At 42.2% G+C, this 243,793-nt stretch overlaps 6 protein-coding genes and 2 long non-coding RNA genes across 21 annotated transcripts in view; 3 read left to right on the top strand and 5 right to left on the bottom strand.

Annotated features, from left to right (window-relative positions):
- Positions 1-1,025: 1,025 nt before the first annotated feature.
- LOC130457875 (zinc finger protein 420-like) lies at positions 1,026-43,330 on the bottom strand. Of its 4 annotated transcripts, none has more exons than XM_056820316.1 (5): positions 25,272-25,391; positions 23,878-23,984; positions 20,279-20,405; positions 10,029-10,124; positions 1,026-9,148 (listed from the first exon to the last, which is right to left on the bottom strand). In XM_056820316.1, exons 2-5 carry the CDS (start codon positions 23,908-23,910, stop codon positions 6,723-6,725), a joined length of 2,682 nt encoding a protein of 893 aa, XP_056676294.1. In that variant the 5' UTR covers positions 23,911-23,984; positions 25,272-25,391; the 3' UTR covers positions 1,026-6,722. The 4 variants fall into 4 exon arrangements, with proteins under 4 accessions (XP_056676294.1, XP_056676292.1, XP_056676293.1 ...); XM_056820314.1 differs by lacking the exon at positions 25,272-25,391 and adding an exon at positions 24,265-25,255; XM_056820315.1 differs by lacking the exons at positions 10,029-10,124; positions 25,272-25,391 and adding an exon at positions 24,265-25,256.
- A 71-nt stretch (positions 43,331-43,401) lies between these two features.
- On the bottom strand, positions 43,402-118,630 carry LOC103092175 (zinc finger protein OZF-like). 10 transcript variants are annotated; one of them, XM_056820335.1, is made up of 6 exons: positions 118,615-118,630; positions 117,361-117,467; positions 109,933-110,119; positions 109,429-109,555; positions 106,194-106,289; positions 102,110-105,351 (listed from the first exon to the last, which is right to left on the bottom strand). In XM_056820335.1, exons 3-6 carry the CDS (start codon positions 109,966-109,968, stop codon positions 104,018-104,020), a joined length of 1,593 nt encoding a protein of 530 aa, XP_056676313.1. In that variant the 5' UTR covers positions 109,969-110,119; positions 117,361-117,467; positions 118,615-118,630; the 3' UTR covers positions 102,110-104,017. The 10 variants fall into 10 exon arrangements, with proteins under 10 accessions (XP_056676310.1, XP_056676317.1, XP_056676315.1 ...); XM_056820334.1 differs by lacking the exon at positions 118,615-118,630 and adding an exon at positions 117,746-118,279; XM_056820332.1 differs by lacking the exons at positions 102,110-105,351; positions 106,194-106,289; positions 109,933-110,119; positions 118,615-118,630 and adding exons at positions 43,402-45,148; positions 59,507-59,602; positions 117,746-118,566.
- Positions 88,396-91,026, top strand: LOC103092056 (uncharacterized). The gene is made up of 2 exons (XR_466075.3): positions 88,396-88,534; positions 90,438-91,026. It is a non-coding gene; the product is annotated as an uncharacterized LOC103092056 (long non-coding RNA).
- A 7,305-nt stretch (positions 118,631-125,935) lies between the features above and the next one.
- LOC100020297 (zinc finger protein 454-like) lies at positions 125,936-133,426 on the bottom strand. 2 transcript variants are annotated; one of them, XM_007490276.3, is made up of 5 exons: positions 133,163-133,426; positions 132,548-132,637; positions 129,606-129,732; positions 129,003-129,101; positions 125,936-128,207 (listed from the first exon to the last, which is right to left on the bottom strand). In XM_007490276.3, exons 2-5 carry the CDS (start codon positions 132,596-132,598, stop codon positions 126,577-126,579), a joined length of 1,908 nt encoding a protein of 635 aa, XP_007490338.1. In that variant the 5' UTR covers positions 132,599-132,637; positions 133,163-133,426; the 3' UTR covers positions 125,936-126,576. The 2 variants fall into 2 exon arrangements, with proteins under 2 accessions (XP_007490338.1, XP_056676307.1); XM_056820329.1 differs by lacking the exon at positions 125,936-128,207 and having other exon boundaries at positions 128,841-129,101.
- Positions 133,427-133,640: 214 nt separating this feature from the next.
- On the top strand, positions 133,641-139,565 carry LOC107652145 (uncharacterized). The gene is made up of 3 exons (XR_001629613.2): positions 133,641-133,777; positions 136,533-136,610; positions 137,128-139,565. It is a non-coding gene; the product is annotated as an uncharacterized LOC107652145 (long non-coding RNA).
- Positions 139,566-141,887: 2,322 nt separating this feature from the next.
- LOC103092678 (zinc finger protein 420-like) lies at positions 141,888-161,603 on the bottom strand. Its single transcript, XM_016432925.2, has 5 exons — positions 161,508-161,603; positions 160,759-160,878; positions 152,730-152,856; positions 147,229-147,324; positions 141,888-144,938 (listed from the first exon to the last, which is right to left on the bottom strand). Exons 2-5 carry the CDS (start codon positions 160,789-160,791, stop codon positions 142,777-142,779), a joined length of 2,418 nt encoding a protein of 805 aa, XP_016288411.2. The 5' UTR covers positions 160,792-160,878; positions 161,508-161,603; the 3' UTR covers positions 141,888-142,776.
- A 44,682-nt stretch (positions 161,604-206,285) lies between these two features.
- Positions 206,286-217,622, bottom strand: LOC130457876 (zinc finger protein 420-like). The gene is made up of 5 exons (XM_056820318.1): positions 217,502-217,622; positions 216,633-216,752; positions 213,107-213,233; positions 210,176-210,271; positions 206,286-209,330 (listed from the first exon to the last, which is right to left on the bottom strand). Exons 2-5 carry the CDS (start codon positions 216,663-216,665, stop codon positions 206,740-206,742), a joined length of 2,847 nt encoding a protein of 948 aa, XP_056676296.1. The 5' UTR covers positions 216,666-216,752; positions 217,502-217,622; the 3' UTR covers positions 206,286-206,739.
- Positions 217,623-238,836: 21,214 nt separating this feature from the next.
- Positions 238,837-243,793, top strand: part of LOC103093011 (zinc finger protein 420-like) — a 12,733-nt gene continuing 7,776 nt past the window's right edge. Inside the window, exons 1-3 of the mRNA XM_056820319.1 lie at positions 238,837-238,958; positions 239,708-239,827; positions 243,229-243,355. Of these exons, the coding sequence (XP_056676297.1) occupies positions 239,795-239,827; positions 243,229-243,355 (160 nt within the window). The 5' untranslated portion in view covers positions 238,837-238,958; positions 239,708-239,794. The remainder of the gene's footprint in view (positions 238,959-239,707; positions 239,828-243,228; positions 243,356-243,793) is intronic.

Here is a 243,793-nt window from a genome sequence, read left to right as displayed (position 1 = left end):
GTTCAAATCTAGCCTCAGACACTTCCCAGCTGTGTGGCCCCGGGCAAGTCACTTGACCCCCATTGCCTAGCCCATTCTTCTGCCTTGGAGCCAATACACAGTATTGACTGCAAGAGGGAAGGTAAGGGTTTTTTAAAAAATGCACAATTGGGGAAAACAAATTCCCAATATTTGTGATTCTCCTCCTATCACCTTTACCAGTCTGAAACGTTTATGAATTATTAGTGATTTGGATCCATGATTACACAGGCAGAGTATTTCCCCCATATACCAGTTGGTAATTTGCATTTCTCTCCATAAAAGCTGCCTATTCATCAAGTCTGAACTCAGACCCTACCAGGCTGCATCATCCTGTTCAAGTCACTGATTCACATTGTGTAGCCTTCTCAGCTCTTCAGTCTAGAAACACCACAAAGAGCAAAGGTAAGGAGGGATAACCTAAAAAAAGAAAACAGACAGCTGTCCATTTGCAGCCTTGATCACGTGTCTGTTGTCTCCATTCTTCACATGCCTCTATGTAATGAGCGTCTGTTCTTTATAACCCTGGACAGGAGGCCTGACAAGTGAAACCTACCTCAAGTCCTTTTCCCAGCTCACTTTATCCTCTGCAATTTCCCCCTCCACTGGGTGTTAGAATTCTTCCCCTCTCATGACTCCACTTTCTTTATGGCTCCTGATTGAAGTGACCTCTCATCTCTCAGTTCTGCATTCCTGAGTCCATTGAAAATCCCCGTACTTAGCTTACCACTATACTTGTACATCATTGCAAAGGAAGAGAAGAGCGTGGGAGGCATTACTGCCAGTTAAATACCAATTGTGATCTCCCCAACATGGAGACTCAGGAGAGATTATAGGGAATTCTGGGAAATACCAAGGATTTCTGGAGAATTAAGTCTAGGGTCCAAAATCTCCATTTTTACAGTCCTCCAAGAGCTGAGGAAGACTAGTCTCTCCTATGGGTCTTGTAAACATACCAGCTATGAAATTACAATAATATGGGAATAAGAGGAAAAGAGAACAAAACCAATGATTGCTAAGTGCATTGACAAAAAGCCAGTTAGGGGGCAGTCCCCTTTGGCATAAGAGTATACATACAAAACAAATGCATTCAAACCCCATACAGTTCAAATCACCACATCCCAAAGTTCACTTTGGATCTTCTGGTAGCTTATGGTCTGTGGAGGCATCTTCATGGTATCTTCTCCAAACAGTTCACTTTCTGGATTCAGAGAGGGAGCATGTTTCTTAACCTAAATTTACTCTCAAAAGCAATTTAAACTTTGCAATTTAAACTAATAATAATTCATACATTCCCCCCTGAAGAGGGTGATTGAAAAACACAGGGATTATTTAGGGATGCATGGCTGAGTTATGAGGTATATGAATCAATTGATAAGAGAAATAAAAAATATTTTTAAAAATCCAAATAAAAAAGATAATTTCTGGATGAAATATAGACTATCAAAGTCTTATGTGTAAAAATTCTAAATGAAGGAAAAATAAATCTATAACAGGTCCTTGAATCAGGGCCCAATTAAAATGATATGAACATTTACCCAATCAGTAGGCAGGACTACAGAAAGTTGCCATATTATGAAAGACAGAAAAAGGACTAGATTATAGGAGCCAGGTAGGAGCCAAACTTGAGATACTTGGTAGAATTTGGAACAAGGAAGACCTGCCTTTAACACATCTTAAACAAGTGCAACTTCAAACCCAAAACATGATCAAGTCCTCTTGTCATGGCTCAAAATTTTCATCAACCCCATTGGGATCGGCTGGTCTCTTTGATCGTGTGCTCAATTGGCACTATGGAGTTTAGCTTTGTGCTTCTTTGGCACTGTGCAATGACTCTTTTTGTATTATCTTGTCCTGGAATCAGACAGAATCATTAAGCAAAGTCCCACAATTTTTAAAAACAATTAATGGCATCATTTTTATAGTCTCAAGCTTTTTGGGTATGCAAATGACATTGTATTGTTATTGGGTATGCAAATGACATGTATTGCAATACAATGCAAATGACATGTATTGCAATACATGCAAATGTATTTTAAGCTTATATTACTGCAAAATCAAAAAAAGTTAAAATCTTAATACTATTGACATGCTTCAAATACAAAAAAGGAGAGAAAAAATAAAACTGAAATAGTATATTGCACATGCAAGAAGAATATAATAATAAAAGTTTTAAAAATAAAAGACATAGCTTATAATCATTGGCACACTGTGTCAGCTAAGGAAATGTAGAATACAAAGGTTTCTCACCAAAAAATGAGATCCAATTCTTCTTCATACCTGGTCATGATCCACTGTGAGTGCAAGCAAATGATTTTCACAAAGTAACATTTTTATAATGAACAGTAGTACAACAGGTAATACACACTCAAAAAGTATCAAAATCCCCCAAATTCACACTAGCCCCAGTTAATTACAATAGCAAACAAAATTACAAAAGCAAACAAAAATATCATATTTCATATAAGTTGCTGTATGACAAGAAAACCTATGAATTAATGGTATTTGTCACAATTTTTTCAGACGTAGTAAATCTTTCAACCTTAGCAAATACATTTTAAACCAAGTAAAACTTATTTGGGTCTAGAACATCATCAAAAAATCTGGATTGTTCTGGTGGAAGTAAAGTGAGCTGAAGAGTTATAAATGAGAGATGTTCCCTTTTGGGAACCATCCAGGGGTACCATGCCCTGGGATTAACTTCCCAGCTCCTTTGGTATGAGACTGTGATGTCCCATCCATTCACATTTCAATAAATGTGGGAGGTGGGGATTAAAATTGTATTTAACTTCAGGTACTAAAATGGACCTTACCTCCTGATAGAGGCAGGCAAAATGATCAGGTGTCGAAAAAAATCTAAAAATCATGTCTAAAGACCCCTTAAAATCAATTTGAGACATTTAGCTCATTACAGTTCCCAAATATTGTTATACAATTGTAACCAGTTTTGATGAAGTCCATTCATCCTCTATATGACAATTTACAAAGTCAAAATAGAAAAAAGGCTGTTTTTATATATGGGCTTCTTCAATATTTGTTCAGTATAATTATAGGGGAAAAGCAACAGAATATAACAGTAGTTAAAACCCATTACATTAAAATGATTCAGTGTAACAGAATAGTATTGAATACATCAATATATGAACTTGAAACCAACAAAATTAAATCTTAAAAAAAAACAATCAGCAAAATGCAATTAAATATAGATTTTTATAAAACATTGGAGTCTGAAAAGCCTTAAAAATGTAACCTCCAGTCTCTTTAAAGTTTATTTTTGTGGGGTTTTTTAATCCATTGATTCCTTTTGTCAGTACTGTGGGATTCCCCATAGCAAGGAAGAACATGGGTTTTGGGAATTTCAAATTGGTCAGGCGCAAATGGCATAGAGTTGCAGGGAGATGAATTTCTCCCCTGAATCTCAGGTAAGACAAGTAAAAGGATCAGTGCACTCAAAAAACATCCTTTGAAATAGGCAATGCACTGCTTTCTCATAGACTATGCCATGCTTGTAATCAACTTCCTGTTTGGAAAAGTCTCTTCCTTCTCCTTGTTCCCCCCACCCCAGGTCCCCTGCCATGTGGAGGCTAATTGTAGACTAAGGAAAAAACACCCCAATTTTTACCAGTTGGTTTGAGATTCTGAAGACACAGTGGCAGCTACCAGCAGCCTGGGTCTTGGGGCTTGGACTGGGGTTGGATGAGTGATGTGGGTCAGAGGCCGGAGATAAGGAGTAGAGTTATTGGGGCTTGAGGCTAGGGCTGGGGCAGGGCTGGGGCCAGGACAGGGTGAGCACTCTGGGTCAATGTCAGGAGTGGATGGCTGGAGAGAGGAGTAAGCAGCAGGAGAGAGCTAATCAGAAGCAGATTTGTGAGGGTGGGCGAAAAGCCTTGGTAGGAGAAATGTGGCTTTAAAAAAACTATCTAGGCTATCTTAAAAAAAAAAAAATTGAGTTCTCGTCTGACCTGTGGTTGCCATAACTGTAAAAATTAAATTATATTTCTAATAATAAAAATGTTATATTTTATGAGGTTTATTAAGGATCATTAGAAGTCAAGGAATAAAGATACAAAATAAAAACCATATGCCCATGGCTGATTAGCCCATTTAAAATCCCCACACTTAACTTACCACTATACTTACTACATTGAAAAGAGAAGAGGGTGGGAGGCGTTACTGCCAGTTACATATCAATTGTGATCTCGTCAAGATGGAGACTCAGGAAAGATTATAGGGAATTCTGGGAAATACCAAGGACTTCTGGGGAATGAAGTATAGGGTTCAAAATCTCCATTTTTACAGAGGTGAGATGTGAATGTTAGGAATTTGTGCCAGTCAGGATGGCCTGGATCAAGAGTAGTAGCCTCATGGCAGGTGAGCTGGGAAGAAGCCAGGGGGGTCAGTTTTTTTTTCAGATTTAACCAAGGGGTTAGTGCTAGTACTTGGCTTGGTTTAACCTTCAAGGTGATATGCCCGGAACCATGAGCTGGAATAGTCTCTTGAATCCTTGTTGCCAATGACTGGTTTCAATTCTTTTAGAATTTTAAAGTCAAAAGAGCCAAAGTGGAACCTCTATCTCCTTGCTTGACATCCAGTGCTCCATAGGAAATCCTGGTTCATGCAAATAACTTATGTGAATTTAAAAATGATTCCACCCTACTTAGACCATACTTTAGATTTTATTTAGCTATTTCCTGATTTGTAGCAATGGAGATATTTGGTCTAACAGAATCAGGTCTTGGGAACTCGACATTGCTCCACCCTACTAGTTTAACGAGGTCAGGAATGTCTGCACCCATACTCCTAAGAAGATGGCCTTCAACAGACATGTGCAGAAACAGCTGACAGACCCCTGGGCTGTCCTAAGTCAAGCTAAGCTAACATTGGTACAGATGAGGTTCAGAAAACTGACGTAAAACTGTGTATATAGGGCACGTCACTTCCTCTTTTCAAGTTCTGACCCAGAGAGGCAGTTCTGGCTGGCAGCATGCTAAGCATTCCAATATCTTGAGGTGGTGGCAGCTATTTGTCTGGGTTTGGCAGTGAGTTTACCCTTGAGCTAATTTAGGGACAGGCATCTTGGCTGAGCCCTCTTGTAGTTCAGGCTGATTTCTTCCTCTTTTACTCTCCAAAACCTTACCTTCCTAAAGCCTCTAATCTTCCCCCTGGCACAAGCCAGGCAGAAGAAATCCTACACCCTTTCCTTCTCCCTTCTTTTTAATTTCTTTTCACTATATTAATTAAATCACCATAAATTTCCAGATGACTTGGGTATTTTTTTTTCATTTGGGATATCCATCGTGATCAATAATTAATAGAGTTTAGGTCACAACACTAAAATTATCCTTTACACTTAGTAATTTATAAAATGGTGAAGCCTGGGGAATTCAACTTGACTTCTTCAGTCATAATGGGATTATTAGTTATTTGGTCAGAAGCGAATATTTTTATTCTTCAAATTTAGGAAAATTCCTATTCATCCTTATCTGTTTGGGGCTCCTGTTATGGCTGCTCCTAATGTGGAAGAGAAACCCCAATTTGATGGGGGGTGGGTTATAGTTATGGTCCCTGCAAAAGGTATGAGGTACTGAGCCTAGGGCCCAACAGTGAGTTGTACAAAATCAAAGAACTCCAGATTATTTCCAATATTCTAATAAAAAATGTAGACACAACTTCCTTTAAGTTTACTTAAAAAGGCAACTAAGCTGGACTTTGGTGTTAATAAAAAAAAAACAATGAAAGGCAATAAGTTTTGAAATAAGACTACTGAATTGGTATACCAAATTATTTTTGTGTTTTTATCATTTTTCTTTATTAATTTTGTTTAGGTTAATTTATTTAACTACCTTTAGCTTTATAAATTTTAATTTTCATTCATTAGGCTTTATTTATTTTACCTGATTTAATTGCCTGCATTTCTGTTGGCAAGTAGGTGGCAGAGCAGGGATTTGTGGGATCATAAGCAAGGGAACAAGGTCTCCCAGGATTAGAAGCAGTGCTGGGGAGAAAAGCCCTTACTGGAGATGCCAGCTTGGAGGCCAAGCAGTGGTCTTGTGGCTGCCCCTTGGGTCTTGGGGCCTCAGAAGAGGTGAAAAGAGGAGACAGAGATAGAAATGATTGTCCAGATTGCTACATTTTGCTTCCTATTCTGTCGCTGCCATTAGGGCCCCTAGCCATGCTCGCAGATAAGTACAGCAAGCAAAAAAACCAGGAAGAGGGAAATCATCCTTCCTCTCAGTTTATTAAACTTTTTCCCCTCCCACTAACACATACATCAAGTCTCAGGAGGCAACACTGGGTCTCCCTGAGGGGCACCCCATGGGTCAGTACACAACACATCCACCCTGACCCATGTCTCCTGATATCTTGACTTTATGGCTGTCTTTTTCTTCCTGCCATTCTAACCTCATGATCTGATCCACTCCATTTCCTTCAGACAATTGGAATTTATAATGGGAACCACTTAATCCAAAACAATTTTTTAAAAGGGGAGGTTTTGACCATTTTAGAAAAGAATGAAGGTTTATATGTATGTATATGTATATATGTGTAAAGGATGTTGGGGAGTGGGGTTTCTGTACTCTTTATAAATAGAGATTAGTATCCCCCTTCTAAAGGGCACTGACCTTTCACTAAATTTTTATAGGAAGTTGCCAATCAAAGATTACTAATACTAAGTAATGGATGCTTCAGAATTAAGAATAATTTTATCCCATAGAATAAGGTTCATCTCCAGTGTGGACTGTCTGATGTACAACAAGATAGTCCCTCTTTGTGAAAGATTTTCCACATTGTTTACATTTATAAGGTTTCTCTCCAGTGTGTATACTCTGATGGGCAGCAAGATGGCCCCTCTGTGAAAAAGCCTTTCCACACTGTTTACATTCATAGGGTTTCTCTCCAGTGTGGATTCTCTGATGTTGAGAAAGAAAGCCCCAACGCAGAAAAGACTTTCCACATTGTTTACATTCATAAGGTTTCTCTCCAGTGTGGATTCTCTCATGTTCAGCAAGATTGGCCCTAAATGTAAAAGCCTTTCCACAGTGTTGACATTGATAAGGTTTCTCTCCAGTATGAATTCTCTGATGTGCAGTAAGATTGTTCCTCTTTGTGAAACTCTTTCCACATTGTTTACATTCATAAGGTTTCTCTCCAGTGTGGATTCTCTGATGTACACCAAGATCGCCACTCGCAGTAAAAACTTTTCCACAGTGTTCAAATTCATAAGGTTTCTCTACAGTGTGGATACTCTGATGTGTAGCAAGATGGCCCCTCTGTGAAAAAGCTTTTCCACATTGTTTACATTCACAGGATTTCTCTCCAGTGTGGATTCTCTGATGTGCAGAAAGAAATCCCCACCACATGAAAGCCTTTCCACAGTGTTTACATTCATAAGGTTTCTCTCCAGTGTGAATTCTCTGATGTACAGCAAGATGACCCCTCTCTTTGAAAGCCTTTCCACATTGTTTACATTCATGAGGTTTCTCTCTAGTATGGATTCTGTGATGTACAGCAAGACTGGCCCTCTTTGTGAAAGCCTTTCCACAGTGTTTACATGCATAACATTTCTCTCCAGTATGGATTCTCTGATGTACAGTAAGATTGTGTCTCTTTCTGAAAGTCTTTCCACATTGTTTACACTCATAAGGTTTCTCACCTGTGTGGATTCTCTGATGTACAGCAAGATTGGCCCTCACTGTAAAAGCCTTTCCACAGTGTTTACATTTATAAGGTTTCTCTCCAGTGTGGATTCTCTGATGTACAGTAAGATTGTTCCTCTTTGTGAAAGCCTTTCCACACTGTTTACATTCATAAGGTTTCTCTCCAGTGTGAATGCTCTGATGTGCAGCAAGAGAGCCCCTCTGAGAAAAAGCCTTTCCACAGTGTTTACATTTATAAGGTTTCTCTCCAGTGTGGATTCTCTGATGGACAGTAAGATGGCTCCTCTGTGTGAAAGCCTTTCCACATTGTTTACATTCATAAGGTTTCTCTCCAGTGTGAATCCTCTGATGTACAGCAAGATGACCCCGCTCTTTGAAAGCCTTTCCACATTGTTTACATTCATAAGGTTTCTCTCCAGTATGGATTCTCTGATGTTCAGCAAGACTGGCGCTCTTTCTGAAAGCCTTTCCACAGTGTTTACATGCATAAGGTTTCTCTCCAGTGTGAATTCTCTGGTGTACAGCAAGATTGCCCCTCTCTGTGAAAGCCTTTCCACATTGTTTACATTCATAAGGTTTCTCTCCAGTATGGATTCTCTGATGTACATCAAGACTGGCCCTCTTTGTGAAAGCCTTTCCACAGTGTTTACATGCATAAGGTTTCTCTCCAGTGTGGATTCTCTGATGTGCAGCAAGATTGGCCCTCACTGTAAAAGCCTTTCCACAGTGTTCACATTCATAAGGTTTCTCTCCAGTATGGATTCTCTGATGTACAGTAAGATTGTTCCTCTTTGTGAAAGTCTTTCCACATTGTTTACATTCATAAAATTTCTCTCCAGTGTGGAAGCTCTGATGTACAGCAAGATCACCACTCACTGTAAAAGCCTTTCCAGAGTCATTAAATATATAAGGTTTCTCTACAATGTGGATGTTCTGATGCTTAGCAAGAGATTCTATCTCTGTAAAAGCATTTCCATATTGTTTACAGTCATAAGGTATCTCTCTAGTATAGATTCTCTGATGTGTAGCAAGCTCAGAGTTCTGATTGAAAGGTCTCCCACCACTATCACTTACAGAATCCATGTTTACAGGTTCACTTTTTGGATGTCTAATGAGGTCTGAACTCCAGCCAAAGGACATTTGGCCCACTTTACCTTCATACATGGGTTTCTCAGATGATTGAACAAGTCCTACTTCTTCAAAAAAGTATTGCTGATATTTGCTATCCTGATCACAGTTATTTCCTGAAGTCAATTTCATATACTGAGTTAGGGCTGAATATTGGCAGAATTTCTCTGCACTTTCACCAAATTCACAGTCACTCCTTAGATTTTTATTTGCTTTGACAGGAGACTCACAGATTTCTTTCAAAATGAAGTCACAGGGACCCTCATTCATACATCTTTGGGAGCTAGATCCTTCCATAAAAAGGCTCAACTTTGTAGACATCTCCTTCACTTCAAAATCTTCCACTAAAGAAAAGAAATAATGATATAAACATAAAAGGAAGGAGGACAGACGAATGGACACACACACACACACAGAAATAGAAGTGCTTTCCTCTTAAGGCAGAAACTAAACTGATTTTTATTCTAATTTCCCTAGGTAAAAAAGGAATTTTCAAACAGAAACAAGCAACACCAGTTTGTGGATAAATCATTTGATCATATCTAAAAGATGGATGTGTTTAGAAAGATTTTCACCTACAATTACAGTGAAACCTCAAAATGGACATGTGACACAGACCAGCCTAATATTCTCATCATACTTTGCAATTCATATCATCAGTAAAGAATGGAGGAATGACCTAACTAACTTCCTTGCAACTAGACTAACAAACCCTGTGCCAGAGCATACTTTGTCTGAAGTATTAGACAGTTTTTCTCCATTGCCCTTTCTATATTTTCTAAAAAGTCATTTGTCCATTAGTCTTGCACTATTACATAGTCATTCTTGGGAAATTTTGTACACTCAACAGAAAAACAACTTTACTCTTTTTATCTCCCATGCAGTAATTCTCAAAGTATTATATATATATATATAATTATGATTATATATATATAAAACTATATATTATATATATATAATATGTAATATTATATATGTTTTTTCTCTACAGAGGTAAAGATTGTATCCCATTAAATGCAGACATACTAAATAGTTATCTTATTTTACAATCTATCATAAATTATGTCTCATGCCTTATACTGAGTTTAACATCCATTTCTCAGGGAATGAACAGCATGATTTAGCATTGCTCTGCTATACCCCAAGACTAGCATTCCCTTCACCACAACAGATAAAAGCTTTTTGAGATAATAGCCCTGATACGGCTACTTTCAACTCATTCACCTGGAAAGAAGTTCCTTGGGACTTTTTGCTCTACCAGACATGGTGCTTTTCGTTGCTGAAAACAGGAGATAAAAGTTTCTGTAGGAACTGGAAGTCCTGGACATGGGAAAAAAGGAAGTGATCAGGAGAGAAAAATAACAAATATGGTCCTCTGAAAGAAAAGGGGACAAGCAAATAAGGCCTACAGAATAGTTTCTGTTTTGTTCAAGATTGGGACATTTGCAGGATGGCAGAGATCACGGAAACCATTTGCAATTAGGAAATTCCATCTTTATTTACCTCTTGTAAAAGGAGAGGCACAATCCCCAACCTCCATTATCTAGAAATTAAAGGCATCTGGTAGTGAAGGCGAAAGAGATCAGAACCTGGAGTCAGAAAAGCAAATTTAATCCAGTCTCAAAGAGATGGTAAGTGGGTGACCCTGAGCAAGTCATTTCACCTGAGTTTGCCTCAACTATAAATTAAGGACAATAAGACTATCAAACTTGCAGGTATGTTGTAAAATAAATGATAATTATGAACTCATATACCCAGTAGAAGACAAAGAGCAGGTATTTTGAAATGTTTATTCCCTTCCTTTCCATTCCTATCATCTTGCCTGGGATTTGAGGAAAGAATGAAGGTGGAATAAGAATAAACTTGAGACACTAGACAGAATGAGGGGCTATGAGATATAATTTTATACTTTTTTAAATTTTATTCCCATATTGTTATGGAAACAAGAATACCCTTACCTTACTTTCTCTATGTCTATTTGTGCATGTCAAATGTTTATTATAAAAAAACATCTCATTGAATTACTATTTTTAATCCACTCTGCTATCTACTTCCATTTTATGGGGGAGTTGATTTCATTTACAATTGCAGTTATTATTACCATCTCTGTATTTCCTTTCATCTTGTTTTCTTCTTTTGATCCTACACTTTCTCCTTTCACTGTTTGTCCACATGGTTCCCCTTAATCACTTCCCCCATTCCCCCTCCCTTATTTTATTACCCTCCCTCTCATCACTCTTTTTATTCTCCTCCTACTTCTGTAATAATTAAAATAGTGGAAGCCTTAAATTGTAGTAGATAATAGAGTGGATGAGTAAATTGTGACCTCAGAAAATATGGTTTCAAGACAGTGTCTTGTTTTAAATCAAATATAAGGTGGTCGCCAGGGAAAAATTCCCAATTATTAAATATACCCAAGTAAGCTGGGTTTTTATAGAGGTTTTAATTCATACAATTGAGGAATTAAAGAAAGTGAGAGAGAGTAAGAGAGGAATAAGTATGAAAGGCCTTGCTTCCCTATATAAATAGAATTCTAATCTTTTTTTCTTCTTATATTTTGGGCAACTTCCTGTAGTCTTGGCTGCAAATGGCTAAGTGAAATATTACTGCATTCTGTCGTACAGACCTGTGGGATAGAAACTACTTTAAACTGGACCTATACAAGGGCCTATTTTGAATTTTTTTCCTTATGTTTTTGATTATTTTTCTCTTCTTTTGACAAATGACTCAAACACCCACATAACTCAACATTGAGCTGAACTGGATGTTTTTTAACACTTACTTCAGGGGGCATTGTATTTTAATTTAAAATCCAAGAATTTTGATTTTTTGTTTGAGATTGTATTTTACATAAAATCCAAGATTTTGAATTTTGTTCGAAAAAAGATCTTTAAGAAAGAAGTTTGCTAACTCCTAAATCCAGAGAATGAACTGTTGCAGAAAGCTGCCAAAAAACCACTTCATCAAGAAGATCAAGAATGAATGTTGGATATAGTTGATTGAATTGAATTTTGATTGAACATTTATTGTAAATGTATACATTTATGCCAAAAGGGACTGCCCCTAATTTGGCTTTCTGTCAATGCGCCTAGCAAAACATTGGTTTTGCTTTCTTTCTTTCTATTTCCTCCCTCACTACTCTAATTTCCTCTTAGAAAATTGAATATTGTATATATCTGTAGTTAGAAGTGTATTTAGAACTACAAGATGATTATGTTAAATGATCAATAGGAAGACTAGTCTCCCAATGATCATCAGGGGCGATTGTGAACCTTAAAAATTTTCAGACCCTACTTCCTAAGATTGGATTGTAAACCTTAAAATTCTCAGACCCTACTTCCTAAGATTGGATTGTAAACCTTAAAATTCTCAGACCCTACTTCATAAGGTTGGGTTAAGACTATTCCCCATTTTAAACAATGAAGGAACTTAGAGCAGTAATGTGAGACTTCTACTTAGATCAGGAATGTGAAGACCTCTACTCCACCCCTACTTAAGCATACTTTAGGGGAAGATAAAGTTGTAAACTCTTTGCTGAACAATGAAAAATACTTAAACCCATACTTATAATAAGACAAAAAGTTCTTAAGCTGTGCCTATTTTTAGAACTAATACAAAAGGGTGCTAAGTACCTATAAAGGTCAGACAACTTGTGAACGTGCAAAAGGCAAAGAGGTGAGAACTTACTCAGGCGTGAATTACTCAAAAGTTTAGTCTAGGGGACTTCCGGTCAAGATGGCAGCTTAGAGAAAGCTAAAGTTCGGAGTTCCAGAAACCCTTCCTTACAGATCTCAAACGGAATGCTTCTAGGACATCGAAATTCAAAACAAACAGCAGAATAGACCCCGGAAACACTCCTCCTTGACCTGGATCAAAAGGTACGGTCCCCCAAGAGTCAGAGCCTGAGATCACTTGGATCTAAGGGGAAGGCAAAGGGAAGGTCCCAGGACCTACCCCCCACCCCAACCCAGAGTGCTGAGTCCGAGGCAGCAGCAGGAACCTCAGGGCAGGCAGGGGGGCCTCAGGAGCCGACTGTTCTGAGGGCCCCCTGAAAACGACCTGAGCCTGTCCCCGGGGCACCCTGACAACAGGGAGGCACAGAGAGACGGGGGGAGCCTGTAGCCCCCGACCAGAACCTTCCATCTGGGTCTCACTGAAGGTCGCTGCCTGAGGGCATACTCAGTCTGAGGTTAATCCTATCACCAGCCCTCAGAGCTCCAGGAAGCCATGGCACCTCCCCCCTCAGAGTGCAGGGTCATCTGAAAAAACAGTAACCCTAAGGGCTGGCAAAAGGGCCTCGGAGCTGAAGGCCGAACCCTGAAAACAACCTGACCCAGTCGAGGGGGCACCCAGACAGCAGGGAAACAGAGAGAGACAGGAGGAGTCTGTAGCCCCCTGACCAGATCCTTCCATCTGAGTCTCACTGAAGGTCCTTGCCTGAGGACATACTCAGTCTGAGGTTAATCCCATCACCAGCCCTCAGAGTTCCAGGAAGTCGAGGCCCCTCCCCCCTCAGAGTGCTGGCACAGAAACAAGGGCCAAGTCATAGAACGGACAATCTGCCTAGGGCTAAAACCTCTGAACGCCATTCAGAGATAAGAAAAGCTAATCCTCCCCACTCAGATAGAGATGGCAAACTCCACAGAAGCACAAAAAACCCAAAATTCCAAAAAAAAAAAAACCAAGAAGAAGGGGGCGACTTTGGACACATTTTATGGAGCAAAAATACAAAACACAGAGGAGATAGAAGAGGAAACACAAGCAAATGCTCCAAAACCTTCCAAAGGAAATGGAAACTCTCCACAAACCCATGAAGAATTTGAATCTGAAATGATAAAAAAGATGGAAGCCTTCTGGGAGGAAAAATGGGAAATAATGAAAAGAAATTCACACATCTACAAAACCAGTTTGACCAAACTGAAAAGGAAAACCAGGCTTTAAAGCAAGAACTAATAAAGCAAAGCCAAAAGACCAAGAAATTAGAAGAGAACATAAAATATCTCACTGACAAGGTGACAGATTTGGAAAATAGAGGGAGAAGAGATAATTTAAGAATAATTGGACTTCCAGAAAAGCCAGAAATAAACAGCAAACTTGACATCGTAATACAAGATATAATCAAAGAAAATTACCCAGATATTCTAGAACAAGGGGGAATACAGCCACTGACAGAGCTCACAGAACACCCTCTACACTAAACCCCCAAAAGACAACTCCCAGGAATGTAACTGCCAAGTTCCAAAGCTCTCAAACAAAAGAAAAAATCCTACAAGAAGCCAGAAAAAGACAATTTAGATATAAAGAAATGCCAATCAGGGTCACACAAGACTTTGCAATTTCTAGTCTGAATGATCGTAAGGCATGGAACATGATCTTCAGAAAGGCAAGAGAGCTGGGTCTTCAACCAAGAATCCGCTATCCAGCAAAACTGACTATATACTTCCAAGGGAAAGTATGGGCATTCAACAAAATAGAAGATTTCCAACTTTTTGCAAAGAAAAGACCAGAGCTCTGTGGAAAGTTCGACACCGAAAAACAAAGAGCATGGAATACCTGAAAAGGTAAATATGAAGGAAAGGGAAAAGGAGAAAAATGTTATCTTCTTCTTTTACTCAAACTCTCTTCTATAAGGACTACATTTATATCAATCTATGTATACTAACATGTGGGGGAAATGTAATGTGTAAATAGGGGGAAAAGAAAGACCAAAGAGAATAATCTTTCTCACACAAAGATTCACATGGGAAGGGGAGGAGAAGTAAACTCCTTTAAGAAGGAGAGGAAGAGAATTTTTACTTAAACCTTAATCTCAGGGACATCAACTCTGAGAGGGAAAAACACCCAGATCCATTGGGATCTGGAATTCTATCTTACCCAACAAGGGTAGGGAGAAGGGAAAACCAAGGGGGGGGGGGGATGGAGGGAGGGAAAACAAAAGGGGAGGGAAAGAGAGGGGGAGGGGGACGGAACAAAAAGGGAGGGACTAAAAAAGGAAACATATCAAGGGAGGGGACAAGGGGGACAGATTTAAAGTAAATCACTGGACTAAAAGGTAGAGCTGAAGAAGAAAAGGTTAGAATTAGGGAAGGATATCATAATGCCAGGGAATCCACAAATGACAGTCATAACTTTGAAAGTGAATGGGATGAACTCACCCATAAAACAGACGAATAGCAGAATGGATTAGAATCCAAAATCCTACCATATGTTGTCTTCAAGAAACACACATGAGGCGGGTTGATACCCACAAGGTCAGAATTAAAGGATGGAGTAAGACCTTCTGGGCCTCAACTGACAGAAAGAAGGCAGGAGTGGTAATCATGATATCTGATAAAGCCAAAGCAAAAATAGACCTGATCAAAAGGGATAGGGAAGGTAATTACATTTTGTTAAAAGGGACTTTAGATAATGAGGAAATATCACTAATCAACATGTATGCACCAAATAATATAGCACCCAAATTTCTAATGGAGAAACTAGGAGAATTGAAGGAAGAAATAGACAGTAAAACCATATTAGTGGGAGACTTAAACCAACCATTATCAAATTTAGATAAATCAAATCAAAAAATAAATAAGAAAGAGGTAAAAGAAGTGAATGAAATCTTAGAAAAATTAGAATTAATAGACATATGGAGAAAAATAAATAGGGATAAAAAGGAATACACCTTCTTCTCAGCACCACATGGCACATTCACAAAGATTGACCACACATTAGCTCACAGAAATATGGCACACAAATGCAGAAAAGCAGAAATAATAAATGCAGCCTTTTCAGATCACAAGGCAATAAAAATAATGTTCAGTAATGGTACATGGAAAACCAAATCAAAAACTAATTTGAAATTAAACAATATGATACTCCAAAATCTTTTAGTTAGAGAAGAAATCATAGAAACAATTAACAATTTCATCGAGGAAAATTACAATGGCGAGACATCCTTTCAAACCTTTTGGGATGCAGCCAAAGCAGTAATCAGAGGTAAATTCATATCCCTGAGTGCATATATCAACAAACTAGGGAGAGCAGAGATCAATCAATTGGAAATGCAAATAAAAAAACTTGAAAATGATCAAATTAAAAACCCCCAGCAGAAAACCAAAGTAGAAATCCTAAAAATTAAGGGAGAAATTAATAAAATTGAAAGTGATAGAACTATTGATTTAATAAATAAGACAAGAAGCTGGTACTTTGAAAAAACAAACAAAATAGACAAAGTACTGGTCAGTCTAATTAAAAAAAGGAAGGAAGAAAAGCAAATTAACAGCATCAAAGATGAAAAGGGGGACATCACCTCCGATGAAGAGGAAATTCAAGCAATCATTAAAAATTACTTTCCCCAATTATATGGCAATAAATACACCAATTTAGGTGATATGGATGAATATATACAAAAATACAAACTAACTAGACTAAAAGAAGAAGAAATAGAATTCTTAAATAATCCCATATCAGAAAATGAAATCCAACAGGCCATCAAAGAACTTCCTAAGAAAAAATCCCCAGGGCCTGATGGATTCACAAGTGAATTCTATCAAACATTCAGAGAACAGTTAATCCCAATACTATACAAACTATTTGACATAATAAGCAAAGAGGGAGTTCTACCAAACTCTTTTTATGACACAAACATGGTCCTGATTCCAAAACCAGGCAGGTCAAAAACAGAGAAAGAAAATTATAGACCAATCTCCCTAATGAATATAGATGCAAAAATCTTAAATACGATACTAGCAAAAAGACTCCAGCAAGTGATCAGAAGGGTCATCCACCATGATCAAGTAGGATTTATACCAGGGATGCAGGGCTGCTTCAATATTAGGAAAACCATCCACATAATTGACCACATCAACAAGCAAACCAACAAGAACCACATGATTATCTCAATAGACGCAGAAAAAGCCTTTGATAAAATACAACACCCATTCCTATTAAAAACACTAGAAAGCATAGGAATAGAAGGGTCTTTCCTAAAAATAATAAACAGTATATATCTAAAACCATCAGCTAATATCATCTGCAATGGGGATAAACTAGATGCATTCCCAATAAGATCAGGAGTGAAACAAGGATGCCCATTATCACCTCTACTATTTGACATTGTACTAGAAACACTAGCAGTAGCAATTAGAGAAGAAAAAGAAATTGAAGGCATCAAAATAGGCAAGGAGGAGACCAAGTTATCACTCTTTGCAGATGACATGATGGTCTACTTAAAGAATCCAAGAGATTCAACCAAAAAGCTAATTGAAATGATCAACAACTTTAGCAAAGTTGCAGGATACAAAATAAACCCACATAAGTCATCAGCTTTTCCATATATCTCCTACACAGCTCAGCAGCAAAAACTAGAAAGAGAAATCCCATTCAAAATCACCTTAGACAAAATAAAATACCTAGGAATCTATCTCCCGAGACAAACACAGGAACTATATGAACACAAATACAAAACACTCTCCACACAACTAAAACTATACTTGAGCAATTGGAAAAACATTAACTGCTCATGGATAGGACAAGCCAATATAATCAAAATGACCATCCTACTCAAAAGTTTAGTCTACTCAGGTGTGAATTAAGAATGGTCTGTCCTTTGGAAAACGTCTTCTGTGATTGGTAGATGTAAGAATTTAGGGGAGGTGACATAGGAGAAAATTCCCTTTAAAAGGAAATCAGAAAGGGAGCTGAGGACATTCAGATTCATTGAGCTGGTGGAGTCAGCTGAGATGGAGCTGGCCTGGTGTCTCTAAACACTAGAATCCTTGCTTGGACAGATCTTGTGGTGAGTGATTAAAGACTTGACTGATCTCTCTCTTAAGATTCAGGGCTAAGGCCCTTCATACTTATTCCTCTCTCTCTCACTTTCTTTAATTCCTCAATTGTATGAATTAAAACCTCTATAAAAACCCAGCTAACTTGGGTATATTTAATAATTGGGAATTTTTCCCTGAGGACCACCTTATATTTGATTTAAAACAAGACACTCTTGAAACCATATTTTCTGTGGTCACAATTTACTCAGACACTCTTATATCTACTACAATTTAAGTCTTCCAGTATTTAAATTATTACACTTATCTATAGGGATTCTTAATCACTTCTATTCCACTTCCCTTATATTATTCCCCTCCCTCCACCACCTTTCTTATTCTACTTCTGTAGCTCTAGAGAGTAAGATAAGATTCTATACCCCAATGAGTCTGTCTGTTACTCACAATGAAAATGTTTTACTGATTGCCTGTCACCACCCACCATCCTCCCCTCAAGTGTAAGTTTTTCTTCCCATGACTCTTTGATATAATTTACCCCATGATATTTCTCTCTTCTTGTTTCTCTCAGTACTATCCTTTTTTTAGCCCTCAATTTTTTATTTGCATGTCTTCTTTAACATTTTAGTACCACATTCTCTGTCTATGTATACTTCTTCTAACTACTAGGGTAAGGAAAGCAATTTTAAGAGTTACAAATAAACATTCTCTTAAAGTTCAGTTTTTCCTTCCTGCTCCTCTCACCTGTTATTCTGGTTTTCTGACACTTTCATTTCTTCTAAGATGGTACAATGGCCTGTGGACTAGGCACTCTGAAAGCTGCTCATTTAGTCACCTCTAGAACCTGCTGAGGGAGGGCCTGAAGGGCTCAGAGAACTGGGACCTATTGTGCACTATAGCCTTTACCAAAGGCTTGAACTGGCCAAGTGACTTTGCATCCTCACTACAGCCTGGTGACAGGACTTTCTATTGCAAGGGCTGGAGGTAGGAGGCACTAACAATATAGGCTTAAGAAAGTTCAAAGAGTCTAGATGTTGGCTTGTGCCCAGGTTCAGAACTTAGAGCAGTAGTTAGGGGATGGATTATCTGCACTCCTCTGAGAAGGTCCCTGAGTTGTTGGACCCTTAGGTAAAGGAATACAGTACACTGAATAAGCTTTAGTGACCTAGGTATAAATCTAGGATAGCTTGTCCTAGAAACTCTAGCTTTGTGTATGTGATCCCTGAGACCCTAATAGAAGAGATGCTATCTTCAGTTTGTGTTCATGTATCTAATGGATATCCTTAATTATCTTTTGCCGCATAAAAATTGCTTGTAGTAACCAAGTGGATGAGTATGTTTATGGTTACCACTCAGTATGACTGGATGCTAAATATAGTAAAAACTCAGTTTCCTATAAGCATCATGCCCTCCCTCAATAAAGCTGCCATTCATGTCATAAGATACTATCTGTGTCAATGGTACTTTTGATTCAGCTGCCCTTTTTATGATCGTCGCCACCTTCTTATCCCAAGGAGGACTTCTCAGAACACTTGTAGGATTCCAGATATCACGGAGGTGTTGCTGGCCAACCCCCTATTTATGTCAGTCCTCTGTGTGCAGTTTTACTTCCAGTTCCCTCCTCATCCTTCAAAATATACCCTTTCAGCCTAATTTTCAAGTTGTTTTCCTCAGGAAAGCCTCCTCACTCTTACCCATGTTCATTCTGTGACTGGCCATTTAAAAAGCACATTTAATGGTTGCTTTGACATTCTGAGGGCAGGTCTAGCTTTTGCATCTCCTATGCCAAATTCTTGGCATCATCTCTCCCATTAATACTTAATATTATTTTTAAGAAGATTCTTTCGAAAGACCAGACCCAGCCCAAAGGGGAAGGGGTTGCTTTGGCAGGTAGAGGGTTCCCTTCAATGCTCATCTTCAAAGAAGAGCTGCTTTGGGGGGCAGCTGGGTAGCTCAGTGGATTCAGAGCCAGATCTAGAGTTGGGAGGTACTAGGTTCAAATCTGCCCTTAGACACTTGACATCTGTGACCCTGGGCAAGTCACTTGACCCCCATTGCCTAGCTCTTACCACTCTTCAGCCTTGTGAAAGGTAAAGGTTAAAAAAAAAAGAAAGCTGCTTGGGTATAAATAGAACATTTGCCCACAAATTTCAGATCTAATTAGAGGCTGGACTAGATGACTTCTGAGATTAGCTTCAGGAATATAAATCTGTAACACTGGTTTATGTTTTCACCTGAAGCTATCAAAAATAGAGGAAAAAGAATTTTAAGGAAAAGAAGGGAAAATCTCATCTTCCCATCACATAATTGAAAGATTTTATTATTTTTTTTATGAAAAACTACCACAAGGAGACCCCTGGGCCGAGATCAGCACTTATGTTTTTTAAATCACTGACAAAGGCTCAAAATCCGGTACATCTGGCTCAGAATAAAGACATTCTCTCTCTCTCTCTCTTTTAACTGCTTACCTTCCATCTTGGAGTCAATACTGTGTATTGGTTCCAAGTCAGAAGAGTGGTAAGGGCTAGGCAATGGGGATCAAGTGACTTGCCCAGGGTCACACACCTGGGAAGTGTCTGAGGCCAGATTTGAACCCAGTACCTCCTGTCTCTAGGCCTGGCTCTCAATCCACTGAGCTACCCAAGCTGTCTGCCAAGACATTCCCTTAATGGCAGATTCAGAGTTAACAGAGGAAATGGTCCTTACCCACAGAGAGTAGATTCTGCACATTCTCCAGCATGACCTCCAGGTACAGCTCTTTCTGAGAATGGTCCAGTAGACACCACTCTTCCTGGGTGAAGTCCACAGCCACATCCTTGAATGCTATTGATTCCTGTGGGGTTTGAGAAAAAGATTGTATGCTAGAACTATATTCTCCAGCATGCTGTGCACCTCCCACGGTTTCCTCCACCCTACTTCCTGGCATGGGATGGGTCTAGAAATGGACCAATCCCCTGCTAGAGAGGGACCTTTCAATCAGACCTGGAGCCTGTTCAGGGGAGCTGAGCAGAGTGGAGGAGAGAGTAGGAGCTAATTTTTTTTCTCTAAATAAAGATCTTTTCTATTTATCTTTTTTGCTTTTTTTCCTTTATTTTGAACTTCCTACACCCTGAAGCAGCAAGTCACAGGATTTAGAGCTCAGAATTCATCTAGTACAACCCTAATCTACTGCCTGGAGGAAACTGAAGCATACAAGGGATTTGCCCAAAGTCCTAACCTTGAAGATTGTCAGAGCCAGCAGCACTGCAGTCATTCAGAGCCCAGAGGAATACTGACAAAAGCATTCTGTGTCTGAAGTGAGAATCATGTTGTGAAGAGTAAAACCTGGAGAAGTGTGTTACCCCAAAATGCTTTTCCCTGTGGAATCAGGGAGATGGGAAATGCTCTCTGAGTAAAGTATGAGATTCTGTGGTGGAGAAATAGAGGTGATCTGAAATTCCTTCTCATCACAACTGTCAGAGTTGATCTGGGAAGAATATTTTTTTGAAGATTTTCCAAGAAGTGTCTAATTGAAAATGTGTTACCCTAAAAATCAAGCACATATCCTGAGAGCCCACTGACTTCCTCTCATTACGTACTTCCTCTAGACAGAGGATAAAAGGAATGTGCATTGGGGCTCTTCCTGCTCTTTTGGCATGATGCAGAATCAATAGTGATGGTGGCAAGGTAGGAATTTTGAAAAGTGGCTAACCAGCCATGGGCACATGGTTTTTATTTTGTATCCTCTTTATTCCTTGATTTCAAATAATCATTTTAATAAATCCCTTAAAAATATAATACTTTTATTATTTGAGATTTAATTTTAATTTTCATGGCTGGCAACCAGAAGGGATGAGAAAAATTCTCAATTTTTAAGATAGCCTAGATAATTTTTTAAGCCATTTCTCCTGCCAAGGCTTTTAGCCCACTCCACCCACCCACTTTCACCCTCCCAAAGCCACTTCTGCTGATTCTGCTCGCTACTGCTGCTAAATTCCAGAGGCTTGCTTCTACTCTTACTCTTGCTCCTGCTCCTGCTATTCGCCCCTGACCCTTCTCTTTCCCAGCCAAGTGAAGAAGCCCACTCATTTGTTATATTGAGAGTTTGTTGAACCACTCCGTACAATGTGCCACAGCCAAAACATTCTGTCATTATTTTATGATAAATGCCATTTATTACTGAAATATATTCAGAATATATTTCTATTTAGTTACACAGAAAGAATAAATATGATAGGAAAAGGAAGGGATGTTCCATTTTTAAAAAATATATTAGTTTGGCGATTGAGGTACTTCAAAGGAAAGATACTGACTGTAATTGGAAGTCCCAAGAAGCACAATTTATTCATTTTAAATAATTTATTAATTGACTTGTCATTTAATGTGGTAAGCTGACACTCTACAAAATCTAAAAGAAAGAAAAACAGGTAAGATGGGCTAATATAATAAAAATGACAATCCTACCCAAATTAATTATTGCCATACCTATCAAGCTACCAAAAAACTTTAAAAAGAGATCAGAGAAAATTATAACAAACTTTATCTGGAAGAACAAAAGATCAAGAATATCAAGGGAAGTAATAAACAAAATGTAAACGATGGTGGCTTAGCACTACCAGATCTTAAACTGTATTATAAAGCAGTAATCATCAAAACAATATGGTCCTGGCTAAGAGGTAGAAAGGCGGATCAATGGAATATACTAGGGGTGAATGACTTAAAAGGGAAAAAAATGGTAGTTCTGTCCTCTAGCACTGGTCATTTGTTGACATCCAGGGGAGGAACAGTCTGAGGAAAGGCTGAGTTTCCAAACATAGGAAGACACAATTCCCCAGATTTTCAATACAATCCAGAAACCTGAAACGTTAAAAGGGACATTCTACTATCCTCTACACCCATCCAGGGGCTACTCAACGTCCTGTAATGGCTTGGAGACAATATATGGAATATGCTTCAATGGACACCATCCTGTCTTGGGAGGACCATGTCTGATACAGTTCTTTGGGCCAGAACCAGAATTCCCTCTCACACAGCAAAATTCACTCTCCCACAACAGTAGCAGGGGCAGAGAGCAGTCCTTGGAGCCAGGTCTGGGAAGGAGAATTGCTCCTGATCTATCTGAAAGACATTCAGTGAGTTCAGACAGAAAAGCTGAGGCCCAGTGGGAAGGACAGCCACCACCATTAATTAGCAGGAGCAGAAAAGTCCTCATTCAGATATACTTAGAACCAGAAGGCAGAAAGAATTCCGGCCCAAAGGAAAGCAGAGAAATCTGGGAACAAAGGAGAGCAGACAGCTTCTTGTTTGGAACTCATCTACTCTAGGTGTTCCGGGTAGGCCTCACTGCTTTAAATGCCCTGCCTCTGAAGTCCTGAGATGCTGGATGTCCTCCAGTAGCACCCAAGGCCAAGACCTCAGGACCCTGCCTGCCTCTCCACCCGAGCCCTGCCCTCTATGATCTGGAATGCCACTGCCAGGAGAATGAGCTCTCTTCAGCCTAGACTCTTCCCAGGCACCAGGGCTTGATATTCTACTTGGGCAGCCATCTACAAGGCTGGTCACCCTGAGAACTTCCCCCTCACTCTCCTTCCCTCTCCCCTTAGTCCCTCCCATACTCTTTTAGTATCGGAGCAACACTGGGCTCTTTCTAGTTCCTCACAGGAGACTCTCCATCTCCTGACCTAGTTCCGGGACTCCTCTCCCACCTCCCCAGCTTTCACTACTGTCCACACTAGTCTCTGCCTCCTCAGTGCACTGGATTCCTTCAGGTCTGGATGAAAATCTCATCTGCTGCAAGAAACCTTTTCTGACCCACCTTTGTGTGACTTCCTACAATTTATCTTATACATATTGAAGGGAAAATTGTTTTATGGCCTTTATACGCTCGATCGGGAAACAAAGGATCTCCCAGAATCCTTCAGAGAAGTAACTGCAGGGACAAACTAAGTCAGACCTGGTGATTGCACTCAGCGAGTACAGGATATCAAGCATAATAGTAGAATATCGGCTCTACCTTTGAAAGGGATGCAGTTTGGTGCATCAGAGTATTACTGCAATGAATGATACTGAAGACTTCAGTGGGAAGAATGAAAGCTTTAGGGCTGGGCAGTTATCTGGGGAAGCTGAGCGCCAGCAGAGCAGCTGGGCCTGTCTGGTGGCACCCGGGCGGCTCATCCAGGCAGGGGCTGTCATGGACAGAAAACCCCGGGGAACACTGGATGGGGGGCAGCCAGGGCAGACCCTGGAGCTCCCCTGGAGGCCTGGGAAAGGACCCAGCTCTGAGTTCTGCTGGATTCCAGCCTGGCCTGGGGAGGGGCTGCACTCACCTGGGAGGGGAGCCTCAGGGTCCCGGGGGCCATTCCTCTGGCTGTGGGCTCTCTGCTGGGGCCACCCTGGGGTCCTTGAGGGGGTGGCAGAATTCCTCTGTGTGCGCCTGGGGGGAAAGAGAGAGGGGGAGGGCTCAGAGGGGCTCCCAGGCCTTTCCTGGCCTAAGGGGGGAACAGGGAGCCTCAGGCTGGGAGAGGGTCTCAGACTGGCCAGGGAGAAGCCTCCCCTCCCCCTCTGCCACCATCTTTGGCTTCATTCCATTCAGAAACCGCACTGGGTGGATGGAGGGAGCCTGCTGGGGGGAGGGGTCACTGGGGAAGGGGGGCCTGAAGCGGAGCCGGGCATCAGGTGGGGGCTGGGAGCGCGAGCTGGCATTTCTTCAGTACCCGAGAGCAGGGCTCCTCCCATGGCATGTGGGCTCGGGCACCCCCACCGGCCCCGCCAGGCTCCGGTTGGCAGCTTCTCCCCTTGGCCTGTTCTGACCAGAACATCCCCCTCGGGGAAGGGCCTGCACTGGCCTGAGCCCCGCACTTCCGTGTTGGTCCCTTTTCTGGGGTCCATTAAAGCGAGGAACGCACACGGAGACAGCCCCGCCCCTCCACAAACAGTTACACCGGGCCCAGTGCTCCTTGGAGGTGCTCTACAGAGGTCTCTTCCGCCAGGACTTTGGGAGCAGAAAGTCTCAGCAGGCAGAGGGAAAAAAAAAAAAAGAGTTCGGCCCGCGCTAGCCCAGAGAATCCCTCTCTTTCCACCCCAGGAAAAGGTCCAGAAAGTACAACTGTGAGCCTTCTTGGAACTCAAGCTGCACAAAAGAGATTCCCAGAATGCCTCGGGGTGCCGGGGAGAGGCACTGTTTATGTGACGTCATACTAAAGGCATTCTGGGAAATGGAGTCCTCCTGCCCGGGCCCGTCAGTTTACAAGCCTGCAGCCTTCTGCCCTGCTACCCCAATCCCCCCCCCCCAGCCCTGCCTCGCTTCTTCTTTACACTCGAAAATGCCTCAGACGAGAGCCCGGCACTCGGCAGCGCCCAATAAGTGTCTACTGATTCTGGGATGGCTATATCAGTGGATCGAAGCTCTACACGGCCTGGCCAAGTGGCGCATCGATCCCCGCCTTCGGACACGGACACACACACACACACTCTCCCCCCACAACGCACTTGTACAACCCAGCACACCACCTCTGCGGGGCGGCTCGAGTTTGCACATGCGCACATGCTTCCGCCAGACTCCCAGGCTCACCAGGAGGAAACCTGTCTACCCAGGGCATCCCCTTCCCCAAGCGTTTGGAAGGAGAAAGTCTCAACGGCCAGAGCAGGGAGCCCCGGACACTCCGTACCGCCCCCCTTCCCCGACCCTACGTCCATTTACTCCCTCCCCTCCCCCTCTCACCCAGTAAAGGACCCAGAAACAGTCGCAGGCCTTGCAGTAGCTGAGGCTGTCAAGGCTCTTATGACGTCAGAACCTAGGCATTCTGGGAAAGTCTTCCAGGGGGAGGACCCTAGTTTACATGAAGTCACCACGCAGGCATTCTGGGAAATGGAGCCTTTACCTGGGCTGCTGGGTTTAGGGTTACTGTGGGGGAGGGGCTATACTGCAATTGTGAGGGAGGGGGTGCAGCCTTCTCCCCCCACAGCTCTTTTCCCTTCCAGCCCTGGCCTGACTCCTCCATAGCCTGGAAAGTTCCTCCAGGGAGGGCCTGGCACAGAGCAGCTGCCTAATAAGTGTCCAATGATTGATTAATCAATCCATGGATCTCCGCATTCCGGGGCCTGTGGAAGTGGCACTAGGATCCCCCCTTCTGACAGTGAGGGAAACTGAGGCAGAGAGCAGCAGCTGACAGTCCAAGCCCAGACCCAGGCCCCCCCTCCCAGGTTCCCCTCCTCCAGGGCTCTCTCTGAACATCCTGCTGCTTCTTCTGCTTTGGGGGTCACCAGGGGCTCCCCAAAGGGGCCAACTCTCTCTCCAGGTGGGGGAATCCAATGACTGGAGAGCTGCCCTCCTGCCTGGAACCCCCAAGATCTGTGCTCAAACATGGTCTCAGGCACTGCCCAGCAGGGGGGAGGCTAGCCAAGGCCCTTCCCAAGTCTTTACCTCAGTTTCCCCCACTGTGGAATCAAGAGAATCAGAGCCTGAGCCCAGGGGCTGTGGGGAAGGTGGTCCAGAGCAGATCTGGGGGGGAAACAGAGCTGCTTCCTCGGGGTCTCCTGGGGCTCTGGGCCAGCTGAGGAGGGTCTCCCTCAGCACCTCCCCCAGCCCACAAGGCCCAAAGACTCTTCAGAGGCCTGGGGGAGGCCCAGGAACCTCCTCCTGCCCTTTGGGAGGCCACAGAATGCAGCAACAGCTGCTGAGCCCAGATGGACAGAGGACAGCCTGAAGGTGTCTGTGTGTGTCTGCAGAGCTGCTGAACTCAAGCTGTTCAGGCCTGGCTGCCTCTTCCCCTTCTTTGGGGCTTTCTGGGCAGAGGCTGGGAGGCTTTGCCCTCTCTTTCTGCAGCCCATTGGACAGTGGAGGAAACTGAGGCAAGCAGGCTAAAGTGATTAGTCCAGGGTCCTGCAGGGGGAGATCTCAGGCCTCCCTGACTGCAGAAGGCACTGAGAGCTAAAGGTCCTGAAGGCCCTGGAAGGGCTTCTCTCCCTGGACAATTCTTCCTTTGCTGGCCTAAGGGCCCCCAACTGCTGCTCTGAATTCTTCTCTGCTGTCTCTGGGGCTCAGGAGGGGAGAATACATAGGTCTGGGCTGGACATGGTCTGCCCTCTCCTTGGATGGGGGTGTTGGGGCCTCCCAGGCCCTTCCCTAGTCTCTAGACACTCCTTCCAGGCTTTGGGCCTGTCCAGGCTGAGCTGAGAGGGAGCCTGAAAGTAAGCTAAGAGGGAGCCTGAAAGGGAGGCCCAGAGGGAGTTCCTTCTGGGCCTGCCAGCCCCAGGAGCCCTGGAGGAGCTCTTTCCTGCAGACACCCCTGAAGACTGGATGTTCTCGACTTTTATAGTCCTTTTTCACATCACTTCCTGTCCTGTCCCCTCTTCTCAGGGCTAATCACAGCTTCCAAATTACCTAGCACTGACCTGGGTGGGCAACGTCTGTAGGATCCACCTCTTGTGTACATTAGAGTATAAACTGTAATGGAGGGATTCACAAGTTTCTGACTAAGTTAAAGGGAAGGAGCTTTCTAAGTGACTTGTGAGTTCTCTGACTTCGGGTTCAGTAGGGTGTTTAAGTTTGATTTGTTTAGCTAAAGATAGACAAGAGGAGAGTTAATCCTATCTTCACACCATGCATGTTCCCCATCTTGTTTAAGCCTTCCCTTCTGTGTCACAGTTAGGGCTGAGTCTGGGCTCCAGAAGACCCAGAAGGGCTCCCAAGTGTCCCAGGACACATTTTTACCCAGAACCTCTGCTCTCCAGGCCAGGATCTCTATGCATGGAGCCATCTGGCTGCCCCTGGACTCGGCCTCTTCCCGGAACTTTTCCATTACAACCCTCCTGGTGCTTTCAGGCATTCCCCCCCATGCTCCCCCCCCCCCAGGCGGGGGTCCTATATCCCCTGCAGACCAGGCCCCCAAATTAGCTCTCCTCCAGCCAGAAACCTCTCCCCCGTCGGCCTGCCTCCAGGTTTTTCGCATCAAAGAGAGGAGGTTGGGGGATGAGGGACTCTTGGGTTCTCAGTTCATGTAAGTCATAGGAACTTCTGGATCACAGACAGCTCAGAACCCTTTTGACCCTGGCTTCTTACTCTGTCCCCCTGAGCCCTCAGAGGACCCACCAGCCCCCCATTATCTTGGGGGCACCTTCTGGCCGCTGCAGCCTCCTCCAGGGACAGAAAGAACAGTATAAATGGGTTCACAGCCTTAGAAGAGTTTCTCAGGGAACGGGCTGAGACCAGGCTCTTCCCCTGGTTCATGCACAACCCCATGTTGGGGAATAGATTCCTCCTGTGAGGGGTAGCTTCATTAAATTTCTTTATGACCTTGATTTCTGTTCATATACACACGCACACACAGATGGACAGGGCTTGGGCGCAGATATCCTCTGTCTCTATTCCTGGGGTCAGCCCACTGTGCCTCCTTAGAGGCTTGTCCTCTCCAAGCACCCCAGGATGCTCTGTCCCCTCTCCTGGCTCCTGCCCTCCCCCACCTCTGCCCCGTGTCTCAGAGGCTGACTCCAGGCTGGAGCCCAGCCATCCCAGCTGGATTTTTCTCCCATCGCCAGCCCATACCTCCTGGAGGAGCCACGACTCCCCCGCCACAGCAGATGGGAAGAAAAAGGGCTCTTTCTGTGTGTGCCATGAAGGCCCTTTTGGGCAGTCATGAATGGATTCTACCTTTGTGGACAATAATCTGGAGGGATGATGCTCAAAGGGCTCTGAGAGCCTCCATAGCCTTCCAGGCATATCCTATTATACATACTATTTACATATGTATTTACAATTTTGTTGGCTATGTGGCATAATGTCATTGTGTTATGTAATGTAGTTATGTATGTTGTAATGTAAGTCAGTATCACTTTATTTACTTTAATCCTAAGTAAATCCTCAGCTTCAAAATATTCCTGTCTACCTATATTCCTATACGGAACTAAGTATTTAACTATTTTTGTTAGTAACTAATTAATAACTAATTGTAACATCGTCAATACCAAAGCTATACATTGGTTCACTCATTCACATAGTAAATCAATGTAGCCTAACCATGTTTTGTGTTTGTTTTTATTATATTATGTTGTTTTGACAGTGTTATGACTACTATTGTTAGTGTTATGTTACTGTAGCACATAATATACTTACCACTCCTTCAGATCTTTCCTTCTCTTCTCATCTTATCTTGCTTGAATAATTCTTCTCCAATTTCATGGTAGTAAATGTATTTATGAATGTTTGTTTGTGAATATGTTATGTTATTTTGTGTTATAATACATTCCCCAAAATTTCTTAATTCATTAGTCCATTAATCCTGTGATCTTCTTCATTATAAATTCCATTCAAAGTCATTATTTCAATATTTATAAGTCCTTCCAGTCTATTAACAATATCCATTAATTTCTTTTATTCTTCTCTTTATCTGCACAATGTCCTCTTCCATCCTATGTTCTCTTCCACTGGAATAGACCTCTACTTACTAATCTTTCTGACTGCAGATTCAATTTGCCTGATGATTCTCACTTTCTACAATTTATTCTTCAATAACTTGTACATTTTCATTATTAATACCATGTGCTAATTTTATATGTGAATAATGATACCATGAATTTCTACCCAAAACTTTTACCAAAGATGGAGGAACTAATACAATTGTGTAAGTACCTACCCAACTCTCTTGTGTTGCTGATGTTTTAGCAAAATTTTGACTTACACAAAATCTACTGGTTTGAAATTATGGAGAGAATAATCCAATAGACCAGCTTTGATCAATACTCCCATATCATGTAATCCTTTGAGTCGTTGTAAAGCATTTAAGTATGAAGTAAGTTGACAATCTCCTTCTAAGAGAGATGTATAGACTGTCTTGTCTTTGCCTGTAATCTGTTCTTGATCTTGTATGTAGGTAAAACAAAGCTATGGGAAGAATATCTGGCCATTTTAACTAAGTTTCAGCACAGATCTTTCTGCACCATAATCTTGAATTACCTATTTACATGCTCCACTTGACCTGAACTTTGTGGGTGATAAGGAACATGATATTTGGATGTTATTCCTAGATTCTCATAGACTCTTTTCAGGATACACTGGGTAAAATGAGATCCCTTATCAGAGTCTATGCTAAGTGGAACTCCAAATCTAAGAATACTTTCCTTAATCAACACTTTTACTACAAAGCTAGCTGTATTTATATTTGATGGAAATGCTTCAGGCCACTTAATCTGTCCACAATTACCAGACAAACATGTACCTTCCAGCTTTTGGCTTGCTGATGTAATCAATCTGCAGAGTCTCAGCTTTTGGCATGCTGATACAATGTGACATGGAAATCACTTTAAAAGACTGATATATATTAATTTAAGGTCTCCAAGGAATTCAGCTATGTAATTCCTAAATGAAAACTCAAATCAGCAGTCAACCTTTTATGGAGTTTTTAATTACAAACAGGAGGAAGAAAGGTATTAAAGAGAGAGAGAGAGAGAGAGAGAGAGAGAGAGAGAGAGAGAGAGAGAGAGAGAGAGACAGAGAGAGAGAGAGAGAGAGACAGAGAGAGAGAAAGAGAGAGAGAGAGACAGAGAGAGAGAGAGAGAGAGAGAGAGAGAGAGAGAGAGAGAGAGAGAGAGAGAGAGAGAGAGAGAGGGAGAGAGAGAGAGAAAGGGGAGAGAAGGGAATAGGGCTTAAATACCCCCTCTGCTTAGGCTGGGCCAAAGGCCCAAGCCCTTAGATAGCTGAGGCAAAGAAAAGAGATCAGTCCCTATCACTCATGTGACCAAAATGGAGAAACAATCTCAGGGGCCTCCACCTCCAGCCTCCTTCAGAGCAAGCCCTCCTCTCAGACCTCTCCAGGAGCTCTCCCTCCAGGACCTCTCTCCTCTCAGCCTCCTTCAGAGCAAAACCTCTCAGAGCAAAACCTCCTCCTTGTCCTCAGACCCCGCTATCTTTAAGGAAACCATCTAAGTTCCCTCCCCTCAGTTCTCACATCTACCAATCACTGTCGATATCTCCCCTGTGCCAATGGTGGCTCTAGCTTAACCCAGGACCACCCAGAGGTCTGTTTCCTTTGCACATGTCTGTTGAAGGTCATATTCTCAAATAATTAAATCTTGATCTTTGCTGCAGCCCTTCCTAAATCCTGTTACTCTGAGTAGGGTGGAGATTGTAAGTTCCAAGACTTGGTTCTGTCATTCCAAGTATCTCTATTGTATCAATTCTAAAATCAATCATGACTCAAAGAACTTCCTGTTCTATGCTTAAGTATAGGTCAAAGCCCTTTTCATTGTTCAGCAAAAGGTTTCTGTCCTAAAGTAGTCTTAAGTAGGGAGGAGAAGGATCCTCCCATGCCAAGGAGTTTCACATTCCAATAGAGTTCTTACTATCAGTGGGAAATTTTTTCAAGTATGAAATTTCCCAATGGGGAAATTTCCAACATTCATAAGTCTAAGAAATTTTAAGGTTTACACTGATATAATCAATCTGCAGACTCTCAAATGGACAATATGGTAAAGGTCTACTACCTAAACCTTTCTGATTGAATGCCCCTTGAAGATTGGATTTTTGGCAAACAGAACAGCTTGTACAGATCTTATTTGCTACAGTACTTTTGCCAGTGAGCTACCCACTGTCTTTTCACAGAGTCAATTACAGCTTGAGTAACAAAATGACCTTTTGTGTGAATGGCTTGACACAAATAGGTATACATGTCTTTTGGTAACAGGGGTTTTCCAGTATCTGCAATCCATATTCCATGTTCTTTCCTTTCTCCAAACGTCTCCTTCCATTTCTTAATTTCTGAGTCTACATAAGCTTTTTCTAGATCATCAGATTCAATAGTTGACAAGTTTATGACATATACTGGAGCATTCCTGGCAGCAAATTTCATAGTTATATCAGCTCTATGATTTCCTTTAGAGACTGAATCTGCCACAACACAAAGTATTCATTCTAAGACAGAAGGTAAGGGTTAAAAAAAAAAACGAATCCCAACACGTGTACCCCAAGTGAGTGAGTTCTTCATTGGCAAGGGGATTTAACTCATTTTTTCTCTTTTATTATCCTGCCCATGGTAAAAGCTGCTGCTCTAATAATATGCTGGACATTTTCAGAAAAGATCTTTGCTCTCCACACATGCCCTCCCAGATGGATAAGTCATTCCATCTAAGGTCATAAACAGGAGGGTGCTGAGCCCTAAAAATCTGCAGCCTACTCTGGGATATCAAAAACAACAGCATCCCTGCTCAACTGAGCCTGGCTGCTGGTATCTCAGAGCAGCTGCTGCAGTCCATTGATAGGGAGCCAAACATCCTCCACTCTGTCTGTGCCCTGGAATAGGGCTGGCCAGGGTTCAATTCATTCACGTAAAGCTGATCATTAGGTGTATTTATCTAATATTTGTGACCCTACATTGTAAACTGATACCTCCAAACTGTGAGCCATGGCAGCTTCCTCATTCTTGGGGAACTCGTGTTCTGAATGTTGTCACTGTCGTGGCAGGTTTCTGTCCACCCTAACCAGCTCCTGTAATGGCAGTCTGAAGTCAGTGAAAGTACCGAAAACCTTCTGTTATATGGATTCCTGTCACTAGATATGACGCTGAGGGAGTTGTCTGGCATGAGTAGGAAGGCCCGGTTGTGACACACTGGATTCTAATCCATGTAAGATCTTGATCCAGAGTGTTGTTTCCAATAGGCAACTTTGTTGCAACCCAGTCTGGGTGTTCTCTTAGACTATGTCACACTAAGACCTCGGCCTAGAATGCATTTCCTGATTGGCAAAAGGAATTCATCCAGTTCAAGCTGCCAGATATGACTAAACATGGCCCCCAAACACAGGCATGAACCATATCCCATGAGGACCTCACCTCCTCACCACTGAATCATCAGTTTGCTAGCACTGATGTGGTGCCTAATAATCCAGCAATCTTAGGGCCTTGTCAGCATTGTGGGGAGCATCCTGCTGAGGGGCATTTGTTTGTATAGCATCGAGAGTGTTCTTTTAGAAAGGAATTCCACAAAACAATATTAATGTACAACAAATGTGAGGAGTGCCCTAATACTCCCAATAACAGGAAATGTACAGCTTGTTGTCTTAAGAAATGTATTCAATTAGGAACGTCTTGGGTTCCAGAGCCTTTGAGATGTGTTATTGATAAATGGGGCCCTGAAGCCATTTTTAATACTTTAAAAAGTTTCAAGAAAGGAAAAGGACACCTAAGACTCTTGACAAAACACTCGATGTACCAGCCAAAAGCAGCTGAATCATTACATCCAGCCATGAATCAAAACATGCCATTGACAGAAGAGAAGGTGGATTTGACTCCAGAGTAATATAATCAGACATCATTATTGGTCGTGTATTTGTGTTCTGTATCCTGAAAAGAGAACGCCTGTCCTGGATTGCCCCTATTTCATACAGACAGCCCTCTGGGTGAGGAAATTCTCATCGAGGCTCCTCTGAAGGTCTACCCTACTAGTAGGCTGGCCAAGGGAGTATTGTTCATTGCCTCTATATCATTGATCATCAATCACGTGATCATGTAGGATCCTTTAAAGAAGTCACCGTGAGGACCATTTTAGGGAGGATGAGGCCCAGGTAGGTCACTAACTGTGCCGCAGACATCCATTATAATAGCAGAACACGGGCCTCAGTGCTAGAAGGGATGGAGTATGGTGTATCAGAATATTAAAACAATTCATGACATCAAAGACTTCTGTGGGAGGAATCACAGCTCAGGTCTGTGTCCTCATCTGAGGAAGCTGAAAGTCTGCAGAAGGAGCTGGGCTCCCTGGGAATGGCGGGTGACTCCTGGCCTGAGGAGATCCAGGAAACAAGCTCAGCCCATCCAGGGGCCCTTTCTTTGAGCCTGGGAATATTCATGCAAACTCCTGCCTCCCTGAGGACAGTGGACCAGAGGCTCCTGTGACCTCAGGAGTCTGAGAGCTCTGGAGGATTCAGTCCATTTTCTTCTCTTAATCACGAGCTGTAAACCTCAAAATTTCTCAGACTTATGAATGTTAGGGGTTTCCCCCATTGGGGAATCTTCTACTTAAAAGAATTCCCTAGCAGATGGTGAGAACTCTACTTGAGTGTGGGGGCTCCTTGCCTTGGGAATATCCCTACTCCACCCTTCTTAGGACTGTTTTAGGACAGAGAGCTCCTTGAGAACAATGAAAAGTACTTTGATCCATGCTTATGGAAGGGACAGGAAGTTCTTTGAGTCATGACTGTTTTAGAATTGATACAATGGGATACTAAGTACCTATAAAGGTGGGGCAACTTATAAACTACTTAAACCTAACAGGGTGATAATTTATTCAGAGGTTTATTCTAATGAAATTTGTCAACACAGCAGCATTTTTTTCCTGACTTACTAAAGAGATTAAAACTACTCAGCTGTGAATTCAAAATGGGAGATCCTTTAGAAACATCTACAGTGATTGGTAGATGTAAGGACTTAGGGGAGGTGACAGAGAAGATTTTGCCCTTAAAAATAAGAGCTCAGGGAAGAGCTGGGAAGTCATTCTGAAACATTCAGATTGGAGAGACTCATTCTGAGGAGACTGATTCTGAAACATTCAGATGGAGGAGGGAGCTGGTGAAAGCAGCTGAGATGCTGCTGGCCTGGTGTCATTAGAAATCCTTACTTAGACAGATCTTATGGTGAGTTATAAAAAAAAACTGACTGATTTCTCTCTTAAGACTCAGGTCTAGGCCATATTGGCTTTGAGGTCCTTCATACTTATTCCTTTCTCTCTCTCTCTTTCTTTGATTACTCATTGTATTGTTAATTAAAATCTCTATAAAACCCAATTGACTTGGGTATTTGAATAATTGGGAATATTTCCCTGGTGACCACCTTATATATGATTTAAAAACCAAGACACTGTAGTGAAACATATTTCTGCGGTCAAAATTACTCACTCTCTCTTATGTCCATCACAATTTATATCTTCCACCATTTTAACTCACTACAGTTTAAGACCTCAATCATTTTAAATCTCACAGAGCTGAACTCAGGACTTGGGATCAAAGGTTCCAACCCTCTGACCAAACCCCCCATTTCCTACTGTCCTCTGTACCCTCCAGCCAGGTAATGCCTTTGCTAAGGGTCTGTGTGAAATTTAGATTTACTCTACCCTCCTTAGTTTTTAGAATTCTAGCAACCAGGAATGTATATACCACCACTTAAGGATTAACTGTAGGGGAGGATGGCTCATGACCAGCATGTACTAGCAAGTGAAAAATCAGAAACAACTGACTGACCCCCTGGGCTGTCCTAAGCCAAGCTTAAGCTACCATTGGTACATGTGAGAAGCAGGAAGTGATGTAATAAACTGCCTAGATATTTTGTGTCACTTCCTGTGATTGCTTTCTCGGCTGTGATGGGAGCTCTTGGCTGAGTTTGGTGTTTTGAGGCTTGGTGGTGACGTTTTTGGGAGAAGCTGATTTAGGTGAGGTGTCCTCCCTGAGTGACCTTGGTGAGTAAACCAAGGCTGATTCCTCCTTTCCTTGACCTCCTGAAAGGCACTATCCTCCAATGAGGCCCCTAATCTTGGAGGAGGCTTCGTGGCTGGAAGCCAAGCTAGATTTAATCTTCTGAGAAGGTCCCTTGACTGAGGCCTCTGAACTCCCTTTGCCAGAGAAATCTCCTACCCTTACCCTCCTCTCCTTCTTAATTTCTTTCTTCTATTGTAATTAAACCATCATAAAAATCCCAAACTGACTTGAGTATTTCATTGGGATTGAATTTTAATCCCTGGAAACCACTAATATAATATATTCAATCAGCATTCCTAGTTTTAACCTTAACAACTGTAAGACACCCATGAAACACCTGCCCAATGTTTCTGGGGGTTCTTGGTTCCAGGTGGGCTGGGTGCCACCTGCAGCTTCCACTCACCACAATTAATGTTTGGATCTTGTAATATTTAAAATAGTTGATGTCATAAATTGTTATATTTAAAATAGTTAGAGACATAAACTGTAGTGAGTTAAAATGGTGGAAGATATAAATTGTGATATAAGAGAGGGTGAGTAAATTTGAGCGCAGAAAATATGTTTCCACTACAGTGTCTTGGTTTTTAAATCAAATATAAGGTGGTCACCAGGGAAATATTCCCAGTTATTCAAATACCCAAGTCAACTGGGTTTTATAGAGATTTTAATTAATACAAATGTGGAATTAAAGAAAAGAGAGAAAGAGAGAAAAAGGAAATAAGTATGAAGGGCCTTAAGCCAACATGGCCTAGACCTGAGTCTTAAGAGAGAGATCAGTAAGTCAGTCTTTTAACACTCACCACAAGGTCTGTCTAAGCAAGGATTCTAGTGACACCAGGCCAGCTCCATCTCAGCTGACTTCACCAGAGAGAGTTCCAGCCAGAGTCCTCCTTAAAGAGCCTTCCAGCCAGAGATTGTTCCAAAGGGCCTCTCTCCAGAGCCTCCAGAGGGACAGAGTCCCCTCAAAGGAGCTCCAGCAAGACCTCCTTAGAGATTATCCTCCAAGAGCTTCCCTTCTCCAGAGCCTCTCTCAAGAGATTCTTCCCAAGTGATCCTTATCTGAGCTTCAAAAGGATTGTCTTCTCAAGAGATTCTGCTTTTTCTTATATAGTGGTTTTTCTCCTATGTCACCTCCCCTAAGTTCTTACATCTACCAATCACTGTAGACATTTTCCAAAGGACTGCCCATCTGAACTCCTGCTAAGTCGACTAATCTCCTTAGTAAGTCTGAACCAGTGAAAACACAGCTGAGTCAACTAATCTCATTAAGAGAAAACTTGCCTGAGCCTTTTAGGTACCTAGCATCTCATTGTATCAATTCTAAAAAACAAGCATGGCTTAAAGAACTCCTTGCCTTATTATAAGCATGGGTCCAAGTACTTTCATTGTTTGGCAAGGAATTTTCTCCCCTAAAGCAGTCTTAAGTATGGGTGGAGTAGAGGTCCTCCCATAGCAAGGATTTTTCTCCCCTAAAGCAGTCTTAAGTATGGGTGGAGTAGAGGTCCTCCCATTTCTCATCGTGGCGAGTTCTCACATCAAAATGGGGAATGTTTCCCAATAGGGAATTTGTTCCAATGGAGGATTCCTCAATGTGGAAATTTTTAACATTCACAAATCTGAGAAATTTCAAGATTTACAATCTTCAGCTTAGGACAAAGGTCCAGAGATGTCTCTGATCCCCACAATATTTTCCATGGAAGTAACAACATGAAGTGCAGGAACCCACCAGGCAGGGCAGAGCCAGGGGTCACCAGGTCAGATGGCCGCCCTGGCCCTGACTGGCCTTCAGGAACCAGAAGTGCTGTTTAATGCCATCTTCCTGCCAGGCTCCTGCCTCAGTCACTCCCCAGCTCCCACCAGGGCCTGCTCTCCTCCCTGGGGCAGCTCTCCTCAGCCAGCCCAACCAAGCCCTCTCCCCTGACGCCCCTCTACCCATCCTGATGCCAGTCCCTGCTAGGCTCTTTCCTCCTGGGGCTGAGGAAGCCCAATGCTGTCTGACACAATCCCATTCCCCAGCTCTTACCACTGAGGCCCTCCTGTGGCCAGGGGGGAAAGGCTGTCAGCAGGGAATGTGGGGGAGAAGCTCAGGGCCTGCCCTAGAGGCTTCCTTTGCTGTGAGGACAGAACAAGGTGCTGGGTGTGCTCAGCAGCACCCAACCTGCCCCAGCCTTCCCCCACTTCTTATTGTCTAATAAGGCCCAAAGGCCTGGTGAAGGCTGACCCACTGCCTGACCAAGGAAGCAGCTTCATGGCATGTCCTCTGGCCTGGAGGAAGAAGCTTGACTAGAGCCCTTCTCAGCAGCCCTTCCAGCCCTGTCCGCAGTGCCCAGCCCTTTCCGTGGTCTAAGAACTCTCCTTTTTCTGGCTGTACCTCACCTAATCTCCCCCAAACTCCTTCCGAAGCCCCACTGGCAGGCCTGACTGACCCGCCCAAGCCCGGGGCCTGGAGGACAGGAGCAGAGTCTGTCCCTGGGGCATCCCTGGAGCTGGGGACCTTAGTCATCCCCGCTGAGGGAGTGAGTAACACTGGGGGGATGTAAAAATGGATATTTGAACCCCAGACTTCAATTCCCAGAAGTCCTTGGTACTTCCCAGAATTCCCAATAATCTCACCTGAGTCACCACCTGGGCAAGATCACAATTGGTATTTAAATGGGCTCTCTGCCTCCCAAGAGCCTCTTCTTCTACTCGCAGATTGCAATATGTAGTAAGTAGGCTGTGAATGGGCTAATCAGCCCTAGGCATGTGGTTTATTATTTTGTATCCTTGATTTCTAATAATCTTTAATAAACCTCCTAAAAATATAATATTTTTATCAGGGAAACTCTACTTCTTTAGTCATAACGGGATTATTAGTTGATTATATGGTCAGAAGCTAATATTTTAATTCTTCAAATTTAGAAAAGTCCCTATTCTTCCTGATATATTTAGGCTCATGCTATGGCTGCTCCTAATGCAGAAGAGAAACCCCAATTTCATGGGGGAGGGGGGAATTTAGAGTTCTGGCTCCTGCAGCAGGTATGTGGTACTGTAAAATTTAATCTCTAATATCTATTATAGTTAAGAAGGTTTATTAGTGATCATTAGAAATCAAGGAGTAAAAAAGATACAAAATAAAAACCACATGCCCATGCCTGATTAGCCAGTTCAAACATTTGCCTTACCACCACCAAGCTCGGTCCCAGAAGTAAAGAGGTAGGACTTTCCATATCCCCACCTAATATCCTCTATCTATAGGAAGTACATAATGATAGGAAATCAGTGGGATCCTGGGAAATGTAGTTCATTTTTTTAAAGTAACAGATTTTCAATAATATATATCCCCCTAAGATCTATGGAAGTCTGGTCTCTCCAATGGATCTCGTAAACATAACCAACTTTGAAATTACAATAATTTGGGGATAAAAGGAAAAGAGAACAAAACGAATGATTGCTAGGTGCACTGACAAAAAGCCAGTTAGGGGGCAGTCCCCTTTGGCATAAGAGAATACATACAAAACAAATGCATTCAATCACACACAATTCAAATCACCACATCCCAAAGTTTACTCTGGATCTTCTGGTGCAGCTTGTGGTCTGTGGAGTTATTTTCATAATGCCTTCTCCAAACAGTTCACTTTCTGGATAAGGAGAGGTGCATGTTTCTTAACCTAAAATTATTCTCATAAAGAATTTAAATTTTGCAATTTAGAATAATAATACTAATACATTCCCCACTGAAGAGGATGTTGAAAAACACAGGGATCATTTAGGAATGCATGGCTGAGTTATGAGGTATATGAATCAATTAGTAAAAGGAAAAAAAACCCCAAAAACATAAAAGAAAAATACATGAAAGACAAAGTACACTTTTTTGGGAGAAAGAAAACTCCAAAATCAGAATCAAAATATCAAAAATTTATGTACATAAAATTTTGAGTAAACAATAATAAATTCATAACAGGCCCTTATATTAGATTCCAATTAAAGTAATTTCTATCCCACAAATTGGTAGGACAAAATGCAGTACTATTTTACTCACCCATTTTCAGTTAAGACTACAGGAAATTGCCACATAATAAAAGACAGAAATGAGACTAGATTATAGGAGCCAGGTAGGAGCCAAATTTGAGATACTTGGTAGAATGTGGGACAAGGAAGACCTGCCTCCGACATATGTCAAAACAGCTACAACCTCAAACCCCAAACAAGATCAAGTCCTCTTATCTTGGCTCAGATTTTCATCAATCCCATCAGGATCCCATCAAACCCATCTTTGACCTTGTGCTTGATAGGCACTATGAAGTTTAGCTTTGTGTTTCTTTGGCACTGTGTAATAGCTCTTTTTGTATTCTCTTGTCCTGGAATCTGACAAAATAATTAAGCAAAGTCCCATAATTATTTTTAAACAATCAATGGCATCATTTTGATAGTCTAAACTTTTTCGGTATGCATTGATATTAGGGCAAATGTATTTTAAACTTATATTACTGCAAAAATCAAAAAAGTTAAATAAGATCTTCTCAATACTGGTGATGTGTTTCAAAAACAAAAAGGAGTGAAAAAATAAAATTGAAATAGTATATTGCACATGCAAGCAAAAACAATACTAAAAAAAGTTTTAAAAATCAAAAATATATAGCTTACAATCATTGACACTGTGTCAGTTAAGGAAATGTAGAATACAAATGTTTCTCAACAACAACAAAAAAAAGAGATCCATTTCCTCTTCAAACCTGGCCATGATCCACTACGAGTGCAAGCAAATGATTTTCACAATAAATCAGTAATACAGTAGATGATGCACATTCAAAGAAGTACCAAAATTCACAATAGCCCAGTTAATTACAATAGCAAACAAACCCATTATCATATTTCATATAACTTGCTGTATGAGAAAAAAAAAACCTTTGAACTGATGGATATTTGTCACAATTTTTACAGACATAGCAAATCTTTAAATCTCGGCAAATATATTTCTAAACAAAGTAAAACTTATTTAGGTCTAGAACATGACCAAGAAATCTAGATTGTATAATAGAATAAACTAAACTGAAGAATTTTGCAGGAGCTCTTTTTGGCTTCCTGCTTCATAGAAATACCTTGGTAGGAACATTTCTTTTTTTTCTCTACTTTTTAATACAACATTCTTTATAATATAAATATTTTTTAAAATCATTCATTTAGAAACCACTAGTTAATTAAAATTATTTCTGAAGACCCCTTAGAATTACCATTTAAATTCTTAACTCATTAAATTCTGCAAAGGCTGTTAGCCAGGTTGAGTCCATCCATCATCTATGTGACAATTAACAAAAGCAAAATGTAAAAAAAAAGCTGTTTTAGAGATTTACAATATTTTGTTCAGTATAGTTATAATGGAAAGGTAACAGAATATATCTAATAGTTAAAGCACAGTAGATTAAACTGATTCAGTGTAACAGAATAATATTGGATACATTAATGTATGAAATTAAAACAGCAAAATTAAATCTTAAACAAAACAATCAGCAAAATACAATAAGATACAGACTTTCATTAAAAAAAAATTGAGTCCATGTACCCTTGCCGATCAATATTTTAATTGCCTTGTGATCTGAAAAGGCTGCAGTTAATATTTCTGCTTTTCTGCATTTGAGTGCCATGTTTCTATGACCTAGTGTATCATCTATTTTTGTGAATGTGCCATGTGGTGCTGAAAAGAAGGTGTATTCTTTTTTGTCCCTATTTATTTTTCTCCATATGTCTATTAACTCTAATTTTTCTAAGATTTCATTGACCTCTTTTACCTCTTTCTTGTTTATTTTTTGGTTTGATTTATCTAAATTTGATAGTGGTTGGTTCAAGTCTCCCACTAATATGGTTTTACTGTCTATTTCCTCCTTCAATTCTCCTAGTTTCTCCATTAAAAATTTGGATGCTATACCATTTGGTGCATACATGCTGATTAGTGATATTTCCTCATTGTCTATACTCCCTTTTAGCAGAATATATTTACCTTCCCTATCCCTTTTGATCAGGTCTATTTGTGCTTTGGCTTTGTCAGATATCATGATTGCAACTCCTGCCTTCTTTCTATCAGTTGAGGCCCAGAAGGTCTTACTCCAACCTTTAATTCTGATCTTGTGAGTATCTACCCGCATCAGGTGTGTTTCTTGTAGACAACATATGGTAGGATTCTGGATTCTAATCCACTCTCCTATTCATCAACCTTTTATGGCAACTTCATCCTATTCACGTTCAAAATTATGATCGTCACTTCTGAATTCCCGAGCATTTTGATATCCTCTCCTATTTCTGACCTTTCTTCTTTTGCTATATCCTATTAAAACAGTGATTTAATTTTAATAAGTCCCTCTAATCCTCTCCCTTGATATGCTTCCCTTTCTGGCCCCTCCCTTTTTGTTCCCTTCTTGTATTTTTTTTAGGGTCTGTTAATTTCCCTCCCCCCTCTCCTTCCCTCCCTTTTTGAACTCTATCCTCCTATCCCCCTTAGTTTTACCTTCTCCATAACCCTGTTGGATAAGATAACCAATGTAACAAAAATCAGAAGGGAAATAACAAACTGAGAAACAATTGTCATAACAAAAACCTCTGACAAAGGTCTAATTACTCAAATTTACAAAGAGCTAAATCCATTATACAAAAAAAAGCAAGCCATTCTCCAATGGGCAAGGGACATAAACAGGCAGTTTTCAGTCAAAGAAATGAAAACTATTAATAAGTACATGAAAAAGTGCTCTAAATCTCTTATAATCAGAGAGATACAAATCAAAACAACTCTGAGGTACCACCTCACACCTAACAGATTGGCTAACATGACAGCAGAGGAAAAGTAATGAATGCTGGAGAGGATGTGGCAAAGTGGGAACATTAATTCATTGCTGTTGGAGTTGTGAATTGATCCAACCATTCTGGAGGGCAATTTGGAACTATGCCCAAAGGGTGATAAGAGACTGTCTGCCCTTCAATCCAGCCACAGCACTGCTGGGTTTGTACCCCAAATAAATAATAAGGAAAAAGACATGTACAAGAATATTCATGTCTGCGTTCTTTGTGGTGGCAAAAAAATTGGAAAATGAGGCGATGCTCTTCAATTGGGGAATGGATGAACAAATTGTGGTATATGTTGGTGACAGAATACTATTGTGCCCAAAGGAATAATAAAGTGGAGGAATTCCATGGGAACTGGAACAACCTCCAGGAAGTGATGCAGAGCGAAAGGAGCAGAACCAGTAGAACAATGTACACAGAGACTGATACACTGTGGTACAATTGAATGTAATGGACTCCCCCATTGGTGGTAATGCATTGATACTGAGCAACTTCAGAGGGTCACTGGAGAAAAAACACTATCCACATCCAGAGGGAAAACTGTGGGAGTAAAAACACTAAATAAAAACAATTGCTTAATGACATGGGTCAAAGGGGATATGATGGGGATATAGACTATAAATGAGCATCCTAGTCCAAATACCAACAACATGGAAAGGGGTTCTGATCAAGAACACAAGCCATACCCAGTGAAACTGTGCGTCGGCTATGGGAGAGGCAGTGAGAGGGAAAGGAGGAATAGAAAATGATTTTTGTAACAAAGGAACAATGATTGAAATTGAAAAAATAAAAATTAAATTCAATTAAAAAATAAAATAAAATAATTTTCATTTTCTCTCATGTTTAATTTAATTTTTTTACCTGAATTAATTGCCTGCATTTTTACTGTTGGCCAGTAGGTGGCAGTGCAGTGGTTTGTGGGATCATAAGCAACGGAGCAGGGTCCCCAAGGACTACGGGAAGTGCTGAGGAGAAAAGCCCATACTGAGGATGCCAGCTTGGCAGCCAAGCAGTGGTCTCGTGGCTGCCCCTTGTGTCCTGGGGCCTCAGAAAAGAGGAGACAGAAATAGAAATTACTGTCTAGGTTGCTACATTTTCCTTGCTATTCTGTCACTGCCATTAGGGCCCCCTAGCCATGCTGACAGATAAGTCCAGCAAGTAACAAAACCAGGAAGAGAAGAGAGGGAAATCTGCCCTTCCCTCAGTTTCTCAAACTTTTTCCCCTACCACTAACTCACACATCAAGTCTCAGGAGGCAACTGTGGCTTCCTGTTTTGCCTGGGTCTCCCAGAAGGGCACTCCAGGGGTCAGTGTAAGAAACATCCACCCTGACCCATGTCTCCTGATTTCATGACTTTATGGCTGCCTTTTTCTTCCTGCCATTCTATCCTTGTGATCTCATCCACTCCATGATTTCCTTCACAAAATTGGAATTTATACTTGGAACCACTTAATCCAAAACAATTTTTTAAAAAGGGGAGGTTTTGGCCACTCTAGAAAAGAATGAATTGAAGGTTTATATGTACATATATATAAAAGTATACTGGTATAAAAATTAAATTAGTATCTAGTAATAAAAGTAGTATATTTTATGTGGTTTATTAAGGATTATTAGAAAATCAAGGAATAAGGAAAATACAAAATTAGAAACCACGTGGCCAGGGTTGATTAGCCCATCCGAAGCTTACTTACTACATCATTGCAATGGTCACGAAGGCAGAAGACGGAGAGGTAGGAGTTACTGCCAGTTAAATACTAATTGAGATCTTGTGCAGGTGGACACTCAGGTGAAATTATAGGGAATTCTGGGAAATACCAAGGACTTCTGGGGATTGAAGTTCAGGGTTCAAAATCTCCATTTTTATACTGGAGAGCGGGATTTCTCTACTCTTCATGAAGAGAGATTAGTATCTCCCATCTAAAGGGCACTGACCTTTAAATTTCTATAGGAAGTTGCCAATCAAAGATTACTAATACTAAGTAATGAAGGCTGGAGAAGTAAGCATAATTTTAACCCATAGAATAAGGGTCATCTCCAGTGTGTATTCTCTGATGTGCAGCAAGATTGCCCCTCTGTGTGAAAGTCTTTCCACATTGTTTACATTCATAAGATTTCTCTCCAGTGTGGATTCTCTGATGGGCAACAAGAGAGCTGCTCTGTGAAAAAGCCTTTCCACACTGTTTACATTCATACGGTTTCTCTCCAGTATGGATTCTCTGATGTTCAGAAAGAAAGCTGCACCACCTGAAAGCCTTTCCACAGTGTTTACATTCATAAGGTTTCTCTCCAGTGTGAATTCTCTGATGTTTAGCAAGATTGCTCCTCTGTGTGAAGGCCTTTCCACAATGTTTACATTCATAAGGTGTCTCCCCAGTGTGAATTCTCTGATGTACAGCAAGATGGCCCCTCTCTGTGAAAGCCTTTCCACATTGTTTACATTGATAAGGTTTCTCTCCAGTGTGGATTCTCTGATGTGCAGCAAGACTGGTCCTCTTTGTGAAAGCCTTTCCACATTGTTTGCATTGATAAGGTTTCTCTCCAGTGTGAATTCTCTGATGTGCAGCAAGATTGGCCCTTATTGTAAAAGCTTTTCCACAGTGTTTGCATTCATAAGGTTTCTCTCCAGTATGGATTCTCTGATGTACAGCAAGAATGCCACTCCCTGTAAAAGCCTTTCCACAGTGTTTACATTTATAAGGTTTCTCTCCAGTGTGGATTCTCTGATGTACAGTAAGATTGCTCCTCTGTGTGAAAGCCTTTCCACACTGTTTACATTCATGAGGTTTCTCTCCAGTGTGGATGCTCTGATGCTTAGCAAGAGATCCTCTCTCTGTAAAAAAATTTCTATATTGTTTACAGTCATAAGGTATCTCTCCAGTGTAGATTCTCTGATGCTCAGAGTTCTGATCGAAAGGTCTCCCACCATTATCACTCACAGAATCCATCTTTACACGTTTACTTTTTGGATGTCTAATGAGGTCTGAACTCCAGTCAAAGGACACTTGTCCCACTTTACCTTGATACATGGGTTTCTCAGATGATTGAACAAATCCTACTTCTTCAAAAATGCATTGCTGATATTCACTATTCAGATCACAGTTATTCCCTGAAGTCAATTTCATATACTGAGTTAGGACTGAATACTGGCTGAATTTCTCTGTACTTTCACCAAATTCACAGTCACTCTTTGGATTTTTATTTGCCTTGACAGTAGAGTCACAGATTTCTCTCAAAATGAAGTCACAGGGACCCTCATTCATGCATCTTTGGGAGCCAGATACTTCCATAAAAAGGTTCAACTTTGTAGACATCTCCTTCACTTCAAAATCTTCCAATGAAGAAAAGAAAAAATGACATGAACGCAGAAGGAAGGAGGACGGACTCTCTCTCTCTCTCTTTCTCTCTCTCTCTCTCTCTCTCTCTCTCTCTCTCTCTCTCTCTCTCTCTCTCTCTCTCTCTCTCTCTCTCCCTCCCTCACACACACACACACACACACACACACACACACACACACACACACACACACACACAGAAATAGAAGTGCTTTCCTCTTAAGGCAGAAACTAAACTGATTATTATTCTATTTTCCCCAGGTAAAAAGGAGTTTTCAAACAGAAACAAGCAGCACCAGTTTGTGGATAAATCATATCCTTGAGAGCATATATTAACAAATTAGGGAGGGCAGAGATCAATGAATTGGAAATGCAAATTTAAAAAGTTGAAAGTGAAGAAATAAAAAACTCCCAGAAGAAAACCGAACTAGAGATCCTAAAAATTAATGGAGAAATTAATAAAATCGAAAGTGATAGAACTATTAAACTAATAAAGACTAGATGCTGGTACTTTGAAAAAAACAGACAAAATAAAGTACTGGTCAATCTAATTTAAAAAAGGAAAGAAGAAAGACAAATTAAAAGCATCAAAGATGAAAAGAGGGAACTCACCTCCAATGAAGAGGAAATTAAGGCAATCATTAAAAACTACTTTGCCCAACTATATGGCAATAAATATACCAACCTAGGTGATATGGATAAATACTTACAAAAATATAAATTGCCTAGACTAAAAAAAGAAGAAATAGAATTCTTAAATAATCCCATATCAGAAAAAGAAATCCAAAAGGCCATCAAAGAACTCCCTAAGAAAAAATCCCCAGGGCCTGATGGATTCACAAGTGAATTCTATCAAACATTCAGAGAACAGCTAATCCCAATACTATACAAACTATTTGACATAATAAGCAAAGAGGGAGTTCTACCAAATTCCTTTCATGATACAAACATAGTACTGATTCCAAAGCCAGGCAGGTCAAAACCAGAGAAAGAAAATGATAGATCAATCTCCATAATGAATATAGATGCAAAAATCTTAAATAGGATACTAGCAAAAAGACTCAGCAAGTGATCAGGAAGGTCATTCACTATAATCAAGTAGGATTTATACCAGGAATGCAGGGCTGGTTCTATATTAGTAAAGCCATCCACATAAATGACCATATCAACAAACAGACAAAAATCACATGATTATCTCAATAGATGCAGAAAAAGCCTTTGATAAAAACAACACCCATTCCTATTAAAAACACTAGAAAGCATAGAAATAGAAGGGTCTTTCCTAAAAATAATAAATAGTATATATCTAAAACCATCAACTAACATCATCCACAATGGGGATAAACTAGATGCATTCCCAATAAGATCAGGAGTGAAACAAGGATGCTTATTATCACCTCTATTATTTAACATTGTACTAAAAACACTAGCAGTAGCAATTAGAGGAGAAAAAGAAATTGAAGGCATCAAAATAGGCAAAGAGGAGACCAACTTATTGCTCTTTGTGGATGATATGATGGTCTACTTAAAGAATCCTAGAGAATCAACCAAAAAGCTAGTCAAAATAATCAACAACTTTAGCAAAGTTGCAGGATACAAAATAAACCCACATAAGTCATCAGCATTTCTATATATTTCCAACACAGCTCAGCAGCAAGAATTAGAAAGAGAAATCCCATTCAAAATCACCTGAGACAAAATAAAATACTTAGGAATCTATCTCCTGAGACAAACACAGGAACTATATGAAAACAACTACAAAACACTCTCCACACAACTAAAACTAGAATTGAGCAATTGGAAAAATATTAACTGCTCATGGGTTGGACGAGCCAATATAATAAAAATGACCATCTTACCCAAACTTATTTATCTATTTAGTGCCTTACCCATTGAACTTCTAAAAAAAAATTTTTACTGACTTAGAAAAAATCATAACAAAGTTCATTTGGAAGAACAAAGGGTCAAGGATATCCAGGGAAATAATGAAAAAAAATACAAAGGAAGGTGGCTTTGCAGACCCAGATCTCAAACTCTATTATAAAGAGGTGGTCATGAAAACAATTTGGTACTGGCTAAAAGACAGAAAGGAGGATCAGTGGAATAGACTTGGGGTAAGTGACCCCAGTAAGACAGTATATGACAAACCCAAAGAGCCCAGCTTCTGGGACAAAAACCCACTATTTGACAAAAACTGCTGGGAAAACTGGAAGACAGTGTGGGAGAGATTAGGTTTGGATCAACACCTCATACCCTACACCAAGATAAACTCAGAATGGGTGAATGACTTGAACATAAAGAAGGAAACTATAAGTAAATTAGGGGCACACAGAAAAGCATACATGTCAGACCTATGGGAAGAAAAAGACTTTAAAACCATGCAAGACATAGAAAGAGTCACAAAATGTAAAATAAACAATTTTGATTACATCAAATTTAAAAGGTTTTGTACAAACAAAACCAATGTAACCAAATTGAGAAGGGAAGCAACAAATTGGGGAAAAATTTTCATAACAAAATCCTCTGACAGAGGTCTAATTACTCAAATTTATAAAGAGCTAAATCAATTGTACAAAAAAAAAATCAAGCCATTCTCCAATTGATAAATGGGCAAGGGACATGAGCAGGCAGTTTCAGCCAAAGAAATGAAAACTATTAATAAGCACATGAAAAAGTGCTATAAATCTCTTATAATCAGAGAGATGCAAATCAAAACAACTCTGAGGTATCACCTCACTCCTAGCAGATTGGCTAATATGACAGCAAAGGAAAGTAATGAATGTTGGAGGGGATGTGTGTAAAAAAATAGACTCGAATACAGGACTACAATCCCCATGAGCTTTTGCTCCACTTCCCAGAATGCCTTGTAATTTCACCTGGGCCGAGATCGAGAAGGTATTTAAGCTGATTCAAAGGCTTTTGAGGGGCTCTTGGCTCTTTTGGACTTCCATTTTGGAGCAGGCGCGTCTCTTGTGTGATGTGAGGTTATTTTGTCTAGGCCTCTGGCCTAGGCACATGTTTCTTACTTGTATATTCTTTAATCTTTAACCTTTTATAAACCTCTAAAAAATATAATACTTCTTGCAGAGAGAAACTAATTTCTACCTGCCTCAGTCTTCCCATCTCCCCTAAATTTTAACTGTTACAGATGGCGACCACTAGATTGGATGAGAACTTCTCAAAATTTTTTTAGCCTAGAGAATTTTTTTTTAAAGCCAAGGTTCTCCGAGATGCTCTTTAGAAAACTATCTTGATCAGCTCCTGCCTGCGGCCCTCTACGGCTCCTGCTTCTGCTCCTGGCCTCTCACCTGGTGCCTGAGCTGTGCTCCAGCTCCAGGCCCGACCCACCCCGGCGGTCTGTCTCTCACCCATCTGGCCTCCGACCCAGCCGGCTCATCACCCAGATCCTTGGAGCAGATTGCTGAGGACTCATTGAGACCAGCTGGTAACAGTATTGGCCACGTGGGCGGAAGGGAGAGATGAGAGGGAAAGGAGAACGGGTAATTTTCCTTTAGGCTAAGCCTCCACGTGGCTGGGGGTATTGGCCACAGGGGGATCATATCAGGGGAGAGAGAAAAGGGAGAGGAAAAGGAACAGATTTTTCAAACAGAAACTTAATAGCAATGGGCTGTTTAAAAGGATACATTTTGACTGTTATGATAATTTCATTGATTTCACCTGCATGCCAGAAGAAAGATTCAGCCCAAAGATTCAACTGAATTTGCAAATGGGTGGCTCAGGGCACTGAAACATGGTTCTGGGTTAAAATCTGGCCTCAGATACTTCCCAGCTATGAGGCCCTGGACGGGTCCCTTGAAACCCATTGCCTAGCTCTTACTACTCTGCTTTCGGACAATAGACATTTAAATGGATAAGAACCCAAGGAACTTTGAAGAGACTAAAGGCTATATTCTAAGGTATTTCAGACTCCAATGGTTTATAAAAATCTCTGTATTCTATTGCATTTTTTATTTAAGGTTTAACTTTGTGATTTTAAGTTCATATATTACTGGATTCAATATTATTCTGCTTGAACTGAAGGTTAACTGAATTTATTTTGAATGTACTGAGTTTTGAAATTCTGTTGTTTTTCCCCTATAACTGTGTTGAACAAATATTATTGTGAATAAGCCCATATATGAAAAAAACAGCTTTTTTCTATTTTGCTGAGGATAGATGGACTTCAGAACTGGTTATAATTGTATTAACAACCTTTGGAATTTTAATGTGCTAAATAAATGATTTGATTTTAAGGGTTTTTTAAATATGATTTTTGGAATTTTTTTTTAACAATCGCTGGTTATTTTTCCCTGCCACTACCACGAGGCAAAGCCCATTCTAGTAGCTGAAGTGAAATACATTTTATAAACCCCAACCTTCCCAGATGTGAATGGAAGTTGGGCAGTTAATTTCAGGGCATTTGTACCCTTAAAAAGCCTCCAAAAGGAGCACCCCTTTATTTATACTCTTCAGCTCACTACTTTACTTGCACCAGAATGATATATAGATTTCTTGATTATGTTCTTAACCCTAGATGAGTTTTACTTTGTTTAAAAAATATATATATGTTTATTACCAAGGTTGAAAGATTGCTATGTTTGTAAATGTGACAAATGTCCATCAATTCATAGGTTTTAAAAATGTCATACAGCAACTTGTGTGAAATATGAAAGTGTGTTTGTTTGCTATTGTAATTAATTGGGCTATTGAGAATTTTGGGGATTTTGATATCTACATAGTTGTACTACTGTATTTTTAAAGATGAAAAAATTGTTAACCTTGTTCAATTCATTTGCCTTCTACTCACAGTGATCATGGCCAGATATTAAGAGGAAATGGATCTCATTTTTGGTGAGAAAGTCTTGTAATCTTTATTTTCTTAGCTGACACAGAGTGTCAATGATTATAAGCTATATTTTTGAAATTTTTAAAGCTCTTTTATTATTATATTTTCTTGCACGTGCAATATACTTTTTCAGTTTTTTTATTTTTTTTCTCTCCTTTTTATATTTGAAGCACATGTCACCAGCATTAAGATTTTCTTTAACTTTTTTATTTTTCAGTGCTACAAGTTTGAAATACATTTGCTAATGCATGCCCTAAAAGGCTTGTGACTATAAAAACGATGCCACTAATTATTTAAATAAATTATGGGACTTTGCTTAATGATTCTGTCTGATTCAAGGACAAGATATACACACAAGAGCCACTGCATAGTACCAATAGAGCTTAAGGTCAAAGAGACCAACCAACCTTGGTGAAATTGATGTCACTTTGAGCCTAGACAAAGAAGACTTGAACCTGTTTGGGGTTTGAGGTTGCGGCTGTTTAACATGTGTTAAAAGCAGGTCTTCCTTGTTCCACATTCTACCAAGTACCTCGAACTTGGCTCCCGGGACCTTGGCTTATATACTCTGGTCCCCTTTTCTGCCTTTCATAGTGTGGCAAACTTTCTGTAGTCCTGGCTACTGACTGGATAAATGCATCATTGCTTAGATCATTTTGATTGGGCCCTGATTCAAGGACCTGTTATAGATTTATTTTTCTTTTACTTGGAATTTTTACACATAAGACTTTGATAGTCTATATTTTCATCCAGAAATTTTTCTTTTCTTTTTGATTTTTCTGATGTCTTTTTAATATCTCTTGCCAATTGATTCATATACCTCAGCCATGCATTCCCTAAGTGATCCCGGTTTTTTAATCACCCTCTTAACGGGGGGAATGTAAAAAAATATTATTATTTAAATTGCAAAGTTTAAATTCCTTTTGAGAAGAATTTTAGGTAAAGAAGATGCTACGTCTCTGAATCCAGAACTGAACTGTTGGAGAAGCCATCATGAAGAAGTCTCCAGACCACAAGCTGCACAAGATCAAATTGAACTCTGGGTGTGGTTGATTGAACATTTATTTGTATGTATACTTTTATGCCAAAGGGGACTGCCCCCTAACTGGCTTTCTGTCAATGCGTCCAGCAATTATTGGTTTTATTCTTTTTTCTCTTATCCTCACGCTATTGTAATCTTTTAAGTTTATTATGTTTTTATGATCCTTTTGGGGAAAAATTAATTTTTCCAAAAATGAACAAACGAGGTAATTTAAAAAAATAGACTCGAATACAGGACTACAATCCCCATGAGCCTTTGCTCCACTTCCCCAGAATGCCTTGTAATCTCACCTGGGCCGAGATCGAGAAGGTATTTAAGCTGATTCAAAGGCTTTTGAGGGGCTCTTGGCTCTTTTGGACTTCCATTTTGGAGCAGGCGCGTCTCTTGTGTGATGTGAGGTTATTTTGTCTAGGCCTCTGGCCTAGGCACATGTTTCTTACTTGTATATTCTTTAATCTTTAACCTTTTATAAACCTCTAAAAAATATAATACTTCTTGCAGAGAGAAACTAATTTCTACCTGCCTCAGTCTTCCCATCTCCCCTAAATTTTAACTGTTACAGATGGCGACCACTAGATTGGATGAGAACTTCTCAAAATTTTTTTAGCCTAGAGAATTTTTTTTTAAAGCCAAGGTTCTCCGAGATGCTCTTTAGAAAACTATCTTGATCAGCTCCTGCCTGCGGCCCTCTACGGCTCCTGCTTCTGCTCCTGGCCTCTCACCTGGTGCCTGAGCTGTGCTCCAGCTCCAGGCCCGACCCACCCCGGCGGTCTGTCTCTCACCCATCTGGCCTCCGACCCAGCCGGCTCATCACCCAGATCCTTGGAGCAGATTGCTGAGGACTCATTGAGACCAGCTGGTAACAGTATTGGCCACGTGGGCGGAAGGGAGAGATGAGAGGGAAAGGAGAACGGGTAATTTTCCTTTAGGCTAAGCCTCCACGTGGCTGGGGGTATTGGCCACAGGGGGATCATATCAGGGGAGAGAGAAAAGGGAGAGGAAAAGGAACAGATTTTTCAAACAGAAACTTAATAGCAATGGGCTGTTTAAAAGGATACATTTTGACTGTTATGATAATTTCATTGATTTCACCTGCATGCCAGAAGAAAGATTCAGCCCAAAGATTCAACTGAATTTGCAAATGGGTGGCTCAGGGCACTGAAACATGGTTCTGGGTTAAAATCTGGCCTCAGATACTTCCCAGCTATGAGGCCCTGGACGGGTCCCTTGAAACCCATTGCCTAGCTCTTACTACTCTGCTTTCGGACAATAGACATTTAAATGGATAAGAACCCAAGGAACTTTGAAGAGACTAAAGGCTATATTCTAAGGTATTTCAGACTCCAATGGTTTATAAAAATCTCTGTATTCTATTGCATTTTTTATTTAAGGTTTAACTTTGTGATTTTAAGTTCATATATTACTGGATTCAATATTATTCTGCTTGAACTGAAGGTTAACTGAATTTATTTTGAATGTACTGAGTTTTGAAATTCTGTTGTTTTTCCCCTATAACTGTGTTGAACAAATATTATTGTGAATAAGCCCATATATGAAAAAAACAGCTTTTTTCTATTTTGCTGAGGATAGATGGACTTCAGAACTGGTTATAATTGTATTAACAACCTTTGGAATTTTAATGTGCTAAATAAATGATTTGATTTTAAGGGTTTTTTAAATATGATTTTTGGAATTTTTTTTTAACAATCGCTGGTTATTTTTCCCTGCCACTACCACGAGGCAAAGCCCATTCTAGTAGCTGAAGTGAAATACATTTTATAAACCCCAACCTTCCCAGATGTGAATGGAAGTTGGGCAGTTAATTTCAGGGCATTTGTACCCTTAAAAAGCCTCCAAAAGGAGCACCCCTTTATTTATACTCTTCAGCTCACTACTTTACTTGCACCAGAATGATATATAGATTTCTTGATTATGTTCTTAACCCTAGATGAGTTTTACTTTGTTTAAAAAATATATATATGTTTATTACCAAGGTTGAAAGATTGCTATGTTTGTAAATGTGACAAATGTCCATCAATTCATAGGTTTTAAAAATGTCATACAGCAACTTGTGTGAAATATGAAAGTGTGTTTGTTTGCTATTGTAATTAATTGGGCTATTGAGAATTTTGGGGATTTTGATATCTACATAGTTGTACTACTGTATTTTTAAAGATGAAAAAATTGTTAACCTTGTTCAATTCATTTGCCTTCTACTCACAGTGATCATGGCCAGATATTAAGAGGAAATGGATCTCATTTTTGGTGAGAAAGTCTTGTAATCTTTATTTTCTTAGCTGACACAGAGTGTCAATGATTATAAGCTATATTTTTGAAATTTTTAAAGCTCTTTTATTATTATATTTTCTTGCACGTGCAATATACTTTTTCAGTTTTTTTATTTTTTTTCTCTCCTTTTTATATTTGAAGCACATGTCACCAGCATTAAGATTTTCTTTAACTTTTTTATTTTTCAGTGCTACAAGTTTGAAATACATTTGCTAATGCATGCCCTAAAAGGCTTGTGACTATAAAAACGATGCCACTAATTATTTAAATAAATTATGGGACTTTGCTTAATGATTCTGTCTGATTCAAGGACAAGATATACACACAAGAGCCACTGCATAGTACCAATAGAGCTTAAGGTCAAAGAGACCAACCAACCTTGGTGAAATTGATGTCACTTTGAGCCTAGACAAAGAAGACTTGAACCTGTTTGGGGTTTGAGGTTGCGGCTGTTTAACATGTGTTAAAAGCAGGTCTTCCTTGTTCCACATTCTACCAAGTACCTCGAACTTGGCTCCCGGGACCTTGGCTTATATACTCTGGTCCCCTTTTCTGCCTTTCATAGTGTGGCAAACTTTCTGTAGTCCTGGCTACTGACTGGATAAATGCATCATTGCTTAGATCATTTTGATTGGGCCCTGATTCAAGGACCTGTTATAGATTTATTTTTCTTTTACTTGGAATTTTTACACATAAGACTTTGATAGTCTATATTTTCATCCAGAAATTTTTCTTTTCTTTTTGATTTTTCTGATGTCTTTTTAATATCTCTTGCCAATTGATTCATATACCTCAGCCATGCATTCCCTAAGTGATCCCGGTTTTTTAATCACCCTCTTAACGGGGGGAATGTAAAAAAATATTATTATTTAAATTGCAAAGTTTAAATTCCTTTTGAGAAGAATTTTAGGTAAAGAAGATGCTACGTCTCTGAATCCAGAACTGAACTGTTGGAGAAGCCATCATGAAGAAGTCTCCAGACCACAAGCTGCACAAGATCAAATTGAACTCTGGGTGTGGTTGATTGAACATTTATTTGTATGTATACTTTTATGCCAAAGGGGACTGCCCCCTAACTGGCTTTCTGTCAATGCGTCCAGCAATTATTGGTTTTATTCTTTTTTCTCTTATCCTCACGCTATTGTAATCTTTTAAGTTTATTATGTTTTTATGATCCTTTTGGGGAAAAATTAATTTTTCCAAAAATGAACAAACGAGGTAATTTAAAAAAATAGACTCGAATACAGGACTACAATCCCCATGAGCCTTTGCTCCACTTCCCCAGAATGCCTTGTAATCTCACCTGGGCCGAGATCGAGAAGGTATTTAAGCTGATTCAAAGGCTTTTGAGGGGCTCTTGGCTCTTTTGGACTTCCATTTTGGAGCAGGCGCGTCTCTTGTGTGATGTGAGGTTATTTTGTCTAGGCCTCTGGCCTAGGCACATGTTTCTTACTTGTATATTCTTTAATCTTTAACCTTTTATAAACCTCTAAAAAATATAATACTTCTTGCAGAGAGAAACTAATTTCTACCTGCCTCAGTCTTCCCATCTCCCCTAAATTTTAACTGTTACAGATGGCGACCACTAGATTGGATGAGAACTTCTCAAAATTTTTTTAGCCTAGAGAATTTTTTTTTAAAGCCAAGGTTCTCCGAGATGCTCTTTAGAAAACTATCTTGATCAGCTCCTGCCTGCGGCCCTCTACGGCTCCTGCTTCTGCTCCTGGCCTCTCACCTGGTGCCTGAGCTGTGCTCCAGCTCCAGGCCCGACCCACCCCGGCGGTCTGTCTCTCACCCATCTGGCCTCCGACCCAGCCGGCTCATCACCCAGATCCTTGGAGCAGATTGCTGAGGACTCATTGAGACCAGCTGGTAACAGTATTGGCCACGTGGGCGGAAGGGAGAGATGAGAGGGAAAGGAGAACGGGTAATTTTCCTTTAGGCTAAGCCTCCACGTGGCTGGGGGTATTGGCCACAGGGGGATCATATCAGGGGAGAGAGAAAAGGGAGAGGAAAAGGAACAGATTTTTCAAACAGAAACTTAATAGCAATGGGCTGTTTAAAAGGATACATTTTGACTGTTATGATAATTTCATTGATTTCACCTGCATGCCAGAAGAAAGATTCAGCCCAAAGATTCAACTGAATTTGCAAATGGGTGGCTCAGGGCACTGAAACATGGTTCTGGGTTAAAATCTGGCCTCAGATACTTCCCAGCTATGAGGCCCTGGACGGGTCCCTTGAAACCCATTGCCTAGCTCTTACTACTCTGCTTTCGGACAATAGACATTTAAATGGATAAGAACCCAAGGAACTTTGAAGAGACTAAAGGCTATATTCTAAGGTATTTCAGACTCCAATGGTTTATAAAAATCTCTGTATTCTATTGCATTTTTTATTTAAGGTTTAACTTTGTGATTTTAAGTTCATATATTACTGGATTCAATATTATTCTGCTTGAACTGAAGGTTAACTGAATTTATTTTGAATGTACTGAGTTTTGAAATTCTGTTGTTTTTCCCCTATAACTGTGTTGAACAAATATTATTGTGAATAAGCCCATATATGAAAAAAACAGCTTTTTTCTATTTTGCTGAGGATAGATGGACTTCAGAACTGGTTATAATTGTATTAACAACCTTTGGAATTTTAATGTGCTAAATAAATGATTTGATTTTAAGGGTTTTTTAAATATGATTTTTGGAATTTTTTTTTAACAATCGCTGGTTATTTTTCCCTGCCACTACCACGAGGCAAAGCCCATTCTAGTAGCTGAAGTGAAATACATTTTATAAACCCCAACCTTCCCAGATGTGAATGGAAGTTGGGCAGTTAATTTCAGGGCATTTGTACCCTTAAAAAGCCTCCAAAAGGAGCACCCCTTTATTTATACTCTTCAGCTCACTACTTTACTTGCACCAGAATGATATATAGATTTCTTGATTATGTTCTTAACCCTAGATGAGTTTTACTTTGTTTAAAAAATATATATATGTTTATTACCAAGGTTGAAAGATTGCTATGTTTGTAAATGTGACAAATGTCCATCAATTCATAGGTTTTAAAAATGTCATACAGCAACTTGTGTGAAATATGAAAGTGTGTTTGTTTGCTATTGTAATTAATTGGGCTATTGAGAATTTTGGGGATTTTGATATCTACATAGTTGTACTACTGTATTTTTAAAGATGAAAAAATTGTTAACCTTGTTCAATTCATTTGCCTTCTACTCACAGTGATCATGGCCAGATATTAAGAGGAAATGGATCTCATTTTTGGTGAGAAAGTCTTGTAATCTTTATTTTCTTAGCTGACACAGAGTGTCAATGATTATAAGCTATATTTTTGAAATTTTTAAAGCTCTTTTATTATTATATTTTCTTGCACGTGCAATATACTTTTTCAGTTTTTTTATTTTTTTTCTCTCCTTTTTATATTTGAAGCACATGTCACCAGCATTAAGATTTTCTTTAACTTTTTTATTTTTCAGTGCTACAAGTTTGAAATACATTTGCTAATGCATGCCCTAAAAGGCTTGTGACTATAAAAACGATGCCACTAATTATTTAAATAAATTATGGGACTTTGCTTAATGATTCTGTCTGATTCAAGGACAAGATATACACACAAGAGCCACTGCATAGTACCAATAGAGCTTAAGGTCAAAGAGACCAACCAACCTTGGTGAAATTGATGTCACTTTGAGCCTAGACAAAGAAGACTTGAACCTGTTTGGGGTTTGAGGTTGCGGCTGTTTAACATGTGTTAAAAGCAGGTCTTCCTTGTTCCACATTCTACCAAGTACCTCGAACTTGGCTCCCGGGACCTTGGCTTATATACTCTGGTCCCCTTTTCTGCCTTTCATAGTGTGGCAAACTTTCTGTAGTCCTGGCTACTGACTGGATAAATGCATCATTGCTTAGATCATTTTGATTGGGCCCTGATTCAAGGACCTGTTATAGATTTATTTTTCTTTTACTTGGAATTTTTACACATAAGACTTTGATAGTCTATATTTTCATCCAGAAATTTTTCTTTTCTTTTTGATTTTTCTGATGTCTTTTTAATATCTCTTGCCAATTGATTCATATACCTCAGCCATGCATTCCCTAAGTGATCCCGGTTTTTTAATCACCCTCTTAACGGGGGGAATGTAAAAAAATATTATTATTTAAATTGCAAAGTTTAAATTCCTTTTGAGAAGAATTTTAGGTAAAGAAGATGCTACGTCTCTGAATCCAGAACTGAACTGTTGGAGAAGCCATCATGAAGAAGTCTCCAGACCACAAGCTGCACAAGATCAAATTGAACTCTGGGTGTGGTTGATTGAACATTTATTTGTATGTATACTTTTATGCCAAAGGGGACTGCCCCCTAACTGGCTTTCTGTCAATGCGTCCAGCAATTATTGGTTTTATTCTTTTTTCTCTTATCCTCACGCTATTGTAATCTTTTAAGTTTATTATGTTTTTATGATCCTTTTGGGGAAAAATTAATTTTTCCAAAAATGAACAAACGAGGTAATTTAAAAAAATAGACTCGAATACAGGACTACAATCCCCATGAGCCTTTGCTCCACTTCCCCAGAATGCCTTGTAATCTCACCTGGGCCGAGATCGAGAAGGTATTTAAGCTGATTCAAAGGCTTTTGAGGGGCTCTTGGCTCTTTTGGACTTCCGTTTTGGAGCAGGTGCGTCTCTTGCGTGATGTGAGGTTATTTTGTCTAGGCCTTTGGCCTAGGCACATGTTTCTTACTTGTATATTCTTTAATCTTTAACCTTTAATAAACCTCTAAAAAATATAATACTTCTGCAGAGAGAAACTAATTTTTACCTGCCTCAGTCTCCCCATCTCCCCTAAATTTTAACTGTTACATGTGGCAAAGTCAGGACATTAATTCATTGCTGGTGGAGTTGTGAATTGATCCAACCATTCTGGAGGGCAATTTGGAACTATGCCCAAAGGGCAATAAAAGATTGTCTGCCCTTTGATCCAGCCATAGCACTGCTGGGTTTGTACCCCAAAGAGATAATAAGGAAAAAGACTTGTACAAGAATATTCATAGCTGCACTCTTTGTGGTGGCCAAAAATTGGAAAATGAGGGGCTGCCCTTCGATTGGGGAATGGCTGAACAAATTGTGGTACATGTTGGTGATGGAATACTATTGTGGTCAAAGGAATAATAAAGTGGAGGAATTCCATGGAGACTGGAACATCCTCCAGGAAGTGATGCAGAGTGAAAGGAGTAGAACCAGGAGAACATTGTACACAGAGACGGATACACTGTGGAACATAATGGACTTCTCCATTGGTGGCAATGCAGTGACCCTGAACAACTTGGAGGAATCTATGAGAAAAACCGCTATCCAAATTCAGAGGAAACACTGTGGGAGTAGAAACACCGAAGAAAAGCAACTGTTTGACTACAGGGATTGAGGGGACATAAATGAGGAGAGACTGTAAATCAACACCCTAATAAAAATACTAACAACATGGAAATGGGTTTGAATCAAGGACACATGTGATACCCAGTGGAATTGTGTGTTGGCTATGGGAGAGGTGGTGGTGGGAGGGGGAGAGGAAAAGAAAAAGATCTTTGTTTCCAAGGAATATTGTTTGAAAATGACCAAATAAAATAATGTTTAAATTGAAAAAAAAAAAGAATGGAGGAATGACCTAACTAACTTTCTTGCAACTAGACTAACTCAAACCCTGTACCAGAGCATACTTTGTCTGAAGTATTAGGCAGTCTTACTCCGTTGCCCTTTCTATCCTTTCTAAAAAGTCATTTGTCCATTAGTCTTGCACTATCACATAGTCATTCTTGGGAAATTTTGTACACTCAACAGAAAAACAACTTTACTCTTTTTGTCTCCCATGCAGTAATTCTCAAAGTATTATATATATATATAGATATATATAGATATATGTTTTTTCTCTACAGAGGTAAAGATTGTATCCCATTAAATGCGGACATACTAAATAGTTATCTTATTTTACAATCTATCATAAATTATGTCTCATGCCTCATACTGAGTTTAACATCCATTTCTCAGGGAATGAACAGCATGATTTAGCATTGCTCTGCTATACCCCAAGACTAGCATTCCCTTCACCACAACAGATAAAAGCTTTTTGAGATAATAGCCCTGATACGGCTACTTTCAACTCATTCACCTGGAAAGAAGTTCCTTGGGACTTTTTGCTCTACCAGACATGGTGCTTTTCGTTGCTGAAAACAGGAGATAAAAGTTTCTGTAGGAACTGGAAGTCCTGGACATGGGAAAAAAGGAAGTGATCAGGAGAGAAAAATAACAAATATGGTCCTCTGAAAGAAAAGGGGACAAGCAAATAAGGCCTACAGAATGGTTTCTGTTCTGTTCAAGATTGGGACATTTGCAGGATGGCAGAGATCACGGAAACCATTTGCAATTAGTAAATTCCATCTTTATTTACCTCTTGTAAAAGGAGAGGCACAATCCACAACCTCCATTATCTAGAAATTAAAGGCAGCTGGTAGTAAAGGCGAAAGAGATCAGAACCTGGAGTCAGAAAAGCAAATTTAATCCAGCCTCAAAGAGATGGTAAGTGGGTGACCCTGAGCAAGTCATTTCACCTGAGTTTGCCTCAACTATAAATTAAAGATAATAAGACTATCAAACTTACAGGTATGTTGTAAAATAAATGATAATTATGAAATCATATACCCAGAAGAGGACAAAGAGCAGGTATTCTGGAATGCTTATTTCCTCCCTTTCCATTCCTATCATCTTGCCTGGGATTTGAGGAAAGAATGAAGGAGGAATAAGAATAAACTTGAGACACTAGACAGAATGAGGGGCTATGAGATACAGTTTTATTCTTGTTTTTATTTTATTCCCATATTGTTATGGAAACAAGAAGACCCTTACCTTACTTTCTCTATGTCTATTTGTGCATGTCAAATGTTTCTTATAAAAAACATCTCATTGGATTACTATTTTTAATCCACTCTGCTATCTACTTCCATTTTATGGGGGAGTTGATCTCATTTACAATTGCAGTTATCATTACCATCTCTGTATTTCCTTTCATCTTGTTTTCTTCTTTTGATCCTACACTTTCTCCTTTCACTGTCTGTCCACATGGTTCCCCTTAATCACTTATTTCATTTCCCTTCCCTTATTTTATTGCCCTCCCTCTCATCACTGTTTTTACTCTCCTACTTTTCTATAGGGCTTCTTAATCACTTCTATTCCACCTCCCTCATACTTTTCCCCCCAACACCTTTCTTATTCTACTTCTGTAGCTCTAGAGAGTAAGATAAGATTCTATACCCCAATGAGTCTGTCTGTTACTCACAATGAAAATGTTTTACTGATTGCCTGTCACCACCTCCATTGTCCCCTCAAATGTAATAGGTTTTCTTCCCACAACTCTTTATTTGATATAATTTTCCCCATATTATTTCTCTCTTCTTGTTTCTCTCAGTGCTATCCTTTTTTTTACCCCTTGATTTTTTATTTGCATTTCTTCCTGAACACTTTAGTACCACATCCTCTGTCTATGTATACTTCTTCTAACTACTAGGATAAGGAAAGCAATTTTAAGAGTTACAAATAAACATTCTCTTAAAGTTCAGTTTTTCCTTCCTGCTCCCCTCACCTGTCATTCTGGTTTTCTGACACTTTCATTTCTTCTAAGATGGTACAATGGCCTGTGGACTAGGCACTCTGAAAGCTGCTGATTTAGTCACCTCTAGAAACTGCTGACGGAGGGCCTGAAGGGCTCAGAGAACTGGGATCTATTTTGCACTGGGGCTATAGCCTTTACCACAGGCTTGAACTGGCCAAGTGACTTTGCAGCCTGACTACAGCCTGGTGACAGGCCTTTGTATTGCAAGGGCTGGAGGTAGGAGGCACTAACAATATAGACTTAAGAAAGTTCATAGAGTCTAGAATTTGGCTTGTGCCCAGGTTCAGAACTTAGAGCAGTAGTTGGGGGATGGATTATCTGCACTCCTCTGATAGGTCCCCGAGTACTGAATAAGCTTTAGTGACCTAGGTATAAATCTACGATAGCTTGTCCTAGAAACTCTAGCTTTGTGTATGAGATCCCTGAGACCCTAATAGAAGAGATGCTCTCTTCAGTTTGTGTTCATGTATCTAATGGATATCCTTAATTATCTTTTGCCACATAAACATTGCTTGTAGTAACCATGTGGATGAGTATGTTTATGGTTACCACTCAGTATGACTGGATGCTAAATATAGTAAAAACTCAGTTTCTTATAAGCATTATGCACTCCCTCAATAAAGCTGCCATTCATGTGTGAACTTTAAAATTAATCCATCCTACTTAGACATACTTTAGGGGAAGATAAAGTTGTAATCTCCTAAATGAACAATGAAGGTACTTAGTTCTCACCTTATAGTGAAGCTAGAACTTGAAGCTTTCTATCTCTAGACCTTAATACAAAAAGGTGTTAAGTAACTATGAAGGTTAAATTAATCACAAAAAGGTCAAGTAACTAACAAAAGATGAACTTAACAAAGAAGTATTAAGAAACTCAAAAATCTAATCAAAGTAGATGAGAACTAAAGAATGGGCAATCCTGTAGAAAAGCGTCTGCTGTGATTGGTAGATGTGAAAATTTAGGGGAGGTGACACAAGAAAAAAGATCTTTTAAAAGAGGATGTAAAGGCCAGAAGGGAAGATTCAGACATGTGGGCATTCAGATATTCGGGCACTAACTTGGAGGAGCAACTAGAAGACAGACACCCAGACTTCTTTTTAGACTGTCACCCTGGTAAGTGATAATACTGACTTCCCTTTCCTTTGAATCTCCAGGGTGGCACCTTTGGCCAAGGCCTTTAACTCCTGCCTGGCTCAGCCTGAGCTGGAGCAGTTTAAATTAACTCTTTCCTCTCCCTCTCTCTTTTCCTTAATTCCTTCTCTCTATGTTAATTAAAATCTCCATAATTTCCAGCTGATGTGGGTATTATATTATTTGGGATTTTCCCTGGTGACTACTTAATTTAGATTTTAAGTGAAAACACTGAAATTATCCTTTACACATGTCATGAGATACTATCTGTGTCATTGTTCCTTTTGATTCAGTTGCCCTTCTTATGATCGTCTACACCTTCTTATCCCAAGGAGGACTTCTCAGAACACTTGTAGGACTCCAGATATCAGGGAGGTGTTGCTGGCCAACCCCTATTCATATCAGTCTTCTGTGTGCAGTTTTACTTCCAGTCCCCACCTTATCCTTCAAAATATACCCTTTCAGTCTAATTTTCAAGTTGTTTTCCTCAGGAAGGCCTCCTCACTCTTACCCATGTTCATTCTGTGACTCTAGCCATTTAAAAAGCACATTTAAATTTGCTTTGACATTGTGAGGGCAGGTTTAGCTTTTGCAACTGCTATGGAAAATTCTTGGCTTCACCTCTCCCATTTATACTTAATATTATTATTAAGAAGATCCTTTCTAAAGACCAGACCCAGTCCAAAGGGGAACGGGCTCCTTTGGAAGGTAGAGGGTTACCTTCAATGCCCATCTTCAAAGAAAAGCTGCTTGGGTATAAGTAGAACATTTACCCACAAATTGCAGGTCTAATTAGGGGCTGGCCTAGATGATTTCTAAGATTAGCTTCAGGAATATAAATCTGTAACACTAGTTTAAGTTTTCACCTGAAGCTATCAAAATCAGAGGAAAAACAATTTTAAGGACAAGAAGGGAATGTCTCATCTTCCCATCACATAATTCAAAGATTTTTTTTTTTTTAATGAAAAGCTACCACAAGGAGACCCCTGGGCCGAGATCAGCGCTTATGCTTTTTAAATCACTGACAAAGGCTCAAAATCCTGTACATCTGGCTCAAAATAAACACATTCTCTCTCTCTCTCTTATTTTTTAACCCCTTACCTTCCATCTTGGAAAAAATACTGTATATTGTTTCCAAGGCAGAAGAGTGATAAGGGCTAGGCAATGGGGGTTAAGTGACTTGCCCAGGATCATATAGCTGGGAAGTGTCTGAGGCCAGATTTGAACCTAACCTTCCATCTCTAGGCCTGGCTCTCAATCCACTGAGCTATCCAGGTACCCCCCAAGACATTCTCTTAATGGTAGATTTAGAGTTAACACAGGAAATGGTTCTTACCCACAGAGAGTAGATTCTTCACATTCTCCAGCATGACCTCCAGGTACAGCTCTTTCTGAGAATGGTCCAGTAGACACCACTCTTCCTGGGTGAAGTCCACAGCCACATCCATGAATGTTATTGATCCCTGTGGGGTTTGAGAAAACAATTGTAAGCTGGAACTATATTCTCTAGCATGCTGTGCACCTCCCAGGGTTTCCTCCACCCTACTTCCTGGCATGGGATTGGTCTAGAAATGGACAAATCCCCTGCTAGAGAGGGACCTTTCAATCAGACCTGGAGCCTGTTCAGGGGAGCTGAGCAGAGTGGAAGAGAGAATAGGAGCTAATTTTTTTTCTCTAAATAATAACCTTTTCTCTTTATTTTTTGGGGCTTTCTTTTCTTTATTTTTCATTTCCTATACCTCTAAACCAGAAAGTCACAGGATTTAGAGCTCAGAATTCATCTAGTACAACCCTAATCTACTGCCTGGAGGAAACTGAAGCATACAAGGGATTTACCCAAACTCCTAACCTTGAAGATTGTCAGAGCCAGCAGCACTGCAGTCATTCAGAGCCCAGAGGAATACTGACAAAAGCATTCTGTGTCTGAAGTGAGAATCATGTTGTGAAGAGTAAAACCAGGAGAAGTGTGTTACCCCAAAATGCTTTTCCCTGTGGAATCAGGGAGATGGGAAATGCTCTCTGAGTAAAGTATGAGATTCTGTGGAGGAGATAGAGAGAAGGTGATCTGAAATTCCTTCTCATCACAACTGTCAGAGTTGATCTGGTAAGAATATTTTTGAAGAGTTTCTGAGAAATGTATAATTGAAAATCTGTTACCCTAAAAATCAAGCACATATCCTGAGAGCCCACTGACTTTCTGTCATTACATACTTCCTATAGACAGAGGATAAAGGGAATGTGCATTGGGGTTCTTCCTGCTCTTTTGGCATAATGAAGAATCAGCAGTGATGGCGGTAAGGTGTGTATTTTGAAAAGTGGCTAACCAGACATGGGCACATGGTTTTTATTTTGTATCCTCTTTATTTCTTGATTTCAAATAATCATTTTAATAAATCACTTAAAAATATAACATTTTTATTATTTGACATATACTTTTAATTTTTATTGTTGGCAACCAGAAGGGATGAGAAAAACTCTCAATTTTTAAAATAGCCTAGATAATTTTTTAAGCCATTTCTCCTGCGAAGGCTTTTAGCCCACTCCACCCACCCACTTTCACCCTCACAAAGACACTTCTCCTGATTCTGCTTGCTACTGCTGCTAAATTCCAACAGCTTGCTTCTACTCTTGCTCCTGCTGTCTGCCCCTGCTTTCTCGGTTGTCCCAGCCATCTACTCCTGACCTTCTTGACCCAGATTGCTCATGGGGCCCTGGACTCAGCCCCAGATCCCCCATAATCCTCCTCCAGATCTTAAGCTCTGCTCCTAAATCAGCCTCCCCTGTTGCTGATCATGTTTATTGCTGCTGCCATGAAGCTAGGAGTCCTTGGAGCCCCTCCTCAGGGAAGATGGTAAAAAAATAAACTAGGGTGTTCTTTCCTTAGGCAACAATTAGCCTCCATGTGGCAGGGGACCTGGAGGGGGAGAGACAAGGAGAAGGAAAAGACTCTTCCAAACAGGAAGCTGATCATAATCATGGCATATTCTATGAAATAGCACATTACGTATTTTAAACAGCTTCCAGCTATAGGATTTTTTTTCATGAGGGCACTGATCCTTTCATTTATCTTGCCTGAGATTCAGGAGGGAAATTCATCTTCCTGCAACTCTTTGCCATTTGGGCCTGCCCAGTATGGGATTCCTCAAACCCATGTTCTCCCTCACTATGGAGAATCCCAGAGCACTAATAAAAGGAATCTCAACAATAGAAAAAGGAAATTTAAAGACAATCCATGTATTTTATTGTATTTTGCTGATTGTTTTGTTTAAGATTTAATTTTGTTGTTTTAAGTTCACATATTAATGTACTCAATACTATTCTGTTACACTGAATCATTTTAATCTACTGTATTTTAACTACTATTATATTCTATTACCTTTCCCCTATAACTATCCTGAACAAATATTGAAAAAGTCCATATAAAAACAGCTTTTTTCTATTTTGACTTTGTAAATTGTCATATAGCAGATGGATGGACTTCATTAAAACTGCTTACAATTTGTAAAGGGTGAATATTATGGTTGAGACTGAAAAAAATCTAAATTTTAATGGTTGCCAAGGGAAATCCCAAATAATAAAATATCCAAGCCAGCTGCCAAATTTTTATGGTTTTTTAATTACAACAGGAGGATGAAAATATTAGAGGGAGAGAGAAAGAGAGGGAGAGGAAGGGAGAGAGAGAGAGAGAGAGAGAGAGAAGGAAAAAGGTAGAGAAGGAAAGAAGAAGAGAAGGAAAGAAATGTAACTCAGAACCACTCTGGCTCAGGCTAAGCCAAAGAGGACATTAAGACCTTGGAGAGCCAAGACAGGGAAAGGGATCAGTCCTTATCACTCATGTGACCAATCTGAAGGAAAGCACTCTTCAGGGATCCTCCAACCTCAAGCTTCAGCCTCGAACTGAACTCTAGCCCTCCTCACAGGAAGTCCCAAGAACTCCAGAGGCTGTTCTCTACCTCACTTCCTGCATCTCACATGTGCAAATGGTGGCTCATGCTTGACTTAGGACTGCCTAGAGGTCTGTCATTTTTTTTGCACATGTCTGTTGAAGGCCATATTCTCAAATAATGAAATTTTAAGTTTGTTGCAGCCCTTCCTAAACTTGTTACACTGAGTAGGGAGGAGAATGTAGTTTCCAAGATCTGATTCTATTATTCCAAGTACCTCTATTGTTATTGATCAGGAAATAGCTAAATCCGATCTTCTAAAGAATGGTCTGAATAGGGTGGAGAAGTTTTTAAATCCACAAATTGTATAACAAGCTTTGGAAAATTTAATGAGCTAAATGTCTCAAATTGATTTTAAGGGGTCTTTAGACATCAATTTTAGATTTTCCCCCCACAACTGTGATCATTTTGTCTCTTAGTTATTTGTAATAAGAGGTAAGGCTCATTTTAGTAGCTGAAGTGAAGTACAATTATAATCCCCACCTCCCGATGGGACATTTCAGTCTCATACCAAAGGAGCTGGGAAGTTGATCCCAGGGCATGGTACCCCTGGATGGCTCCCAAGAGGGGCAACTCTCATTTGTAACTCCTCAGCTCACTTTACCCTTTCACCAGAATTATCTCTAGATTCATGGTGACATTCTTAGACCCAACATAAACAGGATAGAGGTTTTGATTTTTCTAGACCCCTCTGCCACATTTTTGTGATGTAATAGATTTTAAAAATATCTTAGCCAAGCTTGAAACATTGGTAAACTTGAAAAACTTGTGACAAGTATTGTGAACTTTAGATTATTCCACCCTACTTAGTCTAACAAAAACAGGAATGTCTACACCCATACTTAAGGATTCCGTATTTAGGAGGATGGCCTATGACAGACATGTGCTGGCAAATGACAAATTAGAAACAATTGACAGACCCCTGGGCTGTCCTAAGTCAAGCTTAAGCTCTAATTGGTACATGTAAAATGCAGTTAATTATGCAAAAATATGAAGCTAAAATACAAAAACACATTAAAAAATCTGAAGCTAAAATACAGGAAAACATGCAACTAAATTGGATAATTTAAAATACTTCTTACAGGCAAACACTAACCCCACCAAAAACAGGTATGAACCTGACAAATCTGTTTCTGAACATCTAAATGAGGAAACTCCGTCCCCCGAAATGGAGATGGAAAACACTTTCCCTGTAGCTCAGCTAACAGAGTTGTTCTCTCATGGTCTGCAAATCTTGGCTGAACTTAATCCCCAAGACCCTTCTCCTGAAACCCAAACTTCTGAAATCCCAATTTCTTCTGTTCCTTCTCCTACCCAAAAACCAATCCCAGCCCCAAGGAAATCTTGCCCTCCTAAAGAAACTCATTCTAGTCAAACTGACCCACAGGTACCAAATTCAATTACAGGCTGTTTTCCTCTAAGAGAAGTACCTGAAAAAGGACACAATGGGAATGTGGTGACTTTAAGGCACAATATACCGTTTACTCCCCAAGAAATAAATGAATTCACACGAAATGTTCCCACATATGAACAAGATCTCTTTCTGGTAACGGAAAAGATGACAAACATATTTTTTTCAGTATAATCCATCGTACAAAGACATTCAAAACTTGCTTCAGGCTTTTTTAACTGAACGTGAGAAAAATATAATAATTTCTCATGTCAATAAATCCTGGGGGCTCAATGCAGCATATTAACCATCTCAGGATCCCAAATGGGACTATAACAACTCTGAGGATTATTTACAACTATACCATTGTAGGGAGGTCATCTTAACAACCATGAGAAAATATGGACAGTACAGATGAGTGGACAGAATTTGAAAGAATTAAGCAAAATGAGGATGAGATACCCTCCAGATTCATGGACAGAATAATTGAGTTTGGGAGTCGATACCTGGATTTTGATCTTTCTAAAGAAAATTGCATGAGACAAATTAGAAAGCACTTTGTCAATAACTCTTGCAATGTTATTAGGGATTATTTTAGAACACATTGCCAAGATAGCCACAGATGGACCTTGAAAAATTGCGGAAAACAGCTCTATATATTTCAAAGGGAAACAAAGAAAAGGAGGAAGAGAATAATGATCTCATGGAGAAAATGGAGAAACAATTGAAATATTTAACAGATAAGATGGATAAACAGGAAAGAGGGCATGATACTCAACCAATGGCACTTGCCCCTCTCTAGCAATCTAATTATCAATCCATTACTTTCCAATTCTGTGAGAAGAAGGGGCACAAAATGATAGAGTGTAGAACTTTATTCAAGGCAATCAGAAGAAATATACAGTTTAATAATAACTACAGAAGTAATAATTATAGAAATAACTATAATCATAATGGAAAACACAACTTTAGGAATGATAACTATAGGAATAGATATTGGGGAAATGATCGTTCAAACCAAATTACTCCACAACAATATAACTTTAGTGATGCTCATCCAAAAAATACTCGGGGTACTAATGCCCCTCAGAGGGGTGCCCAAGGAACTTACAAAATACTATGAACGTGTAAGGAGGGGGACTAGGGCACAGGAATTAAAGGATATAGCCTTTGAATTTCCAGACCCTGATGTCCTACTACCTATGGTCCCTATCCACTGCCCTCCCTCATACCCCTCATACTGATGAGTCCCATGATACCTTAAAGGTGGGTAATACCTATTATGTTTGTCTTTTACCCACTGGAGCTTAAAGGTTTGAATTAAAGAGTACACCTGATTTACATTGCTATTCCATTGGCTCAGAGAATGTAACAGGAGTGTCAGGGATACCCCAAGGAGTTAAAAAGCTTTCCCCTAGACTGGTTTCTATAGGCCCCCTAGAAGTACTGTGAATTTTAAAACTGTTCCACCATAATCAGACTGTACTTTAGAAAATCTGATTTAGCTGATCTGATCAATAACAATAGAGATACTTGGACTGAGGGAATCAGGTCTTGGGAACTCTACATTTCTCCACCCTCCTTAGTTTAACAAGATTAGGAAGGGGTCTCCACCAAACTCAAGGATTAACTATCTGAGAAAAAATGGTCTTCAACAGGCATTTGCAGAAACAGCAGATAGACCCCTGGGCTGTCCCAAGTCAAGCTAAGCTATCATTGGTACAGATGAGACAAAGGAAAGTGACATAAAACTGTCTATATAAGGCATGACACTTCCTCTCTTCACTCTTTTTCCCTGGAGAGGCGACTCTGGCTGGCAGCTTGCTAGGCGTTCTGACATCTTGGAGTGGTGGCAGTTAATTGTCTGGGTTTGGCAGTGAATTTGCCCTTGAGCTGATTCAGGTTCGGGCATCTTGGCTTAGCCTTTTTTTTTTTTTTAGTTCAGGCTGACTCCTTCCCCATTCACACTCCAAAACCTTATTTTCTAGATCTTCTAATATTTCCAACTGGTACTAGCCAGGCAGGAGAAAATCCTACTACTTTTCCTATTTCCTTCTCCTTAATCTCCTCTAGTATAAATTAAATCACCATAAAATTTCCAGCTGACTTGGGTGTTTATTTAGGATTTTATAAATAAAATCCTTGTTGACCAAAATAATTATTACATTCAGTCTCAGCCATAATTTCACCCTTTAAAGTTTGGCTGACCACATTGGTTGTGACAAAATACCCTCAATCTTCTTAACTTTCCTAAAACTTTTTTTTTGTGACTATCTTTTTTTAAATAGCTTATTTTGATCAGCTATAGAGGTAAGTAAATTTGGATTTAATTTTTTACAAGATATATACATATATAAAAATGAATACTACATTCTTCAACATTTATATGGTGGTTGAAGAATTAAGGACATTGAGGAATTCAGCATACCTCCAATTTTTTATATTATTGGGTAATGTTATTTTTGTACTCCTCAGTACTGTGTTAAGAGATGTTAACATACAAAATAATTATGCAAAAATCAGATAAAACGCAAGAAAACATAGAAAAAATTGAGTCCAAAATAAAGGAGAACATACCAGCCCAATTGGAGAATTTAAAATGTTTCTTACAGGATCAATTGGTAAACATCCACCCCACCAGAAACTGACCTGTTTTTGAACCTTTGAATGAGAAAATTTCCTTCCCCAAAAATAGAGATGGAAAACACCTTTCCTATAGCTCAGTTAACAAACTTCTTCTCTCATGGTCTGCAACTCTTGGCTGAACTTAATCCCCAAGACCCTTCCCCTGAAATCCCAGTTTCTCATGTTCCTTCTCCTACACAAAAACAAATTCCAGCCCAAAGGAGATCTCCTCCTTCTAGAGAAACTTGTCTTATTAAAACTGGCCCATGGGTACCAAATTCAACTAGAGGCCTGTTTCCTCTAAGAGAAGTACCTGAAATAGGACAGAACAGGGATGTGGTGACTTTAAGGCACAATATACCATTTACTCCCCATTAAATAAATGAATTTACACAAAATATCCCCACATGTGAACAAGATCCCTTTCTAGTAAGATGACAGATATATATTTTTTCTGTATAATCCATCTTAGAAGGACGTTGAGAACTTGCGACAGGCTTTTTTAACTGAACGTGAGGAAAATAAAATAATTGCTCATATAAAAAAAAAACCCGGGAGTGCAATACAGCACATTGGCCATATCGGGATCCCAAATACATCTATAATGACTCAGGATCTTTTACAACTATAGCATCGTAGAGAGGCCATCCTAACAGCAATGAGAAAATGTACAGACAGTAGAGACAAGTGGACAGAATTTGAAAAAATTAAGCAAAATGAGGATGAGATACCCTCCAGATTCATGGACACAATAATCAAGTTTGGGGGCACATACCTGGATTTTGACCTATCTAAAGAAAATAGCTTAAGAGAAATTAGAAAGCACTTTGTGAATAACTCTTGCAAAGTGATTAGGGATTATTTTAGAACACATTGCCCAAGATGGCCAGAGATGGACCTCGAAGAATTGAGGAAAACAGCTTTATATGTTTAAAAGGGAAACAAAGAAAAGGAGGAAGAGCATGATGACCTCATGGAGAAAATGGAGAAACAATTGAAATATTTAAGAGATAAGATGGATAAACAGGAAAGAGGGCTGCAAAAAAAGAGACAACAGAGAGACTCATCCTAGAAGCTCTCTTTGCAGATGACTGTGCTCTCATGGCCCACCAAGAAAATCATCTCCAAACCATTGTGGACAGGTTCTCCACCACAACAAAACTGTTTGGCCTGACTATCAGCCTCAGCAAAACAGAGGTGCTGTTCCAACCTGCACCAGGGAGGCCAACTAACCAGCCATGCATTACAATCGAGAGCACGCAGCTTTCTAATGTCAATACTTTCAAGTACCTGGGCAGCACCATCGCCAACGACGGGTCCCTAGACCACGAGATTAATGCCAGGATCCAAAAGGCCAGCCAGGCACTTGGGCGGCTGCGCTGCAAAGTCCTCCAACACAGAGGTGTAAGCACTGTGACAATGCTCAAAGTGTATAACGCAGTGGTCCTCAGCTTGCTCCTGTACGGTTGAGAAACATGGACACTGTACCGGAAGCACATGAAACAGCTAGAGCAATTCCACCAACGCTCCCTCCGATCAATTATGAGGATCCGATGGCAGGACCGAATCACCAATCAGCAAGTCCTCAACAGAGCCAACTCCACCAGCAGCGAAGTAATGGTCCTCAAAACCCAGCTACGATGGTCTGGACACGTCATCCGCATGGACCCACAGCGAATACCAAGACAGGTATTCTATGGTGAACTGTCAGCTGGACTCAGGAAACAAGGCCGATCAAAGAAAAGATTCCCAAAGAAGTGGGTTGGCATTACACCAAAGCAACTAGAACTCGCTGCCTCTGACAGAAGCAGCTGGCGAATCCACATTCACCATGCTACCACCACCTTTGAAGATGAATGACGTCGACGTCTTGCCACTGCGCGTGAACGCCGACACCAGGCCACAACCGCACCTCCCGTAACAACTGGAGTCCCATGCCCCATGTGCCACAAAATTTGCGCCTTAGCCTTTGGACTCCAAAGCCACATGAGGGTACACCGTAGATGAAACTGCACAAAGACAATAGTCATTCTCGATCACCGAGAGACTACCACTACCACTATAATATTAATGCATACCCAAAAAGCTTTAAACTGTGGGAACCTGCCATTTATTAATAAAATGTTACGGGACTGTGTTTAATGCTTGCGTCTGATTCTAAGAAATGGGATAAAAACAAGGAGCACAGACTTAACCTGAATAGTGCCAAAAAGATCACACAAGTAAAAAACTAGTGTAAGACTCAAGGTTGCGATGCTTGACATGTTAAGTCGTAGGACTTCCTTGTATCTACACTCTTTGTGAAGTACTCAGACAAGTACCAAAGTCTGACTATCATCCTGGCTCCCCATATCCCTGAGAATGACAAAAAATCAGACCAGGGAATAACACTTCCTTATCAAAATAAAATTCTAGTTCTTTTTCTTCTTATAGCATGGCAACTTCCTGTAGTCTTGCCTGCAAATGGGTAAGTGAAATATTGCTGCATTCTGTCGTATAGACTTGTGGGATAGAAATTACTTTAAATTGGACCTATACAAGGGCATATTATGAATTTATTCTTGTTTACTCGACATTTTATATAGATTTTGATATTTTGATTTTGATTTTGAATTTTTTTTCTTTCTCCCATAAGTTTAACTTTCTTTCATTTTTTCTTTATATTTTTGGTTTTCTTTATTTATTTTTACTCTCTTCTTTTGATAATTGATTCATATAACCCCATAACTCAACCATGCATCCTGAGCTGAACTGGATGTTTTTTAATACCCAATCCAGGGGTGGGATTGCATTTTAATAAAAATCCATGATTTTGAAATTTTGTTCAAGAAAAGATCTTCAAGGAAGAAGCTCACTAATTCCTAAACCCAGAGAATGAACTGTTGCAGAAAGATGCCAGAAAACCTACACTACATCAAGAAGATGCAGGACAAATATTGGGTGTGGTTGATTGAACTGAAGTTTGACTGAACATTTATTTGAATGTATACTCCTATGCCAAAAGGGGATTGCCCCCTAAATGATTTTTGTCAATGCGCCCAGCAAACATTGGTTTTACTATCTGTCTTTCTTCTATTTCCCTCTTCTATCTAACTGTTGTGGTTTCCTCTTAGAAAGTGAAATTATGTATGCACCTGCAGTTAGAAAATTAGGAGGGGTAGGATTATGTTTAGTGATCAGTGGGGGAGACTAGTCTCCCAATCATCATCAGGGGGGATTGTGAATTTTAGATTACTCCACCGTACTTAAGTCTAACAAAAACAGGAATGTCTACACCCATACTTAAGGATTAAGTATTTAGGAGGATGGCCAATGACAGACATGTGCTAGCAAATGACAAATCAGAAACAACTGACAGACCCCTGGGCTGTCCTAAGTCAAGCATAAGCTACCATTGGTACATGTGAGACGCAGGAAAGTGATGTAAAAACCGTCTATATATTTCGTGTCACTTCCTCTCTCTGGCCTCTTTTGCAGCAGAGAGGTGGCTGTTGGCAGCGTACTGAGCATTTCAGCATCTTGGCATGGCAGCAGCTATTGTCCGGGTTAGTGGTGCTTTTTCCTTGATACCATACTGGAAGAAGCCTAGTAACCTAGTTCAGGTAAGACATCTTCTCTGAGCTCTCTCAGAGTTTGGGTTGATTCTTTTCTCCTTTACCTTCCAAACCCTATCCTCTTAGAAAAAGCCTCTAATCTTCAAAGACCTGGTGGCGGAGGACTTTGAACTACCCCTGGCACAAGCCAGAGGTAGAAATCCTATACCTTTCCCTCTCCTCTTTAATTCCTCCCCTCTGTATTAATTAAACCACCAAAAATTTCCAAGCTGACAGGTATTTTATTTGGGATATTCCCTGGCAACCAAAATTAATTTAGATTAGGTCACAACCCTAAAATTATCCTTACAGTATCCATTTTCTTTATATGTCATACAGCAGACTCATGTAAAATATGATACTGGGTTTGTTTGCTATTGTCATTAAAAGGGCTATTATACCTTTGGGGACTTTGATAATTCTTGAATGTCCATTACATTCTGTACTACTGTTCTTTATAAAAAATAGTTTTCTCTACTTCTGCCTTTATAGGGTTGAGGTTTACAATAAAAGAAGAGTAAATAGGAGCATGATGTAACAATGGTCAAGTGTATAGAAAATGCACAATATTGAAAGTGACTTTATAACACTTCCAAAGATTTTTTTTTATGATAAACCCTTACCTTCCATCTTGGTTCCAAGGCAGAAGAGTGGTAAGGGCTAGGCAATGGGGGTTAAGGGATTTGCCCAGGGTCACACAGCTGGGAATGGTCTCAGGCCAGATTTGAACCTAGGACATCCTGTCTCTAGGCCTGGCTTTGAATCCACTGAGATACCCAGCTACCCCCCCCCCAAGATAATTAACAGGAAAACTTAGTCCTGAACTGCATCAAAAGAGAAATTTAAATATAGTATTGACCCAAGAAAGATGCAAGTCTGAAAAGCAATATTTTTCTTTCTGCTTTGTTCGCTGAAGGGCACAATTAAAAAAATAAACCCAGGGGGCAGCTGGGTTGCTCAGTGGATAGAGAGCCAGGCCTACATACAGGAGCTCCTGGATTCAAATCAGGCTTCAAAAACCTCCCAGCTGTGTGACTCTGGGCAAGTCACTTCACCCCCATTGCCAAGCCCTTACCACTCTTCTGCCTTGGAACCAATATACAGTATTGATTTTAAGAGAGAAAGTAAAGATTTAAAAAAAAAGAAAAAGAAACCACAAACTGTGCACCCCAAGAGAGTAATTTCTTCACTGGAAAAAGGATTTAACTCATGTTTTCTCTTTTATTGTCCTGCCCATGGTAAAAGGTGCTGCTCTAAAAGCTTTGGACATTTTCAAAAGAGATCTTTGCCCTCCACACCTGCCCTCCCAGACAATGTAAGTTATTCCATCTAAGGTCATAAGCAGGAGGGTGCTGAGGTCTGAACTTCTGCAGCCTACTACGGGCCACCAACAACTACAGCATCCCTGCTCAACTGAGCCTAAGTGGCTGCTGGTGTCTCAGAGGAGTTGCTGTCTATTGACGGGAGTCCAACATCCTCCACACTGTCTGTTCCCTGGAAGAGGGCTGGCCAGGGTTTAATTCATTCCCGTAAAGCTGATCCTAGTCTGTATTTATCTGACCCGACACTGTAAATTGATACCTCCAAACTGTGAGCCTCATTCTCTAGGAATTTCATGTTCTGAATGTTGTCAGAGTTGTGGTTGGTTTCTGTCCTCCCTAACCAGCTCCTGTAATGGCTGCCTGAAGTCAGTGAAAGCACCCAAAAGTTCCTGTTATATGGATTCCAGTCACAGGACATGACCCTGAGGGAGTTGTCTGGGACAAATAGGAAGGCCCACTGAATTCTAATCCACATAAGATCTTGGTCCAGAGTGTTGTTTCCAATAGGCAACTCTTGGTGCTACCCAGTCTCTGTTCTCTTAGTTGTAAACCTTAAAATTTCTTAGACTTATGAATGTTGGAAATTTCCCCATTGGGAAATTTCATACTTAAAAAAATCTCCTACTGATAGTAAGAACTCTATTGGAATATGAAACTCCTTGGCATGGGAGGATCCTTCTCCTCCCTACTTAAGTCTACTTTAGGACAGAAACCTTTTGCTAAACAATGGAAAGGGCTTTGACCTATGCTTAAGCATAGAACAGGAAGTTCTTTGAGTCATGATTGATTTTAGAATTGATACAATAGAGATACTTGGAATGACAGAACCAGGTCTTGGAAACTACAATCTCCACCCTACTCAGAATAACAGGATTTAGGAAGGGCTGCAGCAAAGATCAAGATTTAATTATTTGAGAATATGACCTTCAACAGACATGTGCAAAGGGGAGAGACCTCTGGGCGGTACTGGGTTAAGCTAGAGCCACCATTGGCACAGGGGAGACACTGACAGTGATTGGTAGATGTGAGAACTGAGGGGAGGGAACTTAGATTGTTGGCTTAAAGATAGCGGGGTCTGAGGATGGAAGGTGGTGGATGCTCTGAAGGAGGTCTGAGAGGAGAGAGGTCCTGGAGGGAGAGCTCCTGGAGAGGTCTTGAAGGAGGCTGTGGAAGGAGAACTCAGGAGGAGTCAGGAGGAGGATTCTCTGGAAACATTTCTTGAAAGGAGGCTCTCTTGAAGGTGGAGCCTGAGGTTGGCATAAGAAGCCTTACCTAGAGAGATCTTGGGTGAGTGATAAAACCAACTGACTGATTTATCTCTTAGGACTGAGGTCTAGGTCTTATTGGCTTGAGGCCCGTCATTCTTATTCCTTTCTTACTTTCTCTCTTTTTCTATTGATTAATCAGTGTATTATAAATTAAATTTCTCTATAAAACCCAGTTGGCTTGGGCATATTCATAAATTGGGAATATATTCCCTGGCGACCATCTTATATTTATATAAAACCAAGACACAGTAGAAAACATATTTCAGCAGTCATAATTGTTATATATTTCCCTTGCTCCCAAACATTTTAATTATCACAGTTTATGGCTCCCACTGTCTTATCTACAACTATTTAATGCTCAAAACTATTTTAAATCTAACATAGTCTACAGCACAGTGAGACCTTGGCCTGGAATGCATTTCCTTGTAGTGAACCTTTCATGACCTCATGGAATAGAGTTCCTCTTCCCAGGTGTTTGTGACATACCATTTCTGCTGAGTATGCCAAAACATAGAAATCTCAGTTCAAGGCTGCATAAACAGTTCCAAGAAATCCTGAAAACGGGTTAACTCCCCTGTTCACATTCTGGGTAGGATTGGGGAGGATAGATTGTTTCTCTCGAGAAAAGCTTTAAATCTGGTGTGCTGCTTGCAATAAACGTTCAATATCCTTGCTTTGATAATGTTCCAGTCTTTCTTTCTTGTGACTCTGTAGCAGTCCCCAGCAAGTGGCACCCAGAACAGGGACCACCCTCCGGTTCTTTTTGGTGAACCCCCAACTTGTCCGATTCTTCCAAGAACCCCCGACACTGTGTGCTGGTCATGCAGAGTCCCGACACTACGGAGATCCCCTCGGTGGTGAATATATGAGATACTCTAAGGGTGAGAGGGAATATCAGTTCTTTCAATTTGTATTATAGTTGCAGTAGATATTGGTCTTTTGCTAGTATTATTTTTTGTTGTTGTTGCTGTTTCCCCCTGACAATTGGATTTGTTTGGTATAAATAAGATGAGTAATATCCCGGTATTCATCACAGATGAAGATCACATTGCAAGAATGCTACTCAGAACAGTCCTAGGGCTACATGGAGTTAAAGTAAAAAGGAAGAAGTTGAAAGATTTTGTCCAATATATCCGGAGATTAGCCCTGTGGTTCCTGGATCAAAATAGGGTCACTATAGAAGATTAGGAATGGATTGGATCCAAATTTACTGGCAATGAACAACCACAGCCTAAATTTGCATTAATTTACAATGTTGTTAAGTTATGTGTGGAAGATAAAGTGGCAGAAAAGAAAATTCTGTTCAGTAAGGGGGGGAGGGGTAAAAGTTCCTTCCTTGAGAAATCCAGTCAGCCTCATGAACAGCTCACCTCTAACCCCAATTGGGAGCAGATAGTAGTTTTGTCCAGCTACTACAAGAGCATTTTGTTAGAAATCATAAGTCAAAAGAGAGAAAGTTTAGATAGATCAGCATGTAGAGTTCAGGGAAAGTTAGGGAACCAGAAAGTCAACTCAGCCACTCAGATGGCTAATCTCAGTAACTTAGTTCAGCACAGCTTCTTCAGTTAAAGGCAGTACACTGAAACTGTTTTAAGGCTTTTTCTCCCTGTAAATATTTCTTCTTAAAAATGGATCCTAAAACACTGATTTTTTTCCTTTCAAAGCATGCTTGTCACAATGTTGGATGTTTCTGTTTATCATTGTCTTTGTCACAGTCTCGTCTCTATATATTCTTAAATTGGACACTTACATAAAGAAAATAAAATGGGATAGTTGCAAGATTGAACTTGTCTGTCAAAAATCCTCAACAGAGGACAAAAGCAAATACCTGTTCAATGATTTTTTCCTCTTTTTTCCTTTGGATGGGCACCCTAAGGAGTGAAAAAGAGAAAAATTCAGAACAGAAAAAGGGAGATTTTTACTCCATAATTAGAGGCTATTTAAGATTAATGGTTTGGGGTATGCAATTTGGGAAGATTGCTAATGATTTTGATATGATACAAATATAATTTCATGTATGATGGTAACTATTTGTCAGTTAAATGTGAAATGTTAACCAGATTTTATTGAGCACAACAAAACTCATGGTTAGAAATTTGTTTTGTTAGATCTTGCTATGCATAATGGTTTCAGTGAATTTGAGAATTGTCTAAATGTGACTGATAGCCAGCCTGACACAGAGAGGGAATGTTTTATTCTATGAGAACAGAAATTGCACTGGCTACTTTATAGATGTAAAAGTCATCCAGAAAAAGTTATGTTGTTGAGAAGAACTTATTCTAGAATTTAAATTTAGGATTTTTTCAAATCAGATTTATTTTAATGCATATGCTGTCAGAACTAGTAACAAGAAATCATATGACACACAAGAAGTTTTTAAAGTGATTAATCTGTGCATGGGATTTAATAATACTAGTACTAAGAATTTGGTATTTTGCAAGAGAGAATTTCTAAACGATGTCTTTGACTAAGGTTATATGAATTGCTTTTAAAACTGTGTACAATGTATAGGAAGGAATATAAGGGTATATAATATGCAAACTTCAGCCTTGAAATCAAGAAGGGCTTGTCATAAGGATTACATACAATTCAGTACAGTACCTTTCCTCTACTTACAATAATGGTAAAGAAGAGAAGCTAGAAGAAATAAGAGTAATGGATAGAGATACTAGTTGATACTATGAATTATAGTGTGAAATAGATACAACAAATTATAAATAGGAATGATGTTGATGGAATTTAATCAGGTTATGTAGCAATATTTTGAGCTAAAAGAAAATTAAACTGGAGGATCTATTCTACTTTAGACAGAGGTTTGAGAGGAGTACAGGGAAATGCTTTGAACTTCAGTTTGGTTACACACTGAAAGATTGCTAAAGGACTTAATCAAAGTTATTTGGAAGTTGTGGAGTTCAAACTAAAATCCGCTCAGAGTAAATTATTATGAAGGGGGTTTGATGCATTCAAAATTTTAAATTGTAGTGAGCTCACTTGTTAAAGAAGGATGGGACAAGGCTGTGAAGTAATAAATCTAAATTGAGCCTAAGGATAAATTGCTCAGAAACTATTAACCCCTTCCTTGCACACAGGAAGGAGAAAGAAGTGCTTATAATTGTTCCACACTGATACTTATGGACTGAAATAGGAACCTCAAAGAGGTGACAACCACTGTGTGAGAGAACTTAAAGATGAGTATATTTTAATTGTAGAAACGGAGGTTTAAGATGCTCAAACAAACAAACAAACTTTGTCAGCCTTGTCTGACTAAGTAGCTTGTTTGAAGCTGTGGAATCTTAATGCAAACATTCCAGGACCAGAATGATAAGATTATACAGACAAAAATATGTAGCTTCAGTCCTTCATTCTGTAAGACTACATTTTCCTGCTCTGTACATCATCCATTATGTGGATGATATTCTTATTGCGGCTGAAGATGAATCCCAAATTTAAAAAGTGCTATAGACAATTGGAAATTACCTTGCAAAAATACCATTTAGTTATTGCTTCAGAAAAGATTCAAAAAACAAGTCCTGCACTCTATTCAGGGGCTCAGTTATGTGCAACATCTGTTATGCCTCGAAAATACAATTAAGAAAGGACTGCTTTAATACCTTAAATGATTATCAGAAATTGTTAGGTGATATCAATTGGGTTAAGCAATATTCATTTCTTACTACAACTGAATTACAACCGTTATTCAAAATACTGGAAGGGAGTTCTGACTTGAATTCCCCTGGAACTTTGACACCTGAGGCCTCTCTTGCTTTAGAGATAGTAGAAGACAAATTGAATCAGGCTCCACTTCACCGTTATCAGCCTCAATTAGCCGTCGAAGTGACTATTTTTGCAACTCCAATGTTACCAACAGGTGCCTTAACTGAGAAACAGAGTCATTGAATGGCTACATCTAAAAAGCAAAGCAGGAAAGGCTTTACAGAGTTATGACTGTCTTATGGCTCAATAATATGGAAAGGCATAGAGCATGTGGTCTGAGGTTTAGGACAGCATCCTCATGAAGTCCAGGTACCCATTGCTAAAGATATACAACAGAAATATTTACAAAGTCGTGACGAATGGTCTTTACTATGAATGTACCCCACTGCTATTTCCACCTGCACTCCACAAGGCTTATTTCCTTTTTTGTCACCACATCCTGTTGTTTTCCCCATATTCTAAGAGATCGTCCGGTATCAGGACCTAATGTTTACATTGATGCGAATGCTCGTTACGAGGCAGGCGTATACGGGACGGCAGCTCCCCTGTCATTTTTACACTCCTTTTTCTTCTACCCAACACAATGAATTAACAGCTGTTTGACCAGCTTTTTGCTTATTTCAGGAGCCTTTCACCCTCCTAATGGACTCTCAATAGGTTTTTCAGTCTGTTCAGGGTACAGAACAAGCTGTCATCAGAGCCACTCAAAGCAATGTACAAACGTCATTCTGTGAATTACAAACTCTCCTACGACACAGGACACGTCCAGTGTGTGTCCTGCATGTACGCAGTCATACCACTCTGCCTGGACCTGTTTTTAAAGGAAATGACATCATAGATCAAGCTTTGATTGCTCCATGTTACAATTAGCTGAGGAATCCCATCATAGATTTCACCAAAATAGTCCTGCTTTACGCAAAATGTTCCAACTCACAAAGGATCAGGTCAGGAGTATTGTTCAAAAGTGTCCTAATTGTGTTCCTAACCACCCCCAATGCATATTGCTGTGACTCCCAGAGGCTTAAATAGTACAGAGATATGGCAAATGGATGTGACCCATGAACGGTCCTTTGGACGACTTAAATATATCCATGTCACTGTGGATGCTCATTCAGGGGTTTTATGGGCTTCCTGCTTGACGGGAGAAAGAATTTCTCATGTTATTAATCACTGCTTATTGACTTTCCAGATGGCTGGTCCTCCCCCGAACATTTAAAACAGAGAACGGACCTGCTTATGCTTCCAATCATTTTTTTCTTTTTTTGTCAAACTTGGGGTATTCGGCACCTCACAGGTACCCCGTACAATCCACAAGGACAAGCTATTGTGGAATGCAGTAATCAGATCTTAAAAACATTTCTTCTAAAACAAAAAGGGGGAGACGGCACCCCGCATCGGCGATTGGCAATAGCTGTACATACTATCAATAATTTGATCTTTACTTCCAAGAACATATCCAGAGCTGAACATTTTTCTCTGCATTTTCTTATGAACGAAATTCAGGAGTACCACCACTCCCAGGCTCCCTGCCTGCCCCAGAACAAAAATTTGTTATGTGGAAAAGATGATTATCAATCTTGGCCCCACTCAGTGATCCTGCAGGCCGAGGTTTTGTTTGTGTCTCCACAGGTAAAGACAGAGTTCGGCTCCCATTCCGTCGAGGGAATTGTTCAGGCCAACAACTTGTTTGTGCCTTTCAATTGGACTGGACTAGTTGGGGCACCCCCAGTGTGCCTCGCGCGAGGCCATCCTGCCTGCCTGCCCCTCAGATCTCTGCAGGTGCCTTATTATGGTCATCCTGACCTGTCAGACTCTCTGGACAGGACCTTATCGTGTACACAAAGGGGTAAAATAGGAAGGTTACGGCCAACGGCAATATCTAGGTTGGTTGGGGGAATCTTGTGATAGTACTTGGGGACAAGAGAGACCCATTTGTCCTTATGTGATGGAATATGAACAAAGAGACACTATTAATATGTTTCCGCCCTTGCTATCGTGTAACTCTAAAAGGGTGTCACTTATTCATTGGAAAAACATGACTGGGGTGTCTTGGCACAACGACACAAGGCGGATTGGAAAGAAACTGGATTGTTATAAATTTCATGATTGTTTTATAGGAGGAGAAGCTCGCCTGTGTGGGTGACACCCCAGAGCTAATTGGTGACATTCTGCTAATTTCACACAGATGTTGACTGATTGCGGACAGACAGCCCTGGCATTGGATAAAGTGACTATGTCTCACTATGTTAATGTCACTAATACTGGGAGAGTCCAAAAACCAGTAAATAGAAGTATTACATTAGACATTCGAGCTTGCCTAACAGGGAATATGCTTTTATAACTACAGTAAAAAACCATCCTAAACAATCTTCATAAAAACCTCTGACAAAGGTCTAATTACTCAAATTTATAAAGAGCTAAATCAATTGTACAAAAAGTCAAGCCATTCTCCAATTGATAAATGGGTAAGGGACATGAATAGGCAATTTTCAGTTAAAGAAATCAAAGCTATTAATAAGCACATAAAAAAGTGTTCTACATCTCTTGTAGTCAGAGAGATGCAAATCAGGACAACTCTGAGGTATCACCTCACACCTAGCTGATTGTCTAACATGACAGCAAAGGAAAGTAATGAATGCTAGAAGGGACATTATTTCATTGCTGGTGGAGTTGTGAATGGATCCAACCATTCTGGAGGGCAATTTGGAACTATGTCCAAAGGGCACTAAAAGACTGTCTGCCCTTTGATCCAGCCATAGCACTGCTGGGTTTGTTCCCCAAAGAGATAATAAGGAAAAAGACTTGTACAAGAATATTCATAGCTGCACTCTTTGTGGTGGCCAAAAACTGGAAAATGAGGGGATGCCCTTCAATTGGGGAATGGCTGAACAAATTGTGGTATATGTTGGTGATGGAATACTATTGTGCAAAAAGGAATAATAAAGTGGAGGCATTCCATGGAGACTGGAACGACCTCCAGGAAGTGATGCAGAGCGAGGAACAGAACCAGGAAAACATTGTACACAGAGACTGATACACTGTGGTACAATAGAACGTAATGGACTTCTCCATTAGTAGTGGTGTAATGTCCCTGAACAATTTGCAGGGATCTAGGAGAAAAAACACTATCCACAAGCAGAGGACAAACTGTGGGAGTAGAAACACCAATGAAAAGCAACTGCTTGACTATAGGGGTTGAGGGGACATGTCTGAGGAGAGACTCTAAATGAATACTCTAATGCAAATACCAACAACATGGAAATGGGTTCAAATCAAGAACACATGTGAAACCCAGTGGAATCGTGTGTCGGCTATGGGGGGGGAGGAGAAAATGACCTTTGTCTCCAATGAATAATGTTTGGAAATGACCAAATAAAATGTTTAAAAAAAATCATCCTGAAGCCTTGAACATTACTGAAATAACACACAAAGGAGTTAGATATTGGAATGTAACCTGTAGCAATTGTAGAGTCAGTTACTATGTAGGATCACAAGTGTATGGGCTGGTCTTAACCATCAAGCAACCACACATGGCCCTTTTTGCCACTGAACATAAAGATTCATGGTATGGTCGTCCAGGGGATCAAATTCTTCATGTATTACAACAAAAAATAAGCCCACGTCATAAACAATGTATTATTTGTATTGCATTAGGCATAGTAGCATTAGTTTCTGCATTGACTTTTACTATAATAGGTTCTGTATTGTGAATCTTAAAAATTCTCAGACCCTACTTCATAAGGTTTGGTTAAGACCATTCCCCATTTTAAACAATGAAGGAACTTAGATCAGGAATGTGAGACCTCTACTCCACCCCTACTTAAGCCTGCTTTAGGGGAAGAAATTCCTTGCTGAACAATGAAAGATACTTGAACCCATACTTATAGTAAGACAAAAAGTTCTTAAGCTGTGCCTATTTTTAGATCTAATACAAAAGGGTGCTAAGTACCTATAAAGGTCAGGCAACTTGTGAATTTATAAGGAGCAAAGAGGTGAGAACTTACTCAGGCGTGAATTACTCAAAAGTTTAGCCTTCTTAGGTGTGAATTAAGAATGGTCAGTCCTTTGGAAAACGTCTACTGTGATTGGTAGATGTGAGAACTTAGGGGAGGTGACAGGAGAAAATTGCCTTTAAAAGGAGGTGAGAAACTGAGAGCAGGACTCTCTCAGAGGAACTCTCTCTGGAGATGGCAGCTGGCCAAAACTGAACTGATGTCTCTCTGAACACCAGAATCCTTGCTTGGACAAATCTTGTGGTGAGTGGATAAAAGACTGACTGATCTCTCTCTTAGGGCTTGGGCCTGGGCTGACCTGAACCGGCCTATCTTTTTCTCATTATTTTCCTCTTTCTCTCTCTCTCCTTTTTTTAATTCTTCATTTGTATTAATTAAAATCTCTATAAAACCCAGCTGACTTGGGTATATTTAATAATTGGGAATTTTTCCCTGGCGACCACTTCATATTATTTGATTTAAAACAACACATTGTCTTGAAACCATATTTTCTGTGGTCACAATTTTAACCAACCACTCTATTATCTGCCACAGTTTATGTCTTCCACTATTTTTAATCACTACAGTATCTTTGGCACAATCAGTTTCTAACTTAGATATTCTTGAACATGATGTCAATTATTTGAAAGCATTGGCTGCTACTGTAACCTCAGCATTAGAAAAACAAAAAGAAATTGATATAAGTTTTTATAAAAGTATTATGATGTTACAGAAAAATATGATTGACCTAATGAATGAAGTAGAATATTTGTCATTGAAAATACGCATGAAATGTGATTATAGATATACTGCATTTTGCTTACTACCCATAACAGTAAATAATGACACAAAAACATCGGAAAAAATTAAATTACAATTACAGGGATTATGGGACCATGAAAACATCACCAAAGACATTAACGATCTCAGTATATTAATTCAGAATATTGTTTCATCCTTACAGGAGGACCTTGAACCACAGCATATTGCGGATTCTTTGTATAATTGGATTGAAACAAAAAAGGAATTGTTGTCCTCCTTAGTTCATGATATTACTCTTCTTGTAGTTGGTGCGCTTGTGATTTTGTTTATCTGCTTATGCTTGCCTTGTTTACTAAAAGCTTTAATGACTAGTTTTGCTGTATTGCAAAAAACTATTAATCGGACCCTGTACCAAAGGGAATTGGATGGCATAAACAAAAAGGGGGAATTGCAGTGAACCTTTCATGACCTCATGGAATAGAGTTCCTCTTCCCAGGTGTTTGTGACATACCGTTCCTGCTGAGTACGCCAAAACATAGAAATCTCAGTTCAAGCCTGCATGAACAGTTCCAAGATCTCCTGGGAACAGGTTAACTCCCCTGTTCACATTCTGGATAGGATTGAGGATAGATTGTTTCTCTCAAGAAGAGCTTTAAATCTGGTGTTCTGCTTACAATAAACGTTCATTATCCCTCTTTCATAATGTTCCAGTCTTGCTTTCTTGCGACTCCGTAGTGTGAATTTCAAAACTACTCAACCCTGTTCAAACCATTCTTTAGAGGATGGGATTTGGCTATTTCCTGATCAATAACAATAGAGATACTTGGAATAACAGATTCAGGTCTTGGAAACTACACTCTCCACCCTACTCAGGGTAACAGGATTTAGGAAGGGCTGCAGCAAAGCTCAAGATTTAATTATTTGAGAATATGGCCTTCAACAGACATGTGCAAAGGGGAGAGAACTATGGGCGGTCCTGGGTGAAGCTAGAGCCACCATTGGCACAGGTGAGACACAGGAAGTGAGGTAGAGGACAGCCGAAGAGTTCTGGGGACTTTCTGTGGGAAGGAGAGGAGGTTGTTGGAGCCTGGTGCTTGGAGTGGAGACCCTTAGACTGTTTCTCCATTTTGGTCACGTGAGTGATAGGGACTGATCTCTTTTCTTTGCCTCGGCTATCCAAGGCCTTGGGCCTTTGGCCCAGCCTAAGCAGAATGGGTATTTAAGCCCTATTCCCTTCTCTCCCCTTTCTCTTTCTCTCTTTCTCTCTTCTCTCTCTCTCTCATACTTTTCTTCCTACTGTTTGTAATTAAAAACTCCATAAAAGGTTGACTGCTGACTTGAATTTTCATTTAGGAATTACATAGCTGAATTCCTTGGCGACCTTAAATTAATATATATCAGTCTTTTAAAGTGATTTCCATATAACAGTAGCAGTCCCCAGTATTTCCTGATTGGCAAAAGGAATTCTGTTCCCGAATCCATCCAGTTCAAGCTGCCAGAAGTGACTAAAATGGCCCCCAAACACAGGCATGAACAGACCTCATCAGCTCATCATTGAATACCACATCAGAGTTTCCTAGCACTGACATGGCGCCTAATAATCCAGCAATCTCAGGCCTTTGTCAGCTCTGTCGGGAGTATCCTGCTATTTGGATTGGGGGGAGGGGGGCATTTGTCTGTATACAATGGAGAAGGTTCTTTTAGAAAGGAATTCCACAAAACAATATTAATGTATAATAAACGTGAGGAGAGCCGTGATACTGCCAATAACAGAAAATGGACAGCTTAAGAAATGTATTCAGGGGAGCAGCTGGGTAGCTCAGTGGATTGAGAGTCAGGCCTAGAGATGGGAGGTCCTAGGTTCAAATCTGGCCTCAGACACTTCCCAGCTGTGTGACCCTGGGCAAGTCACTTGACCCCCATTGCCTAGCCCTTACCACTCTTCTGCCTTGGAGCCAATACACAGTATTGACTCCAAGACGGAAAGTGAGGGTTTAACAAAAAAAGAAAGAAAGAAATGTATTCAATTAGGAATGTCCTGGGTTCCAGAGCCTGTGGGGTGTGTTATTGATAAATGGGGCCCTGAAGCCATTTCCAATTCTTGAAAGTTTCAAAAAAATTAAAAAGTATGAATAAGACTCTACAAAACCCTGGAGCATTAGCCAAAGGAAACTCAATCAGTATATCCAGCCATGAATCAAAACACGCCATTAACAGGAGAAGGTGGATTTGAACTTGATAGGCCTGCCCCTCCCCCACTTCTTACTGTCTAATAAGGCCCAAAGGCCTGGCAAAGCCTAACCCCTGCCTGACCCAGGAAGCAGCCCCATGGCGTGTCCTCTGGCCTGGAGGCAGGAGCCTGGCTGGAGCCCTTCTCAGCAGCCCTTCCAGCCCTGCCCGCCACGCCCAGCCCTTTCCTTGGGCTCAAAACGCTCCTTTTCCCAGCTGTGTCTCATCTGATCTCCCTCAAACTCCTTTGGAAGCCCCCCTGGCAGGCCTGACTGACCCGCCCAAGCCCGGGGCCTGGAGGGCAGGAGCAGAGCCTGTCCCTGGGCCATCCCTGGAGCTGGGGGACCCCCCGGCCACCCCGCTGAGGGAGGGAGTCACACGGGGGGGGGGGGGTGTGGGGGGGAGAGAATGGCAGCGCCTGGGCCTGACTGGTGGCACTTGGGCGGCTCATCCGGGCAGGGACTACCAAGGCTGGGAAACCCCAGAACACAGCGGATGGGGGGCAGCCAGGGCTGACTCAGGAACTTCTGAGCACAAGCAGTGACGGCGCCCCTGGAGGCCTGGCAGGGACCCAGCTCTGAGTTCTGCTGGATCCCAGCCTGGCCCGAGGAGGGGCTGCACTCACCTGGGAGGGGGGCCTCACGGTCCTGGGGGCCATTCCTCTGGCTGCGGGCTCTCTGCGGGGCCACCCTGGGGTTCTTCAGGGGGTGGCAGCCCCGAGGTGGGGGAGACTTCCTCTGAGGGCGCCTGGGGGGAAGGAGAGAGAGGGAGGGTCAGAGGGGCTCCCAGGCCCTTCCCTGGGCTCAGGGCACTCTCCCCGACAGGGGGGCACAGGGAGCCTCAGGCTGGGAAGGGTCCTGAACTGGCCAGGCAGAAGCCTCCCCTCCCCCTCTGCTGCCATCTTTGGCTTCATTCCATTCAGAAACTGCACTGGGTGGATGGAGGGAGGGGGGAGGGGAGACGGGCACCAGGTGGGGGAGGGGGAGAGCGAGCTGGCATTTCTTCAGAGCCCGACATCAAGGCTCCTCCCAGAGGGCACAAGAACCGCCCCCTGACTGAGCTCACGTGCGCTGCGCTCCCCTGGACGGTTCTGACCAGGTTGTCCTTTTTACCGAAGGGCCCGGACTAGCCCGGACCAGCTGCCTCCGGAGTCCGGGGCTGGCGGCCCCTTCTCTCTCCTCTGGGGGAGGGCAAAGCCCCGCCACGGATCCAGGTCCAGGCTGAGCGGCCCCGGTCGGCCCCCGCACTTCCGTGTTTGTCCCTTTTCTGGGGGCCTCTAAAGTGAGAGACAGACAGGGAGACAGCCCCTCCCCCAACCACTTACAGGGGCTGCCCCGGGCTCCGGCCCCGCCTCTCTTGTCCCACAGGCACAAGTTCAGAGACCCGGAACCGGTGAACTGGGGTCTTCCCGCCTCCCAGGAGTTCCGGAGCAGAAAGTCTCAGCAGCCAAAGAAGGGAGTCGGGGCTGCGCCTGCGCACTGCGGCCGCATTCCACCTCCCCTTACCAGGAAAGATCCCCAAACCACAACTGTGAGCGGTCCAGGAGCAGAGAGTGCCCAGGTGAGATTCCCAGAATGCCTCGGGGTGACACAAGGGGATGTGCCAAGAGTTGTAGGACGTCATAACCCAGGCATTTTGGGAAATGAAGCGTTCTACGTGGGGAGTATAGTGAAGTCTTGACAGAGGCATTCTAGGAAATGGAATCTTGCTTGGGCCTCTGGGTTTAGAGTCTTGGTGGGGGAGGGTTTTTAAAGGAATTGTTCCCCACCTTGGGGAGCTGCAGCCTTCTCTCCCCTCCCCCACTCCCCTTCCCCTCCATGCCCAGCTGCTGTTTCATAGGCCAGAAGCCTGGCACACAGCAGGCGCCTAATAATGTGTCTATAGATTGACTGATCAATCCATGGAACTCTCTCCCCAGGGCCTGGGGATCTGGCTCTTGGATACCCCCTTCTTTTTTTTCTTTTACTTAGTTAAAATTTTATTTATTACATATTTTGGTAGTGATGATCTTTAAAACCATATTATTTATGACATATGCATCTATTTCTCCCTATAAATTTATTAATATTGAAAAAACTCACATTAAGTTTTACTGTTATTTCTTGTATACTTTAAAATTATAGTATTTTAAAATAGTTGGGATTTTAAAGTTAAGCCAATATAATACACAAGAATTTTTTAATGGTAATAGTATGGATAGTATGGTTGTTCGTGGTTATATCAGAGGCTTATGTTTTGATTTTAACAAATTTTTAAAGGTATTTCAACATTTATAGCACTATGAGTAACAGTAGCATAAATGTCAATAAAGATTAATATAGATTACGTTAAGTCACTTACCATGCAGAATCATTTAGAAATAATAATAAACATTTAGAAATGTTTGCTTTTTCCAATTCCCTAGTGATTAAGCAATATATAAATGGTAGGAAGTCACATAGCTATAATTTTAAATGTTCTCAAAATACTCTGATATGTTTTACAACTCAAAAAGTAAAAAAAAAAATATAATTCAAAACATATACAATGATTCTAACTAAAACCCAATACTTCAGAATCTTGGAAGGGTTACACCATTTGATAGACACATATAGATGTTTTTTCTCCTAATTGACTCTGGAAATTTACTTCTTAAATTGTATTCTCATAATTTCAAACACAAGATTACTTAAATAGACAGTATTAGTCCTTTAAAACAAAGAACATTCTGGAAATAAATTAGTGGCAGTTCATAATACTAAATCCATTACTGTATAAGAATTCCACTCCAGTGTACCATATCTTCTGAGTGTGTGTGTTCATGAGTCTGACCCCTCCCCCCATTCTCAAAATTTAGAAACTTTCAGCTTTTCTTTTTTTTTAAAGAAGCAGTGCAAAATTTTTCTGGGTATGTTAATATAATACAGAGAACATAAAGGATAAAGTCTAAGTGGCATGTTAACATCTGTGTACTGGTTTCATTCTAGGTATAAGTAAGCCTGTTATTCACTTCAGTTAGGTATATTATTTACCTTTCTTTAGTATAGAAATCAAAGCCATTAACCTAAATTTGAGGTATTCCCACAATACATATCCAAGCTGATGCAAACATCTTTCTCATACTAACAATTAATTTAAAAATGGTGTTAGCAAAACTCAGCAGCCCAGCTTTTCTCAGATCTTCATGTGCTAACATTGTGGAGTTCTTCTGTAGTTACAGAAATCCTCTCTCGGTCGGCTGTCCACAACAGCTATGATAAACTCGGTATTAGTATAGTAAGTGTTCCATGAAGAACGAAGATTCTTGGCCACCGATATCCCACATTAGGAAACGGGTATTATTAACTACAATTTCTTCAACGTTACTTCCTATAGTAGGGGATGTATGTACAACTTCATTCATAGAAAATTGGTCAAGAATGGTGGTTTTCCCTGATTTATCCAGACCAACAATGATAACTTTGTGCTCCTGGTGATTTAACAGTCTCCATATCCTGGTGAAGAAGATTCCCATCCTCAAAGCAGAAGCCCCCGCCCTGGCCACCCAGGCTGCCTCCCCTCTCCCGGATCAGTACCCAACGGCTAAGGGGAAGGAGGGAGAAAAGGAAGAAGACAAACCAGAGTCCCCATGGCCTCGGCGGCTACTGCTCTTGCCACCGACCCACTCTACTGGAGCCAGAGGGAGGCAGAAGCTCAGGCTGCAGCACTGCACATGACAACAGGTGGATCCCCCCTTTTGACAGAGAAGGAAACTGAGGCAGAGGGCAGCAGCTGACAGCCCAGGCCCCCCTCTCAAGTTCCCCTCCTCCAGGGATCTCTTAACATCCTGCCACTCCTTCTGCTTTGAGGGGATCCCAGGTGCTCCCCAAACGAGGGGTCAACCCCATCCCCACTAATGGCACATTGGGCAAGTGTAAGGTAAGGCCTGCTGGCCCTGGTCAGAGGACATGTTTCACTGTCCACACTGAGCTCACTTTCCCTACAAACACTGTCTGTAACTTCACTTTGGGACCACTGAGGTACATTTATTGGTCCATTGATTAATAAATAAATCTTGGCTCCATTTCACTGAACTTCTGGTGTCTGGATTCCCTTTGTGAAGTGCTCCACATCACAAAGAAGCTGGGCAGCTTGGTCCTTACCTCCTGCAGCCCATTGGACAGGGGAGGAAACTGAGGCAAGCAGGCTAAAGTGACTTGTCCAGGGTCCTGAAGAGGGAGATCTCAGGCCTCCCTGACTCCAGGCCCTGAACTCTAGCAGGCACTGAGGGGCTAAAGGCCTTGGAAGGGCTTCTCTCCCTTGATGATTCTTCCTTTGCTGGCCACAGGCCCCAGGGCTGCTGCTCTACTTCCTCTCGCTGCCTCTGGGGCTCAGGAGGAGAGAATACACAGGCCTGGGTTGGGCATGGCCTGCCCTCCCCAGGTGGGGGTGTTGGGGGCCCCCCAGGCCCTTCCCTGGACTCCAGACTCTCCTTCTTCCAGGCTTTAAGCTTGTCCAGGCTCAGCTGGGAGGCAGCCCTAAAGGGAGGCCCAGAGGGGGAGGCCACCTGGGAGGTGGCTGGGCCTGCCCTCAGGAGAGGCAGCATGGGGGGTCCAGCACCTTTTCGGGGGCCCTCCTAGGCCTGCCAGCCCCCAGAAGGAGCTCTTTCCTACAGGTACCCCCAGGCCCGGCCCCCAGAAGCCTGGCTTCTGCCCTCCCCCAGCAGGAAGGCCTTTTCCCCTGGGGTCTCCTCTCAGGCCTTCAGACTCCCCATTCCAGGCCAGGACTCCCAGGGCAGGGGGCCGCCCCCAGCAGGGGCTTCCTGGCCTCCCCTCTTCCTCCCTGTCCCTCCCCAGCACAAGCCCTGCCTTCTCCCAACTCTCCCCTGCCATGAGGCCAAAACCTGAAGCTAGGTCTATTTTTAGATCTAATATAAAAGGGTGCTAAGTACATATGAAGGTCAAATTAATCATTAAAAGTCAAGCAATTTACAAAGGGCAAGCTTAGCAAAGAGGTGTGAAGTACTCAGAAGATATAATCTACCCAGAGAAGGTGAGAACTAAAAACTAAGAATGGGCTGTCCTAGGAAAAGCATCTACTGTGATTGGTAGATGTGAAAATTTAGGGGAGGTGACACAAGAGAAAATTTTCTTTAAAAGGAAGGAGCTTGAGGCCTCTGAACTTAGTTCAGCTCTGAGAGCTTAACTGAAGAGTCTCTCTGAACACTGGAGTTTTGCTTGGAATGACCTTATGGTGAGTGATTAAAGACTGACGTAGTTTCTCTCTTAAAGAAAAAGGCCTAGGACTTCCGGTCAAGATGGCGGCTTAGAGAAAGCTAAAGTTCAGATCTCCGGAAAACCCTTCCTGACCGACCTCAAACTATAAGCTCCTAAGGCGCCAAAATTCAAAACGATCAACAGCACAGACCCTGGGAATCCTCCTCCTGGACCTGGACCTGGATCAAAAGGTACGGCCCCCCTCAAAAGCCAGAACCCGAGATCACTCGGACCTAAGGGGTAGGAGTGCAGAGTCCAAAGCTCCGGGAAGCCGCGGCCCCACCCCGCTCAGAGAGCAGGGTCGTCTGAAAGACCAGCAACCCTCAGGGCGGGCAAGACAGCCTCATGGGCTGGATCCTTCTATCTGAGTCCCAGTGAAAGTCACTGCCCTCGGAACTCCCGGAAGCCGTGGCCCATCCCCCCACAGAGAGCAGGGTCCTCTGAAACAACAGCAACCCTCAGGGCCAACAAAACAGCCTCACGGCCAGCCATTCTGAAGGCAACTTCCGGAAAGCAACCCGACCCCTGCAGGGAAGCTGATAGAGCCGGGGGAGAGTGTGGCCCCCTGGTCCGACCCTTCCATTCCAGTTCCAGTGAAAGTCATTGCCAGAAGGCATACTCAATTTAACCCAGGGAAAGCTCATAGAACCGACAATCTGCCCAGGACTAAAGCCTCTGAACACCAGACAGAGATAAGAAAAGCTAATCCTCCCCATTCAGAGATGGCAAACTCCACAGAAGCCCCAAAATCCCAAGAAAAATAAGAAGAAAGGGGCGACTTTGGACACATTCTATGGAGCCAAAATACAAAATACAGAGGAGATAGATGACGATATACAAGAAAATGCTCCGAAACCTTCCAAAGGAAATGGAAACTCTCCACAAACCCATGAAGAATTTGAATCAGAAATGACCAAGAAGATGGAAGCCTTCTGGGAGGAAAAGTGGGAAATAATGCAAAAGAAATTCACGCATCTACAAAACCGGTGTGATGAAACTGAAAAGGAAAACCAGGCTTTAAAGGCCAGAATCAGGCAGCTAGAAGACAACGATCGTGTAAAAGGGCAAGAATTAATAAAGCAAAGCCAAAATACCAAGAAATTAGAAGAGAACATAAAATATCTCACCGACAAGGTGACAGATCTGGAAAATAGAGGGAGAAGAGATAATTTAAGAATAATTGGACTTCCAGAAAAGCCAGAAATAAACACCAAACTCAACATGGTGATACAAGATATAATCAAAGAAAATTGCCCAGAGATTCTAGAACAAGGGGGCAATACAGCCACTAACAGAGCTCACAGAACACCTTCTACACTAAACCCCCAAAAGACAACTCCCAGGAATGTAATTGCCAAATTCCAAAGCTATCAAACAAAAGAAAAAAATCCTACAGGAAGCCAGAAAAAGACAATTTAGATATAAAGGAATGCCAATCAGGGTCACACAAGACCTTGCAAGTTCTACTCTGAACAATCGTAAGGCATGGAACATGATCTTCAGAAAGGCAAGAGAGCTGGGTCTTCAACCAAGAATCAGCTACCCAGCAAAACTGACTATATACTTCCAAGGGAAAGTATGGGCATTCAACAAAATAGAAGACTTCCAACTTTTTGCAAAGAAAAGAACAGAGCTCTGTGGAAAGTTTGATACCGAAAAACAAAGAGCAAGGAATACCTGAAAAGGTAAATATTAAGGAAAGGGGAAAAATGTTATCTTCTTCTTTTACTCAAACTCTCTTCTATAAGGACAACATTTATATCAATCTATGTATACTAACATGTGGAGAAAATGTAATGTATAAATAGGGGGTAAAGAAAGACCAAATAGAATAATCTTTCTCACACAAAGATTCACATGGGAAGGGGAGGGGAAGAAAACTCCTATAAGAAGGAGAGGAAGAGAGGGTTTTTTACTTAAACCTTAATCTCAGGGAAATCAACTCTGAGAGGGAAAAACATCCAGATCCATTAGGATCTTGAATTCTATCTTACGCAACAAGGGTAGGGAGAAGGGAAAACCAAGGGGGGGAGGGGGAGAGGGAAAACAAAAAGGGAGGGAAAGAGAGGGGGAGGGGGAGGGAAGAAAAAGGGAGGGACTAAAAAGGGAAACATCAAGGGAGGGGACAAGGGGGACTGATTCAAAGTAAATCACTGGACTAAAAGGTAGAGCCGAAGAAGAAATGGTTAGAATTAGAGAAGGCTATCAAAATGCCAGGGAGCCCACAAATGACAATCATAACTTTGAACGTGAATGGGATGAACTCACCCATAAAACATAGACGAATAGCAGAATGGATTAGAATCCAAAACCCTACCATATGTTGTCTTCAAGAAACACACATGAGGTGGGTTGACACCCACAAGGTCAGAATTAAAGGATGGAGTAAGACCTTCTGGGCCTCAACTGACAGAAAGAAGGCAGGAGTGGTAATCATGATATATGATAAAGCCAATGCAAAAATAGACCTGATCAAAAGGGATAGGGAAGGTAATTATATTTTGTTAAAAGGGACTTTAGACAATGAGGAAATATCACTAATCAACATGTATGCACCAAATAATATAGCACCCAAATTTCTAATGGAGGAACTAGGAGAATTGAAGGAAGAAATAGACAGTAAAACCATATTAGTGGGAGACTTAAACCAACCATTATCAAATTTAGATAAATCAAATCAAAAAATAAATAAGAAAGAGGTAAAAGAAGGGAATGAAATCTTAGAAAAATTAGAATTAATAGACATATGGAGAAAAATAAATAGGGATAATAAGAAATACACCTTCTCAGCACCACATGGCACATTCACAAAATTGACCATACATTAGGTCACAGAAACATAGCACATAAATGCAGAAAAGCAGAAATAATGAATGCAGCCTTCTCAGATCACAAGGCAATAAAAATAATGATTAGTAATGGTACATGGAAAACCAAATCTAAAACCAATTGGAAATTAAACAATATGATACTCCAAAACCGTTTAGTTAAAGAAGAAATCATAGAAACAATAATTTCATCGAGGAAAATGACAATGGCGAGACATCCTTCCAAACCTTTTGGGATGCAGCCAAAGCAGTAATCAGAGGTAAATTCATATCCCTGAATGCCTATATTAACAAACTAGGGAGAGCAGAGATCAATCAATTGGAAATGCAAATGAAAAAACTCGAAAGCGATCAAATTAAAACCCCCCAGCAGAAAACCAAACTAGAAATCCTAAAAATTAAGGGAGAAATTAATAAAATCGAAAGTGATAGAACTATTGATTTAATAAATAAGACAAGAAGCTGGTACTTTGAAAAAAACAAACAAAATAGACAAAGTATTGGTCAACCTAATTAAAAAAAGGAAGGAAGAAAAGCAAATTAACAGCATTAAAGATGAAAAGGGGGACAGCACCTCCGATGAAGAGGAAATTAAGGCAATCATTAGAAATTACTTTGCCCAATTATATGGCAATAAATACACCAATTTAGGTGATATGGATGAATATATACAAAAATACAAACTGCCTAGACTAACAGAAGAGGAAATCGAATTCTTAAATAATCCCATATCAGAAAATGAAATCCACCAAGCCATCAAAGAACTTCCTAAGAAAAAATCCCCAGGGCCTGATGGATTCACCAGTGAATTCTATCAAACATTCAGAGAACAGTTAATCCCAGTACTATACAAACTATTTGACATAATAAGCAAAGAGGGAGTTCTACCAAACTCCTTTTACGACACAAACATGGTACTGATTCCAAAACCAGGCAGGTCAAAAACAAAGAACGAAAACTATAGACCAATCTCCCTAATGAATATAGATGCAAAAATCTTAAATAGGATACTAGCAAAAAGACTCCAGCAAGTGATCAGAAGGGTCATCCACCATGATCAAGTAGGATTTATACCAGGGATGCAGGGCTGGTTCAACATCAGGAAAACCATCCACATAATTGACCACATCAACAAGCAAACCAGCAAGAACCACATGATTATCTCAATAGACGCAGAAAAAGCATTTGATAAAATACAACACCCATTCCTATTAAAAACACTAGAAAGCATAGGAATAGAAGGGTCATTCCTAAAAATAATAAACAGTATATATCTAAAACCATCAGCTAATATCATCTGCAATGGTGATAAACTAGATGCATTCCCAATAAGATCAGGAGTGAAACAAGGATGCCCATTATCACCTCTACTATTTGACATTGTACTAGAAACACTAGCAGTAGCAATTAGAGAAGAAAAAGAAATTGAAGGCATCAAAATAGGCAAGGAGGAGACCAAGTTATCACTCTTTGCAGATGACATAATGGTCTACTTAAAGAATCCTAGAGATTCAACCAAAAAGCTAATTGAAATAATCAACAACTTTAGCAAAGTTGCAGGATACAAAATAAACCCACATAAGTCATCAGCATTTCTATATATTTCCAACACAGCTCAGCAGCAAGAATTAGAAAGAGAAATCCCATTCAAAATCACCTGAGACAAAATAAAATACTTAGGAATCTATCTCCTGAGACAAACACAGGAACTATATGAAAACAACTACAAAACACTCTCCACACAACTAAAACTAGAATTGAGCAATTGGGAAAACATTAACTGCTCATGGATAGGATGAGCCAATATAATAAAAATGACCATCCTACCCAAACTTATTTATCTATTTAGTGCCATACCCATTGAACTCCCAAAATACTTCTTCACTGATTTAGAAAAAAAACATAACAAAGTTCATTTGGAAGAACAAAAGATCAAGGATATCCAGGGAAATAATGAAAAAAAAACACATATGATGGGGGCCTTGCAGTCCCTGACATTAAACTATATTACAAAGCAGCAGTCATCAAAACAATTTGGTACTGGCTAAGAAACAGAAAGGAAGATCAGTGGAATAGACTGGGGGAAAGAGACCTCAGCAAGACAGTATATGATAAACCCAAAGATCCCAGCTTTTGGGACAAAAATACACTATTCGATAAAAACTGCTGGGAAAATTGGAAGACAGTGTGGGAGAGACTAGGAATAGATCAACACCTCACACCCTACACCAAGATAAATTCAAAATGGGTGAGTGACTTAAACATAAAGAAGGAAACCATAAGTAAATTGGGTAAACACAGAATAGTATACATGTCAGACCTTTGGGAGGGGAAAGGCTTTAAAACCAAGCAAGACATAGAAAGAATCACAAAATGTAAAATAAATAATTTTGACTACATCAAACTAAAAAGCTTTTGTACAAACAAAACCAATGTAACTAAAATCAGAAGGGAAACAACAAATTGGGAAAAAATCTTCATAGAAACCTCTGACAAAGGTTTAATTACTCATATTTATAAAGAGCTAAATCAATTGTACAAAAAATCAAGCCATTCTCCAATTGATAAATGGGCAAGGGACATGGATAGGCAGTTCTCAGATAAAGAAATCAAAACTATTAATAAGCACATGAAAAAGTGTTCTAAATCTCTTATAATCAGAGAGATGCAAATTAAAACAACTCTGAGGTATCACCTCACACCTAGCAGATTGGCTAATATAACAGCAAAGGAAAGTAATGAATGCTGGAGGGGATGTGGCAAAGTAGGGACATTAATTCATTGCTGGTGTTGTGAACTGATCCAACCATTCTGGAGGGCAATTTGGAACTATGCCCAAAGGGCGACAAAAGAATATCTACCCTTTGATCCAGCCATAGCACTGCTGGGTCTGTACCCCAAAGAGATAATGGACAAAAAGACTTGTACAAAAATATTCATAGCTGCGCTCTTTGTGGTGGCCAAAAACTGGAAAACGAGGGGATGCCCATCAATTGGGGAATGGCTGAGCAAATTGTGGTATATGTTGGTGATGGAATACTATTGTGCTAAAAGGAATAATAAAGTGGAGGAGTTCCATGGAGACTGGAACAACCTCCAGGAAGTGAGGCAGAGCGAGAGGAGCAGAACCAGGAGAACATTGTACACAGAGACTAATAAACTGTGGTATAATCGAACGTAATGGACTTCTCCATTAGTGGCGGTGTAATGTCCCTGAACAATCTGCAGGGATCTAGGAGAAAAAAACACTATTCATAAGCAAAGGATAAACTATGGGAGTGGAAACACCGAGGAAAAGCAACTGCCTGAATACAGCGGTTGAGGGGACATGACAGAGGAGAGACTCTAAATGAACACTCTAATGCAAATATTATCAACATGGCAATGGGTTCAAATCAAGAAAACATGCAATGCCCAGTGGATTTGCACATCGGCTATGGGGGGTGGGGGGATAGGGGGGAGGAAAAGAAAATGATCTATGTCTTTAGTGAATAATGCTTGGAAATGATCAAATAAAATATAACTTTAAAAAGTAAAAAAGAAAGAAATTTTAAAAAAAAGAAAAGAAAAAGGCCTAGGCCAAATTGGCCTAAGCCCTAGCCCTTTCCTACTATTTCCTCTTACTTTGTCTCTCTCCCTTTCCTTAATTCCTTCATTTGTATTAATTAAAATCTCTATAAAACCCAGCTGACTTGGATAGTTCATATTTGGGAATTTTTCCCATGGCGACCACTTATTTTGATTTAACTCAAGACACTAAAAATTATCTTTACAGTTTTGGCAATTCAAAGTCTTGAACCCCACATTTTCGCAGTCACACTGTCTAACCATTAAACTGGCACAATCAATAAACGGAGACTTCAGACCCAAAAGCCATGTCAAGATATTTCAGTATAACAACAGGAAGCCCCTGAGGCCATGTGTACACCCACATTGGCCCCACTTCTCAATCCAGCAGATCCATCCCAGCTCCTGCCATCCCCTACTCTTTCCTGAATATCAGTTTGAATGAAAAAGGAGGCCACTACAGTGTCTGTGTTTCCACTACTGTCTTTCCTAGGACATGTGTGCTCCAAGGAGGAATCCTCACACCAAAGCCAGCATTTCCACAGGACTGAAGGCTCACACAGCATCTTACATTCTCTCACGGAATCCTCCCCCAATCCTGAGAGGCAGCTGCTCTTAACACTCCATTGTAGACAGGGAAGACCAGAGAGAAGCAGTTAAATGACTGGCCCAGGGCCACTGAGATGGTCATGGTGAAGCCCTTAGCATGGTACCTGGAAACCAGGAAGCCTTCTCTAAATGTTTGCTCAGCTTGGAGATGGAGTCCACAACCCCCTCCTTGGTCTGGAAGAGGAGTGATCCTTTCTGAAGGTGGGGGAGTGGAAGGAGGACCTGCCTGGGGAGGAGGGACAGTGCAGAGGGAGGGGGAGCAGCTCCCTGAGGATTAGGGGGCAAAGTGGGCCTGGGGATCCATTCAGAGGAGCTCCAGGGTAGGGGAGAGAGTGGGACACATGGCAGGGGGTGAGGGGAGAAAGGGCAAGGACAGGGAGTCTGGTGAGGGGACCATGAGGAGGTGGGAAAAGCAAAGGTATCAGGGAGAGGGCCAGCAGGTCACCCCAAACCCTCCCCAACTCTGGCTCAGCCCCTGACCTCAGGCTGCTGGTCACTGCCTTGGAGTCTGGTCCTTCCTGGTCCTGAGCAGCCCTCCCTGGCTTGGTGCTCTGTCCACACCCTCCTTTTAGAACCCAACTTCATTTTGCCTCTCTTCTCCCCCCATGTCAAGCAGCATTTTTGTATCCCTTATTCCACAGGAAAGGAAATCATCATAGTCAGCATTCCTAGGGCCCTCAGGGATTGTCACTAGCACCTTGCTGGGTAGATGCTCCATTTTACAGATGAGGAAAGTGAGGCAGAGATAAAGTGACTTCTCCAGGGTCGCACAGCCACCAAGTGTCTCAGGGGCTATTCCACCTCAGATGTTATTGATTGTATCTGTTTCCCTTCAAGGAGTTTGAAAGGTTATTAAATTAGATGAGTTTGACCCATGTGTGGGCCCTAGAAGGACCATCCTGCCCACCCCAAATGGGGCAATAAGGGGCAGAGATAGGATTTGAACCAGGGAGTGAGGAGGCCCAGCCCAGTGGGCTTGCTTCCTGTTGTACCATGCTGGTTTCCAAACATATAACACACATGTACCACTGGATGTGTGTGGGTTAGGACTCTGGCAATCGCCTGTGGTCTCAGAGTTTCACCTGGAAGGGATGCTGAATGTCACTTGGCCTGACTCCAGTGTTTCACAGAAGAACATGTTGAGGACCTAGTAGAGACAGACACATATCATAGGCAGAATCTGAACCCAGGTTCTCTGAAAGAATTCCTCATGGAAAACAGCAGAGAGGGGAATGCATGGCCTTCTTCTCCCTTGCAATCACTACACAGAATTGATTCTACAATGGAAGGTAAGGGTGTTGGAAACAAAACAAACACAAATAAACCAAGATGTTAGGTCAAATTACCTCAGTTTGCCAAGTTTTTAGTTTAACAAAAATGGGATAATTCATGATATTGGGAAATATTTTGGGACCAGTTCACCATAGAAAGGACCATGTTCCTCTCCCCTTCTATTAACAAAGCATGAGGCAATTCTGTAATGTCTGCCCAACTTGTTATATGTGCTAAATATGCTTTCAAACTTCTTTATCACCACCATAGTTGCCTCAGTAAAAGCAAGAGTTTTCTCAATGAATCTCTCAATATTTATGGAGAAAAAGATATAGAACATCAAATATTGACTAATTGCCTTGTCTATCACAAGTGGGAATGGGGGTGGGGGGGAAGGACTGTATTGGACTTCTTTGTGGTTCCTGGTGCTTGACTTGTTGTTTGGGTGGAGACACAATGTGAGGGTGTGGTGGGGGAAGCAGGAGAGGTAGTGAGAAAGCTCCAGGGGTAGGACAAGGTGGACCAAGGCGGGAGAGGGAGAAGGCTGAGGAGGGAGAGGACGGGGTGTGTGTGACATGAACAGGGGGAGAAGAGGAAGAGGCTGGATGAAAAGAGAGGGAGGTAGAAGGGGAGGCTAGGCAGTGGGTAGGGAAAAGCTGGGCAAGGTAAGAGAGAAGGTCGGCAGGGCAAAGCAAAGGCCAGGCACAGCAAGAGCAAGCATGGGTAGGACAAGTTAGCTGGTGAAGGGAGATAGAGATGGTATCAAAGGTGGGCAGGGAGGTTAGACTTGAATGTTAGGAGTTGGTTCCGGAGTCAGGATGGCCTAGATCAAGACAAGGAGTAGCCTCATGGCAGGTGAGCTGGGAAAAAGAAGGGGCGGTGGGAAGGGGGGGGGGTCAGTTTTTCTCAGGTTTAACCAAGAGGTTAGTGCTAGTGCTCGGCTTATTTGAACCATCAAGGTGATATGTCCAGAGCCATGAGCTGGAATATTCTATGGAATCCTTGCTGCCACTGGCTGGTTTCAATTCTTTTAGAATTTTAAAGTCAAAAGAGCCAAAGTGAGACAAGGTAAAAAACTTCAATGTACAGGCTTCGCACAACCTCTTTATCTCCTTCCTTGACATCCAGTACTTCGTAAGAAATGTTGGTTCATCCAAATAACTTAGTTATTTATACAATGGTGAATCTTGGGGAACTCAACTTCTTCAGAGTCATAACAGGATTACTTGATTATCTGGTAAACTAATATTTTTATTCTTCAAACTTAGAAAAATCCCCATTCTTCCTGATATACTTGGGGCTCCTGCTATGGATACTCCTAATGCAAAAAAGAAAACCCCAATTTGATGGGGGAGAAGGGGGAGTTTCAAGTTATGGCCCCTGCAGCAGGTATGTGGTACTGTAAGATTTAAAAGAGTGGGAGCCATAAACTGTAATAATTAAAATAGTTGAGGCCTTAAACTGTAGTGAGTTAAAATAGTGGAAGACTTAAATTGTAAATATAAGAGTGGATGTAAATTGTGACCGCAGAAAATATGGTTCACTACAGTGTCTTGTTTTTAAATCAATATATAAGGTGGTCGCCAGGGAAATATTCTCAATTATTCAAATATACCCAAGTCAGCTGGGTTTTATAGAGATTTTAATTAATTAATACAATGAGGAATTTAAGAAAGAGAGAAAAAGAGGGAATAATGAGAAAGGGATAAGCCAGCCCTGGCCAGTCCTGGCTAACCCAGGCCTAAGCTCTTTGAGAAAAGATCAGTCAGTCCTTAATCACTCACCACAAGATCTGTCCAAGCAAGGATTCTAATGACACCAGGCAGACATCATCTCAGCTGCCTTCACCAGCTCCATCCTCTATCTGAAATGTCCCCGGGAGAGTCTTGAGAGAGACCCTTCAAGGCAGCCTTTCCCAGCTGACTGTGTCCAGAGAGAGCTTTTCATCTCCTTTTAAAGGGCATTTTCTCCTTTGTCACCTCCCCTAAATTCTTACATCTACCAATCACAGTAGACATTTTTCAAAGGACAGACCATTCTTAGTTCACAACTAAGAAGGTGTGAACTTTTGAGTAATTCACACCAGGAAAGCTCTGAGTAAGTTTCTCAGCTCTTTGTTTCTTGTAAGTTCACAAGTTACCTGACCTTTATAGGTACTTAGCACCCCTCTGTATTAGTTCTAAAAATAGGCATGGCTTAAGTATGGGTTTAAGTACTTTTCATTGTTCAGAAAAGAGTTTAAAACTTTATCTTCCCCTAGGGCAGACTTAAGTAGGTGAGTTCTCACATTCCTGATCTAAGTAGAGTTCACTGCCCAAATGGGGAATGGTCTTAATCGAATCTTATGAAGTAGGATCTGGGAATTTCTAAGGTTCACAGTACTGAGCCTAGGACCCAACAGTGAGCTGTACAAAATCAAATAAAGAAAGCAAGATTATTTCCAATATTTTAATAAAAATTGTAAATACAACTTCCTTTAAGTTTATTTAAAAAGGCAACAGAGCTGGACTTTGGTGTTAAAAAAAACAATTCCAGGCAATAAGTTTTAAAATTATGGACTACTGAATTGGTACACCAAATTATTTTTGTGTATTTATCATTTTACTTTATTTTATTGATTTTGTTTACCTTAATTTTTCTTTAGTTTTATAAATTTTCATTTTCTTTCATTATGTTTAATTTTTTTTACTTGATTTAATTGACTGCGTTTTAACTGTTGGCCAGTAGGTGGCAGTGCAGTGGTTTGTGGGATCATAAGCAAGGGAGCAGGGTCTCCCTGGAATCAGGGCAATGCTGGGAAGAAAAGCCCATGCTGGGGATGCCAGGTTGGCAGCCAAGCAGTGGCCTCATGGCTGCCCTTTGTGTCTTGGGGCCTCAGAAAAGAGGTAAAAAGAGGAGAAAGAAATACAAATTACTGTCTAGGTTGCTATATTTTCCCTGCTATTCTGTCGCTGTCATTAGAGCCCCATAACCATGCTCACATATAAGTCCAGCAAGCAACAAAACCAAAAAGAGAAGAAAGGGAAATCTGCCCTTCCCTCAGTTTCTCAAACTTTTTCCCCTACCACTAACACATCAAGTCTCAGGAAGCAACTATGGCTTCCTGTTTTGCCTGGGCCTCCCAGGGAGGCACTCCAGGGGTCAGTGCAAGGGACATCCACCCTGACCCATGCCTCCTGATTTCTTGACATTATGGCTTTATGGCTGCCTTTTTCTTCCTGCCATTTTATCCTCGTGACCTGATCCACTCTATGATTTCCTTTACGCAATTGGAATTTATAATTGGAACCACTTAATCCGAAACAATTTTTTAAAAGGAGAGGTTTTGGCCACATTAGAAAAGAATGAATTAAAGATTTATATGTATGTGTATATAAAAGGATACTGGGGAACGGGGATTTCTCTACTCTTCATAAAGAGATATTGGTATCTCCCTTATAAAGGGCACTGACATTTCACTAAATTTCTATAGGAAGTTGCCAATCAAAGGTTACTAATACTAAGTAATGGATGCTGGAGAATTAAGCTTAATTTTATCCCATGTAATAAGGTTCATCTCCAGTGTGGATTGTCTGATGTGCAGCAAGATAGTCCCTCTTTGTGAAAGCCTTTCCACATTGCTTACATTTATAAGGTTTCTCTCCAGTGTGGATTCTCTGATGTGCAGCAAGATGACCCCTCTGTGTGAAAGTCTTTCCACATTGTTTACATTCATAAGGTTTCTCTCCAGTGTGGATTCTCTGATGTGTAGCAAGAGAGCCCCTCTGAGAAAAAGCCTTTCCACACTGTTTACATTCATAGGGTTTCTCTCCAGTGTGGATTCTCTGATGTTCAGAAAGAAAGCCCCACCTTGTGAAAGCCTTTCCACAGTGTTTACATTCATACGGTTTCTCTCCAGTGTGTATTCTCTGATGTTTACCAAGAGAACCCCTCTGTGTGAAAGCCTTTCCACAATGTTTACATTCATAAGGTGTCTCTCCAGTGTGAATTCTTTGATGTACAGCAAGATGGCCCCTCTCTGTGAAAGCCTTTCCACACCGTTTACATTCATAAGGTTTCTCTCCAGTGTGGATTCTCTGATGTGCAGCAAGATCTCCACTCGTTGTAAAAGCCTTTCCACAGTGTTTACATTTATAAGGTTTCTCTCCTGTGTGGATTCTCTGATGTGCAGCAAGATTGGCCCTTATTGTGAAAGCTTTTCCACAGTGTTTACATTCATAAGGTTTCTCTCCAGTGTGGATTCTCTGATGTACAGTAAGATTGCTTCTCTGTGTGAAAGCCTTTCCACACTGTTTACATTCATAAGGTTTCTCTCTAGTGTAGATGCTATGATGCTTAGCAAGAGATGCTCTCTCTGTAAAAACATTTCCATATTGTTTACAGTCATAAGGTATCTCTCTAGTGTAGATTCTTTGATGTGTAGCAAGCTCAGAGTTCTGATTGAAAGGTCTCCCACCATTATCACTCACAGAATCCATATTTACAGGTTTACTTTTTGGATGTCTAATGAGGTCTGAACTCCAGCCAAAGGACATTTGTCCCACTTTACCTTCATACATGGGTTTCTCAGATGATTGAACAAGTCCTACTTCTTCAGAAAAACATTGCTGATATTCGCTATCCAGATCACAGTTATTCCCTGAGGTCAATTTCATATCCTGAGATAGGACTGAATTTTGGCTGAATTTCTCTGCACTTTCACCAAATTCACAGTCACTTTTTGGATTTTTCTTTGCCTTGACAGTAGAGTCACAGATTTCTCTCAAAATGAAGTCACGGGGACCCTCATTCATGCATCTTTGGGAGCCAGATCCTTCCATAAAACGGTTCAACTTTGTAGACATTTCCTTCACTTCAAAATCTTCCACTGAATTAAAGAAATAATGTTATAAACACAGAAGGAAGGAGGACGGACACATAGACATGCACACATGCACACACACACACACACACAGAAGTACTTTCCTCTTAAGGCAGAAACTAAACTGGTTTTTATTCTACTTCCCCAGGCAAAAAGAAGTTTTCAAACTGAAATAAGTAGCACCAGTATTTTGTGTAGATCATTTGATCATACGTGAACGATGGATGTGTTTAGAAAGATTTTCACCTACAATGACAATGAAACCTGACAATAGACATGTGACACAGACCAGCCCAATATTCTCATCATATTTGCAATTCATATCATCAATAAAGAATGGAGGAATGACCTAACCAACTTTCTTGCAACTAGACTAACTCAAACCCTGTGCCAGAGCATACTTTGTCTGAAGTATTAGGCAGCCTTTCTCCATTGCCCTTTCTATCTTTTCTAAAAAGTCATTTGTCCATTAGTCTTGTACTATCACATAGTCATTCTTGGGAAATTTTGTACACTAAACAGAAAAACAACTTTACTCTTTTTAACACCCATGTAGTAATTCTCAAAGTGTAATCTATATGGGTGTGTGTGTTTCTGTGTTTTCTTTTCTCTACAGATATAAAGATTGTATGCCATTAAGTGCAGACATACTAAATATTTATCTTACTTTACAATCTAACATAAATTATGTCTATGCCTCATACTGAGTTTAACATCCATTTCTCAGGGAATGAAGAGCATGATTTAGCATTGGTCTGCTAGACCCCAAGACTAGCATTCCCTTCACCACAACAGATAAAAGCCTTTTGCGATAATAGCCCTGATACGGCTGCTTTCAACTCATTCACCTTGAAAGAAGCTCCTTGGGTCTTTTTGCTCTACAAGACATAGTGCTTTTCCTTGCTGAAAACAGGAGATAAAATTTTCTCCAGGAACTGGAAGCCCTGGACATGAGAAAGAAGGAAGTGATCAGGAGAGAAAAATAAAAAAATATGGTCCTCTTAAAGGAAAGGCTAAGGCCTATAGAATGGTTTCTGTTGTGTTCAAGGTTGAGACATTTGCAGGATGGCAGAGATCATGGAAACCATTTGCAATTAGGAAATTTCATCTTTTTTTAACCTCTTGTAAAAGGAGAGGCATAATCCAAAACCTCCATTATCTAGAAATTAAAGGCAGCTGGTAGTGAAGGCAAGAGAGATCAGAACCTGGAGTCATAAAAGCAAATTTAATCCAGCCTCAAAGAGATGGTAAGTGCATGACGCTGATGAAATCATTTCACCTGAGTTTGCCTCAACTATAAATTAAAGACAATAAGACTATCAAACTTACAAGTATGTTGTAAAATAAATGATAATTATGAAATCATATACCCAGTAGAAGACAAAGAGGAGGTATTTTGAAATGTTTATTCCTTTCCTTTCCATTCCTATCATCTTGCCTGGGATTTGAGGAAAGAATGAAGGAGGAATAAGAATAAACTTGAGAAACTAGGCAGAATGAGGGGCTATGAGCTATAGTTTTATACTTTTTTTAAAATTTTATTCCCATATGTTATGGAAATAAGAATACTCTTATCTTACTCTCTCTATGTCTATTTGTGTATGTCAAATAGTTTTCTTACAAAAAACATCTCATTGGATTACTATTTTTAATCTACTCTGCTATCTACTTCCATTTTATGGGGGAGTTGATTTCATTAACAATTGCAGTTATCATTACCATCTCTGTATTTCCTTTCATCTTGTTTTCTTCTTTTGATCCTACACTTTCTCCTTTCACTGTCTGTCCACATGGTTCCCCTTCAATCACTTCCCCCATTTCCCCTCCCTTATTTTATTACCCTCCCTATCATCACACTTATTACTCTCCTCCAACTTATCTATAGGGCTTCTTAATCACTTCTATTCCACTTCCTTTATATTATTCCCCTCCCTCCACCACCTTTCTTATTTTCCTTCTGTAGCTCTAGAGAGTAAGATAAGATTATATACCCCAATGAGTCTGTCTGTTATTCCCATTGAGAATGTTTTACTGATTGCCTGTCCGCACCTCCATCATCCCCTTAACTGTAGTTTTTCTTCCCATGACTCTTTGATATACTTTACCTGAAATTATTTCTCTCTTCTTGTTTCTCTCAGTGCTATCCTTTTTTTTTTAGCCCTCAATTTTTTATTTGCAAATCTTCCTGAACACTTTAGTACCACATCCTCTATGTATACATTTGCTAACTACTAGGATAAGGAGAGCAATTTTAAGAGTTACAAATAAACATTCTCTTAAAGGTCAGTTTTTCCTTCCTGCTCCCCTCACCTGTCATTCTGGTTTTCTGACACTTTCATTTCTTCTAAGATGATACCATGGTCTGTGGACTAGGCACCCCGAAAGCTGCTGATTTAGTCACATCTAGAACCTGCTGAGGGAGGGCCTGAAGGGCTCAGAGAACTGGAACTTATTTTGCACTGGGGCTATAGCCTTTACACAGGCTTGAACTGGCCAAGTGATTTTGCGGCCTCACTACAGCCTGGTGACAGGAGTTTCTATTCCAAGGGCTGGAGGTAGGAGGCACTAACAATATAGACTTAAGAAAGTTCATAGAGTCTAGATGTTGGCTTGTGCCCAGGTTCAGAACTTAGAGCAGTAGTTGGGGGATGGATTATCTGCACTCCTCTGAGAAGGTCCCTGAGTTGTTGGACCCTTAGGTAAAGGAATACAGTACATTGAATAAGCTTTAGTGACCTAGGTATAAATCTAGGATAGCTTGCCCTAGAAACTCTAGCTTTGTGTATGTGATCCCTGAGACCCTAATAGAAGAGATGCTATCTTCAGTTTGTGTTCATGTATCTTATGGATATCCTTAATTATCTTTTGCCACATAAACATTGCTTGTAGTAACCATGTGGATGAGTATGTTTTGGGTAACCACTCCTTATGACCGGCTGCTAAATATAGTAACAACTCAGTTTCCTATAAGCATTATTCCCTCCCTCAATAAAGCTGCTGTTCATGTCATGAGATACTATCTGTGTCAATGGTCCTTTTGATTCAGCTGCCCTTCTTATGATCCCCGCCACCTCCCTACCCCAACTAGGACTTGTCAGAACACTTGTAGGGCCCTAGCTATCAGGAAGGTGTTGCTGGCCAACCCCCTATTCATATCAGTCCTCTATGTGCAGTTTTACTTCCAGTTCCCTCCTCGTCCTTCAAAATATACCCTTTCAGTCTAATTATCAAGTTGTTTTCCTCAGGAAAGCCTCCTCACTCTTACCCATGTTCATTCTGTGACTGGCCATTTAAAAAGCACATTTAAAGGTTGCTTTGATATTCTGAGGACAGGTTCAGCTTTGGCTTCTGCTATGCAAAATTCTTGGCATCACCTCTCCCATTAATACTTAATATTATTATTAAGAAGATCCTTTCTAAAGACCAGACCCAGTCCAAAGGAGAAGGGGTTGCTTTGGCAGGTAGAGGGTTACCTTCAATGCCCATCTTAAAAGAAAAGATGCTTGGGTATAAGTAGAACATTTGTCCACAAATTTCAGGTCTAATTAGGGGCTGGACTAGATGACTTCTGAGATTAGCTTCAGGAATATAAATCTGTAACACTGATTTATGTTTTCACCTGAAGCTATCAAAATCAGAGGAAAAACAATTTTAAGCATAAGAAGGGAATGTCTCATCTTCCCATCACATAATTCAAAGATTTTTTTTTTTTAATGAAAAGCTACCACAAGGAGACCCCTGGGCAGAAATCAGCACTTATGCTTTTTAAATCACTGACAAAGGCTCAAAATCCTGTACATGTGGCTCAGAATAAAGACATTCTCTCTCTTATTTTTTAACCCCTTACCTTCCATCTTGGAAAAAATACTGTGTATCGTTTCCAAGGCAGAAGAGTGATAAGGGCTAGGCAATGAGGTTAAGTGACTTGCCCAGGTTCATACAAATGGGAAGTGTCTGAGGCCAGATTTGAACCTAGGACCTCCCATCTCTAGGCCTGGCTCTCAATCCACTGAGCTACCCAAGTGCCCCCCAAGACATTCTCTTAATGGTAGATTCAGAGTTAACACAGGAAATGGTTCTTACCCACAGAGAGTAGATTCTGCACATTCTCCAGCATGACCTCCAGGTACAGCTCTTTCTGAGAATGGTCCAATAGGTACCACTCTTCCTGGGTGAAGTCCACAGCCACATCCTTGAATGTTATTGATCCCTGTGGGTTTTGAAAAAAAGATTGTATGCTGGAACTACATTCTCCAGCATGCTGTTCACCTCCCAGGGTTTCCTCCACCCTACTTCCTGGCATGGGATTGGTCTAGAAATGGACCAATCACCTGCTAGAAAGGGACCTTTCAATCAGACCTGGAGCCAGATCAGGGGAACTGAGCAAAGTGGAGGAGAGTAGGAGCTAATTTTTTTTTCTCTAAATAAAGACATTTTGTCTTTATCTTTTCTGCTTTCTTTTCTTTATTTTGCACTTCCTATACCCCTAAACCAGCAAGTCACAGGATTTAGAGCTCATCTAGTACAACCCTCATTTACTGACTAGAGGAAACTGAAATATACAAGGAATTTACCCAAACTCCTAACCTTGAAGATTGTCAGAGCCAGCAGCACTGCAGTCATTCAGAGCCCAGAGGAATACTGACAGAAGCATTCTGTGTCTGAAGTGAGAATCATGTTGTGAAGAGTAAAACCTGGAGAAGTGTGTTACTCTAAAATGCTTTTCCCTGTGGAATCAGGGAGATGGGAAATGCTCTGCTCTCTGAGTGAGATTCTGTGGAGGAGATAGAGAGAAGGTGATCTGAAATTCCTTCTCATCACAAGTGTCAGAGTTGATCTGGTAAGAATATTTTTTGAAGAGTTTCTGAGAAATGTATAATTGAAAATCTGTTACCCTAAAAATCAAGCACATATCCTGAGAGCCCACTGACTTCCTGTCATTACATACTTCCTATAGACAGAGGATAAAGGGAATGTGCATTGGGGTTCTTCCTGCTCTTTTGGCATAATGAAGAATCAGTAGTGATGGTGGTAAGTTGTGAATTTTGAAAAGTGGTTAACCAGCCATGGGCACATGGCTTTTATTTTGTATCCCCTTTATTCCTTAATCTCTAATGATCATTTTAATAAATCCCTTAAAAATATAATATTTTTATTATTTGAGATTTTATTTTAATTTTTATAGTTGGCGACCAGAAGGGATGAGAAAAACTCTCAATTTTTAAGATACCCTATATAATTTTTTTAAGCCATATTTCTCCTGCCAAGCTTTTTAGCCCACTCCACCCACCCACTCATCCTCACAAAGCCACTTCTCCTGATTCTGCTTGCTACTGCTGCTAAATTCCAGAGGCTTGCTTCTACTCTTGCTCCTGCTCCTGCTGTCTACCCTTGCCTCCTAGATTGTCCCAGCCATCCACTCCTGACCTTCTTGACCCAGATTGCTCACCAGGCCCTGGACTCAGTCCCTCCCACCCCCCAATCCTCCTCCAGATCTCCAGCTCTGCTCCTAATTCAGCCTCCCCTTTTGCTGATCCTGCTGATTGCTGCTGCCAAGAAACTAGGAGTCCTTGGAACCCCTCCTCAGCTTCCAGCTTTAGGAGTGCACTGATCCTTTCACTTACCTTGCCTGAGATTCAGGAGAGAAATTAATCTTCCTGCAACTCTTTGCCATTTGGGTCTGCCCAGTTTGGGATTCCTCAAACCCATGTTCTCCCTCACTTTGGAGAATCTCAGAGCACTAACAAAAGGAATCTCAAGGATAGAAAAAGGAACATTAAAGAGACGGGAGTTTAAAATTTTAAGCCTTTTCAGACTCCATTTTTAAAAAAATTAGTCTCTGTATTTTATTGTATTTCACTAATTTTTTGTCTTGGATTTTGTTGTTTTAAGTTCATGTATTAATGTATTCAATAGTATTCTGTTACACTGAATCATTTTAATCTACTGTTTAAACTACTGTTATATTCTGTTACCTTTCCCCTATAAATATCCTGAACAAATATTGAATAAGCCGTATAAAAACAGCTTTTTTCTATTTTCGCTTTGTAAATTGTCACATAGAGGATGGATGGACTTCATCAAAACTGCTTACAATTGTATAACAACCTTTGGAAAATTTAATGAGCTAAATATCTCAAATTGATTTTAAGGGATCTTCAAACATGAATTTTAAGATTTTTTTTTTTTTGCAACTGTGATCATTTTGCCTCTTAAGTTATTTGTAACAAGAGGTAAGGCCAATTTTAGTAGCTGAAGTGAAGTACAACTATAATCCCCACCTTCAGAGGGGACATAACAGTCTCATACCAAAGGAGCTGGGAAGTTGATCCCAGGGCATGGTCTCCCTGGATGGCTCTCAAAATAGGGGCAACTCTCATTTGTAACTCCTCAGCTCACTTTACCCTTTAACCAGAATGATTTCTAGATTCATGGTGACATTCTTAGACCCAACATAAACAGAATAAAGGTTTTGGTTTTTCTAGACCCCTCTGCCACATTGATTGGGCCCTGATTCAAGGTCCTGTTATGGTTTTCTTTTTCTTTTACTTAGAATTTTTACACATAAGAATTTGACAGTCTATATTTCATCCAGAAGCTATCTTTTCTCTTTTATTTGGATTTTTTAATATATTTCTTATTTCTCTTGCCAATTGATTCATACATCTCATAACTCAACCAGGAATCCCTAAGTGATGCCTGTTTTTCAATCATCCTCTTCAGAGGGGTATGTATAATTATTGCTATTTTAAATTGGAAAATTTAAATTATTTTAGAAAATAATTTTAGGTTAAGAAACATGCTATCTTTCTGAATCCAGAAATTGAACTGTTTGGAGAAGGCATCATGAAGATACCTCCACATACAGCACGCTAGAGCAGAAGATCCAGAGTGAACATTGGGATGTGGTGAATTGAACTGTGTGGGGTTGAATGCATCTGTTTTGTATGTATACTCTTATACCAAAGCGGTCTGCCTCCTAACTGGCTTTTTGTCAATGCACCTAGCAATTATTGATTTTGTTCTCTTTTCCTCTTATCCTCAAATTATTGTAATTTCAAAGTTGGCACACTGAAGAGACTAGTCTTCCACAGGTCTCAGGGGGAACTGTATAATTGAAAATCTGTTACTTTAAAAAAGAACTATATATCCCAATCCCACTAACTTTCCGTCATTACATACTTCCTGTAGACAGAGGATAAAGGGAGTGGGCATCGAGGCTCTTCCTGTTCTTTTTGCATGATGCAGAATCAGTGATGATGGTGGTAAGGTAGGAATTTTGAAATGTGGCTAACCAGCCATTAGTAGGTGGTTTTTATTTTGTGTCCTCTTTATTCCTTGACTTCTAATGATCATTTTAATAAATCCCTTAAAAATATAATACTTTTATTATTTGAGACTTAATTTTAACTTTTAAAGAATGTATTGTGTATGTACTGTGTATTCTAGGGGTAAAATATTAACAGTGATCAATAAGGAGAAAACAAAGAAAAAGGAATTCCCTACTTAATTTCCTAAAAGGCTGAAATACTCTTATCTAGATGAAAACATAAAGAAGATTCCATAGTTTATATGGGATCAGAGTGATTCTAGCTAAGTGAAGAAGACGACTCACTTGCTATATTGAGAGTTTGTTGAACCACTGGGTACAATGTGCCACAGCCAAAATATTGTCTTTATTTAATGATAAATGCCATTTATTACTGGAATATATTCAGAGTATATTTATATTTAGTTACACAGAAAGAAGAATAAGTATGATGAGGAAAAGAAGGGATGTTCCATATTTAAAAAATGTAATAGTTTGGCGATTGAGCTAATTCAAAGGAAAGATACTGACTGTAATTGGAATTAAAATTCTCCAGAAGCACAATTTCTTCATTTTAAATAATTTATTAATTAACTGGTCATTTAATGTGGTAAGCTAACACTCTACAAAATTTAAAAGGAAGAAAAACAGGTAGAGAGAGGTAATATAATAAAAATGACAATCCTAAGAAAATTAATTATTGCCATACCTAACAAACTACCAAAAAACTTTCTTTAAAAAAATAAGAGAAAATTATAACAAACTTTATCTGGAAGAACAAAAGATAAAAGTATCAAGGGAAGTAATAAAAAAATGTAAACGATGGTGGCTTAGCAGTACCAGATCTTTAACTGTATTATAAAGCAGTAATCATCAAAACAATATGGTACTGGCTAAGAGGTAGAAAGGTGGATCAATGAAATATACTAGGGGTGAATGACTTGCAAGGAAAAAATTGGTAATTCTGTCCTCTAGCACAGGTCGATTGTCTTTCTCTCTTTCTCTTCTCTTTATATATTTTATACTCTTCTATTTCACCCATTCCTGACCCATTCCCTATTTTTCAGCCTGGAATTCCCCTGGGACATGCAGGGGAGAAACAGTCAGAGGAAAGGCTGAGTTTTCAAACATAGGATGACACAATTCCCCAGATTCTCAATACAATCTAGAAAATTGAAATTTTACAAGGGCCATTCTACTGTTCTCTACACCCATCCAGGGGCTAGTCAATATCCTGTAATGGCTTGGAGACAATATATGGAATATGCTTCAATTGACACCATCCTCTCTTGGGAGGAACATGTCTGATACAGTTCTTTGGGCCAGAACCAGCATTCCCTCTCACACAGCAAAATTCACTCTCCCACAACAGTAGCAGGGGCAGAGAGCAGTCCTTGGAGCCAGGTCTGGGAAGGAGAATTGCTCCTGATCTATCTGAAAGACATTCAGTGAGTTCAGACAGGAAAGATGAGGCCCAGTGGGAAGGACAGCCACCACCATTAGCAGGAGCAGAAAAGTCCTCATTCAGATATACTTAGAACCAGAAGGTGTGAATCTTAAAAACTATTCAGACTGTACTTTAGAAGATTTTATTTAGCTATTCCCTTCTTGTAACAATGAAGATACTTGGTCTAACAAGAATCAGGAATGTATTGGGAACTTTTAAAATTAGTCCACCCTAATTAGACATACTTTAGTTGAAGATAAAGTTGTAAACTCCTGATTGAGCAATGAAGGTACTGTAAACCTTGAAATTTCTCAGACTTGTGAATGTTAAAAAATTTCCCCATTGGACTGGGAACATTCCCCATTTTGATGAGAAAAATCCTTGCTATGGGAGGACCTCTACTCCACCCATACTTAAGACTGCTTTAGGGGAGAAAACTCCTTGCTAAACAAAGAAAGTACTTGGACCCATGCTTATAATAAGGCAAGGAGTTCTTTGAGCCATGCCTGTTTTTTAGAATTAATACGACATGCTAGGTACCTAAAAGGGTCGGGCAATTTTTCTCTTAATGAGATTATTTGACTCAGCTGTGTTTTCACTGGTTCAGACTTACTGAGGAGATTAGTAGACACAGCAGCATTTTTTCTGGTTCAGACTTACTGAGATTTGTTGACTTAGCAAGAATTCAGATGGGCAGTCCTTTGGAAAACATCTACAGTGATTGGTAGATGTAAGGACTTAGGGGAGGTGACATAGAAGAAAAACCTCCTATATAAGAAGCAGAATCTCTTGAGGAAAGGAAGATCCTTTTGGAGGATCTCTGATGAGGATCGCTTGGGAAGAATCTCTTGAGAGAGGCTCTGGAGAAGGGAAGCTCTTTGAGGACAATCTCTAAGGAGGTCTCGCTGGAACTCCTCTGAGGGGACTCAGTCCCTCTGGAGGCTCTGGAGAGAGGCCCTTTGGAACAGTCTCTGGCTGGAGTCCTCTTTAAGGAGGACTCTGGCTGGAACTCTCTCTGGTGAAGTCAGCTGAGATGGAGCTGGCCTGGTATCGCTAGAATCCTTGCTTAGACAGACCTTGTGGTGAGGTTTAAAAGACTGACTGACTGATCTCTCTCTCTTAAGACTCAGGTCTAGGCCATGTTGGCTTAAGGCCCTTCATACTTATTTCCTTTTTCTCTCTTTCTCTCTTTTCTTTAATTCCACATTTGTATTAATTAAAATCTCTATAAAACCCATTTGACTTGGGTATTTGAATAATTGGGAATATTTCCCTGGTGACCACCTTATATTTGATTTAAAAGCCAAGACATTGTAGTGAAACATATTTTCTGCGGTCAAATTTACTCACCCTCTCTTATATCTATCACAATTTATATCTTCCACCATTTTTAACTCACTACAGTTTACAACATCACTATTTTAATCACTACAGTTTAAGACCTCAACCATTTTAAATCTAACAGTTCTCAACTCATACCTTATAGTGAAGCTAGAACCTTAAGATAGGTCTATTTTTAGATCTAACACAAAAAGGTGTTAAGTACCTGTAAAGGTTAAATTAATCACAAAAAGGTCAAGTAACTCACAAAAGGTAAGCTTAACAAAGAAGTGTGAAGTACTCAGAGGATATAATCTAACCAGAGAAGATGTGAACCAAAGAAGATAAGAACGAAGAATGGGCAGTCCTGGAAAAAAGTGTCTATTGTGATTGGTAGACATGAAAATTTAGGAGAGGTGACAAGAGAAAATTTCTTTAAAAGGAAGGGATAAAAATAAAAAGTCAGTTGAAGCAGTTGAGTTCGGAGTGGAGTAAGATTCTGAACTCAGTTCAGGAAATAGTTTTCAGTGGAAGACTGGAACCCAGCTTGGAGATGATCTCATGAAGAGTTGTAAGACTGACTCCTCTTTCCCTTAGGCTCAGGGAGGCCACTTTGGTCAAGGCGTTTAACTACTGTGTGGTTCAGTCTGTGCCAGTCATTGTCATTATCATTCTCTCTCTCTTTCAAATCCTTCTCTCTTTATTAATTAAAATCTCCATAAATCCCCAGTTGACTTGGGTATTTTATTATTTTGGGAATCATCCCTGGCAACCATTAAAATTTAGATTTAAGTCAAAATACTAAACATTATCCTTACAAAGGCAGAAAGAATTCCGGCCCAAAGGAAAGCAGAGAAATCTGGGAACAAAGGGAAGAATACAGAGACCTCAGTTCCAAGGAGAGCAGACAGCTTCTTGTTTGGAACTCATCTACTCTGAGTGTTCTGGGTAGGCCTCACTGCTTTAAATGCCCTGCTTCTGAAGTCCTGAGATGCTGGATGTCCTCCAGTAGCACCCAAGGCCAAGACCTCAGGACCCTGCCTGCCTCTCCACCCGAGCCCTGCCCTCTATGATCTGGAATGCCACTGCCAGGAGAATGAGCTCTCTTCAGCCTAGACTCTTCCCAGGCACCAGGGCTTGATACTCTACTTGGGCAGCCATCTACAAGGCTGGTCACCCTGAGAACTTCCCCCTCACTCTCCTTCCCTCTCCCCTTAGTCCCTCCCATACTCTTTTAGTATCGGAGCAACACTGGGCTCTTTCTAGTTCCTCACAGGAGACTCTCCATCTCCTGACCTTGTTCCAGGACTCCTCTCCCTCCTCCCCAACTTTCACTACTGTCCACACTAGTCTCTGCCTCCTCAGTGCTGGATTCCTTCAGGTCTGGATGAAAATCTCATCTGCTGCAAGAAACCTTTTTTGACCCACCTTTGTGTGACTTCCTACAATTTATCTTATACATATTGAAGGGAAAATTGTTTCATGGCCTTTATACTATCGATCCAGAAACAATGGATCACCCGGAATCCTTCAGAGAAGTAACTGCAGGGACAAACTAAGTCAGACCTGGTGATTGCACTAAGCGAGTACAGGATATCAAGCATAATAGTAGAATGTCGGCTCTACCTTTGAAAGGGATGCAGTTTGGTGCATCAGAGTATTCCTGCAATGAATGATACTGAAGACTTCAGTGGGAAGAATGAAAGCTTTAGGGCTGGGCAGTTATCTGGGGAAGCTGAGCGCCAGCAGAGCAGCTGGGCCTGTCTGGTGGCACCTGGGCGGCTCATCCAGGCAGGGGCTGTCATGGACAGAAAACCCCGGGGAACACTGGATGGGGGGCAGCCAGGGCAGACCCTGGAGCTCCCCTGGAGGCCCGGGAAAGGACCCAGCTCTGAGTTCTGCTGGATTCCAGCCTGGCCTGGGGAGGGGCTGCACTCACCTGGGAGGGGAGCCTCAGGGTCCCGGGGGCCATTCCTCTGGCAGTGGGCTCTCTGCTGGGGCCACCCTGGGGTCCTTCAGGGGGTGGCAGAATTCCTCTGTGTGCGCCTGGGGGGAAAGAGAGGGGGGGGGCTCAGAGGGGCTCCCAGGCCTTCCCTGGCCTAAGGGGGGAACAGGGAGCCTCAGGCTGGGAGAGGACCTCAGACTGGCCAGGGAGAAGCCTCCCCTCCCCCTCTGCCACCATCTTTGGCTTCATTCCATTCAGAAACCGCACTGGGTGGATGGAGGGAGCCTGCTGGGGGGAGGGGTCACTGGAGAAGGGGGGCCTGAAGCGGAGCTGGGCATCAGGTGGGGGCTGGGAGCGCGAGCTGGCATTTCTTCAGTACCCGAGAGCAGGGCTCCTCCCATGGCATGTGGGCTCGGGCACCCCCACCGGCCCCGCCAGGCTCCGGTTGGAGGCTTCTCCCCTTGGCCTGTTCTGACCTGAACATCCCCCTCGGGGAAGGGCCTGCACTGGCCTGAGCCCCGCACTTCCGTGGTGGTCCCTTTTCTGGGGTCCATTAAAGCGAGGAACGCACACGGAGACAGCCCCGCCCCTCCACAAACAGTTACACCGGGCCCAGCGCTCCTTGGAGGTGCTCTACAGAGGTCTCTTCCGCCAGGACTTTGGGAGCAGAAAGTCTCAGCGGCCAGGGGGGGAAAAAAAAAAAAGAGTTCGGCCCGCGCTAGCCCAGAGAATCACTCTCTTTCCACCCCAGGAAAAGGTCCAGAAAGTACAACTGTGAGCCTTCTTGGAACTCAAGCTGCACAAAAGAGATTCCCAGAATGCCTCGGGGTGCCATGACTGTGTGACGTCATACTATAGGCATCCTGGGAAATGGAGTCCTCCTGCCCAGGCCCCTGAGTTTACAAGCCTGAAGCCTTCTCCCCAGCCAATTCCCCCCCAGCTCTGCCTCGCTTCTTCTTTACACTCGAAAATGCCTCAGGCCATAGCTCGGTACTCCGCAGGCACCCCATAACCGCTTGTACAACCCAGCACACCACCTCTGCGGGGCGGCTCGAGTTTGCACATGCGCACATGCTTCCGCCAAACTCCCAGGCTCACCAAGAGGAAACCTGTCTACTCAGGGCTTCCCCTTCCCCAAGCGTTTGGAAGGAGAAAGTCTCAACGGTCAGAGCAGGGAGCCCCGGACACTCCGTACCGCCCCCCTCTCCCGACCCTACGTCCATTTACTCCCTCCCCTCCCCCTCTCACCCAGCAAAGGTCCCAGAAACACAGTCGCAGGCCTTGCAGTAGCTGAGGCGGTCAAGGATCTTATGACGTCAGAACCTAGGCATTCTGGGAAAGTCTTCCAGGGGGAGGACCCTAGTTTACATGAAGTCACGACGCAGGCATTCTGGGAAATGGAGCCTTTACCTGGGCTGCTGGGTTTAGGGTTACTGTGGGGGAGGGGCTATACTGCAATTGTGAGGGAGGGGGTGCAGCCTTCTTCCCCCACAGCTCTTTTCCCTTCCAGCCCTGCCCTGACTCCTCCATAGCCTGGAAAGTTCCTCCAGGGAGGGCCTGGCACAGAGCAGCTGCCTAATAAGTGTCCAATGATTGATTAATCAATCCATGGATCTCCGCATTCCCGGGCCTGGGGAAGTGGCACTAGGATACCCCCTTCTAACAGTGAGGGAAACTGAGGCAGAGAGCAGCAGCTCCAGGCCCAGACCCAGGCCCCCCCTCCCAGGTTCCCCTCCTCCAGGGCTCTCTCTGAACATCCTGCTGCTCCTTCTGCTTTGGGGGTCCCCAGGGGCTCCCCAAAGGGGCCAACCCTCTCCCCAGATGGGGGAATCCGATGACTGGAGAGCTGCCCTCCTGCCTGGAACCCCCAAGATCTGTGCTCAAACATGGCCTCAGACACTGCCCAGAGGGAGGAGCCTAGCCAAGGCCCTTCTCAAGTCTTTACCTCAGTTTCCCCCACTGTGGAATCAAGAGAATCAGAGCCTGAGCCCAGGTGCTGTGGGGAAGGTGGTCCAGAGCAGATCTGGGGGGAAACAGAGCTGCTTCCTTGGGGTTTCCTGGGGCTCTGGACCAGCTGAGGAGGGTCTCCCTCAGCACCTCCCCCAGCCCACAAGGCCCAAAGACTCTTCAGAGGCCTGGGGGAGGCCCAGGAACCTCCTCCTGTCCTTTGGGAGGCCACAGACGGCAGCAGCAGCCGCTGAGCCCAGATGGACAGAGGACAGCCTGAAGGTGTCTGTGTGTGTCTGCAGAGCTGCTGGGCTCAGGCTGTAGTCTGGCTGCCTCTTCCCCCTCTTTGGGGCTTTCTGGGCAGAGGCTGGGAGGCTTTGCCCTCTCCTTCTGCAGCCCATTGGACAGTGGAGGAAACTGAGGCAAGCAGGCTAAAGTGACTAGTCCAGGGTCCTGCAGGGGGAGATCTCAGGCCTCCCTGGAGGCCCTGAGCTCTAGCAGGCACTGAGGGGCTAAAGGCCCTGGAAAGGCTTCTCTCCCTGGAAGATTCTACCCTTGCTGGCCTTAGGGTCCAGGGCTGCTGCTCTGAATTCCTCTCTGCTGTCTCTGGGGCTCAGGAGGGGAGAATACACAGGCCTGGGCTGGACATGGCCTGCCCTCCCCTGAGATGGGGGTGTTGGGGGGCCCCCAGGCCCTTCCCTGGACTCTAGCCTCTCCTTCCAGGCTTTGGGCCTGTCCAGGCTGAGCTAAGAGGGAGCTTGAAAGGGAGGCCCAGAGGGAGTTCCTCCTGGGCCTGCCAGCCCCAGGAGCCCAGGAGGAGCTCTTTCCTGCAGACACCCCTGAAGACTGGATGTTCTCGACTTTTATTGTCCTTTTTCACATCACTTCCTGTCCCTTCCCCTCTTCTCAGGGCTAATCACAGCTTCCAAATTACCTAGCACTGACCTGGGTGGGCATCTGTAGGATCCACCTCTTGTGTCTCAGAGTGTAAACTCTAATGGAGGGATTCACAAGTTTCTGACTAAGTTAAAGGGAAGGAGCTTTCTAAGTGACTTGTGAGTTCTCTGACTTCGGGTTCAGTAGGGTGTTTAAGTTTGATTTGTTTAGCTAAAGATAGACAAGAGGAGAGTTAATCCTATCTTCACACCATGCATGTTCCCCATCTTGTTTAAGCCCCCCCCTTCTGTGTCACAGTCAGGGCTGAGTCTGGGCTCCAGAAGACCCAGAAGGGCTCAGAAGTGTCCCAGGACACATTTGTACCCAGAACCTCTGCTCTCCAGGCCGGGATCTCTATGCACGGAGCCATCTGGCTGCCCCTGGACTCAGCTTCTTTCCGGAACTTTTCCGTTACAACCCTCCTGGTGCTTTCAGGCATTCCCCACCCCTGCTGCCCCCCCAGGCGGGGGTCCTGTATCCCCAACTTACCTCTCTTCCAGCCAGAAACATCTCCCCCGTGGGCCTGCCTCCAGGTTTTTAGCATCAAATAGAGGATATTGGGGGATGACTCTTGGGCTCTCAGTTCATTTAAGTCATAGGAACTTCTAGATCACAGACAGCTCAGAACCCTTTTGATCCCGGCTTCTTTACAGGTCAGTCTTGACCTCCTCTGTCCCCCTGAGCCCTCAGAAGACCCACCATCCCCCCCATTATCTTGGGGGGACCTTCTGACCTCTGCAGCCTCCTCTAGGAATGAGGGTGACAGAAAGATCAGTATAAATGGGTTCACAGTCTTAGAAGAGTTTCTCAGGGAAAGGGCTGAGACCAGGCTCTTCCCCTGCTTCCTGCACAACCTCATGTTGGGGATTAGATTCCTCCTGTGAGCCCCCCAGGATGCAACTAAAGGAGTTCTGGAGGGATGACTGTGAGGGGCAGCTTCATTAAATCTCCTTCTGACCTTGATTTCGGTTCATATAAACAGGCACACAGATGGACAGGGCTTGGGTGTGGATCTCCTCTGTCTCTATCCCTGTGGTCATCCCGCAGTCCCAGCTCAGGGGCCTCATCCTCCCCGAGTCCCCGGGGCACCCCGGGATGCTCCTCACCCTTTCCTGGTGCTGCCCTCCCCCAGCTCTCCCCTGGGTCTCAGAGGCTGGCTCCAGGCTGGAGCCTGGCCATCCCAGCTGGGTTTTCTTTCCGTCCCCAGCCTGGACCTCCCCAAGGATCCAGGACTCCCCCGCCACAGCTTCTGGGAAGAAAAAGGGCTTTTTTGTGTGCTATGAAGGCCCTTTGGGGCCGTCATGAATGGATTCCACCTTTGTGGACAACGATGTGGAGCGTTGATGCTCAAAGAGCTATGTGAGCCTCCATAGGCTTCCCGGCAGTGATGCCATTCCTGGTCCATTGAGAAAGGAATGAGAGAGAAAGTAAAGTGCAGTGAGGTGCAGGGTGAAAAATCTAAAATCTTGGCTGGAATGCACAAGGAGTTCCAAAGAGAATGTAAAGAAAGGAAGAGAGGAATTTCCGCTGAAGCTTAAAGAATGTTCCTGGGTCTCTCTGGGACTTCTGAGTGATTTCTGGGAGGTTACTGCCAGCCCGTGGGATTGGTTGGGGCAGTGGAGAAGCTTCTAGACTTGGGTCTCCCTGGGATCCTGCTTGTTGTTCTATGTGATCCTACTTTTGGTTCCTGTCCATTCCAGAGATAGTCTAGCCGGTTCCTGATCTAGTTTTAATTCTACCCGTGAAACTCTGAAGAAAGTCAGCTTGACTTGACCCGAACTCTTTACTCCAATCTTTGTGAGCTAAAGGCCTGCAGCCTTGGTGACCTGACCATGGGATTACCCAATCCCTTATTCGGCCAACTTGATCTATCAGCATTACCGAAAACTCTTCTGGAGATGCTCTAGATTAGGGGGGGCACGGCAGGGAAAATTTGGGGTAGTAGCATAGTCAGGTTGGGGTGTAGATTGCTTGGAAGATTCAGAAGACAGGCTTGTGAAAGCCTCTTAGTTTGTGGCTTAAGCAAAGATTTATTAGCCTAGGGACCTCCTTGGCCCTCACCCAGTTTTAGTTGGTTCACTTCATTCAAGTTGTTGTTAACAATTATCCATCAGTCAGATTGCGTGTTTGAGAGTTCCAGGTCTGAGGGTAGCCATTTGCCCTTCTGAGCCTGAAACAGAGACAACAGACTTCTGATTTTACTAACCTAGTGAGTGGCCAAACCCACATCTTTCACTGTACAACATTGGGTGGGTGGATTCCACGTCAATTTGGACCACTGGCTCCTTTCTCAAAGGAAAGCTTGGGAAATCCACATTCAGTCTCACCCTATCCTTTGATTGGGCTGAGGAGGCCAGAAGGGATATCACTGGGGTTCCAAGCTAGGGATGGAGGAAGCATGGGAGGGGGATGGTGAGGGAACTCTCTATTTGCCTGGTGGGGCAGCTAAGGAGCAGTCTTCTTGCCCCGAAGTGAGACAGGAGGTGAATAGTAACCTCAAATTAGCCAGAAGACCAGCCACCTGACCATGTGCCTTCTCTTTCTCCATCCTGATGTCACTAATACATATTTATACATTTCTATTCTCCAGAGGATTTTTAATCCCTACATGAGAAAATGGAAAGAATTGAGGGGAACAAGGACATCAAGTGGTTCATTATGGGAAGTAAGTGGATTCTGGAGCCAGCTCAGTCACTCTCTTCCATCCTGGACTTCAGCCAAGTTCTGTCTTGGGAGAAAAGCTTATTTATTGTGGGAATTGGGAGAAAACTCTGTTGCATTTTTTGAAGGGAAACTTGCATGGCTGGGGAAGTGGAGCCCTTGGAGCTGCTCTGTAGAGACCCTTCACCAGGCACCAGGTTATCCTGAGTGTTACAAGGGAATCACTTTAAAAGACTGATATATATTAATTTAAGGTCGCCAAGGAATTCAGCTATGTAATTCCTAAATGAAAACTCAAGTTTGCAGTCAATCTTTTATGGAGTTTAATTAAAATAGGAGGAAGAAAGGAATTAGAGATAGAGAGAGAAAAAAAGGGAGAGAAAGGAATAGGGCTTAAATACCCCTTCTGTTTAGGCTGGGCCAAAAGGCCCAAGCCCTTAGATAGCTGGGGCAAAGAAAGGAGATCAGTCCCTATTACTCACGTGACCAAAATGGAGAAACAGTCTCAGAGGCCCCCACCTTCAGCTTCCTTCAGAGCAAGCTTCTCAGAGTACACTGCCACCACTCCGATCAACTCCTCAACCCCCCACGACTCTTCAGACCCCCCTGATCTTTAAGGAAACCATCCAAGTTGCCTCCCCTCAGTTCTCACATCTACCAATCACTGACCATCAATTTCCCTGTGCCAATGGAGGCTCTAGCTTAACCCAGGACCGCCCAGAGGCTTTGCACATGTCTGTTGAAGGTCATATTTTCAAATGATTAAATCTTTGCTCCTTTGCTACAGCCCTTTCTAAATCCTGTTAACCTGAGTAGGGTAGAGATTGGAATAATTAAATTTTGATCTAGGCTGCAGCCCTTACTCAATCCTGTTAGGACTGAATAGGGTGGAGATTGATTCCAAGTATCTCCATTGTATCAATTCTAAAATCAATCATGACTCAAAGAAATTCCTGTTCTATGCTTAAGCATAGGTCAAAGTCCTTTCCATTGTTCAGCAAAAGGTTTCTGTCCTAAAGTAATCTTAAGAAGGGAAGAGAAGGAACCTCCCATGCCAATGGGGTTCCCATTCCAATAGACTATCAGTAAGAAATTTTCCAAGTATGACATATCCCAATGGTGAAATTTCCAACATTTATAAGTCTAAGGAATTTTGAGGTTTACATGAGGCAGGCAGAACCCAAGATCCATGGAAGGAGTTTTCCAATCATTGTACAGCTCAGGCCACGTCTTCTTTGAAGATGGGCCCCATAAAGGTCAGTCAGTCCTTGTTTCCATGATCCTTTGACTGTTTTCAGACACTTGGAGAGGAGGTTACTCTTTTCCCTTGTGTGAAACTAACAGAAAAATGTCACCCCTTCCAGGTAGGGTTAGGATTGACCTGATGTCTCTCTAACTACTCTACAACACTGACTCTGCTACAGAGAAGAGTCTTGCCAGATCCAGCCAGGAACAGCTGACTTGCAGTCCCTTGACCACATTCTATGGCTCTCCTCAGAATCATCCAGGGTGGGAATGTTCTCTCCCTACGTCCCGTTTCCTGCTTTCCTGGTATCACCATGGGTTGGTGACTGGGATAACCTTCCTTTGGCTCTTTTTTTCTACCTTCAATGCACCTACCTAGTTTCAGGTGGCCTCTCCTATCACACTGTAAGGTCCTCGTGGGAAGGGAGTGTTTTTGGATGTTCTTGGAACTCCCTACATTTGTCGTTATTGTCTTACCTAACCCTTTCTGAGCTCATTTGGAGTTTTCTTGGCAAAGACACTAAGTGGTTTGACATTTCCTTCTCCAGCTCAGTTTACAAATGAAGTTAAGGGACTTATTCAGGATAACACAGTTGATAACAGTCTGAGGTCAGATCTGAACTCAAGAAGACAAGTCTACCTAACTCAAGGTCCAGCACTCTACCCACTGTACCACTGGGCTGCCATAATTTTTTAAAAATTATAGTCAATGGTAAACACCATGTTTTTGGTAATTCAGTTGTGTCAGACTCCTTGGGATCCTGTGGCCTTTGTCCATGGGGTTTCCTTGGAAAGGATAATAGAGTGTTCGGTCATTTTACAAGATTAACTGAGTCAAATAATGGTAAAGTGACTTACCAAGGGTTACACAGTGTGAAGAGCATCTTTTAAATTAATCAAGCAGGAACTCAAAGCACCCCTACTTAACACTAAGTAAGAGTGTTCAGAGCAATGTTTAGTATGATAGGCTAGACGTTTTCTCTCCCCTCTTCTTACATTTTGTTTTGTCATTTCTTTCTCTGATGTGATCCCATTTTACAAGAGTAGCTGAATCAAATAATGGTAAAGTGACTTGCCAAGAATTAAACAGATAGTAACTGTCTGAGGTTAAATTTGAACTTCAGATTTTCCTGATGGCAAGACCAGTTCTATTCACTGGATCCCCCAGAAGTCCATCCTGTACTTACTTACCATGACGCTAACCGTTGGATAGAATGCTGGTCTAAATCACAGAAGGCACTGGCTACACAAAGACAAAACAATCTCCAACCCAAAGGAGGTTTCATTGTACTGGTATAAATAAGAAAAGGCAAATGAAAGATGATTTGAGGAAGAGGAATGACTAGAGGCATTAGGAAAGCTGCCCAAGTAGTTCAGTCCTATATCTATAACTAATGTAGCTCAGTGGGTTGATAGACAAGAGGCTTGGACCTGAAGTTGGAAGACTCAATCCAAATTCAGGCTCAAACACCATAGAGCAAGTCACTTAACGTGACTCATTTTCCTTCCCTCTAATATGGGGTGCATAATGGCACCTAGCCCAGAACAGTTTTTAGCAACAAATATTTGTAAAGCCCTTAGCACATGTCCTATGTTGCACCTTTTATTTCTTCTTGGATGTAAATCTGACTCCCCATCCCTTCAGGGAATCCCCAACTCCCTCAGAGGGGATTAGGGGAAAAGGATAAAAGCAAGCTACATTTTTCTGGTTCATCAGTTAACTAGATAAGCAGATCATCTATGCCTTTAAAAAAAACAAGAGATCACATGTAGATGGTGCTTTAACATTTACAAAGCATTTTATGTTTATTATCTCAAGACACTGATAAAAATTATAAAAGAAACAGGATTCAGCAAAATCCCCAGGACTCTTGATCACTCTCCAAGCTGCTCTTCAAAACTCTTCAAAACTACTCAAAAAGCACTAAACTGTTCTAATGGCATCTACCTAAATGTTCTACTGTCTCTCCTCTATCTGCCTATCTCGCTGGAAGTATGATATTTAGGAAATTTGGCGATCAGCATTAAGGCTTAGTTATTGTTTTACTGATGGTCCCTAAACTTTTAGGACACATTACTGTGACCATTGACTCTCCTCTCCCAAAATAGCTACCTGGTATAACAGTTACATGTCAAGAAAAATCAGTCAGTATTCTAGCTACTTGTGATAGTATATGCTTCCTTTGCATCTCTAGCCAATGACTCCTCTAATAATGAGAAATGGTTCACCATCATTAACTGAAGGGCTTTCCACAGGCACCACATTTGTAAGGTTTCTTTCCAAAATGAAGGAAATTATCAAGGAGTCCCTTCCAGAGAAAAGTATTGCTTCAATGATTATATTAATGAGGTTCTCTTCTTGAAGAATTCTTTCATGTTGAGGAAGCAGCTGTGATCCACAGCGATGCTTTTCCATATTAATTACATTCCTAAGATTTTTTTTTTGATATGAATCTTTTTTTCACACAATGAAAGATTTTTATTTTGGAAGGATGCCTTTCCACTTTCATTGCACTCATAGGATTCAGTATGAATCTTCTGATGGCGAGTCACTGCTGAGCTTCTGGGAAAGGCTTTCCCACAATATTTGCATTTATAAGGTTTCTCTCCAGTATGAATTCTTTGATGTCGGGTCAGTGAATTTCTCCAGGGAAAACCTTTGCCACAAATGTTGCATTGAAAAGGTTGTTCTCCAGTATGAATTCTCTGATGTCGGGTCAGTGAATTTCTCCAGGGAAAAACTTTCCCACAAACATTGCATTGAAAAGGTTGTTCTCCAGTATGAATTCTCTGGTGTTGGGTCAGTGATCTTCTCCAGGGAAAACCTTTCCCACAAAGGTTGCATTGAAAAGGTTGTTCTCCAGTATGAATCCTATTATGGTTGATAAGATCTTGCTTTCTATAAAAAGCCTTTCCACATTCACTGCATTTGAAAGGTTTCTCTCCAGTATGATTTCTAAAGTGAAATGTAAGACTTGACTTCAGGCGGAAGGCCTTTCCACATTCACTGCATTCATAGGGTTTCTCTCTAGTATGAATTCTACTGTGATTAGTAAAGTCATACTTCCGAGAGAATGTTTTCCCACACACGTTGCATTCATGAAGTCCTGTTCCTTCATGAGTTCTCCTGTGTTCTGAAAGGTGAGAGCTTGACCGGAATGTCTTCCCACATTCATTGCATGCATACGGTTTCTCTCCAGTATGAGATCTCTGATGTAAAGTTAGGTTTGTGCTTCTAGAAAAGGCTTTCCCACAGTCACTGCATTTAAAAGGTTTCTCTCCAGTATGAATCCTAAAATGTCGGATAAGATCTGTCTTTTGGCAGAAAGCCCTACCACATTCACTGCATTTAAAAGGTTTCTCTCCAGTATGAATTCTGCAATGTGCTTTAAGAGCCCCCTTTTGCTGGAAGGCCTTTCCACATTCACTGCAGTTGTACCGTCTCTCTGTACTCTGAAGATGAGAATGTTCAGCACGACTTGTATTCCTGCGTTTAGACAGGTCATTACACGGTTTTCCCCTATCAGTTGTCTGGTGTGGACTAAGTTCATTATTTCGAAGAAAAGAATTCCCCCTTTCATGAATGTTCTCTTCAGAATGAATTGCATGTTTTTTTATGTAGCCCAAATCATGACCCAGCACTTTCTGACATTTGTTAACCCTGAAACATTTCTTCCTAGAATAGATTTGATTACATTGTCCTTGGTTCGAATTCATGGTGGAACTCCCTCTCTGGTTATCTCCTTTCTGGCACTGTGTAACTATAGCTACTCCCTGTTGTGGAAAAAGGTCTGGCTCTGTAGAGGAATGATAGTATTTATTATATTCAGAGACTCTGGCTTCACTAGGAGGTTCTGCTTGAATTATTTTTATTCCTCTAGAAGGTTTCCCTTGAATGTTTTGTTTTTTCTTCAACCTGCTATCACACTCCCAGATTTTCTCAATCTTGCAGACACTTGGATTATTCTCCAAGAACTTTTCCTGGGATAAGACTTTCATAGAAATACTCATCTTAGAAGCTAATTCCTTGGTCTGAGGCCTAGTGTCCCAATCTGGAAGAAAGAAAGAGTATAAACAAACCTTTTCCTTGGATGAATTAGCTTTTGTCTAAATGTCACTTTCCCTAATAATCTGGCTGCTACAAACACTGTCCTTGTTGTTTTCATGTAAATGGAAATCAGTTTATGTGTCTTCTAACATTTCTTTGCATTCACCAAACTTATCCTTTGATATGGGTCGATAATATTAAATTAGCTGAAGGTGGGAAAACTGATGCAGGGACCTCAAAATCACTGCAGGTGGGGATGATTGCTGGCTCCCCTACACCAGTATGAACAAGGTAACCTGGAATATGTGTGTCTATGCATGTTTATATATATATAATTTATATACATTATACATTCACACACAGACCACACATACCTAACAAAATTTTCACTTATGAATTAGACCTCTGGAAGGAGTCATGAGAATATGATCAGGGGATCTAAGAAAAAGAATTCATGTGTAGCTCTGACACTGAAGAATTCCATTTTGCTTTCCAAAAAAGACTGAAACAACCCAGAGCTCCACCTACAGTGGAATTTCTTTCCCATACTATAAAGGCACCAGTAGAACCTGATGATTTCTATCCATACCTTTTCAGGCAAAATCATTCAAAGTGGGGGGGCAGGAAGGAATTCTCTGTGGGATCTGTGGCAGGGAGAGGAGTTCCTGGCCCAGAAGGTCACTGAGGGGATCACCCAGGAGCCCATTCTCTGTGGGCTGAGAGATGAATGACCAGCAGAGCTGTGTATGGGTTGTTGTGTCCTCACCAGGGTCAGGCACTCATCCACTCCCTCACTCACCTGGCCAGCAGCTTCTTAGGACACCACCAGTTGGAATCCAATGTGGTTCCCCTGACTCCAGCTCAGAGATCATCACATCCTTGTTTGAATCAGCAAGGCCTAGTCATGGGAAAGGGCAAAGAGATGAAGAGGGAGGATGATCTCTCAGGCCCTTAGGAACAAGCTAGTAAAGAGCCTGGGTGCCATGGAGGTACTTAGAGAAAATATCTCAAGGCTGCTCTGGTTTGTTTTCCTGGGAAGACACAGGACTGGAACAAGGAATGGAGAGGGGTTCTGAAAGACAAGGGTTCATTTGATCCATTCAATACTGAGGTATTGGGAGCTTGGCTGACTTCAAGTACTTCCTCTAAGCCTTGAGAAGGCCCCTGTGGCCTGAGGGAGCAGAGCTGGGCTGGGACCACACAGTAAAGCCCTTCATTCCTAGACAAACATAACAAGAGCCTTTCACAGCAGGGACAGCCTGGCTTTTGGCCTGGTTAGCATAAAAAGTGCTCAGGCTATTACAGGCCAGAGAATCCCAGCTGCACCCTGGACAGGGCCCAGAAGAAGGAAGGAGATCCCCTTCCATGGGCAGATCCCAAGGCCCAGAGGAGCCCTCCTCACCCAGGCAGACCAGGTTCCTGTAGTTCTCCAGCATCACCTCCCAAAACAGCTCCTTCTGGGGAGGGTCCAGGAGCCTCCACTCCTCCCAGGTGAAGTCCACGGCCACATCCTTGAATGTCACGGAGGCCTGAAACAACATATAAATGGGCTCAGCCCGGGACCACAGCCCAGAGGGCCCTGGGAGGGGAAGGCAAGTGGGCAGGAAGGACAAGGGCTGATTTGGACCCCAGCCTGGGCTCCCACCCTCAGGTTGTCCTGGATGCTGAGTCAGGTCACACAGAACAGCCACTGACCAGTCAGCCAGCACTGAGGGAGAGTCTGTCCTGTGCCAGGCTCTGGGTCAAGCCCTGAGCATACAAAGAAGGGCCAACGTACAGCCTGGCCTCAAGGATCCCCCAGTCTAATGGGGAGACACCATGCACATGACTAGTGACAGCCAAGGTCTGACCAACACTTCTCTCACCACCCCCTCGGGAAGGCAAGTCCCCCTTGTCCCTATTTACAGATGAGCAAACTGAGGCTCAGAAGGGCGGGGGAAGGGGGGGATTGTTCATGGTCACACAGACAGGGTAAGAGCTGGTCCCCTCTCTGACTCCAGGCTTGTCCACAGCCCTTCCCAGCAAGCCATGCTGCCTCCCACTCAACAGCTCAGCTTCCCCTTTGGACATCTCCCAAAGGCAGCAGAACCAGCAACAGGCACTTGTGAGGGGCCAAGCACATGCCAGGCACTGATGAACCAGATGGGGACACCAAGAAAAAAACAAACCAGCCTAAGTGGGGAATGGAAAAGGCCTCCTGGAGGAGGTGCCGCTTCATCCAAGTCTCAGAGGAAGCCAGAGATGGTGCTAGAGAAGGGCTGGGAATGGGGATTCCTGGCCTTGGAGCAGTCAGGAGGTACAAAGGCATGGAGGCAGGAGATGGCACACCCTGAAGGAGGCACATCAAGCTGGATGGTAGAGTGTGTGGAGAGGAGGAATAAGGGAAAAGCCTAGAAAAGGGGAGACTTAGTGGCTCAGGGGTTAGAGCCAGGCCCAGAGACAGGAGGTCCTGGATTCCAATCTGGCCACTGACACTTAGCTGTGACCCTGGACAGTCCCTTACCCACTATTGGGTAGTCCTGACCACTCTTCTGCCTTGGGAGCAGGACTTGGAATTACTAAGCAGAAAGTCAGGATTTACAAAGAGACCAAGGAAGGGCCAGTCAGGAAGAGCTCTGGAGGCCCACAAGGGAGGGCTGGAAAAGGATAAAGAGCTTCCCAACATGTCTCTCATTCCACCCTCACAACAACCCAGAGCCTGGGGCTATTATTATCCTCAATTTACAGATGAGAAAACTGAGGCAAAGAGAGGTGAAGGGACTCCCCCACAGTCTAACACAAGGGTCCCCAAACTACGGCCTGCAGGCCACACACGGCCCCCTGAGGCCATTTATCCAGCCCCCACTGCATGTCTGGAAGGGGCATCTCTTTCATTGGTGCTCCTGGAGTACTGTATGTGGCAGCGCCTCAAAGTGCAGCATCACTCACGTACAGCACTACTTCCGGTGACATCATCCTTTGTGTGGCGCCTTGTTCTGAGAGTAACTGAATGAGAACAAGGTGCCCTGCAAAGGATTATGTGGCTGCACAATGGAAGACGTCAGCATGGTGAGCAGTGATGTGGGGAGGGGATTCCGCACTGTGTATACTGCTGCCCCATAGAGTGGTGGCAGTGATGGGCCTGTGCAAGGTGTGACAGGCCCATCCCAGCCGGCGCTGCAGCCTCCACTATCCCAGACAGCGCCATACAGATTTGCTCATAGTTTTATTTTAATAGTCCGGCCCTCCGTCGGTCTGAGGGACAGTGAACTGGCCTCTGTGTAATGAGTTTTGGGACCTCTGATCTAACAGAAGGAAAAGAAAAAGAGGAAGCTTCCATCCTAACAGGGGAGGTGCCATATGTGTCAATCAGCAGAGACCAGGAAAAAGAATGACCAGAGGCATTCCAGGAAGTCTTCCTGGAAGAGGCAGCTAGAAGCACCTTCCCACAGGAGGGGGGTCCTAAGCGGCATCTTCTAAGGAAGCCCTCAGGATTGCAGGAGGTGCAGGGGAGGAGAGGCCCCATGGCGGCCGGGGGAAACAGCCAGGACCAACAAGGAGACAGAAGACAGGGGTCATGGAGGGCCTCCACCAAGGCCTCAGGCTGCCTGGAAGTATAGAGGACGAGGCGATGGAGGCCTGGCCATGGGGAGGCAGCCAGGTTGGGAAGTCCTCTGAAGGCCCAAAGGAGTCTCTGTTGGGTTGTCAAGAGAGCAGAACCCAGGCTGGGAGGGGGACACAGGGCCAGGCGTCATTTTAGAACAATGACTGGAGCAGCCATGGGGGATCCCCGTGCTGCCTGGAAGTGTGTCCTTTGCATCTACTCAGAAGCATTTCTTGTTCGTCTCCTCCACTTGGGACTGATTCTGGCTTTAAAGGCCTCAATGCCTCCTCATGGTGGGCCGTCCCTGCTGGGCCCTCAGGGAAGCCCAGAACCCAGAACCTGGGCTGTGATGGAGGCCTCAGGATGGTCCCTGCTCAGAATGAGGAAAGATCCACTGCTCCTGCTTCCTGGACGTCCTCCTTCCTCTGGGCCTTGCCATTCCGGCTTCCCTAGCCTGGCCTGAAGCCTCCCAGCTGGGTCTAGGCATGTGCTGGGCCCCAAAAGAGACCCGACTTCTCGGCCCAGGAGGAAGGGAGGGAGCCGGGCTGGAGCTGGAACCTGCTGTGCAGGTGGGAGAAGCAGCCAACCCTGAAGGAGCTGCAGATTGTCCTGAAGAGGCCCAGCAGGAGCCCCAGGATGGGGCTCTAGGGAAGGGTTTGAGGTGAAAAAGGGAAACGAAAGTGACTTTGGAGCCCTGGAGAGAGAGGAGTGTCTACACCTGGGCCTGAGCCTCCCTGTCAGGAGAGGCCACTGTTGCTTACCTGGGGGGGCCTGCAGGGCTCCAGCCCTGTGCCCTCTCCACACTCCTCCATGCTCGAGGCTCCCAGGCCTGGGTGTTCCGGAAGGCAGGTCTAGAAGGGAAAAGGGACCTATGAGGAGGCTCTGTCCCTCCTTCCTGGCACCTCCCAGAACCCCTCCTTTGGAAATGCCCCCAGGCGGGTGTGGGGAGCTCCAGTGTGCCCAGCACCGAGTTCAGCCCTGAGGAAGTGCCCAGTGGGTACCCCAATGGATTCTGGGTAACAGTGAGACTCCAGGTAAAGAGTGGCCAGCTGTGCCCCCAGCAATCCTGGAAGTGCCGGGAGGAGGGGAAGGAGCCTGGGCTGGGGCTGGAGAGGGTGTCAGAGGCTCTAGTCCTGGGGAAGAAGTCCCAGAAATGTGAGGGGGCAGGGGAGGGGCCTGGAGCCAAGGGGGTAGGGGTGTGGAGCTCATGGTGGAAGCCACAGAACAGGGATTTGGGGAGCTGGAGACGGATGGGGGAGGGGAATGGGGCGCGGGAGGGGAGAAAAGTGAAGAAAGTTCAGGTGGGGGCGGGGCGACCCTCCTGCTTAATCGCAGCCCCTATTTCCAGAGTCAGCCAACAGGGACAGGGGCCTCACCTTCTCGGGGGCAGGATGAGGTGTACAGGGGCCAAGCGCCACGGGACTCCGGGATGGGGGAAGCAAAGGTAAAGAACCGGGAAAAGCCTAGTTTAAAATCTTCAAAACCCGCCCCCAGGCCGGGCCCCGCCCCCTGGTTAGGCCACACCCCAGCTGGAGCCCCGCCCTGCCGGTCCCAAAGACATCGCTTCAGCCTAGCTCTCCGCCCCGCCTCCACGTACCGCCCGCGCCCTCTTAGTGGCCCACCCAGACCCCGCCCCCTCAACTATGTTCCGACTCTCATCCAGACCCCCCTACGCCCAGGCCCCACCCCTTGCTTGGCCGCCCTGTTCCTTCCCAGAAGGCTTAGCTATGCGGGCCGCTGGGGTTGGGGCTGCCCCTCCCTGGCTTTTCTTCCACCCTTCAGGGAATTCGGGCCCTCCTCCAGGCAGTCTCAGCTTCCGGTCCTCTTTCTAGTACGGAGCCCGGGAGTTCCACGAGCGCCTCCCGAAGATCTCCGTTGCCGGCCCCTGGGAAGCGTTCCCCCAGACTGAGTGAAGGGGAGGAGTCTCTCTGGGCGCGCCTGCGCACTCGTACCCTCACCTGGGCCGCCTACTGGGGCCCCATCCCACCCCGGTGAGCTCTGCGGCCCAGAGAGGAGAAAGGGTCTGCGTTTCTGACCGGGCTGCAGAGCCAAGGGGGGTCTCTGCAGACTTCGGCCTCTTCTCGGCCATCCAGTCCCGGCAGGCGTTGCTCAGAGCCGCCTTGGCCCAGTCTCCTCCTCTCCTGCACCTCCCTGTGTCTGCATACCTTCGTGTACCCATTAGGCTGGCTTCCTCTTCCTCCCAGACGCCCCCTTCTTCTCCCAGGGAGCTAACAAGGCCTCAGATCCCAGCCTGCTCTGCTTTAGGCCTTGGAGGATGGGGGGGCCGTCCATGCCCTGAGGCCCCCCCAGCCCTGGAAGTTGTGCCTCCCAGCCCTCCCTTCCCTCTGGAAGACAAAGTCTGGGGGGCGGGACAGGCTCTGACCAGGCACAGGGAAAGGCCACTTCCTGGCACAGGGAGGCCAGCATGGAGGCCGCGGGGAGGTGGGGGGAGGCATTTCTGGCTGGAGGAGAGGTTGAGGAGCCCAGCCTTGGGGGGGGGGGGGCAGCAGGGCAGGGAATGCCTGGAAGCACCAGGAGGGATGTGGGGGAAAGCTCTGGGAAGAAGCTGAGTCCAGGGCAGCCAGATGGCCCCAAGGATAAAACCTGCCTGGAGAGCAGAGGTTCTGGGTGCAAATGTGTCCTGGGACACTTGGGAGCCCTTCTGGGTCTTCTGGAGCCCAGACTCAGCCCTGACTGTGACACAGAAGGGGAACAACACGGGAGAGCTGGGAGAAGGCAGGGCTTGTGCTGGGGAGGGACAGGGAGGAAGAGGGGAGGCCAGGAAGCCCCTGCTGGGGGTGGCCCCCTGCCCTGGGAGTCCTGGCCTGGAATGGGGAGTCCCTGAGAGGAGGCCCCAAGGGGAAAGGCCTTCCTGCTGGGGGAGGACAGGAGCCAGGTTTCTGGGGGCCTGGCCTGGGGGGGCCTGCAGGAAAGAGCTCCTCCTGGGGGCTGGCAGGCCTAGGAGGGCCCCCCAAAGGGTGCTGGACACCCCCTGCTGCCTCCCCTGAGGGCAGGCCCAGCCACCTCCCTGGAGGCCAACCCCCGGTGGGCCTCCCTTTAGGGCTGCCTCCCAGCTGAGCCTGGACAGGCTCAAAGCCTGGAAGGACAGGCTTTGCCCCTCTGAAGTTCAGGGAAGGGCCTGGGGGGCCCCCAACACCCCCATTCCCAGGGAAGGGTGTTGTAGGGGGCTTGAAGAAAGGTTGCCTTTTGCAAGAATGCAAGACTGACAGTTTAAAAGTGAGAGATTTATTAGTAAAGTTGAATTTGCGACCAGTAGGACAGCTTGAGTAGAACATCTGGAGGGTTGCTCCCAGAATACCTCACTTCTGAGGATTTTATAGGGAGGAACATTGGAGCCAGGGCTGGGGGGAGATTTTCCTGAAGGCATCAGGGGTGACCCCCCTAGTTTGGAGGACAGACAGATGTCTGAGATACAACTGGATGATATCAAGGTTTGTCTCTGTCCATGTAAAGGACAATCTAAGGAGGAGAATCCTCTTGGGGTCAGGTGTTTTGGGTTGGGAGTAAGGAGGGACTAAAGGAATTTCCCTGCTAATAGTTTACCTGAGTTTTGGGGTTACAATAGCCATGCCCAGCCGAAGCCTGTGTATTCTCCCCTCCTGAGCCCCAGAGACAGCAGAGAGGAATTCAGAGCAGCAGCCCCGGCCCTGAGACCAGCAAAGGAAGAATCCTCCAGGGAGAGAAGCCCTTCCAGAGCCTTTAGCCCCTCAGTGCCTGGAGTCCGGGAGGCCTGAGATCTCCCCCTTGTAAACCACAAAATTTCTTAGACTTATAAATGTTGGAAATTTCACCATTGGGAAATTTCATACTTGAAAAATTTCCTATTGATAGTGGGTCTTGACTATTGGAATGTGAACCCCATTGGCATGGGAGGTTCCTCCTCCTCCCTTCTTAAGATTACTTTAGGACAGAAACCTTTTGCTGAACAATGGAAAGGACTTTGACCTATGCTTAAGCATAGAACAGGAATTTCTTTGAGTCATGATTGATTTTAGAATTGATACAATGGAGATACTTGGAATCAATCTCCACCCTATTCAGTCCTAACAGGATTGAGTAAGGGCTGCAGCCTAGATCAAAATTTAATTATTCCAATCTCTACCCTACTCAGGTTAACAGGATTTAGAAAGGGCTGTAACAAAGTCTCAAAGATTTAATCATTTGAAAATATGACCTTCAACAGACATGTGCAAAAGCCAGAGACCTCTGGGCGGTCCTGGGTTTAAGCTAGAGCCTCCATTGGCACAGGGAAATTGATGGACAGGTGATTGGTAGATGTGAGGACTGAGGGGAGGCAACTTGGATGGTTTCCTTAAAGATTGGGGAGTCTGAAGACTCGGGGTGGTGGTTGAGAAGTTGGTCGGTGTGGTTGGTGTGTGCTCTGAGAAGCTTGCTCTGAAGGAAGCTGAAAGTGGGGGCCCCTGAGACTGTTTCTCCATTTTTGGTCACGTGAGTAATAGGGACTGATCTCTTTCCTTTGCCCCAGCTATCTAAGGGCTTGGGCCTTTTGGCCCAGCCTAAACAGAAGGGGTATTTAAGCCCTATTTCCTTCTCTCCCCTTTCTCTCTCTCTCTCTCTAATTACTTCCTCCTATTGTAATTAAACTCCATAAAAGATTGACTGCTGACTTAAGTTTTCATTTAGGAATTACATAGCTGATTCCTTGGCGACCTTAAATTAATATATATCAGTCTTTTAAAGTGATTTCCTTGTCACACCCTGCAGGATCCTGGACAAGTCACTTGAGCCTTCTGGCCTCAGTTTGCCAAGGTGGACTCTAGAAGCCTCCAAACTTGTAGCCAGGTAAGACTGAACAACCCCTAGTTTACTTCCCTTGAAGGTGAAGCCCCAGGTTTAACATTGTCACAGGAGAGTCTCTCCTGGGGGGAAAGTCCGACCTCTGAGTCCCAAACAAAGGAGAGACCTTAAAAGAGTTTGAGTGGGGAGGGCTGATCCCCTGAGCTGTGGAGTATCTCTTTTGTCCCTGTGGCTTCTCCCCTCAGGCCCAAATCCTTTCCCCCAGGGGGCCCTACCCTTGCCTGGGTCTTATCCTTTTATGTCCTTGGTAAGATTGGGGTGTATGGGGTGCTCAGGGAGGGGTAATATCTCTGGTATGGAGGGCTTGTCGTGCCCTTCAAGGGCAGCTCTCCAGCCTCTGACCCTCACCTGACACCCAGCTCTCACTTGTGGCTCCTAGTAGCTGCTAGCATGCAGCAGCGGCCACACCCCGGGCAACGGCTTCGACAGGCCGGCTAAACCTTGTGAGGGTAGCCATCGGGTCGATGTCGACCCCTGGTGAACCAGGCCTTTGCTCACCCAGCATGTGAAGACTGCTTCGGCGGAACAGGTGGAAGAAACCAACAAGAAGGTTCAACAGCTGAGATGGCGACGCAGCAAGGCACTGTGGAGTGCTTAGGGTGTGATGGAGCACAAAAGACAACACGGCCATCCAATGCAGCTGAGGAAGTCTCCAGGCATAATGACTTTTCGTGCCACTGGACCCAGGCTTCCAATGCTGAGAGAGTGGGACTGTCTCTGTGCATCGACTTTTCCGCTTAAATCTTCATGCACAGGTGTCTTTGCACAAAAACACACAAAGACAATCGTCATCCTTGGTTCGAGAGACAACCAACAACCTTGGTAAGGCATCAGCCCCTCCCTGGCATTCAGTCCAGGACTCCTCCTTTTCCTTTGTTACCATTGTAGAGCCAACCAATGCTCCCTCTCCTCTTCAGACCCCATGATCCAATAGAAAGGTATTTAAGCTTCCTGCTTTAATAGTTCTCCCAGGGGTCAGTGACCAGAGCAACCAGTTTCACACATCCTGCCCTAAGCAGTTCTGTGTGGAGTCCTCCTTTAGCACAAACTCCTTTCCTCAGAGTGGTTTTCTGACTCTTAAATAGTTCTGTTTTTTACAGTTAACAATTTCCTACCCTGTGCAATGGGCTGCAGGAGGAGAGGGCAAAGCCAGCCAGCCTCTGCCCAGAAAGCCCCAAAATCCGGGAGAGGCAGCCTGAGCCCAGCAGCTCTGCAGACAGACACACAGACACCCCCAGACTGTCCTCTGTCCATCAGGGCCCAGAGCCTGGGCTCAGCAGCTGCTGCTGCCTTCTGTGGCCTCCCAAAGGGCAGGAGGAGGTTCCTAGGCCTCCCCCAGGCCTCTGAAGGGTCTTTGGGCCTTGTGGGCTGGGGGAGGTGCTGAGGGAGACCCTCCTCAGCTAGCCCAGAGGCCTCAGGCTTTAGGACCTAGAGTCTCAAGCACAAATCCACATATTGGCCATGCCCCAGGCAGCAGGGGAGGCCACAACTGTGCCCATCCTGGTGGAGCCTTCCCAGGCACTCAGGGCTTCCTGGACCAGGGTGTCTCCTCCGCCTTCTGGTGGCTTAGTTCTCACAAGAAGGCCAACAAGGAGCCCCAACCACCCTCCGCTCTCACCTTAGCAAGACCTAAGCTGCTCTGCCACCTTGTCAGCCCCCAATGGGGCTCAGGCCCAGACAAAGGAGCCAGCACTCTACCAGTGACCAAAAAGTAGAAGCTGCTTTTGGGTTTGAGTCAAGGTGTGCCTCCCCTGAGCTGGTGCCCCTTGACTCTGGCAGACCAGGTCATGGAAGGCTGTGTGGAACCCTGTCCTTCCTGTCCCAGCTCTATCCAGGGTGGGGGTGCAGGCTGGCCTTTCCTGAACCTTCATGGAGTGGTGGTTAGGTCTTCAGGAAGAGTCCAGGCAGCCCTCACCTTGTAGCAGCCCAGGCAGTCCCAGAGCCAAAAGCCAAAGGTCATTGATGGGCAGAAATTGGACCAGAAGGCTATCAGACCCACTCCAAAATCAGGGATTGAGATGAGTCACTGGCCTAATCCTGGCCGGCCCCAATACTGTGGACCATCTAGAGAGGCCTGGGATAATGAAACTGGCATGACATGGGCACACAGCCCCTGGAGGGCCTGGAGCCAAAGGAGGGGAAGCCCTCAGAGACATAAAGGATCCACAGGCTCCTAGGGAGGGCACCAAGGCACCTGGCACCTGCCTGTTGCCTGGCAAGAGGGTTATGGAAGCCTGACACGAACCACTGACCCACCTAGCCAAGTCTGGGCTCTGAGAACAACCAGGACACAGGGCTGTCTGTGGCCCACCCTGACCAGGAGGATCTAAGAATTTGGCCCCACCTGAATGAGAGAATATTCTTATTCTCTTATATATGATTAGATTTAAATGTGATAGTCATGATTTTATAAGGCTTTTCCATCTGTATTTTAGTTGTTTTATAATTGCTTTAGTTTAGGTCCTAGAGTCATCCCACCTTTCTGAGTTGAGTTCATGTATCATGTACCCCTTCCTTGTGACTGGGCATGTTTCAGCAGCTTTCACCTTAAATTTCATAACCAGATATGGTGTTATTCATCATCACCCATCCTTACCCAGAGTGGGTCCAGGAAGCATCCTTCTTCCGCCCATAACCGTCAAGTGACTCTTAGGTCAAGATCTCTCTCACGACATAAGGAATATGTCCTAGGAGACCTAACCAATGGACAAATATGGGTTACTTCATAGTTGAACTAGCCAATGAACAGTGTTGCTGGGTGTCCTCATCCTTTGACGGGTATGATTATTCTTATACTTTATGCTTTTATGGAAAACTTGGCTATTTCTTTAACATTATAAAAGGTCTATTCCAGTGCTCAGGGTCTCCTGTTATTAAACAGGAGTCTGGCTTTGTAGGAGGACTTATCCCTCTTCCAATAAAATCTAAACAATTACCTGTCTTGGAGATTTTGGTTTTATTTATCCAAAATGGATTATTCTTAAGGATACTGACTAAGAATTGGGCCACAATATATTCAGAGTTTAAACAGAGGTACAAGAGCCACATTCAGTCACTGCCAGGCCCCAGTTCCAGGAAGGGGTCTATCCTGGCTTGATCCTACTCCACCCTTATTAGACTCTTCCCCTAGGGCTGTCTGAGACCTGGGATCCTGACAACTTCCCCAAATTCCCCAAACATTTTCCTCTTGGGCAGAGGGCTCGACTAGCAGCCCAGGGGCCTGGCTGGAAGTCACCCTTCTCTGATGAACATTCAAGACCACATCTGTTATACTATCCGCTGATAATGGTCTTAAAAATTTGGCTTCTGTGGAGTTAAGTGGTTTTAGTCAATGGTTGGGAATACCCCCAGGATTTATTCTTAAGGTGGAAAAGCTACCCCTTTTTATGTGAACCACTCAAAGACGACAGAGGAAAGAGTCTGGGATCACCCTACCCTGGGGACCATAAGCTGAATAAGCAAGATCGCATTCAAAGACTCATCAGATCCTGTAATTCCTACCATGAGCCCCCAGACCACACACATCCAAATCTAAAGTAACTGGGCTCAGGTTATAAGCCAATGAATCCTAGGAATCAGCCTTACCCAGAACATAGGCAAACAAGCCAAGCTCGTCTCAGGCCACCCAATACACCCCAGCCTGGTTTCTTCAGCCTCTGGCTGGCTTGCCTTATATGCCCTAGAAATTTCCCTAGTGAGATCACTATGGTCTGATCTTCAGATCAAGGTGGTCTGTTGTCCCTTTCACAGAGCCAAGGGCATGCCCTGGTCAGCTGTGCTTTGGTTAATGAGATGGAGTCCATGTCACAATCATCCTCCTGTCACCAGAATCCATTTTGCTAGATCCCTGGCTCTGCAATAGGGCCACAAATGCTGAATTCTATAGGATTTGCTAGGAAGGAGCAAAGATTCTCTCATCTTCCAGCCATGCCCTGGGTTTTGTGGACAAAGTTGGGTGATCCACCAACCCTGACTCTGATAATAAACCTGAGACCACAGCACAGATGCAGTTGTGCTTGGGTCCTAGAACTCAAGGCTGATGCTCCCCCAGATGGTGAGCAGGGTAGAAAGATGAAAGCCACAGGGTCACCCATATCCTTGAACCCAGGCCCTAGCAGACCCTGACCATAAGGCCACAAGTTCATTGCCCTTTGTGAATCTTAAAACTGCTCAAACTCTACCTTAAAACATTTGGTTAAGGCTATTCCCATTTAAACAATGAAGGTACTTGATCAGCAATGTGAGAACTTTAAAAATACTCCACCCATATTTAGGTATACCTTAAGGGGAAGATAAAGTTGTAAAACTCCTTACTGAACAATGAAAAAGTACTTAACCCATCCTTATAGTGAGGCCAAGCCCTTAAGCTAGGTCTATTTTTAGATCTAATACAAAAGGGTGCTAAGTACCTATGAAGGTCAAATTAATCACTAAAAGGTCAGACAATTTGCAAACTTGCAAGGGATAAGTTTAACAAAAGAGGTGTGAAGTTTTAGTCTTCCAGAGAAGTTGAGAACTAAAAAAGATGTGAATAAGAATGGTCAGTCCTGTGAAGACGTCTACTGTGACTGGTAGATGTGAAAACTTAGGGGAGGTGACATAGGAGAAAATTCTCTTTAAAAGGAGGTCAGAAGGCCTCTGAACTTAATTCAGCTATGGAGCTGAATTGAAGGCTGGTCTCTGTCTCGGTGGCTGAAAGGGAGTGCAGCTTTGGTAGCTGAGTTGGAGCTCGGACTAGTTGGAGTAGCTGGGTCTCTCTGAACACTAGAATCTTGCTTGGGACAAGATCTTGTGGTGAGTTGATTAAAGACTAACTGGTCTCTCTTAAAGCTCAGGCCTAGGCCCCTTTTCCCATTATTTCCTCTTACTCTCTCCCTCCCTTTCCTTTAATTCCTTAATTTGTATTAATTAAAATCTCCATAAAACCCACCTTACTTGGATATATTTAATATTTGGGAATTTTCCCATGGCAACCACTGTATTTTTTATTTGAAACCATATTTCTGCGGTCACATTTTAAGGCAACCACTCTTTTAACTGTACCAACTTGGATCCTGGGAATGGGGCTATCTGACCTTGAACTCCAGCCCTTGCATCTCATAAGTCTGGTGGACTGCAGGTTCTCTAGTTTTTCATTAATCCATTGATTTTTATTAATTCACAATAATAAAAAAATGGTGTAAGGAATTAAAGATTTGACTAAAATATGTGAATTATAATATTGTGGTCACCAATTTAAAAATATTATTGCTCAAGTCAAAATGGGTTTCAATAGCTTTTATTTACAAAGAAAAATACAAAAATAGGGTAGTGAAGATATTTAGCCTATCACACTAAATACTGCTCCAATGCTCGACTCAGCCCGGCACGACTTTTTAACCCTACACCACAGTTAAACCCTCTACAGAAATCAGGAAAGGAAAGCCATCTATTCACTCACTCCAGAGCCAGTCCAAGTCCCAAGTTACATCCAAGAGGCAGGCCACCAGTCAAAGAAGACAAAAATGATCTTCAGCCCAAGAAGTTCAGGGATTTTATAATACTTTTTGTCCCTTCTCCTCTTCACAGGGGCCAATCATATCTTCCAAATTGCCTAGCACTGTCTTGCCATGTCTTGGGGGGGGGGGGGATCCACTTCTTAGCTTCTGAAGGTGTTAACCCTCATAGGATTCACAAATTTCTGATTGAATGGGTTAAAAGAATGGAGCTTTCCAAGTAAGTGACTTGTGAATTCTCTTACTTGATAACAAGGTGGAACTCTCCAAGAAGTGTTAATTTAAGAGTTAACTCAAAATAGACAAAGAGAATAAAGAATTCCCCTTTATAAGGTGAGAGAAAAAGGGGGATCTTGGTCACATTAGAAAAGAGAGAATTAAAGGTATATATTCATGTACATATGAAAAGCTTCTTAGGGAGGGAGATTTCTATACTTTTCATAAGGAGAGATTAATATCTCCTTTCTGAAGGGCACAACTTTCACTAATTTTTGTATAAGAAGTTGCCAATCAAAAATTGCTAATACTAATTAATGTATACTAGAGAATAATGCATGATTTTATCCCATAAAATAAGGCTTGTCTCCAATGTGAATTGTCTGATGTGTAGCAAGATAGTCCCTCTTTGTGAAAGCCATTCCATACTGTTTGCATTCCTAAGGTTTCTTGCCAGTGTGGATTCTCTGATGTGTAGCAAGATGGCTCCTTTGAGTGAATGCCTTTCCACATTGTTTACATTCATAAGGTTTCTCTCCAGTGTGGATTCTCTCATGATCAACAAGAGAGTCCCTCTTTATGAAAGCCTTTCCGCACTGTTTACATTCATAAGGTTTCTCTCCAGTGTGGATTCTCTGATGTGTAGCTAGATGGCTTCTCTGAGTGAAAGCCTTTCCACAGTGTTTACATTCATAAGGTTTCTCTCCTGTGTGGATTCTCTGATGTTTAACAAGAGAACCTCTGTCTGTGAAAGCCTTTCCACATTGTTTACATTCATAAGGTTTCTCTTTAGTATGGATTCTCTGATGTTTAGCAAGAAAGCCCCTCTCTGTGAAAACCTTTCCACATTGTTTACATACATAAGATTTCTCTCGAGAGTGGATTCTCTGATGTTTAGATAGAGAGACCTTCCATGGAAAAGCCTTTCTACAATGTTTACATTCATAAGGTTTCTCTCCAGTATGGATTATCTTATGTGCAGCAAGAGATCTTCTATGTGTGAAAGCCTTTCCACATTGTGTACATTCATAAGGTTTCTCTCCAGTGTGAATTTTCTGATGTTTAGCAAGATAGCTTCTCCTTATAAAAGCCTTTCCACACTGTTTACATCCATAAGGTTTCTCTCCAGTGTGGTTTCTCTCATGTGCAGCAAGATGGCTCCTCACAGTAAAAGCCACTCCACACTGTGTACATTCATAAGGTTTTTCTCCAGTGTGCATTCTCTGATGTTTAACAAGAGAGCTTTTCTCTGTGAAAGACTTTCCACATTGGTTACATTCATATGGTTTCTCTCCAGTGTGGATTCTCTGATGTTTAGCAAGATAGCTACTCCTTATAAAAGCCTTTCCACACTGATTACATTCATAAGGTTTCTCTCCTGTGTGGATTCTCTCATGTGTAGCAAGATGGCTCTTCACAGTAAAAGCCATTCTACAGTGTGTACATTCATAAGGTTTCTCTCCAGTGTGGATTCTCTGATGTTTAACAAGAGAGCCTCTGTCCGTGAAAGCCTTTCCACATTGTTTACATTCATACGGTTTCTCTCCAGTGTGGATTCTCTGATGTGTGGCAAGAGAGAACTTCCATGTAAAAGCCTTTCCACACTGTTTACATTGATAAGGTTTCTCTCCAGTGTGGATTCTCTGATGTGTAGCAAGAGAGACCTTCCATGTAAAAGTCTTTCCACAGTGTTTACAGTCATAAGGTTTCTCTCCAGTGTGGACTGTTTTATGTGCAGCAAGAGATCTCCTCTGTGTGAAAGCCTTTCCGCATTGTTTACATTCATAAGGTTTCTCTCCTGTGTGGATTCTCTGATGGGCAGCAAGAGAGAACTTCCATGTAAAAGTCTTTCCACACTGTTTACATTCAAAAGGTTTCTCTCCAGTATGAATTCTCTGATGTGTGGCAAGAGAGACCTTCCATGTAAAAGCCTTTCCACAGTGTTTACATTCATAAGGTTTCTCTCCAGTGTGGACTGTCTCATGCGCAGTAAGAGATCTCCTCTGTGTGAAAACCTTTCCACACTGTGTACATTCATAAGGTTTCTCTCCAGCGTGGATTCTCTGATGTTTAGCAAGATTGCTCCTCTTTGTGAAAGCCTTTCCACAGTGTTTACAGTCATAAGGTTTCTCTCCAGTGTGGATTCTCTGATGTGTATTAAGCGCAGAGTTCTGACTTTTATCCCTCACAGAAACCATTAATACACATTTACTTTTTTTATGTCTAATAAGGTCTAAACTCCAGCCAAAGGCCAATCGCTCTAGGTTTCCCTGATACGTGGGAATTTCAGGTTTCTCAGGAGACAGAACATTTCCTACTTCATCAGGAAAGCATTTGTTATATTCACTATCCTGACAACAGTCATTTTCTGAGGTCAATTTCATATACTGATTTAGGCCTGAATATTGGTTGAATTTCTCTGAAGTTTTACCAAATTCATTGTCACTGTCTGGATTTTTATTTAAGTTGATAGTAGAGTCACAGTTTTCTCTCAAAATGAAGTCATGGGGACCCTCATTCATGCATCTTTGAGGGCAAGATACTTTCACAAAAAATCTCAACTTTGTAGATATCTCCTTCACTTCAAAATTAGCCTCTGCCTCTGAAGAAGACAAACAATGATATAAACACATAAGGAAGGTGGACACACACACACACACACACACACACACACACACACACACACACACACACACACACACAGAGCAATATAAGTTCTTTCCTCTGATGGCAGAAAGTAAACTGATTTTTATTGTATTTCCCAAAGCAAAAAGTAGTTTTTAAATTTAAACTAGCAGAACCAGTCTTTGGATATACCATTTGGTCATACCTGCAAGATGGATGATTTTCGAAGACTTTCACATACAATAACAAAGAAAACTCACAAAGAACCTGTGACACAGGCAGGCCCAAGAGTCTCATCATACTTTGCAACTCATGTTATGAGTAAAGAATGGAGGAAATATCTGACTGAATTCCTGGCAGCTAGACTACAATTCAAACCCTGTGCATGAACATGCTTTGTCTTCAGTATTGGACAGTCTTTCTCCATTGCCCTATCTTTCCTAAAAAGCCACTACTTCATTATTCTTATAATTTTGTGAATCTCAGGTAAGCTTCCAGATATTCTGTTCTCATCATTTTGGATGCACTATATAAGGATGATATTAGACATTAAGTCTTGTTATATTCGTTTAGAGATAAGAAGTGGAGAAGCTGGCTTGAGAAAGAATTGGAGTTTCAAACAGAGCTGAGTCAGTGTCAGTTTCAAGTCTAATGATTTTTCTGTATGGCAGTTGTTCTCTGGCAGTTGGCAGAGTCAGACTCTCTGAGGGCTTGGGGAGATATCTCTCTCACTCTCTCTCACTGTCTGAGGTAGAATGAGAGGAGGGAAACACGTGAGGGAACTAAGTGTTTTCCTTTTCCAACCTGGGAAACACTAGTGACTATATATTGTCATTTTCATAGATTGGTTTATCTTGGAGAAGACCAAGGAAAAACCTAGTCTTTGGTTTGGACACTGAGTCTGTTAAAGCTCAGAGTACTAACTTAGTTCTTTCTAAGGCTCAGTCAGCTATCCTTTGTCATTTTTATATCTCGGAGATAAAGTTAAGAATTATAAGGATAATAGTGTTAGTTTATTGAAGAATAGGGAAATTTTGGGTTAGTCAGATTAGGAAGGATTAGTGTAGCCTATGTTATAGTGAAAATCACCTTTAAAGTTGTTATAATATTAATTTATGGTCGCCAAGGAATTTACCTATGAAATTCCTAAAATGAAACACTCAAGTCAGAATGGAGTTTATAGTGGTTTAATCACAACGGGAATAAGAAAAAGGAGAGGGAGAGAAGGAGAGAGGAGGAAAGGGAAAAAAGGTTAACTCAACCTTCTGGCAGAGCTAGAGGGAGTTTAGGCCTGAAGGCCAAGGTAGAGAAGAGAATCAGTCCTTGATTCACGTGACCAATCTGAAGGAAAGCTGTCTGTGGGCCTCCTCCCTGCTCAAGCTCCTAGCATGAACTGGCGCCTAGCCCTGTCCACAGGAAGTGAGCGAATTCCAGAGGCTGCTTTCTCCGTCACTTCCAGTGCCTCACAAATGCCAATGGTGGCTTAAGCTTGGCTTAGGAAGCCCAGGTGGGCAGTAATTTATTTCTGATTTGTCATTGACTAGCACATACCTGTGTAGTGTGGGTGTGCACAAATTTGGGTGCTAGACCGAGCAAGATGGAAATTTTAAAATTCATACTTGTGGACACAGGAGAAGCGGTTCTATGCAGAATGAGGGAGTTTTATTTGGGTGGAGTTAGAACTTTTTTGAACCTTATATTTTCAATAAATAGTTTCTTTTTCTATGACAAGAGTCTCCTTAGCATACTTGTGCTTGGCCCTGAAGAGAAGTTCACTTCTGAGCTTCACTTCACTTATATAAGCTGAAGATACTTTGTAAGCGCAGCAAGCAGAGTATCAAAATTGGTTTATAACCCATAATCAATTCATTGCCCATTAGTTTTATAGTTTGCCTATTATTTTTACAAGTATCAGTGGTCATTGTCATATGGTCATTCTTGGTAAATTTTGTATGCTAAACAGAAAAACAACTTCACTCTTTTTAGCTCTAATGCAATAATTCTCAAAGTAGAAGTTTTCTTCTATTCTCCACAGATGCACAAATATTATGCCATTTAGTGCAGACATACTATATATTCATCTTATTTTATGATCTACCATATATTATATGTCTCATGCCCTATAGTGAGTCTAATGTCCATCTCTCAGGAAATGAGCATGATTCAGCATTGGTCTGATAGCCCCTAAGTCTAGCATTCCCTTCACTACAGGAGATGGAAGCCTTTTGGGGTAACAGTCCTATTACACCTGCTTTCACCTCACTCACCTGGGCAGGAGTTCCTTGGGCCTTTTTGCTCTAGTAGCCATGGTGATTCTCCTTGCTGAAAATAGGAGATAAAATTTTCTCTAGGAACTGGAAGCCCTGGGCATAAGAAAGAAGGAAGGTATTAGGAGAGAAGAAAATATAATATTTTTAAAAAGGAAGCCTATAGAATGGCTTTTGTTGTATTCATTGTTGGGACATTTGCTGGAGGTAAGAGAACATGGAAACTATTTCCAATCAGAAAAGCCCATCTTTATTTACTTCTTGTAATAGAAGGATAGGCACATTCCATAGCCTTGATCATCTAAAACTGGGGTCCCCAAACTATGGCCCACGGACACATGCAGCCCCCCTGAGGCCATGTTTATGGCCCTCACCACACTTCCGGAACAGGCACCTCTTTCATTGGTGGTCATTGAGAGGAGCACTGTATATGACAGCGCTGCAAAGCATGGCATTGCTCACATACAGTACTACTTCCAGTGACATAATCCGTTGCATAGCGCCTTAGAATTAGGCTCCGCGGAAAGGATTATGTGGCTGCACAATGGAAGAAGTCAGCATGGTGAGCGGCATTCTTGGGGAGGAGATTCCACAGTGTATATACTACTGCCTGGTTAGGTTTAGGCTTAGGGTTAGAGTTAGGTTTTTATAGTCCAACCCTCCAACGGTCTGAGGGAGATTGAACTGGCCCCCTATGTAAAAAATTTGGGGACCCCTGAACTAGAACGTAAAGGCATGTGGAAACAAAGGGATAAGAGATAAGAACTTGGTGTCAGAAAAGCAAATTTAATCCAGCCTCTGAGAGATGGTAAGTGGGTGCCCCAAGTAAATTATTTAATTTAATCTCTGTTTGCCTTGGTTGTTTCAACTATGAGTTGAAGGCAATAAGACTATCAGACTCACAGGGATGTTGTGAAATAAAGGATAATTATGAACCCTTTTACCCAGTACAGGACATAGAGCAGGTAGTTTGAAATGCTTATTCCCTTCCATTCCATTCCTAACATCTGACCTGGGATTTGAGGGAAGAATGAAGGAGGAATAAGGATAAACTTGCTAGACTGGGCAGGATTAGGAACTGTGAGCAATAATTTTATACTTCTTTTTTTTTAATTCCCTTATTGTTATGTACATAACAATCCTCTCACATTCACTTTCTATATATCTACTTGTGCATATTAAATGTGTTTCCTATAAAAATCATAGAATTTAGGTTTTTAATCCACTCTGTTATGTGAACTTTAGATTACTCCACCCTACTTAGACTAACAAAACCAGGAATGTCTACACCCATATTTAAGAATTAAGTATTTAGGAGGATGGCCTATGACAGACATGCGCTAGCAAATGACAAATCAGAAACAACTGACAGATCCCTGGGCTATCCTAAGTAAAGCCTAAGATATCATTGGTACAGGTGAGATGCAGGAAAGTGATGTAAAACCGTCTATATATTTCATTTCACTTCCTCTCTTGGGGCTCTTTTGATGGTGGAGAGGTGGCTGGTGGCAGCTTGCTAAGCATGTCAGCATCTTGGCGTGGCGGCTGCTATTGTCCGGGTTTATCGGTGGTGAATTTTAAAAACTATTCCACCCTAGTCAAGCCATACTTTAGAAGATCTGATTTAGCTATTTGATTACTAACAATGGAGATACTGGATTAACAGAATCAAGTCTTGGGAACTATACATTTCTCCACCCTCCTTAGTTTAACAAGATCAGAAATGCCTGCATCATACTCAAAGATTTAATTATCTGAGGAAATGGCCTTCAACAGACATGTGCAGAAAAAGCAGACAGACCCCTGGGCTGTCCTAAGTCAAGCTAAGCTATCATTGGTACAGATAAGATGCCGGAAAGTGAGGTAAAGTCATCTATATAAGGCACATCACTTGCTCTCTCTCCCTCTTTCCCCAGAGAGGTGACTCTGGCTGGCAGCATGCTAAGTGTTCCAACATCTTGGCGTGGTGGTGCAGTTATTTGTCTGGGTTTGGAGGTGAGTTTGCCCTTGAGCTGATTCAGGTTCAGGCATCTGGGCTGAGACCTTTTGGAGTTCAGGCTGATTCCTTTCTCCTTACTCTCCAAAACCTTACCTAACCGGGGGGAGAAATCCTACACCCTTTCCTTCTTCCTTCTTCTTAATTTCTTTCCACTATATCAATTAAATCACCACAAATTTCCAGCTGACTTGGTTATATTTCTTTTATATTTGGGATATCCATGGCAACCAAATAATTTACATAGTTTAGATCACAATGCTAAAATTATCCTTTACATGGTGAATTTTCCTTGATACCATACTGGAGGAAGCCTAGTAACCTAGTTCGGTGAGGCTCTTCTCTGAGATCTCTCGGAGTTTAGGTTGATTTTTCTCTCCTTTACCTTCTAAACACTTTGGTCTTAGAGAAGCCTCTCATCTTCAAGGACCTCGTGGCTTACCTGGCACAGCCAGGTGTGAGAAATCCTATACCTTTTCCCTCTCTCTTCTCCTTGATTTCTTCCCTATATATTGATTAAACCACCATATATTTCCAAACTGACTTGGGTATTTTATTTGGGATATCCCCTGGCGACCAAAAATCAAATTTAGATTAGGTCACAACTCTAAATTATCCTAACAGTCATCTGCTTCCATTTTATGGGTGAGTTTATCTCATTTACAATCATAGTTCTGATTAAGATATCTGTATTCCCCTTCATCTCATTTTCCTCTTTTAATTTTATACTTTCTCCTTCACTGTATCTCCACACAGTTCTCTTTTAATCACTTTCCCCATTTCCCCTCCCTTATATTATTCCCTTCCCTACCATCACCCTTCTTATTCCCCTTCTACTTCTCTATAGGGCCTCTTAATCACTCCTCCACCTTCCTTATATTATTCCCCTTCCTCCACCTTTCTTATTTTCCTTCTATTCCTCTATAGAAGATAAGATTCTATACCCCAATTAGCCTGGCTGTCATTCTCAATGAGAATATATTTTACTGACTGCCAGTCACCATCCTCATTGACCCTTCCTCTATAATAGTTTTTCTTTCCATGCCTCTTTATTTGATGTAATTTGCCCCATGTTACTTCTTTTTCTCTCAGTGCAATCCTCTTTTTCACCTCTTAATTTTTTTCATATCTTCCCAAATACTTTAGTACTACCCCCTCTTTCTAAGAATACTTCAAATAACTACTATGATAAGAAGAGCAATTTTAAGAATTAAAAATATCATCTTTCCACTAAGCACATATACAATATGACCTTATTGAGTCTTGTAAATTTTCTTATTCACCTTTTTATGTTTCTCTTGACTTTTCTACTGGGACATCCACTTTTCTGTTTTGCTCTGTTCTTTTCATCAGGAATGCTTGGACATTCCCTTTTTTTATTAAAAAATTATTCCCCCCCCCAAAAGAATATAGTCAGTCTTGATGGGTGAGTGATTCATGGTTATAAACCCAGTTTCCTTGCCTTCCAGAATATCATACTCAAAGCATTTTAATCCTTTAATGTAGAAGCTCCTAGATTCTATGTAATCAATACTGGCAGGGGGAAGTGGGAGGTATAGGGTCTCCATGATATCAGATTTGTTTCTTACTGGCTTAATTAATTTCTCCTTAACATGGAATTTCTTCAATTTGTCTATAATATTTCTGGGAGTTGTCATTTGGGAATTTATTGCAGGAGGTGATCTGCAGAATCTTTCAATTGCCCTTTTAAACTATGACTCAAGGATAACAAGGCAGTTTTCTTTGATAATTTCTTGTAATATGACATCTAGGCTTTTTTATTTTTTGTAGTCTAATAAATCTTAGATTGTCTTTCCTGGATTGATTTTCTAGGTTAGTGGTTTTTAAACTCACATTTAATATTTTCTTATATTCCTAAATTCTTTTTATTTTGTTTTATTGTTTCTTGATGTCTCATAGTCATTGGCTTCTATATGCCCAATTCTAATTAAAAAAATAATTATTTGCCATGACCTTCTGATCCTCCTTTTCCATTTGGCCCATTTTACTTTTCCTAGAACTCTTTTCTACACTGGATTTTTTTACCATCTTTTTCTACTTAGTCAACTCTACTTTTTAAAAAAACTTTTCTTCATTGGATCTTTGTGCTTCTTTTCCCACTTGACCAATTTGGCTTTTTCAGGTCTTTTCTTTTTTTTCATTACTTTAATTTCTTTTCTCCATTTTTCTTTAACTTCTTTCATTTGATTTTTGAATTCCTTTTTGAACTCTTCTAGCACCTGAAACCAATTCCCATTATTATTTGAAGTTTTTCATCTGGAGACTTTTGTATCCTAATTGCTGCCTGAGACTGTGCCTTGCTCTTCTTTGCCTCCTTAGAAATTTTCTATGGTTTGATTTTTTATTTTTTGGTATTTACTCATTTTCCCAGACTCTCCCCCTCCCACTTTGACTTCTAGCTCTGTTTTCAGGGTAGAGGGGGCATTCTCTTAAAACTTCAGTTTTTCCTTGCTGCTCCCCAGATATAATTTTGGTTTTCTGCAGCTTTCATTTATTCCAAGGTGGAACCACAGACTATGGGTTGGGCTATCTGAAAGCTACTGATTTGGTCTCCTCTAGAGACTCCTGATGGCTTGCAAAGCTCAGAGAACCCTTTGCCCTAGGGTTAAATGATTCACCACATGACTGAATTTGCCAAGTGACTTTGGGATCTCACCACAGCCTTATGCTAGCCCTTTGTATTCCAAGGGTTGGGCATAGGGATGTGCTAATAATGTAGACCGATGAAGGGTCCCAGGGTCTTGAAGTTGGCTTGTGCCCAGGTTCAGAACCCGGAGTACTAGGTGTGGGGTGAATTGTCTGCACTCTTCTATGCGCAGTTTTACTTCCTGTTACCCTCTTATGTCCCAAAATAGACTCTTTCTGCCTAACTTTCAAGTTGTTTTCCTCAGGAGAGCCACTTCATTATTGCCCACATTTGTTCTGTGACTCTATTAATTTAAAAGTGCATTTTAAGGTTGCTTTGAGATACTCATGGTGGTTCCAGCTTTTGCTTCTGCTGTGCTACCTTCTTGGCTTCACCTCTCCCACTAATATGTAATAACAAGAAATCCTTTCTGGAGACCAAACCCAGCCCAAAGGGGAAGGACCTGCCTGTTCCCTTCAATGCCCATCTTCAAGGAAAAGCTGCCTGGGTATAAACAGAGAATTTGCACACAAATTTCATGTCGAATTAGAGGCTGGACTAGATGCCTTCTGATATTACCTTCAGAAATGTAAATCTGTAACACTCATTTAAGTGTTCACCTGAAGCTATCTAAAACAGAGGAGAAACAATTTCAGGGGCAAGAAAGGAAAGTCCTAGTTTCTTGTCATATAACTCAAAACATTTTTTATGAAAAGCAGGAAGGAGGGGACCCCTAGGCAGAGGTGAGCACTTTTTCTTTTTTAATCATTGACAAAGGCTCAAAATCCTATAATTTGGCTTGGAATGAAGACATTTTTTTAATGGCAGATTCAGGTTAATGGAGAAAATCATACTTACCCACAGAGAGTAGAGTCTGTACATTCTCCAGCATGACCTCCAGGTACAGCTGTTTTTGAAAATGGTCCAATAGGCACCACTCTTCGTGGGTGAAATCCACAGCCACATCCTTGAATGTTATTGGCCCCTAAAACAGCAAAAGTCACAGGATTTAGAGCTGAACCTTCAAATTTCATCTAGAACAACCCTCATCAACTGACTGGAGAAAACTGAAGTACACAAGGGATTTACCCAAACTCCTAACCTTGAAGGGTGTCAGAGCCAGCAATGTAGACTAGTCATACAGAGCCCATGAAATACTGACAAAGGCATTTTGTGACTGAAGTGAGAATCATGTGAAGAGTAAAACCTGGACAAATGTGTTACTCTGAAATGCTTTTCCATGTGGAATGAGGGAGATGAGAAGTGCTTTCTGAGTGAAGTATGAGATTCTGTGGAAAAGAAAGAGAGAAGGTGATCTGAAATTCCTCCTGATCACAAGAGTTAGAGTTGATTTGGTAAGAACATGTTTTTGAAGAGTTTCTGAGAAGGTAGCATGTAGTATGTATTCTAGGGGGAAAGTATACCAGTGATTAATGAGGAAAAAACAAAGAAAAAGGAATTCTCTACTTAATCTGATGAGATCAACACTGACAAATCCTGTGATGGAAAAATATGGTCAAAACTGATCCTGATGGTAATGGTCAAGGGACAGTAAAAGCAAGATATCATTGCAAAGGCAATTTTCTTGTTGTGGCCATATTAGGAATTCACAGGATTAATAAGTACTGAAACCTTTAATAAAAGGAATGATTTGGAGATTTATGCTAAATTTGTGACTTGGGGTCACAAGTCCCGTGTTTTGTTTGTTTGAGATTTGTAATTTTATAAAAACCCAAGAATTTTGAATTTTGTTTAAGATTTTACTCTTATAAAAATAAAAGATTTTGATTCTGTTCAAGAAAAGATCTTCAAGAAAAAAAGCTTGAAATTTTTATATCCAGAGAATGAACTGTTGCAGAAAGATGCCGAAAACCTACACTTCATCAAGAAGATCAAGAATGAACTTTGGATGTGATTGATTGGACTGAACTTTTGATTGAACATTTATTGTAACTGTACACATTTATGCCAAAAGGGACTGCCCCTAATTTGGCTTTCTGTCAATGCGTCTAGCAAAACATTGGTTTTCCTTTCTTTTCTTTTCTATTTCCTCTCTCACTATTCTAATTTCTCTTAGAAAATTGAATATTGTGTATATCTTTAGTTAGAAGTGAATTTAGAACTACAAAATGATTATGTTAAGTGATCAATGGGGAGACTAGTCTCCCAATGATCATCAGGGGGGATTGTAAACCTCAAAATTTCTTAGACTTATAAATGTTGGAATTTCACCATTGGGAAATTTCATACTTGGAAAATTTCTTAGTGATAGTCTATTGGAATGTGAACCCAATTGACAAGGGAGGTTCCTCCTTCTCCCTTCTTAAGATTACTTTAGGACAGAAACCTTTTGCTGAACAATGGAAAGGGCTTTGACCTATGCTTAAGCACAGAACAGGAATTTCTTTGAGTCATGATTGATTTTAGAATTGATACAATAGAGATACTTGGAATGACAGAACCAGGTCTTGGAAAATACAATTTCCACCCCACTCAGTCCTAACAGGATTTAGGAAGGGCTGCAGCATAGATCAAAATTTAATTATTCCAATCTCTACCCTACTCAGGGCAACAGGATTTGGGAAGGGCTGTAGCAAAGGATCAAAGATTTAATTATTTGAAGAATATGACCTTCAACAGACATGTGCAAAGCCACAGACCTCTGGGCGGTCCTGGGTTAAGCTAGAGCCACCATTGGCACAGGAAAGACATGGACCGTGATTGGTAGATGTGAGAACTGAGGGGAGGGAACTTGGATGGTTTCCTTAAAGATAGAGGGGTCTGAGGACTGAGGGGGTTGGTTGGAGAGTTTTGGCTCTGAGTGGTTGGAGAGGTGCTCTGAGAAGCTTGCTCTGAAGGAAGCTGGAGGTGGAGGCCCTTGAGACTGTTTCTCCATTTTGGTCACGTGAGTAATAGGGACTGATCTCCTTTCTTTGCCCCAGCTATCTAAGGGCTTGGGCCTTTTGGCCCAGCCTAAACAGAAGGGGTATTTAAGCCCTATTCCCTTCTCTCCCCTTTCTCTCTCCCTCTCTCTAATTCCTTTCTTCCTCCTGTTTGGAATTAAACTCTATAAAAGGTTGATGGCTGACTTGAGTTTTCATTTAGGAATTACATAGCTGAATTCCTTGGCAACCTTAAATTAATATATATCAGTCTTTTAAAGTGATTTCCTTGTCACAGGCAGAAGCAGTCTTAATTTGGCTTTCTCTAAAGGGGCCCACTCCCAGCTCTCCTAATCAACATTGCAAGCAGCCTCCTAATCAACACATCACACAGCTTTTACAGCAGGGAAGGGACACTAGAGATAAGACATTTTACATGGAGCTCAGTGAGGCTCATATAACATCCCAATTTCTAAGAATCATCTCTATCCATTATGCCATATTTCTATGATCATAAGAATACTGAGTAAATGCCATATATCAAAAGTACTGACTAATCATTGCTAGCACAGGATTGGTAACCTTGATGTGAATGATAGTAATACTTATCGCCAATATTAGTAAGATACTGAATTGACTTACAAATAAAATCTTAAGCTGTAAGTGCCCAAAACAAGGAGGCCGAAAGGCTTTTTCCTAAACCTATCTTTGATTTTGTGTGTTCTTTCGATCTTGCTACCTCCCATATTCCATATTTAGTGTCTGTGGCCAAACCCGCAGGTTAGGATCCTGTGTGACCTTTGTGTAGTGCTGGTTATAGTATAACTGCCACCCAATTTCAGTAAATATCTGCAGATGACTTCACAGCATTGAAGTGTCTCAGAGTCACGACTGTGGCGAGTACCAGCAACCTTTTTAAAATACGGGTCAAAAGATTTTTTCTCAAGTATGTTATATACATTTATTGCTTTGCATACTAAAGAAACTGGGAACTAAGGTATCAGTATCTAAGTTATAAGACTTAAGAGTGATTATCAAATGGCATCCTGAATTCTTGGAAGAAGGGACGATGAAGACAGCGGACTGGGATAAAAATAGGAGAATCTTTTTAAAAAGCACAGGGACTGAGCCCAACTTCACTGGAGAAGGGTTGGTAAGCTTGTTAGGAATCTGTCTATTTACATTTCACTCTTTCCACTTCTTTGTAAATAAAAGCTGCTAAAAGTCATTTTGACTTAAGCTATATTTTAAAATCGGTGAGGACAATATTACTTTATAACTTTTATTTAGTATAAAAACTTAAATTTAAACCTTAGACTATTTCTCTGGCAATCTGGCAGACATGGGGATTAGTCAAGAATGCATTAGAAATGCTATGTAGTAACAATCAGAAACCTATATCCTTATTAGACAATCCTCATCTTCAAAAATTGCCTGTCTACCTATATTCCTATACTAAACTAAGTATCTGACTACTTTTGTTAGTAACTAATTTATAACTAATTATAAAATCATCAAGCTAATCAATCAAGCTACCCAAGCTAATCATTGTTTCACTCATTCACATAGTGAATCAATGTAGCCTAACCATGTTTATGTATTTGTGTTTATGTTTTTATTATGTTATTTTTGCTATATTATGTTGTTTTGCCAGTGTTATGTCAGTATTACTGTTGTCAGTGTTGCATGTAATATACTTACCACTCCTTCAGATCTTTCCTTCTCTTCTCATCTTATCTTGCTTGAATAATTCTTCTCCAACTCCATGGTAGTAAATGTATTTATGAATATTTGTTTGTGAATATATGTTGTTATTTTGTGCTATAATACATTCTCCAAAATTTTTTAATTCATTAGTCCATTAATCCTGTGATCCTCTTCATTATAAATTCCATTCAAAGTCATTATTTCAATATTTATAAGTCCTTCCAATCTATTAACAATGTCCATTAATTTCCTGAATTCTTCTCTTTATCTGCATTGTCCTCTTCCATCCGATGTGCTCTTCCACTGGGATAGTGCTCTCCTTACTGATCTTTCTGACTGCAGACTCAGTTTGCCTGATGATTCTCACTTTCTACAATTTATTCTTCTTCAATGGCTTGTACATTTTCATTATTAATACCATGTGCTAATTTTATATGTGAACAATACCATGAATCTCTACCCAAAACTTTTACCAATGATGGAGAGATTAACACAATTGTGTAAGTACCTACCCAACTCTCTTGTGTTGCTGATATTTTAACAAAATGTGACATATATAATATCTCCTGGCTTGAAATTATGGAGAGAATAATCCAATGGATCAGCTTTGATCAATACTCCCAGGTCATATAATTTTTGAGTTGTTGTAAAGCACTTAAGTATGAAGCAAGTTGACACTCTCCTCCTAAGAGAGATGTATAGACTGTCTTAAAAGTTTTTGCCTGTGGTGGAGCATGTCCAAAGAGCATTTCTTAGGATGATACATGTAAATCTGTTCTTGATCTTGTATATAGGTAAAACAAAGCTATGGGAAGAATATCTGGCCATTTTATCTGAGATTCAGCACAGATCTTCCCCCACCATAGCCTTGAGTTCCCTATTTACATGCTCTACTTGACCTGAACTTTGTGGATGATAAGGAACACGGGTCGCAGTGCTGGAAGGGATGGAGTCTGATATATCAGATTATTGAAACAATTCATGACATCAAAGACTTCTGTGGGAGGAATCACTGCTCAGGTCTGTATCCTCATCTGAGGAATCTGAAGGCCCTGCAGAAGGAGCTGGACTCCCTGGGAATGGCGGGTGACTCCCTGGCCTGAGGAGATCCAGGAAACAAGCTCGGCCCATCCAGTAGCACTTTGAGCCTGGGAATATTCATGCAAACTCCAGGCTCCCTGAGGACAGTGGCCCAGAGAGGCTCCTGTGACCTTGGGAGTCTGAGAGCTCTGGAGGATTCAGTCCATTTTCTTCTCTTATCTCAGAGCTGAGCTCAGGACTTGGGATCAAAGGTTCCAGCCCTCAGACCAAAACTCACTGCCCTCCAGCCTGGTAAAGACTTCGCTAAGGGTCAGTGTGAATTTTAGATTTACTCTACCCTGCTTAGTTTTTAGAATTCTAGCAACCAGGAATGTATACACCCCCACTTAAGGATTACCTGTAGGGGAGGATGGTCTATGACTGACATGTGTTAGCAAGTGACAAATCAGAAACAACTGACTGACCCCCTGGGCTGTCCTAAACCAAGCTTAAGCTACCATTGGTACATGTGAGACGCAGGAAGGTGTAAACCTCAAAATTTCTCAGACTTATGAATGTTAGGGGTTTCCTCCATTGGGGAATCTTCTACTTAAAAAAATTCCCTAGCAGATAGTGAGAATTCTACTTGAATGTGAGGGCTCCTTGCCTTGGGAATATCCCTACTCCACTCTACTTAGGACTGCTTTAGGACAGAGAGCTCCTTGAGAACAATGAAAAGTGCTTTGACCCATGCTTATGGAAAGGACAGGAAGTTCTTTGAGTCATGACTATTTTAGAATTGATACAATGGGATACTAAGTACCTATAAAGGTGGGGCAACTTGTAAACTACTTAAACCTAAAAGGGTGATAACTTATTCAGAGGTTTTTTCTAATGAAATTTGTTGAGACAGCAGCATTTTTTTCCTGACTTACTAAAGAGGTTAAAACTACTCAGCTGTGAATTCAAAATGGGCGGTCCTTTAGAAACATCTACAGTGATTGGTAGATGTAAGGACTTAGGGGAGGTGACAGAGAAGATTTTGCCCTTAAAAATAAGAGCTCAGGGAAGAGCTGGGAAGTCATTCTGAAACATTCAGATTGGAGAGACTCATTCTGAGGAGACTGATTCTGAAACATTCAGATGGAGGAGGGAGCTGGTGAAAGCAGCTGAGATGCTGCTGGCCTGGTGTCATTAGAAATCCTTACTTAGACAGATCTTATGGTGAGTTATAAAAAAAACTGACTGATTTCTCTTTTAAGACTCAGGTCTAGGCCATATTGGCTTGAGGCCCTTCATACTTATTCCTTTCTTTCTCTCTCTCTTTCTTTGATTACTCATTGTATTGTTAATTAAAATCTCTATAAAACCCAATTGACTTGGGTATTTGAATAATTGGGAATATTTCCCTGGCGACCACCTTATATTTGATTTTAAACCCAAGACACTGTAGTGAAACATATTTCTGCGGTCAAATTTACTCACCCTCTCTTATATCTATCACAACTTATATCTTCCACTATTTTAATCACTATAGTTTAAGACCTCAACCATTTTAAATCTCACAAAGGGATGTAAAGAACTGCCTAGATATTTCTCCTCAATTCCTGTGATCACTTTATTGGCTGCGATGGGAACTCTTGGCTGCATTTGGTGTTTTGAGGCTTGGTGGTGACGTTATTGGGAGATGCTTTGTAGCATGGTTTAAGTGAGATGTCCTCTCTGAGTGACCTTGGTGAGTAAACCAAGGCTGATTCCTCTTTTCCTTGACCTCCTGAAAGGCACTATCTTCCAATGAGGCCCCTAATCTTGGAGGAGGCCTCGTGGCTAGAAGCCAAGCTAGATTTAATCTTCTGAGAAGGCCCCTTGTCTGAGGCTTCTGAACTCCCTTTGACTTACTCCAGGCCAGAGAGACTCTCCTACCCTTACCCTCCTCTTCTTCTTAATTTCTTTCTTCTATTGTAATTAAACCACCGTAAAAATCCCAAACTGACTTGAGTATTTCATTGGGATTGAATTTTAATTCCTGGCGACCACTAATATAATATATTCATTCAACACCCCTAATTTTAACCTTAACATCTGTCAGACACCCAGGAAACACCTGCCTCATGTTTCTGGGGGATTTTGGCTCCAGGCGGGATGGGTGCCACCTGCAGCTTCCACTGAACACAATTAAGGTTTGGATCTTCAGCTCAGAACGACGGTCCAGAGATGTCTCTGAGCCTCTCAATATTTTCCATGGAGGGAACTGCAAGATCCCACCAGGCAGGGCAGAGCCACGGTAACCAGGGTCGGATGGCCGCCCTGGAGCTGACTGGCCTTCAGGAACCAAAAGTGCTCTTTGATGCCACCTTCCTGCCAGGCTCCTGCCTCACTCCCTCCCCAGCTCCCACCAGGGCCTGCTCTCCTCAGCCAGCCCAGCCCTCTCCCCTGACGCCCCTCTACCCATCCTGATGCCAGCCCCTGCCAGGCTCTTTCCTCTTGGGCCTGGGGAAGCCCAATCCTGTTTGTCAACCCCCCCATTCCCCAGCTCCTCCCACTGAGGCCCTCCTGTGGCTGGGGGTGTGTGTGTGTGTGGGGGGGGGGGCTGTCAGCAGGGCATGTGGGGGAGAAGCTCAGGGCCTGCCCTGGAGGCTGCCTTTGCTGTGAGGACAGAACAAGGTGCTGGATGTGCTCAGCAGTGCCCACCCCTCCCCCACTTCTTCTTACTGTCTAATAAGGCCCAAAGGCCTGGCGGAGGCTGACCCACTGCCTGACCCAGGAAGCAGCCCCATGGCGTGTCCTCTGGCCTGGAGGCAGGAGCCTGGCTGGAGACCTTCTCAGCAGACCTTCCAGCCTGCCCGCCTCACCCAGCGCTTTCCTTGGGCTAAAAACGCTCCAGCTGGGCCTCACCTGATCTCCCCCAAACTCCTTCTGAAGCCCCCTGGCAGGCCTGACTGACCCCCACAAGCCTGGGGCCTGGAGGGCAGGAGCAGAGCCTGACCCTGGGACATCCCTGGAGCTGGGGGACCCCCGGCCACCCCGCTGAGGGAGGGGATCACACTGGGGGGGGGGGAAGAATGGCAGCGCCTGGGCCTGTCTGGTGGAATCTGGGCGGCTCATCCTGGCAGGGCCAAGGCTGGGAAACCCCAGAACAGGGTGGATGGGGGACAGCCAGGACTGACCCTGGAGCTCCCCCTGAGCACAAGCAGTGACGGCGCCCCTGGAGGCCTGGCAGAGACCCAGCTCTGAGTTCTGCTGGATCCCAGCCTGGCCCGGGGAGGGGCTGCACTCACCTGGGAGGGGGGCCTCGGGGTCCCGGGGGCCATTCCTCTGGCTGCAGGTTCTCTGCAGGGCCACCCTGGGGTCCTTCAGGGGGTGGCAGCCCGAGGGGGAGAGACTTCCTCTGTGTGTGCCTGGAGGGGGGGGGGAGAAAGAGGGGGAGGGTCAGAGGGGCTCCCAGGCCCTTCCCTGGTCTCAGGGGGGAAGAGGGAGCCTCAGGCTGGGAGAGAGCCTGGAAGAAGCCCCGCCCCTTCTGCCGCCATGTTTGGCTTCATTCCATTCAGAAGCAGCACTGGGTGGATGGAGGGAGACTGTTGGGGGAGGGGTTACTGGGGAATGGGGGGTTGGGGGCAGGTGGCCATCAGGTGGGGGTTGGGGAGGAGGAGCTGGCATTTCTTCAGTGCCCGAGATCGGGGCTCCTCCCATGGAATGTGGACACAGGGAAACACACGCGCGCACACACATACACACGCGCACACACACACACACGACCCCTAGGCTGCTTCTCCCCTTGGCCGGTTTGGACCAGGAGGGCACTTTTGCATTTGTCTCTTTTCGGAGGTCCTTTAAAGCGAGGGACAGACACGGAGGCAGCACCTCCCCTCCCCCCCCCCCCCCAGCATTTAAGGGGGCGAGGCTAGGGTCCTGCCTCTCGTAGCACATGCGCACAAGCTCAGAAATGAGGCCCGGGAGCAGAACTTTAGGAGCAGAACATCTCAGCTGCCATAGCAGGGAGCCCCGGCCCCGCCCCGGCCCCTCTCACCCAGCAAAGTTCCGAGAAGCACAGCAGTAACCCTTCCAACAGCTGAGACTACTCACAAGCGATTCCCAGCATGCCTCGAGGCTTCCATAGTGGGGAGGAGCGAAGGCTCGGGAGGAGTCAGGGAACCGGCATTCTGGGAAATGGAGTCCTCTACTTGGGATAGCCAAGACTTGCATGATGTCATGATACACGTGTTCTGGGAAATGTAGTCCTCCACAGGGAAAGCAGAGACTTCCATGATGTTGTGACACAGGCATTCTGGGAAATGGAATCTTCCTGCCTGGACCCTAGGGTGTAGAGGCTTGGTGGGGGAGGGGCATATAGGAATTATACTCCACCGTGGGGGAGCTGCAGCCTTCTGCCCACAGCCCCATTTCCCTTTCGTGGCCCTGCCAGCTGCCTTCTCCTTAGATGAGAAACTGCTTCTGCTTAAGGCCTGGCACATAGCAGGTGCCTAATTAGTAACTGATTAATCAATCCATGGATCTCTGGTCCCGAGGGTCTGAGGAGGTGGCACTGGGATACCCCCTTCTGACAGAGAAAGAAACCAAGGCAGAGGGCAGCAGCTGACAGTCCAGGCCCAGACCCAGGCCCCCCTGCCAGGGTCCCCTCCTTCAGGGATCTCCCTGAATATCCTGCAGCTGCTTTGAGGGTACCCCAGGGACTCCCCAAAGGAAGGGCCTGTCTTATCACCAGGTGGAGGAATCAGGTGACTCCGGAGCTGCCCTCCAGCCTGGAACCCCCCAAATCTAGGATTAAATGTGGCCTCAGACACTTCTCAGCTGGGGGAGTCTGGCCAAGGCCCTTCCCCATCCATTGCCTCAGTTTCCCCATTGTGGAATCCAGAGAATAAGAGCCTGAGCCTGGGGGCTGTGGGGAAGATGGTCCAGAGAGGATCTGGGGGGAAACAGCTACTTCCTTGGGGAAATTTAGAGGAGGTGACACAAGAGAAAAAGGTCTTTAAATAGAGGAAAAAAGACTGAAGATGTAATTCGGATTCAGACATCCTGATGAGTTCCAGCACACACAGTCAATCGCCAGGGTTTGGCATGAAGGACGGAGGAGTGACCGGAAGGTAGACACCCAGACTTCTTTTACACTGTCACCCTTGGTGAGGGAGGTGTAAACCTCTGAGAAAGGCCCATCTTCTTGAGACTCTCTTCCCCTGGCTGGGCTTAGAGATTCCAACTGGTCTCAGAAAAAGCCAGACTTCTCTCTCTCTCTCTCTCTCTCTCTCTCTCTCTCTCTCTCTCTCTCTCTCTCTCTCTCTCTCTCTCTCTCTCTCTCTCTCTCTCTCTCTCTCTCTCTCTCTCTCTCTCTCTCTCTCTCTCTCTCTCTCTCTCTCTCTCTCTCTCTCTCTCTCTCTCTCTCTCTCTCTGTCTCATTCCTTAATATCTTCCTTCTATTGTAAATATTGTAAATAAACTACCATAAATTCTATTTTCTTTAATAATTCAGTTTGGGATTTAGAAAATTAAATCTCTGGGGACCACCTAATTAATATATTATCAGTCCAACCACAAATAATTTTAACAGAAAGAACTCCTCTCTCATCTCAAACTCATGGAGACCATGGACCTTGGATTCCCTCTTGTCTCATCATCCTCACGTCACATCCCTCAGAGCCTTCTGTAAACATCCACCCCTTTGCCATGCCTCAGAGGAAGAAGTAGCTCTCCACCTGGGCCAGGCCAAGCTCTCAGTACCCAGATGATTCTATTTCCTCCATCCTGTCTTCTCTAGCCCCATCTCCTATCCCTGGTTGTTCCTAATCTTCAGTTCTCCCTTTCTGCTGGCTCCTTCCCAACAGATAACTTGGTTCTGCTATATACAAGCTTTTCCTTGTTTCATTCTTCCTCAAAAAAATGCTCCTTTGACTTGTGTCCTCACTAGATGTCATCCTTTTATCTTCCCTCCTTTTTGTAGTCAAACTCTCTGAAAAGGACACATATAATCTGTGACTGCAGTTCACTTCCTCTCACTCCCTTCTGAACTCTACAGGTTGCTTCAGACCTCAGTCACCTGAAACTACTTTCTTCAACTTCACCAGTGATCTTGGAATCCCCAAAAAGAATGGCCTTTGTTCAGTCTCCAACACTCTGGAGGGTTCTTGTTGGGGACAAGGGGAAAAAGATTGAGCCAGGAGGGCTGCAGGGGTTCTGAATGAACAGTGGTGCAGTACGGTAAATGGGAAATGAAAACACTCACTCTTCTGATGTTCATCTGATGTCCTAGCTTTAATCCACACACTGCCTCACTACCAATAATTACAGGTGTGCAGTTATAGATTTTACCCATGGGAAAGTCAAGCTAACCTAACCTAAGAAACTAGACAGTCACCAAAATAGATTCTGGGCAGTATTATCTTAGAATTCTGGGAGCTCCTTGTCTTTCTTCTAGCAGAAACTAGACAGACACCTAGGGAACTATCCTTGGTTAACTCATTTTCTCTCAAAAACTTCTTTTCTTTGAGATAGTATTCCTGCCTGACCTCACTCAAGGATGCTAGAGGAGAGGGGAACAAGGCAAAGAGGACTTAGCTCTTTGTGTTCTCTATATCTCTCCCTTTTTAAATTTAAAAGCTCCACACATGGTGCTCTGGGAAGAGAGGAAGGAACATGTCAAAAAAGGGACGATTACCTTTTTGAGTTTTCATCCCCTTCTTCCTTGTGCTGTAAGCCCCGTACATGGCGGGCTATTATAAGGAGGGCTTGGGATACAGAGTGAATCAGAACAGGGAAGCCAACACAGAGAAAGAAGCCCATTACAACTAAAAGACTCAGAGTCAGGAGGTTTTACATTGCTCCAGGTATCAGTCCACATGCCTGCTGAACCCAATCATTTATAAAAGTAGCAATAAGGGAGGGTGACAAATCTTGATGAATACTTTCATCTCTATGATTACCAATGTTCTGCACATCTTCCAAATTCACTGATATATTGGTTAATCCCCACAAACCCTATAGGTGAGCTTGAATCCTGGTAAATTTTATATCACTAGCATTATATGGAACAGGTAACAAGCAAAAGTGAGTATATCAACAATCACATTGCAGCTTTTTCTGCAACTCAGAAGTCAGTTCTAGTACATCATCTCTAAGAGCAGATATAGTGGTATAAAAATCCTGATTAATTCTATCCTGTGCTGGAAAAGCCTTGATTACATTGTATGCTAATGCCTGCAAGTAAGCAGATTGATGTATTTGAGTCTGCACTGTTTGTACTGTGAAGTGTTAAATTTTGGGGTGGGAGTTTGAGCAAAAGTCAGGAGAGCACCTTGTTAAAACACAAAACACTTATTTATTTTGAGGAAAGTTTGGATAGGAACTAGAAAGGAGGAAAATGATGACATGGGCACTGTACCCCCAGAGACTCAGGCAAACTATTATCAGGGAAAATTCCTTGCTCCCTTCCATCCTCATGACTCTGAGCCTAAAAACACCCAATGACCCCTCTAGGGTCCTGAGATGACTATCTTCCTTTGATCATCTTCTAAATTTAAGATGAACGGGAAGTTGCACCTCAAGGCCATACCTCGATCCTATCAGACATCTGTTTGTTCCCTAAAACTAAGGAATCTTTATGTCCCCAGGCAGATGATCACCCTACTTTGCCAAATGTCTGGGTGACTAACACTCGGTTGTAAAAAATATAAAATCCCCAGAACCGAGAACAGCCTTTCCTTTCATGCTGTCCTCCCAAGGAACTGCTCCCCATCTTGCTGTTCCACCTTGCTATCCTCCTGACCATTCTAAACATTACCTCCTAATTTAATAATTTTATCTCTTTGTTTTTAAGCTAAGGTTTGGAGTCTTGCATTCTTGCAAAATATATTGTTCCTGAACCCCAGGGGTACACATTTGTACCCCCATAACATCTTGCCACCCAACATTTTTGGCTCTCTTGAAAGCTACTCCTGTACCCCACATCATCCATGAGGACACAGCTTCTCAGATAGGAAGGAGCCTTTTCTTTGACTCTTGAAACCCCCATCCTTTGGCTGATATCTTTGTGGGAACTCTTTTGTCCTCTCTCTCCCATTGGCCCCAGATCAGTCTGGCCGCTGGATTTTGGGGTCTGTCTATTGGCTTCCCCTTCTGATACTGGAAGACGTTCTGGTGTGTGGGAAGACTTGCCTCAGTGTTAAATTGAGTGCTCTTGGTTGGGCAACCTCTGTGGACGCACAGTTGTTGACCCTCCAGTGTGGAATTGGCCATTCTGCATCTAAATGGGACAGAGACAGAGCGTACCCCAAAATCCCCTTTGGGGTGTATACTTAAAAATTGGAAAAATTGGCACTAAACAGCTTAAAGAAAAAGCAAGGCCGGGGGGAGGCACAGTCAAGATGGCGGCTTAGCAAGCAGCACAAGTTCAGACCTCAGAAAACTCTTCCTTCCAGATTACAAACTGAATGCTCCTAGACTTAAAGAGGAAGAAATAAATTACCTAAACAACCCCAAATCAGAAAAAGAAATTGAAAAAGCCATCAAAGAACTCCCTAAGAAAAAATCCCCAGGTCCAGATGGATTCACAAATGAATTCTATAAAACAAACTAATCCTATATATATAATACTATAAAACAAACAAAGAACAACTAATCCCAATATTAAACAAACTATTTGACAGAATAAGCCAAGAAGGAATTCTACCAAATTCATTTTACGACACAAACATGGTACTGATCCCAAAGCCAGGCAGGTCAAAAACAGAGAAAGAAAACTATAGACCAATCCCCCTAATGAATATAGATGCAAAAATCTCAAATAGGATACTAGCAAAAAGACTCCAGCAAGTCATCACAAGGGTCATCCACTATGACCAGGCAGGATTCATACCAGGAATGCAAGGATGGTTCAATATTAGGAAAACCATCCACATAATTGACCATATTAACAAGCAAACTGACAAAAATCACATGATTATCTCAATAGATGCAGAAAAAGCCTTCAATAAAATACAACATCCATTCCTATTGAAAACACTAGAAAGTATAGGAATAAAAGGGCCTTTCCTAAAAATAATAAACAGTATATATCTAAAACGATCAGCAAACATCATCTGCAATGGGGATAAACTAGAAGCCTTTCCAATAAGATCAGGAGTAAAACAAGGATGCCCATTATCACCTCTATTATTTAACATTGTACTACAAACACTAGCAGTAGCAATTAGAGAAGAAAAAGAAATTGAAGGTATTAAAATTGGTAAAGAGGAGACCAAGCTATCACTCTTTGCAGATGATATGATGGTTTACTTAAGGAATCCTAGAGAATCAACCAAAAAGTTACTCGAAATAATCAACAACTTTAGCAAAGTTGCAGGATACAAAATAAACCCGCATAAGTCATCAGCATTTCTATATATCTCTAACCCATTTCAGCAGCAAGAATTAGAAAGAGAAATACCATTTAAAATCACCCCAGACAATATAAAATACTTAGGAGTCTATCTGCCGAGACAAACACAGGAACTATATGAAAGCAACTACAAAACACTTTCCACAAAGTTAAAACTAGATCTAAACAATTGGAAAAACATTGATTATTCATGGGTGGGATGAGCTAACATAATAAAAATTACAATCCTACCCAAATTAATTTACTTATTTAGTGCCATATCCATTGAACTACCAAAAAACTTCTTTACTGAATTAGAAAAAACCATAACTAAAGTTTATTTGGAAAAACAAAAGATCAAGGATATCCAGGGAAATCATGAAAAAAAAATGCAAAGGAAGGAGGACTTGCAGTCCCAAATCTCAAACTATACTATGAAGCAGTGGTTATCAAAACAATTTGGTACTGGCTAAGAGACAGAAAGGAGGATCAGTGGAATGACTTGGCGTAAATGATCTCAGCAAGACAGTTTATGACAAACCCAAAGACCCCAGCTTTTGGGACAAAACCCCACTATTTGATTAAAACTTCTGGGAAAATTGGAAGACAGTGTCGGAGAGATTAGGTTTGGATCAACACCTCACACCCTACACCGAGATAAATTCAGAATGGGTGAATGACTTTAACATAAAAAAGGAAACTATAAGTAAATTAGGTGAACACAGAATAGTATATATGTCAGACCTTTGGGAATGGAAAGATTTTAAAACCAAGCAAGACTTAGAAAGGGGCACAAAATGTAAAATAAATAATTTTGGCTACATCAAATTAAAAAGGTTTTGTACAAACAAAACCAATGTAAATTGTGAATTTCAAAACTACTCAACCCTGTTCAAACCATTCTTTAGAGGATGGGATTTGCCTATTTCCTGATCAATAACAATAGAGATACTTGGAATGACAGAATCAGGTCTTGGAAACTACAATCTCCACCCTACTCAAGGTAACAGGATTTAGAAAGGGCTGCAGCAAAGCTCAAGATTTAATTATTTGAGAATATGGCCTTCAACAGACATGTGCAAAGGGGACAGACCTCAGGGTGGTCCTGGGTTAAGCTAGAGCCACCATTGGCACAGGTGAGACACAGGAAGTGAGGTAGAGGAGAGCTCAGGAGTGCTGGAACTTCCTGTGTGGAGGAGAGTGTGGTGGTTGGAGCCTGGTGCTTGGAGTGGAGGCCCTCAGACTGTTTCTCCATTTTGGTCACGTGAGTGATAGGGACTGATCTCTTTTCTTTGCCTCGCCTATCCAAGGCCTTGGGCCTTTGGCCCAGCCTAAGCAGAGTGGGTATTTAAACCCTATTCCCTTCTCTCCCCTTCTCTCTCTCTCTCTCTCTCTCTCTCTCTCTCTCTCTCTCTCTCTCTCTCTCTCTCTCTCTCTCTCTCTCTAATACTTTTCTTCCTCCTGTTTTTAATTAAAACTCCATAAAAGGTTGACTGCTGACTTGAGTTTTCATTTAGGAATTACATAGCTGAATTCCTTGGTGACCTTAAATTAATATATATCAGTCTTTTAAAGTGATTTCCATATCACAAACTAAAATCAGAAGGGTAGCAACAAATTGGGAAACAATCTTCATTAAAAACCTCTGACAAAGGTTTAATTACTCAAATATACAAAGAGCTAAATCAATTGTACAAAAAATCAAGCCATTCTCCAATGGATAAATGGGCAAGGGACATGAACAGGCAGTTCGCAGCCAAAGAAATCAAAACTATTAATAAGCACATGAAGAAGTGTTCTAAATCTCTTATAATCAGAGAGATGCAAATCAAAACAACTCTGAGGTATCACCTCACAACTAGCAGATTGGCTAACATGACAGCTATGGAAAGTAATGAATGCTGGAAGGGATGTGGCAAAGTGGGGACACTAATTCATTGCTGGTGGAGTTGTGAATTGATCCAACCATTCTGGAGGGCAATTTGGAACTATGCCCAAAGGGCAATAAAAGACTGTTTGCCCTTTGATCCAGCTATAGCACTGCTGGGTTTGTACCCTAAAGAGATAATAAGGAAAAAGACTTGTACAAGAATATTCATAGCTGCTCTCTTTGTGGTGGCCAAAAATTGGAAAATGAGGGGATGCCCTTCAATTGGGGAATGGCTGAGCAAATTGTGGTATATGTTGGTGATAGAATACTATTGAGCTCAAAGGAATAATAAAGTGGAGGAATTCCATGGAGACTGGAACAACCTCCAGGAAGTGATGCAGAGTTAAAGGAGCAGAACCAGGAAAACATTGTACAAAGACTGATACACTGGGGTACAATCGAAGGTAATGGACTCCTCCACTAGGGACAATGCAATGTCCCTGAACAATCTGCAGAGATCTAAAAAACACTACCCACAAGCAGAGGATAAACTGTGGGAGTAAAAACACCGATGAAAAGCAACTGCTTGACTGCAGGGGTGGAGGAGATATGACTGAGGAGAGACTCTAAATGAACACTCTAATGCAAATACCAACAACATGGAAATGGGTTCGAATCAAGGATACATGTGATACCCAGTGGAATCGCGGGTTGGCTATGGCAGTGGTGGTGGGAGGGGGGGAGGAAAGAAAAGAAAATGATCTTTGTTTCCCGTGAATAATGTTTGGAAATGACCAAATAAAATAATGTTAAAAATAATAATAATAAAAAGAAAAAAAAGAAAAAGAAAATAATTTCTTTTTGTAATGTTGACTGGCCACTTTACATCCTTGGTAATCAAGAGACATGACCTATCCATGGTACCCTATATTATTACCCTATAATATTATATATTATAACACCATCAGACAATTGGATTTGTTTTGCAGAAGGGAAGGGAAATGGACAGCCATTCCCTACATTTTTGCCTTTATTAAACTTAGCCAGACTCCTGAGCTAAGACGATTATGTCGCATGTGCCTTGCTGCACCCTTACTGACCCCTTCTGGGGAAAGTCCCCAACAGGATGTTCTGGATGACTTAGTTCTCCCAGGCAATTTAGTTTCCCTAAGGGGTAGGGAGATAATGTCTCCTACAGACATTGGCTGCAGAGCAGTTAAGGCCTTCCCCTCCCCCAAAATTAACTTCTACTTCAGAACCCCCTCCTCCAGATTTTCCTGGTTCCTCTCCTCAACCCTCAGCTCTGAAACCTCTGCCTTACTCTCAGGGTTCAGAGCCTGAGACCACTCCTCTCTCTACTCCCAACCGTAATATCCTTTTGTACCCGCCACTGCCTAAGGATAATGTTACCTCGCCCATTCCTCAACCAAGCCCACTCCACACCCGGAGCAGACTGAGCTATGGCGACAGGGCCCACCTCCTCCCTATGAGAGAGGTACCCTCGCCAGATGAGCTGGTTCCGGTACATGTTCCCTTTTCTATGACTGATCTAGCCCAGATGAAGGAGAGATTGGGTCGCTACTCAGAGAACCTAAAGCTACCTCAGAGGGGAGAGAAGCTTTAAGGTAGGAAGATAGAGACAGGATAGAAGTTTTAGATACCACGAGGGGGATGATGGAGTCAAATTAGAGATATGAGGTGGCCAGAATGAGTCTTTATTAATTTTCCATGAGCCACAGCTAAGCTCTGATCAAAGGACCCTTCCGAAGGCTTTTACCAGTCCAGAGATCCACATTTAATAACACACAGGTCAGAGAGATGAAAAAGAGATAGAGAAGATTTAAAGATGGTTCCTGCCAGGACAGCCATCAGCTAGCCTGAAAGAGAGAGAGAGAGAGAGAGAGAGAGAGAGGCGGAGCTTGCTGGGCTGCTTATACCCTTTGATACACAGTACATAGGGATGATCCTCATTGGTTAATGACAAGGCATAGGTGTGGTTTCTCTTAACCAGGCAAGAACAAAGAAACCTGTTTTCCCGCCTAACCTGGGGGAAGCTGGGGTCAAGGGTCAGAGGCCTTCCCAGCCATGAGCAATACTGAGCATGCTCAAGACTGAGCATGCTCTCTTTTAAGGCAATCTGCACATACCAACTGTTCCCCTTGCCCATAGCTAGGGGTGGACTGCTATAGAACCATACCAAATTCATTGAGGGCTTTAAATCCCTCACCCTGCAGTTTGACCTGTCCTGGGCAGATCTGCATATTATTATCTCCACCTGCTGCACCCCAGATGAAAAAAAAAAACGGATCTGGGATTTGGCTGTAGAAATAGGTGATGAGAAGGCCCTAGCTGGCCCATGGGTAGGAGTTCCTGGTGCCACCTCAGTCCCAGGGCAAGATCCTGAATGGGACTATATGAATGAAAGGGACAGACTTGGAGAGACCGTATGATAGACTGTCTCCTTGAGGCCATGCAAAGGGGGATTAGAAAATGGGTAAATTACAACAAGCTCAAAGAAATCACTCAGGGAAAGGAGGAGAATCCAGCCCTCTCCCTGTCCAGATTAGTGGAAGCCATGAAACAATATACCAACGTCCACCCAGACACTGATGAGGGGGCACTTATCTTAAGGCTCCACTTTATAGGACAGTCTGCCCCAGACATCAGGCGAAAGCTGCAAAAGCTGGATCTGGGACCTCAGACTCCAATTAACCAATTAATGGATGCTGCTTTTAAGGTTTTTCACAACAGGGACCTAGTTGAGATAGAAAGAAACGTGAGAAACTCCTCACGGCAGCTCTCACCTCTCTAACCTATGGTCAGAGGCCAAGGGGCTCTTGCTACACCTGTGAACAGGATGGGCACTGGTCGAAGGACTATCCTTTGAAGGAAAGACCGCCCATGACTCTGTGTCCAGCCTGTGGCCAAAAGGGACACTGGAAACGGCAGTGCCCCGCCAACCAGAGACCCCAGCAACCCCAGAGGTACGTTCCTGACCTCCAGTCTCCTGAGGACTCAGAATAGGGCTGCCCTAGGGTTTGCACACTCCAAGTTTCCATCACCATGGCCGAACCCAGGGTTACTCTCAAGGTTGAAGGTAAGAGAATTACCTTTCTAATGGATACAGGAGCTACCTACTCTGTTCTCCAAACTCACAATGGTTCTACATTCCATTTGCAGCATAAGGTAATTGGAGTTGGGGGAAAGACACTTAGCTGTAGGGAAATGGCACCATTAACGTGTGCCCTTGAAGAAAAATTATTCCAACATATATTCCTAGTTATTCCTTCCTTCCCATGTCCTCTACTGGGCAGGGACATTATGAAGAAATTAGGCTCACAATTCTCCCTTATCTGAATTCTAACTTTCCCAACAACCCCTTTGCAAAAGCCTCCAAGAATCTCCTCAGAAATCTGGGAGAAAGTGCCTTCCATTGTCTGGGATCAAGGCATACTGGGAAGAGTCCTTCAGGCTGATCCCTTAATGATAAACCTCAAACCTGATTCTCCTTATCCACACAGGAAGCAATATCCCATTTCCCCAGAGGCCAGAGAAGGATTATAAGCTCTCATAGATAAATTCCTAGCCTATGGCCTCTTAGAAAATTGCTCTTCACTCATACATTTTCCAACTGTGTGACCCTGGGCAAGTCACTTGACCCCCATTGCCTAGCCCTTACCACTCTTCTGCCTTGAAGCCAATACACCCTATTGACTCCAAGACGGAAGGTGAGGGTTAAAAAAAAAAGATAGAAAATTGCTCTTCCCCTTGCAATTCTCCCCTCCTCCCAGTGAAGAAGCCAAATGGGAGCTTGTGTATGGTTCAAGATCTCAGGCATGTCAATGAAGCAATAATTTCTGTTCACCCCATTGTCCCAAACCCATATACAATCTTAACTAAAATTCTAGGGAATTCTCAGTGGTTCTCTGTCATTGACTTGAAAGACGCCTTCTTTTGCATACCCTTGCACCCAAAATGCAGATTCCTTTTTGCCTTTGAGTGGGTTTTTCTCTCAGACCCCAGACTCCATAAGTTCACATGGTGTGTGCTCCCACAGGGCCTAAGGGACAGCCCCCACTACTTTGGGGCTGCCCTCAACAAGACCTTAGAACCCTGAGACTCACGAGCAGCTCAATATTGCAGTATGTTGATGACATTTTGATATCTAGTCCATCTGAGGCTGCTTGTATCACAGACACAATTTCTACCCTAACTTTCCTAGGAGAACGGGGTTTTAAGGTTTCTGCTTCTAAAGCCCAACTTGTCTCCCAGTCTGTAACTTATTTGGGACACACCCTAACCCCAAATTCCCGCTCCCTGACCACAGACAGGAAACAGGCCATACTGTCCATTCCTGTCCCCTCCACCAAAAGACAGCTCTGAACTTTTCTGGGTATGGCAGGGTTTGGCCACATTTGGATACCTAATTTCAAGATCATTGCAAAACCTCTCTATGAAGCCACGAAGGGGCCTAATTCAGAACCCCTAGACTGGGGGGGGTGAGACCAGGAACAAGCCTTTTCACTCTTAAAAACCCAGCTTTCTTCTGCCCCTGCCCTAGGGATTCCAGACCTTGAAAAGCCATTTTTCTTTTTTTGTGGATGAGAGAAAGCTCTGTACCTAGGACCTGACCTCTATCCCATTGTACACTTTTCCAAGCAACTCGATTCAGTCACCAAAGGATGGCCACCATGCTTGAGAGCAGTCTCTGCCATGGTTCTCATGGCAGAAGAGGCACTTAAACCAACTCTGGGTCAACCCCTAGAAATTCTGAGCCCCCATTGGGTCCTCAGCATTCTGGAGGCTAGAGGGCACTGATGGTTCTCTGGGGGCCATCTTACTAGATACCAGGCTCTTTTACTGGACACACCCAGCCTTACCCTAAAGGTATGCAGGACACTGAACCCAGCTACCCTTCTCCCTCTTCCAGGAGACCCCATCTTCCATGGCTGTGAGGATTTGATAGACCACACCTTCTCCGGCAGACCAGACCTCAAAGATTCTCCTCTCCCTGAGGCAGAGATAAGTTGGTAAACAGATGGGTCCTCCTTTATGGAGAATGGGGTAAAGAAAGTGGGGTACTCTATAGTCTCACAGACAGCCACCATTGAGGTAAAGGGACTCCTCCCAGGAACTTCAGCACAGAAAGCAGAGCTGATCACCCTCACAAGAGCATTGCAGCTTGTTGAAGGGAAAAAGGCAAATATTATCACAGACTCAAAATATGCCTGTCGTGTTTTACATGCTCATGGGGCTATATGGAAAGAAAGAGGTTTATTAACTACCAAAAACTCTCCCTGGAAACATGGGAAGGAAATCCTGAGTTTACTTGAGGCAGTCACTTTACCTAGCAAAATCGCTGTCATCCACTGCAGAGGACATCAGGGTCTAGATTCCAACATAGCCTGAGGGAATCATAGGGCAGACATAGCCACCAAAGAGGCTGCAAGAGCCACTTCTCTGACTGCTCTGACCCTAACTCCATGACACCCCACAATACTGCAGGGCATTTCTCCCTTGTACACTGAGAAGGAAATTGCACAGGCAGAACTTCAGGGATTCACCCTTGAAGACAGCACGTGGTGGTGTTCTCCCTCTGGACCTCTGCTTCTCCCTAGTAACTTAAGGTGGAAATTGGTTATGGGATTACATAATTCCACACACTTGGGCAGAGAAGCACTAACCACTTTGATAAAGCCACTTTTCACAGGCAAAGACATCTCTAAAACCATCCGGGAAATTTGCAGATCCTGTGCCCTCTATGCCCAAACCAACAGCACTGGAGCTCTTAGGCCACCTCCCCTCCTTAAGCCCGTCCAGAGGAGAGGGGAACCCCCTAGTGAGGATTGGCAGATAGATTTCACCCACTTGCCACCTTGCAAGAGGTACAAGATCCTTTTAGTCTTTGTAGACACCTTCACAGGCTGGCCTGAAGCATTTCCCTCCAGATCAGAGAAAGCATAAGATGTCACAAAGGCCTTACTCAATGAAATCATCCCTAGGTTTGGCCTTCCAAAAACCCTTGAGAGGTCTTGCCCTTATTTCCCAGATCACTCAGATGGTTTCTAAGACTTTGGGCATTACTTAACACTTACACTCAGCCTGGCATCCCCAATCTTCAGGGAAAACAGAAGGTATGAATCAGACCCTAAAAAGAGCCCTCACCACACTACGTGAGGAGGCAAAGATTGATTTGATCCAAGGTATCCCAATTGCCCTAACCAGAATCAGAATTGCTCCCCAGGCAAATTTAGGGCTGAGTCCATTTGAATTGCTCTATGGAAGACCCTTTCTAACCTCTGATGTTCTTTTAGACACAGAAATACACAGCCTTGTTCGGTTCTCCAGACAACTTGGCCCAATCCACCAGGTTCCGAGAGAATACACTAATCAAATCCTCCCCAAACCCTCAACAGAGGATACAAAGGAATCTCTCCACCCAGCCCAAACAGGAGATTTGATATACCTGAAGACATGGAGTGGATCCAACCACCTAACACCCGGACTGGAGGGCCCCCATACGGTTATTTTATCCACACCTACAGCTGTAAAATTAGAGGGGCAGAATACATGGACTCATGTCTCTCGTATTAAATCCTTTATCCCTCCAGAAACAGGTGGTGAAGGGGGAACAGAAGTCACTTATTCCTGTGAGCCACTGGAAGATCTCAAATTCCTCTTCTGCAGAAAGATGCAACCTAAGGAAACTTTGGAATAAGTAGTTCCATCCCCTCCTCGTTATCTTAAATCTCTCTTGCTCTAGCCATGACTATCCCTTTCCTTACAGTCTTTGTATATCCAAAACATATGTGGACCTTGTATTTGTAATCTTGTCATCTCTCTAATCGTTTCTAGGGTAAAAACACTCATGGGAGTCATGGAAATGCCAAGGCGACCTCTGCAACCATCCCAGCCTGATACTCTGGACATGGCCTACAGTCAATACCTCTCTCTCTGAATGACAGACAGGGACAACTCTATGCCCATTTTAAGCTCTGAAGAAGTTACAGAATACTGAGACCATCGTCCCTTTCCCTTACATATTAGGAGAGGGGGGGAGCTGATATGGGCACTGTACCCCCGGAAACCCAGGCAAACCATTATCAGTGAAAACTCCATTGTGTCCTTCCATCCTTGTGACTCTGAGCCTAAAAACACCCAATGACCCCTTTAGGGTCCTGAAATGACTATCTTCCTTTGATCATCTTCTAGATTTAAGATGAACGGGAAGATGCACCTTGAGGCCACACCTCGATCCTATCAGACATCTGTTTGTTCCCTAAAACTAAGGAATCTTTATGTCCCCAGGCAGATGATCACCCTACCTCACCAAATGCCTGGGTGACTAACACTCTCTGTTGTAAAAAGTATAAAATCCCCAGAACTGATGTCATCTGGTGGAACAGCCTTTCCATTCATGCTGTCCTCCCAAGGAACTGCTCCCCATCTTGCTGTTCCACCTTGCTGTCCTCCTGGCCATTCTAAACATTACCTCCTAAATTAATAAATTTCTTTTTTTTGTTTTGGAGTCTTGCATTCTTACAAAAGGTATTCTTCCTGAACCCCAGGAGTACACAACTACACTCCCATAACAAGAATCAGTAGTCAAAGGCAATTTAATTAAAGGCCTATTAACACGCCATCATACAGACAGGGAAGACCAGTGAGAAACAAGTTAAATGACTCACCCAGGGCCACTGAGATGGTCTTTGGGAAGCCCTTAGCATGGTGCCTGGCACCCAGGAAACCTTCTCTAAATATTTGCTCTTCTTGGAGATGGAGTCCAACCCCCTCCTTGATGTGGAAGAGGAGTTATCCCCTCTGAAGGTGGGGAAGTGGAGGAAGGACCTGCCTGGGGATGAGGAACAGTGCAGAGGGAGAGGAACAGCTCCCTGAGGAGTAGGGGGCAAAGTGGGCCTGGGGATCCATTCAGAGGAGCTCCAGGGTAGGGGAGAGAGCAGGACACATGGAAGGGGGTGAGGGGAGAAAGGGCAAGGACAGGGAGACTGGTGAGGGGACCATGAGGAGATGGGAAAAGCAGAGATATCAGAGAGAGGGCCAGCAGGTCACCTCAAACCCTCCACTCCTCTGGCTCAGACCCTGACCTCAGGCTACTGGTCACTGCCTTGGAGTCTGGTCCTTACTGGCCCTGAGTAGCCCTGCCCAGCTTGGTTCTCTGTCCATACCTTCCTTTTAGAGCCCAACTTCATTCTGCCTCTCTTCTCCCCCACCCATTTCAAGCAGCATTTTTGTATCCCTTATTCCATAGGAAAGGAAATCATCATTTCTAGGGCCCTCAGGGATTCGTCACTAGTACCTTGATGGGTAGATGCCCCATTTTACAGATGAGGAAAGTGAGACAGAAATGAAGTGACTTCTCCAGGGTCACACAGCCACCAAGTGTCTCAGGGATGATTCCACCTCAGATCTTCTAGATTCCATCTGTGTGTCCCTTCCAGGGTTCAGATAAAGGCCCCAAGGTCTCCCACCCACTCTTCATAGTGCAGCAGGGCTTAGCCCTCATTTCATGACAATAAGACAATGAAATGTGAGTGAAAGGCTATTAAATTAGATGAGCTTGACCCATGTGAGGGTCCCAGAAGGGCCATCCTGCCCACCCCAACTGGGGCCATTAATGGCAGAGACAGGATTTGAAACAGGGACTGAGGAGATCTAGCCCAGTGGACTTGATGCCTGTTGTATCATGCTGGTTTCCAAACATATAACACACATGTGCCAGGGGACATGTGTGTGTGTGTTGGGACTCTGGCCATCGCCTGGGGTCATGGAGTTTCACCTGGAAGCAATGCTGGACGTCACCTGGGCTGACTCCTGTGTTTCACAGAAGAACACACTGAGGCCCCAGAAGAGACAGACATGTGTCAGAGGCAGAATCTGAACCCAGGGCCTCTGAAAGAATCCCTCATGGGGAAAATCAGGGAGGGGAATGCCTGGCCTTCAGGACCACCAGCCACCTCCTTTCCTCCCTCAGCAGGGGACACCAGAGGGGATCCAGGATCAGCCACTTCCTGTGTGACTGTGTCTCAGGATCCCACCCAGGAGGCTGGACTGGGAGGGCTGAGAGAGGAGGGAATGAGGAGGCAGACAGGAGAGGATGGGGAAGGGGTCTGGACCTTTTCTGTCTAGAAATCACTGAGGAGATTCTTCTTCATGCCCAGGCCAGAGCTAAGGAAAACACAAACAGCACAGCTACATCCATCCCAAAGTAAGACATTCCCTGTGCTCAGCAGCTGAACCTCCAGAGATGAGCGGCATTGAGGGAGCTTTGGGTGAGAAAATTTCTTGGTCAAGAGATTGGGGGAGGGGGGAGCTCAAGGCAGAGACTGACATCCCTCATCAGCACCAGGAACAAGGCGGTTTGTTCTTAGTTGTGAGCTGATCTGGAGAGAAAGGTCCTGAGAGTGGTGAATGAAGTGATGGTTCCTGAGATTTTCCTGCACCAGTGACTGGGGAGATGTGGACACTAGGGAGCACTGCAGTCTCAGTTAGCCAAGGCTGTGGGCAGGACTTCCCTGGGGTACTTATCTGCCCAGTTCTGATTAAATTAAGATATTTTGCTCTCCAGCTAAAACCCATTGGGGAAGGGAGGAGGGAGAGAGACAAAGACAGACAAAAAGTGGAGACAGAGAAAGAGATAAAGATCAGAGGCATAAAAAGGGAGAGAAAGACAAGAGAAAGAGAGATAAAGTCCAGAAATAGAGAGGTTAAGGGGTTGGGGCAGAGAGAGAGAGACAGAAAGTTCTTAATAGCTGGGAATTCTGAATACAAGTTTCAGAATGTACTGAGGCAACTAGATCCCCTTCTATTTGGAATGGAAACAGGGTGTTAGGAAGGCAGTTAGGAGGCTCAGGGTTTGAGTCAGGTTTACAAGTGGAATGTCCTGGGCTCAAATCTGCCCTCAGACACTTCCTAGTTGGGTTATCCTGGGCAAGGTACTGGAATCTCATTGTCTAATCATCATTCTTCTTCTCCCTTCCAACTATGACATTGAATTGATTCTCAAATGGAAGTTAAGGGTACTGAAAACAAAACAAATAGATAAATCAAGATGTGAGGCCAAATTAACTCAATTGGCCAACTTTTTAGTCTAACAAAAATTGGAAAATTCATGGTATTGGGTTTAAACCTTAAAATTTCCCAGACCCTACTTTATAAGATTGGATTAAGACCATTCCCCATTTGGGCAGTGAACTCTACTTAAAGCAGGAATGTGAGAATTCTACTTTACCTACTTGGGTCTGCCCTAGGGGAAAATAAAGTTGTAAACTCTTTTCTGAACAATGAAAAGTACTTAAACCCACACTTTTCTTAAGCTAAGTACCTATAAAGGTCAAGCAACTTGTGAATTTACAAGGAACAAAGAACTGGAAAACTTACTCAGAGCTTTCCTGGTGTGAATTACTCAAAAATCCACACCTTCTTAGGTGTGGACTAAGAATGGGCGGTCCTTTAGAAACATCTACAGTGATTGGTAGATGTAAGGACTTAGGGGAGGTGACATAGGAGATTTTGCCCTTAAAAATAAGAGCTCAGGGAAGAGCTGGGAAGTCATTCTGAAACATTCAGATTGGAGAGACTCATTCTGAGGAGACTGATTCTGAAACATTCAGATGGAGGAGGGAGCTGGTTAAAGCAGCTGAGATGCTGCTGGCCTGGTGTCATTAGAAATCCTTACTTAGACAGATCTTATGGTGAGTTATAAAAAACTGACTGATTTCTCTTTTAAGACTCAGGTCTAGGCCATATTGGCTTGAGGCCCTTCATACTTATTCCTTTCTTACTCTCTCTTTCTTTGATTACTTATTGTATTGTTAATTAAAATTCTCTATAAAACCCAGTTGACTTGGGTATTTGAATAATTGGGAATATTTCCCTGGCGACCACCTTATATTTGATTTTAAAACCCAAGACACTGTAGTGAAACATATTTCTGCGGTCAAATTTGCTCACCCTCTCTTATATCTATCACAATTTATATCTTCCACTATTTTAATCACTACAGTTTAAGACCTCAACCATTTTAAATCTCACATGGGAAAGATCTTAGGATCCATTCACAATGGAAAGGACCATGTTCCTCTCCCCTCCATTAACAAGAGTATCACTCAATTCTGTAACATCTGCCCAATCTGTATTATATGTGCTGAATAGACTTTCAAACTTCTTACACACCACCATAAGTGCCTCAACAAAGGCAGTTTTCTCAATTAATTTCTCAATATCTTGTGGAGAAAAAGGTATAGGATGTCTAATATTGATTTATGTCCTCGTTTACAATAAATGAGAACATCCCTGGGGGGGAAATGACTGTATTGGACTTGTCTGTGGTTCCTAGTGCTTGACTTATTATTTTGGTGGGGACTGAGCACAATGTTGGGGTGTGGTGGGGGAAGAGGGAGGAGAGGTAGTGAGAGAGTTTCAGGGGGAGGAGGGGTTGGGCATGGGAGTGTTACAGTTAAAAGAGTGGTTGCCTTATACTGTGACTGCGAAAATATGGTTTCAAGACAGTGTCTTGAGTTAAATCAAAAATAAGGTGGTCGTCATGGGAAAAATTCCCAAAATATGAAATACCCAAGTCAGCTGGGTTTTATGGAGATTTTAATTAATACAAATAAGGAATCAAGGAAAGGAAGAGAGAGAGAGTAAGAGGAAATAATGAGAAAAGGGCTAGGCCAGCCTAGGCTTAAGCCTTTAGAGAGAGATCAGTCAGTCTTTAATCACTCACCACAAGATTTGTCCCAAGCAAGATTCTAGTGTTCAGAGAGACCCTCCAGTTTAGCTCCTCAGCTCCACTAAATTCAGCCACCAAGCCCTCCAATTTAGCTTTGGCAAGCTGACCGTTCAGAGGCCTTTCTGACCTCCTTTTAAAGAGAATTTTCTCCTATGTCACCTCCCCTAAGTTTTCACATCTACCAATCACAGTAGACATTTTCCAAAGGACTGACCATTCTTAATTCACACCTTCTTTAGTTCTCAACTTCTCTGGGTAGACTAAAATTTCACACCTCTTTGCTAAACTTGTCCCTTGCAAGTTACCTGACCTTTTAGTGATTAATTTGACCTTCATAGGTACTCAGCACCTTTTTGTATAAGATCTAAAAATAGACTTAGCTTAAGGGTTTTTGCCTCACTATAGGTATGGGTTAAGTACCTTCATTGTTCACTAAGGAGTTTACAACTTTATCTTTCCCTAAAGTATGCTTAAGTATGGGTGGAGTAATGTTAGAGTTCTCACATTCCTGATCAAAGTCCCTTCATTGTTTTAAAATGGGGAATAGTCCTAACCAATGTTCTAAGGTAGAGTCTGAGAATTTTTAACATTCACAAGTCTGAGAAATTTTAAGATTCACAATCTCCCCTGATGATCATTGGGAGACTAGTTTCCCCATTGATCATTTAACATAATCATCTTGTAGTCCTAAACGCACTACTAACTACAGATATATACAATATTCAATTTTCTAAGAGGAAATTAGAGTAGTGAGGGAGGAATACAAAAGAAAGAAAGCAAAACCAATGTTTTGCTAGATGCACTGACAGAAAGCCAAATTAGGGGCTGTCCCTTTTGGACAATAAATGTTCAATCAAAGTTCAGTTCAATCAACCATATCCAAAGTTCATTTTTGATCTTCTTGACGTAGTGTGGGTTTTCTGGCATCTTTCTGCAACAGTTCATTCTTTGGATATTCTCTGGATTAAGGAGTTAGCAAACTTCTTCCTTGAAGATCTTTTCTCAAACAAAATCAAAACCTTGGATTTTTATAAAAATACAATCTCAAAGAAAAAATAAAAAACCTTGGATTTTAAATTAAAATACAATCCCCACCCCACCCCACCCCGAAGAAGGTGTTAAAAAACATCCAGTGAATTCAGCTCAGGATGCAATCTTGAGTTATGGGGCTGTATGAGTCAATTATCAAAAGAAGAGAAAAACAAAGAAAAAAAAGAAGAAAAAAATTCAAAATAGGCCCTTGTATAGGTCCAATTTAAAGTAATTTCTATCCTACAAGTCTGTAGGACAGAATGCAGTAATATTTCACTTACCCATTTGAAGCCAAGACTACAGGAAGTTGCCATAATATAAGAAGAAAAACATTAGAATTCTATTTTGATAGGGAAGTGTCATTCCCTCGTCTAACTTTTTTGTCATTCTTAGGGATATAGGGAGCCAGCATGATAGTCAAATTTTGTACTTGTCTGAGTACTTCACAAAGAGTGTAGATACAAGGAAGTCCTATGACTTAACATATGTCAAGCATCGTAACCTTGAGTCCACATTAGTATTTCAACTCCTTCCATATTGGCATAGAAGTTCATCAATCCCACATGGATTGGTTTCATTTTGACCTGTGTGCTCGTTTTGGCTCTTTACAGGTTAAGTCTGTGTTCCTTGTTTTTATCCCATTTCCTGGAATCAGATATAAGCATTAATCACAGTCCCATAATATTTTATCAATAAATGACAGGTTCCCATAGTTTAAAGCTTTTGGGTTTACATTGACATTATAGCAAGTATATATATATATATATTAAACTTCTATTACTGCAGAAAAAATAATATTAATTGTATGTACCTTTAGCACAAGAAATGAGAAAAAATCAAATATTCTAATCAAAATAAAAGAAAAGCAATAATAAAAATGAGGAAAAATCAATAATTCAATGTGTCCTCAAAAAAACAGCATCCATTTGTTTCTGGATTATTATCTCCAATGCATATGATAGGGTTCAATCAATCAGTCTCAACAGAAGATGCTTTCTTCACATCTGAGCAATGAATCCAAGAGTCCTTTTCTCCAACCTTTATAGATGTTGGAGTAGTTAATAATATTTGGAATGGTCCTTCCCAGGAAGGCTGAGTTGCTCCAGTATGCTTGTAATTCTTAATATACACTTTGTCTCCTGGGTTCAGGTCATGAAGAGAAAAGTCTAGTGGTCCGGCTTGTACTGCAGCTCCGGATTCATGAAGTTCACGCAGTTTATGCTTTAATTCCTGTATATAGGAAGCAATAATAGTATCCCCCCCCTAATAGTGATGTATATGCAGGGGGAAAAGGCTTAGCCTGTATAGGCAGATGTCCAAAAAGCATCTCAAATGGTGAGATGTGTAGGTCTCCTCTAGGCTTGCTTCTAAGATAAAATAGGGCCAGAGGGAGAATTTCAGGCCATAATTTTCCAATCATAGTTTTAAATTCTTTGTTCATCCTCTCAACTTGGTCTGAGCTCTGGGGATGATATGGAACATGGAATTTGGGAGTTATCCCCAAGCAAGAATATATCTGGTTTAGGACAGAATCAGTAAAATGACTTCCTCTATCTGAATCAATATGTGCTAGAAGTCCAAAGTGAGGAATAATTTCTTTTAAAAGTATCTTAGCAACAAAATCTGCTGTGGCTCAGGTCGCAGGAAATAATTCCGGCCATCAGTTGATCTACAATGACTAGACAAAATTTTTAACGTCCAGCCTTTGGCATTGTTATGAATTCTATCTGTAAATGTTCAAAAGGTGTGTAAGCCACAGGACGTCCACCAAAGACTTTTCCACGAAATGCATGTTGATTATATGCTTGGCAGGTAGAGCAGGCTGAACACACTTTAGAGTCTATAGTAGTTATACCAGGGGCTATCCATACTCTCTTGACAGAGTCCACGATGCCCTGGGTGCCAAAGTGACCATTTTTATGAATAGATTGGCAAATTTGGTGATAGAAACTTCTAGGGAGCTGGCATTTTCCTTCAGATGACATCCATACTCCATTAATCTGTTTTGCTTTGAATTTTTGTTTCCATTTTTCCACTTCCTTTTCATTATAGGAAAGTGATAAATTTACATCATCAGTGGTTGTTAATGTTAAAATTAATTCAGGTCCTTCTTTGGCTGCTAGCTTTGCAGCGGCATCTGCTTGATCATTTCCTCTAGAGACAGGGTCAGTGCCACCTGTATGGGCAGAACAATGAACTACTGCTAGGGCTTCAGGCAGCTGTAGAGCAGAAAGAACTTCATTAATAATTTCTGCATTAGCTATGGATTTTCCAGCTGACATTAAAAATCCTCTCTGGAGCCATAACATTCCAAATGAGTGACAAATTCCAAAAGCATATCTAGAATCCATATAAATTGTTGCCTTTTTATCCTTGGCAATTATACAAGTGTGATTCAGAGCTATGAGTTCTGCTCCTTGAGCACTAATATTAGAGGGTAGTGAAGCTGACCACTCAGTGGCAAATTCTGAGACTACAGCAACTCCAGTGTAGCATATGCCATCCCTCATAAAAGAGGAACCATCAGTAAATAAGATCAGATCTGCGTTGTCTAAGGGAGTGTCCAAGAGATTATCTCGAGGCTTTTCTGCCATGGACACTAATGTTTCACAATGGTGTAATGGTTCTCCTGAAGTAGGTAAATCTGGAAGCAAGGTGGCAGGGTAAAGGGTTGGACAGCTTTTCAACATAATGTTTTCTCTATTTAACATGGTTATTTCATACCTTGTAATTCTCTGATATGAGAATGCCTGTGTTCTATGCTTTAGCAACAATGCTTCTACCTCATGTGGGAAAATAATTGTTAATGGACATCCCAATACAGTTTTTGTCACTAGTAAGGCTGTAGCAGTTACTCCTCTAAGACGTGGTGGTGCTCCTGCTGCCACTGGGTCCAGTTGGGCAGAGTAATAAGCAATTGGGTGCTGAGAAGGTCCCAAAGTCTGAGTTAAAACACCTGAAGCTACTTCTCTTCGCTCATGTACATACAAAGTCAATGGCTTGTTGTAATCTGGGATGCCTAGAGCAGGGGAAGACAGGATAGCCTTTTTTAGATCTGATAGAGCTGATAAGTGTTCAGGCTCTAATTTGAGGGGTTCAGGGACCGAATCCTTTGTTAGTGCTATAATGGGTTTAGTAATTTCCCCATAGCAAGGAATCAATTTTCTGCAAAACCCTGTTGCTCTTAAAATTGCTCTCAACTGTTTCTTAGTGGCAGGAGTGCTTAAATTTTGAATATTCTCAATTTGTTTTGGAGAAATATAACGAACAGCAGCAGTCAGTATGAATCCCAAATATTCTACTTTAGGGAGACACTACTGAACTTTATCCTTTGAGATTTTATGTCCTCTTTTGTGCAATTCCTAAAGAAGGTGTTTACTATCTTCTTGACATGGTTCTGCATCTGTTGAAGCCAAGAGTAGATTATCTACATATTTGATTAGTTTACTATTTTAAATGTTATATTATCTGTGTCTTGGCTCCAAATTTGTGTAAATAAACTCAGGCTTTCCACATAACTCTATGGCAGGCGACTCCATGTCACAGGAGGGAGAGGGAGAAAAAAGAAGGGGAGGGAAAGGGAGAGGAACAGTGGGGAGGAAAAGGAAGGGAAAGATGGGAAGGAGGAGAAAAGGGGGAGGCCAGATGGAAGGAGAGGGAGCTAGAGGGGGAGGCTGGGAAGTAGGGAGGGAAAAGCTGGGCAAGGCACAAGTTAGCATGTAAAGGGAGAGAGAGAGATGGTATCTAAGATGGGCTAGGAGATGAGAGGGGCATGTTAGAGGGAGGTGCCAAAGGAGTCAGGTTGACCTGGATCAAGAGGAGTAGCATCATGACAGGTGATGGGAAGAAGCCAGGGGGGATCAGGTTGTTTTTTTTTTTTCAGATTTAACCTAGAGGTTATTGGTAGTAATCAATTTGGTTGAAGAATCAAGGTGATAAGACCAGAGCAACAAGCTGGAATATTCTCTGAAATCATTACTGCATATGGCTGGTTTCAATTCTTTTAGAATTTTAATGCGAAAAGAGCCAAAGTGGGGTCAGGTAGAAGACTTCATGCCCAGGCTTCATACAGCCTTTGTCTTATTGCTGACATTCAATGCTTCGTGGGAAATCCTAGTTCATCCAAATCAAATAATAGTTTATACAATGGCAAACTCTGGTAGACTCAACTGGATTTCTTCAGTCATATTCATCATAATGGGGGATTAATATTTGATTATCTTGTTAGAAGCTACTATTTTTGTTCCCAAAATTTCAAAAACTCAGTCTTTCTTCTGTTTTTGGGTCATACTATGATTGCTGGGGCTGTGGAAGAGAAATCCTAACTTAGGAGGGGGAAGGGGGAAATTGGCTATGGCCCCTACAGGAGGTATATGGTATTGTGCCTAGGGTCAAGCAGTGACATACAAAATCAAATAATTAAAAAATTCCAAAATATTTCCAACAGTAATAAACAATGTAGACAAAACTTCCTTTAAGTTTATTTTAAAAGTCAGCAAAGCTAGACTTTGGTGTTGTGGTTCAATAAGAAATCAATGCAAGGCAATAAATTTTGAAATGATGAACTATTGAATTGGTATAGCAAATTAATTAATTTTGTGTATAATTACATTAGAGGAAACAGGCCTATAATTGAATTTAGTACCTGTGGGTCAGTTTGACTAAGACGAGTTTCTTTGAAGGTCAAGATTTTTTTTGAGCTGGAATTTGGTTTTGTGTAGAAGGAACATGAGAAACTGGGATTGCAGGGGAAGGGTCTTGGAGATTAAGTTCAGCCAGGATTTGCAGACCATGAGAGAACAAGTCTGTTAACTGAACTATAGGGAAGGTGTTTTCCATCTCTATTTTGGGGAAGGAAATTTCCTCATTTAGAGGTTCAGAAACAGGTCTGTCATGTCCAGACCTGTCAGGGACATCTACGGAGTTGCAATAGGGGACAGCTTAGAGCTGTCGGAGAACAGCTATGGAGTTGCAAGAAAGAAAGACTGGAACATTATCAAAGAGGTATAATGAACGTTTATTGTAAGCAGCACACAAGATTTTTAAGTTCTTCTCAAGAGAAACAATCTATCCTCCCCAATCCTCCCCAGAATGTGAACAGGGAAGTTAACCCATTCTCAGGAGATCTTGGAACTGTTCATGCAGCCTTGAACTGAGATTTCTATGTTTTGGCGTACTCAGCAGGAATGGTATGTCACAAACACCTGGGAAGAGGAACTCTATTCCATGAGGTCATGAAAGGTTCACTGCAATTTCCCCTTTTTGTTTATGCAATTCAATTCCCTTTGGTACAGGGTCCCATTAATAGATTTTTGCAATACAGCAAAACTAGTCATAAAAGCTTTTAATAAACAAGGCAAGCATAAGCAGATAAACAAAATCATAAGCGCACCAACTACAAGAAGAGTAATATCATGAAATAAGGAAGAAAACAATCCTTTTCTAGTTACAATCCAATTATACAAAGAATCCGCAATATCCTCCTGTAAGGATGAATCAATATTCTGAATTAATATACTGAGATCATTAATGTCTTTGGTGATGTTTTCATGGTTCCATAATCCCTGTAATTGTAATTAAATTTTTCCAATGTTTCTGTGTCATTATTTACTGTTATGGGTAGTAAGCAAAATGCGGTATATCTATAATCACATTTCATGCATGTTTTCAATTATAGATATTCTACTTCATTTGTTATATCAATCATATTTTTCTGTAACATCATAATACTTGTGTAAAAACTTACATCAATTTCTTTTTGTCTTTCTAATGCTGAGGTTACATTAGCAGCCAATGCTTTCAAATAATTGACATCATGCTCAAGAGTATGTAAGTTAGAAACTGATTGTGCCAAAGATACAGAACCTATTATAGTCAAAGCCAATGCAGAACCTAACGCTACTATGCCTAATGCAATACAAGTAATGCATCATTTACGTCTTTGTCTTATTTTTTGTTGTAATACATGAAGAACTTGATCCCCTGGACGACCACACCATGAATCTTTATGTTCAGGGGCAAAAACGGCCATGCGCGGTCACTTGATGGTTAAGACCGACCCATCCACTTGTGATCCTACACAGTAACTGGCCCTGCAATTGCTACAGGTTACATTCCAATATCTAACTCCTTTGTGTGTTATTTCGGGAATGTTCAAAGCTTCAGGATGACTTTTTTACTGTAGTTATAAAAGCATATCCCAGTTAGGCAAGCCTGAATGTCTAATGTGTTATGGTTAAAATATCATCTTTAAAGATTGTTATAATATTGAACAATGGCTGCCAAGGAATTTACTTATGAAATTCCTAAAATGAAATACTCAAGTCAGAATGGAGTTTATGAGGTTTAATCACAATGGGAGTAGGGAAAACGAGAGGGAGAGAAGGAGAGAGGAGAAAGGGGAAAGGGGCTACTCAACCTCTGACCAAGGCAGAAGGAGTTTAGGCCCAAAGGGCCAAGGTAGAAAGGAATTAGTCCTTGACTCACGTGACTGATCTGAAGGGAAGCTGTCTGCAGGCCTCCTCCATGTTCAAGCTCCTCACACCAACTGCCCTCTAGCCCTGTCCACAGGAAGTGAGTGAATTCCAGAGGCTGTTCCCTACCTCACTTCCTGTGCCTCACAAGTGCCAATGGTGGCTCAAGCTTGGCTTAGGACAGCCCAGGTGGGCAGTTAGTTATTTCTGATTTGTCATTGACTAGCACATGCCCGTGTAGTGTGGGTGTGCACAATTTTGGGTGCAAGATTAGGCAAGATGGAGATTTTAAAATTCACAAATGTAACACTTCTATTTACTGGTTTTTGGACTTTCCCAGTATTAGTAACATTAACATAATGAGACATATTCACTTTATCCAATGCCAGGGCTATCTTTCTGTAATCAGTCAACATCTGTGTTGTAACCTGTTAGTGTTGGTTACAAAAAGGGATTTTTCCTTTGTGGGTTGGGACTCAAGAAGGAGTGAAGAGTCTGAGAATATGAGTGAAGAATGAGAGACACAGACAAGTCAAAGTAATTGATAGGGCAGGCGTGATCCCTATGACATTCTCCTAGGTAGGAGAATATGAGAAGTTTGCAGACACGTGGAAGTAAAGATTCCGAGATAGAAAGCATGTGGCCAAGAGAGGCCTTAGTAAAGAGACAGTCGTGAAGCTTTAAGATTGCTGGAACAAGAGAAGGAATCATGCCTTTACCCCAGGCTTTATTGGGGATTGCCAGGATCAATGACCACGTAACAAAGCATAGATAATTCAGGTTGGGTGGCAATGTAAGGGTGACACCTTTTGGGCATGTAGATTTCAACCCACTCTTTCCCAGAGGAATGTGACTCCGAGCCAAATGTTAATGAGTTAGTCTTAGGCAACAGCCGTATGGCCGGGTCAAGAAACCACCCACAAATATCAGCGGTATCACCTTGTGTCTGAAGACACAGTAACTATACATCATTTATATTTCATAGATGTGAATATTCTTGGAATGCTACATATCCCCCTTTTTTGTTTTAAAAATAAAAATGAAATGAAGGGTGAGTGATATAAAAATGTAACAAAGTTTGTGACTAAAATTAAAAATATAAAAAATCATGTAGCACCATCAATTGATACTTTCAAGTGAGTCAAAATAGACATCCAAAATATATTGCCAAAACTTTGGCTATAAAAATTATGTGTGATTGTCATCAACAATAAGAATTTCTTTCAACTTATTAACAATATTGCAATGAAAAAATGATCTTCATACTTAGTAATCAAAATCAATGATAAAAGTGTCATAAAAGATTAAAATAATAATAAAAGTAATAAGAAAATAATCTTAACTCTAATTATCCTGAATTAATGTGATAGTGGTTCCATACATCATAGGACAGGTGCATTAACAGATTAATGCCCACATACAGTTAAGATTATAAGAAGTTGCCAGAGCTTTCATAGCAAAAGAAAAGATGACTGTATCTGGAGTGAAGGGGAATTTCCCTTTTCTCCCTTGTACTGATTATGCATTTTTATGGATATACCTGCCTAGATGCCTGCCACATGGCAATATGGTTGGACTTTGATACCAGGGCTATCTGTGAATGAGAGTCTCAAACACCATGTACCAGTACCTCCAACCTCAGCAGCCAACATATATCCATCTCTTATGGAATATACGTCTGTGTGTGGCTTCGGCTGTCTGGCCCATTGAGGTGTCCTCTGCATTCCTTTTTATGCAATCAGTTATGGTCTCCCAGGATAGTCACCTGCAACTTAACAAATGCTGTCATGTTCTCATAATCTCATTCTGTTGGGTACATATAAAGAGAAAAAATTTGCACCTTCATAGCTCAGGATCAGAGTATTAATAGTACTTGAAATGTACTTCAAAATGTATGAAAAATGAAAACAACATAGAATAATCCAAATATTCAGAGAAAATATAGTAAAAGAGCATCAAATAAAAATTGCTCAATTGAAATGAGAATGGTATAAATATATTCTTAAAATACTTTCTCCCCCCTTTTTTGTTTTTGAATAGTATACCAAATATATTAGCATCTTTTACATTCTCCAAACAGTAGTGCAAATATCAGTTCAAGTATCAATATTCCCATAAACATTACATTTTGATTTGTTGTTGAATTAACAAGAATGAAGCTACTGAAGTGACATTGCAACTTTTGGCTGCATATTTCTTATATAAGCCTTATATAAATCTCTGCTATAAATGAACCATTCAATATAATAACCAAGAATATAACATAACCAATGTTTGCAAAATTCATTCTACCAAACCAATGTTTGGATTAGTAGAAGCTTAAGTTGCTTTCCATGTAGAAGCAATCTCTACAGTTACTTATTCATATAGAATTTGATGTAACTTATTCTTTCCTTGTTGTAAATGTATAATATTCACTGTGCTTTTTCTACAAGCTTATCAGTGCCAATTTTTTCCTATTTTCAATACATACTCCAAGAGGGAAACTTAGTGTATAGTTTGCTTTTGCTCCATGTAGATGTACAATAACCTATTCCACTTAGGAGGTTCAACAACTGCGCATCCACAGAAATTGTCCAACCTAGAGCACTCAGTTTACTACTGAGGCTTTACTTTCATATACCAGAACGTCTTCCAGTACTTGAAGTGGAAGCTAATAGACCCCGAATCCAGCGGCCTGCCTGAATTCTGGGACTGGTAGGAGAGAGCAAGAAAGAGTTCCCATAAAGATATTACCCAAAAAGATGGAGTTTCAGGAGTAATGATCAATAATGATATTAACATGTAGTCACAGCAATGGCAGTTGGCACATAATGTCTACATAGGCATTGCCAGGAACATAATCTTTACATAGATGTAGATAATTATTTTCAATGACTTAGGTTCCTAATTAAAAGTTTTAAAGTGCATTTTGCCTGACATCTCATTCCCTTTTTAGGGTAATATCAGGACCGTCTGTCCATTATAAATCTTCAAACCTAATTTTTTGTTGTCAGAGTTACTAGGTTCATGCTATGGATGAAAAATTTCTATCTCCTCTCTGGAGAGTCATACCAATGTCTATACCCTTGTTAATAGTAGCATTTCTTACAATACAAGTAGGAGTTTTACAATGCATACAAAATGAATTCCTTTTGACATATATAACATAGACATCCAAAATGAAAGGTATACATTAGTGTCTAAACAATTATAGCTATTTCAATTTTGACCCCCTGGTAAAGTCTTTGGAGTGTGGGATTCATCTGATGCCATAAATATATACGAGTGGGGTTTAGTCCATACAAGTTAACATGCTTGATATTGGTTTAAGTATAAAAGACCAATAGATGTCAGCATGACAAGTGTCCATCAGTAGAATAATAGTGTCATTAAAAATAGTGTAATGTCGGTCTTTGTTGTGTTTATAGTCACCAGTGATGTTTTCTTCCAGCATGTCTGTTCTGCAATCAGCTGGCATCATTGATGTTACTCGTCTGCTTCTCTTCCTGGTCCCGTGCCACATGGCATGAAGTGCTTTGTGGGTGACCAGGTGTTTTCACTCTCTGTAAACATACAAACAAAACCTCGACCCAAAGTTATCATCCCATTGGGTCTTAATCTCTTGGTAATATTCAACCCAATCCATGTACAACATACAATGCAATGTTTATCATTACATGAGAACTGTGATTTTATAATATTAGCTCATATTTATTCTGGGGTATAGGAGAGATAGATGGTTATTAATACCATTTCCACCCCTTTTTTCTTTTTAAAAACTTAAATGCCTTTTCCAATAACATAGACTTTTGAATAAGATTGATTCTAATGAAGACCTATATACTTTTTGCAAATATAAAATGAACCACATAAGATAATTATCATACATACATTTTGGATGATAGCGACAATTTGTGCTTCAATTGAACAGTATCCAATGTACTGTCATAACATTTCCAATTGTATCATTTGTTATTTGAACATATTTGGGTAACATGTAACAATTCCAAAAAGTTAATTGCAAATTACATATTGTACAAATACCATTTGATGTTTTCAGGTACACGATAAACCTTGATCTTACAACAAATACCCATATACTAGCATAATAGAATATTTGTGAGGAAATTAATGATGTTTTTCTCTAGGTAAACTGTCTTTCATAAAAGTACATTTGTGTGTATAGTGCATTAGACCTTCATATAGGGCAGTGATGGTCTTTCCAACTCATTTGCTGTTTTTTCTGTTGTCTGGCATCTGTGCCATGTTGTGGATGGTGCCAGATACATCTGCACTGACTTTCTGGGCAGACTTTCTTTCAGCTGGATGCTTTCAGTCTTCAACCATGGACTTCTGGTATCTGAGAAGGTAAACAGAAAATCTTGACCCAATGAAAGCCTTATTGGGTCTTATTAAATTAGAAAGCTGAAAACATATCCTTCTTGTGTTTGAAGTTTGGGGCTTATCAATTCCTTTGAGCCCTTTTTGTAATTGCTTGCATTTAAGCCATGGTTTGTCCAATTCTGCCCATGTATTGCTGTTGAAAGTGCTGTTATTCCAAAATTATTTTGGAATAGTTGAATATGCACAATTATTTAAAAGATCTGTAATAACTTTGCATACTTCATCATTTTGAGATTAATCCCATTAATCAGGAGAGTAATTATTTCCCATCACATTTTCGTTTTCAAATTTTTACCATAGGAGCATGTTGCAATGCATCTCTTAGTCCACAATGTTTAGTTCAGATACCTGTCTGAGGTGCATGAGTGACACAATAACATTCACAAAATTTTACACTTGTAAGCAATTTCACTTGTGTGCATAAAATGTTGAGGAATAATAGACTTGGCACTCTGATAGGTCAGAGAGTGCAAGTGATCTGGGTCTGCTAAAAAGCAGTGGCCTCAAGGCCATTTACCTTTGATAACGTTTTCACCTTGACTTGCAAGATAGAAATCACATTTGATTTTGCCAGCTTGTGCTGTGATCTTAAGCATTTGCCTATCTGTATACAATTTTGCTTCTGTATAAACATATACTGTGCATGCATCAATATTTGCTGTTCCTAAATAGATGCAGTAAGAGTATGCACAGCATTATCAAGCAATTGCACTAATGTTATTATTTTTAACCTATCATATCTAAATTCATGACTGAAAAGATTTTGATAATGTGAATGCAACTATCAATTGTACCTACAAGTTTTGCAAAATTCCATTGCCAACATAGATATTGCACAAGTAATATTTGAGCTTGTATATTAATCATTGGTTTTAGTCTGCAATAATGATCAGGATCAATATATGACATTTGAGTAAGTGGTAGTGTTGCCAATTCTAAACCACACATAAATCACTGTTGCTGGTTAACAAATTAATTGATAACCTTAATAATTAACTACTGATTAACAATTTGAATATTTCCAGCCCTATGTTTACTCTGATGCCATGCAATGCTGAGAATGTGTCTCATGTTTAGAATTGACGCTATATTATATTGAGTGAATAATTACAAATAATTTGCTTTTTGGATAAAGTTGCAATAATGTGCCTTACATAAAGTTTTTGAAATTGATTCAAGTTTTTTAAATAATATCTGCTAATTTCTACCCTTGCTGTCCTGTTTTAAAAATTTAATGATTCCTACATATTTAAAATTTGAATATATTAGAAATTTCTCTAAAGCATATACCAATTCATGCTTGTCATTTAAACAATTGCACTGAGTATTAATTTTCCTTTCGATAATATTCAATACTTGTTATAAAGACTTGTAACCTGAGGTGTAGGAGTATTTCCCTCCATGTGGCAGGATTAATTTATCAAACTGCTGAATTAACTTTCCTTTCCATATCAAAATAATTTTGGCAGTAAGTCACATGGTTGCAAGAGTCCATGTGGATTTACCTCAAAGAGCCTTGAAAAAATAGTGTTTATACCTTGGTATTTAACCTAAAGTTACACTATAATTCATTTTAAAATATTATTACAGTTAAAATATCTGTTGTAGCATGTGACAAAAGTCAGATAAAGATTTTTAACTTTTCGACCTTCCATATCAAGAAATATAATCAAACATTCCGATATAATTTTGCCATGTCCAATCCAAATTAAGACAATTTAATTTTTAAATTTTGCTTCATAGTGATACCATTTCTTAGCAAAGATCTGTTTGAAAGACATATCAGGTTTATACCTTTACATTTAGACAATAGTCCTCCTGCATTCTCTGGCAGTGCTTCAAAGAGCTTGTCCCTTTTAGATATGCTAAAATAGTGGAGAGGTTTGCTGATAAACAACCTTTTGCTCAAAAATGTCTGTTTGCTTCCTGGTTAAGGCAAACACGTGTCCTAAAACTGGACTGCCTTAGGTTCTTGAGGAATAAAGTATTTATGCTTTGATATGATCTTATAGTCCTTTTGTGAGGAATTCTCTCCTCGAAGCACTCTTTAACTTTAAGCAGCTAGCCCTATATAATTAAAGGTTTGTTCTGTGTTTAACCATTGCTTATTAAGCTTTCAGAATTTACCTGTGCCAGATAACTTCTGATAGATATGGGCACATTAATTTCCTTATGACTTTTGGCTTGTTCCTTGCATAACTTTTGAAATAAGCAATGTTTAAGTAATTTCTTGCCATAAACTTATATTTCATTGATGAGAATGATGTTGCCTTAGAATTTGTCAGTTTTAGTCTTATTTAGCCCTGTATCCTTTAGCTAAAAGCTTGATTAACATAGTGAATTGCCCTACTTTGAATTTCTTTAGAAGTTAGGATATCAATGACCATAGCCTGAATTAAATTTGTGTCTGTATTATTAAAATCATTACTGATTTTTGTTGGAGAAGCATTTTTACCTGCTTATTTCTATAAATTTTAAAATGATCATAATACTACATTAAGCTTGGGTGAAGGCAGAGGTTGACATTGAATATTTCTGTATGTTTCTGCAGCAAACAGACAGAGGCACTATTAGCAAGGATAGATAAGGGTCAGTAAAGGAAGTGAGTTAAGTATATTGTTAGTATCATTAGTGAAAGGAAGGGCAAAAGACTGAGAGATAAGTCAATCCTCCACTTTTAATGCAGTATTTTAATTAGAATCCATTTGCTCTTAATAGCAGGTAATATTTTTCTTAATTTCCAATCATCTGGTGTAAAAATTTGCTAATAAAGAGTTTTAATCAGCTCTATAATGCTGAGAGCTTCCAATATATTTGCATGCTAGCACACAAGGAGAAATCCTGCTTCTTTTTTTCAGGGGGCTATCTGTAGTCTCCTTAATGCTCTTTTGGCCTGCAGGGTTCTGTGGGGAGGGGGGGGGGGGGCGGGATGCATAAGAAAAGAAGCCTTAAAGGATGAAAGTGGCTGGAGAGAGCTAAAAGCCTTCGAGGAAGTAACATCCTCTTGAATTTGTAAAGATTTTTCTACCTTATCATCTGAATGCTGAAATGGCTTTGTATTTAATACCATTTGCCTAATTTTCCACGTGCTGCCTTTGACTTGTGGTATTTTCTGTTTCTCATTCTGACACTGCCTCAAATTATCTCCATCTAGATCCCATAGCTGCACTTTCAGAACTCCCCTTGCTGGGAATTCAGGATATGCTTTCAGTGCCCTCTTAAGTAATGCTTAAGAGATCTTAATACCATTCTGTTCAATTAAAGACATTAATAGTCTAACAGAATGGGTATGAGATGAGGCAAATGAACTCATTTTCTAAAACAAAAGACTTCTTACCCCAGAGGCCACCTACAGGTTCGTCTTTTTGGCTCTCCAGTGGGGGCTTCTCGAGTTGCGCACGCTTGAATTCATAACGCCTGTAACAAAGGATTTCAGGTCCCATAGCCGAGGTGCCAATTGTAACCTGTTAGTGTTGGTTACAAAAAGGGATTTTTCCTTTGTGGGTTGGGACTCAAGAAGGAGTGAAGAGTCTGAGAATATGAGTGAAGAATGAGAGACACAGACAAGTCAAAGTAATTGATAGGGCAGGCGTGATCCCTATGACATTCTCCTAGGTAGGAGAATGCAAGGTTCATCAAAAAGGTGGCCAACCTTTTGTGACCTTGCCTGGGGTAATGAACATGAAGAGTGACAAATGGACGCTATATGAAAATGTATAACGACAAAGTTTATTGGTTTCACACAAAGCATATAAAGGAAAAAACCACAGGAATGTATGATGTTACAGCCCAGCACCAGCAGGAACCAATAATTGGGCAGATTCATAGGAATTCATGACGTTACCTGACAGGCACAGGGAAGAACCGAGAGGATTCCAAAGGCAGAGAAGCAACTTTCCCATAGTCTCTCACAATTTCTCACAACCCTTATCAGTTCTCCCTTTGCTGGCTACTCCAACCTTACAGTTTCTTTCTCACAAACCTTATCAGTCCTCCCTCTGCTGCTACTCCAACCTAGCATGCAGCTGGGCAGGTCATATACAGTTCAACCCACGACCTTGACTATGCAGCCCAAGCAGGGAGAAGAGGAGGCTTTAACCCTTATGGTTCTGCCTCGACTACAGGAGAATGTGAGCAGTTTGCAGACATGTGGAAGTAAAGATTCCGAGATAGAAAGCATGTGGCCAAGAGAGGCCTTAGTAAAGAGACAGTCATGAAGCTTTAAGATTGCTGGAACAAGAGAAGGAATCACGCCTTTACCCCAGGCTTTATTGGGGATTGCCAGGATCAATGACCACGTAACAAAGCATAGATAATTCAGGTTGGGTGGCAATGTAAGGGTGACACCTTTTGGGCATGTAGGTTTCAACCCACTCTTTCCCAGAGGAATGTGACTCTGAGCCAAATGTTAATGAGTTAGTCTTAGGCAACAGCTGCATGGCCGGGTCAAGAGACCACCCACAAATATCAGCAGTATAACCTTGTGTCTGAAGACACAGTAACCATACATCATTTATATTTAATAGATGTGAATATCCTTGGAATGCTACATGTGTGAAATTAGCAGCATGTAACCAATTAGCTCTGGGGCGTCCCCCACAAAGGCTAGCTATATCCTCCTACAAAACAATCATGAAATTTACAAGAATCCAGTTTCTTTCCAATACACCTTGTGTCATCATGCCAAGACACCCAAGTCATATTTTCCCAATGAATACATGACGCCCTCTTAGATCTACATGATAGCAAGGGCGGAAACATATTAACAGTGTCTCCTTGTTTATATTCCATCACATAAGGACAAATAGGTCTTTCTTGTCCCCAACTACTATCACAAGATTCCCCCCACCAACCTAGATATTGCAGTTGGCCGTAACCTTCATATTTACCCCTTTGTCTACATGATAAGATCCTAACCAGAAGGAGACTGACAGGTCAGGAAGACCATAATAATGTGCCTGCAGAGATTTGAAGGGCAGGCATTCAGGATGGTCTCGTGCGAGGCACACTGGGGGTGCCTCAACTAGTCCAATCTAATTGAAAGACACAAATTATTAGCCTGATTGCTATCCTTAGCTATTCTCTCAAAATGGTAAATGCCAGGACTATCAGAGTTAGTTTTTGTAAATAAGATGACTTCCGGTAAAGTGTGTCCCATGCCGACATACTCTACCCAAGGAGGTTGTTCCCAAAAAACCCATCTCTATTCCGGTAGCTGTACCTAAATTCTGGAATAGAAGCAGAAAAGTCAGTATCTTATGGAGACATTATCGTGTCTCCTTGCGAAGCTTCCTGCATCCTCTCCTTGTCCTTCTCTTTATGGTCGATTTCTCGAACTCAGCGGGAAGGGAGCCGTACTCTTTCTTTACCTGTGAAGACACCAACAAAACCTTGGCCTGGCAGGACCACTGGGTAGGGTCCTTGCCAAGTTTGATTATCATCTTTCCACATGACACATTTTTGTTCTGGGGCAGGGAGCACGTGTTACAGTTAAAAGAGTGGTTGCCTTAAACTGTGACAGAGAAAATATGGTTTCAAGACTTTGAATTGCCAAAATTGTAAAGATAATTTTTTGTGTCTTGATTTTATATTAAAAATAAAATGGTCACCATGGGGAAAATTCCCAAATATGAAATATGCAAGTCAGCTGGGTTTTTATGGAGATTTTAATTAATACAAATAAGGAATCAAGGAAAGGGAGAGAGTAAGAGGAAATAATGTATGAGGGGCCTAGGCCAAAATGGCTTGGGCCTGAGCCTTAAGAGAGACCAGTCAGTCTTTAATCCACTCACCACAAGATTTGTCCCAAGCAAGATTCTAGTGTTCAGAAAGACCCTCCAGTTTAGCTCCTCAGCTCCACTAAGTTTCCAAGGCTGAATTATTTTCAGCCACCAAGAGAGAGAGCAGCCTTCAATTTAGCTCCATAGCTGCATTAACTTCAGAGGCCTTTCTTGATCTTCCTGATCAAGTACCTTCATTGTTTAAAATGGGGAATAGTCCTAACCAATGTTCTAAGGTAGAGTCTGAGAATTTTTAACATTCACAAATCTGAGAAATTTTAAGATTCACACAGAGGAGTGGTGGTACCTGAATTTTGTTCATAAGAAAACGCAGAGAAAACTGTTTCAGCTCTGGATATGTTATTGGAAGTAAAGATCAAATTATTGATAGTATATATATGTATACATATATATATATACATATATATATATATATATATACAGCTATTGCCAATCGTCAATGCAGGGTGCTGTCTCCCCCTTTTTGTTTTAAAAAGAAATGCTTTTAAGATCTGATTACTGCACTCCACAATAGCTTGTCCTTATGGATTGTACGGGATACCTGGGAGGTGTTGAATACCCCAAGTTTGACAAAAAAGAAAAAATTGTTCGGAAGTATGAGCAGGTCCATTATCTCTCAGTTTGCTTGTTAATATGTGTAGCAGTCCACCCCTAGCTATGGGCAAGGGAAACTGTTGGTATGTACAGATTGCCTTAGAAGAGAGCATGCTCAGTCTTGAGCATGCTCAGTATTGCACATGGCTGGGAAAGCCTCTGACCCTTGACCCCAGCTTCCCCCAGGTTAGGCGAGAACACAGGTATCTTTGTGCTCACTTGGTTAAGAGAAACTACACCTATACCTTGTCATTAACTAATGAGAATCATCCCTATGTACTGTGTATATTTGCATATCAAAGGGTATATTTAGCCCAGCAAGCTCCGCCTCTCTCTCTCCTCTCTTTCAGGGTAGCTGATGGCTGTCCTGGCAGGAGCTTGGCCATCTTTAAATCTTCTCTATCTCTTTCATCTCTCCAACCTGTGTGGTATTACATGTGGATCTCTGGACTGGTAAAAGCCTTCGAAGTGGTCCTTTGATCAAAGCTTGGCTGTGGCTTATGGAAAATTAATAAAGACTCATCCCTGCCACCTCATATCTCTAATTTGACTCCGTCATCCCCCTCGTGGTATTTAAAACTTCTATCCTGTCTCTATCTTCCTACCTTGAAGCATCTCTCCCCTCTGAGAAAGCTTTAATATGGTCAATTATGTGGATGGTTTTCCTAATATTGAACCATCCTTGCATTCCTGGTATGAATCCTACCTGGTCATAGTGAATAACCCATGTGATGACTTGCTGGAGTCTTTTTGCTAATATACTATTTAAGATTTTTGAATCTATATTCATTAAGGAGATTGGTCTATAGTTTTCTTTCTCTGTTTTTGACCTGCCTGGCTTTGGGATCAGTACCATGTTTGTGTCGTAAAATGAATTTGGTAGAACTCCTTCTTGGCTTATTCTGTCAAATAGTTTGTATAATATTGGGATTAGTTGTTCTTTGAATGTTTGATAGAATTCATTTGTGAATCCATCTGGACCTGGGGATTTTTCCTTAGGGAGTTCTTTGATGGCTTGTTCAATTTCTTTTTCTGATATGGGGTTGTTTAGGTAATTTATTTCTTCCTCTTTTAGTCTAGGCAATTTATATTTTTGTAACTATTCATCCATATCACCTAGATTGCCAAAATTTTGCCATATAATTGGGCATAGTAGTTTTTAATGATTGCCTTAATTTCCTCTTCATTAGAGGTGAGTTCTCCTTTTTCATCTTGGATACTGTCAATTTCGTTTCTTTCCTTTTTTTAAATTAGACTGACTAGTACTTTGTCTACTTTGTTTTTTCAAAGTACCAGCTTCTAGTCTTATTTATTAAATCAATACTTCTTTGGCTTTTGATTTTATTAATTTCTCCTTTGAGTTTTTGGATCTCTAATTTAGTCTTCATCTGAGAATTTTTAATTTGTTTGCTTTCTAATTATTTAATTTGCATGCCCAATTCATTGACCTCTGCCATTCTTAATTTTTTAATATATGAACTCAAGGATATAAATTTCCCCGAGTACTGCTTTGGCTGCATCCCATAGGTTTTGAAAGGATGTCTCATCATTGTCATTTTCTTCAATGAAGTCATTGTTTCTATGATTTGTTCTTTAACTAACTGGTTTTGGAGAATCGTATTGCTTAATTTCCAATTAATTTTTGATTTACCTCTCCATGTTCCCTTACAAATTATTATTTTCATTGCATTGTGATCTGAGAAAGTTGCATTTATTATTTCTGCTCTTTTGCACTTGTTTGCAATGTTTTTATGCCCTAATACATGGTCAATTTTTGTGAATGTACCATGTGCTGTTGAAAAGAAGGTATATTCCTTTTTCTCCCTATTTGTTTTTCTCCACATGTCTACTAACTTTAATTTTTCTAAGATTTCATTCACTTCTCTTACCTCTTTCTTATTTATTTTTTGGTTTGATTTATCTAGTGCAGATAGAGGAAGGTTCAGGTCTCCCTCTAGTATAGTTTTTCTATCTATTTCATCCTCGAGCTCCTCTAGTTTCTCCTTTAGAAATTTGGATGCTATGCCATTTGGTGCAGACATGTTGAGTACAGATATTTCCTCATTGTCAATACTGCCTTTTATCAGGATGTAATTACCTTCCCTATCTCTTAACTAGATTTATTTTTACTTTGGCTTTGTCGGATATCACGATTGTGACTCCTGCCTTCTTTTTATCAGTTAATGCCCAATAGATTTGGCTCCACCGTCTAACTTTCACCCTATGCGTATCTACCTTCCTCATGTGTGTTTCTTGTAGACAGCATATGGTAGGGTTTTGAATTCTAATCCACTCTGCTATTTGCTTGCATTTTATGGGTGAGTTCATTCCATTCACATTCATAGTTATGATTACTAGCTGTGTATTGCCCAGCATTTTGATTTCTGCTCCTGTTCCTGCCTTTTCTTCTTTCACTATTTCCTTCTACACCAATGTTTGTTTTTAATCAGTCCCCCTAGTTCCCATCCTTATTTACTTCCCTTTCAACTGTTATGGTGAAGAATCACCTTTAATGATTGTTATAATATTAATTTATGGTCGCCAAGGAATTTATCTATGAAATTCCTAAAATGAAACACTCAACTCAGAATGGAGTTTATGGTGGTTTAATCACAACGGGAGTAAGAAAAGGGAGAGGGAGAGAGGGAGAAAGGAGAAAGAGGAAAAGGTTAACTCAACCTTCTGGCTGAGCCAGAGGGAGTTTTAGGCCCAAAAAGGCCAAGGTAGAGAAGAGAATCAGTCCTTGACTCACGTGACCAATCTGAAGGAAAGCTGTCTGCGGGCCTCCTCCCTTCTCAAGCTCCTCACACCAACTGCTGTCTAGCTCTGTCCAAGGAAGTGAGTGAATTTCAGAGGCTGTTCCCTACCTCACTTTCTGTGCCTCACAAGTGCCAATGGTGGCTCAAGCTTGGCTTAGGACAGCCCAGTTGGGCAGTTAGTTATTTCTGATTTGTCATTGACTAGCACATGCCCGTGTAGTGTGGGTGTGCACAATTTTGGGTGCTAGACCAAGCAAGATGGAGATCTTAAAATTCACACTATCCCCCTCCCTTCTTATTCCCCCTTATTTTCCCTGTAGTCTTTCTAAAATTAACCCCCCGCCCCCTCCCTTCCTTGGACTACTTCCCTACCCACCAGTCTGTTTGTTACCCTTCTACTCCCCTATAGGGCGCAAATCTATTCCCTGCCCCAATGGATTGGATTGTTCTTCCCTATTTGGGTCAATTTCTTTCTTTTTTTTTTTAATTTTAAACATTATTTTATTTGGTCATTTCCAAACATTATTCACTGGAAACAAAGATCATTTTCTTTTCCTCCCCGCCCCCCCCCCCCACCTTTCCCTCTCCCATAGCCAACGCACGATTCCACTGGTTATCACATGTGTTCTTGACTCGAACCCATTTCCCTGTTGTTGGTATTTGCATTAGAGTGTTCATTTAGAGTCTCTCCTCAGTCATATCCCCTCAACCCCTATAGTCAAGCAGTTGCTTTTCATTGATGTTTTTACTCCCAAAGTTTATCCTCTGCTTGTGGATAGTTCTTTAGATCCCTGCAGATTGTTCAGGGACATTGCATTGACACTAATGGAGAAGTCCGTTACCTTCGATTGTACCACAGTGTATCAGTCTCTGTGTACAATGTTTTCCAGGTTCTGCTCCTTTCGCTCTGCATCACTTCCTGGAGGTTGTTCCAGTCCCCATGGAATTCCTCCACTTTATTATTCCCTTGAGCACAATAGTATTCCATCACCAACATATACCACAATTTGTTCAGCCATTCTCCAATTGAAGGGCATCCCCTCATTTTCCAGTTTTTGGCCACTACAAAGAGCACAGCTATGAATATTCTTGTACAAGTCTTTTTCCTTATTATCTCTTTGGGGTACAAACCCAGCAGTGCTATAGCTGGATCAAAGGGCAGACAGTCTTTTATCACCCTTTGGGCATAGTTCCAAATTGCCCTCCAGAATGGCTGGATCAATTCACAACTCCACCAGCAATGAATTAGTGTCCCCACTTTGCCACATGCCTCCAGCATTCATTACTTTCCATAGCCAATCTGCTAGGTGTGAGGTGATACCTCAGAGTTGTTTTGATTTGCATCTCTCTTATTATAAGAGATGTAGAGCACTTTTTCATGTGCTTATTAATAGTTTTGATTTCTTTGAGAACTGCTTGTTCATGTCCCTTGCCCATTTATCCATTGGAGAATGGCTTGATTTTTTGTACAATTGATTTAGTTCTTTGTAAATTTGAGTAATTAAACCTTTGTCAGAGGTTTTTATGAAGATTGTTTCCCAATTTGTTGCTTCCCTTCTAATTTTGGTTACATTGGTTTTGTTTGTACAAAAACTTTTTAATTTGATGTATTCCAGATTATTTATTTTGCATTTTGTAACTCTTTCTAAGTCTTGCTTGGTTTTGAAGTCTTTCCCTTCCCAAAGGTCTGACATGTATGCTATTCTGTGTTTGCCTAATTTTCTTATAGTTTCCTTCTTTATGTTCAAGTCATTCACCCATTTTGAATTTATCTTGGTGTAGGGTGTGAGGTGTTGATCTAAACCTAATCTTTCTCACACTGTCCTCCAATTTTCCCAGCAGTTTTTATGAAATAGTGGATTTTTGTCCCAAAAGCTGGGGTCTTTGGGTTTGTCATATACTGTCTTGCTGAGGTTGCTTGCCCCCAGTCTATTCCACTGATCCCCCTTTCTGTCTTTTAGCCAGTACCAGATTGTTTTGGTGATCGCTGCTTTATAATATAGTCTGAGATCTGGGACTGCAAGGCCCCCTTCCTTTGTATTTTTTTTTTCATTATTTCCCTGGATATCCTTGATCTTTTGTTCTTCCAAATGAACTTTGTTATGGTTTTTTCTAAATCAGTAAAAAAAATTTTGGGAAGTTCCATGGGTATGGCACTAAATAGATAGATGAGTTTGGGTAGGATGGTCATTTTTATTATATTGGCTCATCCTACCCATGAACAGTTAATGTTCTTCCAATTGTTCAAGTCTAGTTTTAGTTGTTGGAAAGTGTTTTGTAGTTGTGTTCATATAGTTCCTGTGTTTGTCTCGGCAAATAGATTCCTAAGTATTTTATTTTATCTAAGGTAATTTTGAATGGGATTTCTCTTTCTAGTTCTTGCTGCTGAGCTCTGTTGGAATTATATAGAAATGATGATGACTTATGTGGGTTTATTTTGTATCCTGCAACTTTGCTAAAGTTGTTGATTATTTCGATTAGCTTTTTGGTTGAATTTCTAGGATTCTTTAAGTAGACCATCATGTCATCTGCAAAGAGCAATAATTTGGTCTCCTCCTTGCCTATTTTAATGCCTTCAATTTCTTTTTCTTCTCTAATTGCTACTGCTAGTGTTTCTAATACAATGTCAAATAATAGAGGTGATAATGGGCATCCTTGTTTCACTCCTAATCTTAATGGGAATGGATTTAGTTTATCCCCATTGCAGATGATATTTGTTGATGGGTCAATTTCAAAGCACGTAAGAGTGGAGTATTTCCTATCTCTGACCTCTTTACCCTTCCAGTGTAGACATTCCTGACCTTGTTAAACTAATTAGGGTGGACAAATGTAGAATTCCCAAGACCTGATTCTTGTAGACCAAGTATCTCCATTGTTACTAATCTGGAAATGGCTAAATCAGTTCTTCTAAAGTACAGCATGATTAGGGTGGAGTAGTTTTAAAATTCACAGCAGGCTGTCCCAGGAACAGAGACAGTACTGTGGATGCCAGGGTGGCAAGCATGCAGTGGTCTCATGGCTGCCCCTTGTGTCTTGGGGCCTCCGGAAAAAGGGGAAAAGAGGAGAGATATGTTACTTTCCTGGTTGCTCCATTTAGCTTGCTATTCTGTCTGTGCAATTAGGATCCCATAGGCACACTCACAGGAAAGTCCAGCAAGAAACGAAACTATAAGAGAGCAAAATCTGCTCTTGCCTCAGTCTATCAAACTTTTCCCTGTCCACTAAATCTTACACATCAAGTCTCAGGAGCCAAGTGTGGCTTTCAATTTCATTTGGTCCTCCCAGAGGGGCACTCTAGGGGGCAGTGCAAGGGACATCCACTTTGACCCCTGTCTCCTGATTTATTGACTCTGTTGCTTTTTTCCTGCTGCCATTCTATCCTCATGCCCCAATCCATTACATGATGCCCTTCACATATTCTGAATCTGAATTTTTAAACAGACAAGGTTTTAGACACATAAGGAAATAATGAGTTGAAAGTGTATATTTATGTATGTAAAAAGATGCTGGGGAGGGGGATTGTTCTCCTGTTTATAAGGAAAGATTAGTATCTCCATTCTGACATCACCAGATGTTCACAACTTTTCAGTAGGAAGTTGTCAATCAAAGATTACTAATACTAATTAATACATGCTGAAGAATAAAGCATGATTTTATTCCATACAATAAGGTTTCTCTCCTGTCTGGGATTGTCTGATGTCCCGAAAGAGATTCCCTCCATGTAAAATTCTTTCCATGTTTATATTGATGAGGTTTGTCTCCAGTGTGGATTGTCTGATGTCTGGCAATATTGCTCCTTAGTGTGAAACTCTTTACATAATGTTTTAAATTCATAAGGTTTCTCTCCAGCGTGGATGTTCTGATGCTTAGCAAGAGATCCCCTACATGTAAAAGCCTGTCCAGTGTTTACATTGATAAAGTTTCTCTCATGTTTAAAAAGATAGCACCTCACTGTAAAAGCCTTTCCACAGGTTACATTTATAAGATTTATGAGGTTTCTCTACAGTGTGGATGCTCTGATGTGTAGTCAGAGAGCTGTGAATATTAAAATTTCTCAGACTTCTGAATGTTAAAAAATTCTCAGACTCTACCCTAGAACAATTGGTTAAGACCATTCCTCATTTTAAACAATGAAGGGACTTCGTCAGGAATGTGAGAATTCTAACATTATTCCACCCATACTTAAGCATACTTTAGGGGAAGATAAAGTTGTAAGCTCCTTAGTGAACAATGAAGGTACTTAACTTATAATTATAGTGAGGCCAAAAGCCTTAAGCTAAGTCTATTTTTAGATCTAATACAAAAAGGTTCTAAGTACCTATAAAAGGTCAGGCAACTTGCAAACTTGCAAGGGGCAAAGAGATGTGAACTTACTCAGAAGTTTTAGTCTACCCAGAGAAATTGAGAACTAAAGAAGTTGTGAATTAAGAATGGTCACTCCTGTGAAAACGTCTACTGGATTGGTAGATGTGAAAACTTAGGGGAGGTGATATAGGAGAAAATTCTCTTTGAAAGGATGCCAGAAAGCCTCTGGAGATGCAGCCTAGGAAGCTGAAGTGGAGCTTCCTGAGTTAAACTGGTGGGTCTCTCTGAACATTAGAATCTTGCTTGGGACAAATCTTGTGGTGAGTGGATTAAAGACTGACTGATCTCTCTTAAGGCTTAAGCCTAGGCTGGCCTAGCCCTTTTCTCATTATTTCCTTTTACTCTCTCCCTTTCATTAATTCCTCAATTTGTATTAATTAAAATCTCTATAAAACCCAGCTGACTTGGGTACATTTAATATTTGGGAATATTTTTATTTAAAACCATATTTCCCTGGTCACAGTTAATGCCAACCACTCTTTTGTCTGTAACAGAGCTCTTCCATGTGAAAGTCTTTCCAGTGTTTACATTCATAAGGTTTCTCTCCAGTGTGGATACTCTGAAGTCCAAAAGGTTGCACCTCTGTGAGAAAGCCTTTCCATAGTGTTGACATTCATAAGGATTCTCTCCTTTGTGGATTCTCTGATGTATAGCAACATAGCCCCTACATGTAAATGCCTTTCCACATTGTTTACATTCATAAGGTTTCTCTACAGTGTGGATTCTCTAATGTGTTGCAAGGCAGGCCCTCTGTGCAAGTCTTTCCACATTGTTTACAGTCATAAGATTTCTCTCAAGTGTAGATTCTCTCATGTTTAACAAGAGAGCCCCTCTGTGTGAAAGCCTTGCCACATTGTTGACATTCATGAGCTTTTGCTCCACTGTGGATTCTCTGATGTGCAATAAGATTGTGCCTCTGTCTGAAAGCCTTTCCAGTGTTGACATTCATAAGGTTCCGCTCCAGTGTGGTTGCTCTGATGCTTAGCAAGAGATCCCTTCTTTGTAAAAGCCTTTCCACATTGTTGACATTCATAAGGTTTCTCTCCACTGTGGATTCTCTGATGTGCAGTAAGATTTTGCCTCTGTCTGAAAGCCTTTCCACAGTGTTGACATTCATAAGGTTTCTCTCCAGTGTGGATTCTCTCATGTTTAACAAGAGAGTTCCTGTGTGCGAAAGCCTTTCCACAGTGTTGACATTCATAAGGTTTCTCTCCAGTGTGAACTCTCTGATGAGCATAAAGATTGCCCCTCTCTGTGAAAGCCTTTCCACATTGTTGACATTCATGAGGTTTCTCTCCAGTGTGGATTCTCTGATGTGCAGTAAGATTGTGTCTCTGTCTGAAAGTCTTTCCACAGTGTTGACATTCATAAGGTTTCTCTCCAGTGTGGATACTCTGATGCTTAGCAAGAGATCCCTTCTCTATAAAAGCCTTTCCACATTGTTTACATTCATAAGGTTTCCCACTAGTGTGGATGCTCTGATGTGCAACAAGTCTTCCCCTCCATCTGAAATGTTTTCCACAGTATTCACATTTATAAGGTTTCTCTCCACTGTGGATTCTCTCATGTTTAACAAGAGAGTCCCTGTGTGCGAAAGCCTTTCCACAGTGTTGACATTCATAAGGTTTCTCTCCAGTGTGAACTCTCTGATGAGCAGTAAGAGATCCCTTTTCTGTAAAAGCCTTCCCACATTGTTGACATTCATGAGGTTTCTCTCCACTGTGGATTCTCTGATGTGCAGTAAGATTGTGTCTCTGTCTGAAAGTCTTTCCACAGTGTTGACATTCATAAGGTTTCTCTCCAGTGTGGATACTCTGATGCTTAGCAAGAGATCCCTTCTCTATAAAAGCTTTTCCACATTGTTTACATTCATAAGGTTTCCCACTAGTGTGGATGCTCTGATGTGCAACAAGTCTTCCCCTCTGTCTGAAATGCTCCCCACAGTATTCACATTTATAAGGTTTCTCTCCACTGTGGATTCTCTGATGTGCAGTAAGATTGCCTCTCTGTCCAAAAGCCTTTCCACAGTGTTGACATTCATAAGGTTTCTCTCCAGTGTGGATTCTCTCATGTTTAACAAGAGAGTCCCTGTATGCGAAAGCCTTTCCACAGTGTTGACATTCATAAGGTTTCTCTCCAGTGTGGATTCTTTCATGTGTAACAAGAGAGTCCCTCTGTGCAAAAGCCTTTCCACAGTGTTGACATTCATAAGGTTTCTCTCCAGTGTGGATGCGCTGATGAGCATAAAGACTGCCCCTCTCTGTGAAAGCCTTTCCACAGTGTTGACATTCATAAGGTTTCTCTCCAGTGTGAATTCTCTGATGCGCAGTAAGAGATCCCTTCTCTGTAAAAGCCTTTCCACATTGTTGACATTCATGAGGTTTCTCTCCACTGTGGATTCTCTGATGTGCAGTAAGATTTTGCCTCTGTCTGAAAGCCTTTCCACAGTGTTGACATTCATAAGGTTTCTCTCCAGTGTGGATGCGCTGATGATCATTAAGATTGCCCCTCTCTCTGAAAGCCTTTCCACAGTGTTGACATTCATAAGGTTTCTCTCCAGTGTGAATTCTCTGATGCTTAGCAAGAGATCCCTTCTCTATAAAAGCCTTTCCACATTGTTTACATTCATAAGGCTTCCCACTAGTGTGGATGCTCTGATGTGCAACAAGTCTTCCCCTCTGTCTGAAATGCTTCCCACAGTATTCACATTTATAAGGTTTCTCTCCACTGTGGATTCTCTGATGTGCAGTAAGATGGCCTCTCTGTCTAAAAGCCTTTCCACAGTGTTGACATTCATAAGGTTTCTCTCCAGTGTGGATTCTCTCATGTTTAACAAGAGAGTCCCTCTGTGCGAAAGCCTTTCCACAGTGTTGACATTTATAAGGTTTCTCTCCCATGTGGATGATCTGATGCTTAACAAAAGATCCCCTCTCTGTAAAATCTTTTCTATACTGTTTACATTCATAAGGTTTCTCTCTAGTATGGATTCTGTGATGTGCAACAAGCTTAGATTCCTGACTTAAAGGTCCCCCGCCTTTATTATTCACAGAAACCATATTGATAGGTTTACTTTTTGGATGTCTAATGAAGTCTAAACTCCACCCAAAGGCCATTCCTCCTACCTTACCTTGATACATGGGCATTTCAGGTTTGTTAGGTGACTGAACAAATCGTACTTCTTCAGGAAAGCATTTCCTATATTTGCCATCCTGACAACAGTCATTTCCTGAGGTCAATTTTGTGTACTGAGTTAGGACTGAATATTGGCTGAATTTCTCTGCAGTTTCATCAATTTCACAGTCACTCTTTGGATTTTTATTTACTTTGATAGTAGAATCACAGATTTCTCTCCAAATGAAGTCATGCGGATCCTCATTCGTGCATCTTTGGGGGCCAGATCCGTCCACAAAAGGGCTCAGTTTTGTACACATCACCTTCGCTTCAAAATTTACCGCTGAAAAAAACAAATAATGATATAAACACAGAACGAAGAAGGACACACATACGGACACACAGAAATATAAGTGCTTTCATCCAATGGCAGAAAGTAAACTGATTTTTATTTTATTTCCCCAGGCAAAAAGGAGTTATCAAAGTGCAACAAGTAGCACCAATCTTTGGATACACCATTTGGTCATATGGATAATTTTAGAAAGACCTTCACATATAATAACAATAAAACCTCAAAATGGATATATGACACAGTTAGATCCAATATTCTCATATTTTGTGATTTATATATTGAGTAAAGAATGAAGGAATGACTGACCAACTTTCTTGCAGTTAGCCTATAAATTCACAAATCCTGTGCCTGAGCATGCTTGGTCTAAAATATTGGACAGTCTTTCTCCATTGCCTTTTCTTTGCTAAAAAGTCATTTGTGCATTATTCTTATAATTTTGTGAATCTCAGGCAAGCTTTCAAATGTTCTGTTCTCATCATTTTGTATATACTATCACATGGTCATTCTTGGTAAATTTTGTATGTTAAAAAGAAAAACTTCACTTTTTAACTCACATGCAATAATTTTCAAAATGGAATACAAATTTTCTTTTCTCTACAGATAAAAAGACTGTATGCCTTCAAGTGCAAACATACTCAATATTCATCTTATTTTACAATCTAACATAAATTATGTCTCATGCCCTATACTGAGTTTAATATCCATTTCTCAGGAAATGAACAGTAGCATGCTTCAGTATTGGTGTGTAGGCTCCAAAGTGTAGCACTCTCTTCACCACAACAGATAAAAGTCTTTTGGGATAACAGCCCTTATATACCTGCTTTCAACTCACTCACCGGGAGAAGAGCTCCTTGGGCCCTTTTGCTCTAGCAGCCATGGTGCTTTCCCTTGCTGAAAACAGGAGATTAAATGTTCTCTAGTTACTGGAAGCCCTGGGCATAAGAAAGAAGGAAGGGATCAGGAGAGAAAAATAAAAAATATGGTCCTCTTAAAGTAAAGGGTAAGGCCTACAGAATGGTTTCTGTTATATTCACACTGTTGGTACATCTGCAGGAGGACAGAGATTTTGGAAACCATCTGAAATCAGAAAATTCCATCTTTAATTTACCTCTGGTAAAAGAAGGAAAGGCACAGTCCACAACCTCCATCATCTAGAAATTAAAGGCAGCTGGTAATGAAGGGGTAAGTGATTAGAAATTGGGAGTTCTGGTTTTCTGCCACTTTTATTTCTTCCAAGGTGGTACCATGGTCTGTGGCTAGGTACTCTGAAAGCTGCTTTTTTATTCACCTCTAGAGACTGCTGATGGCTTGCAGGGCTCAGAGAACTGGGAGCTACTTTGCTCTGGGGCTATAGGCTTTATGACAGGCTTGAACTAGCCAAGTGACTTTGGAGCCTTACTATAGCCTTGTGGCAGGCCTTTGTATTCCAAGGGTAGGGCATAAGAAGCTCTAATAACATAGACTAAATAAAGTTAACAGAGTATCTATTTTAGCTTGTACCCAGGAACAGAACCTAGAGCAGTAGTTGGGGGATGGATTGTCAGCACTCCTCCGATAGCCCCTGAGTTGTTGGACCCTTAGGTAAAGGAATACATTGAATAAGCCTGAGTGACATAGGTATGAACCTAGTACAGCTTGCTCTGGAAACTCTAGGTTTCTCTATCATATCCCTGGAGACCCTAATAGAAGAGACACCACCTTGAATTTGTGTTCATGTATGTCATGGATACCTTGGTTATCCATTGTCATGTAAACATTGCTTGTAACCATATAGATGTGTATGTTTGGGGTAACCACTCATTATGATTGGTTGCTAAATATAATAACAACTCAGTTTACTATAAGAATCATGCCTTCCCTCAATAAAGTTGCCATTGAAGCCATGAGTTACTATCTGTGTCAGTGATCCTTTTGATTCAGCCACCCTTCTTTTTTCTTTTTTGTTTTTTATTAAGAAAAATCTTCCACAGTTATATGATTCATGTTCCTTCCCTCACGTCCTCCCACCCACTCCCATAGCCAACAAGCAGTACCATTGGGTTTTACATGTGTTTGATCAAGACCTATTTCCATATTATTGATATCTGCACTAGGGTGATCGTTTATACTCTACAACCCCAATCCTATCCCCATCGATCCGATCCATGTGGTCAAGCAGTTGTTTTTCTTCCATGTTTCAGCTCCCACAGTTCTTTCTCTGAATATAGATAGCATTCTTTCTCATAAGTCCCTCAGAATTGTCCTGATCATTGCATTGCTGCTAGTAGAGAAGTCCATTACATTTGATTGTACCACAGTGTATCTGTTTCTGCATATAAGGTTCTCCTGGTTCTGCTCCTTTCACTCTGAATCAATTCCTGGAGGTCATTGCCGTTCCCATGGAATTCCTCCAGTTCAGTATTCCCTTTAGCACAATACTATTCCATTACCAACAGATAACCAAATTTGTTTAGCCATTCCCCAATCCCCACCCTCTCATTTTCTAACTTTTTGCCACCACAAAGACCATGGCTATGAATATTTTTACACAGGTCTTTTTTCCTTATTATCTCTTTGAAGTATAAACTCAGCAGTGGTATGGCTGGATCAAAGGGCAGGTAGTCTTCTAAAGCCCACTGGACATAGTTCCAAATTGGCATCCAGAATGGCTGGTTCAATTCACAACTCCACCAGTCCACCAGCAGTGGATTAATGTCCCAAATTTGCCACATCCCCTCCAGCATTCATTACTTTCCATTGCTGTCATGTTAGCCAATCTGCAAGGTGTGAAGTGGAACTTCAGAATTGTTTTGATTTGCATTTCTCTAATTATAAGAGATTTAAAACACTTTTCATGTGGTTATTAATAGTTTTGTTTTTTTTTTTTGAAAATTGCCTATTCATATTCCTTGCCCATTTGTTGATTTGCGAATGGCTTGATTTTTTGTACAATTCATTTAGTTTCTTATGAATTCGGCTGATCTTCTTATGATCCTCTCCACCTCCTTACCCCAACGGGACTTCGTAGGACCCTTGTAGGACCCCAGATAACAGCAGGGTGTTGCTGACCAACCCCCTCTTCATATCACTCCTCTGTGTGCAGTTTTACTTCCAGTTCCCTCCTTATCCCTCAAAACACACCCTTTCTGACTATTAAGTTGTTTTCCTCAGGAGAGTCACCTCACTCTTACCCATGTTTGTTCTGTGACTCTAGTCATTTAAAAAAGCACATTTTAAGGTTGCTTTGCCATTCTCAGGGCAGGTCAAGCTTTTGCTTCTGCTATGCTGCCTTCTTGGCTTCACCTCTCTAATATTTAATAACAAGAAATTCTATCTAAAGACCAGATCCAGCCCAAAGGGGCAGAGGTTGCCTTGGCAGGTAGAGTGTTCCCTTCAATGTCCATCTTTAAGGAAAAGCTGCTTCAGTATAAACAGAGCATTTGCACACAATGTTCAAGTCTAATTAGGGGCTGGACTAGATGACCACTGAGATTAGTTTAAGGAATGTAAATCTGTAACACTGGTTTCAGTTTTCACCTGAAGCTATCCAAAAAAGAGGAGAAACAATCTTAGGGGTAAGAAAGGAATGTGTCAGCTTCCCATCACAGAATTCAAAGACTTCTTTTTCTTTCTTCTTTTTTTAATTGAAAAGCAGGCACAAGTAGAACCCTGGGCAGAGATCAGCACTTTTGCTTTTTTAATCGAGAAAGGCTCAAAATCCTGTACATCTGGCTTAAAGACATTCTATTAATGACAGATTCAGAATTAACAAAGAAAATGGTCCTTACCCACAGAGAGTAGATTTTGTACATTCTCCAGCATGACCTCCAGGTACAGCTCTTTCTGAGGATGGTCCAATAGACACCACTCTTCCTGGGTGAAGTCCACAGCCACATCCTTGAATGTTATTGACCCCTAAACCAGTAAAAGGCACAAAATTTAGAGCTCAGAATATATCTGGTACAATCCTCATCCACTCCCTGAAGGAAACTGAAGCACAAAAGAGAATTTACCTAAACTCCTAACCTTCAAGACTGACAGTCAGCACTGCAGACCAGTCATTCAGAGCCCAATGGAATATTGACAAAAGTATTTTGTGTCTGAAGTGAGAATCATGTCATGAAGAGTAAAACCTGGAGAAGTGTGTTGTTACTCTGAAATGCTTTTCCCTCTTAGAATGAGAGAGATGGGAAGTGCTCTATGAATGCAGTACGAGATTCTCTGGAGGAGAAAAAGAGAAGGTGATCTGAAACTCCTCCTCATCACAAGAGTCAAGAGTTGATCTGGTAAGAATATTTTTTTGAAGAATTTCTGAGAAGATAGCATGTACTGTGTATTCTAGGAGGAAAATATTACCAGTGATCAATGAGGAGAATTAGAATGTGTTTTTATTCTTATGAAGTAACATCTTAAATCTTAATTGTGTTAAACAACAAATTTCCAGATTCTAAATATGAAATCAGGATTCTGTATTTGCAAATTGTCCATCAGATTTCATAAGATGGTGTCTGTATTGCTGTTATTATACAAGTTACAAAAATGTCATGTCATGTAATGATCATAGTTTGGGTAAATATTAAGTATAAAATTATACTGGTCAAATGATTCTTTTAAAGGGTTCTGCTTCTAAATTTTTTGGTACAATTTATTTTAACTTATGGATTCACTGGTATAACTGGACCTACCTAATTTGATACTGACCTCAGAGATCAAATATTGATGCTCTTCATTGCTTCAAAACACAGGAATTGTTTGATCTTATGAGCACTAAAACAGTCACTCTGTTATGGGTAAATAATAGCTGGTGGTATTAACAACCATACTATTAATTAAAAGCTGTTATAACTAAAATAAAGCTGTCAGGGCCAAGATGCTTTCAGGTGGTAAATTGAAGGCCGGATGCAGTCTAATAAAACTAGAATTTATTATAGAGGAGAAGTAAAAAAGGAAAACAGGAGGTAGAAATAGGAGTTAGGAGTAAGGTAGGAAATCTATAAATCCCTAAAACTAAATAACACAACCCCAAAACTGGCTCCTCAAGGAGATTCTTCTTTCTCTACCAAAGTAAACACTCCAGTCAACTACACTCACTGACTAAAATTTAACTTCCCTCTCATGAGGGAGATGGTGAAGCAGTTTCTCTCTCCCTTCAGCAGGCCTCTCACAGGTTCTGCTTCCTTCACTCCAATGGTCAAAGTGTCTCTCCATTAACAAAACTGTTCTTCCTTCCTCCTGTGGTTCACAGGGGAAAATCCCCACAAAACACACTTTCTCTCAAACAAATCTTCCTTCTGTTTGAGAATGACCCAGCCACCAGCTGTCTTCAAGTGAAGTAAGAGAGACTCCCTCCACAACTTCCAGCTGCCTGTCTCCTAGCCTAGGCCCCTTACAGTGACCCCTGCCAGATATCTGTTCTCTTTCTTAAAGGGGACAGCAGAACAGTGGGAAAATCCTTTCTCTGATCTAAACTCTGCTCTTACAGAAGCTCCATAAATTCCTTATCACAACAACACCTTTTACATTCAACTACTCTGTTTACTCAATTAATGGAAATAGGCTAGTAAACTGTTAAAAAACTTTCTTCACTCCTCTCATATCTACATACTTAAATGACTTGGAACTTTGATTAAAATCCCTCCCTAAACTACACCTGAATCATTTCTCTATTGAGCTCTACCATTCCCTTTACCCTCCCCCAAAGGATCACTATAGTGCCTAATCAATAAACTAATCAAGGGTGCTGAGCCAGAACCTCTGCAGGCACTCCAGGCCACCAACATGTAAACCTCAAAATTCCTTAGACTTATAAATGTTGGAAATTTCACCATTGGGATATTTCATACTTGGAAAATTTCTTACTGATAGTCTATTGGAATGGGAACCCCATTGGCATGGGAGGTTCCTTCTCTTCCCTTCTTAAGATTACTTTAGGACAGAAACCTTTTGCTGAACAATGGAAAGGACTTTGACCTATGCTTAAGCATAGAACAGGAATTTCTTTGAGTCATGATTGATTTTAGAATTGATACAATGGAGATACTTGGAATCAATCTCCACCCTATTCAGTCCTAACAGGATTGAGTAAGGGCTGCAGCCTAGATCAAAATTTAATTATTCCAATCTCTACCCTACTCAGGTTAACAGGATTTAGAAAGGGCTGTAGCAAAGGAGTATAGATTTAATCATTTGAAAATATGACCTTCAACAGACATGTGCAAAAGCCAGAAACCTCTGGGCGGTCCTGGGTTAAGCGAGAGCCTCCATTGACAGGGAAATTGATGAAGAGTGATTGGTAGATGTGAGGACTGAAGGGAGGCAACTTGGATGGTGTCCTTAAAGATAGGAGGGTCTGGAGATAGGCGGAGGTGGTTGGAGTTTTTGGTCGGTGTGGTTCCTGGGCTCTGAGAAGGCTTGCTCTGAAGGAAGCTGAAGGTGGGGGCCTCTGAGACTGTTTCTCCATTTTGGACACGTGAGTGATAGGGACTGATCTCTTTTCTTTGCCCCAGCTATCTAAGGGCTTGGGCCTTTTGGCCCAGCCTAAACAGAAGGGGTATTTAAGCCCTATTCCCTTCTCTCCCCTTTCTCTCTCTATATATATCTCTAATTCCTTTCTTGCTCCTATTGTAATTAAACTCCAAAAAAGGCTGACGGCTGACTTGAGTTTTTCAATTAGGAATTACATAGCTGATTCCTTGGCGACCTTAAATTAATATATATCAGTCTTTTAAAGTGATTCCCTTGTAACAAACAGCCACAGCAGACCTGCTCAGCCTAGCCTACGTGGCTGCTGCAGTCCCACAGCATCTGCTGGCCATTGAGGGGAGCCCAACATCCTCCACACTGTCTGTGCCCTGGAAGAGGGCTGGCCAGGGTTCAAGTCATTCCCGTAAAGCTGATCCTCGGCTGTATTTATCTGAGATTTGTGACCCAACCCTGTAAACTGTGAGCCAGGGCAGCTTCCTCATCCTCCCGGAGCCTCCTGTTGTGCAAGTTTTCACTGTCCCAGCAGGTTTCTGTCCTCCCCAACCAGCTTCTGTGAAGGCTGCCTAAAGTCAGCGAAAGCACCCAAAATATCCTCTTATGAGGATTCTGATAACTAGAGATGTCACACTGGGGGGAGGATGATGGAATGGCCAGTGCCTGGGCCTGTCTGGTGGAACCTGGGCAGCTCATCCAGGCAGGGGCAGCGGGAGGCCAGAAAAGTCCAGAACAGGGTGGATGGGGGGCAGCCAGGGCTGACCCTGGAGGCCTGGCAGAGACACAGCTCTGAGTTCTGCTGGATTCCAGCCTGGCCTGGGGAGGGGCTGCACTCACCTGGGAGGGGAGCCCCCGGTCCCGGGGGGCCATTCCTCTGGCTGCCGGCTCTCTGCGGGGCCACCCTAAGGTCCTTCAGGGGGTGGCAGCCCAGAGGGGGGAGACTTCCTCTGTGTGCGCCTGGGGGAGAGAAGAGAGGGGGAGGGCTCAGGGGGGCTTCCAGGCCCTTTCCTGTCCTGAGGGCAGACTCTCCCACACAGGGGGGAATAGGAAGTGTCAGGCTGGGAGAAAGCCTTGGACTAGCCAGGAAGAAGCCTCCCCTCCCCCTCTGTCATCTCTGGCTTCATTCCATTCAGAAACTGCACTGGGTGCATTGGGGGAGCCTGCTGGGGGGAGGGGTTACTGGGGAGAGGGGGAGCTGGAGGGGAGCCGGGCATCAGGTGGAGATGGGGAGAGCGTGCTGCCATTTCCTCAGTGCCCAGGATCGGGCTCTTTTCCTGACATGTGGGCACAGGTACCATGCCCTGGCCAGCCCCTCCCCCATCCCGTCAATACACCACCACCCCTCCCCCAGCTGCCTCGTGGCTCCGGGGCTGGCGACCCCTTCTCTCTCCTCCGGGAAAGGGACAAAGCCCCGCCCGGGCTCCGGCCTGAGTCGGGCATTTCTGCGTTTGTCCTCTTTCTGGGGTCCTTTAAAATGACGGACAGACACGGAGGCAGCCCCTCCCCCCACAAGCATTTACCCAAGGCCCGGGGCTCCCGTTCAGCCTCTCCAGTCACGTGCGCACGCGCCTCTCCCCCCAGGTCTCTTCACCCCCCCACCCCCCACCCCAAGGAGTTCGGAGCAGCAAGTCTCAGCTGCCAGAGCAGGGCGAGGAGGGAGCCCCGGCCCGCCCCCGACCAATGACTCCCTCCGCTCCCCCTCTCACCTAGGCAAAGGTCCAAGAAATCACCAGAGACTTTTCGAAGAGTTGAGACCGCGTACATGAGCTTCCCAGCATGCCCCGCGACTGCCACAGTGGGGAGGAGCCAAGACTAGGGAGAAGTCAGTGAACCGGCATTCTGGGAAATTGAGTCCTCCACAGGAGAGGCCAAAATTTACATGATGGCATGACAGGGGCATTCTGGGAAATTGAGTCCTGCCTCGGTGGTGGGGGAGGGGTATAAAGGAATTGTTCCCCATCCTGGGGGGCTGCAGGCTGCTACCCCTCCCCCCATTTCCCCATCCTGCCCGGCCAGCTGCTTCTTCCTTAGACTGGAAGCTGCCTCAGGATGGGGCTTGGCACAGAGCAGGTGCCTAATAAGTGTCTATTGATTTGAGTGACTGACTGACTGAGCAGTCCATGGATCTCTGCTTCTCAGGACCTGTGGAGGAGGAGATAGGATCCCCCCTTCTGACACAAAAGAAAACTGAGGCAGAGGGCAGCAGCTGACAGTCCAGACCCAGGCACCCCTCCCAGGTTCCCCTCCTCCAGGGCTCTCTATGAACATCCTGTTGCTCCTGCTTTGGGGGGACCCCAGGGGCTCCCCAAAGGAGGGGCCAACCCCATCTCCAGGTGGAGGAATCAGGTGACTTGGGTGCTGCCCTCCTGCCTGGAACCCCAAGATCTGGGCTCAAACATGGCCTCACACTCTGCCCAACAGGGGGAGCCTAGCCAAGGCCCTTCTTTAGCCTTTGCCTCCGTTTCCCCACTGTGGAATCCAGAGAATAAGAGCCTGAGCCAGTGACTGTGGGGTAGGTGGTCCAGAGAGGATCTGGGGGGAAACAGCTGCTTCCTCAGGGTCTCCTGGGTCTCTGAGCCAGCTGAGGAGGGTCTCCCTCAGCTCCTCCCCCAGCCCATGAGGCCCAAATTCCCTTCAGAGGGCTGGGGGATGCCCAGGAACCCCCTCCTGCCCTTTGGGAGGACACAGAAGGCAGCAGCAGCCGCTGAGCCCAGGGTCTGAGCCCTGATGGACAGAGGACAGTCTGGGGGTGTCTGTGTGTCTGTCTGTAGGGCTGCAGGGCTCAGGCTGTTCAGGTCTGGCTGCCTCTCCCCCCGTCCCTTTTGGGCTTTCTGGGGATTCGCCTGACATGAGCTTTTCAGAGGAATGAGGTTTGACAAGGTGAGGGTTAAGCCTTTGTGGCTCAGGCCCAGGAATTCTCTTGCCCTTAGAACTGCCGATACATCGATCATGAATGGATCTGATCAAGTATTTCATACATCAACCATACCCCCATGCCGGGCATGTTATAGGAGAGATTGAAGAACAGTCTCGCCAGGAAAGATCTCAGGTCCAGTCAGCAGATTCTTTACCAGCCTCCAACTTGAACTCAGAACTCCAGAAGAAGTTGAACAGTCACACAGGAAGTTGTAACTCCTTTTTAAAGACACTTCTTTTGCATCACTTCCTGTGCCTTCCCCCGCTTTTCTGTCTACCAATTATGGCTAAAGCTTTGCTTGGGACTGCCCAGGGACGGCTGTTCCTGGCAGTTTGGTTCTGATTTGTCACCCATCATTGCACACATGGGACACTGATCTCTCCCACTTAATGATTAAGTGGGATGTTTACACTTTTGGTGAATAAAAATGGGCAGGAGAGTTAATTTAATCTTCACAATCAGGGGAGAATTAAATTTAATCTTTACATGTATAAAGGGAATTTCCATCCCCTCCCCCTCCTGGATTGTCTAACTACTACCTGCATCCCATTTTGCATGCTGGCACTGCATCCATGGACATAAATGCACAGGGGGAAGTGAGGGACCTTAAAAGGGCATGGTGAGCCACCTGCGCCCTTTCTACTTCCCTCAACGAGACAGATCAACATGTGGTTAGACTTAGAGTAGAAAATCTGCTTTCTTTATTGCAAGTGATGATAAACTCTATGGAAAATAAGAACTTGGAGTTATTAATTGAAATCTAATACCCAAATCTTCGGTAATTTGGCTTTTGGGGTGTTTTATAAGCTCTCCCCAAACCACTTCTTGGGCTTGTGACCACTTGGTGTTTTTCTTTGCTGTTTTAGATGTAGGTATTTAATTTCACTGCCCTTTGAATTTGAGCCCAGGCCTTTTCTGTCCACATAATAGCTACTTAGTCCTTTGCTCGATAATAGGAAAGGTCCCTCTGTAATATTCTTTTTTTTTTTAAGTGCAAACCATTTGCTTTATTCTTTCTAGCATTAAAAACCCAGTGTAGGAGGCGGGCAGCCTGGTCCTGAAGGGTCTCGAGCTGCCAGAGACCCAGGCCCAGCTGAGGCAGGAAGGGAAGGCGCCCCCTTGGCTACATTGTGTTCCATTAGGATTCAGGGCCCTGAGGAGAAAGCTCAATTGTTTGTTTCACCTTGGTGGCATGGTCACATTGCCAATTTCCCTGGGAGAACATGGCCAGCGGGGCCATTTCCCTGCCCAGTACCGCAGAGGCATGTTTGGTTTTGGGTTTGGCCATGGCTGCGGGACAGACAAGGTGGATTCAGCGCCGGCTCCAGGAGGGGAAGCCCACTCCTCCACACGGGAGATGTGGGCTACAATGCAATACCCCAAAAGCAATCGTGAGCTAAATAAACTACAATTTCAGTGCTTTGAAATAGTGAATGAAGGGGTTGGAGACAAGGTCTTGGGCAAAGCTTGCTGGTCATTGGGAAGACAAAGGTCTCATCTGCTACCCAGGAGCCAATCACAGCTCACCAGGAAAAAACACATTTGCAGCCGCCTTCCATTTATTAGGTGGGAAGTGTCAAAGGCCCAGAGGCAAGAGCAGGCTCTAGTTCTGGAAACAACCAGGATCCCGCCTGGTCCATATTCATCTCAAACTCCAACAGCAGAAAGCCCAATTCATTCCCTGGGCATAGATAGGTTCTTATATAGTTTTTATCCAGAGGACCAGCTCCTGATCCGGCATAGCTGGTGAAAAGGCGGCCAGGGCCAGAACTAGTGATGTCAGCCGATAAAAGCCAAAATGGGCACAAGAACAAGGCAGTGGCATTGGGTAGGGGCATCTTTCAGAAAAGGAGAGGAAGGAGAAAAGAGTCTGGGAACTAGAAGTAAGGTCCCATTAGGGGTCAATTGCAAGAATGCTGCCAGGCTTTTGTTAGTAAAAGTCAAGACCTTTGGGCATTCCATTTAGAAACCTAGAAAGCCGAGTCTGTGTTCAAGAAGGCATATGGTGTCTGTGCCACTAACGGCGGAAAATAAAATGGTATCCACAGTCACTGCTTTCTGGCAGCTTCTCCAAAAAGAGGAAACTAATTGAAGTCAATGAAAAATCAGAACAATGACACCAAATGGCAGGCCTGAAAATTCAGAAATCAGGGAAAGAAGACCAGAAAACGGTACCCCCAAATCCCAAGTTAAAAGGGGGACCTGCAGTTTATCAGAGGAGACTCCTTCCCTTCCCTTCCCCTCCACACCTTTCCAAAACAGAAGAATCTGGCAGAAAGGAGGGAAATGAATGTGTTTGAGGTCCCCTTCAGCTATGCAACCAGAAGGGAAAGTGGATTGGCAAGGAACTAACTTTACTTTGACCAAATGCAGTATTGATGCAAGTGACAAGGAATTCTTAGTTGTAGGCCCTAGGGGTAAACACAGAGGAAACATTAACAAAAATTAATGTCCTCAGGGAAAGAAGACTAAGAAAACTTAAGTCCCCAGCAGCCTTAGGATGGGGAGCCAGTTTTTAGTTCTAGCCAATAAAAAAATCCAGCTGAATATCAGAACCAAAATGTTTCAGTTCATCCCTGAATACAGCAGGCATCTGCATCTAAAGATATCCCACACTCAGGGAGAGGAGGGGATTCAAATACATTTAAAGTCTATACTTATCGAGAAAGCACTCGCATTCAAGACATTTCGTTCTGGAAATCAGAAGCATCCAAAACCAGAAATCAAAATAAATGTTTTCTTTAAGGGAAAGGGGAGGAATTTTTTCAAATAAATCTGTGTCAAGGTATAAGAATGATCAAAAAAGTGCCCAATGTCACTTTGGGGCCGGTTTCCTGTGGGAGAGGCTACAAGGGCAACTGGCAAAGAGAAATGGAAAAGTGAAGATCTAGGAACTCTGGAAGAGAATCTATTCTAATCAATACAGAGGGCCCACTACTGCCATCAATCATTTATGTGTACCAAGAAGGGCTAGTTCAGACATTTTCCTGGAGAAATGTTCCTCTCCCCTCAGCAGCATGCTTTCTCATCCTTATGCACCCCCAATTCCACTCCCCAAATCAGGTGCCACTTCTCCAGCCTTGCAGCCCTTTACCCTGTTGACCCCTAGTTCTGTAGCATCACAGGTGTTTACAGAACCTTCCCACAACTTGTATTTAAAAATAATAATGATTCAGCCTCTCAACATAACCCTTCATGAGCAAACAGGGTCTTTTTTCCCTCTTCTGTTCCATAAAAAAGGAATTTCCCTTATTGAATGGCAGTCTGTACATCTGGCAGCTGTTAGAGTGCAAGAGATAGATGTTCCAGATGTGTCCAAATGGTCCTCTTTAAGGTAGTGGCCGACTTTAGGCAGTTTCAGTTGGTATCCGTGCTATACAAGTCATCCTCCTCCTCCAGCACTTTCCTTTCTTCCCTGCATCCATCCAAGGGACCAGGGTAACCTGGGAGGGAGGGTCAAATTTCTTTTCTTCGTGGCTTGTTGATGTTTCTTACAGTCAGGACAATACCAGGGATCCTGCTCCCCCAGGGTTTCCATGGTAGTGTAGAGCTCAGTGCAATCTCGTTGTTTTCTTCTTCTTCTAGGACTGGAGCTTGCTGCTGTGCTCATCATCAGCCTCTGGAAAGGTGACACATTCATATCCATCCTCGGCTGTGTGGCAGACTTTGTATACAAAGATGTCATCCTGGCTCATGATATGATTTAAACCTTCATCCATTTGGAAAATTTTGTGGAACCGGCGATTATACACATCTGCGACCACCGTATTTTTAACAGCAGTGCCAGAGAGCATTGAGAGAGCCTCACACAGATCAGACATGGCGCCCATCATTGGTACAGCCACACAACACTGGGCAGGTCTACACTGTGGATCTGCAGAGACCAAGAACACCTCCAGGGTGCCATCTTTCTTCAGGGGCAAAGAGAGAGTTAAATAAGAGAATGGTTCAAAAGTTACCGAAATTTTAGAACATTCTGGGCAGATCAATGTAGATTTGAAAAGGCCATGAAACGTGTCCACTATCACAGAATCATTCCTTACCTTGTGATTCTCCCATGCTTCCTTTGCCACCACCAAGTCAGGCTGGCCATTGGCATCTTTTAGCTCCAAGGATGGCTGCTTCTTCACACGGTTTAGATCTTCATGCAATCCATCCAGAAGAAAGCCTAATAACTCTTGAGAATCCTGTTGCTGGTAACTGGAAACGCCAGAAGAGTTAGCGCTATCACCATTTGTAATGGGAGAAGCAGACTTGGAGGAATAGGAGCTTGCTGCTGATTTTGGAGACGTAGTAAAAGCTCTGCTAGTGCTCGATAATAGGAAAGGTTCCTCTGTAATCTCCTGACCAGTTGTCCAGCCTCTTTCTACCACTGGGCTGAGGGCTCTGGAAGCTGCCCTTGTCCCCATGGCTTTCTGCTGGCTTGACAGGGGCATCGCCTGTGTTGCACCGTGTCACACTCTCATCCCAGGAAGATAAACCTTTCTGGCCAGCTTCCCAAGTTGTCCTCAAAAATGAAACTAGTTGCTTCTTCCAGGCCAGAATTCAATTAGATACATTTAGCATGTATCAGTTTAGAATGTAAAAAGGTTTTCTGTATGTTAAATAACATTAAACATAAAAACTGTGTCAGGATAATATTTCAAGATATGGAATTTGTGGTAGAGCCCCCAAGCTAGTTCAAATGAACTGTTGATTAACCAGGTCTCTGTCGTTCCCTCTCCATTTTTGCAAACTATACTACTTGAACCACTGGTTTTATTTTATTTTTAAATTTAATTTTTCTTTAGTTTTAGTTTCTGATTGTCACCCTCTCTCCACTACTGTTTGAGAATGAAAACATTTATTAAAAATATATCTGGAAATGCAGGACAAATTTAAGCATCCAATTTAAGTGCTTTAAGAAAAACAAAGCTATAGAACAAAACATGCTTCAATCTGTATCTGATTTCATCGTGTTGCTTTCTGGAAATGGACAAGTATATTTCCTCATGAGTCCTTCAGAGTTGTGGTTGGTCATCGTGTTGATAAAATGTTCTCACAGTTCATTATCATTACAATATCACTGCTACTATATATTGTGCTTCTGGTTTTCTGTGCTTCATTTTGTGTCAGTTCATACAAGACTTCCCATGTTTTTCTGAAACTACATTATTCAACTTTTCTTTCAAAACAATAATATTCCATCACATTCATAAAGCATAACCGAATCAGTCATTCTCATATTGGTGGGGCTCTCCTTAGTTGTTCTTGTTCAAGAGAAAAAGAACTGCTATATACAGTTTGCTACACATGGATCTTTTTCCTTTTTTGGATATCGCTGGAGTACATGCTGAGTAGTATTGTCATTTTTTTCCAAAGAACATGCATGATTTAGTAACTTTTTTTTAAACCCTTACCTTCTGTCTTGGAGTCAATACTGTGTATTGGCTCCAAGGCAGAAGAGTGGTAAGGGCTAGGCAATGGGGGTCAAGTGACTTGCCCAGGGTCACACAGCTGGGAAGTGGCTGAGGCCAACCTTGAACCTAGGACCTCCCATCTATAGGCCTGACTCTCAATCCACTGAGCTACCCAGCTGCCCCCTGATTTAGTAACTTTTGAGGAATGGTTCCAAATTGCTTTCCAGAAGAACTAAACCCTTCCTCCGTGCCAGAATAATGTGTCACTTTCCAATAGCCCCTCCAACATCAGTCATTTTATTCACTGACAATTTTGCCAAGCAGATAAACATAAGGTAGAATGTTGACTTTGCATTCCCTTACATTTCTCTCATTGTTTGTGATTTTGATGATCCCCCCCCCCCATGGCTTCCTTTGAAAACTGTGTGTTTGCATCCTTTAATTCTTTATCAATTGGGTAATGAATATTCTTCCTAAAACGTTGAAGCCATTCCTCAAATATTTTGAAAATGACGCTTTTATCCAAGAAGTTTATGTCAAAGATTTCTTGACCAATTACCTATTTCTCTTCTCATTTTATCTTAAATGCCATTATTTCTGAGAATTTTATACTTTTACGTTATCAAAAGTGTCCATTTATTTTCTATGATCCTATTGATCCTCTGGTTGGTTATGAATTCTTTCCCTAACTAATTTGAAAAGCATTTTTCTATTTGCTACTCAAATGTCTTTTTTATATCATCCTTTATGTCTGTACTTATTTGTAGATTTTATTAGCTTTTCATATAAAATTTTGTCCTATACCTTGATTGTCCAAGACGATTTTCCAGTTTTCCTGGAAGTTTTATTAATAGTAAGTTCTTACCTCTAGTAGCTGGGGTTTATCAAACTTAGGATACTGTGATTCATTTCCTTCAATATATTGGATGGCTCATCTGTTCCATCAACTAACCTGTGTTTCTTAGACAATACCAAATAGTTTCAGTGATTACTACTCTATACCAAAGTTAGAGACCTGCCATTCTTAATTGTTTTCATAATTTCCCTTGAGAATGTTAACATTTTTCCAGGTCCATTTAATTATTGTTTTCCTACATATGTGAAGGAATTCTTTTGGCAGTTTGATACTGAACAAATAAATTAGATATCCTTGTAAGGAAAAGCAGGAAATTCTTAAATCCACCACCATCCTTTGAATACAACCGAGTTTACTGAAAGTTTATACTTTGTGGAAATTCCCTCAATGATATCAAATGTGCAGAAACCTTTTTTCCTTCCCATCCAGATCTGCCATGGACCTTTTGATTGCATTCTGAGTGACAAGGCACAGTTTCCTTCTCTCTACCAGCTGGCCCACAGAGACTCATCTCTGTACCATGGCATGAGCCAATTAATGGTCCAATCAGAATGGACATGGTAGGTCTGGTGACCACAGATGTTATGAGAGGTGAAGAATTCTTCTGGACTTAAGATGAGACATAGTCAGGCATGACATTTGTCTGGCCTTGACAGAGAAGATCCCAGTCCCTGATGGGGATGCTGAGGCACAGGGGTAGAAGAACAAAGAACGATGCTCATTCCAGAAGCTGCTGATGGCAGTAGTGGTGGGAGGTCAGCAGTTGAATGTGGCTAGTGGGGTGGAGGGCTGGATTCTCTGGAAAGATCCTCCATTCCTGAAGTGATGGATTGGGATCAATTCATACTGAAGCCCATATTATATGGCAACGGGTCTTGCATTCTTGATGTTCTTGATTTACTGGTGCAGGAATTTGGGACCCATAAGGAGAATGGAAGGATAAATGAGATCATCAGACATTTTACCTTCCAAGGAGCCGTGGAGACACCTCCACTTTGTTTTTCATTATTGTATAATGTCTCAGAATGTGTCCAGATACAGAATGTTACCTTTCCACATTATCATTATAGTTCGTCTCCTCATACTCTTATTATCAACTTTGTGAAAGAGAACAATCGCACCAGGGCTGCCGAGCAGTTGAAAAGGACTATAGGACGGAGGCATGACCCATGCCAATGGGGACAACATGGTTACCATGATGGGTTCCTCGGGACAGATTGTGCCATTACCCAAGGATTCAGATCTACATCGCTCTGCCAGCTACACAGGCCATGGGCTCATGGCATTGACCCGCCATTGCTGCCCTATCTTACACCTCAGCTCAGTATATTTACATTCAAGGCCAGCAGCTGGTGTATTGGCATAATGACACCACCTGCTAGAGGAGCGTGGAACCATGTTGCCAACTAAGCGGTTCTCCTGAGCCATGGCGGACTGGAAATCAGAGGGAGAATGCTCAGATACAGAAAATGGTGGCTGCCACTGGCCTGGTGCAGACTGCTTATAATAATAATTATTATTATCATTATTATGGTCATGAGCACAGTGTAACATAGAATGCATCTGTTGTAGCTTGTCCAGAAAATCATTGTGCTTTTATGCTCTGTGCTTCAAATAATGTTAAAATTACCTTAAATACAGATGGCTATTGGATTGTGAGCAGGAAGAATTGTTCCGTTCAGAGCTGTCTTGACAGTCAGAATGGAAAGCTGGTGATTATATTTGTAATTCGCCATATGGTGAGGAAGGAAGATCTTTGGTGTGGGTCACCTGGGAGTCAGGTCATTGAGTCATTGCATGACCTAATCAAGCCAAGAAGGAAATGTTGTGTATCTTGTGTTGTAAATTGCTGTTATAGCCTTCGTTGCTCTATCAGGTACTTCTGCTGCCCTGGGTCAATTGGTGCTGTTAAGAGAGTTTTTCTTACTGTCTCCCTTTTTCTCTTTAAGTGGCAAGGGAGCAAAAGGATTTCTGAGTAAGAGCCCCGTGCTGTGCAGGCTGGCAGTTGGTGATGGTCAAGAGAGTAGCAGTGGTGAGTGGCAGGCAGAGGAAAGAGGCTTCTGGGGAGAGGAGCAGCAGTTTCTGACTCTCTCTCTGAGACTAGCAATTTTTGACTAACAGTTGTAGATAGCGAAAATGGATGACAGGCCTTATTGATTATGAACTATTGATCAGCTTAGGTAGGTAGGTAGATAGTGGGTAAATTCTTAGTCAGAGTAGGAGAGTAGGCTGGACCTGGCCTGGCTGAGGAGACTGCCTTCAAAGGCAGATAGATTTAGGTTTTTTAAGAAATTTTATTTCAGATTGGGATCTTAGGTAGAATTAAAAGAGTTTGCTCATTTTCCTCCTTTCTAGTTCCTATCCAAACTTTCCTCAAAATAAATAAGTGTTTTGTGTTTTAACAAGGTGCTCTCCTGACTTTTGCTCAAACTCCCACCCCAAAATTTAACACTTCACAGTACAAACAGTGCAGACTCAAATACATCAATCTGCTTACTTGCAGGCATTAGCATACAATGTAATCAAGGCTTTTCCAGTGCAGGATAGAATTAATCAGGATTTTTATACCACTATATCTGCTCTTAGAGATGATGTACTAGAACTGACTTCTGAATTGCAGAAAAGCTGCGATGTGATTATAGATATACTCACTTTTGCTTGTTACCTGTTCCATATAATGCTAGTGATATAAAATTTACCAGGATTCAAGCTCACCTATAGGGTTTGTGGGGATTAACCAATATATCAGTGAATTTGGAAGATGTGCAGAACATTGGTAATCATAGAGATGAAAGTATTCATCAAGATTTGTCACCCTCCCTTATTGCTACTTTTATAAATGATTGGGTTCAGCAGGCACGTGGACTGATACCTGGAGCAATGTAAAACCTCCTGACTCTGAGTCTTTTAGTTGTAATGGGCTTCTTTCTCTGTGTTGGCTTCCCTGTTCTGATTCACTCTGTATCCCAAGCCCTCCTTATAATAGCCCGCCATGTACAAGACTTATAGCACAAGGAAGAAGGGAATGAAAACTCAAAAAGGTAATCATCCCTTTTTTGACACGTTCCCTCCTCTCTTCCCAGAGTGCCATGTGTGGTGCTTTTAAAATAAAAAGGGGGAGATATAGAGAACACAAAGAACTAAGCCCTCTTTGCCTTGTTCCCCTCTCCTCTAGCATCCTTGAGTGAGGTCAGGCAGGAATACTATCTCAGAGAAAAGAAGTTTTTGAGAGAGAAGACTGAGCTATCCAAGGATAGTTCCCCAGGTGTCTGTCTGGTTTCTACTAGAAGCAAGACAAGGAGCTCCCGGAATTCTAAGATAATACTGCCCAGAATCTATTTTGGTGACCGTCTAGCTTCTTAGGTTAGGTTAGCTTGACTTTCCCATGGGTAAAATCTATAACTGCACACCTGTAGCTATTGGTAGTGAGGCAGTATGTGGATTAAAGCTAGGACATCAGATGAACATCAGAAGAGTGAGTGCTTTCATTTCCCATTTACCGTACTGCACCACTGTTCATTTGGAACCCCTGCAGCCCTCCTGGCTCAATCCTTTTCCCCTTGTCCCAAACAAGGGCCCTCCAGAGTGATGGAGACTGAACAAAGGCCATTCTTTTTGGGGATTCCAAGATCCCTGGTAAGGTTGAAGAAAGTAGTTTCAGATGACTGAGGTCTGAAGCAACCTGTAGAGTTCAGAAGTATATCAGTTAAAATTAGTTTCTCTGTTAGAAGTATTATATTTTTTGGAGGTTTATTAAAGAGTAAGAATTAAGGAAAATACAAAATAAGAATGCACGTGTCTAGGCCCAGAGAGCCCATTCACAACCACTCACATCTTGTCTGCTAGGTAGAGAGTTGCGTGGGCTTGGAAGCGGAAGTAGGGAGAGAGCCCAGTAGGTTTTACAGTCAGTTTAAATAGAAATTTTGATCTTGAGCAGGTGGAAATTCTGGTGAGATTAGAGGGCATCTAGGGAACTAGAACAAGGACTTCTGGGGATTGAAGTCCAGGGTTCAAATCACCATTTTTACAGAAAGGAGTGAGAGGAAGTGAATCGGAGTCACAGATTATATGTGTCATTCTCAGAGAGTTTGACTACAAAAAGAAAGAAAGATAAAAGGATGATATCTAGTGAGGACACAGGTCAAAGGAGCATTTTCTGAGGAAGAATGAAACAAGGAAAAGCCTGTATATAGCAGAACCAAATTACCTGCTGGGAAGGAGCCAGCAGAAAGGGAGAGACTGAATATTAGGGACAACCAGGCATAAGAGATGGGGCTAAAGAAGGCAGGATGGAGGAAATAGGATCATCTGGGTTCAGGGAGCTTGGTCTGGCCCAGGTGGAGAGCTACTTCTTCCTGTGAGGCATGACAAAGGGTTGGATGTTTACAGAAGGCTCTGAGGGATGTGACGTGAGGATGAAGAGACAAGAGGGAGCCCATGGTCAGTGGTCTCCATGGGTTTTAGATGAGAGAGAAGTTCCTTCTGTTAAAATTATTTGTGGTTGGACTGATAATATATTAATTAGGTGGTCCCCAGAGATTTAATTTTCTAAATCCCAAATTGAATTATTAAAGAAAATAGAATTTATGGTAATTTATTTGCAATATTTACAATATAATGAAGATATTAAGGAATGAGAGTGAGAGAGAAATCTCTGGCTTCTTCTGATACCAGTTGGAATCTCTAAGCCCCAGCCAGGGAAAGACAGTCTCAAGAAGATGGGCCTTTCTCAGAGGTGTTGCTAAGTCAGCTTCTCCCTCACCAACAATGACAGTGTAAAAGAAGTCTAGGTGTCTGCCTTCTGGTCGCTCCTCCTTCCTTCATGCCAAGCACGGGTGACTGACTGTGTATGTCTGAACTCATCGGAATATCTGAACCCAAATTGCATCTTCAGTCTTTTTTTCCCTCTATTTAAAGACCTTTTTCTCTTGTGTCACCTCCTCTAAATTTTCACGTCTGCCAATTACAGCAGATGCTTTTCTCCAGGACTGCCCACTCTTTAGTTCTCACCTTCTCTGGTTAGATTATATCTTTTTGGGTTACTTAATACCTCTTTTGGTAAGTTCACCTTTTGTAGTTACTTAACACCTGTTTGTAGTTAAAATCTAAAAATAGATTGTAGCTTACAATTCTAGCTTCACTATAAAGGAAGAGCTAAGTATCTTCATTGTTACAATCAGGAGATAGCCAAATCCAGTCTTTACACTTCCCTGAGAAGGTGTGAGGAGCTTGTGCTGTGCAATTCTAACTGTGGAAAGTGGGAGAGGGGAAGCATCATTTTCTGCCGTCCTTCAGTCCCAGTCCAGTAGAGATTGTGTAAGCTAAATGTATAGGTGGCCCAATCATTGCACCTTTGTGATAGGGGAACAGCACCATCTGCAGCAGGTAAATAGGAGTCAAGATGGTAGAGAGTGAAGGGAAGCCAAGGGTGGGGGATGGTGGAGGTGATGGTGAGAAGCAAGAACATACACTGACACACTCACATAGACACAAAGATATTCATACCCAGAGATGCAGAAACACACAGACACATGGACACATGCAGACACACTGACACAAAGACAGACAGACATACACAAACACATACACACATTCAGGGACACACACAGATACACTGATACAGACACAGAAACAGACAGACACTCACACACAAACATATACACATGGGCTCATACTGGGACTCCTCTGCCCCTTCCCCTCCTGCACACAAGCTTCCCCTTGCCCCCAACTCCCACCCCTCACACATGTGCACATATCTGTCTGCACACTCGCTGGTTCACTCACCCCAGCATGGGACACACGGGGCTTCAGATAACCCGACAGGTGGGGCAGGGATGGAGAGTGAGGTGGGATGGGAGACAGAATCCTCTCCTCGTCCCCCTCACACTGCTCTAGCGGCCCAACCAAAATTGACAAAAACATCAACAAAAAAAATAATGATAATAAAATCAGAGTCAAGGAACACAAATTCTCTCACTGTGCATTTCCCCAAATGGACTTTTCATCTTACACCTCCTCTAGGTACGGAGGCAGGTGACAGAGGTCCTAAGAGGTCCCTGGTCTACTGATTGATGTGGGACACCTTTCCAGAGTGTTTGTCTTCACAGTTATCTGACCAGCATCACTAACACCATGAAATCTGCATTAGCTCATACAGCACTGCCCAGGATTCACAGAAAGTGTCTGTGCTTTACGACAGTCTTTGGGCCTCAACAACCACATCCCCAAAGTTCAGTTGATGCTTCAATGGAGGACGTCACATCTTCCTTTCCAGCACACTGACATACCAAAAGTTGCTTCTATCAGTATGTTTGTACACTTGGGCTTTTCCTCTTTCTTTTAGGGGAAATGGCCACTGCTGGTGCCACTGAGTCAATGGGTAGAACTCATTCCATGATTTGGAGGTGATGTCACCATTTCACCAACAGTTTGCTATTAAATGGGTCTATTTAGCCAAAGCCCTTTCAACACTTCCCCAGTCATCTTGGTCTATGGCATGGGGGCCAGGTGGAGCCTGGCAGAGAATTTAATTTGCAGTTATTGATGACTGATTTGGAGGACTTTTGTTTAAACTTGTTACTGATATGTTACATGGGTTTTCTCCATGACTGACTGATCTGCCTTTTCCCAGGTGAAAAAGAAAAAAAAAACTTGTAAGAAATGCACAATTGGGGAACACAAATTCCCAATATTTGTGATTCTCCTCCTATCACCTTTACCAGTCAGAAACCCTTACGAATTATTAGTGATCTGGATCCTTGATTACACAGGAAGAGTATTTCCCCCATATACCAGCTGCCTATTCATGAAGTCTGAACTCAGGCCCTACCAGGCTGCACATCGTCCTGTACAACTCACTAACTCACATTGTGTAACCTTCTCAGCTCTTCAGTCTAGAAATGCCACAAAGAGCAAAGGTAAGGCAGGATAACCTAAAAAAAGAAAACAGACAGCTGTCCATTTGCAGCCTTGACCACCTCTCTGTTGTCTCCATTCTTCACATGCCTCTATGTAATGAGCATCTGTTCTTTATACCCCTGGACAGGAGACCTGACAAGTAAAACCTGCCTCACATCCTCTTCCAGGCTAACTTTATCCTCTGCAATTCCACCCCCCCTGCCCCCCCCCTCTGGGTGGAGAAATTCTTCCCCTCTCATGATTCCACCTTCTTCATGGCTCCTGATTGTTTGAAATGTTAACTTGGAAATAACACAGAACTATTAAATAGTCAGAAAAACCAAGTCTTAAATCAGGAGAGGGATAAGTCCAATATTTGGCTCTTTACTCAGAGTTTGGCACCACAACTTTTTCAGGGTTTAAACCCTGGACTCTGAAGATGTTATCCCTGGGAGGGGGCACTAGGCTAGATGAAGATTCTGAGGACCAAAAGAATTTGGGGAACCTCTATACCATTTGGGGGATCCAGGGACAAGGAATGATGATTGACCTCACTATAGCTACAAAGAAAATGGGAGTGTTTAAACTACACAGACAGGATGCAATCAGGCTTGGGAAAAGAATCATAGCTAGAGGCTAGGGTGTAAGAGAAAGGGCTGCTTACAATGGATACAAAAGGATCCTTAGCATATGCTTAGTGCCACTCAACTAGGATTGTCATTCCCCAGAGGGTCCCCCACTCTGTCAGAAACTGCCAGCCTGGGATTCCCTTTAGGGTGGATTCCCATGGGAATAAGGAACAAGTACAAGCATTGGGGTCTCCAACCTATAAGCTAGTCCTGAAACTTGGGGTTCATCAGATCTCACTAGTTCACAAGTTTGCAATTCCTAGATTCCATGTTGATACCCCCCCTTTTGGTTAAGACCAGACATCCCTGACCAAACAAATGGAAAAATGGGTAATGCTATATGGGCCTTGGGGTACAGGTACAGGCAATTGGCATTTGGGGGCATCCCCAATGCCACCAGCACATTGACATTTGAGCCAGAAAGGCAGACAGTCTGCCTTTGGCAAAAACTAACAATCAAAGCATGACCCTGTTTCCCAAAGTCTTAAGTCTTTCTGTAGCAGTCCACCCCTAGCTATGGACAAGGGAAACAGGTAGAAGGTACAGAGTGGCTTAGAAGAGAGCATGCTCAGTCTTGCGCATGGCTAAGAAAGCCTCTGACCCTTGACCCCAGCTTCCCCCAGGTGAAGTGGGAAAACAGGTTTCTTTGTGTTTACCTGGCTAAGAGAAACCACACCTATACCTTGTCATTAACCAATGATGATCATCCCTATGTATTGTGTATATTTGCATATCAAAGAGATTAAAAGCAGAGCCACAGCAATCTCTGCCCTCTCTTGGATCTTAGCTCTTACCATGTCTGTCTTTGCTCGAGCTTGGCCTCTAACCAAGCTCCATCTTTAATTCCTTTCCTTCTCTATCTCTCTCACCTGGGACCTGGCCTTTGGCCAGGCACTTTCTTTTCTCTATCATGTCTCCGACCTGTGTGTGGTATTAATTGTGGATCTCTGGATAGATTATGCCTTTGTGTTATCCAGATAGATCGGAGTTTTGCTGTGGCTCCATTATAATCAATATGGCCTGGTTTCCGACTCATTTCTGCCATCTCATATGTCTAATTTGGCTACGCCAAGCCCCTTGCGGAATCCTAAAATTCTATCCTTCCTCTATCTTTCTACCTTGTGGCTTCTTACTGGCGAGAAGCCACACTTTCACATCTAGTGGGTCCAGATATGATACCTTCAGCCTCCTCTCCCCCAGACTTCTGTCCTCCTGCAGACTCCTTTTGTACCAGACTGCGTCTTTGCTGCTGAAAGAGAAAACTTAAGAGAAATCCATACACACATTCTTTAAGAAGACTCAATCAACTCCCTATATACTTACTATAAAGATTTATCCATGCTGCAAATCTTGTCTGCCATCCCATATTATTATATTTTAGTAATCTTCTAGTAATGTCTTTTCCACACCAATTATAAATTATGTAATTTACACATTCTACCAAAACAAAACAAAAAAAAAGCAACCCTAGAGACTATAGAAGTATAAAGGTAAAAACAAAAGCCACATCACAGGTTATTCAGGGCTTTGTAAATCTGGATGTGGCCATACCTCCAGTTTGTGGCCTGGGGCTTATTTGGGAAGGCCTATTGCCAAGTCAGACTCATCAAGGGAGAACTGCTCACCTATTTCTGAGTGTGGACCTGGAAAGTATGCAGTTTCTATTTCCCACACGGGGATAGGTCAGAAATCCAGGGAAGCATGTGGACGGAGAATGTGACACCCCTCTTGGCTACCTTCACATAAGGATCCCCAACTCCCTCCCCCTTGGATGACCTGTGCGAAGGACCTGTTGGACTCAACACCCTTAAGCAGGGTATTCTGGCCAGTTGATTTTAGTCGACTTTATTCAGGGTTGTTAGAGGTCCCCTGGTTGGAACTTGGGTGGGTTAGAGGCCCCCTGTTTGGAAGTAGGAAACCCAGTGGACACACTGGAGGTAGGGGGTACAGCCCCGGCAGACCCTGGCCACACCACTCTGTTTTGGAGACCACTCTCCCTGTGCCCCTTAGGGTGAGTAGAGGAGCACATCCAACCCAACGTTCATATTTATTGTGTCTGTCTTGGCTGTCTAGTCCATCACGTATTGTCCTGTCTGCTTTCGTGTTCACCACTTTTGTGTATTGCCTATTAACTCCTTTCATCCTACAGGACATTATGGGACAGGGGGAGTCCACTCCGCTCTCCCTTATGACAACCCATTACCCAGAGGTAATGAGGTGGTAAGAGACGTGAATGAAATCTAAATTAGAGTTAGTAGACATGTGGAAAAAAATAAATAGGGACAAAAAGGAATATACCTTCTTTTCAGTAGCACATGGTACATTCACAAAAACTGAACCTGTATCAGGGCATAAAAACATTGCAAACAAGTGCAAAAGAGAAGAAATAATAAATGCAACCTTCTCATATCACAATGCAATGAAAATAATAATTAGTAAGGGAACATGGAGAGGTAAATAAAAAATTAATTGGAAATTAAACAATACGATTCTCCAAAAGCAGTTAAAGAACAAATCGTAGAAACAATTAATAACTTCATTAAAGAAAATGACAATGATAAGACATCCTTTCAAAACCTATGGGATGCAGCCAAAGCAGTACTCAGGGGGAAACTAATATAGTAACAAATTAAGAAAGGCAGAGGTCAATGAATTGGGAATGCAAATTAAAAAACTAGAAAGTGAACAAATTAAAAATCCTCAGATGAAGACTAAATTAGAGATCCAAAAAAATCAAAGGAGAAATTAATAAAATGGAAAGTCAAAGAACTATTGATTTAATAAATAAGACTAGAAGCTGGTACTTTGAAAAAAACAAATAAAATAGACAAAGTACTAATCAGTCTAATTTAAAAAAGGAAAGAAAAAAACAAATTAACAGTATCCAAGATGAAAAGGGAGACCTCACCTCTAATGAAGGGGAAATTAAGGCAATCATTAAAAACTACTATATCCAATTATATGGAAACAAATATGTCAATCTAGGTGATGTGGATAAATACTTATAAATATTAATTGCCTAGACTAACAGAAGAAGAAATAAATTACCTAAACAAACCCATAGCAGAAAAAGAAATTGAACAAGCTGATAAAGAACTCACTAAGAAAAAATCCCCAGGTCCAGATGGATTCACAAATGAATTCTATCAAACATTCAAAGAACAACTAATCCCAATATTATACAAACTACTTGACAGAATAAGCAAAGAAGGAGTTCTTCCAAATTCATTTTACAACACACTGATCCTAAAGCCAGGCAGGTCAAAAACAGAGAAATAAAACTATAGACCAATCTCCCTAATGAATATAGATTAAAAAATCTTAAATAGGATACTAGCAAAGACTCCAGCAAGAAAATACAAGGATTATCCACTATGACCAGGCAGGATTCATACCAGGAATGCAAGGATGGTTCAATATTAGGAAAACCATCCACATAGTTGACCATATTAAGAAGCAAACCAACAAAAATCATATGATTATCTCAATAGATGCAGAAAAAGCCTTTGATAAAATACAATACCTATTCCTATTGAAAACACTAGAAAGCATAGGAATAGAAGGACCTTTCCTAAAAATAATAAACAGTATATATCTAAAACTAACAGCAAACATCACCTTCAATGGGGATAAACTAGAAGCCTTCCCAATAAGATCAGGAGTAAAACAAGGATGCCCATTATCACCTCTACTATTTGACATTGTACTAGAAACATTAGCAGTAGCAATTAAAGAAGAAAAATAAATTGAGGGTATTAAAATTGGAAATGAGGAGACGAAGTTATCACTCTATGCGGATGATATGATGGTTTACTTAAAGAATCCTAGAGAATCCACTAAAAAGCTAGTGGAAATAATCAACAATTTTAGCAAAGTTGCAGGATACAAAATGAACCCACATAAGTCATCAGCATTTCTATATATCTCCAATCCATTTCAGCAGCAAGAATTAGAAAGAGAAATTCTATTTAAAGTCATCCGAGACAAGATAAAATACTTAGGAATCTTTCTCCCGAGACAAACACAGGAACTACATGAACACAACTACAAAACACTCTCCACACAATTAAAACTAGATCTAAAAAATTGGAAAAACATTGATTGCTCTTGAGTGTGACAAGCTAACATAATAAAAATTACAATCCTGCTCACATTAATGTACTTATTTAGTGCCATATCCATTGAACTACCAAAACATTTCTTTACTGAATTAGAAAAAAACATAACTAAGTTCATTTGGAAGAACAAAAGATCAAGAATATCCAGAGAAATCATGAAAAAAAAATGCAAAGGAAGGAGGACTTGCAGTCCCAGATCTCAAACTATACTATAATGCAGTGGTTATCAAAACAATTTGGTACTGGCTAAGAGACAGAAAGGAGGATCAGTGGAATAGACTTGGGGTAAATGACCGCAGCAAGACAGTCTATGACAAACCCAAAGACCCCAGCTTTGGGGACAAAAATCCACAATTTGATAAAAACTGCCGGGAAAACTGGAAGACAGTGTGGGAGAGATTCGGAATAGATCAACACCTCACACCCTACACCAAAATAAACTCAGAATGGGTGAATGATTTGAATATAAAAAAGGAAACTATAAGTAAATTAGGTGAACACAGAATAGTATATTTGTCAAATTGTTTGCTTCTAATACAGGGAATAGTTCTGTATAAACCCTTAAAGTAACATCATTACTTGGGTAGTTTGAATGAGCTTCTTTAGAGAAAAGCTTCAAGGTCAAGTTGAATATCATGAAAAGGAGCTAAAAATAACAGGAAAAAAGGGGAAGAAGAGGTAAATTGAACAATCATGACATATAAAAGAGACATGAATGGGAGAACTATCAGAGAGAAGGGGAGGAAAGGGTGGAGGATGGTAGTAGTAGAATCTTATCCACATCAGTTCTGGGTTAAAGAGAGAACAACAAACACCCTTAGTTCCCTCTGGGCCTCCCTTTAGGGCTGCCTCCCAGCTCAGCCTGGACAGGCCCAAAGCCTGGAAGGAGAGTCTGGAGTCCAGGGAAGGGTCTGGGGGCCCCCCAACACCCCCATCCCAGGGGAGGGCAGGCCATGCCCAGCCCAGGTCTGTGTCTTCTCCCCTCCTGAGCCCCAGAGACAGCAGAGAGGAATTCAGAGCAGCAGCCCCGGGCCTGAGACCAGGAAAGGAAGAATCCTCCAGGGAGAGAAGCCCTTCCAGGGCCTTTAGCCCTCAGGGCCTGCTAGAGCTCAGGGCCTGGAGTCAGGGAGGCCTGAATTCTCCTCCTGCACGACCCTGGACAAGTCACTTTAGCCTGTGTGCCTCAGTTTCCTCCCCTGTCCAATGGACTGCAGGAGGAGAGGGCAAAGCCTCCCAGCCTCTGCCCACAAAGCCCCAAAGGGGGGGGGGAGAGGCAGCCTGGCCTGAACAGCCTGAGCCCAGCAGTCCTTCACAGACACACAGACACCCCCAGACTGTCCTCTGTCCATCAGAGTTCAGAGCATGGACTCAGGGGCTACTGCTGCCTTCTGTGGCCTCCCAAAGGACAGGAGGGGGCCCCTGGGCCTCCCCCAGGCCTCTGAAGGGTCTTTGGACTTTGTGGGATGGGGGAGGGGCTGAGGGCCAGGAGACCTGGAGAAAGCAGCTTTATTTCCCCCCAGATCATCTCTGGACCAGTTTCCCCACAGCCCCCAGGCTCAGGCTCTTATTCTCTGGATTCCACAGTGGGGAAACGGAGGCAAAGGCTAAAGAAGGGCCTTGGCTAGGCTCCCCCTGTTGGGCAGAGTGTGAGGCCATGTTTGAGCCCAGATCTTGGGGTTCCAGGCAGGAGGGCAGCACCCAAGTCACCTGATTCCTCCACCTGGAGATGGGGTTGGCCCCTCCTTTGGGGAGCCCCTGGGGTCCCCCCAAAGCAGGAGCAACAGGATGTTCATAGAGAGCCCTGGAGGAGGGGAACCTGGGAGGGGTGCCTGGGTCTGGACTGTCAGCTGCTGCCCTCTGCCTCAGTTTTCTTTTGTGTCAGAAGGGGGGATCCTATCTCCTCCTCCACAGGTCCTGAGAAGCAGAGATCCATGGACTGCTCAGTCAGTCAGTCACTCAAATCAATAGACACTTATTAGGCACCTGCTCTGTGCCAAGCCCCATCCTGAGGCAGCTTCCAGTCTAAGGAAGAAGCAGCTGGCCGGGCAGGATGGGGAAACGGGGGGAGGGGGAGCAGCCTGCAGCCCCCCAGGATGGGGAACAATTCCTTTATACCCCTCCACCACCACCGAGGCAGGACTCAATTTCCCAGAATGCCCCTGTCATGCCATCATGTAAATTTTGGCCTCCCCTGTGGAGGACTCAATTTCCCAGAATGCCGGTTCACTGACTTCTCCCTAGTCTTGGCTCCTCCCCACTGTGGCAGTCGCGGGGCATGCTGGGAAGCTCATGTACGCGGTCTCAACTCTTCGAAAAGTCTCTGGTGATTTCTTGGACCTTTGCCTAGGTGAGAGGGGGAGCGGAGGGAGTCATTGGTCGGGGGCGGGCCGGGGCTCCCTCCTCGCCCTGCTCTGGCAGCTGAGACTTGCTGCTCCGAACTCCTTGGGGTGGGGGGTGGGGGGGTGAAGAGACCTGGGGGGAGAGGCGCGTGCGCACGTGACTGGAGAGGCTGAACGGGAGCCCCGGGCCTTGGGTAAATGCTTGTGGGGGGAGGGGCTGCCTCCGTGTCTGTCCGTCATTTTAAAGGACCCCAGAAAGAGGACAAACGCAGAAATGCCCGACTCAGGCCGGAGCCCGGGCGGGGCTTTGTCCCTTTCCCGGAGGAGAGAGAAGGGGTCGCCAGCCCCGGAGCCACGAGGCAGCTGGGGGAGGGGTGGTGGTGTATTGACGGGATGGGGGAGGGGCTGGCCAGGGCATGGTACCTGTGCCCACATGTCAGGAAAAGAGCCCGATCCTGGGCACTGAGGAAATGGCAGCACACTCTCCCCATCTCCACCTGATGCCCGGCTCCCCTCCAGCTCCCCCTCTCCCCAGTAACCCCTCCCCCCAGCAGGCTCCCCCAATGCACCCAGTGCAGTTTCTGAATGGAATGAAGCCAGAGATGACAGAGGGGGAGGGGAGGCTTCTTCCTGGCTAGTCCAAGGCTTTCTCCCAGCCTGACACTTCCTATTCCCCCCTGTGTGGGAGAGTCTGCCCTCAGGACAGGAAAGGGCCTGGAAGCCCCCCTGAGCCCTCCCCCTCTCTTCTCTCCCCCAGGCGCACACAGAGGAAGTCTCCCCCCTCTGGGCTGCCACCCCCTGAAGGACCTTAGGGTGGCCCCGCAGAGAGCCGGCAGCCAGAGGAATGGCCCCCCGGGACCGGGGGCTCCCCTCCCAGGTGAGTGCAGCCCCTCCCCAGGCCAGGCTGGAATCCAGCAGAACTCAGAGCTGTGTCTCTGCCAGGCCTCCAGGGTCAGCCCTGGCTGCCCCCCATCCACCCTGTTCTGGACTTTTCTGGCCTCCCGTTGCCCCTGCCTGGATGAGCTGCCCAGGTTCCACCAGACAGGCCCAGGCACTGGCCATTCCATCATCCTCCCCCCAGTGTGACATCTCTAGTTATCAGAATCCTCATAAGAGGATATTTTGGGTGCTTTCGCTGACTTTAGGCAGCCTTCACAGAAGCAGGTTAGGGAGGACAGAAACCTGCTGGGACAGTGAAAACTTGCACAACAGGAGGCTCCGGGAGGATGAGGAAGCTGCCCTGGCTCACAGTTTACAGGGTTGGGTCACAAATCTCAGATAAATACAGCCGAGGATCAGCTTTACGGGAATGACTTGAACCCTGGCCAGCCCTCTTCCAGGGCACAGACAGTGTGGAGGATGTTGGGCTCCCCTCAATGGCCAGCAGATGCTGTGGGACTGCAGCAGCCACTTAGGCTAGGCTGAGCAGGTCTGCTGTGGCTGTTTGTTACAAGGGAATCACTTTAAAAGACTGATATATATTAATTTAAGGTCGCCAAGGAATCAGCTATGTAATTCCTAATTGAAAAACTCAAGTCAGCCGTCAGCCTTTTTTGGAGTTTAATTACAATAGGAGCAAGAAAGGAATTAGAGATATATAGAGAGAGAGAAAGGGGAGAGAAGGGAATAGGGCTTAAATACCCCTTCTGTTTTTAGGCTGGGCCAAAAGGCCCAAGCCCTTAGATAGCTGGGGCAAAGAAAAGAGATCAGTCCCTATCACTCACGTGTCCAAAATGGAGAAACAGTCTCAGAGGCCCCCACCTTCAGCTTCCTTCAGAGCAAGCCTTCTCAGAGCCCAGGAACCACACCGACCAAAAACTCCAACCACCTCCGCCTATCTCCAGACCCTCCTATCTTTAAGGACACCATCCAAGTTGCCTCCCTTCAGTCCTCACATCTACCCATCACTCTTCATCAATTTCCCTGTCAATGGAGGCTCTCGCTTAACCCAGGACCGCCCAGAGGTTTCTGGCTTTTGCACATGTCTGTTGAAGGTCATATTTTCAAATGATTAAATCTATACTCCTTTGCTACAGCCCTTTCTAAATCCTGTTAACCTGAGTAGGGTAGAGATTGGAATAATTAAATTTTGATCTAGGCTGCAGCCCTTACTCAATCCTGTTAGGACTGAATAGGGTGGAGATTGATTCCAAGTATCTCCATTGTATCAATTCTAAAATCAATCATGACTCAAAGAAATTCCTGTTCTATGCTTAAGCATAGGTCAAAGTCCTTTCCATTGTTCAGCAAAAGGTTTCTGTCCTAAAGTAATCTTAAGAAGGGAAGAGAAGGAACCTCCCATGCCAATGGGGTTCCCATTCCAATAGACTATCAGTAAGAAATTTTCCAAGTATGAAATATCCCAATGGTGAAATTTCCAACATTTATAAGTCTAAGGAATTTTGAGGTTTACATGTTGGTGGCCTGGAGTGCCTGCAGAGGTTCTGGCTCAGCACCCTTGATTAGTTTATTGATTAGGCACTATAGTGATCCTTTGGGGGAGGGTAAAGGGAATGGTAGAGCTCAATAGAGAAATGATTCAGGTGTAGTTTAGGGAGGGATTTTAATCAAAGTTCCAAGTCATTTAAGTATGTAGATATGAGAGGAGTGAAGAAAGTTTTTTAACAGTTTAATAGCCTATTTCCATTAATTGAGTAAACAGAGTAGTTGAATGTAAAAGGTGTTGTTGTGATAAGGAATTTATGGAGCTTCTGTAAGAGCAGAGTTTAGATCAGAGAAAGGATTTTCCCACTGTTCTGCTGTCCCCTTTAAGAAAGAGAACAGATATCTGGCAGGGGTCACTGTAAGGGGCCTAGGCTAGGAGACAGGCAGCTGGAAGTTGTGGAGGGAGTCTCTCTTACTTCACTTGAAGACAGCTGGTGGCTGGGTCATTCTCAAACAGAAGGAAGATTTGTTTGAGAGAAAGTGTGTTTTGTGGGGATTTTCCCCTGTGAACCACAGGAGGAAGGAAGAACAGTTTTGTTAATGGAGAGACACTTTGACCATTGGAGTGAAGGAAGCAGAACCTGTGAGAGGCCTGCTGAAGGGAGAGAGAAACTGCTTCACCATCTCCCTCATGAGAGGGAAGTTAAATTTTAGTCAGTGACTGTAGTTGACTGGAGTGTTTACTTTGGTAGAGAAAGAAGAATCTCCTTGAGGAGCCAGTTTTGGGGTTGTGTTATTTAGTTTTAGGGATTTATAGATTTCCTACCTTACTCCTAACTCCTATTTCTACCTCCTGTTTTCCTTTTTTACTTCTCCTCTATAATAAATTCTAGTTTTATTAGACTGCATCCGGCCTTCAATTTGCCACCTGAAAGCATCTTGGCCCTGACAGCTTTATTTTAGTTATAACAGCTTTTAATTAATAGTATGGTTGTTAATACCACCAGCTATTATTTACCCATAACAGAGTGAATGTTTTAGTGCTCATAAGATCAAACAATTCCTGTGTTTTGAAGCAATGAAGAGCATCAATATTTGATCTCTGAGGTCAGTATCAAATTAGGTAGGTCCAGTTATACCAGTGAATCCATAAGTTAAAATAAATTGTACCAAAAAATTTAGAAGCAGAACCCTTTAAAAGAATCATTTGACCAGTATAATTTTATACTTAATATTTACCCAAACTATGATCATTACATGACATGACATTTTTGAAACTTGTATAATAACAGCAATACAGACACCATCTTATGAAATCTGATGGACAATTTGCAAATACAGAATCCTGATTTCATATTTAGAATCTGGAAATTTGTTGTTTAACACAATTAAGATTTAAGATGTTACTTCATAAGAATAAAAACACATTCTAATTCTCCTCATTGATCACTGGTAATATTTTCCTCCTAGAATACACAGTACATGCTATCTTCTCAGAAATTCTTCAAAAAAATATTCTTACCAGATCAACTCTTGACTCTTGTGATGAGGAGGAGTTTCAGATCACCTTCTCTTTTTCTCCTCCAGAGAATCTCATACTGCATTCATAGAGCACTTCCCATCTCTCTCATTCTAAGAGGGAAAAGCATTTCAGAGTAACAACACACTTCTCCAGGTTTTACTCTTCATGACATGATTCTCACTTCAGACACAAAATACTTTTGTCAATATTCCATTGGGCTCTGAATGACTGGTCTGCAGTGCTGACTGTCAGTCTTGAAGGTTAGGAGTTTAGGTAAATTCTCTTTTGTGCTTCAGTTTCCTTCAGGGAGTGGATGAGGATTGTACCAGATATATTCTGAGCTCTAAATTTTGTGCCTTTTACTGGTTTAGGGGTCAATAACATTCAAGGATGTGGCTGTGGACTTCACCCAGGAAGAGTGGTGTCTATTGGACCATTCTCAGAAAGAGCTGTACCTGGAGGTCATGCTGGAGAATGTACAAAATCTACTCTCTGTGGGTAAGGACCATTTTCTTTGTTAATTCTGAATCTGTCATTAATAGAATGTCTTTAAGCCAGATGTACAGGATTTTGAGCCTTTCTCGATTAAAAAAGCAAAAGTGCTGATCTCTGCCCAGGGTTCTACTTGTGCCTGCTTTTCAATTAAAAAAAGAAGAAAGAAAAAGAAGTCTTTGAATTCTGTGATGGGAAGCTGACACATTCCTTTCTTACCCCTAAGATTGTTTCTCCTCTTTTTTGGATAGCTTCAGGTGAAAACTGAAACCAGTGTTACAGATTTACATTCCTTAAACTAATCTCAGTGGTCATCTAGTCCAGCCCCTAATTAGACTTGAACATTGTGTGCAAATGCTCTGTTTATACTGAAGCAGCTTTTCCTTAAAGATGGACATTGAAGGGAACACTCTACCTGCCAAGGCAACCTCTGCCCCTTTGGGC

Source organism: Monodelphis domestica, chromosome 3 (assembly GCF_027887165.1).
Source record: "Monodelphis domestica isolate mMonDom1 chromosome 3, mMonDom1.pri, whole genome shotgun sequence".
In the NCBI taxonomy this organism is placed as follows: Eukaryota; Metazoa; Chordata; class Mammalia; order Didelphimorphia; family Didelphidae; genus Monodelphis; species Monodelphis domestica.
This window is presented reverse-complemented; position numbering and strand designations above follow the sequence as displayed.

Excerpts from the sequence above, each read along its gene's own strand:
- LOC130457875 (XM_056820314.1), bottom strand. The coding sequence starts at position 24,439 with ATGGACCCCAGAAAAGGGACCAACACGGAAGTGCGGGGCTCAGGCCAG. Across the intron at positions 23,985-24,264 it reads GGGAGGAGCCCTGCTCTCGG|GCGCACACAGAGGAATTCTG; the intron begins GTACTGAAGAAA and ends CTTTCCCCCCAG. Across the intron at positions 9,149-10,028 it reads CCCAAGGAACTTCTTTCCAG|TGGAAGATTTTGAAGTGAAG; the intron begins GTGAATGAGTTG and ends TCTTTTCTTTAG.
- LOC103092175 (XM_056820331.1), bottom strand. The coding sequence starts at position 117,920 with ATGGACCCCAGAAAAGGGACCACCACGGAAGTGCGGGGCTCAGGCCAG. Across the intron at positions 117,468-117,745 it reads GGGAGGAGCCCTGCTCTCGG|GCGCACACAGAGGAATTCTG; the intron begins GTACTGAAGAAA and ends CTTTCCCCCCAG. Across the intron at positions 109,556-117,360 it reads CCCTGAGGCTCCCCTCCCAG|GGATCAATAACATTCAAGGA; the intron begins GTGAGTGCAGCC and ends CAAAACCCACAG.
- LOC100020297 (XM_007490276.3), bottom strand. The coding sequence starts at position 132,598 with ATGGAGGAGTGTGGAGAGGGCACAGGGCTGGAGCCCTGCAGGCCCCCC. Across the intron at positions 129,733-132,547 it reads AGCCCTGCAGGCCCCCCCAG|GCCTCCGTGACATTCAAGGA; the intron begins GTAAGCAACAGT and ends ATGTTGTTTCAG. Across the intron at positions 129,102-129,605 it reads CAGGAACCTGGTCTGCCTGG|GCCTTGCTGATTCAAACAAG; the intron begins GTGAGGAGGGCT and ends TCCCATGACTAG.
- LOC103092678 (XM_016432925.2), bottom strand. The coding sequence starts at position 160,791 with ATGGCCCCCGGGACCCCGAGGCCCCCCTCCCAG. Across the intron at positions 147,325-152,729 it reads ACAGACTCTACTCTCTGTGG|GGCTTCCAGTTCCTAGAGAA; the intron begins GTAAGTATGATT and ends TCTTATGCCCAG. Across the intron at positions 144,939-147,228 it reads CCCAAGGAACTCCTGCCCAG|AGGCAGAGGCTAATTTTGAA; the intron begins GTGAGTGAGGTG and ends TGTCTTCTTCAG.
- LOC130457876 (XM_056820318.1), bottom strand. The coding sequence starts at position 216,665 with ATGGCCCCCCGGGACCGGGGGCTCCCCTCCCAG. Across the intron at positions 213,234-216,632 it reads ACCGGGGGCTCCCCTCCCAG|GGGTCAATAACATTCAAGGA; the intron begins GTGAGTGCAGCC and ends TTACTGGTTTAG. Across the intron at positions 209,331-210,175 it reads CCCAAGGAGCTCTTCTCCCG|CGGTAAATTTTGAAGCGAAG; the intron begins GTGAGTGAGTTG and ends TGTTTTTTTCAG.